General features: G+C 45.5%; 5 protein-coding genes across 13 annotated transcripts; 1 reads left to right on the top strand and 4 right to left on the bottom strand.

The window, feature by feature from the left end:
• Positions 1 to 4,911: 4,911 nt before the first annotated feature.
• On the bottom strand, positions 4,912 to 20,040 carry PARD6A (par-6 family cell polarity regulator alpha). 3 transcript variants are annotated; one of them, XM_048515200.1, is made up of 4 exons: positions 19,887 to 20,040; positions 16,244 to 16,466; positions 9,082 to 9,168; positions 4,912 to 6,206 (listed from the first exon to the last, which is right to left on the bottom strand). In XM_048515200.1, exons 1-4 carry the CDS (start codon positions 19,947 to 19,949, stop codon positions 5,416 to 5,418), a joined length of 1,164 nt encoding a protein of 387 aa, XP_048371157.1. In that variant the 5' UTR covers positions 19,950 to 20,040; the 3' UTR covers positions 4,912 to 5,415. The 3 variants fall into 3 exon arrangements, with proteins under 3 accessions (XP_048371157.1, XP_048371158.1, XP_048371159.1); XM_048515201.1 differs by lacking the exon at positions 9,082 to 9,168 and having other exon boundaries at positions 4,912 to 6,209; XM_048515202.1 differs by lacking the exon at positions 9,082 to 9,168.
• Positions 20,041 to 33,539: 13,499 nt separating this feature from the next.
• ACD (ACD shelterin complex subunit and telomerase recruitment factor) lies at positions 33,540 to 74,840 on the top strand. Of its 5 annotated transcripts, none has more exons than XM_048515300.1 (15): positions 33,540 to 33,783; positions 35,391 to 35,520; positions 38,402 to 38,511; positions 39,727 to 39,817; positions 46,024 to 46,103; positions 47,394 to 47,438; positions 49,037 to 49,071; positions 50,753 to 50,925; positions 51,311 to 51,401; positions 53,113 to 53,184; positions 55,219 to 55,296; positions 57,640 to 58,442; positions 59,876 to 59,955; positions 60,451 to 60,545; positions 70,535 to 74,840. In XM_048515300.1, the coding sequence occupies exons 1-14, from the start codon at positions 33,704 to 33,706 to the stop codon at positions 60,515 to 60,517; spliced, it is 1,935 nt and encodes a 644-aa protein (XP_048371257.1). In that variant the 5' UTR covers positions 33,540 to 33,703; the 3' UTR covers positions 60,518 to 60,545; positions 70,535 to 74,840. The 5 variants fall into 5 exon arrangements, with proteins under 5 accessions (XP_048371257.1, XP_048371256.1, XP_048371258.1 ...); XM_048515299.1 differs by having other exon boundaries at positions 60,451 to 60,551; XM_048515301.1 differs by lacking the exon at positions 70,535 to 74,840 and having other exon boundaries at positions 55,222 to 55,296; positions 60,451 to 60,593.
• CARMIL2 (capping protein regulator and myosin 1 linker 2) lies at positions 61,776 to 134,512 on the bottom strand. Its single transcript, XM_048516081.1, has 39 exons — positions 134,485 to 134,512; positions 133,126 to 133,214; positions 131,224 to 131,274; positions 129,649 to 129,708; positions 126,170 to 126,288; positions 125,011 to 125,108; positions 123,695 to 123,765; positions 122,796 to 122,869; positions 120,181 to 120,256; positions 120,013 to 120,101; positions 118,463 to 118,557; positions 116,868 to 116,954; positions 115,851 to 115,960; positions 114,531 to 114,608; positions 113,205 to 113,281; positions 112,556 to 112,660; positions 111,578 to 111,647; positions 110,112 to 110,193; positions 108,773 to 108,869; positions 108,572 to 108,629; positions 107,691 to 107,866; positions 106,250 to 106,318; positions 105,856 to 105,949; positions 105,035 to 105,130; positions 100,980 to 101,108; positions 98,640 to 98,747; positions 97,559 to 97,704; positions 95,222 to 95,309; positions 93,096 to 93,215; positions 87,563 to 87,934; positions 74,107 to 74,210; positions 72,271 to 72,676; positions 70,512 to 70,631; positions 69,194 to 69,230; positions 66,383 to 66,460; positions 65,092 to 65,442; positions 64,353 to 64,460; positions 63,942 to 64,046; positions 61,776 to 63,648 (listed from the first exon to the last, which is right to left on the bottom strand). Exons 1-39 carry the CDS (start codon positions 134,510 to 134,512, stop codon positions 63,479 to 63,481), a joined length of 4,491 nt encoding a protein of 1,496 aa, XP_048372038.1. The 3' UTR covers positions 61,776 to 63,478.
• Positions 134,513 to 141,531: 7,019 nt separating this feature from the next.
• On the bottom strand, positions 141,532 to 168,585 carry CTCF (CCCTC-binding factor). Of its 2 annotated transcripts, none has more exons than XM_048515908.1 (11): positions 168,414 to 168,585; positions 154,055 to 154,844; positions 153,225 to 153,395; positions 152,029 to 152,162; positions 151,066 to 151,186; positions 149,643 to 149,792; positions 148,711 to 148,871; positions 148,366 to 148,548; positions 146,695 to 146,830; positions 145,089 to 145,253; positions 141,532 to 143,164 (listed from the first exon to the last, which is right to left on the bottom strand). In XM_048515908.1, the coding sequence occupies exons 2-11, from the start codon at positions 154,833 to 154,835 to the stop codon at positions 142,983 to 142,985; spliced, it is 2,184 nt and encodes a 727-aa protein (XP_048371865.1). In that variant the 5' UTR covers positions 154,836 to 154,844; positions 168,414 to 168,585; the 3' UTR covers positions 141,532 to 142,982. The 2 variants fall into 2 exon arrangements, with proteins under 2 accessions (XP_048371865.1, XP_048371864.1); XM_048515907.1 differs by lacking the exon at positions 168,414 to 168,585 and adding an exon at positions 159,978 to 160,112.
• A 6,759-nt stretch (positions 168,586 to 175,344) lies between these two features.
• Positions 175,345 to 222,909, bottom strand: RIPOR1 (RHO family interacting cell polarization regulator 1). Of its 2 annotated transcripts, XM_048515906.1 has the most exons (22): positions 222,815 to 222,909; positions 202,798 to 202,924; positions 201,150 to 201,302; positions 200,045 to 200,123; positions 199,605 to 199,628; positions 197,130 to 197,162; positions 195,785 to 195,964; positions 195,621 to 195,684; positions 195,301 to 195,344; positions 194,508 to 194,633; positions 194,259 to 194,407; positions 192,183 to 192,312; positions 189,482 to 190,195; positions 187,617 to 187,738; positions 185,794 to 185,968; positions 185,037 to 185,172; positions 184,286 to 184,447; positions 183,704 to 183,862; positions 182,956 to 183,152; positions 182,361 to 182,444; positions 181,750 to 181,840; positions 175,345 to 176,369 (listed from the first exon to the last, which is right to left on the bottom strand). In XM_048515906.1, the coding sequence occupies exons 1-22, from the start codon at positions 222,831 to 222,833 to the stop codon at positions 176,272 to 176,274; spliced, it is 3,066 nt and encodes a 1,021-aa protein (XP_048371863.1). In that variant the 5' UTR covers positions 222,834 to 222,909; the 3' UTR covers positions 175,345 to 176,271. The 2 variants fall into 2 exon arrangements, with proteins under 2 accessions (XP_048371863.1, XP_048371862.1); XM_048515905.1 differs by lacking the exons at positions 197,130 to 197,162; positions 199,605 to 199,628; positions 200,045 to 200,123; ... (1 more) ...; positions 202,798 to 202,924; positions 222,815 to 222,909 and adding an exon at positions 181,235 to 181,300 and having other exon boundaries at positions 195,785 to 195,958.
• Positions 222,910 to 249,168: the final 26,259 nt, after the last annotated feature.

The following is a 249,168-nucleotide window of genomic DNA, read 5'->3' as shown; positions in this document are numbered from 1 at the left end:
GACAGGGTCCCTTTTGCTGAAGTGAAAGCTGGTTGGGGTGCTGTCTAAATCTCCCCCCCCCCCCCCCCAATACACACACACATATTACCTTCTGTGCAAGGAAAGTGGAATATAAGACATAATTGTTTGTCTTAGGAAAACAGGTTAGTGGTTTTGCTCCCCCAGCCCTGAGGAATCATTCACTTGGAGGAGGAGGAGGAGGAGGCCTGTCAATAGAAGGAGCTTTTCTTCCCTGGGAGATTTGTCCATTGGGGGAGGGAATCATTGGATCCGAATCATGTCACTCAACTTTCCAGAGCACAGGACCTGTGGCGCTAAAAGATAACCATTAAAATGTACCATGAAAGCTGGGCATTGGGAGAAGTAAAACAGTAAGATGGCTTACAGCCCGTGTACAAAAAAGAATAGAATCCAGCCCCCCACCCCACCCCCCCGAAGCTTATACACTTCTCTTCTTTAGAGAGATAGATAGATAGATAGATAGATAGATAGATAGATAGATAGATAGATAGATAGATAGATAGTAATTAATTAATTAATTAATTAATTATGGCCTTTTGGCCAGCCAACACTTCTCTGCTTTAAGTTTCTTTCCTCCCTCCTTGGACAAAAAGGTAATCTGGATTCTCTTCTCCCCTCACCAGCTTAAACACCTGCCGTAAACTGCTCTTAAGCGGATTCCGCATGGTCCAAAAACAGCAGTGTGAAAACGGTGTGAAATGATTTAAAATGGTACAAAAGGGTTTACACCATTTTCACACTGCTGTCCTTGGCCTATGCGGAATCCGCCTTAGAAGCCGTTCCCTTTCCCCAGCCGCTGTGAAAGTCGTCACGGCAGGAGAGGCGTATGTAGTAGATTTCTCATCATCTTTATTGAGGAAGTCTGCAACTTAACAAGAGGGGTAGTGTGCATTCTCAGTTAAGGCATCTGTATTATGGGCACCAATGACTATGTGCTGTAGGGACACCTGGTTGTTTTGCTCCACTGTTATCTGTTGGCTGCTGTTGGCCGCAGGAGAATGTTAAGAAATTCGTGGCTCCAGTTCTCTTCGGGAGGCCGGACTGTCATTCTTACCTGGAGGGAGGGTCTATCCACACAGATGTAGGAACAAAGAATTGCTTTTGCAAGAACCGTTGTTCCGAAATCCCAGCCTTGGGCTAAGCAGCCGAGATAAGCCTCTAGTGGTTGCAGAGGCATTGTGAGAGAAAGAAGAATCCCGATTTAAATCTGGAATGCTGCAATTCGTTCTACGTCACTGGAAAGATGCCACTGTTCTCTTCCCCTCCCCCCTTTTTTTGCCACCTGAGCATCAGGTTGGAGTAAAGCTATTGTGAAAGGGCTCCACTTTGTCGCCAGGAGAATCTTTTTTAAAAGGCTTGCCTGAGCGCCGACGGTGCAAAATTGCCCGCCGCACAACCGACTTCCCGCTGAAGTAGGTTTGCAGAGAATTAATAAAGCCGGCGAGTTATCAAGGTACGCCCATCTGTGTAATTTGTCAAAAGGAAGGCTAAGTGTTTCCCCTGCATCCCTCCCTCCGCCACTGAGGGCTGCGCAGGAATGCAGCGGAGGGGGTGGAGGAGACAAGACCGGCAGGATTAGAAACCTGCTGCTGCTCTCTCAGCACATCAGTGTTTTTGTCAAGCATTCCCCTTCCTGCCTTCTAGCAACGTCTGATGGGAACTCTGCTTTGCGCAGCCCGGCTGCCTGCGATCATCAGCCAGTTGAGGAGGCAGGCCGACTCCGGAGCCCCTCCTGCCCCAGCCAGTTCTTGGGGGCTGCTGTTGAGAGCCCCACCAACAGACCCGCTATTACTGGGTGATGTTGCTGCCTACAAGTGAAGCTCATGGGGTCTGGCAGGTAGAATTAGAGCAGGGCTGGCCCTCTGATGCAAGGAAGGGCCAGCATAGCTGTCTAGGAGCTGTAAAGGACCAAAGAGTCACCTTGTTGACCTAAATGATGTAGAATAGAGGTGGGCTATTTAGGGTACTGGCCTGACCTGGATGGTCCAGACTAGCCTGATCGCAGAAGCGAAACAAAGTCAGCCCTGCTATGTACTTGGGTGGAAGACTACCTAGGAAATCCAAGGTTGCAGAGACTGGCAATGGCAAACCACCTCTGTTCATCTCTTGCCTTGAAGACTCTAAAAGGTTGCCATCGATCAGTAATGCCACTTTTCACCACTGCCCCTTGAAGGCTGTTTGTGGGTGAATTGCTGCACAGATGCACAGTGGAGCTAAAAAATCACGTGGTTTCTGATGAACAATTAGCTACTGAGGACCTGGATTTCCCAGCCTCGTAGGTTCAGCAGATGTCTTGGACCCGATTCCTCCCTCTGGGTTCCCACTGTGCAGCTTAATACTGCCCTCTGCTGGCAAACCTGGCAATTGCATGAGCATCCTCAACACTTCCAGGGCATAGTTTGGGAGACCTGAGGTAGGTAAGTCTGGCAGGATTTAAGCTTTTGACAGCCAGGAATCCTTGTTCTTCCCCTCCCCCATTGCATGCCATAACGATACACACATATGTGGATACTAAAATCCTTTATCCATACCAGGACCAGAGGAAGACGTTAGTTCAGAGGTGTCCAACTCTGGCACTTCAGATGTTCATGGACTACAATTCCCATCGGCCCCTGCTGCAGGGGCTGATGGGAATTGTAGTCCATGAACATCTGAAGCGCCAGAGTTGGACACCCCTGGGTTAGCTATTTCTTCTGGCTCCCATGTTTCAGATAAAGAGACAGCAGGGATTGTGTGTCTGCATGCAAAAACTTGGCCTCTTTGTCACTTGAAAGCTCCTTTACCCAAAACTTGAATGCTCAAACAGCATCCTGGTAGCGCTGGAAATGGTACCCGTTTCTTTCAAAGATGCTACCAGCTTCTTTCAAACTGAAAAAAGCAAGAATCTACAAGCTATGCAGGAGAAACATCGAGCTGGTTGACTTTCAAAGGGAACAAGATTAGAGGGAAAGACGCCTGTGCTTCTGGGATTTAAAATTCTAAATTAAACCTGTCACCGCAAACCATTTGGGTGCAAATGAGCTTGATATGGAAGAGCTGCTGTAGCAACATGCTGCGATCGTGGCTTACTAGAGATTTTTTTCTCCCTTTTCACAGATGCTTTTTTGCAGGAAAGAACAGATGCTTGTGTTGTTTCTTGAAACTGGCAGGCAGGGGGGGAAACCCCAGTCAAGAACCAACCCAGTAAGGCCAGATCAAACCAGAAAAGCCACAGACACCAGTGTGAAATGCCCCCCCCTTTAACCCATGATGCAATTCTTCCTTCCCTCTTCCTGCCAGCAGGTAGCTAGCATCTTTAAGCTATACACAGACACCTCCTAGGAGAATTTAAAATTAGCATAACATTTGCATCATCCACAGACTTTGCCTCCCAGTGCAGATTTCATTTGTCTTCATTGTCCGTGAAGGTAGAATAAGCTCTTTCCATACACCTTTCCCTTGCTAAAGAATAGGAACTTGGCATACAGTGTGGAGACAATAAGGGATCAAATGGTCAGCTGTAAAGAAGATATCCACCCGCTAGCCCACCACAGGTCAAACCACAGTGACATTCCCCCCTCCCTTGGCCACCAAACCCATGTTCATTTTGGATTTAGAAGAGAAGAAGAGTTTGGATTTATACCCCACCTTTCTCTCCTGTAAGGAGACTCAAGGTGGCTTACAAGCTTTCCCCTCCTCTCCCCACAACAGACACCTTGTGAGGTAGATGGGGCTGAGAGAGTTCCGAAGAACTGTGACTTGCCCAAGGTCACCCAGCAGGAATGGAGGAGTGCGGAAACACATCTAGTTCACCAGATAAGCCTCTGCCAGTCAGGTGGAGGAGTGGGGAATCGAACCCGGTTCTCCAGATTAGAATCCACCTGCGCTTAACCACTACACCATGCTGGCAAGGTATTTTGATACCTTGATGTGCTTTGGGTAATTTTTTCTTAACGTGTGTGTAAGCTTCCAAGTCTTTCATAGATATTTTACCAGACAGGGACCGCAATCCAAGAACAAGGCTTTCAAAATGCACAGTCTAAATCAGTGCAGAGAGCTAGTGTGGCATGGTAGTTTCAGTGTTGGCCTAGGACAGTGGTGGCGAACCTTTGGCACTCCAGATGTTATGGACTACAATTCCCATCAGCCCCTGCCAGCATGGCCAATTGGCAATGCTGGCAAGGGCTGATGGGAATTGTAGTCTATAACATCTGGAGTGCCAAAGGTTCGCCACTACGGGCCTAGGACTATCGGAGACCCAGGTTCAAATTCTCATCCTGCCGTGGAAGCTCTCTGCATGGCCCTGGTTACATCACAGGCTCTCAGCCTAACCTACCTCCTAGGATCTTGTGAGGATAAAATGGAGGAGAAAAGAAGAACTTTGGACTTCCACTTTGGGGAAAAGGGTATAAATGAGGTAAATAAACAGTATGACCCTCTGGTGCTCAGTTGTTGGGAGGAGGGGAAGTAACTTCAATTTGTCTGTTCTCCTCAGGAGCAGCACACTTCTTCCACAAACATTTTATCCAGCTGTTTTTAGCAGTGCACCCTGAGAACTCTTCCTGAGGTGTACATATAGGTGATGAAAAAGATACTCAAACGTAGCAGCTGCTTGATTTCTCTCTTGCTCTCAGAGTAAGGAAAACACCAGGAACTAATTTTCCTAGGCCTGCAGGTCAAATCAGGATATCGTTTGAAAGACAAGACCAACTTGTTTAGGTCATTCAGAGGCAAAGGTAAGCCAGCATGCCTCACTGCATATGTCAATTGACTGGGACGGTCCCATTTTCCCTCTGGGCTGGCCCTACGCCACATCCAGGTCAACAAACTGCCTCGCCAAAGTGATTTTCCCCTGGACATATCCCTCAGCCTGCAACACGTGTGTAAAAACCACTTGAGCGCGCATTTCTTTAAAAAAAAAGTTTAATAGTCCGCTGCAATATATTAATCTGTGATGCATGTCATCATAAAAACAAACAACTAAAAAGAAACACTTCATGGAAGGAGGAGGGGCAGGAATTGTCTGAGTCTGTGAGAGGCAGCCCCGTCTTTCCACCTGGAGCGCAGGCAGGGGCCGAAGGGAGGGAAGAAGGTGATAAAAAAACCCCATAACTTTGGTTCGATGGGGACAAGGAAGCGGATTTGGAGGAAGTGGATTGTTCCCGCCCACCCCTATTGCTCCGATCCCGGCTGCCATCTTTGCAACGGCAGCTGGCGACAGCACCCGTTGTACTCACGAGGCAGTGCGCGTGGAAAGGTCAGAGAGATAAAAGGACTGGGTAGTGACTTGGAATCCGGATGGAGAAGCCCTGCCCGTGCCCCAGACGCCAGTCCTGTTGGCCAGGAATAAGGCGGTCACCAAACTGACCTTGGAAATGCTGCGATACGGGGCACGAAAAGGAGATGTGTCCGTGGCTATAGCGTGATGACTGTACCATCTTCCCGGAGGCTGCCTGCTCGGCTGCCCCGGATCGGGCTGCCGCTGCCGCTGTGACTGTTCAGTGAAGGCAGTGAGCCCTGAGAGCTATACAGAGAGAGACTGTGTTGAAGACTCTCGAGGAGGCCGCCGTTGGGACAACCGGTGGGCAAATCGCTCTCGATCACCAGGTCGCCTTCTTCGTCGCTCTCCCCCTCGGCCGTGCTGCAGTTGCTCAGGTACTGGGAAGCCGGGCTGGGCGTCTGCTGACTGGGGGTGCTGTCCGTGGACACGCCGGAGCTGCCTGAAGCCTTGCTGCTGCGGATCACGTTGTTGCGCTGGTTGGCCGGCTTGACCGTGATGATGAGGTTGTGGCTGTTGGCCACCATCATGTCCGTGACCTGGTCCAGGGACTTGCCTGCCACGTCGATGCCATTAACCTCCAAGATCTCGTCATTCACGGCCAGCAGCCCGGTGCTCTCGGCCAAGCCCCCCTTGACCAGGCGTGAGATGAAGATCCCAGGCACCTTCTCGACCCCGTGGGGGGCCACGCGCACGCTGACCCCGTCCCGGATGTAGAAGCCCAGGGGCTTGTTCGACCCATGCTTGTGGAGCCGCACCCGCCGATGCGTCTCGGGCAGAATGTCCACGTCGATAATGGAGGAGATCTGGCGGAAATCCTGCGGCATCCCGATCAGCAGGTGTTGCTTGGCACGCTGGTGCACGGGCCGCAGGAGTCCCTTTTTCTTCCGCTGCAGCGAGTTGGAGGCAAAGACGCTGGTGTCAGCTTCTGCTGTAAGGAAGTAGGAAAGCATGCATGGGTCAAATGGACAGGTACCGTGCAGCTCAAACTCAACCCTTCCCCCATTACAGTCAATATCCATCAGTCCTGCCTCTTTGATATCAGATTTGCTGGCTTTCCGTATAATCACCGCTTCCTGGCTCTGACCTGGACAGACCAGGCTAGCTCAATCGTATCAGATATTGGCTACTGTGCTGGGTGTGTTTAGTTTGGTGAAGAGAAGGTTAAGAGGGGACATGACAGCCATGTTTAGAGATTTGAAGGGATGTCGTGTCGGTGAGGGAGCAAGCTTGTTTTCTGCGGCTCCAGAGACTAGGACCAGAAGAAGAAGAAGAGTTTGGATTTATATCCCCCCTGTCTCTCCTGCAGGAGACTCAAAGGGGCTGACAATCTCCTTGCCCTTCCCCCCTCACAACAAACACCCTGTGAGGTAGGTGGGGCTGAAAGAGCTCCGAGAAGCTGTGACTAGCCCAAGGTCACCCAGCTGGCATGTGTGGGAGTGCACAGGCTAATCTGAATTCCCCAGATAAGCCTCCACAGCTCAGGCGGCAGAGCTGGGAATCAAACCCGGTTCCTCCAGATTAGATACACGAGCTCTTAACCTCCTATGCCGCTAATGGGTTCAAGGTGAAGGAAAAGAGATTCCACCTAAACATCAGGAAAAACTTCCTGACAGTAAGGGCTGTTCGACAGTGGAAGGCACAGGAGCAGCAGTGACGCAGGTGGTTAAGAGCTCGTGTATCTAATCTGGAGGAACCAGGTTTGATTCCCAGCTCTGCCGCCTGAGCTGTGGAGGCTTATCTGGGGAATTCAGATTAGCCTGTACACTCCCACACACGCCAGCTGGGTGACCTTGGGCTAGTCACAGCTTCTTGGAGCTCTCTCAGCCCCACCTACCTCACAGGGTGTTTGTTGTGAGGGGGGAAGGGCAAGGAGATTGTCAGCCCCTTTGAGTCTCCTGCAGGAGAGAAAGGGGGGATAAAAATCCAAACTCTTCTTCTTCTTCTTCTTCTACCTCGGAGAGTGGTGGAGTCTCCTTCTTTGGAGGCTTTTAAGGAGAGGCTGGATGGCCATCTGACAGGGGTGGTTTGATTATGTGTTCCTGCATTGAAGGGGGTTGGACTTGATGGCCCTTGGGGGTCTCTTCTAACTCTATGATTCTATACTAAGCAGGACTAGCCCTGGATGGAAGTTCGCCAAGGAAGTCCTGCAGACAGCAGGCAGACAGCAGCAAACCATCTCTGTTCATCTCTGGCCTTGAAAATCCTACGGAATCACCTTGACAGCACTTCACACACACACCCCTTCTTGCTATGCAGTTCCTCCAGACACTTAGCCTAAATATACATCCTTAAACTGGCAGAGCTGCAGGGCGGGGGTACCTGTTTTCTCACTGCCAGTTTCTGCGGAAGCAGTTGCCAGGCACAGAATTTGTCTCTTGCCCTGAAGCTTGTCTTTCAGTTCAGTGTTTTGCCAGCCTGTCTGTCTGGTTGTCTTGGGAGCTGCTTTGTTGGCCTTGAAATTTGGAAATGCTGGATGTTTCAGCATTAGGGAAGCGAGAGGATGCAAATGGCAGCACAACTGCTTGAAGCGTACACTATCCGAACATGAAAAATGGCTTGCTGGCGGGGGGTGGGGGGTGGCACATTGTAGCATCTTTAAAATTCCACAGCCAATAACAGCACTGGGCTGGGAGCCATTGGTGCATGTTATGTAAATTGACAGAGCACATTCAGTTTGTCAAGCGGTACATAAATAGTGCCCTTCTTGTGGCTTTTGGAGCAAGTGGTCATGAAGAAAAAAGGAATGGAAAGGGGGAAACGTTTGGTCTTGTTAGGAAACTGCCAGAGGTCCACAAATCTTGGTAGGGCTTGCAGGACTAACCACGCTTTCTAGCACCCATGAAGTCTGGTTTGCTGGTTACTGCTCCACAGAGACTAAATGAATTTACTTCATTAATCCTCTATTTTTCTCCCCTTGGGGACTGAAAGAAACTTCCAGCATTCACCCCTATTCTCTATTTCATCTTCACAACAATCTGGCGGGGTAGGTCAGGCTGAGTGTGTGTGATTGGCCCAAGGCCACCAGGAAGCTTTTGTGGCAGAGTTGGGATTCAAACCTGGCCCTCCCAGATCATAATCTTACATTCTAAGCACTACGCCCCATTAACCCTCAAGTATTTTTTTCCTTCTGTGCCTTGCTGACTGGCAGCAATCCAGATGTTTGTGATCCAACCCGAGAGGAGGCGGGACACTATTTCGCCCCACCCACTGCCCCCAAGCACTATTGTCAGCATAAGAATATAAGAACATAAGAAAGAGCCTGCTGGATCAGACCAGAGTCCATCTAGTCCAGCACTCTGCTACTCGCAGTGGCCCACCCAGGTGCCTTTGGGAGCTCACATGCAGGATGTGAAAGCAATGGCCTTCTGCTGCTGCTGCTGCTCCCGAGCACCTGGTCTGCTAAGGAATTTGCAGTCTCAGATCAAGGAGGATCAAGATTGGTAGCCATAGATAGACTTCTCCTCCATAAATCTGCCCAAGCCCTTTTTAAAGCTATCCAGGTTAGTGGCCATCACCACCTCCTGTGGCAGCATATTCCATCTTTGTAAAAACATGTCACGCTCGTTGTGGAATATCCTGGAACTTGGATTCAATTTCTGGATCCAATTCCTGGCCACCACCAGTCACCTGGCAACTATATTTGTGGGATCCTAAACTCTTGCTGCTTCGCACAAGGCCAAATATGCCTGCGACTATCTGAAGCAACAGACAGCTCCGCACCAGGTCTGCGCACTGCTTTGGGGCAACAAAAGATGCAAATGGTCCCTCTGTCCTTGAGAGGGCCACCTCTGTTTTCTCACCCTTTTCCTGCCACCAGGCTGGGATGTGTGTTGCCTTCCGGCCCCGAGGGACCGAGCCTCCTCTGGGATTGCTCCATGTGTGCCAGGCTGGGATTAGAGAATGAATAATTCAGTTTTAATCGCACATTTGAGCCATACTTTGCATAGTTAACCCTGCAGCTGCCAGCTCAGAACTCAAAGGGCAGGGTCTGGTGTCCGAGCAGCGAAAGCCAGAATCTGTCCGTACGCACCTCTCGGATACAGAGGGGCCGTGCCCAGAGCACATCCTGTCTGCCCCCACAATGTTCCCACACTTTGGATTTCATCAGGCACAAGCAGCTCCGAAGCAAAAATCACCGAGATAGAATCTGCCCCTTGACTCAACCCTCCTGTCTGCCAATTCGTCCAAAAGGGGGAAACAAATAAGGCTTTGTTCTGTTTCTGATTTTACATGTGGCGATTTAATTGGGCGCATGCAGATCCAGAATGGCCTGTTGATTATTCCAGAATAGGCTGAGTGATTAAAATGACTACATACATAAATGAAACAAACAGGCCAAGAAGGAGTTATAAAAATTAGTTGGGCTCATTTAAGATTAATGGTTGGGCACTTATTGGATTTATTTGCATTCCACCTCTCGCCAAGGGGAATTTAACACTGCTTACGTTGTCCTTCTCTCCTCCATTCTGCTTTCACAAGAACCCTGTAAGGTAGATTAGACTGAGAGTGTTTGGCCCGTTGAACACGCAGCAATTTGAACCTCCGTCTCTCAGGTCCTAGTCCAACATTCTAACCTAGGGGTGGCCAACCTATGGTGCTCCAGATGTTCATGGACTACAATTCCCACCAGCCCCTGCCAGCATGGCCAATTGGTCAGGTTGGCAGGGGCTGATGGGAACTGTAGTCCATGTGCATCTGGAGGACCATAGGTTGGCCACCCTTGCTCGAACCATTAAACCAAACTGACTCTAGTGCCCTTGGTAACTATGCAATTAAAGATGAAGGGTAGGCTGGAATTTGAGAGCCAGCATGGTGTAGTGGTTAAGAACAGGTGGATTCTAATCTGGAGAACCAGGTTTCATTCCCCACTCCTCCCCCTGAGTGGCAGAGGCTTATCTGGTGAACCAGATGTGTTTCTGCACTCCTGGGTGACCTTGGACTACTCACAGGGACCTTGTGAGGTAGGTGAGGCTGAAAGAGTTCCGAAGAACTGTGACTAGCCCAAGGTCACCCAGCAGGAATGCAGGAGTGCGGAAACACATCTGGTTCACCAGATAAGCCTCTGCCACTCAGGTGGAGGAGTGGAGAATCAAACCCGGTTCTCCAGATTAGAATCCACTTTCTCTTAACCACTATACCACACTGGCTCTTCTGGACCACCAAGCAGGCTAGAAGTATCTATACCAGGGGCCTTTCATTGCATTTCCAGGACTAATCATTCCTCCAGTCCTCCACAGAGGCCAGAGATGTTCACTGCAGGCAGGTGGACTTAAAGAGGCCAGGCTTGCTGAGTCATAACATTCCGGCCAGCCAGGCTGGAGCTTTTAATAACTGGCCGGGCTGTCATAAATAGCAGGAAGCATCCGAGCGTTCATAAAAAAAGACACAGGAAACTCCAGCAGACAATGATGCCGCCCAGTATGGAACGCACACAAAATGTTCCTGGGGGAGCAGGACCCATTTAGCCCTCTTGCCCCTGCACCCCGGCAAAGAAAAAGTCCACAACAACAATACCAGTACCCTTTTACTGACCCACTGGGTTGTGCGTTTGGACTTGGACTAGGGAAAGATGCAGGCTCAAATGCGCACTTCAACACAAAGGTCATCATCACCATCAGAAGAGTTTAGATTTATAAAAGGTAAAGTTTCCCCTTTAGTCGTGTTCGACCCTGGGGTACCACTGCAAGCAGTGATTTCATAGGCAAGCCTCTTTTGTGGGGTAGTTTGCCATTGCTTTCTTCTCATTCTTTATGCCTCTAGCTATGAGAGCTATTTTAATGACTAATGGAATGGATGGATGGCTGAGTTGGACCATATGAGCCAGCTGCCAGGATATCTGACCCACAGGGGGCTCGAACTCCTGACCGTGTGAGTGGCAGTGCAAGCACTTAACCACTACGCCACCCTCTTTTATCTCCTGTAAGGAGCTTCAAAGTGGCTTACAAACTACACCCTTTCCTCTCCCCACAACAGACACCTTGTGGGGCAGGTGGGGCTGAAAGAGTTCAGAGAGAACTGTGATTAGCCTGTGATTAGCCCACAGGAAAGGCAGATTTAAATGAAACAGGAAACTTCCTGAAACCGGCCAGGTGCGTGATCTGTTTATGAGCATGCCGCACTGATGGACTGACTCCCTGTGTGGAATATATAACTGTGGTATTACCTGCTATTAAGATCTTACCAAAGCAGAAGGGAGAGGCTTTTCCATGTGCCTAAGTACCACACACCTTGTTTTATGGAGCTTGTCAGATGGGGCTTCTGATCTAAAAATATCACACTGTTTATTGGAACACTCCCTATTTTTGGTCCCATGAGACCATCCAGCGCTGTAGAAATCTCCCCACCCTCCCAGTAAATTTCTGTACAGAGGCAACAGTTCTATACTCAGCAATCCCACCACATATCCCATGTAACTAAGGTGGGCCACATCTGGAATCACACACAAGGGAGCAGAGGTAGGCTGCATAGCTATCTTTTGACACTTCAAGTTCGCTCTTAGTAGCTCTCACCAGCTTCTAGCCATAACTAAGGGGTACATCCTAGAAAATATTTCCCCGTTCATTCCCCAAATATTAGTCCCAGCACATTAAGGGCCCTCAGCAGTGGTCTTCAAAGTGTCCAGACCAGGGGTAGGGAACCTGCGGCTCTCCAGATGTTCAGGAACTACAATTCCCATCAGCCCCTACCAGCATGGCCAATTGGCCATGCTGACAGAGGCTGATGGGAATTGTAGTTCCTGAACATCTGGAGAGCCGCAGGTTCTCTACCCCTGGTCCAGACCATGGTGACAGGGGCTGATGGGAATTGTAGTTCCTGAACATCTGGAGAGCCGCAGGTTGCAGACCCCTGGTCCAGACCCACTACCTGCTTTTAACCCCAGGTGACAGTACTGGGCCCAGCAAGCTGCAGGCACATGGGCAGAGGCATAGCAAGGGGGAAAAGTGCCCGGTGCACTGGTGCATCCTCCGCCCCGCCCCAGAACACCCCCCCCCGAACGCCCTTGTCATGCCCCCTGTGTGTCGTACACCTCCTGTCCCCTTGGAGCTACGCCTCTGCACATGGCAGAAAGTCACATGACATCACAGCTCTGTAACAGGAAGAGGAGGAGCCAGAGTATCTAAACCTACTTGTGCTAAAAAGGAACTTTCTCTATGGCCAAGGATTTTTGTCTAGCTGCCCAGCTAGGATTACCAGTGTGCAGGCAGGACCTGGGAGCAGAGGCGTATCTAGGGAAAATGTAGCCTGGTGCAAAATCTGAGTTTTCAAAAAACAAAACAAAACCATGGGTGGCCACCCTTCCCCACCACAATCAAACAATTATTTTTTTGCACCAGGCCATCTCAAAGTCTTGAAGTCAGTGTATGGACCCGGGGGGAAGGAGGAGGGTTGTGGGGACGATTCCTCCCCCCCACGTGACTAAATGGATGCAGCCCAGGGACATTTGACCTCATATGTCCCCCTGGGTGGTACACCCCTGCCTGGAAGTCTCCCAGAATTACAATTGATCTCCAGACCAGTTCTCCTGGAGTAAATGGCTGCTTTGGAAGAAGAAGAAGAGTTTGGATTTATATCCCCCCTTTCTCTCCTGCAGGAGACTCAAAGGGGCTGACAATCTCCTTGCCCTTCCCCCCTCACAACAAACACCCTGTGAGGTAGGTGGGGCTGAGAGAGCTCCAAGAAGCTGTGACTAGCCCAAGGTCACCCAGCTGGCGTGTGTGGGAGTGTACAGGCTAATCTGAATTCCCCAGATAAGCCTCCACAGCTCAGGCGGCAGAGCTGGGAATCAAACCCGGTTCCTCCAGATTAGATACACGAGCTCTTAACCTCCTACGCCACTGTGGACTATATGGGATTATGTCCTGCTGAGATTCCTCCACTTTCCAAATCCTGCCTTCCAAGGCTCCAGCCTCAGATTACCAGGAATTTCCCAACCCAAGATAGTAACTCTATTATCCATCTGTTCATGTGTTTTGCCTACGAGGAAAACTAGGAGGCACAGAACTCTTCCCACATGTGCAGTATGAGTAGATCCAACAAGCAGAGACAAAAGGCAGCTATGTATGAGTCCACGGCCCAATCGGAGGGGGTCCATAGATTCTGGGGGGTGGGGGCGTTCTGGGGTGGGGTGGAGGATGCACCAGTGCACCAGGCACTTTCCCCCCTTGCTATGCCTCTGCCCATGTGCCTGCAGCTTGCTGGGCCCAGTACTGTCACCTGGGGTTAAAAGACAACTGCCCTACAGTGCAGATTTATTTCACCTCAAGCTGTAACATCTGTACTTACTATGAATACCAAACTCCTTACTGCTCTAATAATGCTATTTTCCGCTTCGCCGCTCAAGTCATTTTTCTTAGAATCGCCCCTCCTGGTTTATGAAAGAGCAGGAAAGCTGAAGGCTTCAAAGCGGGCCCTAGATCAGACCTGTCATAAGAAGGGCTTACAAAATATCTCCAGCGGGCAAAACAAGAGAGTCCCTCTGGAGTTCAGTGGCATTTGAAGCGTTGCCCCAGATGCTTTATCCGTCCTTTCTCTGCCACTCCCCCTCTTTCTCTGAAAGAAACACTTCAGGATACAACATCCTAGGATTGAGAGTTGGTTGTATAATATGTTCATGCCACAGATTTAATGTGCAGTTTTATTTGGATGGCATGACTATGATTTTGGCAGAGGGCTTTTTTTGGGAGGGGGGAAAGTGTGACTTTTTTGGCATATGGTTGTTTGTTGTTGTTGTTTTAACTGTACTCTGAGCATGGCAGCACTGTTTCTAGCATTTGAGGCGACAAGATTGCTTATTGGGGAAAATGTCTGTCTTTAGACACTTCCCCCCCCCCCACACCCCCCACACACACATTACCATTACCAGTGGATTCTGGATCCCTCCCCAATCCCCAAACAAACAGGGAGAGAGAATTGTAACTTGGCTAACTCTCATAGGCTATTAAAAGGACTTCTGTTATAATTAGTATTATAGCCTTCTAAAGTCCAGAAATAAACCCGTTCCTACAGGTTGGCAAGCAGAGGCAATTCTCAGGGGAGGAAACATCTCTCTGGTTTAAAAAGAAAAAACTGCTCCAGTTTAAGGGATGCCTCAACACAGAATAGCAGCACTAATTGCAATAGAAAGCAAAACGTGTTCCAGTTGCACATGTCCATGGATTTCAGAGGCACATTACCCCCATAGACAGCTCCAAATACAGAAGGACTCACTTTTGCCCACTACCAATGATTTCCAACACAGAACATCTTCCCAGGGCTGGACAGAGGACTCCGGGATGGCATTCTTGTGAAGACACATTTCCCCTATTTCACAGTCAGCCTACTCACAACGCTTCCAAATGTTTAGGATAGTCCTATAAGAATGTGCTGCACAAACATCGGCCCCTTCCGCACACACAAAATAATGCGTTTTCAAACCACTTTCACAACTGTTTGCAAGTGGATTTTGCTTTTCCGCACAGCTTCAAAGAGCACTGAAAGCAGTTTGAAAGTGCATTATTCTGCATGTGCGGAATGAGCCATCATGAATTAAGGAGACTTTTCGGCCCAGGTTGAGTCAGCATGAAAGCAACCACCAGCGCTTACAGCCTATGAGCATCCCATTCCTTCCACACCTCACAGGTCAATCCGCTGGATCTACTAGCAACCTTTTTCAACTGTGTGGCCTGTTTGCTGCTGGCCACAGCTGGCTGAGTCCAGCTTTCATCTGGAGAGACAGCCTGTTTGTTGAAATAAGTGACTCTGCATGCTTGGACATAGGGAGCTATGTTGCTCTACGTGTGTATAAGTGTCATCTCTTCAATGATAGATGCTTCTCTTTGTCTTAATCTGGGAGCTGCTCTCTGACACCCCCTCTCATCCTGCGCTCTTCATTCTACACCACTCTCCACATGGCTTTTTGTGGAGACACATATTTCTACAGGTCTCTCCTGCAGCAGTGATATTGTCATACTTCCACACAAGGGATGCCAGAGTTAGCTGGCCTCTTGTGACAGGGGGTAGTATTCTTTAGATTAGGATTCTCTCTCTCTCTCTCTCCTTTCGACTGCAACATGGATGTGAATTGAGTGTACTTGGATAAATATAAGTTTTATTTTTGCACGTACAGTGGAACCTCGGTTTTCATTGCCTTCGGTTTTCATTGGTTTTGGTTTTCATCGATTTTTTTCAATGGAAAATTTGTCTCAGTTTTCATCGATTTGCAGTAAGGTGCAGGGGTTTGTGGAGAAAAGTCACCTGGACAAAGCTGTTGCAAGCCATGTCTGCAACTTGTTTAATGACAGTGTCATGCCCCATTTCAGACAAATCTTAAAGAGGCGTCAGAAACAGACCTCTTTGGACAGCTTCCTGGTGCGACATTGGTCCACTGGCTCTGAAGCTGGTCCTAGTGTTATTGTTTGTTACTGTTTTCAGCATTAAACAATATGTTTATTCATTTAAAAATGTGTTTTTGGTATGTTTTTTGGAGTGCCTGGAACGGATTAATTGGATTTACATTGATTCCTATGAAAAAGTTTGCCTCGGTTTTCATCGGTTTCAGTTTTCATTGATTCTTTTTGGATGGATTACCAATGAAAACCGAGATTCCACTGTACTTCTTGCAATATTACTTCACGCAATAGAGTGCTTCTAACACTGGGGCCAACCCTAATCTGGAGGCCCATGCTAGCTTGATCTTGTTGGCACTGGCTAGTATCCAGATGGGAGACCACCAAGGAATATTAGGGTCTCCATGCAATGGAAGACAATGGCAAACCACCTCTGTTAGTCCATTGCCTTGAAAACCCCGCTGCATTGCCATAAGTTGGCTGCGACTTGCTGGCACTTTACCACACACGCAAAACTGGGTAAACTCTGCTATGTCTCTGATACTATCCAGCTTTTGAGGTCTTGGGAAGTCAGTCAGGGAGATCCAGTCAGAGAGCACACAAATCCGCACGTGAGAAAAAGGCAAAACCACCTTACCCCGTTTCTGAATGATGACCCGAAGCAGAGGATTGGCAGACGAGAGTGCCTTGTGGTAATTGTCATCGTTGTTGATGGGCAGCAAATCTCCATGGACATCCGTATACCCAAGGAGAACATCCACAGAAGGGATTTGGTGGACTGTCTGAATCAGCTGGTAGAACTCCTGGAAGCCGCCTATGCTGGAGCGCTTCATGGCAAAACGGCGGAACTCAGCATCAAACTGGAGAAAGAGGGGTCATGAACAAGGAGAAACAGATCATACAGAATGTAGTCCAGCCTGCCACACGAAACAGCCCTTGGAGACATCAGGGGTGTTGCATTCTACTTGGAATTTGAGAAATATTTTCAGATTTGCTTTTAGGGTTTTTTCCGAGCCCGAAGGGAAAATTATTTATTTAATTAATTTGCACCTGACCTTTCCCCCCAGTGAAGATCCAAAGTGGTTTACATCATTCTCTCCTCCATCTCGTCCTCCCAACAGCCCTGAAAGGTAGGTTGGACTGAAAGAGTGTGACTGGCTCAAGCTCATCCAGTGAACTTCCACGGTGCAAGTGAGGATTCGAACCTGGGTCTTCCACATACTAGTAGTCCAAGTGGCAACCATAATTTGTGCATTAAAACCCAACAACTGGGAATTAAATCCATAACCTTATACATATTTATTGACAGTGTTTATACACTGCCCCAAACCCCTCAAAACAGCCAATACCATAAAACTAGACAACAATTGACATACTTTAAATTCTTCCACTCTCCTCTTTCAACAAGATGTTTCTCAAGTCTTATACCTCACAGGGTAGTTGTTATCAGATGACTCTTAGAACCCAGTGGTTTATAGAGAGGATAGTGATGTGTTAAGTCCTCTGCACAGTCCTTATTAGCCTGTGCACTCCCACACACACCAGCTGGGTGACCTTGAGCTAGTCACAGTTCTTCTGAGCTCTCTCAGCCACACCTACCTCACAGGGTGCTTGTTGTGAGGTGTTGCCCTGGGTGCCATTTCCCCCCCCCCCACGCCTCTGCTTATATGTGTTGCAGTTGCCAAGCACCAGACCCAAAGAAATTGAGAAGTAAAACAAAGTACTGAAATAAAGCTTGTACTACTGTCTGTCAATCCTGCTAGGTATTGTACCAACACAGTCAACTCTAAAGCCTTTCTCAACAAGGCCAACTATCTGGAAAGAGTGAAAAACCCTTTGCAGTAACCATCAGCTTGCCCCCATATCCCTCCTGAGTCCAGCAAACTTTCCACTCTTCCCAGTGAAGAATTGAGAGGAGCACACATAGCCGCCAGGATTTGGCTCAAGAGGAGATCGCACCCTTTATTTCACAATCCTTCTGCAGTCAAAGAGTCACCTCAAAAGTAGCTGCCAGGGCCTCTCAAGAAAGAATAAAGGCAGATATCGAGCCTACAATCACGTCTTGTTTACATAATCAAAACACGTGCAGGGTTGTTATAATGATTCAGCAGTTCTCTTCGTAAGTTTGATAAGGTAAGGCTACATCTTGTGTGGTCACAACCCTGGGATCAGCAATGCTGACACGATGGACCTCGACTAAGTAATGTGTGGCCCTTTACCTGCCTACAAAGCATGCAGGATTTGCTCCTGGTCATACTAAGAGAGCAAGTTGCCTCAAGATGGGGCCCATGGTGGTGGGAAAAATGCCTCGGAATACACTGAGCCCCTTTCCTTCCCCGTTTAACTCGCTTCAACCTAGAGCAGGGGTGTCCAACTCTGGTGTCCCAGACGTTCATGGACTATGATTCCCATTAGCCCCTGCCAGCATGGCCAATTGGATCCTCTGAAGATGCCAGCCACAGATGCAGGTGAAACGTCAGAAGAAAATGCTACTGGAACACAGCCATACAACCTGGAAAACCCACAACACTCTAAAACTGCAAAAGCTCGGGGCTCACTTTCACAGGCTTTGTGACCCAATGTTGGGTCGGGGACCACAGGCTGGGAAAGGCTGAGCTAGATTAACTGAATCAGTAGAAGGCACTAAGAGCAGAACAGCATTGTGGTTACACTGTCTGAATGGGTTGTGGGAGATCTGGGTTCCGGTCCCTGGTCTGCCATGGAGGTTTGCTGGGTGGCCCTGGGCCAGTCACACACTCTCTTCCTGGTCTAACTCACAGGGTTGTTGTTGGGGGGGAGAACAACGTGAGCCACTTTGGGTCCTCCCTGGATTGACAGTGGGCTATAAATAAAATAAAGCTGCATCATGTGTGTTCATATGGGAAGCAACTGTATAGAAAAGCCCTGAATGTTTGACTAGCAAAGATGCCAGAATTATTAATTTGGAGGAGCCTGAAATGGCAAAGTCCCATTCAGGAGCAGCAAGAAGTTTACTATGTATACATGCAAACTATAAAGAAATCCATTACTAATAATGTAATTTCCTGTTGCAGGTGGATACATTTTTCCATAAAAGGAAATATTGTGTGTGTGGGGGGGGGGGAGACAAAATGTGCTGGGCTTTACTGTCATCCAGCGGCCAGTGCTTGACCACAAAGGTCCCCAAAATCTCAAGACACTGTCGTTTCTCCAGCCCCACTGACCAGTTCAGCCTAAGGGCTGCTACGGGAGGGCAGATTTCCATTACAAAACCCCTATGCCTGGATTTAGGGCCGGGGATGCTCCAGAATGAAACCCCGTTCTGGTTCCTTACAGACAAGTTGCCTCCCTTTGCAGGGCCCAAGTGAATTCCAACAGGGTCTCTCCTGTGATGGAGGATGTCCTTTCCTTGTTGGGGAGGTGGAAATACGGCATATGTTTTGTTCGCCTTTTAAGCAGTCCCGGGACTTCTGTTTAGGCCAATGCGCCACGCATCCTCCTCATGCACGGGTTTTCCCTCCATCCCGTTATTAGGTTCCCAAAGCCAAGCGGCTCATCGTCATGAATCAAGGCAGCCGCGCGCCTTCCCACCGCTCTGCAACCCGAGGCACCGCCGGATCACTGTCCAGCATCACCGCTGCGCTTGGGGCGGTAGGAGACCTCTCCCCGGTGTCGGAAGGGGGCCACGAATCGTCTCCCCAGGCGCCGCCGCTAAAGTCGCCACCGGCTGCAGGCTGGTGCACCATTGCATAACCTGCGGGAGGGAGCGGCGGGGTGGGGGCGGGAGTCGGTGCCTTCCCGGTTCACCCAGAAAGCACGCACCCAAAGGCAGCGCTCCCTCCGCAAGCCGAGCCATAATCCTATTCTGGCAGGCGAGGGATTGAGCGGGGAGGGGAGGGAGAGGCATAAACAATCGCTTGTCTGCCAGCCGCTAGGCCGGACTGGATGCTGAGCAGGCACCCGGGACATGAGACCGGGAAGGGCGGGGAGGACGGGCTGCATTGCAAGCTGCAAGCCCGCGGAGCCGAGCCCGGCCAGGGAGGGACCACAGCGGCCGATCCTCCGATGCACCTGCTGCAAAGCAGATCGCGGCTGCCCCCAGCAGGGCAAGGAGCCGCCGGCGCGGACCTGGGCCCGAGGTGGCGAAAGGGAGGGAACTGGACCCGGCTGGCACCTGCCGGTCAGGAAACGCTGCTCCAGGTCCGGCTCCCCCCGCCCCACCAGCACGGGAAGGGGCAGCGGCAAAATGCTAGTGCCCCCTCCCCGCCCCCCCTCCCGCCCCCCGGGCCGAGCGCCCTCACCTTGCTCTTGACCTCGATGACGGGCTCCGGGCTGCGTGCCGGAGTGCGGTGGTGCTTAGCCATGCTGCGCAGGGGCTGGGCCGGCGGCCGCTCCTCCCGCCCCGCCGCACTGCCTGCCGCCGCCGCCGCCGCCGCCGCCGCTCCACCAGCGGGCTCAGCCAGCAGCAGCAGCAGCAGCAAGGAGGGAGGGAGAACTCACCGGCCATGACGTCACCCGCAGCAGGTCGGGGGATGCCGCGCCATTGGCGTTGGCCGCCCGAAGGGGGCGGGCTCAGAACGTTCCCCGGCTCTAGGATGGAAGGTTGCTGACAACGTCGCCTAGGTAACCGGGGCCCGGGGCGTTCCAAGGTGTACGGAGCGGCGGGACATCAAAGGCAGGGTCGGCTGGGCGGCCGGAGCTCGCGAGGGGCGAGCCGCGCGGAAGGTTGAGCGGGGCGGACACCGGCCTCCTTCGCCCCGGGGTGGAGAAACGGCGGCCAAATTTGCTTCTCGCTCGCTGGAGTTTTGTGTCAACGAGGAGCCCGCCGTGGTTGACTTTCGGCATCGGTGCTGTCCCGTCCGTCACCCCTGAGGACTGCCAAGTGCAACGCGGTTGGGTGGACGCGCTGAGCTTGGTGATCACCTGCAGAAATAACGGGAGGTGGCCCAGTGGGCCGCAGGGTGGGGGGTGAAAACTTTTTGTCTCCACTGCAATTTCAGCGGGTGGGCTGTTGGAGGCTAGCCTGGTCAGGGCACCTTGCCAGGGGTAAAGCAGTGGGCAAGCGAAGGGCCCATTTGGCACTGCAAGAGCTGGGTGCAGCAGAGAGCGACGGTCAACGCTGGCTGAAAATCTTTAGAGGCCCTAAGCAATGAAAAGATTATGGTACCCTCATTGCCTCATATCCTCTATATGTAATTCAAAATAAAAACAATTATAAACTGTTTATATACATGTGTGTGTGTTGTGGGTATGTATATATTTATATGTATATGTATGTGTGTGAGTATATCTATATATTCTAATGTATCGATATCATTATTTGTATGAAAGAAAACACCTGCTCTTTCATTGCTCTCTTGTCTGGCAGATACGTAGCATTTTAACTGACACGAATCAAAGATGCAAAGCAATGTTTACTGCTGCTTACTTATAACTTTATTCTACAAAAAGTTTTCTCCTGCATTTTTTTAATTGCAAAGTCTTTGCTCATATCCTCAAAATTAATCTAATGTAACAAATCTGCTTCAATACTTCGCAGAGATGAAAGGGGGAAAACTCTATGGGGCCCTCTTTACTTGAAACTGCTTAATGGTTAATCCAGAGCTGGCTGTGGTAGAAAGTGACCTCAAGTCACAACTGACGTATGGTGACCCCATAGGAGTTTGGTTTCAAAGCAAGAGACTCATAATTGCCTGGTGTTGTGTTGACCATTCCCCGCCCAGGTAATATTTCAGCTGGCACGCTGCAGGTCCTAAGCAGGGTTCAGACTGTTTCCATTTTGATCTGGGTTAGCGATTAGAATTTAACCTGGCCTCTTATGGTATCCTTTTGGGTACATCTGGCCCTCCACATTCTTTGCGTGTGTCTAGGGTCGACCTCTATGATGCTGCTGGGATAGTTAATAAACAGAAGTCACACACTGGAGTTACCTTTTTCCTTGGGTCGATGGAATGGCTTTTAAGTATCACTGACCCAAAACATCCCACCCTGCACAGTTTGAACCCACTGTTCAGAACAACTGGACTTTTCTCTAACAAGACCTGTGGAACTCCCTTCTGTGGGATCCGCTGGCAGGTCTGTTTTAAAATGCTAGACAGGTCAATGTATACGTTGTAACATTAGACTTTCCATTGAAAGTCCCTGATTCTGAATAAACCCCAAATGCTTGAGGGAAAATAAATTTTTCACAAAGTACACATAAGTAAACATAAATGAACACAACGTGAATGTCTGTAACCAGTTTTCTGGATAATTTGGGGGTTAATACTTAATAGGGAGGAGGAGTGATTGCTGTGAGTTATGTAAACTAAGAATTTATGGAAGGAAGGAAGGAAACACCCTTGATATGGGGAAGAAACTACTAGATGCTGTGCTAGATTAGGAGCTGTGCTGCATGACGCGCTGTTTTGAACATAAAGGTACTTGATGATGGAGTTTTCCTTGATTCTTTTAAGGATGGAGAGTTATGTGGGCTGAGGTGCATTTGGGGGAATTTATAGAGTCACTGGTTGTTAAAGTACTGAATGAACTGGGCATTGTGTGTGATCTGTTCTTTGGCGTCTACAACTGTTTTCAATGGGCAGTGAAGATTAATACAGTAGCACCAACTCTTTGTGTAGCTGGCTCAAACAGAGTTTTGCTCCAGTAAACCATTTTTGCAGTATTCAGTGCTGGGAGAGCCCGCATGGTGTAATGGGTAGAGTGATGGACTAGCAGCTGGGGATACCCAGGTTCACTGCACGGAAAGTTGCTAGGTGACCTTGGGCCAGTCGCAAACTCTCAGCCTAACCCACCTCACAGGGGTTTTGTGAGGATAAAATGGAGGATGAATGAAGTAAATAAATAGCGACAAATTGAAAATGTGGAATAATAAAGAGGAAAGTGCCTTTAGCCATAGGTAGAAAGCTTAGCCACAAATTACACGTCAAATTGATGACAATTAAATAAGTAATTACTCAGAAGTCAGTTCCATTTTATTCTGATGTATTCATACTCTGTTTCCCTCCTCATCGTTCTCCTCTTCCATGTATCCCTACAACAAGAAACCTGTGAGGTAAATCAGGCTATGGGAGTGACTGGCCCGTACAATGAGCTTCCATAGGATTTGAACCTTGGTCTTCACACTCTGGTATTACACCTCCTATACCACACTGGTTGTCCACTGGGGGGGGGGGGTGTTAAACCCCTTTTTTCAGAATCCATCAGTATATAATAGGATTTCTGTTTTCCTCCATCTGTTCTTTTTGGCAGCCCCTCCCTTCTATGCACCCCCATCTTCAGCGTGGGAGCCAGCGTGGTGTAGGGGTTAGGAGTAGGTGCGCTCTAATCTGGAGAACTGGGTTTCATTCCCTGCTCTGCCACTTGAGCTATGGAGGCTTATCCGGTGAACCAGATTAGCTTGTGTACTCCAACACATGCCAGCTGGGTGACACCACATTTCCCAACAGTTTTCAGTGATACACTCAATGCCAAAGTGATGCACAAGAAGCAGGTGAGTGATGCTCACCTGAGGTAACCATGAGGCCCACTGTGATGGTAGTGGTGAGTATGGACTCAGATTGCCAGACAAATACCCTCCCCCCCATGAAGCCTGCTAGGTAACCTTGGGTCAGTGAGTCTTTCAACATCATCGCCCCCCCCCCCTGTATTTATGCCGCCAGTGGTCCCAGGAAAGAAGCAAAGTTGCCAGCAGCAAGCCCTTGAAACTTTACAGCCCCCCCCCCTCTCCCAGGCCCCACGAGATTGTTTTTGTGTCATGAAATTTTAATTTAAGAAAACAAGTTTCTTGATGTACTTCCTTTATTTATTTTTGGATCAAAACCTTTAGATGTTTTTTTGCTGTCAAATTGACATTTGCCAAGTTTTCCATCCGCCACAGGGGCTGGAAATGTGCTTTTTAAACATGAAAGGGATTCTTCTCACAGTTTTATTGCATGCTTTTTTGTTTGATTTTACGCCTTGAAAGAATCTACAGTCTGGGGAAGCCTGCGATAAAATTGCAAGATTTGGCAACAAGCCTCCTGCAAACAGTTTTCCTTCATTCTGTTATGTATAATTTCGGTTACAGGATTCTGGATGCAAAAATGCCTTAGGCTTTAAATCCTTTTCTTGCAAAAGAGACTGCAGCTTTTTCAGGATCGCTGCATTCCCTCCACCCCCATTTATTTAAAATATTTATCCTCCAACTTTTGGCCTGAGTTCTCATCAGGGCAGCTTACAACATTAAAAAAAGTCATAAAACATAGAAACAATAAAATATACTAATCACAGGAACAGCAGCAGCAAAATATCTAGTTTATCCATCAGCCATCATTGGAAGTGCATTGAAGTTAATGATTTTTGGATACCAGACAGTTTTTAAGTGTATTGTTGAAGGCTTTCGCGGCTGGATTCAACTGGTTGTTGTGGGTTTTCCAGGCTGTTTGGCCGTGGTCTGGTAGATCCTGTTCCTAATGTTTTGCCTGCATCTGTGGCTGGCATCTTCAGAAATGTATTACAGAGAGTTCTCTGTGATACACCTCTGAAGATGCCAGCCACAGATGCAGGCAAAGCGTTAGGAACAAGATCTACCAGACCACAGCCACACAGCCCGGAAAACCCACAGCAACCAGTTTTTAAGTGGATGCCAGGCAGATAGTCAAAGGAAGGAGAAGTCCACAGACAGGGAGCCAATATGTACAGCTGATGGTCACCTATCTAACCTTAGAACTTGAGGGCGCTCAAGGAAAATTGTTAACGACAGGATGTTTTGGAGGGCATTAACTCATTGTGTCATTATAACTCAGAAGCAACTTGACAGCACTTAACACACACAGATTAAAGCCCTGAAAAATATCTTATTGGTTAGACAGGAGCAGATTATCCTTCAGATATGCAGGTTCTGGGCTGTGTAGGTCAAAACCAGCACTTTAAATTGCCCTGGAAATAAACAACTCACTCTTTAAATGCAGGCAAGATATTTACCTAACCCAGTTAGCAGTCTTGTTATTCTACACAAATACAAGTTTCCAAACGCACTTCGTAAGTAGCTGGTGTCCCATACTCTGAAGTCTTTTTCCCCCCCTATGCTGTCAAGGCACACTGATTTATGGTGACCCTGTAGGGTTTTCAAGGCAAGACATATTGGGAGGTGGTTTGTGACTGCTGGCTTGCCAGCGTGGTGTAGTGGTTAAGAGCAGGTGGATTCCAATCTGGAGAACCGGGTTTGATTCCCCACTCCTCCACCTAGAGGCTTATCTGGTAAACCAGATGTGTTTCTGCACTCCTGCATTCCTGCTGGGTGACCTTGGGCTGGTCACAGTTCTCTCTGAACTCTCTCAGCCCCACCTACCTCACAAGGTGCCTGTTGTGGGAAGAGGAAGGGAAAGGAGCTTGAAAGTGACCTTGAGTCTTCCTACAGGAGAGAAAGGTGGGGTATAAATCTAAACAATAACTACTACTCCTCGTTCTTCTTCTTCTTCTGCTTCTTCCCTTTGCTAGAGACACCGGAGAGCAGCTGCCAGTCAGAGTAGACAATACTGACCTTGAGAGACAAGTGGTCTGACACGGCTAAAGGCGGATCTCCATTTATTGAGATACTGGTGGACAAAAGCTGTTTTGCGGCTTCATGTGATTCGCACAGCGAGCTGGTTTTGCTGCCTCTAGATTGGAGTGGGGGGGCGGGGGGAGGAAAAGGCAAGCTGAGATGGAGGCTTGAAGACTCCAGCAGCTCCATCTGTAGCTAACCTGATAAGTGAGAGCCGTGGGGACACAAGCAAGGCCACTCACAGACTGTGCTAAGCCCGGGCTTTGGTGTCTGCTGCACTTCCTTTATGTTTGCATTGCACAGAAAACCTCACTCCATTTCCTGGATGAAAAGGACCCTTGCTCACAGTTGCCCACATCTTCAAAGTCTCACCCCAGCAATGACCCCGGCCTGCCCTCTGCTTGCTCTGGGGTCGGCAGGATCCACTATTACTGGGGAGAATAGTGCCTGATTTAGCAGGAGGCTGATGTTCTTCATGGGCAGCCCAGTCACTTCTCTGGGGGTGATCTTTCAGCATCTCCTTGGGTAGCTGCTCCCCTTTACAGAGGGCCTGGCTCATTCTGTGGGACGTGGGGGAATGTACCGACACCTTGCAGCAGAAATGGGAACGCCTCGGTCCATTTCCCTCATCAGGATTTATTGCAAGCTGCCAGGCTGGCTGATGCAGTGACCGGACAAACGACCTCACTTTTCAGACTTCAAGCACGTTAACTTTGCTTTTAGGTGACCCTGAGAGCTCTTTTTCCTCATCTGTCCCGTTGTGGCCTCTACCACAAAGGGGAAGCAGGCACTGGAGCCAGGCTCAGACATCAGGGCAACCCTGGTACAGGTCTTTCCTGCATTGACTCCTGACCCCATCAACGTTCTTTTCTGTCACTGGGATCCTATGCAGAGTTACACCTGTCCAAGCCCATTGAAATGAATGGATTTAGGCTGGAGGAACACTCTTTAGTATTGCACTGTACGTTTCTTTTGTATCTGGCCAAGGAAACAGAGATACAGAGTATAAATATTTAAATGTTGTGGCTTGAGGTACGAGACAGGTCCCGCCTGGAGGTGAGTAGGGTAGACATTTTAGAGCTAAATCGCAGGGCCCAAATTAATCCCATTATTACAAGGCAGGTTCATACAGTATCAGATGGTAAGGGAAAAGTGCCTCCCGCTGCCTGCTTGGTCTCATCTTCAACTCAAGCCCAATCTCATGAAGGCATAAAAGTGGAGTCTGTAGTCCTCTAGATCCGTCTCCAAATATTTCAGCAGCAATACTTCCCCATGTATTGTCGAAGGCTTTCATGGCCGGAATCACTTGGGTGCTGTGTGGTTTCCGGGCTGTATGGCCGTGTTCTAGCAGCATTCTCTCCTGACGTTTCGCCTGCATCTGTGGCTGGCATCTTCAGAGGATCCTCTGAAGATGCCAGCCACAGTCTGGCATCGAAATATCAAGTGCTACAACCATACAACCGGAAACAACATAATCTCCCCATATTAATTCCGTAAAGATTTGCCCTTCTTTCAAAAATCTGCACCTCTTTACAGCTTAAATAATATTTTCAACAATGTGCTTGTGGCTAGCTTCCTCAGACAGACGAATTGTTTGCGGCTCTGTTGGTCCAAAAGCAACATCCGAAACCACAATCCATGTAATACCTTTTATTGGGGCCAATGACACATAGCAATGTGCAAGCTTCCGGGTTACCCAGAACTCTTCATCAGGCCAGATGTTACAAAGTAAAAAAGAGGAAAAAGCAGATTTTAAGCAGATTTTTTTTTTTTAAGGATGACATCAAAAAGCTCCTCGTGCATAGTGGATATTCTGGCAGGCAACAAAGATTACAGTGTGGAGTGGCTACAAGCCAAGAGCCATAAAAACAAGAGGCGATGGAGCTATTAAACTCCATAGCAACAATTCCCCTCAAAGTTTTCATTCTCCCCCTTATACAGTGAGACACCAATCTCCTTTCGGAAGAGAGCACAGACACAGCATGTCATTTGCACTGGGTGACAGCTGCGGCAAAAACTCCTGTCCGAAGGGTGGTTGGGAATCCTTTTGTTTCCAGATTCGCAGATGGGTGATGCTGATTTCCCAAGAGAGAAGTCTGCACACAGGGGCAAATTGGTAGATAGTTTTACTGTGCATACAATCACAACTAACAGTGGTATCTGACCATGTCATGAATCCATTGCTATATGCCACTGTGCTACAAAATTCTACAGTGCACAGTGAAGATCAGCACATTCACTGTGTACTGTTATTGTTAGAAGCTGCCTTGAGCCCGACTTGTTGGGAATGGGCAGAGTGAATGAATGAATAAAACATATTTAGTACATTTTTACTGCGTGACCTTGAACTAGTCACGGTTTGTTCAGAATTTGTCCTTCCTCTAACGACCTCAGGGTCTCTTCCTTCCTCCATTTTAATCTCACAACAACCCTGCAAAGTAGGTTCAGCCGAGAGATGGTGAATGAGCCCGAAGGTCTCCCTGTGAGTTCCATGGTGATTTGAAACTGGGCCTTCCAAGCCCTAGTCCAGTGGTGGCGAACCTTTGGCACTCCAGATGTTATGGACTACAATTCCCATCAGCCCCTGTCAGCATGGCCAATTGTCCATGCTGGCAGGGGCTGATGGGAATTGTAGTCCATAACATCTGGAGTGCCAAAGGTTCGCCACCACGGCCCTAGTCCACTGTTCCAGCCTTCTTACCACACTGGGCCCAAACTGGGCCCTTCTCCAGTTCCTTGCTCCCTTGCTGTTGCATTTCCGTGCTGCACACGGGGATCCTTTGGATGACCTTGGCTGTCTCTGCAGGAGGCTGCAAATCACCCAGGGCAGAAGGAAGTGCCGCTTGCCCTGGGTTCACCCTAGCCAAGAAGCCTCCCCCCACCCCCAGCCTGGAAGCAAGGCAGTTCTTGCCATCTGACAGCTCAGAAACTGGGTGCAAAAACACTGAGGGCCGTTCCACCTCTTCAGCATCTCGAGGAGGGTCTTATCTTTGCTGGGAACGTGGGACTCAGAAAGCCCTGCTGCTGATATCTCCGTCTCTCAGGCTGTTGCTGAGTTTGTGCCTATCTGCCGCTTGGTCAAAGTGTTCTGCCTGTCCAAAGGCTGCCTGCAGCAGATGTACTGCAGCGACAGAGCTCAAAGGTTCTCTCTGCAGTGTGCTTTTTTGGCATTTACATGGCACAAATGCTCTCAGTCGGGCCAATGGCCACGGGTCTCACAAAGCAGCTGCTCAAGCAGGTTCTGTCTCCATGTGTGCCTGGAACAGGGCACTGAATTTCAGCGACAGAATTTCTTCTGTTTTGGTTCCGTGGGACTTAGCCATGAGCACATCACAGCTCTGGGATCAAGGACCTTTCTCTGCTGGCTGAGCATGAACTGAACACGCACTGCTGTAGGTTTTGTGATGCAATCCAGTTCAGCTATATTTATTATACACTTACCGCATTTATAAACCCCCCCCCCCTTTCTTCCCAACTGGCTTACATAATGATCCTCTCCATTTTATCCTCACAACAACCCTTGGAAGTAGGTCAGATTCGCCCAAGGTCACCCAACAAGTTTCCATGGCAAGGCAAGGATTGCAGCCTGATTCAACCAGATCCTAGCCCAACACTCTAACCCAGTGATGGCGAACCTATGGCACGGGTGCCAGAGGTGGCACTCAGAGCCCTTTCTGTGGGCACGCGTGCACAGAGTTCATCATGGGGGCGGGGCGGAAAATCACCCCCCCACACACACACATCTAGGCTAGCCTGGGCACGATCCTTTACCTGGGAGTAAGCTCGGTTGCTGGCAATGGGCCTTGCTTCTGAGTAAACCCTCCTAGGGTCGTGATTCACCCATTTGAAGTGTTGCAAGCTTACTCCCAAGTAACGTGCGCCTCGGAGCCAACCATTTTTTCTAAACTAAAACCTCAATATTCAGGTTAAATTGCTGGTGTTGGCACTTTGCGATAAATAAGTGGGTTTTGGGTTGCAATTTGGGCACTCGGTCTCAAAAAGGTTCGCCATCACTGCTCTAACCACTACACCATGCTGACTCCTTTGCATGTACATACTGAAAGACTGTAGAGTAATTTCAAACACCTACAGTTGTGTGCTTTTTAAAACAGATTTTCAGATGCTTACTTTCTCTTCTTGCTTTATGTTGTTGAGACACAGTGTTTTACCTACCAAGCTGTGGTTCGACCAAACAAAAACCTACTAAGCAGACAAACAAAACAAGATCTTAAAAGAAGTTTGCTTATGTACATGGCACAATGGTTCTTATGAAACTTTGGAACACCTTATATTTGACTGTAACAAGATGACTGAGGAACGCAAACTCTGGATCGACCCCCTTCTCTTTAAATATCTGTGCAGAGGTAGAAAAACCATTATGTCTATTTTTAAAAATGGATCCGATGAGAGGATAACTCTAAATATGGCCAAGTTTGCATGGGGTATCTGCAAGAGGATCTTAAACTTTTAATTTTTTTAATTGAGTGATTACTTTAATTCAGTATGGATTTCAACTTAATGATGTATTATCTATTGTGTTTTTATTTTTTATATGATGGCTGCTCAATGACTGTAATAAACTTACTTTCTCTTCTTTCTATGAATGCTTCAAAAGTGCTATTGTACGTATGGCATTGCATCGTTGTAAAGTCCTTCCTAAGACTTTCAGAGGTATTGGTGGACATGCAGTATGATCCCAAGCAGAGTAATACCTTTCTAAGTCTATGGAAGTCAGTGAGCTCAGAAGGGTGTAGCTCTGCTTGAGATGGCCCTGACATTTTGCAAGCACAAGTCTTTGCGTATACATTCCCTAAACAAATAAACAAGGAGCTAAGCATTTGCCAGTTCAGGATAAATTCTGCGCGCAGCTTCTTTCAGCTCTCCGCCGTTGTGATGATACAGGTTTAATTCCTAAGAACGGAGGTGCCACAAGTTCAAATCCTTCCAAAGTGATGTGGAAATTCCTCACGAGCGGAGAGAGAAGTCAAGCGCAGCAGCTTGGCCGTGGCTTCAGGCATTTAAATTACAGCTCTGCCATTGACTTAATGGCTATTCCACAGCATGATACTTGTCAAGTGTAAAAAGGAATTCTTGATCCATCACGGGCCCTATGGGAGAGGATGAATGAGCTTTGTGAGCAAAGCTATTTGTTCCCCTCTCTTTGCAAGGCTGAGTCATGCTAGCCTCACGAGAGGGATGTATTCCCCCGTCTTCTTTCCAAGTTGCCAGAGTGCAAATATCACAGCAAAGCCCCAGAGGTTAGAGAGACGGACACAGAGAGCCGTTCAGCCCAGAACAGCTAGCAGCTTTTGAAACTAACATGGGCTTATTTGTAACCCCGCTCTTCTGCTAATATACTTGTGCTTCGCTGTACGCCAGGCACGCTCTATCACACCCAATTACACACACCACTTCACATTACCTCCCCACCGTAGTGTAAATTGCTGATATCATTTTTGGCAGCTAACAAATTTGCATCTCCTCTGCCAGCTCAGCTTCACCACTGCTCTGTTAATGGGACTGATTGGCCAGTGATGGATTACATTTCACTTCCACTTGATCCAAAAGGGCCCCAAATTACACAGGAGCTGAAAAGAAAGGGTAAGACCTTTGAGGAAAACTGCTAGTGCACAGTATTTTAAATAATAATAATAATAATAATAATAATAATAATAATAATAATAATAATAATAATAATAATAATAATAATAATAATAATAAACATCATAGCATTTGGTAAATCTATGTTTTTATCTCGCCTTCTTCCAAGAAGATCACGTTTGCCTTCCGTCCGTTATATTATCACAATGACTACCTGTGAGATAGTTTGGTTTGAGTGTCCAGCCCAAGGTCATAATTCAGTGGAGATTCGACTCTGGACCACTCCGTCCCCCATGCTTAATTATTTATTTGCTTTGTTTATAACTTGCCTTCTTTTTCAATGGAGACCCAAAGCAGCTTACAACCTTCTTCTCTCCTCCATTTTATCTTCACATCAATGCTGTGAGATAAGTTAGGCTGAGTGTGTGTGACTGGCCCAAGGTCACCCAGCAAGTTTCGTGACAGAGGGGGGATTCAAACCTGGGTGTCTACGATCCTAGTCCAACAGTAACCAATATTAGATTGGACCAGGAGTCCCAAAACCTTCTGAATAAATGAACCTCTTTGGAATTCTGACACAGCGGGTTGAGGGTAGCTACAAAACGGCTGCCATAAAATGGCTACTGCAGGAGGTGGAGCTACTATAAAATGGTTGCCACTGCATACTTTCAGTCATAATGAAGATACTTGTGGTGTGGTAGCAGCTGCTGCCAAAGCAAAATTGTAAAAAATCTGCACAGTCAATCAATTCTCTAGTGGTCAGTCATAGAATCATAGAGTTGGAAGGGACCCCAAGGGCCATCAAGTCCAACCCCCTGCAATGTAGGAACACACAGTCAAAGCACTCCTGACAGATGCCCATTGAGCCTCTCTTTAAAAACCTCCGAAGAAGGAGACTCCACCACACAATCAGAAGCCTTGCTTGGCAAAAGCCCCATCTGGCCTTCCCATTTTTAAAAAACATTTGATGGGTGCAGAAAAGGTGTTGGTGGGCACCACATGGGGGTCTCTGGATTAGATAATAGGGTGGAAGGATATGGCAGATGGGCTCTAGGATATATAAACTCATTGACTTGTGAGTCTGGGTTAATCCCTTTCTTTGCCTAGCCTATATCAGAGGGGTTGTTGAGAGGTTAATTGGGGAGGGAGCTATGAACTCCAGAGGGGAATAATTGGAGAGAAAAAGTATTAATATGGAATGTTAAATGTGCCTAAACTTCTGCATAAGAACTTAGTGTTAGGTAGACGTCACAGAGAAGCACCTCCCAGTAGAATGGCCTCCTTAGCAGTGGTTTTTAGCATTCCACTCTTGTGTATCCAAAATTACAACTCCCTCCTTTGAGTTAACAGCTTAGGTGTTCTAAGCAGGTCTACTCAGGTGTCATTCCCATTTTATTCAATAGGGCTTATTCCCAGGAAAGCATTCTTAGGACTGCAGTCCTAGTTCCTAGGTGATGCAATTTCAGATGCATTGTTCTTCCTAGCACATGTGTGGGCCATACCACACTCTTCCCAACATCTCTGGGCTATACCACTTTGCATTCAACGCTTATCCCTAAAATAAATCCCCCTTTCTGTGGAAAACAAGAATGCGAGGAGAGTTCTAATCTAGCCTTTTCCCCCCTGGCATGCTAGTTTTCTTTGCATAGGCATTTCCCTACAATAGGAAGTATTTCATCTGGTGAGACCCCCTTTGCAATTTAAAGTAATACAGTCCAGACATGGACATGGCTTATAGTGAATCAGAACACTGATCCATCAAAGTCAGTATTGGCTATTCTGAGGGGCGGTGGATTTCCAGTGTCTCAGGCTGAGATCTTTCCATAACCTACAATCTGATCCTTAACTGGAGATACCAGGGGTTGGACCAGGGACCAAGTTCTACCACAGAGCCACAACCTCTTACCTCAAGCTTGCCACCTCAGTGAGAACCAGGTCTCTGACAATACCATCCTACACAGTATTATACCCTATAGGTACACTGACTTCAGTGGGCTTAGAAGGGCATAACTTCTGCTTAGGATACTTCTGGGATGCTGGTGAGAGATACTGTGTAGATCTTCTCACCATGTGATAACTGTTTGTAGTAAGGGGCAATCATGGCCAGGCGTTCCCAGTCATGCAGAACCCAGGTACGAGCCCCAGCTCGCCCCACCCTTGCTACATGCCAACATAAGTGACCTGCGTGTACACATTAACATAGAAAACCAAAACTGGGAATAGGAACAAAAGGCTGTAGGCAGACCAGACATTTCTTGAGGTTTGGAGCTTTCTGCCTCTGCTTTCGGTGCTGCCTCATGTAGCCAAGGGCTTTCTCTGTCATTAATTCATTCCTTTTATTATTTACCAAGGTGCAAACTGCACGCTTGTCAGGGATGCGGCTCGAAGATTGTTTTCCGCTCGTTGCAGAAGTGACAGACTTTGCTCCAATACAATAAGCGTCTGTCCAGGGACAGAAAGCCTGGGTCTCAACTGAGGCCTCGAATTTGAAATTGCTCGCACTGGAGCTGCCCTTTTTGAAAGATCCAGAAGCAAAGGTGGCCTTCCAAGGCTTGGTCTTGTGCATACTTGCAAAGGGCGAGAGGCTCATTCCGTACAGTATATTTACAAATCTGTATAAATGAACTCGTTCTCCCTTTTTGGAAATGGAAAAAGAATTTATTTATAACGACTGCAAGTCGCAAATAAGCTGTGCGGAATGAATCTTACGCTGCAGAGACCAGCCAGCCACAAGGGGGCGCCTTGCTCAGTAGTGCGCCTGGAATCACAGGCAGTCTGGGCGGTTTGGTTAGGCATTCGAGCGACTATCGTCACTTCCTGATTGGCAGAGGGTCGCTTGTAGAATCTGGGCTGGGCAAGGCAGGATTGGCACAAAGCCCCCCTCGGGCTGCACCGCCGTCAGTGGAAGGCACAGCGGGGCAGAGACCTGGGAATCAGACCCACGAAAGGGAGCAACACGGCACAGCTCATCGCGGGGCTTCAGACGCCGCTATGAACCCGGGGCAGTCTCGGTATCCGTTGCGGACGCGGAGGGTGCCCAGGCGCTTGTACCTCGATCCGCCGAGCCCGGAGTAAGTTTGCTGGTGCCGGGGGGTGGCTGGCTTGCCAAACACAATGCAAAAAGGGGACGGAGAACGTGTGGACATGATGGGCGTTTGAAAATCCCGCTTCACGAACTGGGAAGGGACAGTGGCACAGCATTAGAGCATCACTCAGCATCCCAGTTTCAATGCCTGGCATCTTCAGCTAAAACAGGGGTGTCCAACTCTGGTGGTTCAGATGGTAACAAGCACATTTCCCCCTCTTTGGCAGTCACATCAAAGAATCCCCGAAGAATCCGCCTTCACATCAAAGAATCCCTCCAGGTTGAAAGTTCTTAAAGTGCGACTTTTTCCTCACCCTTTTGTAGGGAAAGCGAAGATCAACATGTGTTTAAGCTTTCTTGGGTTTTCTCGCTTCTCCCTGCCTTCCCCTGCCAATTCCACAGCAGTTTTTTCCACTCTTCAGGCTCCGCTCCTGAGTGATCAGAGGGTTTTCTTTCCTTTTCCTTTTAATGCTGAAGGTCTATTGATGGATGTTAGTTCCTGTGAAATTGACATGAAATTGTCATGATGTAGTGAAGTAACCCAAGCAAGTAAGAAAGGTGGCAGGCAACCTTCCCAAATGGAGATTGCACAAAATCAATAAGGAAGCGGCGGGTGGACAAAATGGTGGCTCGGCTCCACTTGGGACACTTCACAAGAGGAGGATCCCTGTGTAAGCAAAAAGCCAGGGGAAACCTCCACTGTGAACCAAACAGCCGTGGGGTAAGTAGTGGATGCATAAATGGCCAGGATTTCATTTTGCACAATGGGTGCTCAGCTTGAAATATGTTGTGCTGGTGTATTTATGATTTAGTGGAGCTGTACTTGATATCTTTAAGAAATTTTTATTTTAACTGAAACAATGAATTGGTTAAGAAGACACCAAAACCTGGAGAATGTTTTGCAAGATTACTTGAAAAGTTTTTCTAAGCTCCTTTCTAGAAGCCACCTAGAGCAGTGATGGCGAACCTATGGCACGGGTGCCAGAGGTGGCACTCAGAGCCCTCTCTGTGGGCACGCACAGAGTTCATCATGTGGGGGGAGGGAATTGCCCCCCCCACATCTAGGCTGGCCTGGGCCACTGGGCTCGATTATTAGCATTAAACCTAAGACCTAGTTTTGGGGAAGCAGTATAGGTTAAGCGCTGTTAAACCCCACTGATTTTCATGCAAAGAACCAAGGCACGATCCTTTACCTGGGAGTAAGCTCGGTTGCTGGCTTCAAAGCAAAACCACCGACTACCACCAAGCTTACTCCCGAGTAATGCACGCCTCAGAGCCAACCATTTTTTCTTAACTAAAACTTCAGTATTCAGGTTAAATTGCTGTGTTGGCACTTTGTGATAAATAAGTGGGTTTTGGGTTGCAGTTTGGGCACTCGGTCTCAAAAAGGTTCACCATCACTGACCTAAAGCTTTCTAGAGCCATCTGCAGAACCAGTTAGGATTGCTGTTGAGTGTTGGTTGTGCTTACTTTGGTTGTGTTCTTGCTTTGCAGGATTTGTGGTGGGGTTGCTACTGTTTCAGCCCAGCCTCTTTGCTCTGTCAGCAAGCCTCTAGTGTCCTCTGACTTAATCATTAACCCTTATTCTTTTAGATTTGACCATGAGGATAGCCCACTGGACAAGAACAGGCCCGACTATATGGATCCTTGGATTGTGAATCTTCTGTTGGAGTACAATGAATCAAAAGACAGACTGGAAACACAGTATGGGCAAGTCCTCAGGGTGGGTTAAAAGGACTTTTGGAGCTGTGGTGAACATGGAAGTCTTTATTGAGAGCAGTGGTTAAGAGCAGTGGACTTTAATTTTGAGAACCAGGTTTGATTCTGTGCTCCTCCACATGAAACCTGCCAGGTGACCTTGGGCTAATGACAGTTCTCTCAGAACTCTCTCAGCCCCACCTACCTCACAAGATGCCTTTTATGGGAAGGGGAAAGGAAGATGGCTGCAAGTCACTTTGAGACTCCTTACAGTAAAGAAAAGCAGGGTACAAAAACCAACTCTTCTTTTTTTAAATTGTATAGAATATTTATACATTTGTTACAATCAGTATCTTCATTCCATCTATACATTTTTCCATTTTCTCCCCCCTCCCCCCTCTTTTCTATTGGTTATTTCATGCAAGCAGCAGGAGATTCATTCTTCTTATTCTCTTATTCCATAGTTCTTCGTTAAATCCGGCTTCTTCCATCCATTTTTCATACAATGTCCATAGCTTCATAATATTTTCCATTTTTTCTTTCCATAATTTATTTTTTGTCAGTCTCTCAAAGATCTCTAACTGTATTTGTTCCCATATGTATTCCAACCATTTTGAAACTGTCCATTTTTGTTATCTTTCCAGCCCAACGCCAACACTGCATGTGCTGCTCTAATCATTATTTTATACAATGGTTCCAAACTTCTGTTCACTCCTATATCATCTATTATCCGCACAATTAGTAATTCATTATTTACATCAATTTTTACTTTTACTAACTGTTCTACATATTTCAAAAAAACCCAACTCTTCTTTATCAGAAGGGCTTGTCTCCTTTTCACATCCAGCAAGTGATCCTGTGATACTGGCATAACTGGCTGTTCTAGCTATATGGAAGGAGGAAGAAGAATCAGTCAGCTTCTATGAGTAGAGGAGGCTTTCTACTTTAGCACAAAGTTTGTGATGATTGCATGTGCAACAATAAGTGGTCCTTGCTCTCACCTGTCTTATTTTTGTTTCGCTGTGGCTTAGAATGCATAGAATGCCAAGCGATTTGCCCAGAACCAAACTGTGTGGTTTCTCATTCATACCAAGAAGTTGGTGACACTACAACCTTCCACATATTAATTAACAAAGCACGACTGATGCTTCCCAAGCAAACTGTCTAACAATTTTCTCTTTCACTCTGTCTCAGCCAGTTTCTGCTCTTGGTCTAGTTCAGGGGTAGGGAACCTTTAACACTCAAAGAGCCATTAGGACCCGTTTTCCACGGGAAAAGAAAACACTTGGAGCCGCAAATAATTTTTGACATTTAAAATAAAGATAACACTATATATATAGGGTTTTTTTTACCTTTTACTCTGCTCATTCTGAGAAGCGCATGGATGCGCCCGCCCTGCTGCCTGCAGGGCGGGCAAGGATGAAGCCAACGGCTCGGCCTCACCAGCCGCCGGGAAAGCGCCCGCCCCTCTCCAACGGGGCGGGCGAGAGGGGAAGCCCGCGGTGCGGCCCAGTCGACCGTGGGCAGTTGGTGCGCCCGCCCTGCTGCCTTCAGAGCAGGCAAGGATGGGGCCGGCGGCTCGGCTCGTGGAGCCACAGTGCAAGGGCAGAAGAGCCGCATGCGGCTCTCGAGCTGCAGGTTCCCTACCCCTGGTCTAGTTAATTACTTCTTGTTTACTGGGTACCACAGTTTTTCTCCTTATTGCTGAATTATGAAACAGCTCAGACTTTTCACAATTATGAGGGAGTTTGCAGAAGCATTAATTAACCCCTCCCTCCTGGAAAAGGAATTGCTTAAGCATCCATTTAGAACAGGGGTGTCCAACTCTGGCCCCCCAGATGTTCATGGACTACGATTCCCATCAGCCCCTGCCAGCATGACCAAGTGGCCATGTCAGCTTAACTGAGTGGGAACTAATGAATTAAGCAGAGATAAGAAGCAAGGGCTGTGGAACAAGTAGCTTAATTTAAAGGGGCAGTTGAAGGGAGATGCGGGACCTTTGCTAAACAGGGCTCATGCTTAATAACGGGGTCCTATGTGTTGTTATCTTTTATGGGGAGCATTGAACTATGTTAATTGCTGTGTGGAGCCACCAGTTCTGCTGGCAGCTGATGAGAAAAAGGGATTCATCAGCCACTAGCAGGCTGTAGAATAGAAGCAACTAAATCTTAGTTCTCTGGACCAGATAACAAATACAGGTCTATCTCAAATCTTGGAGGGAATGTCCCCAAACAGGAGTGTTTCTCAGCCTTCCATATCTTACATCCCATCCAGCACTCTGGGTTCCATTTTTATGAGAAAGGACACTTATAGACATTCTGTTGTTGTTACTAGTGTGCCAAATGGTTACAAATGGTTAATTCATGGCATGTAGGGTTGGCAGGAAATAGTGATGTAGTGGTTAAGAGCAGGTGCACTCTTATCTGGAGGAACCGGGTTTGATTTCCCGCTCTGTCGCCTGAGCTGTGGGGGCTTATCTGGGGAATTCAGATTAGCCTGTACACTCCAACACACGCCAGCTGGGTGACCTTGGGCTAGTCGCAGTTCTCAGCCGCACCTACCTCACAGGGTGTTTGGGAAGGGAAAGGAGTTTGTAAACCCCTTTGAGTCTCCTTGCAGGAGAGAAAGCGGGGATATAAATCCAACTTCTTTTTCTTATCACAATTGCAGATGGTCATGGGAATTGAGGTGGAGTGAATTCTTAATAATTGTTAAGAAAACCCTCCATCCCAGTAGTGATACCTGTACCACTACTGCCCTACAATATCTCCAATTTCAGGAGCCTTGTATGTGCCTCTTTGTTGTAAACAAAGAATGGGGTCTCTGAGCAATGAGTACTGTTTCTTGTGATGTGTGTTGGAAATGCTGTACCTTGTCCCTGTCGTTTCCCACAAATTTGCTGCTAGGTTTTGAAGGATGCAGATGGGCAGAACCCCGAAGCTGTTGTAAACATTTCAGATGGACATCACTACATTCAAACTGTGATTCCAGCTAGAGTCATTCAGAAGGCAAAATGGTAAGTGTGCATTTTTTTGGCTTTCTGATTGACATGGGAAACAGTTCTGTTCTCAGCTCTCTTTCTGGGTGGTTATTAGGTTTATTTAACTTCCATAGGGTTTTCAAGGCAAGGGGAAAACAGGTGGTTTGTTATTGCCTGCCTCTGTGCAGCAACCCTGGACTTCCTTGGTGGTCTCCTTTCCTGTTACAAAATATGAAAAGCAATTCAAGGAGGCAGCAAAGCCTTCCAATAAACCAGGGGTAGGGAACCTGCGGCTCTCCAGATGTTCAGGAACTACAATTCCCATCAGCCCCTACCAGCATGGCCAATTGGCCATGCTGGCCAGGCTGATAAGTGCAGTTCCTAATTTATCTGGAAAACACTGGAGGATTCTCTACAATAACGATGCAAAATTTGTAAACTATTTACAAAATTGGAAAAAGCAATGCAAACTATGGCAGCAAAAAAAACTGTTTAAGGCATGACGTACAATGAGGATGAAAGAGGATTATGAGGGTAAAGGACATTGCAATAGAAAAGGAGGTGATATGTATGATTAACATTGCAATAGACTACAGTGCTCATACCCTGTTTCCCCGAATATAAGACATCCCTGGAAAATAAGACATAGTAGAGGTTTTGCTAAAGTGTGAAATATAAGGCATCCCCCAAAAGTAAGACGTAGCAAAGTTTTTGTTTGGAAGCATGTCTGATGAACAGAACACAGAAAAATAAGACATCCCCTGAAAATAAGACATAGCGGATCTTTGGGAGCAAAAATTAATATAAGACACTGTCTTATTTTCGGGGAAACACGGTAGAAGTGACTTCCTATGCTGTTCCATTATTCTACTGTTCTATTCTCTTGGTAAAAATGCCATCCTGAACATGTTTGTTTTGCATATTCTATGAAATGAGAAAAGTGGGAGTTAGGTTGGATGCTTTGGTGTTCGAAACAGCCTATGTTAAGGAAACCAGTAAATCTTGCTGCATATGTCCTCATTTGAGTTTTTGCACATTGCAGTATTTGCTTTGAAAGACAATAAACAACAGCGTAGTGGCAGAGAAAAACATGGGTAATATGTTCATATGGCTAGAGATGTGAGGGAATATACAGTCCCTTTTGACACTTAATTTCAACCCTTCTTCCTATGGCATTTTATAGATGCTCCTTACATGTATTTTTATATAAATCAGCGTAACCATTCCCTTTCCTCTGTGTCTCTTTCTTAGCTTTCCTCCACAGTCTGGGTTTTCCAGCATACTTGGCCAGTTCATTGTCATCAAGAATTTTAGGGTGTGCGTTAAAGAGGCAACCAAAGTGGTAAGGCACACGACACTCTGGATATGTTGTTGTGTATGGATTTTTTGAAAGCAAGTGCTGATTTGTAGATTTTTTAAAATGATTTTTGTTTTAGAAAATTTGGTCCACATTGTGAATTTTGCTACAGAAACCACTGGCAACCACTTATTGTTATAGATAAATTTTATGTTAATGGGACAAACATGAAGCCAGTTCAAAGGTTGGCAACTCAAAAACACTTTCAAAATTGGGTGGGGAAGTAGGCAGGCAGACTTGTAGAAATATTCTATCTTGGAGTCAGCAGTTTGTCCATGAAAGAAGTATTGGATTTTGCTGTTTTCCCATCTCCTTAGCTGTCCCTTTCATCCCTCAGAAATGTGATTCCTGAGATCACAGCCTGCATGGATAAACAGTGGGGATGGGGGGGTGGGGGATCTGTAATGAGGAAGGGGAAGAAATAAAATCTGCTCCCCCCTCTGCAAGAGCAGCTCAGCTGATGGGAGGAGCGATGGTTTTGTCTAGTTACACTTCTCACTGCAGCTCCTGACCTGTGTGGTCGTCTGTCCAAGTGAGTTCTGTGACCTCAGGAATCATCTTTCTGAGGACCAAAAGCGAGTGTGAGAAAAATCTGAATTCATGGGTGCATCTCTCTTGCAAGACTGCCAAATCCAAGTGAGAGGAATTAAAGGGTTGGGTAAGCAATTAGAAATACACTTAGTGGCCTGAATTAGGAAAAGGACATTCAGATTGCCTCAACCAGGGCCAAGGTTTTTTTGGTTCTGGCCCTGACCTGGTGGAACGCTCTGTTGTGTGACACCAGGACCTTGTGAGACTTATTACAGTTCCACAGGGCCTGCAAGATAGAGGTGCTCCACCAGGCATATAGTTAAGTACATCTTACAATCTTTGGACCTTCCCTTTACTTCACCCCATTTTATGTTATTTTATTGATCTATTTATTTTACTTTCACCTTATTATAGGTGAGTTATATTTTGATGGTTGTTGATTTAGAGTCTGATATGGTTTCCACCCAAACCCAATTTGCTGCTATGGGAAGGTATGATTATATCGTTTTTAGGTGAATGTATAAACTATGCCGCCATCTTGTGTTAGGTTTGCAAATTAGTATAAAGGAGAATTGTTTTTAGGTATCGTGTAACTTTTTTTTGTATGGTATCATGCTGTTAACTGCCCTGAACCCAGAAATTTAATAAATGAAATGAAATAAATGAAATGACATGGGTTTTTCTGGACTAGGAAAGGTCAGTCAGCCAGGTGTTTCAGTGTTTTAAAACTCTTTCTTTGTTGTATTGTCGAAGGCTTTCATGGCTGGATTCAACTGGTTCTGGTAGGTTTTCCGGGCTGTATGACCGTGGTCTGGTGGATCTTGTTCCTAACGTTTTGCCTGCATCTGTGGCTGGCATCTTCAGAGGTGTATCACAAAACGTTAGGAACAAGATCCACCAGACCACAGTCATACAGCCCAGAAAACCCACCAGAACCAGTCTTTCTTTGTTGTTAAATGTCCATGATTTGGATATTTCTGAGTATGGGTTGTGTATAACTAGAAAGGTTTCATTAATGTTTGTATTGTGCATGAGATGGGTATTGGTTGCTGTAGAGGAGATGAGTGTAAACTACCAGGTCATATCTGCAAGGGCTGTGCTTTGTTGAAGGAAGATGTATTTTGTTATATACACCATAAATAATATTAAATCTTTTGCTTATAGCAGATGCTCCCCTCCATCTTTCAGCTCTTTTAAAATATTTCTTTTTACCTAGGTTTTTAACTGAAGTTTTCTTTTTTGGGCCTTTCTGGGCTGTCTATGGGTATCAATTTAGACTGATGGATGTTTTACACTGTTTTTATGACTTGCTTTGCATCTTTATGTTGGTGATGTTTTAATATTAATATAGCTTTTATGATCTTATTGTGTTTTTACTATGTGAGTTCCTTCAAGGGGATCTGAAGAGGCAGCTTATACATTTCCTTAATAAACACATATTTAATAAAGCCGGTGTGGTATACCGTTTAGAGTTTCAGACTAGGATTTGGCAGACCAGAGTTTCAAAGAAAGCCAAGATACTAAGGAGCAGAAGAAAAATATGTTACAAACTGCAAATGTCAAATTTTCTAATAATAACATTTGAGGAAAACTGAGAGAATTTTCACCGAAAATTTGTGGCTGTATCCTTGATAATGGGCCACTGTGATTTAGGTTAACTCATTTAAATGGGAGTTTTTAATAAAATTCTCTGTGAGTGGCAACTTAAACCATCCAAGCTAATATATCAAAGACAGCTGGAAATGTGGGGAACTGAGAGACTATTTTTACTGTTGCAGGCAGACTTTTTCAAAAGGAAAAGGTATTGTTCAAGCAATCAGGGAAATATCAATCAGTTCATAACCTTTTAGGATCATAATGATATGAACATATAGTTTGTAATGTTTTAAACCATATATTTAATCATATAAAGTATATTAGAGGTAATTTATAAAAGGTCAGTAAGATGCTGTTAGTTAAACAAAGAACTGTAATTTTATTAGTAGAGAGGCCTTGCTTAGGAGAAGTGGGGGAGATTTCTGCACTTTTCAGTAAAGTCTGGTTAACACAAAGGAAGCGAGAAACGAAACTTAGAGCAGCCTGACACTGGCCTTGAGTTGAAAGAAACAGGGCCCCACCAAGGAGATAAGAATTAGCAGAAGACTTGATTGCTATAGAAACCAGTAGTTGTTATATAAATTTTATACATGAGGTGTTTTTAACTTAAGTTTCACCAAATATGGGATGGAATGGTGTGGTAAAAGGTGGGATAAGATGACCAGGTCTGTACGTTTACTTGACTCAAACCAATGAGCAAGAAGACAAGGAGGGATGTTTGTAAGAGGGTATAAATTATGTTACACAAGCAACAGCCCCTTTCAACCGGCTCCCTGTCTGATTTTACGGAGAGTCTTGGTTCCCTCTTCTGCGCAGAATTGAAACAATAAAACTCTGAACACTGAAGAAGCTTATGGATGGTTATTTGTGAGTAACCGGACAGAGCCTTAGCTCTGAGGACAGGGCTTTGCCCTGTGCCTAACAATAATAGGAAAAAAGGAAGATCTTGAAATGACTGAATTGGTTAGCAGTGGTGTACATCATTTTTATTTTTGACATGATCAATTCAGCTTCATATTAAAAAGTTAGATTCCCATGTCTCATCAAATTCATGTTTTGGCTGTCTGTTGACATAATTTGATAGTTTGGCCATAATAGCATATTCTCTGATTTTATCTTCCCAGAATTCTGTTGTAAGATCTTTAGTCTTCTTTTCTTTTTCTCCCCACCTTCTGCCTGCCTGAGGCAGGAAAGTGTTGATACCATGTTTTCCCAAAAATAAGACAGGGTCTTATATTAATTTTTGCTCCAAAAGATGCATTGGGGCTTATTTTCAGGGGATGTCTTATTTTTTCCCATGATTTTGCGCCCCCCACATGGCCAGATCAGCTGCACTGGGGAATCTGTAACTAGGGCTTATTTTTGGAGTAGGGCTTATGTTTCAAGCATCCTCCAAAAATTCCAAAAAATCATTCTAGGACTTATTTTGGGGGTAGGTCTTATTTTCAGCCTAGAGCCCTAGACTAAGAGCTGAGAAAGAAGTACTGATATGTACACATATATAGTTTATAGTGTTTTAAGCCATATAGCCACATATAGGTAGCCTTAAAAGTTAGCCTGCACAAAGAGTGAAGCACGTTATATATAAAATCATCTTAGCTAACATCCCTGATGAGGCTTGGAATTGAGTTTGCTGAAGATTTGGTAAACACGAAGGAATGCGAAAGGGGTGAATTAAAGGGAAGCGAGAAACGAAACTCAGAGCAGCCTGACACTGGCCTTGAGTTGAAAGACACAGGGCCCCACCAAGGAGATAAGAATTAGCAGAAGACTTGATTGCTATAGAAACTTTATACATGAGGTGTTTTAGACTCAAGTTACATTAGAAATATGGGAAGGAAAGGTGTGGTAAGAGGTGGGATAAGATGACCAGGTCTGTACGTCTACTTGACTCAACTCAATGAGCAAGAAGCGGGGAGGTATGTTTTTGTAACTATAAATTATGTTACACAGGGGGCAGCGCTTCGAATCGGCTCCCTGTCTGATTTTTAAAGGAGAGTCTTGGTTCCCTCTTCTGCGCAGAATTGAAACAATAAAACTCTGAACACTGAAGAAGCTTATGGATGGTTATTTTTGAGTAACCGGACAGAGCCTTAGCTCTGAGTACAGGGCTTCTGCCCTGTGCCTAACAGTACCTACCGGTACATACATGTAAGCTTTATTAGGCATAAAAAATAAGAATAAATATATAATAAATAGCTATTAAAACAAGATCAAGTTCTCTTCTGTTGTTGAGTACGAATAGCAGTCACTTGCAGAAGAAATGTTGCAGTCTTTTCCAATATCTGTTTTTTTTACTGTTTAGAAGTAGGGCAATTCCTGAATTGACTGAGCAAATAAGTGCTTTATTAAATGTAGCTTGTGGTAACAAGTATCTGATGCTCGCATATTTAGGACGGAAGAAGATCATAGGAGTAAGAGTCTCTACTTGATTTAGACAGTATGAGCAGAATCTGAGAAAGAAGTAGCGAGGCAGGGCTGGGACTTCAGCCTACACCTGATTGCCTCAGAAAAATTGGCGGGAAAATCTGTGACTGCTTCAGTCAGGTTCCAAATGGCGGTGCTTGAGTGTGTGTGAATAAGAGACTGCCTGTGTTATTTCACAGACTCCTCAGGGTGTGTGCTAGGATCACAGTCAGTAGTTTGGGGGTTTGGGGTTTCTTGGCTGTTGAGATATAGGGCCTTCTGTAGTGCGAACCTCTGTCTTTCTCCAAACCGTCAGGCCTCTCGAGCGCCTGCCATTTTTGAGGTGTTTAAAGAGTGACTCCTGTTTTCCATATTTATATGGTAAAAATACACTTGTATGGGAAAGTAGTTATATACATCCCAACAAGGGTAGCTTTTGTGGGTGGGGGGTGTATGTATGTATGTGTACAAAACCCAGATTTTAACCCCTGTTTAGCAACCAAGGGCAAGGTGCCAACCTTCAGTGTTCTATTTATTTAGAGATTTCATAGGCTGCCTCTCCAAACCTTCTTGAGGCTGCTCTCAAAGTAAAAAAAAAAAGAAGTAGTCATAATCACTACAAGAATTAGTACAAGCTAGTGACATAAAACTGAATTTAGCAGCTTAAAGTAATGGCCTACTCTATTTCGCAGGGTTATTGGTAATCTTAAACAGCAGCCTGTGCTCACCCGAGAGATGGCAGAATTTAAAAATGCAACAGAATAACTGCATGCTTGTTTTTCTATCTTTTTTGGTTAAAAAACACCTTACTACCTGAGGTCGATTTGAATTGTCATTTTGTCATATGAAGATGAGTGGTATTTTATTTATTTGTTTGTTTCATAGGCCACCCTTCTCCTAATAGTCTCTGGGCAGTTTAGAGTAAGACAATTGCAATAAATAATAAAATCACTCATAAAAGTTCTAGCAGAGAGTTGGGGAACATATATTTTAAATAAAAGTTGCAGTCAGAGGCGTGACTAGGATATAATTTACCATGTGAGCCTAGTGAAGCTTTTTGTTGATATCTTAAGAGTATTGTTTGACTTAAGAGTATTGTTTGACTTAAGTGTTTGTTTGTGATAAATACAACTTGAATCTGCAGTGCCTCATACTGGGAAAAGTTAGTCTTCTTTTTCCTCAAACAGAACATTCCAAAATAGAACATTTATTAATATCTAAGCTAACTAGTATAGAAGGCTGATCTTTAATTCACTATAGCAGAGTTTGATTGAGAAATGGCTGTTATTTCTAATGCACTGGAATTATACATTTCAGGAAGATGTTCAGCCCAATTGTCTTTTTGCTGTTTTGGAATTTTTTTTTCATTATTCTTTTTAGTTCTTGATAAAATTTAGGGAATAAGCCCACCTTTTATACTACAAAATACTAATGCATTGAAGGTTACCTTCTTCCTTTCCCCCATTATTTCTGGCTTATTTCCTTTCCCCCATTATTATTGAAAAAATTCTGAGGGAGAATTCTCCAAGGTTTGATCATTCCTACTTTTGATTAAGGATGCATCCAAGACAGGGAAAATATCTCAGTTTCGTTGTCATATTTAGGGATGAGCCCTCATGTAGGCCCAGCATGCCTAACTGCTTTTCTCTCACTTTCAGGAGGACAGTGGGTTCTACCTCATAGTTGATTGTTTCCATCTTACAGCCATGAAGAGATGGGCAATGAGGCAGCCGGATTGGTATAATAACTTTTCTGTGCTCAATTACATAGTCAGTAAAAGGGAGAGCCTAGAACAAAACCTGACAAAGCTGAATTTGCTGCTGGGTTTAGTTAAACCAGGAAGAGGATATGGGGCCTCCAGGTCTTGGAATTAACCTTACCAGTCTAATTGTATTACCTTTTTGCATAGTACAGCAGCTTTGTTGACCTGCCAGAGAGACAGAATTTAGGAAGAGACTGGGGAAATAAGTGACCAGTACATCTGAAGGCAGACAATGGTTTTTGAAATAGATTTTGCCTCCCATGGTGTATATATTTATTCCAACAGTGTCACAGACCAAACAAACTTTGCTAGTCTTTGTGGCAGTTCTTGTTCTAGTTAAAAGGCGCCATAAGAGTAGGCTGACCAGCCGTCCCGCTTTTGGAGGGGACCGTCACGCCTTTAAACAATTTGTCCCGATTTTTGGGAGGCTGCTGCACTGCCTTCTAGAGCAAAGGCGATGAGGTAGCCTCCACGTGCTTTCAACCGCGGGAAGCGCATGGCCTTCACCAAGGGGCTTGCCGTTTGCCGTGGGACAGAATTGTTTGAGAACGTGACGGTGCGTCCATGAAGCGGGACTGACTAGTCAGCCTACAAAAGAGGGAACTGGTGCAAGATCATAGTGTTGGGGAAGGAGGAGTTAACCCTTCCCTCTGAGCAGCCTCCCCCCTCCCCAGCTGCCTGACAGAGGAAAGCATGCAGGTACCACATAGTCACCGTGCCTATTTCCTACTTGAGAGGCACATTGTTTTCAATAAATAAAATCGTTGTATTAGGATTGCAGTCTTGAAATTTACACTCAATAGTTCCAAAGTCTACAGCCAAAAGTATAAGCAAATTGTGTAACTGGAGGAGAAAATATAACTTGCACAATATTCGTGAAGCTTTATCTTGGGTATTTATAAGGAGGACAGATGGAAATTATACCGAAGGTAAAATCTTTATCACTTGGCACATCTTCAGGTTATCATGGGAAATTAGCTGCATCAATTTGAGGGTCTTTTTTTCCAAGCTACAAGTTAGATGGAGGGAGAAGATAGATTCTTATGATTCAATGCCTGTAAGATCTTAAGCACATCCATAGAGTGAGAACATCCAGCAATTTGTAGAGAGATTACAGTCAAACAGATTTCTGGAGTTTAGTAATTTTCTGTTAGAAAATTGTCACTGGCTGAGTACAGGTTGACCCTGCAGGGCAGCTGTTTTGTTATCTGAAGTTTTTGACTATGGTGAATAACTGGGGATGTTAAAGTATCTTCTTTTCTACAGCAACCAGGAGCCATCGGTGCTGCAAAAGTTAAAGGAACTGTGGCTGTGAGTACATTGCTTTTTTCTCCCTGGCTTGTGAGTTGCCTTCCTGCTGTAGTACTCAATCTTTTCAGTCCAGGGCCTGTCTCTAATAGCAGTTTGTTTTAGGTGGTCAATTCACTGTCCATCTACGGCTGTCGGTTTTGCAGTTTTTCTCTTTAGGGCAGCCTGATGTAAGTGAAAACAGACCTCCTGTACCTTAGCCAGATGTATTTGCCAGGTAGAAGTGAGAGAAGAAATTCTCTCTTTTGGTATAGGGGTTAAGGATACAGGAATTCTATGATCCTTTGCCTCTTGTCACCTTCTTTTAACCTTCTCTTTAAAATAAATTAAAAAACCCTGATAGAAAATGATGGGGGTGTTACTGTAGTGGCTTTAGGTGGAATGTGGCCAACTTGTGTGTCCTCAAATCACTTAAATTCTAATCAGCAGGACCCAATCAAAGAGAATATAGGGCTTATAATTGGCCTGTGGGGCACATCCATTGATGGAGGAAAACCTGTGTGGTGTAAACAGACTGGAACTGGGAAGGCATAAGATGAAATCAAAGCTCCATCATGAAACCCACTGAGTAATTTTGGACCATTTGCTGATTCTCAGCCTAAGCGATCTTGAAGGATTGTTTTGTGGATAAAATGGGGTAATCCTCATTTATAGATCAACCTGAGCTCTTTGGAGGAAGGATAGTGCAACACACAAATGGTAATTACTAGATCATCATGCTTGAGGCTGTTTACGGAAAACCTTTCACGAGGTGCGATATCTCTAATTTTGTGTACCCATTTCTTCTCATTATCTGACACATCAAACTTGTAGGGGAACAGAGTTCCTTGGGATGCTAGTCCAGGAACTTCATAAATAAGAAGCAAAATCTTAAAAGAAAGGTGAAGTATGTTTGGCACTAGCTGTTCCCAGGGTGTTTTGGCAGACATTTTTGAGATGGGCAGTTGTTGCAGAGACATTATAAAAATATCCCTTCTTCATTTATACTGAGGTACAATTTTTTATTTTATGTATTTACATTTATAGGCTCACTGAGACTCAAGGCACATTACACAATTAAAATAATTGCAGTCAATAGGATGACACAGCCGATAAGCAATATCGTAAGATTAGGGTGTGGCAATTAAAACTCAGTAAAACCAAGTAAAATAAAATCTGAGTTCGATCCCAACCGAAGTTGGTTTCAGGTAGCTGGCTCAAGGTTGACTCGGCTTTCTGTCCTTCTGAGGCTGGTAAAATGAGTGCCCCTTTTGCTGTGGGTAAAGTGTAGATGACTGGGGAGGGCAATGGCCACCACTCCATAAACATAGTTTGCTTAGTAGACCTCATGCTGTGATATCATCCCATAGGGCAGTAATGACCCAGTGCCTGCACCTTTACCTTTTTTTTAAAGTGAAACACAGCTGAAACAAAGTGCAAGTATTAACACAATATCTTAGTGCAAAAATTACATAATATAAATCGGGGAAATTGAATAAATAAGATGTTTGTAGGAGTTTCTGCGCTTCAGATGGGAAAGGGAGGAGGGCACATAGTTGTGCAAGCCTGTTGAAGTTTTTTTTTTTTTTAACTCTGGACTCTGTCTTGTTTGAATGTTTCAGGAGAGGCCTTTCCCTGCGCCCTTTGCCCAGCTCAGGTATGGTGAGCATCAGTAGCTTTCCTCTTAGTGACATATTTGTGACAATTTGTAGAAGAGGCTGTTTTGGTACAGAGTGAATTCCTGCTAGTCTTCAGAGGTTCTTGGAGCATACAGCTAATGTCCCCTTTTTTGGCTGCATTCAGTTATCACAATAAACTTGTTTGTCTGCAGCTGGTGCTCAGTTCCCCTCTTGCTTCTCCTTCTCACCAGTCCTCTCCTTGTACGTGAGGTGTAGTTAAAGCTTCCTACCGTGGAAAGCCTTGAACTGAACTCTGTCAGCATTATGTTTCAGTGATGGCATGTGGGCAAATTTGAGTTTGTTCCATATCCATAAACTGGGATTAAACCAAAGTTTAGAATCCTGATTTTTGGTGTTTTTTTAAATGTAACAGTAGGTTGGAAGGGGGAAAGTGGGAAGAACAAGCAGTTGAATTTACAACCATCATTGACAGAGTGTTACGATAAGCACAGAAAACTTGTCATCAGAAAGAATTTCCTCTCTTTTGCTCTCTCTTCTGTAGTCCTGTGTCCTTTTGGCTTTGTCCTTTCTGGTTTAGCCTGTGGATCTCTTATTGCAAAGAGCACTCTTGTGTTCCACTTGTTTATAGCAAAACTGCCTTCTGGGTTATCTGTTTGCTTTCCTTACAATACTTTCACCTTGTTTGTTATTTCTAAAACATGCTTACCTAATGACCTGTGGCACAGTTCTAAAAAGCCTAATGCAAGCAAGTTTCTTTCTTGTTACTTCTTTAATTAATCTACTGATTCCATCTGTTTTGCTTTCATTTAGCTGTAAAATATGTACATTTTACAGGTCTCTTGTTTTTAAGATAAAAGCAAAAGTCAAACAATATCTCTCATTAAGACCATTGAAAATAACACAAAATGGGGTGCAGAATGTTTAGGTTCTCCAGAATTCTTTATCAGGCTGGAGTTTTTTTTAAAGGGGAAAGATGGTAGAGGGGGAAAATATATCAGGCCATGATACTTTTTTATTATTTTACTGGCCTTGAAAGTCAGTTAGATATATTTTCCTGTCTCATTAAAAGATCTTAAGACCTTATCTTTTAACAGCCCAACCCAGTTCCTGAGGTGGCTAGGGACAGTGCCACTTCCACGCTGCCATGCCACCTGCACAGGGCTTCCAGATGGTGTAAGGAGGCAGCTAAAACAACACCACCTGGCCACCCGGTAGCTCTTCAGAGGGTTTCATGGACTTAGGCTACCCTTTTGGGTGCGCAAGTCCTAAGACCTGACCGTGGGATACCCAGCCCTAAAGGCTGGGTGGAATCTGACTAAAGTCGACTCTACCCCTTGGAACACTCCAGCTGGGCCTTCCCCCTGTGCCAGCATCCGATTGGATACCTGCATTGCTGTGTGGCAGCACCTGCTTTCAGGTTTTGCTGCCACAGAGCTGTGGTGTGCCCAGCCACTGAGGCCTTCGCCTGCTCTGCTGCCAGGAGTGCCCCTTATGCCAGCAGAGAGGGCAAATGTGTCGGTGCAGCCCTCTACCTCTTCCTATGCCCCTTGGTCCCCCCATCTGCCAGTATCCTGTGTGAAGTGCTGATTTGAAATGGTGCAGGTGTAATGACGTCTTGCTCCCTTGGCCTTCTGGGAAGAAGCAAAAAAATGGAAGCAACTTTCTTTTTACTTACACGCCTTTTCTTTTCCTATTAAGAGCCATTGTCTGTCTCTGAAGTAGTGTCAGAAATGAAGCAGGACAAGCTCAGCAACTTAAAACAAAAAGTCGCGGATTGCCTCTGTTCATTGGACCCCATCAATCTGATGGATTCTGAGAAGCTGTCTGAATATCCTGACACCAAATGGCAGGCAGAACGCAGGCAAGATAAGGTCTGTCTTAATGCATTTTCTATGTTTTCACTGGAAATCCTGAATGCAATTCTAAGGACTGGAAAGGGTGGCTGTGGGCCTTAGGATTCTAGTTAGTGGGAAGACTTTGTTAGAATAAAAAAAGTAAACACTTTACAAGCTTTGCTTCTGGGTCATCTCTGAAAAAGAGGTGGGTTCTGGATTTATCTGTTTTTCAGAGCAGAGAATCAGGTGGAATTTCTGTACTGTCAATAAGTGGCTCTGATTTGCTTTTCTGTCCCAGTTTTCTGGAAGAGTTGGGTGAAACTGTAATGATTTCTGAACTTACTGGTCCGTTGATTAAGAATGTATGAATCTAATGTGTTGTATGTGGGGAACAAAAACTAGTTAATTGCTTTAATTTCAGTTGCAGTGCCGGGACATCTTTACAGTCCCAGCCAAGTTCCTGATGATTAATGCAGAAGAAGAGGCAGCACAGTCCAGCAGCAACCTGCCAAGTAAGTTCTATTGGGCTCTTCTTTTTGCCAGAGTTTGAAAAAGGTTACTCTAGATCAGGGGTAGGGAACCTGCGGCTCGAGAGCTGCATGCGGCTCTTCTGCCCTTGCACTGCAGCTCCACGAGCCCGAACAGCCCGGACCCCTACATCCCTTGCCAGCCACTGCAGGCAGCAGGGCAAGCGCACCTGCTTCACCCACAGTGGCTGGCAGACTGCGCTTCTGGAGCTTCCCCTCTCACCAGCCCCATTGGAGTTTTCCTGTGACCCCGGCCGAGATCGAGACGCCCGGCTTCATCCTTGCCAGCCCTGCAGGTGGGCAGGGTGCAGGCGCCTGTTGCCAGCGGCCCGGCTGGGGCATGCTGAGAGCCTCCCCTCTCACCAGCCCCATTCCGAGGCAGGGCGAGCGCTTTCCCGGCGGCTGGGCGGGGCCGAGCCGCTGGCCCCATCCTTGCCAGCCCTGCAGGTGTGAGCAGGAGGGGCCCGGGGATCCAAATGCAGCTCTTTTAGAGATGAGCCGGGTAAAGGTAAAAAAAACCCCAATGTATACAGTGTTATCTTTATTTTAAATGTCAAAAATTATTTGCGGCTCCAAGTGTTTTCTTTTCTTGTGGAAAACGGGTCCAAATGGCTCTTTGAGTGTTAAAGGTTCCCTACCCCTGCTCTAGATTGTAGGTGGTGGCTGAGTCATTGTGAAACAGTCCTTGTTGCAGAGTAGTCCAGCTTTATAGAATTACATAACTGAATATCATAGAATTGTATAGCTGAATATCATAGAATTGTATAACTGAATATCACACTTTAATGTGGTTGTCATTAAAATGATCACAGAGCTTGCGTGTTTTCTATTGAGAGTTAGTATTTCTGTTACATTCACATCAAGCGTAAATATTTTTGAAGCGTCAAATTCAAGGCCCTGCAAGATAAATTCTGAAATCAGAACTTGGTAAGCTTAAGCTGTTTTCCATGACATTCTTTAGTTTCAATGATATGTTTGTTATTATCCTTCTTAGTAGGATTTGGAACCTGCTTGTGAGTAGGTGATAGATGAAGCTTGTTTTCATGCATCCTAGTTACATAAAACCTTATGACTGCTGGAGGTGTTGGGAAAGCATAAATATGCTTTCAAAATAACACTAACATCTGATGGAATTGGATAATGAGATTCCAGTCAAAGAGTGTCAAGTATATGGTAATCCATGAGCTAGGAAGGCAACTGAATCCCAAACCCAGGTTCACTGCTTGACTGGCAGGTAACCCTTGAGGGGTTACTACTAGCCTCTCCCTCTTGGTGAGTTAAACTCCTTTAATCCCCACTTTTACAATTAAGAGTCTACTTAGAGAGAAATTTTGAACTGATACTCCCAATTCTGATTGGCGCTGGAAGGGAAAGTCCATAAATACATTGGCCTGGAACACAGTTCTCTGTTGAGGTTGAAACTGACAAGACAGGATCTGACAGTCTGTCATTATTCTCAGTCCTCTGAACCAGTTCCAGAAAGGAGAAATGTACATGGTATAAGTATAGGTTAGCTGGCAAAACACCTTTCCTATTTCTTGGTAGTATTCTACCTTAATTTGGCCTGTTTATACATTGTGTGGGAAGAATGAGTGGCTGGGGGAAGCAGGAAGCAATCAGGTGTGTGACAGGGTGGTTCTTGGGCATATTCCTTTTCTCAGAGTGGTACCAACTTGGAATGTATTTTTTCTTACAGAGCCTTCTCACATTGCCTCTGATGATGAAAGCAGTTTGGATGGTGATCCCAGCACTATGTCATTTGTCAATGGTGAGCATCATCCTTTGCATGCAGGCAGGCAGTGTCACGTTCCAGTTTTTCTCTTAAGACCCCTTTCCCTGGGAGCAGGCTGCATTGGCCAAAAGCATTCTCAACCTAGAATTCTGCTTCCAAGTGAGCTTTAGAGGGAGGTAGAACAAAAATGAAATTACTTCACAGGCACCCTGAATTGTATTTGGTGTCTGAAGCATTACAACTTATCAAGTGCTGAAACTGACCAATTGGCTATTATTATTTATTGCATTACACTTATATCCCACCTTTTTTCTGGAAGACTCAAAGCAGCTAAGGAATAGCCATCCCCAAAAGCCCTGACTTGGATAGCATTGGCAGGAAATGGCTTTACCTGCCTGTGCTTCTTACTGCCCCTCTTAAAGATGAGGTAGTGCTCCAAACTGCAAACTCCAAACTCCAAAATGTAAAGTGATGCACATAGGGGCAAAAAATCCAAACTTCACATACACGCTACAGGGGTCAGTGCTAACAGTCACAGACCAGGAAAGGGATTTGGGCGTCTTAGTTGATAGTTCCATGGGAATGTCAACTCAATGCATGGCAGCTGTGAAAAAGGCAAACTCTATGCTGGGGATCATTAGAAAAGGAATGATAATAAAACTGCAAAGATTGTCATGCCCTTATATAAAGCAGTGGTGCGACCGCACTTGGAGTACTGTGTCCAGTTCTGGTCGCCGCATCTCAAAAAGGATATTGAGGAGATAGAAAAAGTGCAGAGAAGGGCAACGAGGATGATTGAGGGACTGGAGCACCTTCCCTATGAGGAGAGAGCTGCAGCGTTTGGGACTCTTTAGTTTGGAGAGGAGGCTGACTGAGGGGGGATATGAGTTGGAAGTCCTACAAAAAGATTATGCATGGGGTATTTGAAAGGAAAATGTTGTTGACCAGAGGAGAAATTTTTCTCTCTTTTCTCCACAATACTAGAACCAGGGGGCATTCATTTGAAGAATGCTGGGGGGAAGAATTAGGACTAATAAAGGGAAACACTTCTTCCATGGCAGCGATGTGATTGAGGTGTTTGGAATATGCTGCCACAGGAGGGTGTGGTGAATTTGGCCACTAACCTGGATACTTAAGCTTTTAAAAGGGGCTTGGACTGAGATTTATGGGAGGAGAGAGTCGGGTTATGGAAACACCACCAAATCTTGAGTCCTCTTTGAGTCTGAGATTGCCAAATGCTTGTAACTTGAACCGGGTGATCGGGAGCAACAGCTTGGCCTTGAAGGAGCCATTCGCGTTCACATCCCTACATGTAGAGAGAGAGCTCCCAAGGGAGGCACCTGGTGGTACCTCCTTGCAGAGTAAGCAGAAGGAGGCTGAAGACCCTAAGATGGACTCTGGTCTGATCCAGCTGGCTTGTTCTTATGTTCTTATGTTCTTAAACCTGCTAATTTTTGTTCTTCATACACTTACAGTTAAATCCTGGGCTATGCATGCTGTTTGTTCTTAGGGTGAAACCTTGGTGTGAAATGAGGGCACTGCACTCTACCAAGGAGCTGGAGAAGATAAGGGATTTGAGTAAAGGCAATTTTATTGATTCCCATGGAATGAGCTCTCGCTCCCTTCACATGGGGTCAAAGTATCTAGAGAAGAAGACCCTTCCATGTGCCAAGGAGCACCCCAGAGCAACAACACTTGCTTGTGGCTCAAGACAATTTCCTGTTTATCAGAAGTTCTTCTTTATTCCACTCCTTCATAAACTTATCTAGAAACTCTGCACTTTTGCCAGATCAAATTTTCAGTGATCTTACTGACAGTTAATTTTTCAATTCATGATTTGGGAGAGGTGTCCCACTCGGTTGTATCTCATTGGGATTCTGAAAACTTCAGGGGCCATGGCTCTGACTTGCTTTGGGTATAGCAGGGGTCTTTTTGAATGGGGTTTCCCAGAATGTTTGAACATTAGTGTCTGTTGCTGCCTCCAAGGCTTTGTCATGCCCTCAGGGTTTCCTGTACCTTTCTGAGGTTTGGTTGTAGGAAAACTATTTCTTAAACTCTTGATTTTGGCAGCAGAAGCTGAAACTGTTGATGGCTCCTTTGAAAACCCTTGGGACATATTTCCAGGGATGACCATGACCTCCTCTCAGGGTGAGTACTTAAACACCAGTACTCTTACAGTCTGAGGAAGGGACATTTCCCCATTTCTCTGTGTGCTAAGTATTTGCACCCATCAGTCACATTTTTATCCCGTTTTGTCTCCTAGGAGCTCAGGGGGTTGTATGTATGGGTTTCCCTTCCCCCTATTTTATCCTTACAACAGCCCGTGTGGTGGGTCAGCCTTTGGCCTCCCAAAGAGCTTTATGTCCGAATGGAGTCTTGAATCTGGATATTCTGGCACATAAACACATACATCATATTGACTACATCAGTTACTGCTATTGGTTTTGTAAAGAAGGATGGCGCTCCATTAGAGTTGGTTGCAATTCTCAGGGTAAAGAAATGGCAGAGGTTTACTGTATTTTTCAAATATAAATAGTATGAATAAACAATGTGTGCATTTTAATAACCTTTCAGTTTATTAAGGCAAGTATTAGTTTAGTAATTTTCAGGTGTCTGATATTTTTATTGAGTTCAGGCACTTGTAACTGCTAAAACTACACTCTTATTTCTAAAATAAAATCAATATAGCTGAAGAAGTTGTATAAAAAACTTTATGTAAATTAAATAAGGAGGTGGCAATAGTTAAGTATGGCATGGTCTAATTAAAAAAATGCCCTAAAGTCCTAAACATGCTTAACTTTGGCTGATTCATGCCCAGAATTTTTTTTAAAATTGTCTTTTTCAGTTGTTTTGGAAAGAAAAAGGAAGCAAAATGGGCAGAATCTTCCTCAGTAACACAGTAGTTACTGCTTGTGCTAGATCACATGACTGCTGAAATAATCTTGTTTTGTTTCAGCCACGCTTGCAGTCTAAATTATGTGTCGCTCTTTGGGGTTAACTTGTGGGGTTGGATTCATCCAGCTTTTTCACTCAGTTCCTTTTTCGTACTGTAGCTCGCCTCTCACATGGCTTATGCCCATGGAACATGGTTTCCAGAACAGTCTTTTCGGTGTTCAAACAAGATCCCATTCTTGCCTTTTAACCAGTAAAAAGGCTGCTTGTTGTTGGAGGACACTGTATGAATAAACTACAGGAAACTGACTTGCAAAGGGTTCCATTTGATCTTCAGACACTTCCAGTCACAGCCATTCAGGCCCAGGATCTTTGCCTCCCTGTCCCTTCATGCAAATGGCAACTTTTGCAGAGCCATCCCCTTATTATGCACTTCAGCTACTCATTCCCTTTTGTTTCTGACTTTGCTTATATCGGGGCATGACCAGTGGAGCTGCATAATTAAAAAGGGAAAGCTCTCCAAAGCCTTTGCGGTTGTTCATCTTAGGGCAGAGAGGGATGAAAGAATTGCGTTGGCCCTGGCTCCTCTTGCAATAATAGGACGTAGCGTGTAGAGCAGGGTCACCAACCTTCCTGATCCTGCAGGCATCTTTGGGACACTGCTTGGTGGGTTTGGCCACAGATGGCTGCTTCAAGACGTGGAGCCAACCACAAGCAGCTGCTGCAGCTTATTTTTCAATCACACAATTGTGCTGTGGTGGCAGCTGCTGCCAGTATGCACAGCCAATCGGAAGCCTTGCTGGGCAAAAGCCCCACCTGGTCCCACCCTTTCTCAGAACACCTGGTGGACATCAGGAAAGGTGTCTTCTTGAGGATCCCAATGTAGATCTGTTGGTGCTGACCTTTCTATCTTTGGTCATATTGAAATATGGTCCTGTTAGAATTAGTTGCTGACCGTGGTCTAAACTGTTTTGCAGAGGTGAATTTTAAAGTTATAATATACAGCTGTCTTTTGTCAAGTCCTGTTTAGAACCAGCATTAGCAGTGTGCAGGTCAAAAGGCTTCATGGATGAAGTTCCGGGGGTGGAGATGCATTGGCCATTTAACTTGCAGGGAAATTTCCCAGTGGACCTCTGTATACCAGAAGCAAACAGAGCCAAGCCCAAGTCTCAGACACCACTTGGCCCCACCTGTTATCAGCCATGGCAGTTTGTGTCAGCTCACTGTCTCCTCATGCACTGGGTGATGATGCAGTGGGTGAGCTAATGCTCATCGTGGACTCCACTGAACTGGTCCTGCAGCGGTGGCTGGTAACACACCTGTGGCTGCTCCATGTGACTTGCTTCAGAGCCATTTTGATTCCCCAGATGTCTCCCAGATGTGTTTCACCTGCCTAACTCATTCTTGATGGAGAATGGCATATGAATAATGCACCATTTTAGATTGTCTCTGCAAGGACCAGTGTTCTGAATTTGTCGGGTAAAAGTTCATATTGCGCTGCATAACCTGTTGTGCTATCTTGCACATTTGTGTGCTTTAAAATAGCTGATGTGTGTTTTGAATATTTGCCTTTTTGTGTGTGTGGGGGTGCTTTATCAGAAATGTCGGACCCTCAGCCCAGCCTTCCCAATGCACAGCCGATGCTCCTGGCTAGTACTGCTGAGGAAGAGGAGGCTGCAAGCTCCAGTAGCTGCACCCCAGATGGCTTGCAATGTTTTGACCCTGCACCGTACTGTAGTTCTACTCAGATTGAGCCCATGGAGTCGACTTCCCAATCATTGCTTCCTCCTTGCAAAGAAGGTGCCAATCAGGAATCCAGATCCAGAGCATCGGACGCTACATGCAACACCAGCAAGATTTCAGCTACTGGTGGCAGCATTCCTTGTGGCCAGCCATTGAATTACTCAAATTCCCCTGCCGGTGTGTGCGGCCTTTCTCCTGTCTGCCCCACCATTAGGAGGACCCTCACGTCTAAGATTTCATCTGGAGATGCAGAAGAAAGTCACCCGGCCCATTTACAAAGGGAGACGGTGGTAGTGAGAAGAGCTGGAAAGAAATCCCTGGCAACTTGTAGGGAATGCAGGACAGCTAAAAGAAAGCTTGTGTCAAATGAGGAGGGATCTGTTGAAACGTCATCCAGACACAAAGGCCAAGACTTGACTTCTGCTGTGGTTAAACTTAGTCGGTTAAATGGAAAGCAAATGGCTCAGAAGCAGCCTTTGGAATTTGTGAAAGAGAGCACACCCAAGAAAAGCCGGATCGAGGAGATCCGTGTCCAACATATCCAAACATCTTCTCAATCCAGATGTGCTGGGAAGCACTTAGAAAAAACGAAGGGACAAACAGTCACTACTGGAAGACCAACTGATTCCTCTGGAGGCCAGCTTGGAGCAAAAAAGCAGGTAAACCTGGGTGAAGGGCAGTGGTGGTTATTAGTAACATTTCTTCAGCGTGGAGAGCCAGCGTGGTGTAGTGGTTAAGAGCAGGTATACTCTAATCTGGCAAACTGGGTTTGATTCCCCGCTCTGCTGCTTGAGCTGTGGAGGCTTATCTGGGGAATTCAGATTAGCCTGTGCACTCCAACACATGCCAGCTGGGTAACCTTGGACTAGTCACAGTTCTTCAGAGCTCTCTCAGTCCCACCCACCTCACAGGGTGTTTGTTGTGATGGGGGAAGGGAAAGGAGTTCGTAAGCCCCTTTGAGTCTCCTTACAGGAGAGAAAGGGGAGGGGGATATAAATACAACTCTTATTCTTCTCCTCCTCCTTCTCTTCCTCCTTTTTCTCCTTCTCCTCCTCCTCCTCCTTGTAGCTACTGGCTTCTGTCAGGAGTCTCCTCATGAGAGAATGGAATACCTTAAACAGTTGGTGTTGTCTTACAGCAACTGAGGAGACAGCATGTCTTTTCGGCGAGTGAGAGAAGCAGCGGGCAACTCTGCCGTACTGCTTCCCTTCCAGCCCTTTTATTGATAGTTACAGGTGGAAAAACAAACAGGGCTGCAGGTGGGGGGAAGCACAACACAATGGACGGGGCAAAGAGCACGGGTGTTAGAGCAGAGGATTTGGTATTTTGCACGTGCACATTGGAGCCAGGAGGTCTTGCAACCTCAGCAGTTTCTCCAAAACTACACTTTGGAAGGAGAGGTCAGTCGGGGGAATGTGAGAGACCCTTTTCCGGCGGTGTGCCACCGTACTCAAGCGTTTCCCAGGCACTCAGGCCCTCCAACAAGTTGGAAAAGCCCAAACTGCTTCCTAGTTTTGTATATCTATTTTGCTGTGTCTGCTTTTGTATACTCTGACATAGTTGGCATATGGGCAAAAACGTGATGGAAAAACGTAGGGCCCCAAGCCTAGTGGTGGAAAGTGTTGTCAAGCCGACATAATGACCCTGCAGTGTTTTCCAGGCAAGAGACGTTCACAGGTGGTTCACCGTTGCCTGCCTCTGTGTGGTAACCCTGGCATTCCTTGGGGGTCTCCCATCCAAGCACTGACCAGTGTCAACCCCGCTTAGCTTCTGAGATCTTATGAGATGAGTCTAGCCTGCATCACCAAGGCCAGTGTCTTTGATGTAATATGCACAATATAGGCTTCCCTGGTATTCAGCTCAGTACAACATGGACGTATCTTTGCATTTCTAATTGTGATAACTAATTGTTCTTTTATTTATTTTGTTGGATTTATATCCCTCCCTATCCCCGCAGAGCTCTGCAGTTACAGTTGCACCCTTGTAACCCGATTCCCTCAGAATTGTTTGGGGAGGAAGTTGCCTGAAAGCCTGCAAAGTAGAGTTGAAACACATATTTCAGATTCACCCTGCTCCCTTTTCTCCCTTCTAGGAGCATGAGAGAAGAGCTGTTTCTCATCACGTGTATCAGCCTGCATCAGCTGAACTCGGTTCCCAAGTACAGTCTACAAGGTCAGCCTTTTAACTAGCATAACTTAAAATGAAGAGGGGTGAAGGGAACCCTTTAAATGAATGGTCTCCAAAGATGCTGCTCTGGGCCAGCTGCTGCTAAACCAGTACAGCACTAGCCGTGGACAGTAAAAGCTGCCCCCGAATCCCTATTTTCTATTGCACTTCACTATCACTCCTCCTGGCAAGTAGGGCAGTTATTCTTTGGAAAAAGCAATTGGTTCTTCTGTTTTTAAAAAAAGTCCCTCAAAAACTGACCACAATTCCATTGTCTAGGGAAAATCTTGTTCAAAATTGCAAATTGGCTAAAGCCTGCAGTACAGCAGTGTATGTGATTTGGGATGTTATCGGTGCAGAGCTTGATGCCTTTCTTGTACAAGATTGCAAGCGGCTGTTTTGTGACTGATGTATGATCTTGCTCGTGATCAGGGCCAGTCAGGATCGATCTCCCAACACTACGGCCAGACTTTTAACCAGCTCCATGTTTTTAATTGACAGGATCTCAAGAGCACAGCTCGGATGGGCACGCTGGGTTCTCAGGAATGGGCAGAGGCCCCAGTCATGAATGAAGCTTCTTGGGCTGCTAAGGCTGGGTGAATGTTTGTATTCCTTTTCGTATTAAATTAATGTTTGATCTGTTATGATACTTGTTATTGACTGTCATGAACCCCAGAGAGAGAAAACAAATTATTTTTATTGCCTTATTTAAAGGCTCTGTCACAAAGAGAAGGTAGCTTCCATAGGGATTGATTGGCTAGCACTGCTTTCCAGTATACCTCACCTGCACATTTTTAACAAGTACGCACAAAGAAATAGGTAACATGTGCAACCCTAGTCAATTTCTACTTTTTGTATCTGTTAAAGAACAAACATTTGTAAACATGAGCAATGTTTCTTACATCTCATTTCCTGTTCAAATATTTTCCCCCCTAAAACCATGGCTATAACATATACTGCTTAGAAAACCAGCCTTCCTCCATGGGTGAACCTACAGAAATCACCATGTGAGGTTTCAGACAACTTTAAAAATTGTGGCCATGTGGTTTTAGGAATTGCCTCCCGAGGAATATAGAGCTGCAAAATAACAGACATGTCTGGTATTTTAAATGAACTTGAGATATGAGATATTCTTAGTGCCTTGGGTAAGCCTATTAAAATTATTAAATAACTTACCCTCTCTGCTTTTTTACTCTGAACACGGCACCCCAATTCCCTTTTGCCAGCAGTGCAGCCATATTTTGGCCACAGGCTGAACTTGAGCATTCTTTTGGAGAGCAATCCACAATCCACACTCACCTGCAGCTAGTACCATTTATATGATGACAGTTATTCAGTTTCTCTTTCTTTGTAAGCCATTCTGCATCTTAAAAAGTTCTGTACCTATTTAATAATTTTGTTGTGGCCTTCAAGGTTGTGTGAATTGTATCCCAGTAAAGACATTCTGTCAGGGCTGCGCAGCATCACAGAAGCAGCAGTCTGCTTGGTTTCTGTATTGTCAAGAATATTTCCTCATGCTGACACAAGAGAAGACCTTTAATGGTTTTAATCATCTCCTTGTTTCATTTAATTACAAAATATTTCATATAGCTTACATGCTTGATAAAACGTTCTGGAGAGTAAAACAAAATTAGAAAAACAACACAGCTCTCATAGAAAATAGACTTGTGGACCCTCTTTCCAAAGTTGAACATAACTCAAAACAGGGAGGAGACTGAAATTAAAAATAAGGGGGGTGGTGGTGGTGGAATTTTTGTTCCTCTGCCCAACCCCAAATCATGCCCTTAATGTAAAGAAAATCAGCTATTTGTGCTAGAATTGTTTTAAATATACATGCATTAGTCTCCTGGACAATACATAAAAATTTCCTCTGGGTCTAAACGGTTTTGTCTTTAGGAGTTTGGCAGTTGCATTTTTATTAGGCCAGATGGATAACAATCTGTGTGAAGAAACAAGGTTTCCACCTGCCCAGGCTGCTCTTCAGGCTGTAAGAGAGGCCCCGCTTGTACACTATCCAGGATATAAGGTGGGGGGAGGGGGGTTTATGAGCACAGCAGCAGCGATCTAGCCTCCTGCTGTGTTCCTGCTTCCCTATGTGAAAGTGACCGGATGTGGAAAAGTGGTTTCCATATATAGTATGAGTTTCCTGTATCCAAAACCTTTCCGGGAAAGAACCAGGATTCAGAGCACATGTACTTCATCACATATCGTGAGTGTATGCCCTTGAGAGTGCTTGTTCACACACTATACTTGAGGGCATTAACTCTCAATACGGCACAGAAGATTGTCTGTATTTACACCTACTAGTTCTCTGCAGTCCTCCCATGTATTTTTCTTTAATATGTGCAGTAACCCCTTACTGTGGAATTATTTTTTTGAATATGTGCAGTAACCCCTTACTGTGGAATCAAACGCTCAAAGGTTCCTTTAAAGCTGCTTGATTCGGATGAGTTGTTCCTTACTAAGATGGAGCTTGAAAAATCCATCTGAGGGCCGGCGGTGAATCATCTTAGCAGCAGAGCTGAAGAGAAGCACCAGGCGTAGCACAACTTTTCCATGTGCTGAAGTATAATCTCTTCCTCCACCCGCCCTGACTCCTGTAACAGCAAGGCACTGTTGGATCTTGTAGTAGACAGAAGGGAAGCAAACACAACAGCCCTAAAGCCACAATAAATGAGACCAGGACAATTCTGCTGATTTGAATTAACCATCCCCATTTAATTGTGGGAAGGAGGGGGCCCAGGCTCTCTTTTATTTATTTTAAATTGCTGAAAGCTGTCAACACGCACACACATGCGTGTTCTCATGTGTTTCTGCCTTGCCAGACTCCACACTGGGTGTCCACCTAGAAGTTTTCTTCCTAGGCAATACCTAGGCTGTAAAGGGATGTGGCCAGAGGAAGTAGGGTCCTTAATAATAGAATTATTATTATTTTTCATCCTGAAGGAAGGAGTAAGATTGTCAACGACAGAAACACGAGCCAGGCTTTTGAGGCCTAGCGGCATCCCTGCTTCTTCTACAAACCACAAGCTGGCCAAGCCCCACCCTCTTGCCCAAGTACAATGCAAAGTTTAGCATATGTTAAAATACCTCTCCCATCCTTCCTGCTGGTGGTTCATTTTCTGGCACTGTAACATTTTCGCATCTGCACCAGCTCCCAGGTGTACAACTGCTGCTGCTGCTGCTGGAAATTGCCTGACTGGATGACTCGGCTGTTTCCCCCTCTTTTTTTTTGGCTTTTTCCACTTGAGCTGTTAGAACACTGGGCACTCACATAAGAGTATACAAGAGCAAAAGGTGAAAAAAAGGAGACAGCCCAGAAGACGTGCAAGAGTTGGGACGCCACCATCCCTCACTGGAAACACCACCAGCTTTAGCAACCAAGGAGCTGCCGTGGGGCTTGTTTGCCCTCCAGTGCCGAATTGCGCACACCTTCCTGCTGCTGCTGCTGCTGCTGCAAGTCATTAGCCTTCATTCTGTGCTCCTTTTTTGTTTGAGCTGCTGTCATGCAGGAGCAACCAACACCAACTTAGTGCTCCTGTGTCGGTGACTTTGGGGGTGGCACAGCAGTTCTTTGGTCTAGGGCTGTATTCTGCGCATTCTCAAGAGTCTGTTCTAGGACTGGTTGCAGCTCTTCGCCCGTGTCTTCTTTCGGCCTTGACTCTGTGCCTGTCACGGTCCTTTCCTGGGGTGGAGTGCCTGTAAGGCAATTCAGCAACATTCTGTCAACGTACCAAGAGCTTATTCGGCTGCAACAAATCAGAATGTGGCACCTATTGGCTAGCCTCAATAGTACACTAAAAATTTACTGTTGTCAAAAAGCAAGAGAAAAACAAATTGCTAACTCATCTGCCATGAACACAAGACGATCGAAACAGTAATGGTCAACAATAGTAGTGGTTGAAGCTAGCCTCCGGTGTTCTTATTGAACAGTGGTTTGAACCCACATCTAGCGAAAGGAAGTTTTTTACAGCCCCTCCTGCCATCTGTACCTGGGGAGTCGGATGATGCAGGTGTCTCAGATTCCAGCAGGGACTTGGGCTTTATCTTCCATTTCAGGATTGGGGAACGCTGCAGACAAAGAGGGAGTTTTGTATCTGCAGGGAAATCGAACTGGGTTAATGTGTTATCAAATACTAAAGAGAGGCTGATTGTGGTTGGAGCACAAAAAACAAGGTGTCAGAACTCCCCTGCATAGACAATGAAACACTTGAAAAGTTCAAAGATTTTATTGCTGATGACAGGTAGAAAGCAGAAGACTGTTCTGAGCTCATCCCTGTTGGGATATAGAGGGAACTCTTTCTCATTGTGCTGTGGACCACAAGGTTCCTTAGAGACCTGTCTCAATTGCATCCAGGCCACCTCTCCCTTCCCACAATGCTGTTCTCTCAGTCTCTACTTACGGTGCAGCTCTACCGCACTGGATTGGTCCCTGAGCTGTTCTTCATGAACAGACATGGCCCTCCGGTTTGCCACGGGCTTCAGACGAGATTTGGGTTTGAGTTGATTGTCTGAAAGCACAGCAATAGGCAAAGAAGAGCCTGAGTCATTAGCCTCCTCCCTGCTGGCTCTCCTGTAAGGAGACTCAAAGGGGCTTACAATCTCCTTTCCCTTCCCCCCCATAACAAACACCCTGTGAGTTGGGTAGGGCTGAGAAAGTTCCATAGAGCTGTGACTAGCCCAAGGTCACCTAGCTGGCATGTGTCGGAGTGCCCATGCTAATCTAGTTCCCCAGATAAACCTCCACAGCTCAAGTGGCAGCGGGGAATCAAACCCGGTTCTCCAGATTACAGTGCCCCTGCTCTTAACCACTATGCCACTGTTGTGTTTAAATGGGGCTCAAGCCAGATTTCCAAATGGCAGTTATATTCCCAGAAGAAGCCAAGGATTTTGCAGATGCAGGATTTGGATTAAGTAACTGCATTCCTTGCTGCTTTCCTCGAAATTCAAGTTCACAAAGCAGTCAGGGAACCATTTCTCTTTTCTTTGCTTCTGATTAATGCATCCATAGGCCTCTCTAGGCGAAAGGGGAAACTTGCTCTGGGTGCTGTGAACAGGGGCCCTGCTGTGAAACAAGAAACTGGATTGCAGAGACTAGGATTTTGGCACCGGCATCCAGCAAGCATTTTACTCAGTACATACCTGCCGCAATCATGTTTACGTCGGCGTATGAATTCTGCAGTTCGGAGAAGGCCCGTCCTTCTTCGGCATTGCTGGTTCTTCTGAAAGGAGGGGCGCCCCCGGGGCTTCTCCTGATCCTGGGCAAACTGCTGGTCCAGCTCTCCCTGCCCTTCTGCTCTCTGGGGCTGCCTGGCTCTTGAAGGGCAAAAGCTCTTCTTGGGGAAGAGGTGAGTTCAGAACATTTGCCTTTGAGCTCTGCATTCAGTTGCTTCCCAAGAGCTTTCCAGGAGAGCCTCCCTTCACCAGATCCTCCACTCAGCTCTGTACTGGTCCTTCCCGTGCCGTCTGCGGGACCCAACCGCACAGAGGGGTCTACAAAACAATGGGGTAAGAAGAAGAAGAAGAGTTTGGATTTATACCCCCCCCTTTTTCTCCTGTAAGGAGACTCAAAGGGGCTTAAAGTCTCCTTTCCCTTCCTCTCCCCCCCCCCACAACAAACATCCTGTGAGGTAGGTGGGACTGAGAGAGCTCGGAAGAACTATGACTAGCCCAAGCTCACCCAGCTGGCATGTGTTGGGAGTGCACAAGCTCATCTAGTTCCCCAGATAAGCCTCCATAGCTCAAGTGGCAGAGTGGGGAATCAAAACCAGTTCCCCAGGTTAGAGTGCACCTGCTCTTAACTACTACGCCACTGCTGCTCCACTGCTGCAACTATTCATCTCATTCCAAAAGGTGGGCCAGCGTCTCCCAAATACCACCCCCATACATGTTCTAGACTCTGCCTGTACTTCTAAAGAAGTATTCATCCATAATTTTCCTTTCTGTCCAGAAGATAATGAGTCACCCAACTGTACCGCTGTGAATCCACCCAAAGTGCCTTTTTGTCAACATGAAGCTCAGGAAGTGTATGAGTGTGATCACCACTCTCACATGAGCACAGTCTGTAGAAACAGTTTCAACTCATCTCCTTCATAAATCTCTACATTAGTTGAACCTGCCTTGGACAAATGCAGTCCAGATATGGGGCTATCATGAACTGTTTTCCATTCAGACTGCAGGGCATATTCCTGAATGCAAAAACCAGAACGTACACAAAAGCATCCCTGTGCATAGAAAAGTAGCACAGCTGGACTAGATAAAATACTTCTCCCCGTGCGTAGGGCTAGCTAAAAGTGTTGTCTCCTGACCTGTGGGACAATGGTGCAGGAGACAGAACTCAGGATGCAAGCCCAGAGGTGTGAACAATGAAAAAGGCTTCCTGACGAGAGTGAGGTCTGCAGTGCTTTAAGAAACAGGAGTTCCAGAAGCCCACCACACATACCTGTGGACATGGAGTGTGTACGTGATTTCAAGGGGCAAGGAGTCTCTGCTGAGGTGTCCATGATGTCCCCTAGGAAGTAAACAGCCACATTCAGAGAACAGGCCAGGAGCTGGGAGTTCTTCATGATGGGGTCAGACCTAAAGGCAGTGCAAGAGTGCAGCTCCTTCATGGAACAGCTGTATCCCCCCACCCCAAAAAGGCTCTGAAGTTAGCCCTCAGTGAAGTCAACTGCACCCATTCAGACTGCGTTCAGGACACCATGATAGAATACTCCTGCGATAATTATAATCCCTGTACATAGAAGAGTATTCACATCTTGTGGACTCCTCCCTCCATCTGCAACCTCAAATAGTTGACCCCTAGGCTTTAGAAACACATTTAGGCAGATTCTGCATGGGCCAAAAACAACGGTGTGAAAACTGTGTGAAAACAGTGTAAAATGGTTTAAACCGGTGTTTACACTGTTTTCACACCATTTTCACACCGCTGTTTTTGGCCCATGCGGAATCCACCTTAGTCAAAGCTTTAATAACACCTCTGGTAGCAAGGTCCTTTTGTGCTACATGGTGGATCAAGGTGATTGATTCCTTGTCTGCCTCAATAGCTCCATTCCAAAGCCATTTCAGAAATCCCTTCCAAAAAAACACTGTCCTCAAGGACTTCAGATGGTTACTCTAGTTTTGCCCCGGAATAAGTGGCTACGCTGTTGGAAATCATAGAGTTGAAAGAGACCCCAAGGGCCATCAAGTCCAACCCCCTGCAATGCAGGAACACGCAATCAAAGCACTAATCCTGCTGGGATTATCATCTTGCCGGGACTGCAGAAAGATGCCTTGAGCTCATTCATGCAGTAGGTATGAGGGTTTTTAGGAATCAGTCCTTATAAAGCATCAAACATTTAGAACCTAGCAGATGAAATACATGGTTGGCCATTCAGAGTAGTAATTTCTGCTAGCATATTGCAAATCCAACTTGAACAACAGTTTATTGAATCAGTGAAAATGGCACATTTTAATTTTGGCAATAAGAAGCCTTCCTCAGATTTTCTAAAGTCTGCTGTCTTTTTTTCCCATTAAAGAAGTTGCAAATAAATAGACAACAACCAGCAATATTGTTAATTTCTTTTTAACGGAAAACAGCAAATGGTTTTATATATTTGGGTGCTGTGTGGTTTCCGGGCTGTATGGCCGTGTTCTAGCAGCATTCTCTCCTGACATTTCGCCTGCATCTGGGCTGGCATCTTCAGAGGATCATGCCAGCCACAGATGCAGGCGAAACGTCAGGAGAGAATGCTGCTAGAACACGGCCATACAGCCCGGAAACCACACAGCACCCAAGTGATTCCGACCGTGAAAGCCTTCGACAATACATTGGTTTGATATAGTTTGAAGCCAGGGAGCATAAACAGTATCTTGAGACTATATTGTGTGGGATTTTCACATTGTAGCCAGTAGATGTCATTCTTGCTCAACATCTACTTCTAGGCAAGAAAAGGTAATCCTTGCTTTTTGTGACATTTTAACACACTCTATCCAGCTGTACACATTCCCACGGGGCACGGCTGCTGTTACAAAATGCTAAACATTGATTCCGCCGAATTCCAGATGCCCAAAGGGGCTTTACAGTTGTATTTTTGCAATACAAGTGCCACGTAGCAAGACATATACAAAACAAAGTGTTCAAAGTACCCTTTGATTTAGTACTGGAAGGTTGCGCTGCTGTACAAAAGCGATCCAGACATTTGAAATACAGGCAAATATCCCAAAACACTGATTACTGCTCCCCCTTTTCATCACACCCATTCCCCATTTTATCCTCAAAAGAACCCTGTAAGAGAGATTTCATTTCAGTAGCACCTTAGAGGCCAACAAGGGTTTGGGGGCAGGTTCCTAAATACCTACTAGTGGCAGGCAATCTCCTGCAGATTCCTGCTGCTGCCTACCAACACTCAGCTCTTTGGTGGGTGCAAGCAGCCTGGCTGAAAGGTGGGAGACCCTAGGGCAGTGGTGGCGAACCTTTGGCACTCCAGATGTTATGGACTACAATTCCCATCAGCCCCTGCCAGCATGGCCAATTGGCCATGCTAGCAGGGGCTGAAGGGAATTGTAGTCCATAACATCTGGAGTGCCAAAGGTTCGCCACCACTGCCCTAGGGTATCGCATCAGAGAGACCCTCTATCACTTTCCCTAAGACTCTATGATAACCATAGAGTTTTTGGGCAAGTGCTAGAGCAGGGGTAGGGAACCTGCGGCTCTCCAGATGTTCAGGAACTACAATTCCCATCAGCCTCTGTCAGCATGGCCATTCCCTACCCCTGTGCTAGAGCACTCCCTGGTATGATGTCAGTGCTTCCATATTATGCTGGAAGCGATGTCATTATGCACAGCCACCCATTGTCACCCCCTCTACCTGCCTCCCAACATCTCTAGTTGCCAAGAGGGACCTGGCAACCCTAGGGTATTAGCTTTTGAGATTCAAATTCCCTTCATCTGATACAAGAGCGTTGACTCATAAAAAGCTGATCTCCCCAAAATGTTGTTGGTCTAAGGTGCTACTGGACTCAAATCTAGCTCTTCTACTGCAGACCAACATGGCTACCCTCTGAAACTAAGAACTCCGTAAAGTAGGTTGGGCAAAGAGATACTGGGCTATCCTAAAATCATCCAGTCGGCTTCATGGCAGGGTAAGGAAAGGGATTTGAACCCAGCTCTCTAGTCACTATACCACAATGAACTAAGAAAGTGGTCAAGCATCACATTATTCTGAAAGTTGGAAGAAGGCCAATCACTAGTGCTACTCACCATCAGAACCAGCTTTCTTGATTTCCCCATCTTTGTTCTGCAAAAGAATGCAAAGAAATTCTCAGAGATTGAGCCTTTTCAGAAAACACTTGTGTCTGTAAGGTATGCCCTACATAACAAGTGGGGCTCATAAAAAGGTGGTCGGGAAAAGGAAATTTGAGAGAATATCTGTTAGTGCAGTGCCAGGATTTGAATCCGGGAAGGAAAACATTGCAGTGGATGCATGAAGGAGGCCGAGTTTCTTTTTAAAAACCACTGGGAAGTATTTAACTGTGCTTGAAAAAAAATCTGTTCAGAGCCTTGGTCACTGAGTTGTAGTTCGAATTGTGGAATGGATCAAAGTCCGTGCAGCCTGATTTACTGTCACAGGAGAAAAGCATATATACAGTAACCCCACTGCATCACAATCAAATCCCAGCAAACATGACTGCATGAGGTACTCTTCTGTTTGGTTGTTTGCAGCAGGCAAAGTTGTTCAGAAGAGCTTTTCATGGCTGAGAATCTTTGTTCAGGTGATTTTAAGTAGTCTCTGGGGTATCTGTTGTCACTCGTCAAAACTGGAACAAGCAAAATGATTTTGATACAAGAAACTTTGGGTGGGATTTAACTTGTAGGGGTTGTCTCAATGGCAGAATTGATTGATCTTAGGCAGATTCCGCATGGGCCAAAAACAGCAGTGTGAAAATATTGTGAAAACAGTGTAAATCTTTTAAAACCGTTTTCACACCGTTTTCACACTACTGTTTTTGGCCCATGCGGAATCTGCCTTATACTGCCTGCTTTTGAGATGGGAAATTTATATCAGGCTGTGTGAGATGTGGTTTGTGATATGATATTGAGTTTGTACCTTGAAGAAAGATTGTGTTAGATATTTCCAATAAATATTCATGATACATTTGTTTCTAAAATGCAGTTTATAAGGCGCCTTAGGTCCATTATACAGAGGAAGGTGGGATAAATGCTATAAATAAATACCCATAAAAATAAAGCAGGCCTCACAGAATGTGTACTTTCTTTAATAGAGATTCATGTTTGCTCCTGTTGTTAATTCAGATTCCTATTGTGCATCATTTTGTCTTTAAAAGGGACAGGCTGTGCCTTAGAGTAGCACAAATAGTCTGCTTAAAAACTGCATAAATGAAAACAGACAAAAATATGGCCAGTCCAACAACAGCATCCAGTTCTCAAATCTCTCTACACTTTTACCGTCTCCCCTGGAATTCCTGTGGGAGAGCAGGAATGCACAACAGCTCAGCAAACTCTTGCTTGGAACCAGGAGCACAAAAGCTAAGAGCCCACCTTTATCACCATCTCTCACCTGCTTCTTTTTGTTTTCGGAAGGTAACACCTTGGTGACACCGATCCGATGCAGCATGACATGGACCCTCTGCTCAAAGGAACTGGGCAGCTCTCCATCGCTCCTCTCGAACAGCCTCTTCTGCGGAGAAACCGTAGGGCAAATCTAGGCACCCTCACTACATCACCATGGCATCGCTCGGTGTTTCCGCAGCACAGGCCGGAACCTGCCCAGGTGCCAACTTTCAACAATAACTATCTGCTCTCGCTCAGACAGCCCAGCTGAGGAGGTATCAAATCTGTTGCCTCACCTCAGCCCACGAATGGATCTAAGGGTCTCTTGAGCCAGCAGATGCCCCCTTTCCCTGCCCACACCTAAGGCCACAAGGAGTCTCCACTGCCCAGAGGCGTAGCGAGGGAAAATGGCACCCAGGGCAACACCTGCCCCGGGTGCCCCACCATGCCACGACCACCACCATGCCTTCCCCGTGCCCCACTTACCTTAGGTGGCAGCGGTCCCGGGCAGCCTGGCAGGGCTGGGCCTGACGGGGCCAAGGGGCAACCTGTGGCAGCCCAGCCAGGCTGCTCCTTCAGGAAGGAGTAGCCTGGCGGGGTGGGGCCGGGCCAAGGGGGGAAGGAGGAGGGGTGTGGGGACGATTTTCCACCCCCCACGTGACCAAATGGCAGCCTGCCCGGTGTATATATTCCCATGTGTCCCTGTGGAGGCTCTGTCTCTGCCCGCTTGCCTGCACAGGAAGGAATCAGGCAAGGGAGACAGGTGCCCAGACATTATTGTGCCACATCCCTTTCTCCTCAAAGCAGATAACAGCTACAAGATATGTGGGCTTGTTTTACTACCCAATACAGACTGACGTGTCCATCAAAAACACATCCTTTCTGTTCTCTCACCTATATGGGCAGTTTTGGTCCCTGAGCGGAACCAGTGAAAAATGCAGGACCAATTTTTGTGCAGCTGCATTGAAAGAGGAACTATTACGTCTAAACAGACCAGGAAGCCATTTTTGCAGAAACACTTGCCATATTCTGACCTGAGACATAACCCAATGATAAGTTTTCCTCCTTGTGTCTGTGTGATAAAATGTGTATTCTAAATTCTGTGCTGGAAAGTTAATCCAAGGCACATCTGGACCAAATCTGGATCAGGTTCATGGTGATGGGGCTGAAGCCGTCTCTGCCAAATCACTTTCCTTACCTGAAACAGCCCCAGGGGCTGCATCTATTTGCCCAGTTGTGGAAACCTATGTGTACTCCATGAGTGTACACGGACCCCCAATGGGTCCATCCTTCCTAGTGATGTTTCAGATCAGGAAACCAGTCTAGAAGGGAGTCTGAAGCCCCTTCTGTCTGTGCTCTAAAGTCTCAATTGGACTCACATATGGTTGAGATAAGTTTCCAACACAGAACTTCTAATATTTGATTGTGCAGACCTCCTGACTGGGAAATACTTATACCTTTGGAGATAGAGCTCACGGAGGGGTAATCTGGACAGATTTCACATAAAATTTATGATATATCGTAGAGTCTGTCTCTGAAGCTGCCATTCGCTCCAGGGGAACTGATCTCGGTAGTCTGGAGATCAATTGTAATTTCAGGGGATCTCCAAACCCCTCCTGGAGATTGACAATCCTATATGCAGACCAGGGAAGGAAAACTTGGCGTGTATTTAGGTTCTGAGAACCATCACATTCTTGGCCTTTAAGGACCCAGTAGGAACGGTCAGCCATTTCCCTAAGCCAAGTAGGAAAATAAGAGAGACTTACTTTCTCGTGTCTCACCCCGAGTGACTCTTCATCCTCCCCGGACAGGAGTATCAAGGACTGGGATTTTCCCTCCCGGGAGTAATTAGTCCTGGTTCTGCGAGAACTGTCAGGGGTCTGACTTTGTTCCAGGGGGCTTCTGCTGTCCCCAGCCAGCCCTCCTTCTTCAGACTTGCTTAGTCTTTTCGGGGATTCACTGGCTTTGCTGGGAACCCTCAGAATGTCGCTCAGCATCAGCCTTCTGACCCTCGTGGCTGAAGGGCTACCCTCGGGCTCCTTCTCTGGCCTGGTGGCCCGGCCCGACTTGGGCTTCTTGAAGGCAAAGAAGTGTCCTATTTTCTTTTTGAGGGTCCGAGAGCCAGAAGAAGTTGGCGCGGCCAATACCGGAGAGGTTTCTGACAGAACAGGGCTGTAGTCAGGTGGCAGAGAGAAAAACAGGATGATTTGAGGAGCCGCCTCAAAAACATGCAGCTTTAGGTGGGGCGATAATTCAGGGCAGAGGCATAGCAAGGGGGAAAGTGTCCAGTGCACTGGTGCATACTCTGCCCCTGCCACGCCCATGTCTGCTCCGTCCCGCCACACCCCGGAATGCCCTCACCACATCCCCACAGGAGCGCGCGCCCGGTGCGTCGTGCACCCCCTGTCCCCTTGGAGCTACGCCTCTGATTCAGGATCCCCAGTAAATTGGCACGGGTGGGGCCCTATTAGCACAAATATGCTCACTTCACTTTGGAAAGGTATATAGGCAGATTAATCTTTCTTTGTGGCAGAGGCTGATCAGAAATCCCAAGAGCACTGACTTGTCCTCAGCAGAATTTGGCTATTTTAGATCCCTCTTCCTAGAAATGTTCCGGGTCGTTGTTGAATTACATGATGATACTCGCTGGCGCTGCACGATAATGCAGGCAGACGCCAGACTCCAATTAGAAAGTACATTTTCAGCAGAGGATATAGAACATTTGGCTGGCTTAATGTGCAAACAGATACACTCAGGAGAACATGCACACGGAAGCTTCTGCCTCTTACGTGGTTGTGCAGCCCATGCCTATCAAAACCATCGTCATTTGTGGCAGCCTACTACAGGAACAGAGGTTGCAAGCCAGCACGGCACAGCGGTTGGGGTGATTGGACTAGGATTTGGGGGAATCAGGTTCGAATTCCCACTCTGCCATGGAAGCTTGCTGGGTCACTTTGGGTCAACCATACAACCTTAACCTGCTCCACAGGATGGTTGTTGTGAGAATAAAATGAAGGAGGGGCAAACAATGTGGCCATCTGCTTTGCATCCCCATTGGAGAGAAAAGCAGGGGAGAAATAAGTGCATAAATAAAAGAAGGAAAGCTCCATGGGAGAGAGGAAAAATCAGCTCACAGCACTAGATGAAAGTTGGCATGCTTAAAATGGGTCCCCAGAATAGGCAGCATGACATATTCAGAGCACTCAGTGGGCAAACGTTCTTTGTGCAGCTGCAGGAGAAGATAGGTGGTTGGCTGCCAATGCATAGGAACAATGAGAAGACATATTCTTGCAACCAGCCCTGAGGCTTTGCGGGATCCTTGTATGTTAGATCCCAGCATCTGAAGTCCAACCCCGGACTGCACTGTCATAAACATAATCCGAGCTCATAATCCAAGCAGTTGACTATAAAAATGGTTAAGCCAACTCTAACCATACTTCCTCAAGTGCAAGTTTTAAAGTCTTTTTTCCGCTGATATCAGATCCTTGACTGTCACCATGTTCTATAAAAAGCAGCCCCAGCCCCCCAGCCCCAAATTTCCACACTCCCCCCCACTTTTTGTTGGCTTGAAGCTCCCAGATTGAGTCAAAGTCTTCACTTACGGTAACTGTTCATGAATCACCTTCTTTGAGAAGAAGTCATCTAAGCCTTCATCCAGCCTCGAGATGCTTCGGTCTTCATCGTTCTCACGCACTGCTGGCTGCACCTAGGAGCAAGAGCGACAGTCAGAGCAACAAACAGGAGACATGAGAAAATGGTAGGTAGGAACTGGCTTATCTTCTGTATCCTTTCAAAGTTATGCGGCACTTTGACAATTGATATTGAAAAGGTGGTGTATAAATGTAACAGACAAAAAACCCAGCTTCCCTGGGGAGAGATTTCTTTGTTCCTGTGATAAACTCAGAGAGAAGAAATAAACAAACTATCTGGACAGCCACCATATGCTTTGAGATCTATCAAGATTTGGGTCTAGAAAAGTCTGTATTGAAACTTCATGAAATAGCATGCCATGGGAATAATGGCAGGGCAGAGAGTCCAAGAACTGGCACTCACATCTGCAGTATTAAGTAACAGATGTGTATACTGAGTGGAGAAGTGTGGTCCTTCCTAGTGGTCAAAAATTTCCCGAGGATCTTGACTTCTGAATCATCAACAGCATTGTATTGTCGGTATCCGGAATTTTATCTTCTCTACAAAACAAACCAAGCTTTCTATATTTAAACGTCTATTGTCAATATTCAGAATTCTCTTCTCTATAAATCAAACCTCTTGTATGTACACATTTGGATTGTTAGCCTCTGTAACAACTCCATCCTGGTAAAATCCTGCAAATTCATGTCTGAGTTTTTTAATTTTAATTCTTGGTTATGCCACCGCCACCGCACTTTGCTGGATTTCTGTGATTGGGGGTGAATCAAGGCTTAGACTGCCTGGGATGAGTTCAAGATTTGAACTGGACTCTGGAAGTTGACATTTGGGGTGAAACCATGGCTCAGTGGTTGGCATGCTGAAGGTTCCAGATTTGATCCCCAGTATCTCCAGTTAAAAGATTCTGACCAGGTGCACAGTGTGAGGTGAAGGGAGGCAAGTGTTTAAGTCATGAGTGTTCCTGAAACAACCACAGTAGGGTTGCCAAAAATTGGATAGAGAAATTCCTGGAGATTTGGGGGCAAACCCTAAAGAGGGAAGCATTTGGGGAGGGGAAGGACCTCCGCAAAGATGTGATGCCATGTGTCCACCCCCCAGAGCAGCCGTCTTCTCCAGCGGAACTGATCTCTGAAGATCAGTTGTAATTCTGGGAGATCTCCAGGCTCTACCTGCAAAATGGCAACCCAAAGCCAGAGGGAGCCATTTCCCCCCCTATTGGGGAAAATACAGACATGGGTAGTTAGATGTTTGTCCCAGTAGAACAAGTGGCAGCTCCAAGTGGCAATGCCCCCCTTTCCCTGTGCTGCAATCCTAATCAGAATGAGGCCAAGGGTTCCAGGTTAGCACAGTTCCAGGTTAGCAAATACCTGGAGATTTTGGGAGTGGAGCTTGAGGAGGGTGGGTATTAGGGAGGGAGGGGCTTCAATGGGATATAATGCCATACAGTCCACCTTCCAAAGTAGCCATTTTCTCCAAGGGAACTGATCTATGTCATCTGGAGGCCAGTTTTGACAGAAGGAGCTCTTCAGCTACCACCTGGAGGTTGGCAACCCTAATCAAGGTCCTAAAGACCCGATAAATGCATTGATTGAAGAACCTGAGAGCTCCAATCACAGGCTTTACAACATTTTGTTTGCTTTGGACCCCGACACAATCTTCTAAGCGTAGAGACGCTTCCTTGGCCTTGGAACCCGAGCGCCGCCCTAATTGACGGCATCTCTTACAAGTTCTTGAGCAGCGACAGTCTTTGAAATTCACTATTGCTTGACCCACTTTGGATGAACAGGCAAGAAAACGGCTTTACTCTCCAGCTATAGAACCATGTGATCCTTTCAGACAGGAATAAAGATACAGAGGCAAGGGGACTGATCACCAGACGATCTTCTTACACTACCTTGGCATGACAGGTCCTCACTTGCAACTCAACCCCCATTTATCCAGGCATCACTAAGCTGCTGAAAGCGGGTTCTGTAATGGCAGCATAAAATGCAGACTGAATTGCGACAGTCAGGTTCAGCTGCGCAGAGCTTTTCCTTCCATGTTTGCATCTGACCCAGAGGAGGAGGGCAGAAACTTGCAGGTCATTTGCTATCCTTTTTGGGACAAAAGTTGGTCAAAAAGAGGAAAAGTGTCTGTGATAGTCACCCAATGGGACTGGCAGGCGAGAAATGAGCAAAATATGTCTCTCTGTTGGTGGATCCCTAAAGTTGATGAGTAAAGTTGTATTTATTCCAGCCCCAAGCCAATATTATATTAAATAACTCATTAACAGCAGAATCCTAAGCCAAGTTATACCCTTCTAAGTGCACAGAAATCAGTGGGCTTAGAAGGATGTAACCCAATTTAGGATTGCACTTTAAGTCATTACAAAAATTCAATACATTTTGTTAACAACACACCACATAAATCTTTTCCAAAAAGTATAATCAACCCCTGTGGCTAAATATATGATATATAAATAAAAAACAACAGCAACAATACATGATTATCATACCAATACTAAAAAGTAGCCTAAAACAGTCAAAGGCATGGAATTTATTTAGTGGGGCCGAAATCACCACTGTTTTTGAATGATCTTGTCAATGCCATTTGCAAACAGGAAGTCAATTTTCTCTAAGCTTTTACAGGACTTTTGTTTTTCCAGACACTGGGGAATATAAAAAAAAAACTCTTCTCTCTTCCAGAGCTGTTTATACAGCAGTGAAAAAGCAAATACAAGCATCCGCCATCTGACCTAGACCTCAGACACAAAACCACGGGTGACATGATGTGACGCAGAACTGGCTATCTAAACCCACAGATGGTGCTAGCTGAAGACTAACTAGGTTCTGAAAATTAGATCCACCAACCCATGTTGGTACCAGCATCATGTAATAGTTATAGTGCCAGATGAGGATCTGGAAGATGCAAATTGAATCCCTGCTCTGCCATGGAAGCTCTTGGCCCAGTCACTCTCTGAAGAACCTGTGAGCAGTGAAACACCTGCTTCACACCTGCAGGACAGTGGAGGAGGAAAAAGAGACTGCATTGCTGGAAACTGTTGGTGGGAGATTCCAACTCATAGAATCATAGCATTGGAAGAGACCGCAAGGGCCATCAAGTCCAACCCCCTGCCATGCAGGAACACACAATCAATGCACTCCTGACATATGTTCATCCAACCTCTGTTTGAAAACCTCCAAAGAAGGAGTCTCCACCACTCTCCAAGGCAACGAATTCCACTGTCAAACAGTCCTGACAGTCAGAAAGTTCTTTCTAATGTTTAGGTGGAATCTCTTTTCCTGCACCTTGAATCCATACAAATAGAACTCCATATAAACAGAAGACTCCTTTTGTGACCTGTGATGGCCCTTTTTTTGCAGGGAGCTTTTCAACATCAGGAGATGTTTCAAAAGACGATTGTTCACCTGCAATCCAAAATGGTGCAGCCCACTAGTCTTCTTAATTCCCCTGCATTTATGAATTAGACCTTAGCTGAGGCTCTGCATCTGCTGTTGAATGAATGCATCCTTCAGTCTACTTCCAATTTTTGCCTTAGCTGCTTTGCAGCAAGACTGCTCTGTTCAGATATTTGGAAGCCCTGCTTCAGCACATGGCGTATGCTGCAAAAGTCAGAACATCTCCTTCCTCACAACCTGTAGGCGACAGAGAAGAATCTGAGTGGGATATATTCATGTCAGGGAAGAGACAGAAAAGCAACCCTCCATAGACTCACACTCCACGCTGGAAGCTCCAGTCAATGGAATTATCCTTAAGACTGGGCACTGCACTTTAGGAAGGCATCCAGTATGAGACTCCCTTCAATGGCAGTTATGTGCCATCTCTTGCAACACTCTGGGAGTGTTGCAAGAGTCTCAAATGGAATCCCAGGGCTACTCCCCAGACCCCACCACCCAAATCTCCAGGTGCTTCCCAAGCAGGAGTTGGCAACACTAGGTGCAACGGAAGAATGTGTGTGTATGAGAGGCAAGGACACCAACTCAGCCTGAGAAGTCACACACACACACACACACCGCCAAGAAATATCTCCACTGAAACTACAGGAATGCAAGGAGAAATGTTCAAGGATACAGGATACCACCTCTGAGCCTGGAGAACAGGTGAGAAGAGACATGTGGGCACTCCCCCAGCCCCCTGTTACCTGTACCATAATGGAGCTAGGTGACATAATAGAGTGAACCATCCAGCTGCTGCTAAGACCCATTAAGGCCACCATAACTGCTTGAGTTGTACACCCCTGATGTAGACTAACCAGCAAACAAAGGAAACCAGGGAGTGAAGGAAGGAGGGTCACTTCCAGGTTCCTATCACAAACAAGGGAAAGCCATTCAGTGCTTCTATGGGGGAAACGGCTACAAGGCTCATTCCGTCTGCTTGGCATTGATTGCAGTGCTGAGCTGGATTGGCCATTGGGGTAAAGCAAACTTGCTGCTCAAAAGGATGCCTGCTGCAGTAGCTCTTATTTCAGAGTTGCTCAGCCTATTTCAAAGTTGCTCAGAATGTTTGCACTGGGCTTCTTTAAAAGCCTCTGAATCTCAGAGCACAGAAATTATTTTCTCATTATAAGAGGTGGGAATATTGCTGGGCTCACCAGAACTCTGCTAAGCACAGTGAAGAGAATACTGCCTCTATTGCCAAATGTTTCAGAGTAAGGGAAGAGCTGTGCCTTTCTTTTGTTTAAATGCAGGTGTGTGGACTGCCTCTTTCTCAGCCCTGGCAGATGCACTGTGTGGCATGTTGCCCCAATTCCTATGGCACCTCCGTTGAACACTTGACTACCAGCAGCTCCCCGTGGTTTCAAGGCAGAGATCTTGCATATCACCTCCTCCCTGATTCTTTTAGCTGCAGACTGAATCTGGAACTTTCTGCATGCAAATTAGATGCTAAGTCCCCACTGCAACAGATAGCTCTGCAGAAGGATGTTGCGAATCTTGCCAGGGTCCTGACAGTGCATAATCTCAATGTACACCAACAGCTGTAACCACATTTATAAATCTCAAGGGCTCCTTTAAGGCTCCTTAACATTGCAAAGTGTTCCACAGGTTACCTGTGGAAATCAACACAGGGTTGTATCTGAATGGTTCCTTTGCTTCCCAGGCACTTCGTTAACATCAGGTGTAAAGCTAGGCAATTTTTAATTTTGCATACCGTTCAGAGAATCTACAGAGGTAGGTCAACACTGTCAGTGCTAGCAGGGAACATCAAGAGAAGGCTTTGTCCTCTACGCTCCGTTGTTGGCCCTCCAGATGGTTGGCTGCTTTTTGAGACAGGATGTTATACTAGAGAGACTTCTGGTCTGATCCAGCAAGGCCCTGCCTATGTTCTTATTGGCTGAGGCAACATTCTTCAGTGTAAAAGCATTGAGCAACCATAAATGAGGTCAATATCTAGGAAGTGGTCAGCAGCAAAACAGCAGACCGCAAGCTATATGAGTAGCTTTTGGGAACGATTGGGCCGAGGCAGGTCAAAGTTCTTCTGCTATTCAGTGTCCACTCATTCTCTGCCATCTGTTGCACTAGCATAAGGGATTAACTAATTTAATATAAGAGTTAATTGACTTTGTTTCAGGTAAGCACAATTTGCAGCCAGCCAAGCCATAGGCAGACGTTCAGACATGTATGTCAGTCGAGCAGGAGCACAATAGACTTCTTGCAGTTTCCTCAGACTACAAATTGTGTACGTGTTTCCATAACTGCATCAACTGTGTCAGGGTGCTGCCATAGGCAAACACCTTGATTTCAATTAGACTCTACCTTCCTTTTTCTTATTCACTTATTTTGATATTTTATACCCTGCTTTTCACTCCAACGGGATCCAAAATGGCTTAAAACATCATTCTTTCCTCCTGCCAGGGGCATACTTCCATTTGGGGTCAAATGTTCCCAGGCTGCAGCCATTTAGTCATTGTGGGGTGGGGTGGGGGGATTGAATTGTTGTTGTTCTGCTTTTCACATCTATTAGGACTTGGCTTTGCGTCTATTGATTTGTCAGCATGGTATAGTGGTTAAGAGCAGGTGGATTCTAATCTGGAGAACCGGGTTTGATTCCTCACTCCTCCACCTGAGTGGCAGAGGTTTATCTGGTGAACCAGATGTTTTTCTGCACTCCTGCATTCCTGCTGGGTGACCTTGGGCTAGTCACAGTTCTCTCAGGACCCTCTCAGCCCCACCTACCTCACAAGGTGTCTGTTGTGGGGAGAGGAAGGGAAAGGTGATTGTAAGCCACTTTGAGTCTCCTTACAGGAGAGAACGGTGGTGTATAAATCCAAACACTTCTTCTTTGAAAGACCTTGTCCTTCTTTTTGGCTTTGCCCTTCTCTCAAGAGTACCTTGAAGATTTATGCACATGCCTTAAAAATGTGTATGTCACAAATGGGTGTTTGAAAACTCCTGGATGTAGACAGGTACCCTCGCTGGCCAGCGCAGATAAGCTGCAGTTCCGTGGACTGGGTGGCAGGCTGGGAGTTGTCACCGTGTAATGTGTCAAACAGCTCTTGATTGAGCTCAATGGCCAGATGGTCTCAGCAACCATCTATGCAGGCAAAAACCAGGCATGGCTGCAATCAGTCCAGCAAGCTGTTGCCATTCTTGTCATTGAAACATTTCTGTCCCGCCCGCTAACTGTGGAGGTTCTTGAAAGGGGATCAAACATAATTAAAATCAAACTTTTAAAAAACCAAGAGAACTATGTTAGAACATCATGCATTTTGATTCCCTATCACCCCTAAGGTTGACCACCACTCCAATTTGTGGGGGTTCTGTCAGTTTCTACTGGGTTTGTTCATTTATTTACTGCACTTCTACCCAAGGGGGACCCTAATGACTTGTGTTGCTCTCTTCTCCTCCATTTTATCCTTTCAACAACCCTATGAGAGTTTGTTGTGGCTATTACATTTAAGTTATCTGCACAGCCCAGCCAATGAGAGGCTTGCTGCCTCTGAATATAGTGATTCCACAGGCAAGACTTCTTTGGGTAGGAAGAGGAGAAAGTACACTCCTAAGCCAATTTACACGTTTTTCCTGGGATGGCCCAGGCTATTGACCTGGATATCCCACTGAGCTGGATGGCCCCAGGTAGCCCAGTCTCGTCAGATCTCAGAAGCTAAGAAGAGTTGGCCCCGGTTACAACAACCAACTTAATCCCTCCAGGAAGCTCCCAAGATATTTACAGTTGCTTATGCCAAGCTCCTTATAAAGATGCACCCTCCCTCCAATTGCATCCAACAGAGATTTAGGTTGCGAGTTACTTTATGCCATTGTGGTTGTTGGCAGGAATGTCAGGATATAAAAATTTTAATACACAAGCATGCAGAGTGCATCTGGCTGATGAATTTCTTATAATAAAGTGTGCAATAACCCTTTCTTTGGGTCACTCCTGAACCATCTGCCAATCATCTTCCTCAAATCGCCCTGTGCTCCAGCATTCAACTCTGCTTCTAGTAGTGAGAAGAGCGGGGAACAAGAGATGGAAAGAAGACTTTTTTTCAGTGACACACCTTGTCCATTTTCTACCCCTTCGTTGTAGGGCAACGGCAGAACTTGCCCTGAAAAAGTGTATCACTTTGACTAGCAGGAAGTCATAATCTTCAGTGGTTGCACCCCAATACTAAACAATCCACAACCATTGGGCTGTTTTCTGCAGGCACACAGGCACGCACGGGGAGGTGCCAATACACCTTGTCGTTATTTATCTTACATAATCTTCGTGCTTTGCTCTTCTCCCAAATGGGGATCCAAAGGAGCTTACAATATTATTCTCTCTGCCTCCATTTTATCCTTCAACAAGCATCCTGCGAGGTTGGTTGAGCTGAGTGTATGTGTGTGACTGGCCTAAGGTCACCTAGGGAGATTCAGTGACGGAATGGGTATTTCAACCTGGGTCTCTCAGATCCTTGTCTGACACTCTAACCACTACCTCACACTTGCCATGTTTTTCATGCCGATTTTCCACATGTGCATGACAGGGCCTCGAGTATTCAGTCTCCTGGAATTCTGGCCAGGAAGAGGCAACAGCCAGAAGTTGCTCCTGCAGGTTGTTCAAGGGGCTTATTCACAACTGAGATTCAGCAAAGAGCAACAGATATCTGTTCCACTGCTAATTGCTAATTGTTTCCGTTCCCCTGACTTAGAAGGCTTAAAATGCCACTTGCATCAGAGGAAAGAGCCTCCGGTAGCAGAACAGATCTGTGAGATCATCTAACGCAGTTAGTGTCCTACCTGGAGCCTTTGTCTGTGTACGGTTCAGACACAAGGATGAACTAATTGGACATTTGTGCGAGATGCATCACAAGCCAAGAACATTGATTCTGAAGCTGCAAGCTCCATGGAATTTTACCTATTTGTTGCAGTTGGTTGCAGGGAACTTCATTGGCACCTGCGTGCTTATTTCCAACCTTTTGAATTTGTGTCAGTGTTCAAACAAGAGCGAGGCTGATAATGCACAAAGTGTTTGCTGCGGGGTGGAGGTGAATGTCCGCCACAGCAATATTTCTTGTATGGACGTATTTCCTCTAGCCCTGATTTCACTTTCCACTCTCTCTGAGGCAAGCAAATCCACTCATAGAAGGATTTTAATTTTGTTTCACTGCCAGAGTGGGACAGATTTGCCAGTGGGCACAGCTTTGCCCCAGACCTCTCCCTTTGCCCAAAGCCAGCCCACCTAATCTTACCCCCCTACTCCCTCGCATTGCTTTACATGCTTCCCCCTCACCCTCCAACTACTTCTCACTTCCTGTCCTGCCATATAATTTCTACTGCCCATGGCCTCCCCATTCCTGCATATCTCTAGATCTTTGGGTTCAAACAATTAAATAACCATATTGATGTATCGATAAATCAATATTAACACAAAAAAATAGAAATAATAAGATTAGTTGATCAGTTCAAACACCCAATTTGCCCCTGCATTTGATTGACAAACTGCATTTGATTGACAAACATGATAGACAAACATCATAGTTTTACACACAAGGAATCAGTGATTCCAGACCACACCGGGAAAAGCCCATCGGTCTTGACACTTGGGTTTACAGCACATCGGGAGTTGGACAATCGTGCCCGGGACAGAGCCGCCCTGTTGGTTTGCCTGCTAGCCAGCCAAGCAGAACTCGACCTAGTGAGCTTCCACCTGTTGCCCATGGGAAGGAGTGAGAGTCCTTCCCCACCCACCCCATTGGAAACACCTGCAGGGGGTGGGGTCTGGCAGCTACAACAGGAGTTCCATTAGCAGCCCAAGGCCTTGGGCAGTGGCCGAAGGGTAGCAGCACAAGGGTGCTGCCTGTTGTGAGCTCATTCAGGAACTGTTTGGGGAGAGTCATGTTGTAGGTAAAGCAGACTCTAGGTTAGTTCATTGTATTTTGGTCTTGTAGTTGTGTGATGCTATGATTATTTGTGATGCTATGATTATTGATACTTTGCTGTTTATATTGTTGTTGTCCGCCACCCTGAGCCCTATGGGGGAGGGCAGAATATAAATCGAAAAATAAAAAGTACACAACGTGGATAACACATTACAAATAGCATGCTGTTTGTGATGCGTTGTCCACATTGTGTATTTTTTCTTTGTTTTGGTGTTTTGGTGTTTTGATACAGACTTTTTAATTATTTCCACTAAAGGTATAGTTTTCACGCTGTTCTTTGAGCCAGACAGAGGTTTTCTTTTTGCAGTACCTTCTGCCACAGCCCCTCTCCTTCCGTATCTCTCTCCTTCCCCATCACTTTTGGGAAGAAAAGGAGGGCTTTGGAAAAAGCAAACCCATGTACATTTTTTCCTGAGCTCCCCCACCCATCCCTTCTGGTACAGAGGAAGGCTGCTTCTTGCCTCTGCCATCGAAGGAACATGAGTGGGAGGCCTGAGCGCAAGTCCTTGTTCAATTCTAATATTATTATTTAGGTATTTATATCCTGCTTATATCCCTGTTGGGGACCCAAACGCTGTTCTCCTCGCCTCTGTTCTGTACTTACAATGAACCCGTGAAGTGGATGAGGCTGGGAGGGAGTCCACACACTGGGCTGAGAGAGTGACTGGCCGCCCAGCAAGTTTCCATGTCAGAGTGGAGATCTGAACCTGGATCTCCTAGATCAGGGGTAGGGAACCTGTGGCTCTCCAGATGTTCAGGAACTACAATTCCCATCAGCCTCTGTCAGCATGGCCAATTGGCCATGCTGGTAGAGAACTGATAGAGGAGTATAATTCCCTGAACATCTGGAAAGCCGCAGGTTCCCTAATGTCCTAAATCCATGGTGGTGGCGAACCTTTGGCACTCCAGATGTTATGGACTACAATTCCCACCAGCCCCACCTGCCATCATGGCCAGTTGGACATGCTGGCAGGGGCTGATAGGAATTGTGATCCATAACATCTGGAGTGCCAAAGGTCCCTGCTCATGGTCCTAGATCAGGGAGTAGAGAACCTGTGGCTCTCCCAGATGTTCAGGAACTACAATTCCCGTATCAGCCTCTGCCATCATGGCCAAATTGGCCCATGCTGGTAGGAGCTGATGGGAAGTGCTGAACCTGGCCCTCTGGAAAGCCTGGGATTCCCTACCCCAGTCCTAGAGCCTAGTCCAGGGGTAGGGAACCTGCGGCTCTCCAGATGTTCAGGAACTACAATTCCCATCAGCCTCTGTCAGCATGGCCAATTGGCCATGCTGGTAGGGGCTGATGGGAATTGTAGTTCCTGAACATCTGGAGAGCCGCAGGTTCCCTACCCCTGTCCTAGATCCTAGTCCAGGGGTAGGGAACCTGCGGCTCTCCAGATGTTCAGGAACTACAATTCCCATTAGCCTCTGTCAGCATGGCCAATTGGCCATGCTGGTAGGGGCTGATGGGAATTGTAGTTCCTGAACATCTGGAGAGCCGCAGGTTCCCTACCCCTGGCCTAGTCTGACACTCTAACCACTACGTAAAGCTGGCCCTCCAAGGTTTTGCTGAGCTGTTTTTCTCCTTTCACATACACCCCATAGATCCGAGGTGTCCAACTCTGGCACTTCAGATGTTCATGGACTACAATTCCCATCCACCCCTGCTGGCCATGAACATCTGACGCGCCAGAGTTGGACACCCCTGCCATAGATCTTCATAGGTTCACCCCCACCTCATTTGGATGGTTAACACATGGAGAGAAGCTTGTAAGGTTTCTCTGTTGTTGCTGTGGCTGGCAATATAAGCTAGTACAGGGGTAGGGAACCTGCGGCTCTCCAGATGTTCAGGAACTACAATTCCCATCAGCCTCTGGTAGGGGCTGATGGGAATTGTAGTTCCTGAACATCTGGAGAGCCGCAGGTTCCCTACCCCTGAGCTAGTAGAAAGGGGGCTTCCATGTAGTAGATTCCCATGCTGTTTCTTTGCTCCAGTCCCCCAGCAGTTGCCATTCTCTTTCCACCAGCCCAGTAGGCCTTTTTCAGGCTTTTTTTAAAAAATTGGCAATTGAATAATGTTACACCAATGCAGCATTATAACAATATGAGTCCTTGAATTTCCAGATTTCATTTGGAAAACATGAGTCTCTAGCTTCTTACGCTGCAGAGATGATGTGCCTTTCCCCTGAAATCTCTGCAATCGAAGGGACTAGACTCTTTTAAAAAATAATTAAAACTGGGAATGCCGGGAACCTACTGCACATTCCAGCACTACAAAATTAAAATGCTGATTTTTTTTTTAAAAGTCTCCCTACGGCAGGGGGAGGACATGGCCCCCCACAAGGACAGTGTCAGGAAAAATGGCTGCCATGTGGGTAGGAAAATCCCAGCGGTTCAGGCTTCATGGTGATCTTTCCCCAAAAAAGAATGGAGAAACCCCCAAGAGTTGTACCACAATGCTGTGGGGAAGCAAGAACATACCTCCACACACACACAGCGCCCAACACAATGCTGTGGGGAAGCAAGAACATACCTCCACACACACACAGCGCCCAACACAATGCTGTGGGGAAGCAAGAACATACCTCTACACACACACAGCGCCCAACATAATGCTGTGGGGAAGCAAGAACATACCTCCACACACACACACAGCGCCCAACCTGGGGGCAAATAACCTATATGGAGATGGCCTCCGTCAGTATTTTGAACAGGGAGAACAGTAATCAGATCTCAAAGAATTCATGGGATGCCAACAACGAAGTAACTTTGCATTGGCTTCACCCAATGAACTCCTGAGTTGGTCAGTCGTTTGAAAAGCGGTGGTGGTAGAATGTCAAGGTTGCCAATTCCAGCGTGGGAAATTCCTGAAGATTTGGGGGCGGTCCTGGAGAGGATGGGGTCTGGGATGAGCTCGAAGCTACAGAGCTGCCATCTCCTCCAGGAGAACAGATTTCTGTAGGCTGGTGATGATCAGAAATGCCAAGAGAACTCCAGGGCCACCTGAAGGCTGGGCAGTACACTGAGATATGGCCCTCCCGTTTCACTCAATAGACCTTCCAAGGCCACCTTTGCTGCTTAAGCAGAAATACCAAAACAAACAGGTGTGATCACTGCAGAGGTACCAGATTCCACTCCTCACTCGCCAAAGCATCACACCGATGCATGCACAATCTGGGTTTGCCGTTGTTTGTGGCAGGAATGGCTGCCGGGCAAATACCATTTCCAAAAGATAAACATTTTCCTCTAGCTGTCAAATATCTAGCTGGGTTGTTCGGCAAAGTTTCCCCCATCCTTCTTTTAAACTTCTCCTTGCATGCAATCAAGGGGTTAAGCTATTATTCTGTTAATGGACCCACTGACTGGCGAAAGGGTACCTCTTGGAGCTGGCCATACCTCAGTGGAGAAACAGATCAGAATTAGGCCCAGATTGTTCCGAGGCCTTAACGCCAGATTGTGCCACTAGGACGGTCCTTGGAAGAAATAAACAGCGAATAGGTTCCCCCCCCCCCCCCCCCCATAAAGCCTCATCTTTTCTGGAAGAGGCAGTAGATGGCTCATGCAGCAGCGTAAGTTTCACCTCTGCCAAAACCCTTCTGAATAACCATAAACATTTCCACAAGACAGCCAATGCATGGCTGCAGATGGGTTCACACAGGCTCTCCTCCCTCCTCTGACAGACTGCAGTTTTTCTGGATTGGGCACCGCCAGGATTTCCCCCCACCTTTCCCTGCAACACCCAGGAAATAAACAGAAGCAGCAAACCTCTGCTTCCAGCCCCAAAATGCTGCATCTCTCCTCTGATATAAACAACCTTGTCCTCTGCGCAGCAGTGGCCGGGGGCCGGCTGACAAGCGCAGAAGCGAACAGCTGCCCCTCTCTTCGTCTTATCTTCCAGGGTTGCAATCTCAGCCAGGAAGACATTTGTCCATCAGACACACACACACACATGCACACACACACACGACCCCCCTTCAGCCTCCTGCATTGGCAAATATATATATGTATATTAAGAAGCTGCAGTGCATAGGAAAAAGGCAGGGGTGACTTACATTGGGCTTGCTGGGGGGCTGCCTGTTCCTGCGATTGGGCCGGGGCCTGCCTCGGGTGAAATGCTCCAATTTCTCTCCCGCAGTCGGCAGGTCCATAAGGGATCGTGCGGATGCAGGCTCTGCGCGAGGAAGCAGCCCGCTCCCCGCCTCAGCATCCTTTGTGGAGGCAGGGCGTGACTTGGCGGAGGAGGCACGGCTGAGTGACAGCCCAGCCTGGGGAGTCCCGATCTTGTTATCTTCCGCTTCAACCTTCAGACCGAGTTCCCATAGACCTGGCAGGGAGAAGTGGGGAGGGGGAGAGATGTGGGGGAGAGACCCTGGGAGATGCCAGCCAGGCAGCTTTGCAGCAGCAGCGGCGGCGGCGGCGTCTCCCTGTCACAGGCAGATCTGTTCGCCCCGGCGACTCGGGAATGACAGGCAGGCTGGACTCCCACTGCTAATGTGCTCAGGGCTCGGTGCACCAATGAGTAAAGGACGAGGAGGAGCAGCCGCCAAGGAGCGCATCCCCTCTTCGGGACTGCCTGGGCTGATCTCTTCCACGGCGCAGGACTCCGATTCCCCCTCCCCCTAGTCTTCACATACACAGATAGACAGACCCAGCCTTCCTCAGCTGAAAAGCTGCCCAGGTTTCCTCTTCCTCAGGCCCAGATCGTGCCTAGAGGAAGGGCAAGCTGGGAAGCACAGAGCAGAGGTGTCATTTGAAGCCTTTCAGATCAAGCACAGAGAGGTGGGCGGCTCTGCATACGAACCGGCTCCTGTGGATGCCTGCTTGGTTTGTTCTGGTTTTTTTTTTAAAAGCAATGCCAGGATTCCCACAGATCAGAGATCTGCTCTGACTCTCCGCATCCAGCCACCTGCTTGAATCCATGAAGCTGACTCATACGGAGTGACACCATTGCGAAGGGGCATCTGTGTTCATCTGTTACAGCAAAATTAAGCACACTAAAGACCAGCGTTTATTTCAATAGGAGCTTTTTGCAAGTCACAGCTCACACTCTAGACATCAAATTAACAGAAACTCAGATGGAAATTAACGTCTTCAGTCTTTCAGGTGCCCCTGGACTTGTGAACTTTGAACTTTTATTTACGGTCTTAGACCAGAATTTAAAAACCCAACATTACTTCAGTGGTAGTATTTGGTCATTGACAGTAAATAGTCTGCCTGTCTGTCTATCAGTGGTAAAAAGTTATCATTCCTACAGGACCAGTAAAACAGAACAGTTAAAATATTCACCATTAACAGCCAAAGGATTCGGTGGTCTACGCAATAGTGGGAAAAGATTATATCATTTAAATAGACCATTTCTTAGCTACAGTCTCTTCAACCTCTCTTCCTTCAAAGAGTAGCTGAAGGGGAAGGAAATACTATACAGCAGCATCTTCCTTCAGCATAGAGCGGGCTATGAAGGACTTCTGGGCAGTGCTGGTGGATTGTGTCTGATGGATTACCTCCGTCTGGGATCCGCTGCCATAAGCAGAGAGGTGGTGTGGTGTAGTGGATAAAGCAGTGGTCCTCAACACCACTAAGATAACATTTGAGAAAGGTGCCAGCTCAAAATGACTTCCATTGGAGATGGCACTAGTCACAAAATGGATGCCATAGGACCATTACATAATGGTGAGAGATCCCAAGCCAAGCATCTGCTCTTTTGTGTCTGATGGATTAGTGGAGTAGAGAAGAGTGAAGAGTTTTGGATTTATACGCCACCTTTCTCTCCTGTAAGGAGACTCAAGGTGGCTTACAAGCTCCGTTCCCTTCCTCTCCCCACAACAGACACCTTGTGAGGTAGGTGGGGCTGAGAGAGTTCACAGAGAACTGTGACTAGCCCAAGGTCACCCAGCAGGAATGTAGGAATGCAGAAACACATCTGGTAATCACATGGGCTTCAACTGGTCAAATCTGAATACATTTGCTTAGCAATAAAATAGTCCCAAAGGAAAAGAAAGATTTTTTGTGTTGTTTTTAAGATAGCACACAGACACATGCATGACACAGTGGGAATCATCTCCAAAGACACATTCCCTTCTATATGAAAGATTAATAGGTATACTTTTTCTTAGAAGAGGTTTTCTTCTGGCATAACTAAGGAGGAGGAATGCCTCTTCTAAGAGGATGCCAGCCACTCATAAGCCATTTTTCAAAAGCTGAATGATTTTACAAAAAAATCTGCTGCATGATTAACTGGGAAAAGGTGCGCCAGTGAATTGGTGGAAATCCAAGACTGGCTTTTTTCTTTTAAGGAGGAGGTAAGTGGATGTCAGGGAACACACTTACGGGTACCCACAGGTACCTGCTGACCACCAACTGGGTTAGAGTGCTGGACTAGGCCTGGGTAGATGCAGGTTCGGACTTCTGCCTTCCATAAAAGCTAACCAGGTGACCTTCAGCCAGGCAATCTTTCTCTCAGTCTACCCTGCCTCACAGGGTTTCTGTGAAGACGCAACAAAGAATAGGAGATCTACGTACTGAGCTCTTCAGAGGAAGGTTTGATGAAAATATCATTAGTCATAACCAGATTTAGAGATGCTATAACTGGAATATCGAGAGTGAGTGTGTGACAGACAGACTTCCTGGAGGATGTGGCAACTGACCTTCAGAATCATGAACTGAAGCATGTCATGCCATGGGGCCGTTTCACACATTACGTGGCAATGAACCCCGGTTTGCAACCAAGCACAAAACTTGGCAGGGAGCTGGAGTCAATCTTTGCTCTCTGACTAATGTACCTGTAGGATATGCCTATTCTTGAAGAAGGCTGTCACATGCATGCCCATTTTCAGGTTTAGCTTTTAGGTGGCATTCACCTAAAAAGTATAATGTGTGAAGAATGCTTCCCAGAGGGTAGTTGGTGATTATTCACTTAATTCACTAGGGCAGTGATGGCGAACCTTTTTGAGACCGAGTGCCCAAATTGCAACCCAAACCCCACTTATTTATCGCAAAGTGCCACCCCGGCAAATTAACCTGAATGCTGAGGTTTTCGTTTAGAAAAAAACGGTTGGCTCCCTCTTCCTCCACCCCACCCGCTCGAGCAGAGGCCAGCCTGCTGTAGCCTCCAGCAAGTCCCATGCACTCCGCTCTGTGCCTCTCTAGCATCTCTGCCTCCTCTGCACGCCCCCCCTCGGGCAGCAGCCAACTGGAGCACAGGCACCAGGCCTGCCAGCCGAGTCCTCCCTGCTCACTGCGGTGTGCGCACATCATGCTCAGTGGCCCAGGCCAGCCTAGATGTGTGTGTGTGTGTGTGTGTGTAGGGGTGATTTTCCGCCCCCCAAATGACAAACTCTGTGTGCATGTGCCCACAGAGAGGGCTCCGAGTGCCACCTCTGGCACCCGTGCCGTAGGTTCGCCATCACTGCACTAGGGTATCCGTAAGCCTTACTGTTGTGGCTGAATATTGGCAGAGTGCTCGGAGAGCAGTCGTGTTTCCATGTTGTTGTCATTTTGTGCTGCAGAGAAAGGAGAATAACAATTTAGGATTTTCATCCAGGGAAATAACTCTTAGTGGATTAATCACATGGATTTCAATTGGCTAAATCTGAATAAATTTGCTTACGAATAAAATAGTCCCAAAGGAAAAGAAAGCTTTCTTGTGCTGTTTTTTCGATAGGGTGCAGACGCACGCGTGACCCAGCAGGGACCATCTCTGAAGAGGCATTCCCTTCTATGTGAAAGATTAATAGGAACACTTCTTAGAAGAGGTGTTTCTTCCGGTATGAGCAAGGAGAGGAATGCTTCTTCTAAGAGGATGCCAGCCACTTATAAGACTTTTTTAAAAGAAGCTGAACAATTTTACAAAACAATCTGCTGCCTGATTAACTGGGAAAAGGTATCATTCTAACAAATCTAATTATTTTAAAATTGATTAATCAATTAAATATTGCAGCCATGGGAACCTTAAAAATTAGTTGAAAATGGGGGAAGCCCTTGGGAGCAGCCAGGACCTAAGAGGGTAGCATAGCAGCAAAGAAACAGGTTATAGAACTGAAGGGGGAGGGGGGGCTATACAAAGCTTCTGTTTTCCATTAATCTAAAACACGGCAACCATTGTCCACAGGTTCTTGCTTGGTGTGAATACACACTGCTGTACCAGAATTTTCAGTGCATGTCTACATTGCAAACAGGACTCTGGAGAGGCAGCATAAAAATCTCCTAAATAAATATCAGTTTTATACTAGTTTAATTGTCACTGCTGCCGCCCCCGCATCCTTCAAAGGACAGTTTGCAGGCTGACAATTCTCTGTCACCCTCCGCTCCTCAAAGGACAGCAATTCCCTGGGAAGAGGGAATGATTATCAAACCTTTTCCAGTCAGTGGCTCAGATGCATTCTTGATCATTTGTTTTGGCAGTAGTTGACTGCAGCATTATTTGAAGTTGGGCTGTGCAGTAAACCTCTAGAGACAGAAAAGGTAGCAGGGTCTAGTGATGCAATGTGACTGCTGAACCAAGAGAGCACGCAGAGTTCACTGGTGCGTGTCAACACACAGATTTGGAACTCGTTCTAACGTTCCTCTTTCAGAGGAAGATACAAAGATATCAATGTCTCTAGCGCCATAAAGCAGTGTACAACTAAACAAATTAAAAACAAACAAAAACCAGCAGGACCAGAAGTTGGGAGTAGATATTCCATTACCTGAAAAATTATAAAGGTTGACTAACTTACTAAGGTTAAGCAGCCAATTAACTAACTAGAAGTGGATTACACCCTACTGCTGCCATTAAGAAAGAAGAATGAGTAAACTGAGAATGCATTTCTTGACAATGCAAGAAAGTCAAGGCGGAAAGAAGGAATTCCACATATGTGATAAATTCCCAGGATCCTGTCCAGAATATTTAACATGCCCTGAACCATTTCTGGGTTGGAATGAGAGACTCAGCATGCCTGGACATTTTTTTTTTTGGGGGGGGGGGGTTATATCTAAGGCCCCTTCCGCATACGCAAAATAATGCATTTTCAAACCACTTTCACAACTGTTTGCAAGTGGATTTTGCTATTCTGCACAGCTTCAAAGAGCACTGAAAGCAGTTTGAAAGTGCATTATTCTGCATGTGTGGAATGAGCCTAAGTGTGTATAAGCATTATTTCATTGAATAAGATGTCCCTCTCTTTGTCTTAACCTGGGAGCTGTTCTCTGAACCCTCCTCTCTCTGTCTGTCTATTGTTCCTGACACTTTCCACGACTATCTTCATGGAGCCAAACTTATTTACAGTTCCCTCCTGCACATATGATTCCTCATATTTCCACACACATTACACTAGATGAGTTGGCCACTTATGGAATGGAAAAGTGCTCCTTAGGTTAGGTTTCGTCTTCTTCCTTTCGACTGAAACCTAAATGTGAACAGAACCTATTTGAACGAACGTACGTTTTACTTTTTGGAAAATACCTGGCAGATTTACTTACTGCACACAATATCACACTTCTACAACAGGGCAAACCCTGCTATATTAACCAAATATTCGACATCATGCAATAAAGTCATAGCAAGGATATGCAATCATGTCAATTCATTGAGGGATGAAATCTCCATACCACATTGCTTGGGAAGCCATTCTCAGCAGCCGTCTGTAGACTTCCATGCCTTTCCAGGAAAGCAGACCATTCCGTGTTGCCCATCTGCAATTCCTCATCATGTTTCAGGAGATCCTTTGCCTGAGACAGTGAAAGAGGTTAAAAAGCATATCATTGTGAATAAAACACATTGGAGCACTTGCCATGCACCATCAGGGCTCCTACTTAGTGAATCAAGAATGGGTTGCCTCTGGCCCTTTCCTCTGGTGCACCGAGAACTGGCTACAGCTTCATCCTAGCAGTAAAAGGTGGTTTAGGGGCGCTTTAACACAAGTAGATGAGGGATGGTGGCTCCCCTCCACCAAAGCACCAGACTGGAAACGGCACCATGCTATCAGCCCTGAGAACTGTGTAAGAAAGGAGGCACCAACCCTGTGCAGCTTGTAGGAACTTGGGGGGGCTTTAGTGGGTACAATCACAAAATGGTCGCCATGGTAAGAGAGAAGCCAGTCACAAAATGCAAATCACAAAATGCTGGGAGGTTTCAAACCAAGCAACTTCCTATGACGGATGCTACTATTTCCTAATAGATGTTCTCTGAAGACTCAAAGGGGTCTTCTGATCCATGTCCTGCTCCATAGGGTTGCCATCTATCCACTGGCCACCCCAGAAACTTTTCTGTGGGCAGAGTTCAGAGAGGAGGAGAACGCAAACCTTGTGACATCATTGCCCATTGTGCGGCCAGGGGCATTGGCTGTTTCTATCTGAGTACTTCCACTGGGCTCCCAATAAACAAGTTTTATCACATCAGATTGAATTACAAAGCGAAAACTGTATATTCTGAGCAGCAGGGAAATAAATTTGTTCATTGCATTCATGTCTCACATGTCTTCCTTCCCAGTACTCAAGGCAGTGTAAATTTGCTTTCCAGGGGGTCTCTCACAGATGCATCACACTAACATAGACCTGTTCGTGGTCTATGTTACTTTGGAGTGGTTATCCTACTTTGGAGTGGTTCCAGGGCCCAGGGGCAGAGCCTCTGCTTTGCATGCAAAAGGTCTCAAATCTTCTCTGGCTACAAGGATCAGGCACCAGATGATCTGAAAGACCTCTATCAGAAAACCTAGAGAGCTGCTGCCAGTCAGAGTAGGAAATACTGACTTTTACAGAGCAATGTTCTGACTCAGCAGAACATTACCCCATATGTCCCTACTAGACCTCTGCGTTCAGCAGAGGCCAATTTGCTGGTAGTCCCTGAACCCTCAATGATGCGGCTGGCCTCCACGCGGGCCAGGACTTTTACATCCTTGGCCCCTGCCTGGTGGAACACTCTTCCTCCAGCTGTCCGGGCCCTGCGGGATCTTGGTGAGTTCCGCAGGGCCTGCAAGACGGAGTTGTTCCGCCGGGCTTTTGGAGTGCCCAGCCGCTGATATGAGTGCCCCCGCCTCCTCCTACATTTCGGGCCCACTACCATCTATGGGCCCATTCTTTTTCTCCCCTTCTGGGAGAGTCTAATAAGAATTGTTGCGGGCGTTGTTGTTTGTCGTTTATTAATTGCTGCATTTTAACTTAAATTATTTACAGTCCATTATGTAATTGTTATTTTATGTTGTTCACTGCCCAGAGCCCTTCGGGGGTTGGGCGGTCTATAAGACTGATAAATAAATAAATAAATATCATGTTCTACTTGGCAATTTGCAGGTCTGAAGGTCTCACAAGTCACCTCTGCAGGAAGAGCTTTCCCCGTCTCTGGTCCCTGACAATGCATTTATACTGAGCATGTTTTTAGTGCTTCTCAGTAGAGAGAGATTAAGTTGTGACTATGAAGCCTTCCTAAATTGCATATCAAGAAACAGTGATACAGAGGTCAAAGTGTCAGGACAAGATCACAGAGATCCAAGTTCAAGTTCCCACTCTGTCATAGAAGCCTGCTGGTAATCTTGGGCCAGTAACACTTCCTCAGCATAACCTACCTTGCCACATTATTGAAAGGATAAAATAGTAAAAGGGGAATGTTATAATGACAGGGAAATGGATCCCCATGGTGGGGGGAGGGGGAATGGAACATAAATGCAATAAAAGAACGGACACATATCAGACTCCTGCGTCTGCCACTAATTCCCTGTGTCTTGGTGCCTGGAACTCACCAGCTTGTCCTGAATATTTCTCAGCTCCTCCAAAGTCTTTTCAACAATACCTCTGGCCATGGCCTCAGCCACTGACTGCTTGATCCCCCTGTCGAAGGACAGAGAAGGCTATTACCACAGGACAGAGCAAGGTTGCAGCCCTCATGATGGACCGTTGTATTTGAAGGCTTTGTGTTCTGATAAACTGGCTAGGATACGCAAGCTGAAAAAACACACCAGGTGATCACAACTGCTGGGCCCCCTTGCCCATCTGATTCCTCACAGGTGGCAGAAAGTAGCCCTGCAAGAAAGCCAGGAGGATGCAGTTTTGTTCTTTGCTTGGTTCCCTACAGGAGAGGCTGCCTGGTTCCCTGAAGAATTAAAAGTGCCTTGATCTTCTCTTCCAGGTTGCTGTTACTAAACTGCTGAATTAGAGATGTCAACTCTCATTTGGGAAATATCTGGAGATTTTGGGAGTGGAGTCTCAGGGTGGGGGTGGGGCCTCAGTGGGGCAGGATGCCATTGGCCAACTTCCAAAATAGCCATTTTCTCCAGGGAAACTGATTATCATCTGGAGATCAGTTAAAATCCTGGCATATCTCTAGCCTCCACTTGGAGGTTGGCAACTCTATACTTAATTCCAGCACAGAAGGAGGCATAGCTTCTAAGTGCTGGGTTTCAGGGCCAAACTAGATGTTTACTTAAGAGCTGAGTTCAAGTTCCCCAAACCAATTCCCGTTTCCCTGTACCCAGACAGAATTTGTGGGGAACGGCTGTTTAAAAAAATAAGGAGAGGGGGTTATTTTCCCATTTTTATGGCACCATGTGGAGCATTTGTACACACAGAAAAGTGACAGGAATCTTGAGGAAATGGGACGAGCAGGGTATCATCAGTGACAGGGGCCCTTTATGCATGGAACACTTATCTCGGGATTCTTCTCTGTGCAGTGGGCTTGCAGTGGGCTCTCCTTGCGTTTTTCTGTTTACATGCAAGGAGGCACCCTCCTAGGTGCACAGTTTTTATTTATTTATTTATTTATTGTATTTGTATACCGCCCTCCCCGAAGGCTCAGGGCGGTTTCCAACAAAATAAAAAGTTAAAACATCTTATATATAAGTTAATTAAAATACATAAAATATTAGACTAGAGATGGCTTCAGCTATTCTATTCCCCCTTTTATGAACCCACGGGAGGCCAGATGTTTGCTTTTTATTGCAGTTGATATCATCCCGGCTGGCCAAACGCCTGGCGGAACAGGTCCGTTTTACAGGCCCTGCGGAAACTTTGTAAATCCCGCAGGGCCCTGATCTCACCTGGAAGCCTGTTCCACCAGGTAGGGGCCAGAGCTGTAAAAGCCCTGGCCCTTGTAGAGGCCAGCCGGATCGCCTTGGGGCCAGGGATCACCAGTAGGTCCGCCTCCGATGAACGGAGGGGCCTAGAAGGACGATATAGGGAGAATATATTTTGTGCTGAGAACTCTCCCAGCCTGATTATCTTATTTCTGGCCATCAATTTATTCTTAAAGGCACTTATTCCGAAAGGTACAAATCTCATTACACTTGGTAGTCAAGGTTGCTAGCTTATAAACTGTGCTTTTATTGATATTACTATTCCAAAAATAACCACCCCTCCTCCAATGAAAGAGCAAAGCAATTCCCTGGATCTCACACTGCTAAAATAGGGGACCATGGCTTTGAGCCGTTATTCTCTCTCCCCTCCATATTCCCTGCTGTTGCGCCTACCACTGAAGGACAGAGAGGCTTCTTATTTCCAAGCACTCTCTGTTATTATTATGTCAAGATATTGGTATATCAATATGGGCATTTTTATTTGGTGAGGTGCTCAGAATTCATTGTAAGAAATCTCACACAGAACTACATTTCCCAGATTTCCCCGGAGCAGGAGAATGCTTGTTAAACCTGTTTAAATCAATCCCTGGATATGCCCTGGGAGCATTAAGGGCTGCCATAAAGATTTATCCCCAGAGCAGAGTAGGTAAGAGACCTTCACTGCTACAGAGACAGTTTTGCTGGTTCATATACCAAGACAGGAGGGGTATGAAACAAGCAGTTTAAACCCCCGGGGGGCAAATGGTGCTCACATGGAATCAAAAAGGACAGTTCAAGGAAACCCCCCTCTCCCCTACGGGACTCCCTGTTCTTGGCTTCAATGCGCTAATAGCGCAAGGCTGGAAACTCAAGGAGAACACCACGGCCCTGTAGAGGCCCCGAAGAACCCTCTTTCTCCTGTTCCAAAGTCAAACACCAGGGAATGAGCAGGCTGGCTTTGGTGTCTGCTTCCAAACCAAGCAGGTTTTTTTGTTGGGCTGCAAAGGATGAGGTTAACTCGTTGCTTACATTCGTTTGCTGTCCACCTGCATTCGCAGTTGCTCCAGAAGGACTTTCTCAGGCACGCTGCGGATCAGGTGGTCCTGAAAGCTGCTTTTCTGCAGCAGTTTTGGGCACAGACTCTGCACAGTGTCCAGCATGGTCTGCACAAGGGCCTGTCAAGAAGGGCAAAGAGAGGGAGGAGTGGCAGGAGAAGGCATCTGATAACGGCAGCTTGCTTTATTGCTCCTCTTGCTCATAACAGAAACTGTAGCCCAGTGATGTATAGCAGAAAGCATTCGAAGCAAGTGATGGGTCACCTGCTTTTAACAACATATTTTTTTTTAAACCCAAAACATTATTTTGGTAAAAAAATAATTCAGCTTTGGAGAGTCACAAGAAGCATGTGCAGAGAGGACTGAAGCCAACACTTAAATCAGCACAAAATGTGCTGCTTTTACACATGTCTGATAATGCACTGTCAAGGCACCATAGCAGGGGACTCCAACGTGGTGCCCGTTGACACCTTTCCTAGAGCCTGACTAGTATTCTTGGAAGGTATGGGGCCAGATGGGGCTTTTGCCCAGCAAGGCTTTTAATTGGGCATTGGAGATGTGATCGGCTGTGCAGATTTTTTTTTCAATGTTGCGTTGCCAGCAGCTGGCATCACAACATAAGGATCTTCACTGTGTGCCTGAAGATAAGCTGCAACGGTCATTTTGTGGCAGCTGCATTGTGGCTGTGACCATCATGCTATGTCAAAATTCCAAAGGTGCCCACTAGCTCAAAAGTTTGGGGATCCCCTGTGCTATAGCCCTCCTGTTTCATACAGGAAAATCTAGTTGCAAACAATTGCTATAGTGCATTGAGACAGCACGATCCTACTACGTGTTCTCCAATGAGGTGTGAAAACAATGTTTGTTCTCAGATTGATCTTTGTGTCAATAAGGGTCAGAATCATTCTTTTTTAAAAAGATAGCAAATTTCTCACAATGGTGATTTCCACACAAAACACGGTGCTTATGTAGTACAAAACTGCAGACTGTATACACAAAGTATTGTCAAAGGCTTTTGTATACACAAAACCTTCTTGCTAGAGGGTTAGACCTACCTGGATTTTCCTGCTGTTTGATGGAGAAACTTCCTCGATGAAGTTTTCCAGCTGGAGCTTACCATTCTGGTGTGTCATGCTTCCTGCCTCGTATAAAAAGGGTAACACCTGTTGTAGGAAAGACAAAGGTCTAAAGGGTTTTGTTTGTATTTTACATGTGAGGCTGAAACAAGTTTGTGCTTCTAAACTAAAGACAGGATGCCATTGTTTGTGAACAGGGTAACAATTAAAAGACATCCCAGAATTACAACTGGTCTCCAGACAACAGAGATCAGTTTCCCTGAAGAAAATGGCCGCTTTGAAAGTCTGTCTTCTATGGCAGCGGTGGTGAACCTTTGGCACTCCAGATGTTATGGACTACAATTCCCATCAGCCCCAATTGACCATGCTGGCAGGAGTTGATGGGAATTGTAATCCATAACATCTGGAGTGCCAAAGGTTCACCACCACGGCTCTATGGCATTATACCTTGCTGAAGTCTCTCCCCTTCTCCCCCATGCCCCTCCTCCAAATCTCCGGTAATTGTCCATCATAGAATTGGCAACCCTAATTAACAATGACCACATTTATATTTTACTGAGCAACAGACTGAACTTCATGGCCACTTCATATACTACGCAAAGGCCATCCAGAACTGCCATCCAACCCTCATGCGCTTCCTTCTTCCAACTCACCCTGTTTCTCCTTTTTCCTGACCTTGTCATCCACTGGTTGAGAACATGCTAGTACCCTCAAGATTGATCGTGGCACATGTTTTTGTGAACTAGAAAGCCACTTTGTCAGTGATTGGGTTTGACAAACAATGCAGTAATGGCAAAGCTAATAAACTTTGTGAATTAAATGGTTCAATTAAAGAATTCCAAGGAAAATGGAAAGCATATTACTTATATTATTCTTTAAAAATGGGGAGCTGAAAGAAAGTCGATGAAATGATGCATATAAATTATTATAAATACTCATGATATGTCATATTGAAACGGGGTCCAAAACATTCAAACTTATTACAAACAGAGCATAATAATACAATAATATGTGAATTTCTTATTTTTGGGATTTTTTTTAGAAATCTATAATAATAAATATCAGACTTTCTCATCTATTTTATTTTATTATAATCCATCATATAGTACTGTTTAATATTATTTCACGCAGTGGCGTAGGAGGTGTATCTAATCTGGAGGAACCGGGTTTGATTCCCAGCTCTGCCACCTGAGCTGTGGAGGCTTATCTGGGGAATTCAGATTAGCCTGTACACTCCCACACACGCCAGCTGGGTGACCTTGGGCTAGTCACAGCTTCTCGGAGCTCTCTCAGCCCCACCTACCTCACAGGGTGTTTGTTGTGAGGGGGGAAGGGCAAGGAGATTGTAAGCCCCTTTGAGTCTCCTGCAGGAGAGAAAGGGGGGATATAAATCCAAACTCTTCTTCTCTTCTTCTTCTTCTTCTTCTTACATTATTCTTTACAGCTTTTCACAGCTATTTTCATATATTGTTTATTAGATTATGGTTGTTAATATTAAATGTGCATTTTTTCCATAGTTTGCTGATATAATTGTAATTGTTGTCTTGATTTTCCTTCCATTTTTCTGTCTTGTTTGCTAATGAGAGTCACTGGCTCACAAGAAAAACAATAAAACAACAGCAAATACATAAAAAAACAACTCAATAAAACATGTCAATAAAAACAAGGAAATAAAATATTAAAGGTAATAAAAATATACTGAGGCATTAAAGCATCAGGGGAAAAATGGAGCAGTCTATACTGATAATGATAAAAGTGTCTTAAGGCTCAGGCCAGACCATAAGGAAGCAAATAAAGATATATTTTCCTAATCAAAAGAATTAATGAAAAGAATGATAAATGAGGAAAATAAATGTTTTCATCCTACATTTAGGATGAAATGTGGGATGCCTAAAAGACAGTAGGGTGCTGCCACTGAGAAGCCCCCCGAATTTTGACACCTGATGTCTGGAACAGGAGAAGTGCTGAGCAGGTAGACCTGCCAGAGAGCTAGCGTGGTATAGTGGTTAAGAGCAGGTGGATTCTAATCTGGAGACACCCCACCTGAGTGGCAGAGGCTTATCTGGTGAACCAGATGCGTTTCTGCACTCCTACATTTCTGCTGAGTGACCTTGGGCTAGTCACAGTTCTTTGGAACTCTCTCAGCCCCACCTACCTCACAGGGTGTTTGTTGTGAGGGGGGAAGGGAAAGGAGCTTGTAAGCCACCTTGAGTCTCCTTGCAGGAGAGAAAGGTGGGGTATACATCCAAACTACTCTTCCTCCTCCTCTTCCTTCTTCAGAACTTACACATATAGGACAATGAAGGGGGGGAAACTCACGTTGATGGCAAGATGGGCATCCACAATGGCTTCTTTTGCCAGGAGGATGTCAGCTTTCACCTCCACGTCTTGGACAGAGGCGAGCATCTCAATGCTCTGCTGCATGGACTGGCATGCCTGCATCATGACCTAGAACACAGGGCAAGAAGCAGGAGATCACCAGAAGGGGTGGTTTTTCCAGACTCCAGTCCTGGCTCAGTGATACAGTTTATGCAATAAAATAAAACCAGTTTGAAAGATGATAGAATTACCATGATTTTCTTTACATAAATAAAAAAAGAACACCTTTGAGCAGGGCCAAATCAGGACCTCTAGGGGCAGTGGTGGAATCCAAAAACTTTAGTAACAGGTTCCCATGGTGGTGGGATTCAAACTGTGGCATAGCGCCAATGGGGCTGGGCGGGGCATGACGGGGGCGTGGCCGGGCATTCCGGGGGCGGGGCATTGCTGGGCAGGGCTGTGGCAAGGACCCAGCCACTGCGCCAGTCCTTGGGCGGGAAATGAATGCACGCAGGTGCAGGCTGCCACACACACTGGTGCACCTCCTGCTAGACTGCTTCAAGTTCTGCACGCTACTGCTGAGAGGAGGGGCGTAACTAAGGCAAAAATCACATGGCAAAATCACCAATTAGTAACCCCCTCTCGGCACACACAAATAATTAGTAACCTACTCTCGGGAACCTATGAGAACCTGCTGGATCCCACCTCTGTCTAGGGGCCCTGAAAAGATGATGGTACCCCCATATCCTGTATATGTAATTCAAAATAAAAATGATAGTAAACCATATATATAAACCACATCGTATATATAAACCATATATATAAACCACACACTGTGTGACAGCTGTCTAGATAGGAAGGGCTCCTGGAGGTAATTGATGGCATTTGCTCTTCAAACTGAAGTAGGGAATTAAAACATATGTAAAGTGGGGAATTAAACTGAAGTGGGGAACTGAAACATATGTAAAGGAGGTTCTATGGTTCAGTGGCAGAGAACATGGAAGTTGCCAGGTTCAACCCCCAGTTAAAAGAACTCTGGGAAAAGCTACACCTGAGACTGTCAAGTGGACACTGCAGCTGGTTTTTCTAAAAATATTAAGACACCATCTCTCCAGAGACATTTTTGAGGCAGTTCACAAGAAAAAAATCATTTAAAAAATTATAAAATCATTAACATTCACAATCATTCACAACATGAAATCATTAAAATTTACAGTCATTCACAACTCAGCCAATGAAACCCCGGAACACAAAACATTTGGCAACTGAAATGATTCCCATAAAACATCCTCAGGTCAGAAGCTGGTTGTAAACACAGTTTAAAAGGGTCTGGCGGTATGAGGCGGGGAATCTAAGAAAGAAACAAGCCTCCCAAGAGGAAGGGAAATATCATTATGAATGTTTGGTAAAATATATTTTTATAATTGTATTCTCAGTCAAAAATAGCTTATGATAACAGGATTTTTCCCTGGTTAACAAAAGCATAAAAGAATTCCACACACAGGGACTCCTTTTCTTATTTTTCAGATGCCTCAGCAGAAGATTCAAAATTTACCACCATGAAGAACACCATCATGTGAAGATGTAACAGCTAATGGGCTTCTTCAATGGTCCTTTCCACACAGCACAGATAAAATGTCTTGTAGACATTTTTTTGTCTGTACAGTGTTGCCAGGGAAAGTGCCCCCCCCCCCCCCGCACTAGCTTACTGAAGCTTGGCAGTTTCATTTTCTCGTACCCCCACCATTTTGTGATGCAGAGATTCTCTGTCCCTGCTGAAGATTTCCCACAGAGGTTTCCTCTGCTCGCAGTTCATCCATGTGTAATTTCATTGTAAAAATACATGAATTCAGTTTGTTTTCCCTGGCGATCCTGTTTCTGGATTCTTGTGTTGGGGTGATAGTTGTTGGGTTGGGTGCATGTGTCATTTTTCCTTTTTCTTGTTTGTTTTGAGGGGGTGTTTGCAAAGATACGACAACTCAAATACGTGCATGTTGCAGATTCTTGTGTTGTGTTGTCGTAGCTTTGCAGACATCCTCAAGATGTGCGGAAAAGACCAATGTCTTTTTAAAGAAATCTCATATCATCGGAGGTGTTTTGTCCACCACAAGAAAAAACAGTTTCAAGAGTAGGTGCACTATCACCCCAACACAAGAGGGAGATTTTGATTTATAACTTGTCCAACAGGCTTTTAACTGAACATGAAATGAAGAGCTGAAAACAAGGGTTTATCTTCTGTGACAGCTCCACAGTATGGTCCTTTGGGTTCATGGTTTAACATTTTCAAATATATTAGAATCTTGAGTTTAAAGACTTCCTTAGTGATAACAGACAATAGGGCATTCAAAAGTTTACTTCTTTCCATTCTACATCATATTTTATACTCCTGGGTTGTTCTATTCCACTATATGCTGTCCATATTTTTGAAAATCAAATACGTCATGACTTGGAAAGCTTAGAAAACAAGACCAAGCCTAAATAGACCAATTTAAGTAACCCTGAAAAAAATGACTTTAAATTGTTTAGCTCAAGATAATGTCATTATTAAATAAGAAGATAAGACATGGAATAGACAGGATTATTAATCAGAAGTTATGAAACAGCTTAATAATCAGTCACATTATGTTCTTTACACTCATGATCCTGTCAAATACATCCAGAACAAGATTAGTATCTTAATGAAAGAAGACAAAATTTGGGGGCAAAATTATGTCTCTCCATGTGAGAGACAATTTTAAGACAACTCAAATCCCAGAATACCAGCTTTTAAAATGTTACACCAAAAATTAATAATACTTCCCCCTCTTCTGTGAGATTTTCAAAAACAAATCTGGCTATGAATCAGCTCTGAACTCTATTTCCAAATATGTTGGCTTCTTTCACAAGCCATTTGTCCCTAGGATAAAATCTTATATAAAATAAGTTCATCAACAAGCTGGGTGAAATATAATGTATTGATGCAAATACCTTCTTGGTTACATTAGATATTGCATCTCTCTATACCAATATTCCCCCAGATAGGGACATTATCCATCATGGAAAACATTTTAAATAAAAGATGAAATAGATATCCTCCTACATATTTCCTCATGGCATTAGTGGAGATAGCATTGCCTCCTATTTAATGACAAACTTCACTGTCACGTCGAAGGTATTTCCATGGAGTCTATTCTACTAATGTGCATTTTATAATACGTTTCCTCAAAACGGATCTGTGAGGAAATGGACATAGATTTATTTACTATGCGCAGGTTTCTGGCTACTAGAACATTAATGCATCAACTACATGTATTTCTTACTCAGCTACCACTGTCTTTTAAAAACAGTTTTTAAAGACATGTCCTAGATGCTACTTGTGCCCACTATTCTGAAGATTTGTTTATATTTATTAATTTTTACAAATCCCCCTGAGAGGGCTGCCAACCCTACATGGGGGAATTTTGGGAGATTTGGAGAGTGGAGCCTGGAAAAAGCTGAGTTTGGAGACAAGTGGGATTTCAGCTGGGTATAATTCCATAGAGTCCACCCTCCGAAGGAGCCATTTAGTCCAGGAGAATTGAGCTCTGTAGGATGGGGATCAGTAGCAATTCCGAGAGATCTCTAAGCCCTTCCTGGAGGCTGGCAACCCTAACCCCTCGATGAAGCATAAGCAAAGCACTTAGGGATTGTCAAGGTCAATAAATTATTTTCCCCACTGCATTAGTTGTTCTTTTGCTTTTCTCTTGTTATTAGTGCATACCTCTTCCTCGCCCGCTGCCCTACCCCCGCTTCATTTTTAAGCTGTTCTTTGCACCTTCCATTTTCTGGGTCTGAGAAGCAGCTGGGGCCAATGCAAGGACCGTGGTGTAATTTGGTGGCAAAAGTCCTCTTGGAGTGAATAACGTTTGCTTCTATGGAAAGGATGAGGAAATAGCCTGTTGCCAGAGAAGAGATCTTGTTCCTGGATGGGCTATTCATCTGGCCCAGCTCCTGCACCCTTTTAGTCACTGCCTTTTGTCCTCCACAGTAATCTCTCCAATTTGAGAGGCAGACAATAAGGGGCCCAGAGTTCCCACCTGTTCAGAAGAGCTGGCTATGTTGTCTAGCTGCAACTGCAATTTCCCTTTGGGGAAGGCTTCTTGCATTTGATTTCTTGTGAGATATGATTGTATCTGCAGAATACAGAAGAGACATGAGTCATAGAACTGGCACCCCAAAAGAGCCATATTTACTCAGCACTGAGTAATACTGAGCACGCTGGGGTGCATGCTCCATACTTGGAGGCACTTTGCACATATTCAGTTACTTAGTCCTGGGCGTTCAGAATGGGCTCCAAGACTGTGTGATAAGTAACAAAAGAACAAGAAGAAGAGTTTGGATTTATACCCCGCCTTTCTGTCCTATAAGGAGACTCAAGGTGGCTTACAATAACCTTCCCTTCCCCTCTCCACAACAGACACCTTGTGAGGTAGGTGGGGCTGACAGAGCTCCAAGGAACTGTGATTAGCCCAAGGTCATCCAGCAGGAATGTAGGAATCGAGAAACAAATCTGGTTCACCAGATAAGACTCTGCTGCTCATTAAATTAGTGGGGAATCAAACCCAGGTCTCTAGATTAGAGTCCACCTGCTCTTAATCACTACACCATGCTGGCCCTTGAACCACCTGTTTCAGAGGGGATAAAGTTCTGGATATCAGTGTTAGGAGATACCATTAAGAGAAGACCTTGGCCTCCTCTCCTTGTTGTTGGAGCTCTATGGTAACTGGATGGCTTTGGCTACTGTATGAGATAGGATGCTGGACTACATGGACCACTAGTCTGATCCAGCAGGGCTCTTCTTATGTTCTTACACAGCCTGTGTTTAAATTCTTAACTGTCACCTCCTCCCCCCTTTTACCTTGTGTACAACCTCCTCAATTTTCTCTGGATGGCTTCGATAAGCCTGGGCCACATCAGTCACTGGCAAAGGCATGACCATCAGAGTGACATTCCTGGGGAACAGACATAGGCCAATTACACACAAGGTATTTGCCGCATGGTGAGGCAAATGTCCACCACAGTAAGATTTCTTGTATAGACGTATTTTCTCTAGCCCCGCTTTCACTTTCCACTCTCTCCACGGCAAGTGAAACCATTTGTAGCATTAACTTAATTTGCTTTTTGCCAGAGAGCAAATTGTTTGCAGTTTGCCCCTATGGCCCATTTCCTTTTCTTGGATTAAGTTATGAGCAAGCAGTTATGAGCAAACAGCAGTCATGAGCAACCAGCAGTTATGAGCAACCAGTAGTCACCTCTCCAAAGCACGGGCCACATCCAGGAATCCATACACTGTTGTGTTGTTCCTGTCCCAAATTAGAGTCCTGAGAGCAGAAAGGAATGAGAAATGCCTTATCAAATCATGTTGTATATAAAGTTACAATCTTGCTGCGGATTAACCTATCCTGTATAACAAACGATTGTTTTCAAAGGGTAGTTGTGTTGGTCTGCAGCGAAACACAGCCTTCAAACAAATTGGACTCGAATCTAACAAAAGAATGGCAGGGCTTCTCAGTGAGTGTTGATATTCCCTTAATGGGCCTAAGGAGATGGCTCTGGCCACGGTCTCACCAAGGTAGGAAGAGAAGAACTTCCTGTTAACTGAAGGAAGGTGGCTGATGGGTATGGCTTGTGGGACAGAGAGAGAATCAGACAAATTTTGGCTGCGAATGTGCTGAACGAGGAATGCCATCTCTCCCTATTGCTTTCTTTCAGGATCTGATGGGAAGTGGTGGACTTTCTGCCTTGTGCCTCTATGTGCCTCTATGCCTCCACACACCTGCACTCTACCGGTGTAGTTGTAAACAAAGCAAATATTACAAAAACACCATATGTTTCTGCTTCTCTCACTTCCAAAGAGAACCCAGATAGATAAAGCACTACCCTTGGATTCTTTCACTGTTCAGGGAAATGGGCTGCACGTAACAATACTCTATGCTTTCACACAAAAATCAACCCTACCAAAGCAACCAAAGCTTGGATCCATCAGAGTGCTTCTACCCCTAGTGCAACTTTCTCATTTCCCCCCTCCCCAATTGGCTGCTTCCTGATGCTCTGTCATACCTTAGCTGTGTTCAATGTGGCAACCTGCATATTGCACAGACGGGCAGTACCTCTTCCCCAGTTTGGACACACACACACACGGGGAAAGCAATGAAGAAGAAGAAGAAGAAGAAGAAGAGGAGGAGGAGGAGGAGGAGGAGGAGGAGGAGGAGGAGGAGGAGGAGGAGGAGGAGGAGAAGGAGAAGAAGAAGAAGAAGAAGAAGAAGAAGAAGAGGAGGAAGAAGAAGAAGAAGAAGAAGAAGAAGAAGAAGAAGAAGAAGAAGAAGAAGAAGAAGAAGAAGAAGAAGAAGAAGAAGAGGGAGGAGGAGTAGTAGTTTTGGATTTATATCCCCCCCCTTCTCTCCTGCAGGGAGACTCAAAGAGAGGCTTCGACAATCTCCCTTGCCCTTCCCCCTCACAACAAACACCCTGTGAGGTGGGGTGGTGGGCTGAGAGAGCTCCGAGAAGCTGTGACTAGCCCAAGGTCACCCAGCTGGCGTGTGTGGGAGTGTACAGGCTAATCTGAATTCCCCAGATAAGCCTCCACAGCTCAGGCGACAGAGCTGGGAATCAAACCCGGTTCCTCCAGATTAGATACACGAGCTCTTAACCTCCTACGCCACTGCTGCTCCTGCTTACTTGAGGCTGACACACCTGAGCATTGTATTCATAGACAAGGCTTTGGCCAGGATCTTGGCACCAAAGTCTCCCATGGCATTGCCGCTGATGTCCAGCGTCACCAGGTTGCTGCTGCTGCTTCCCAAGCTGTCCAGGAGAATGCTGGTTCCCAGTTTCAGACGGGATTCTGCTACTGACAGGGATTTGACAGACTAGAATAAAGTCAGGGATTGGAAGAACAATTTAAAGTTTACATGTCATGTTAGTTTGAAGGAGAATTACTGTAAGTTATTTTACAGGTGGAATTTATATCCTTCTAAACTAGCGAAAATATATAAAGGTGTCTCAAATACTTGCTGGAAATGTGGGAAAGCAAAAGGTTCTTTTTTCCATTCATGGTGGGGTTGTGAGCTAATGAAATTGTCTGGTGCATTATATACAATTTAATGAAACTGATATTGGGTTATGGGTTTAAATTTTCTCCAGAATTATTCTAACTCAATATATTGGACCCTTCAGTTAAAAGAGAAAACTTTTCATTAATGTAATATAGGATTACTGCAGCTCGACTAGTTGTCACTAAAGTCTGGAGGTCTCCAGCGGTCCCGACACCCAAAGAATGGCTAAGAAAATTAACAGAACTAATGACAATGGACAAATTACCATCTATTATGAGACTTCAAAATTTGGATTATTTTGTGAAAATATGGAACCCTGTAATTATTTAAAAGACAAGAGTGAATATGTGTACTTACTAAGAACTCTTCAATTATAATTAATCATGAGACATGACATTTATTTAAATATAAAAATACTGGACTTCAGAAATGAATAGTTCATAGAAACAGTTCCTAAGTTTGTCTCAGGCTGGTTAAGACATGACCACTGAAGATGAAACACTAGAGCCCCACACTTACACAGTCTTCGTCCTGAGTGAGCTGAACAATGCGGTGTAAAATATCATCTAGGGCTTCCCTGGGGGAGAGAAAAAGCAAAGTTGCTATTCTCATACTCTGGATCTGGATTCTGCTAGCATGAATACACCAAGACTGAATTCATGATTGCTTACTCATGCTTCCATGTTTTTAAAAATGGCAACAAAAGGCTATGGGGCTTACCTGGACCGGATGTTGAAGTTCTTCCCCAGAGCAATGTGTCTGATGGACCTGCTTCGACTGATGGCCAACACCAATGTCACCATGTCAGAATCAAAGCCTGCAGAAAGGGCAGCCACAGTAAGCAAACGCAGCGCATGGTCTTGCTTATGTAACCCCCATGCTCAGAATGGGTTGACCCAGAAAGGGGCGGAGACTCAAAGCAGCAAGAAGGCTGCAGAGCTCTTTGGAGGAGACAAGGCTACCAGACTCGGGCCTTGATTTCTATAAGCCCTTAACACCTTGTTAAGGTAACTGCAATGTTGTTGGGAACTACTGGGAAGGTGGTAGTTTATTTTTGCTATGTTGTAAATGTTGGAGTTTATTGTTTCAGGGTTTTTGTGTTTGTAATGGGTGAAAGTTCTCCTGGAAACCTTCATCATGTTGAATCCTGTTCATCAAGCCCTTGGAGTCTTCAGGAGCCAACCCACTTGCAAAGAAGAATTGGACTTGGCAATATCAGAAGACTGTAACTAGAAGGACTTGAAAATGCAACCTGAACAGGACCTTGAAATGTGATGTTAAATGTTGATGTTATATGTTAAGAAAGTAAATCATTTTGTTTTTAAAATTTGTTGTTGCAAACTCATTCCAAGTGCTGCCCCACAGAACCCACAGATAGAGGTTACAAATACACTGGTGGATGCTCCAATGTTGGTAGAGCAAACTCAGGGAAGGGCCCTTAAGAAAAGAAGCCCCAAGCAAGACGTGGGAAGCAGGGTCCTGTTTGCTAGGGAATGGGAAGGTGGAAGTAAGCAGGCACTGCAGACCCTTGCAGTAAGTGGAACTTAGATTCTAGTAACTTCATTCATTTATTTTATTAAAACATTTATAGGGACCTATACAACTGGCAAAGCTGTTTTCCTCTCCTCCATTTTATCCTCTCAACGACAGCCCCATGAAGTTGGTTAGATGCAGAGACGACTGTCCCAAAGTCACCAAGCAAGCTTTCAGACTAGAGACTCAAACCTGGGTCTCTCAGATCTTAATTTGGCACTCTGGTCACTTCACCAGCATTGGCTGTCAAACCATCAAGGGCCGCTGGCCTGCTTGGCCTGTCCCTTTGGGAAGATGGAGAGGGCAAGTGGGCATCACATCCTTTTTAACACCCCAGAAACTTAGGAGTGTCTGTATATCTAGTCTAAGCACAGGATAAATACTGAACCCAACAGTCCAAGCACAGCTAGGTTGGCTATCTGTGCCCAAGAGAACTGGAACCTCATCGCAAGGAGCTCAGACTCACTTTCAAGCTCATGGACAAAGGCAGTTTGAGCTGTCAAGGCAGAGAAATGGATAGACCTACCGTTGTCAGACAAATTCAGATTCCCAATTGAGCTGGCATCCAACAGCAGGTCCTGGATCACCTGGGCACCAGCGGATCTCAGCTGTTCAATTAGCACAATAGGTAAAGAAAATTCAAACCAACTTGAGCGCCTGTCTTAATCTCCAGCACTTCATAAAGCTGAAAACTCTGTCCCTGTAGTATTCGTATGCAGTCATTCTTTACAATTTAAAAACACACTCAAACACGCAAAGGCGTATTGGGGGGCGGGAATGGTGCCCGGGGACAACACCTTCTCTGGGTGCCCTCACCACCCCAATGCGCCCCCCCCCCCATGCTCAAGGGTAGAGCTCGAGGGAAGGTGAACCTTAAAAAAAAATTCTGACCACTTAGGTCAGCTCTCACACACAACAGTGCCAGGAAAGTCACATCTTTCTGCATGTGCTTAATGAGCCGGGAATTCTGGAAGGGTGGTTTTAAAAATGTTTGGGGTTCCCATGCCTCAGGAAAGCCCTTTGAAGAGGGTGGGGCAGCGCCAAAGCAGCACTGTCCCAGCCCTCTCTGGAAAAGACATTGTGGTGTAGCACCAATGGGGCAGGAGGTAATAATGCCCCGGTTGGTTTCTTGCAGTATTTTGGCCGAAGTTCTTGCTCCAATCTCTTGCTGAAAAAGGGCTGTGGAATTCACGCTCTGCAGAACTGGAAAAGTGCCCCTCATGAATACTGAACCATTTGGGTGAAATTTGCAATCTTTTACGGAAAGGTATTGGACATCCGTCTAGTGTCCGGTTAAGGACTTTGCTAACAGAATGATTTAAAATTTGAGCCAGCTGCATTGGCTCCCAGTGGAGTTCCGGATCATCCACAAGGTATGGGTATTAACCTTTAAGGCTTTGTTGCCTGGGGCCCCTATACCTGACCACCTTACCCCATATGTTCCCTACACGGCCTCTGCATTCAGTAGAGGCTAAATTTACTGGTGGTCCCCAGCCCCTCAATGATATCGTGTTGGCCTCCACTCCGGCTAGGTTGCCTTTACAGCCCTGGCCCCCCGCCTGGTAGAACACTCTTCTTGCTAATTGTCCGGGTGCCTCTGCGGGACTTTGGAGAGTTCCACAGGGCCTGTAAGACTGAGTTGTTTCACCGGGCCTTCGGGGAGGCCAGCCGCTGATGGTGTGCACCCTTCCTGTCCCTCCCTTTAACATTCTGGGAGTTTGTGACATCTATACCGTCCCCTCCGGGAGGGGTTTTTTACTGATAGTTTTAATGCTGGACGCCAAATGATTCATACGGAACGCTGTAATTTTATATATTTTAATGGTGTCAATTATTTTAATGTTATTGTTATATCGTTTTGTAATATTTGTTGTTCACCGCCCAGAGCCCTTAGGGGATGGGGCGGTTTATAAATGCAATAATAAAATAAAATAAAATAAAATAAATCTTCTGTTCTTCAAAACTGCCCCTCCAACACACAGCTTTTCTCACCTCGCAGCCACTCAGGTCCAGGTGCAGGCCGGTTAACTGGGAATTCCGTGCCAAACCCTGCAGCAAGGCTCTGGGACAAATCAGAAGAAAGAGGCATACAATCGCCGAGAGGAATGAGGGGAGCCTGGTCTCAACAAGTAACTGGTTCCCACCCACCGCCATTTTCTTTCCTTCCTGACACTCCAACTCCCTGTGTTCTTACTACATTGTTTCCCTCTATGGTTACTGCTAAGTAAAGAAGGGTGGGGAATTACTGCTTGTGGCTGTCTACAGCAGCTTCCTTGGTTAATACTAGCTACCAATGACCCAGCAGCCCTTTTTTTTGCATATACTACTTTGTAATCAGTGAGATTCCATTCTTCAGCATGGCTTTTAGACAGTGAACATTTACAAACAGGAAAGCAAGGCTGGAAAACAAGGGGTTGGATCCCATCTCAGTTCCATGTATGGAAGTGGAACTTCTCCATCTGTCTCTTCCTGAAACAGGCCCCCAATGGTCCCTGAAAGGCTAGCCCTAGGGGACAGGAAACCTCCAGAGGCAGCATAAAGGAGAAGATGGAAGGTTGCCATACTTATTTAGCCATCAAGTCACAGCTGACTTATGGCGACCCCATGGGATTTTCAAGGCAAGAGAAGTTCAGAGGTGGTTTGCCACTGCCTGTCAACACATCACAACCCTGACATTCCTTGGAGGTCTCCCATTCAAATACTAGCTAGAGTCAGGGCTGAGTGTGTGTGACTGGCACAAAACCACCCAGCAATTTCTATGGCAAAGTGGGGATTCGAACTTGGGTTTCCCAGGTCCTAGTCTGACACCTTAACCACTACACCACATTTGGATCTTTTAGACAGGAGCTAACCTTACAGTAGTCACAAGATCACCCAAGTATGCAACCAAGATGGTTATGGAAACCAGACAGTACTCAATGCCCGCTCTCATCTTTGAGAGTCTGTTCCAGTCACTCATCTCCTTCTTACCTCAAAGCTTCTGGAGGAAGCTTGGTTCCAGCCAACGAAATGTGTTGGAGGACAGAGGCCTTCCTGAAGAACTTGCCAATAGCAGGAGGAGCCTCTCTGTTCTTTCTGTCAAGAAAATGTAGATCGCTCAGACAACAGTTGCCCTCCCCCAGGACATTTCCTTTGAGGCCCTGTCTGACAGAGCCAGCACCAACAGAAACCACTCTTGAGGACAAAACCTTGATTTAGAACAGGGGTAGGGAACCTGCGGCTCTCCAGATGTTCAGGAACTACAATTCCCATCAGCCCCTGTCAGCATGGCCAATTGGCCATGCTGGCAGGGGCTGATGGGAATTGTAGTTCCTGAACATCTGGAGAGCCGCAGGTTCCCTACCCCTGATTTAGAAACACAAGGCTCTGCTGGTAGTCACCAGGATCCAGGTCATGAGGAGGTTCATGAGGACACTGGGTCCCAGAGTCTGGCTGAGAAGAGAAGAGCAGATGACAGAGCAGAAGCAAAGGAAGCCTGAGGTGGCTTTGTTGGTATTTTGCAAGTGTCTGTCACAACTCAGTTATAAAAGGGTTAACTGTTTGCCTATAAACAAGTTGCTGAAGTCACTGTTTAATAGATCAGGTCATAAAAAGCAGCAAAAGCACTTCACAGCCTTACTTGTGGGAGTATATGTTCTTGGAGAGGTTCAGGTGGACAAGGCTCCCGCAGCATCCACCAGCCAGAGCACCGAAGAGCTGGGAAGAGAAAAAGACAGCCTTGAGTAATTTTGAGAATTTTAGCCAACAGGCTAAAGCCCTACTTTGTAACATAAGCAGCAATTTCTTCCAAGACGGGAGGACCTGTTGACCAGCTAACCAAGAACCATTCTCTGGTCAGATGAACATAGAAGCTTATAAGGCCTGTTGCTACTCAGCAGAGATGCAATGTACCATTGACGGTGACACCATTTCCCCTTCTTTCTCTTCTTCCCAGGTGCTTTCTAGAAATCTTGACCTTCTTCTTACCTTTGTATACAAGACACCCAATGTGGATGCTGAGGGGAAGCCAGCTATTGTACTTACTTCTGTTGCTAGGGTTGCCAACTCCACCTGGGGAAGTTCATGGAGATTGAGAGTGGTATTTGGGGAGAGTGTGATTTGAGGAGGGAGCTCAGTGGGAAAGGTACACCACTGTAGGACCTCCATTTCTACCAGGGTGTTTGGTATATCACAGAGTTCATCCACCAAAGTTTCCTCCAGGGGAAGTGATCTCTGGAGATCAGTTGGAATCCAGGTACTTTGATTGTGTGTTCCTGCATTGCAAGGGGTTGGACTTGATGGCTCTTGGGGTCTCCTCCAACTCTATGACTCTATGATTCTGCTATTTTGAGTTTAGTAACCCTGTCTGTTGCTTTTGGAATCCCTGCGATGTTTTGTGATCCTGTTGTATCTCCTGCTAGATAGCAAGTGAGAAGGACCATAATTTAGTAGTACAGCATATGCTTTGCATGCAAAAATCCCAGATTCCAATCTTTAGCGGCTCTAATAAAAAACAACAACTATTCTGGTATTCAGAAATGGACAAGATATGCACCTGTAGGGTTGCCAGCTCTGTGATGGGAACTTCCTGGAGTTTTGGGGTGGGGGTAAGGGGTGGAGCCTGGAGAAGGTGGAGTTTGGGGACAGGAAGGTGCTCAGAGAGTGCATGATGTCATACAGGCTGCTCTCCAAAGCTGCTGTTTCCTCCGGGGGAACTGATCCCAGTTGAAATTCTAGCAAAACCAGATGATAACCCTGTGCCTATGAGACTTGGGGAGAGGTTCCCAGTCCAAATGGCCAGTCCAGGGTTAGATGAAGCAATGCTCTGTTTCATTGTAAGGCTGCATGATGCCACATCGCCCACTGCACTTACAACAGCCACTTCTTCCTGTAATACGAGACCTTCAGCTGTACGGGGAAAGGACAAGATTTCACAGGCTCCATTGCAAATCTGCCAGGTACTCACTAGATCCAAAGCGCAGTCCGTCCCAGATAAGTCAAGGTGAGCCAAGGCATTTGGCTGGCTCAGGAACAAATACAAGCCCTGGAAGAGAAAAAGTGTTACTTTGGCTTGGTAGCTTGTAATTCATCAATTGTTGCAAGACAGTCTCTGAATGTCATTTTAGGTTTGCAGGCTTGGACCGTCTGACGCTCAAAACCAGGCAGAAGAGGGGTCATTTCTGAGCGCCCAAAAGTCCCAAGTTTAGACAACAGCATGCCAGTACCCCTGACTTTGCTGAGCTGAACATCTCCTGTCCCGACCTTGGCTTGTGCTACGGCTTCTGCGCACTCTCTCTCTCAACCTGATCTTGGCTTGTGTGCTTGACAATAAGGCTCATTGTGATAACTTATATATCTGGCTAGACTATTCAAATGGCCTCTGAGACAGCCTACCAGTACTCCTAAGAGTCTGTCTCCAACCAGCCTAGACCCAATTGGCCATGATGGCAAGGGCTGATGGGAATTGTAGTCCATGAACATCTGGAGTGCCATAGGTTCACCACCACTGGCCTAGACCAACCCACTGGGAACCAATAATACCTACAGTGTCTTGGCCCTTTCTAACAAGGCAACTGGGCCAGAAAAAAATGCCACTTCAAACCCAGGTTCAGGCCTTTAAGCTGTCAGATAACTGCACACAATTAGAGGCCTGTTTTAGGGTAGAAGACAGTTACGTTAAATGTTTGTGAGCAGTTTGGGCCAGGCAGCAATAGTAGTAGTAGTAGTAGAAGAAAAAAAGAAATAAGGAGGAGGAGGAGTTGGGATTTTTATCCCCCCCCCCAATTGTCGGCTGTAAGGATACTTAAAGGGGGTTACAATCTCCTTTCCCTCCCCCTCCCACAGCAAACACCCTGTGAGGTGGGTGAGGCTGAGAGAGCTCCGAAGAACTGTCACTAGCCCAATGTCACCCATCTGGCAAGTGCTGGAGTGCACACACTAATCTGGTTCACCAGATAAGCCTCCACAGCTCAAGTGGAAGAGTGGGGAATCATACCTGGTTCTCCAGATTAGAGTGCACTTGCTCTTAACCACTACATCACTCTGGCTTTCTCTCTGGAGAGGGTCAATGCTGGGAAGAGAAGAAGAAAGCTCAGAAAACAGTTTGTGCCCAAGTATGCACCGGATTGCCATAACAGACCCGCCAACCTGCTACAGAAGAGTAGAAGCTAAGGAAGGTGATTTGTCTAATCTTGAAATAAATAATTCCAAGACAGCAGTTCTTGGCCATCCCATCTTCAGCACCTGAACTTTCCTGGACAGCTCCCAGATGTTTGCTCATACTCACACAAGCGTCATCAGTAGCCAAGCTCCCCAGGTTCCCAGAAAGGTCCAGGTGGCGCAGGGAGGTTCTGAACAGCTCATTGGAGAGTAATGACTGGCAAAGGACAGCCATTCCTGGCAGGAGAGGGGAATGGTGGCAGTGAGACAGAAGGAATTGGTCAAATTCCAGGATATTGAAAAGACCATTGAGATATCAAAAGCCTTCCCAACAGCATCTCCTGGCAGGTAGGCCTTGCTTGGCTCTCATGGTGTCTAGGGAGATCCAGTATGTGCTTGAAAACTCAGTCTTAATAACAGCAAGAAAGCAGACAGCCTTCCAACCACCTTTTCTCCTCTTGAATCTATTGCTTAGCACTCAAACAGTTGAACAGGTCGTTGCTGATGCTAGTATTATGCATCATGTTTACACAAGAGGGTGGCTTTTATATATGGTTTCACAAATGTGGGCTTTCTTGTGAGGGTAAGCTGCCTGGAAATATTTATTTATACGAAGAAAGCATGACTCCCTCCCTCATTGCTTAGGGACCATCTCTCCTCTTATGTCCCTACTCGGCCTCTGCGATTTGCAGAGGCAAATTTGCTGGTGGTCCCCAGCCCCTCAATGATGTGGCTAGCCTCTACCTGGGCCAGGGATTTTACTGCCCTGGCCCCTACCTGGTGGAACACTCTCCCTCTGGCCATCAGGGCCCTGCAGGACCTTGGACAGTTCTGCAGGGCCTGTAGAATGGAGTTGTTCCACCAGGCTTGGGGGGGGGGGGTAATCACTGACTGTCTCTCCTGCTTAAACCCCCCCCCCCAATATACCATCATAACTGGTTGCCACTGTTCTCACCCAGTCCCCTTCCAAGAGGATAGGAGGTTTTTCTCCGAGTGTCATCTGATGTTCGGTTTTTCTATTCTGCCTTGATGGTGTATTTAATTATTTTGGTTTTAATTATTCTATTGTATTGTATCTCTTAATGATTTTATTTCTGTACAGAGCCCAGAGCCTGGTGTAAATAAAAATAAATAAACCGTGTACCTTTTGAAGTCAAGGAGGTTCTAGAAAGGCACAGGCTTCGGAGACTCTTCAAGAGTCGCTTAAAGTTCTGGCTCAAAGCAGTGATGCCTGAAGGAAGAACAGAACAAGTGTGGGAAGTCCTAACTAGGTGACCACACACTGCTTTTTCTTGCCATGCAATGCTGTACTTAAGGGCCAGCGTGCCTTGCATACCGCCCTGAGGTGGGGCAGCTGCTGAGCCGAGGATCGCTGGCAAGGCCCATAGACCTCCCTGCTCCCCAACCAACCTTCCTTCGCCCAGGGGTGTACTGCCCAGGGGAACATATGGGATCAAATATTCCTGGGCTTTGGCCATTTAGTCGTGTGGGGGACGGAAAATTGTCTCTCCTCCTTCCCCCGGGTCCATACACTGACATCAAGACCTGGTGCAAAAAAAGTTGTTTGGTCATGGTGGGGGTGGGCAGCATAGGGGGGCACTCATATTTTGCACCAGGCTACATTTTCCCTAGATATGCCTCTGCCCTCGCCTACTTATTTGCAATCACTATGCCAGCCATGCATCCAGCCATTCACACTGCCCATCATTGTTAGGGAGAGGGCATGTGGATGATGTGAGCATCTGTGAGTGCAAGAGGTAAGAGGGCTTGTCAGGGGGTGGGGGGAGGATGCACAGGCAGGTGTGGAAAGAGGCATGAGAAGGGAACCTGGTGGTAGACAGAGGAAGAAGGCTCTGGGACCTCTCTCTTCTGCCGGAGCCTCAAGTGTAATCTAGAACTAGCCATTCTCTGGCTATGCGTGCCCCCTTGTCAATATTCCCAGCCAGTAGGGTTGCCAGACTGCTGGAGATCTGGTATTACAACTGATCTCGAGAGGCAACAGAGATCAGTTCACCAGGAGAAAATGGCCGCTTTGGAAGGTGGAGCCTATGGCATTATACCTCACAGATGTCCCTCCTTTCCCCAAATCCCAGCCTTCTCAGGCTCCCCGCCCCCCAAATCTCCAGGTATTTTCCAAACCACAGTTGGCAACCCAGTGCAGCCCAATAGACGGTGAGCTTAACTTGGATCTTAGTGCTAGCCCTGCCTGATCTCCTGATTCATGATGTGTCCCTTACCAGGGGTCTGCAACCTGCGGCTCTCCAGATGTTCATGGACTACAATTCCAATTGGCCATGCTGGCAAGGGCTGATGGGATTTGTAGTCCATAAACATCTGGTTGCAGATCCCTGCTGGACAAAGCATTCTCTCCCAGCCTCAGTTTCCCACCTAAGAGAATCTGGGGAAAACTGATCATCTGCTCATAAGGATATTGTGTGCGAGGGAGGCAGGGGAAGACAAGACCGAAAGGGAACAACTTTCCAAATGAATATCGTGTAAAACAGTAATTATTGAAGCTCTCAGACTAATCAGAAGATCCAAAGGCCCTTGTCAAAGTCTCCTGTTTTTACCTCCCAAATGCACAAGAAATTAGAGAGACTGATGCACTCTGGTGAATGTCAGCCATAGAATTTAGCCAGGAAACGGAGCAACCCAGAAGCAGCGACAGAACAAACTCCACTACTGACTGAGAAAATATATAAGTTACTGTGCAGAGCTAGTCCAGATGAAGAAAACTACCTCGGTCCTCTAGCAGGTTTCCAGAGAGATTAATCATGTCCAGGGGAGAGTCAGGATGGTTGCCCAGTACCTGGGCCATCCGCTGAGCAAACTCTCTGCAAGGAAAAAGATTGCTTATACAGACAAAAAACCTGAACAAAACAAAAACTACACTTCAACTAAGACAGAATTTTGCTTTTAAAAAAATAAATAGCTTTAGCATCTGAAAAAAAATCAGACAGTGGCCCTTTTCCGCACATAACTTTTAAAATGTTTCCAGGAAGGAAATTAAATGTTTCCTCCCAGGAGTTCTGCAATGCTTTCCCCCCCTCCCATCCCCCCACTTTGGTTTCAGAAATGCTTTATTTCCAGGCTGAAAATGTGTTTTTTTTTCTGAAATCCCTTTTATAACAATTCTTTTGTTTGAAACATTTTCAAGCCATCTTCTCTTGCTGTGTTAGTATTTTTAAGATGTTCTATCTTTCCCACTGCCAATTTCCACACCTGTGTACACCCCCCAGCACCACTTTTTCCCACCCCTGAGCTGATCTTTTGCCATCTTTATTTTCTCTAATTTTTTGGCTGTCCTCTCACTCTTCTCTCGCCCTTGCATTTCCTCTGACAAGTGTCTAAGTTTACTCATGAGTAAACCCATGATTATATGAAGCAACATTCTCTCACGTGTAGGTAAATTAACTCACAAGTAAACCCACAATTACAACAGAGAATCTATGCTAAAGCATCTTTCTTACAAATAAACCCCCCCAAAAGCACAAAAAACCCTCATGGCAACCATGAAATGTTTGGAAGGGGTGAATGTGAACAAACATTGAGGTAAAGGAGGGGACTGAAAAAATTCTGCAAATGTTTTAAGAACATAAGAACATAAGAACAAGCCAGCTGGATCAGACCAGAGTCCATCTAGTCCAGGGGTAGGGAACCTTTAACACTCAAAGAGCCATTTGGACCCGTTTTCCACGGGAAAAGAAAACACTTGGAGCCATAAAATAATTTTTTGACATTTAAAATAAAAGATAACACTATATATATAGGGTTTTTTTACCTTTTACTCTACTCATTCTACAGAGAAGTGGGGATGGATGCGCCCGCCTGCTGCCTGCAGGGCAAGGATAGGAGCTACGGCCCGGCACAAATAGAGTGGAGCCACAGTGCATGAACTGAAAGAGCATCGCGCTGCCTTGAGCCATATGGGTTCCCTACCCCTGATCTAGTCCAGCTCTCTGCTACTCGCAGTGGCCCACCAGGTGCCTTTGGGAGCTCACCTGCAGGATGTGAAAGCAATGGCCTTCTGCAGCCATTTAGATGGCTTGTGCGGAAAGGGCCAGTTTCCCCCTCTTTGAATTGCTAAATGAATGCATCATACTGTTTTTATTTCACCATTGCCTGATTTAGAGATCCAGTTTTATTGCACAGCGTGTTGTATGAATCATACCCATCTTTACTGTGTTGTTTCATAAAACTATCAGCTGACTTGACTCTCCATAAGAAAGATGGACGACAAATCAAATAAACAAAACTAAATAAATGAAACATCAAGACCCTTTGCTTACACCTTCAAGCCACAGTTTTCCAACACCAGCTCTTCCAAAGTCACAGACTTGCTGAGCACATAAAGGATTTGGTCCAGAATATCTAGATTCTAGGGAAGAAGAAGATAAAATGTTTATCAGGCTATTACCAACAGAGCCTTGTAGCCCCATATCCTGTGGTGAACTCACCAGCTTGACATCTTTGCAGTGCAGCCTTGTGAACCACCGATTGAAAGCCAGGGCAGCCACACTGACAGCCACGTCCCTGTTTCAGGACAAAGTGTGAATGTGAGTTAAGGGCCAGTATATTGAGAGCCAGCTACAGCTGGGATAAGATAGAGCAAAGTGAAGGGAAAAATAGCAGATCAACAGTTGATTTAGATTTTTAACCTGCTCTGATTCAGATGGCAATAGTCCTTAACAACAATCTAGGAGACCCCAGTTCAAATCCGTAATCAGTCACCAACGTTTACCATGGACACTTTGGAGGAGCAGCAGTGGCGTAGGAGGTTAAGAGCTCATGTATCTAATCTGGAGGAACTGGGTTTGATTCCCCGCTCTGCTGCCTGAGCTGTGGAGGCTTATCTGGGGAATTCAGATTAGCCTGTACACTCCCACACACGCCAGCTGGGTGACCTTGGGCTAGTCACAGCTTCTCGGAGCTCTCTCAGCCCCACCTACCTCACAGGGTGTTTGTTGTGAGGGGAGAAGGGCAAGGAGATTGTCAGCCCCTTTGAGTCTCCTGCAGGAGAGAAAGGGGGGATATAAATCCAAACTCTTCTTCTTCTTGGGCTAGAGGCTAGACACTCTCTCAGCCTAGCTTACCTTACAGGGTGTTGTGCGAATAAAAAATAAGAGAGGAAGATAATGTTATAAGCTGAGTCCACACTGGGGAGCATTTTTCTTGACCATTGTCACATTGCCATGATAACTTACACATGAGCCCTCAGCCACCTCATGAACACTGTGCCTGGTTGACAAAAGGCTAGGCCCAAGACAAACAACTGACAGGAACTTGGCTCAGAAATCTGTTGAGGTGTCATCAGTTAGAATCCTGAGCCTGGTCTTACTGGCATATTGGGCTTGCCAGGGCCTCAGACATTAAACAGAACCTAATTTTTACCATTTCCTCCCCTCTTCACAATTGCTATAGTGATGACTGGGATCTGGTAGACCTAGGTTCTGAGTCTTCATTGTGTCATGGAAGCTTGCTAGATGACCTCGGGCCGGTCACTTTCTCTTGGCCTAGTTTACCTCACAGGGTTGTTATTGTGAGGATAAAACTGAAGAGGGGAAGAAGAAGAAGAAGAAGAGTTTGGATTTATATCCCCCCTTTCTCTCCTGCAGGAGACTCAAAGGGGCTGACAATCTCCTTGCCCTTCTCCCCTCACTTAACACACGCCTGGTGAGGGTAGGGGGGGGGCTGAGAGAGCTCCGGAAAGCTGTGACTAGCCCAAGGTCACACCCAGCTGGCGTGTGTGGGAGTGTACAGGCTAATCTGAATTCCCCAGATGAGCCTCCACAGCTCAGGCGGCAGAGCTGGGAATCAAACCAGGTTCCTCCAGATTAGATACACGAGCTCTTAACCTCCTACGCCACTGCTGCTCCCGGAGAATAATATTGTAAGCTATTATGAGTCCACATTGGCAAGAAAATAACGTGTGTCATCTAGGGATGCCAACTTGCAGATGAATCAGCAAAGGCGGGCTCCTGATCAACAGATCTAGTCCAGCTTCCAGATCTGTCGGAGGTGCCTCAGGATCACCTCCGCTCCTCAGACTTCACTACAAAATCTCCAGGAATTTCCCAACCTGGAGCAGGCAACCTTAGTGTTATCAGGTTGCGGCTGATTCATGTTAACCCCAGGTCCATGAGGCTTTCAAGAAAAAAAAGATGAGCATGGGTGATTTGCCATTGCCTGCCTCTACATTACAACAAGTCTTCCTGGGTGGTTTCCCATCCAAGCACTAACCATCACCAACCCTGCTTAGCTTCCACACTTTGGCAAGACCAAGGTAGGCAGATCTATTAAGGCTGCTTAGGAAGAAAAGCAACCTATAAATGCCTAAATAAATAAATCGGAGTTGTGCACTTTTTTATTCAAATCCCTTAAACTTGAGGGTTGGAAGACCCAACTGGTTTGGGATCAAAGTCACTTCCACATTACATTACTGCATCTGTGTAGCTGCGCTTTGGTACATTAACATCCCTGTGGTAATGTATTTAGGAATCCCAAAAATTACCTTATTTAATTCCAAGGCAGAATACTTAGAATCAAAGTGAAAGGGAAGTTACCGTACATACTGCTCACTGGTGAGAAGGATAGCTTTAAAAAGGGCTTGGACAGATTTATGGAGGAGAAGTCGATCTATGGCTACCAATCTTGATCCTCCTTGATCTCAGATTGCAAATGCCTTAGCAGACCAGGTGCTCAGGAGCAGCAGCAGCAATGTGAGGAGCCATTAGCTTTCACCTCCTGCGTGGAGCTCCCAAAGGCACCTGGTGGGCCATTGCGAGTAGCAGAATGCTGGACTAGATAGACTCTGGTCTGATCCAGCTGGCGTGTTCTTATGTTCTTATATGGGAGCCCAGGCTGAGGAGTAAAGAGATATACAGAGCTCATACTCTCTTCTCCTAGCCTTGGTAACTCTATAGAGGTTCTTTTTTTCTGAGCTGACAATTTTAAAGTGAGAGCTAAACTGGGCATAGTGTACACAGCGTGTCGCCTCTGCAACCAGAGAGATTTTTGCTTGCCCACTGGCATCCCCCCTCCTCCAACAGGGTCATTTCTTGTGCAGACTCACTGGCTGTCCAGGTATCCAAAATCCAGTAGGTTGAACTCTTTGCATCCTTGCTTGTGATAGATGTTATCCACATCCTGCAAAAGACAGAATTAGGACATTGCCAGGGGGAGGACAGAGGCTTTCCTGGTGTTACTTCCCCAACTAACGGCTGCAAAACCACACGGAAGGGCATCAAAGCACAGGCGGATTGGAGCATTTGCTCCCCCCACCCCATAAAATGCTCCTGCTGCAGGAACGGCACCGGAGGAGAGGTACCTGTGGCTACCCGTCAGCAGCGCATCAGTATGCTGACCCAGATTTTAGTCTACCGCAGCTCGAGAGCTCCCTTCGTGCCATTTTATGGCCCGTTATAAAAAATGTAGCTATGCGTGAGTGAAGGTTGACAGGTCACAACAGAGAAAGAAAATTATCTTTAAATTCCCTGACGCAGCAAGTGAGGAGGCAGCTGCGGCTTTCCAGGTCTTGTCATCTGTGATTCCCACCCACCCCCACCTGCTTTAACAAGCAGGATTCCAGGTGTGCTGCAGAGAAGGGAGAGGGCTGTATGCCTTGCTGCAAGAGGGAGAATGTAAAGGCAGAAGTCTGCTTGGCAGTTTACAACCAGACTACTCTCTTACGTCACCACCTCAAAAAAACCCTGCAGTGAGCTCTTTTCTTTAAGCAATGTTCCTGAATCCTTCCACACTTGTTAAAGTTAAGTTAAAAGCTGTAATCCACAAGCAGATTGTGTGTTTGCAAACTGGTAATGTTAGGAGGCACTGGGGACCATAAACAGCTCTTGTTCAAATGTTCACACCTATCCACAAACCAGCAACCAGGGCTGTTCCATAGAATCCTGGGTTATTTTTAGTCATGTTTCAAGAAGAATGACTAATCTCTGCCTTTGTGTTCTGCCTTACCCACTGGATCTCCTCCCGCAGAGGAAGGCCGCTGTAGTCACACAGCACGGCATACACTTCGGAGAATCCACCTGCAAGTGTGGAAAAAAATGCCGGCAGGTTTTCATCGCAGTAAAAAACAGGGTTAAAAAAATCTGCATTGTCAGATTTACTTGGGAAATGGAGCCACTCAGGCCCACAAAAGAGAGAAATTACAGAAGACTGTTCAGTTATGGCCAGTGGAGTCAATAAAGAGAGCAGGCGTGGTGTAGTGGTTAAAAGCAGGTTAATTCTAATCTGGAGAACCAGGTTCGGTTCCCCACTCCTCCACCTGAGTGGCAGAGGCTTATCTGGTGAACCAGATGTGTTTCTGCACTCCTACATTCCTGCTGGGTGGCCTTGGGCTAGTCACAGGTTTTGGGAACTCTCTCAGCCATACCTACTTCACAAGGTGTCTGTTGTGGGGAGAGGAAGGGAAAGGAGCTTGTAAGCCACCTGAATCTCCTTATAGGAGTGAAAGGTGGGGTATAAATCCAAACTCTTCTTCTAAAGCTGGAAGCTCTGCATTCAGTTCCCACTGTCAGCCCCAAATTCCTGTTTGATTTCCTCAGAGGAATATATATTGTGTGATCAGGGTCAGTTCCAGGTTGTGGGGGGGGAGGTGGTTTACAAGTGGGGGGGGGGGGGTGTGGTCAGGGGCCTCTTATGCCCACTATAGCGCCCCCGCATATTGCCCACCTACCTGTGTGCCTCCACAAGGCTGTGGGTCCTTCTCCCACCCATTCACAAGCTGTCTCATGGCCTGCAGTCACAGCTGCCCGCAGTGACTCTTTCCCTGATGATGCCGGGCAATGCCATTGCCATGACCACCGGGAACAATTTGGCTGTGTGCACCACTCACATGCCCTTCCCTGGCAGAACTAGGCAGCTGGGATTGTGGGTGGCAAAACATTCACAAGCAGGCAGGGGAGGTCCATGAATGTTGGTGTCGAGAGATGCATGGGTGTCAGCATCGGCAGGCCTCAGCAGAAACTCCAGGCACCGGAAGTTGCCCCATCTTACGGTATACTGATGGTGGCTCTGTGCATGATGCCAAACAAGGTAAAGCCACCAAGTCTGAGACGGGATGGCACTGCTGGTGCATTAAAAGTGTCACTGATTTTTTAAAATTAAGGTTACCCAAAATGTACTTTGAACACCTGAGATTTGGGTTTCTGTAGAGCGCAAATGTAGAAGGATGACTCACAGACAAACCTCATTTAATACTGAGGATGGGTGATCAGTCCACCTAAAGTGTAACTGAGGTGCAACCCTCCCCCCGCCCAAACAAAGATTACCACATGGCCCTTGGCTTTCCTGTAGCACTTCTTCCAAGTAATTCGTCATCTTTTGTATGCGGTCCAGCAAGCCGGGGGAAGCATTCTGGAGTAGATTCCTTCAAACAAACATACATGCTGAAAGTCAATTTGCATGCCAGAAACACCCCACAAAGAAAAAAAAAACAAATCCATTTTTTTTAAATTGATAAGAGATTCTGCTTCTAGCACTCTTCTGGGATTGCACTCTGAAACTGACTTGCTGGCTGGAAGAAGGCCCAAGAATTCACTGAGTGTTTGAAGGGTTAGACCAGGGGTAGGGAACCTGCGGCTCTCCAGATGTTCAGGAACTACAATTCCCATCAGCCCCTACCAGCATGGCCAATTGGCCATGCTGACAAACTGACAAACTGATGGAATTGTAGTTCCATTTATCTGGAAAACACAGGTTCCCTAATGAATCCCTGGGTTAGGCTCTCACCAGGTAATTAAGATTTGCAAGAGGAAGTCACAGTGTAATCTCATTGCCTTTATGTGGATGAAGGGTAAAAGCATTTGTGCCAAGATCCGAGGAGAAACTCAGTCTCTTCTCTCTATACATAGTACTCATCCTAATCAATGTGTAATTAGAACTGGTTAATAGCACTTGACGTTGCAGTAGTTTAAAATCCAGTGTTACCTTGGTTCTCATGTCTGGGACTTCACCCCATTGTCTCTGGCCACAGTTTTTGTCCTGGAGGGTATGTGCCTCCCTGGTCAGAACATGTAAAACAGTGGTGGGATTCAAATAATTTAACAACTGGTTCCGGTGGTGGGATTCAAAAAAATTAACTACTGGTTGCATACAAGCACCATTAACTACTGGTTGCATACAAGTCCCAATTGTTGAAAGACTGGGTGAATTCCAGGGTGGAGGGCATTTCTCCACAGCATTCCACAAAGAGCGCTGCCAAAAAGGATGTAAATCCTGTCCCAAAAGATTCTTTCATCTCCCTGACCTCCTTTTTTCACACCCAGACTGATGAAGAGTTCTGGAGAATTCCAATGACTGTACACTTGGTTGTGCATTGTATGGTTTTTGCTTACTATATTGGATTTGTGCAGCTGCCAAAATATCAGCAAATGCCTCAGTACTGAGGCTCAGGTGTGGGGGTGGGTGAAAATTGGAATACTCTCTTACCAAGGAGAAAAATCTGGAAACATTTTCTTCAAGAACTCCACCATATGAATGACCATGTACTCCAAATCGTCCAATGAGAGGAACACAAATTCATAGGTCGTATCTGTTTCTATGACAACCTAGGTAGATAAGGGGGGGGGGGTTATGAGAGAAGATGTTTCTCAAAGCTTCACTTTGCTCCCCTCTGCCCCCACCTCCTCATGCTTTGTTCTTAGACACTAATATAGGACCCAAATATAGCCTCGGGCTTTGCCTGAATTCCTGATCGCTTCCCAGAAAGCAAGGGCCATTACCCAGTGGGTAGCCATAAGCAAGGCTGATCTTTGGTCTCCAGCACTGTCTATAAATGAGGAACACAATACTTATCTAATTTAAAGAGCTGTCATAAAGTTACACAGATGATTTGTGTGGAATTTCTTTAAGGGCTTGGGAAAAAGTCCTCTGTAAATAATGAATTTGTATACAGTATAAGACAATGAAGGATGAAAACTGTGATGCTACTACAGGGCAGATGGGCATGAAGAAGAAGAAGAAGAAGAAGAAGAAGAAGAAGAAGAAGAAGAAGAAGAAGAAGAAGAAGAAGAAGAAGAAGAAGAAGAAGAAGAAGAAGAAGAAGAAGAAGAGTTTGGATTTATATCCCCCCTTTCTCTCCTGCAGGAGACTCAAAGGGGCTTATAATCTCCTTGCCCTTCCCCCCTCACAACAAACACGCTGTGAGGTGGGTGGGGCTGAGAGAGCTCTGAGAAACTGTGACTAGCCCAAGGTCACCCAGCTGGCATGTGTGGGAGTGTACAGGCTAATCTGAATTCCCCAGATAACCCTCCACAGCTCCGGTGGCAGAGCGGGGAATCAAACCTGGTTCCTCCAGATTAGATACACAAGCTCTTAACCTCCTACGCCACTGCTGCTCCTGTCTTCTTGCAACTGTCTTCTTGCAAATCTGTCTTCTTACAAATCTGACTTCTTACAAAACTGTCTTCTTACAAATCTGACATCATTTTGCCAAATGTCCTCTCTCCAATAGATACATTTCCCCAAGAGTTTTCCACAGAGCTGGCGTCTGAATTCAGATCTCACAGCATTTACACTCCAAGAGCCCCAATCTTATGCATCTCTCCCCACCCAAGTTTCCCCAAATAATTTAGTTACTTATAAGCCGCCTCTCCAAAGAACCTGCTTGAGGCGGCTGACGAAGTAAAACATGATGAAAAATTAAAAAGCATAAAAACTAACCAATCATTAAAAATCCAGCCACATAATTAACAGCATTATAAAACATTTCACATCCTAACATTATCCCCATAGAATAGTTGTCAGGCTAGAAGCAAAGGGTAAAAGCAATTTTAAAATACATGGGATCACTGATCCTCAGACTGAGAAAGTTCATATGAAATGATTTACGATCAAATCATAATTTCTCTTCCTACTCTTTAGCATTAACCTAGAAGTTTTACTGGCTCATTGAAATTCACTTGCAAAAATAACATCATTGCAAAACTTCCATGAATCTAGCCCCAAGGTCTTTAAACTTGTTTTCACAACAACAGAAAAGACCACCCCTTCCACCACTAAAGATGAGCAGTAACAGACAGAATGCAAAGACACGAAGAAAACAATTTTTTAAAAAAATATGAAACAGCTCCTTTTTGGTGTCTAAAAATAATCAGGCCAGGAAGAAACGTTGCACAGTGAAAACTGTTATCAAATATATTCCCCCTTTAGATTTGTCTTCACCTACAGGACAGCATGTTCGGAGGAAGAGAGAATTACAAGGGGAATTGTCTGGAATAAATGTGCCTGATGTTATCCTATTGTTGAAGCTAAGCGAGTCAGTGAGGAAACTGATGGGAGACAGCGAGGATCCTACAACCCCGAGCTTTCAAGAAGCAGAACAGCAAGGATGCTGACAAAGACCAAGACTATAATAAGAAAACATCTATTATTTTGCGTCGTGTGAAAAGTCTCACAGCAAGCAAATTAGCAAAATATTGTGTGTGGTCCCTGTAATGATGCCACAAGCAGATCTGCTTTCTTAGGGCTCCATGTTGCGCTGTTCACAAAACCTGAATCTGATTTTATAAGAACTGTTGGATGCAATGAACCTCCACCAATTGCGGTAACAAATCCAGGCTTCTAGCAATCCCCTACAAAATATCTGCCTTCATTCCAAATACCTCCTTTGGATTGAATGTTATTTGGGCACAAAAGGGGAAATCTATTCATTAGGCTTGCAAGCGAACACATGGAAGATATCTTCTCCATAAATGCTCAGGACTCCTGCTAAGTCTGGATTGGGCTGTGTAGTTTGGCCAGAGGTAGCCTATCCCATCCGTTCATTTATCCAGCCCCTTCAGTGCGGAGGCAGGCACCAGTGGAATATAAGAGACCAAGCTGGAATCTGGGCTGGTAAAAATGTCCTTTCCCGAGTGTGTTTATGAAGTCTTCTCTGAGAAATCAGTTTTTTGTTCCAAGAGAGATAGCTGTCTGCTGTTGGGTGTTAATTTTTTAATGGTATCAATTTAATGGGAGGTAGGGTTACCAACCTGTAGGTGCGGCCAGGAGTTCTTACAGCATTATAACTGATCTCCACACTAGAGATGTGTTTCCCTGGAGGAAAACGAATCACTCCTGGAGCTTCAGAGAGTGGACTCACATGATCCCCACTGAACTCCTCCCCCCACCTCAAATTCCATCCTTTGGAGATATTGCCCACAAATCTTCAAGCACTTCCCCAGTGTAGATTTGGCACCTCTGTGGCCCTCAGCTGTTTTACTGGAGCTGTTTTTGTAATGTATTCAGCCTCAATCTGAGACACAGGATTTAAAATGCACATTTGCCTTATCATTTCATGCCCTTTCCAAGGAAAGTTTCCCTTGCTTAACCCCTGCCTGTTGCATGAACACATGAGGCTGCCTTATACGGAATCAAACCATTTCCTCGTCAAGATTTCAGTATTGTCTATTCTGACTGGTAGCAGTTCTCCACTGGTCTTTCACATCACCTATCTTATCCTTTTTAACTGGGGAGGCTGAGAATTGAACCTGGAGCCTTCTGTATGCTGACCAGATGCTCTACCCCTTAGACACGGGCTATGTGGTTGCTGTGTTTTTTTTAAAAACACCATTTAAAAGTATCAGCCCTGAAAGGACAGTCTCAAGATTCTTGAAGACTTCATTACAATTCAACTTGATTTTAAAACATTTCTGCTCCACCTTTTTCTGCCATTTCATCTCTCTCCTCCAAGACAGCAGAAGACAAATGGAAAGCAATCAAATAATAAAAAAGACAAAAGACGCAGCTACAATGACAAACTAGCAGCAAATAGGGATGCGCCAACACAAACATTGCTAGCTGTGTGCCATTATAAGCTACTCAGGTCCCTTCCCTTCCCCAGTCTCCACCCCCCACCCCAAATCTCCAGGAATGTCTTAACCTGGAGACTGCTACCTTTGTCTGCCCCCAGTTCATCTTGCTCTCACCTGGCCAGCTTGTCCCATTTTGATGAGTTGGACTGCTAAGTAGCTGAAGCTGGCTTGCACCTGCAGATTGAGAAAAGTGGGGATGAAGTCCTTTTAAAAAATATAGAACTGGGAAAAGAAAGCCACATCCTCAGATGGGGCATAATTCTGTGCCTCAAATGTTTAGCATTTTGCTACAGGATGTAGAAGAAGAAGAAGAAGAAGAAGAAGAAGAAGAAGAAGAAGAAGAAGAAGAAGAAGAAGAAGGAGGAGGAGGAGGAGGAGGAGGAGGAGGAGTTTGGATTTATATCCCCCCTTTCCTGTAGGAAACTCAAAGGGGCTGACAATCTCCTTGCCCTTCCCCCCTCACAACAAACACCCTGTGAGGTGGGTGGGGCTGAGAGAGCTCCAAAAAGCTGTGACTAGCTCAAGGTCACCCAGCTGGCGTGTATGGGAGTGCACAGGCTAATCTGAATTCCCCAGATAAGCCTCCACAGCTCAAGCGGCAGAGCAGAGAATCAAACCCGGTTCCTCCAGATTAGATTGCCCCTGCTCTTAACCACTACGCCACTGCAAGTTTGGGTTTGCTTCTGCACAGCATGCGAAATGACCACAGAATACTGCTTATTGCTCAGTAATGCCATATATACATGCATGCTAAACATGAAAAGGCCAGTACAGCCCAGATCTCAGCTGCTAAATAGGGTCACCTCTGGTTAGCGCTAGGATGAGAGATCACCAAAGATGACCAGAGTCACTACACAGAAGCAGGCAATGGCAAACCAGGGAGCAGCAGTGGCGTAGTGGTTAAGAGCAGGGGCAATCTAATCTGGAGGAACCGGGTTTGATTCTCCGCTCTGCCGCTTGAGCTGTGGAGGCTTATTTGGGGAATTCAGATTAGCCTGTGCACTCCCACACATGCCAGCTGGGTGACCTTGGGCTAGTCACAGCTTCTTGGAGCTCTCTCAGCCCCACCCACCTCACAGGGTGTTTGTTGTGAGGGGGGAAGGGAAAGGAGATTGTCAGCCCCTTTGAGTCTCCTACAGGAGAGAAAGGGGGGATATAAATCCAAACTCTTCTTCTTCTTCTCTGTCTCTTTCCTTGGAAACCCTACAGAATTGTAATAAATCAGCTGGAACTTGTCAACAACAAAAATAAGAACAAAAATTCAGTATGCACCACACAATGTCAATTGATGGAAGCTTTCTCCCCTTCGCAACCTCCCCCGTCACCTCCAATTCTATCCACAAGTTAAGGGTTAGGGTTGCCAAGCTCCAGGTAAGGCCTGGAGATCTCCCAGAATGACAACTAATCCCCATACGAAGATCAGCACCTGTGGAGAAAATGGCGGCTTTGGGGGGTAGTGGTGGTGGGCTCTATGGCATTATACCCTATTGAGGTGCTTCCCGTTGCCAAACCACACCTTCTGTAGCCCACATCCCCCAAATCTCCTGAATTTCCTAATTTGGAGTTAATAAGCCTATGGGTAGAAATATTAGATGGGTCTTTTGTCAGATGGCTACAATGCATTAAATTGCCTTGGAGCGATGGAGAACTTCTGTGAGGCAGCCATCTGAGGGACAGAATAGGACTTACCTTAATGGGGAACTTTGCTGGCAGCACAAGAGCTCGCCAGGGCAGCAAAACCTGCAATGGAAAGGAAAGCAGGAACATAGGAGACTGGTGGGCTGCAGCCTAGTCGAGGCTGAGACCTAGATACAGTGACTGTGGTAAGAAATGTTGTGTGGAAACACAGGACACAGCTAAGCAAGGTAAGTCTGGCCTGTGCCTGGAGAGGGGGTTTCCTGAGAGTCCTTACATACGCCTTCTTGAATTCCGTAACAGAAGAAAGGTGCAATCTAAACGTAATAAACAAATAAACCTGTTTCTCTTCCACCTTATATCCTGCCCACTGTGCACTGGAATGCTCTAGGACAGTGATGGCAAACCTTTTTGAGACCCAGTGCCCAAACTGCAACCCAAAACCCACTTATTTATTGCAAAGTGCCAACACAGCAACTTAACCTGAATACTGAGGTTTTAGTTTAGAAAAAATGGTTGGCTCTGAGGTGTGCATTACTCGGGAGCAAGCTTGGTGGTAGTTGTTGGCTGTGCTTTGAAGCAACTCTTCGAATGGGTGAATCACAACCCTAGGAGGGTTTACTCAGAAGCAAGCCACATTGCCAGCAACTGAGCTTACTCCCAGGTAAAGGATCGCGCTTTAGTTCTTTGCATGAAAATCAGTGGGGTTTAACAGTGCTTAACAGGGTTACCTACACTGCTTGCCCAAAACTAGGCCTTAGGTTTAATGCTAATAATTGAGCCCAGCAGCCCAGGCCAGCCTAGATGTGTGTGTGTGGGGGGGGATTCCCCCCCCCCCACATGATGAACTCTGTTTGTTCGTGCCCACAGAGAGGGCTCTGAGTGCCACCTCTGGCACCCGTGCCATAGGTTCGCCATCACTGCTCTAGGAGGTAGACCCCACATTGTGGAACGGCCTGCCCGAGAAAGTCCAGAAGATCCCCACACTTGAATCATTCCATGGAATGAATTAACGGAACTGTTCAGAAGGGCTTTTAAATAAATGGCACAGGGTTGTAGTAAACAGGGTGCTCCCACAAAGGGAATAAGGGGTCGTTTATTTCATAGTTATTCTGCAACGCATTGTTTTTCAATATTTGCAATCTATTTGCTGCGTTGTTTACAGCATATTTTGTACTGTTTCAGTATTCTATTGCTTTATTTGTTTATTGAATTTGCCTTTCTCACAAACTCAAGGCACATGGCACAGTATAACTGTAATTAGCTTTGAGTCTCAGTGAGAAAGGTGGTCTATAACTACAGTAAAGAAGGAAAGTTAGCGCCAAGCTCTGACTACTACAATGTAAATTCGGTTTTAGGATACTTTGTTAGCAGGTGCCTGTGCCCTACAGCTGGACACCCAACTTGGACCATGCTAATCTACTACTTAGAATCATAGAGTTGGAAGAAACCCCAAGGGCCATCAAGTCCAACCCCCTGCCATGCAGGAACACACAATCAAAGCACTCCCGACATATGTTCATCCAGCCTCTGTTTAAAAACCTCCAAAGAAGGAGACTCCACCACTCTCTGAGGCAGTGAATCCCACTGTCGAACAGCCCTAATGGTCAGGAAGGCCTTATTTTTGCATGCGCCTCCCCCTGGCCTTACTTATGGCCTCCTCCCTGCCTCGTCTCCCCTCAGCCTCTTCCTCTGGTAGGGATGGGATGAGGGGTGCCTGGCAGGCTTACGGCAGGCTCCAGGCCCAGCCCACAGCTTGCCACAACCCACCAGTCGCTGTCGCACCCTGCCCCCCTGACTCAACATCAGCTTCAGTATGTCAGGGGCGATTTTGTGCCCCCCCAATGTGATCAGATGGGTGGCTCCGGGGGACATGCGACACCCCATGTTCCTCTGGCAGGTACGCCTCTGCGTTATAGCCCAAACCAAGAAGTAAAACAAGCTATTGTTTCATACCAGGACAATATCTTCCACTTTGGACTTGACATGGAATTGAGCAGTCAGTAGGAAAACCTCCTGTGTCCCTAGGAAGCTGGTGATGCTGTCTGGAAAACAACACAACAAGTGGAATGGAATCAGCAGTGGGCTTGCAAACTGGCATCAGTCTCCTTCACAGAACCCCCTTGGGAAAGATCCTTGCTGCTATCTCAGTGCCCCCCCCCCCCGGTGGTCCCTTGGTGGTCTCTATAACATCTGCCGGGCCACCATCCTGGGAGGGTTTTAGTTGTTGGACACCGTATATATTATGTGTCTTGCATATCAGAATGCTGTATGCTGTATGTTTTAGCAGGTTTTAGTTATTAATTTAATAGAGACTATATGTATCTTATTTATCTTTCTATTTTGTTTATGTTGTGCTCTATCTGTTATTTATTGTGTAACAATCTGTTATTGTGCTCTATCTGTTATTTAAAATGTTGTTCAGTGCCCAGAGCCCTCTGGGGAGAGGGTGGTATATAAAACCTATCATCATCATCATCATCATCATCATCATCATCATCATCATCATCATCATCATCATCATCATCATCATCATCATCATTATTATTAATCCAGTGACTGCAGGGTCATTGAAAAAGAACACGAGAAGGTCACTAGATATTGCGATTTGAAAATCAAGCTTCAGTGTCTATGGCACAAACCAGCTGAGGTCGTCCCCGTGGTAATCGGCACGCTGGGCGCCATCCCCAAAACACTAGGGCAGCACTTGAAACATCTTCGAATTGACAAAATTAACATCTGTCAAATTCAGAAGGCAGCCCTGCTGGGATCCACACAAATACTACGCCGATACATTACAACTTCCTAGGCCTCTGGGTGAGGCTCGAATTGTAATGAAGGCCAACAACCAGCTAAAGATCTGGCAGCTGTGAAATCTACAATAATAATATAGCCTGTTTATAAGCATCCAAGTGCTGCCTTTGCTAAAACTAACTCCAGATCAACGGGATGATTGTCAGATAGGAGTCCAGCATTCTGTGCTAAACAATCTCACAAGTTTGTATTGGAACAGATTAGACTAAGTAGGCACATTTGGATAGGTTCAAATGGCAAAGTTTTAGAATCTTAACTGCTAAACTGGGAGTTGGAAAAAACCAAAACCAAAAAGTGTGCATGGAATGGGGAGAATAAAGGAATACAACAGATATGCTGAGGCAGAAGAAATATGGACCATGATAAAGCTTTTCTCTGTGCTGTTTATTCCTTTAGGGTAGCTTGTTGGACTGTATGTAAAAGAGGCTCTTGTGGTGGATGAACCGCTAATCCAGCAGTGCTCTTATGAGACAGGCTGGGAGCTCTTCTGTTGTTGTTTACCGCCCTTTTTACACCCAACAGGGGTCATCTTAGCCAATGGACAAGGGCAGCTGCTCATGACCTCATGCTGAGAAGCTGCCACCACACAGACCCACTCCGTCTGGAGCTTGGGTAACAAGTGTGTATCAGTGGCTGAACTTACCCGCCTTGTCTCAAGCCGGCTTTTGACAGCTCCCAATCAACTTGTGCAGGTGAGGGGTACCTTTTGCTTGGTCTGGGGGGGGGGCGTGATTCTGGGGCCCCATGTCACTAAGATCATCCCTACCTCTCCCATTTAATAATTGTAGTGCCCAGCTGTTTTGAATACCAGTGTCAAAGTTTCCCAGTTTTAAGGAAGAAAATTAATTTTTATTGAGCAGCAGGTTGCGCTCCACAGCTCCAGCACTGCATTCTCTTTTTCTTTGTGATAGGTATACTGTTATTTCAATTTCAGATATGTGCATGTGTTCTAAAATACCAATATGCTCATGAAAAAACACACAGGAGGTATGCTAGAGAATGTTTGTTCATGTTCTGACTATTAAAAAAAATCCTTTGCATATCCAGACTAGTTTCTAAGCTTTGAGTAAATATTTAGGGGGAATGGAACTCAACCAGGACATGTATTATTTACTCCATTTACACTCCCACTTTTATCTCCGATGTGGACTCAAAAGTAGCTTACATCGTTCTTCCAACAACCGTGTGAAGTAGGTTAGGTTGAGAGTCTGTGACTTGCTGGAGATCACCCACGAGTTCCCATGGCAAAGTGGGAATTTGAACCTGGGTCTCTAACTATTACACCACACTATCATTCATAAGTAAAAGGTCTGCAGGCTTTACGGGATCAGGAAGGGTTGTAGCTCAGGGTTAGAACTCAGTTTTGTACGCAGAAGACCTCTGCTTTGGTCTTTGGGATTTCAAGCAGCAGGTAAAGTTGATATCTCAGACGCCAGCCACAGTAGGCATTACTAAGCTATGTGGACAAATGGTCTGACTTGGGCCATTGCAATGCAAAGGTCCCAACCTCTTTTGAGCTTGTGGACACCTCTGAAATTCTGATATTTTATGGTGAGCACAGCCACAAAATAGCTGTTGCAGTGAAGGTGTTTGTGTTGTGGGGGCAGCTGCTGCCAAATTCACCTTTAAAAAAAATCTGCATAGCCAATTGCATTTTCAGTTGCCAGTTAGAGGCCCTGCTGGGCAAAAGCCAGGCCTGGGTTCCCCCATTTTCTAAAAGCATTTGCTGACCCACAGGTACCGTGCTGGAGACCTGTAACGATTCCTTTATTATTGTTATCCCAGTCAATAATGTATATTCATAATAATATATTTTCCTTTTACTGCATCGTTATCAGAACAGTGCAAGAGATGTAATCACGGTAGTTGGTTGCAGTCAAAATACAAAAACTGGATTCTTAAGGGCACGTTAAAGACTAGCTGTTATTCTAGCGACAGCTTTTGAGAACTACAATGCACTTAACCAGATGCGTGTGGCGGGGCAGGTTTGTTCAGAAATCGTGAAGGAAAAAAGTTGTACACAGCAAGGTTCAAACGACCCTGAAATGCAGGAAGTGCAGGCTGAGCTGTAAATTATGTAGAATTCAAATGCAACAAAGCACAGAGATTTCAAAGCTATAGCAATTGTCACCTATTCCAGGTGCTATGAAATCCTAAATCTACGGTTGAAACTTTGGGAGATGAGCCTCATCACCTAAACAACCTATACCTTTACTTTTGTATGCTGATGACGCTATATTACTCTCCCGTACAAAAGCTGGCTTGAAATGCTTACTGGCACGCTGTGTTGAATATTGTAGTCATAATAACCTGACGCTTAATTTTGCAAAGTCAAAAATAATGGTTTTTGCTTGTTCTTGGAGACCATTTAGTTGGCCAATAAATAATGAACAGCTTGAACAGGTCAAACATTTTAAATACCTGGGTCTCCACTTTAATTATAACTCCTCTTGGGTTACCCAAAGGAAATTGGCCATTGAATCAAGCAAACTTAGTGGCAAGGCTATTAGCCGCTATTTTCGCACCAACGGTCATGAATTTGTACCTGCAGCCATTAAGGCATTTAATGCTAAAATCACCATGCAATTACTATACGGAATCCCACTGTGGATACAAGCATGGAGCTGCGATATGGAAAGAGTTCAGTCATGCTTTCTCTATAGTATACTCGGCTTACCTCACTCAGTCCCATATGCTGCGGTCTGTTTGGAGGTGGGCCAACATCTACTCCATACAAGAGCATGGTGCATGACCTTCCAATTCTGGATACGATTGTGCTTTAACAACTGTCACAAAAGCTTTACCTACCAGGCTCTTTCTTTCATAGCCAAAACTGAGTGGTGGTCCTTTGTTGAGGTGAAAATCCATGAAATGGGTCTATCCTTGGATGCATTGGTTTTAATGAATGCCAATGAGCTAAAGCTGACTATCAAAAAGAGATTGTATGATCTCGAGTATAGTCACCTGATGCAGCAGGCTAATAAACGCTGCTCTCCCTTGCACTTGGGTATACCATTAAAACCCTATACCATGGCCAAGTATTTCCATTTGGTCTTAGAACCCAAATTGCGACGAGCCCTGACCCTTGCCAGGTGCAATATTCTCCCTTCAGCTACCACTCAGGGCAGAATACAGAAAGTGCCTTTTAATGAAAGATTTTGTCCCTGCAGTTCAGCTTACGAAGAATCAATCCAACACGTGATATTACACTGCCCGTTACACAGTTTAGCCAGGAATAAATATCTAAACCCGTGGTTAAAACCCCCCATTGATAATATTAATCTATCAATTGTGGTAACGATGTTGGATTGTGGTTCTGCAAGTGTATTGGAAGCGCTGGCTAACTTTTTGTGCTCTGTCATCAGCAAACGGTTATAACTGTACTGGAGATTGTATCATTACACTGAGGTCGCCATTTTTCTGGTATATTGCTGCTGTTTTAATTATGCCATTAAAGGTTTATATATATATACCTAAACAACCTCACAGGGTAGAAGGAGAGGGGACAACATAAGTCCCTTTCAGTATCCATTGGGGGAGAAAGGCAGGGTACAAATAAATGTGTTACGTTTTTGAAGCGCCACATAACTCCTCTTTATTTCCATGACCAGTAGTTTCCAAAGCTTCTGAAACTACGGTGTGGTTTAATCTGCAGAATGATACTGGGTACTGTTGGCTTAGTTTTAAAAAGACCGTACCAACCAGCACCAGTCGGAGAAAATTGGTGTGCTAGGCTGTTATTTTTCATTGAACACCCACACCTTTTCAGGTTTATTAGCAGCACAAGGTTTCCTGTGCAACTCAGACTGCAGGGTTTCAAAGCCACCCCTCGGGTTCTTGGAGGCTTTCTGGTCTCTGCTTCTGCAGATTGAAGCTTGTGAGAAGAAAACCAGAAGAAAGGACAACATGCAGATACAATGGAATACATTCCCCATCTCTTTTTAAAGGTGGGCTCTCTAGTCCTCATGTTCATAGAGAAAAAACTGCTTGCCACCCACATCTGAAGCCACTCAATATTTCTGACAATAAAGATTCCTCGGCTGGCACTCGCGTGTCACCTCATCGTCAAGGACTTGAAAGACATGGAGCCTGATGAAAACTGTTAGAGTTTAAGCAGCTAAGGGTCAGGAATAAAAGTAATCCTATGAGCTGTTTCCTGAGCTTTTTTGCTTGTTATGCAAGGAGTCATAAAGAGGCCTTGGCTTACCACGCAACTCTGGAGAAATCTCTTTGGGGGTGGCAGGCATCTTCTGGATCCCACCGGAGAGATCATCCAAGTCCCCTGGGCTTCAAAACCTCCAGTCAGAATGAAGGCTTCCGTTTCTGCCTTGCTTAAGCGGGTTACTGATCCAGCAGCCTCTGCTGGGTTTCCTATTTCCTCTTCACTTTAAAGGTGCCTCTTCCTGTCACTCTTTGTCACTCATCTCAAGAAACACTGAACAAGAGCATAAGTCAGCCAGCTAGCTCACATAGGAGAATATCAGCCCCGTAGGTGGCTGGTACTCTCATAGGTACTGTCATCTGACAGTACATCCAAGGAGGACATGAGAAGGATGCAGAACTGGCGCAGCTGAAGATACAGACATTTGAGCAATGTAAATGGGGTCTGCCAGTTCTTTTCACGTTGATCTGAAGTGTGGTATAGTGGTTAAGAGGGGGTGGATTCTAATCTGGAGAATTGGGTTTGAATCTCCACTCCTCCACCTGAGTGGCTGAGGCTTATCTGGAGAACCAAATGTGTTTCCACACTCCGACATTCCTGCTTGGGTGACCTTGGGCTAGTGAGTTCTTCGGAGCTCTCTCAACCCCACCTACCTCACAAGGTGTCTGTGTGGGGAGAGGAAAGGAGCTTGTAGGACCCCTTGAGTCCTCTTACAGGAGAAAAAGGTAGGGTATAAATCCAAAATCTTCAAATTCAGGTCTGCACAATGTGACCCAATCAGCCAAGCATAGCAGGCACTGTATATATTGGCCACAAGATGGTGACCCTACAAGGTGTTCAGTGCACTCCTTCTGCAGTCCAAAACAGGAAGCAAATGCAAGCTTCTTGCGCTGATGCTGGATGGCCATACGTGAGCAGAGACTGGAACTCAGCTTGGGAAGTCACAATTCATGCAGCTGGGCTTGATGCTAGAGGCAGAATCACACTTGTGTTCCATCCCTCTGGGTCTGCAAAAGCTGTTGTGGTTTGCCTGGGACGAATCACCACAGATCTTTCACACTGCCTGAAACAGAAGTACTTTGCATCGCACGTTACAGAATTTGTGGGGAACACTGGTTGTATAAGAGGAACATTATTTTGGTTCATTGACAATTTATTACTGATTTTAACAGGCAAGTAACCAAGAAAACTAGTTTCAAATAACTTTTTCATCCCTCATTTAAGCACCCAGCCTCCCCTTTCAAAGTGTTCGGAAAAGTTCTCCCCAGTAAGTTTTCTCCCAAACCGTTCAACATGCAATCATCAGACTTACCATCAAATTAAGTGAAAAACCCTAACAATCCAGAACCACCCCCCCCCCCCAAAAGGGTGAGGTGGCAGAACATGATCCAAAAGGGAAAAGCAGGTGGGGTTCTGATGAAAACTTTTTATTGTGTGTGTGTGTGTACACCCAGTACTAGACAGCCAACGTGGTGTAATGATTAGCATGGGTGTCCAACTCTGGCGCTTCAGATGTTCATGGACTACAATTCCCATCAGCCCCTGCCGGCATGGCCAATTGGACACCTCTGGATTAAGGTGTTATGCTAGCACCTGGGAAACCCAGGTTAAAATTCCCACTTGCAGGGTGACCTTGGCCCAGTCACAGACTTTCAACCCTGACCCTGATGGAAGACCTCCAAGGAACGTCAGGGTTGTGATGCAGAGGCAAACAATGGTAAATTATCTCTGAAATCCCTACAGGGTCACCAAAAGTCAGCTGTGCCTTAATGGCAAAAAAGGGCAAATCTCAACCAGAATCCCCTTCAGAACATGGCCCCTTCTAGTACATTATTATCACGGGAGAAAGGTTCTCAGAACCTTGCTTCTTGACATTTTGTACACAGAGATTTTTTTTCTTGTGTTAGGATAAGGAAGCACTGAAAAAATGCATCTTCCCCCCGCAGTTTTGACTGTTCCAGGCCAGAAACATTTCCTGATGCTTACACTGCCCTGTGTTGACACACTGTCTTAAGGTGTTAGCAGAACATAAACATTCCCGCAATTACATGAAAGGCAGAATGGCAGCAAAACTAGTCGCTTCCCTTAAAACTGCCATTTCCTTAAGACTTCACCCATTCATGCCAGTGCTAGGAGTTCTTTGAAGAGATGGAGGTACTCTTCTTCACACAGGCTGTGTAGTACCTGGGAATCGTTTGTTGTTAATTCTGGGAAAAAAATGTCAAGCATAAAACATGACGAGGCAAGAGGGACAGAAATATGTTGTCTGGAGACAATACAGAAGGCCTGAACGATACTGGGAAAAGAAAATAGAATGTCTCATGTGTCCCTCCAAAGACAAGGAGAAAGAAAAGGAATTTGAGCTGCAGGAAGAGGCAAGCACCACCATCAGGTTGATTTATCCCAGGGGTGTCCCACTCTGGTGCTTCAGAAGTTCATGGACTATAATTCCTGAGTGGGACACCCCTGATTTATACAAATGTCTGCTGCCACTGTGACCACAGTAGGCTTCAGAGATGACTGGGTAACATCCAAAATCTCCAGTGTTTTACAGTTTGGTACCTAAAAGTTAACTTGATGGCATAAAAACGATAATGTAGCCCTGACTTGAATAACTCCACGTGAGCCTGATCTGTCAGATCTCAGAAGCTAACCAGGGTTGGCCCTGGCTAGTATTTGGATGGAAGACCTCCAAGGAATACCAGGGTCACCGTGAAGGAGAAGGCAATAGAAACTATTTAGTTACTTGCCTTGAAAACCCTACAGGGTCCCCACGTCAGCTGTCACTTGAAGGCAAAAAGAGAGGCTCCTTCATTATTACAACCTGAGGGGGAAAAACAGCACCCATCCACTTGTATTTCTGACTTTGGCACGTATAGTGTTTGATAAAGGGAACATCTCCAACATGGCCTCCAGCGGCAAGGGAACCCAATGCGTATTTCTTGGGAGAGAGGCATACACAATAATCTGTGAAAAGTCACCCTAGGTCAGGGGTAGGGAACCTGCGGCTCTCCAGATGTTCAGGAACTACAATTCCCATCAGCCCCTACCAGCATGGCCAATTGGCCATGCTGACAGAGGCTGATGGAAATTGTAGTTCCTGAACATCTGGAGAGCCGCAGGTTCCCTACCCCTGCCCTAGGTGAAATTAACTACAGGGACTGTCCAAACAGACTGTCAACAGATTATCACACAAGTAATACAAAGCTGTGGTATATTGTCAAGCAATTCGTTCTTAACAAGAACATCCCCCCAGCACAACCAAGGCAGCCAATCATATAGTTTTCACCCTGGACACTGCCAATTGTGAAGAGGCAGTGATTTCTCACCTTTCCATTCACACAACCTGCTCAAGGTTCCAAGGCTCAAGAAAGCAGGCCCACGGGTTAATTCATCATTATTTATTAGCTGTACAGCAGTATATTCTCCTTCCCAGAGTCCAAACCCCATTATGCATTTTTATAACAGTTTTTATCTCATGTCGGTTTCCTAAAATAATGAAAAATATCACACAGTACAGCTAGGTACAAAAATGCATCAACCTAGAGTCGGATAGCTAACCTGATAGCTCTTTTAAAAGCGATACATAGAAGAAAATTCTTTTTCTGAAATCAGCAAGACTGAGAGGCTCTATAAAAAGCTTACATACTTTTAACATGTGACGGTTCATATACAGGCATCATTTGTATTTCACATTATTCTCTCTCTCTCTCTTATAATTAAAGACCCCCTCCCCCCCATCTTATAATTACTGACCTAGTAAAAATTTCTGGCCTAGGTTTCAGGGGCTGGGAGGCCCTGTTACAAATCAACCACCTCAGCTTTCAACACAGAATTTATAAACACAAAACGGAGCAAAGAAAAGGGGATCTGTGAAAATTTGAAACTCAAAAAGGTAGCAAGTTTCACTTCTAAGTCCATGTGCTCAGAAACTAAGCCGGGGTCTGGATTTCCACCACTGCACAAGCTAAACTCCGGTTGTGGCCTTCCGTTAAACTTGATAGGTTCCGCTATTCCATCTGCTACGGATCCCTTCCTGCATAATTTCATTCACAATTGTTTAAAACGACAGGGCTCGCTGGTTGGTTTGAACTGCATTTCCCCCTCCCTCCCCCCCCAAACCTCTTAATTAAATGGGAAAAAAAGATTAAAATGTAAAAAAGTTATTTACAGGCTTAATCGTTAACAGCGATGCCCTACGGAAAGCAAAGCATCCGAGAGGAGAGACGAGAGTTGGAGCATGCCGAACCTCTGGGGCGGAGGCACAACCACTCAGTGGAGGGGCAGGAGGAGTGGTTGGAGAAGCAAAACCAAAATGCGATAAAAAGTTTCACAACCCTCCTGAGTGTGCATTTACAGTTAAAAACCTCTTGAGCGAAAAAAAAAAACGAGGCCTGAGGGTTTTGAGGGATGCACGTGCGAATCCAGGGCTGTTTGCATGGGTTCGAGGAGTCGACGTTTCCATCTTCCCAAGTTTGGGCACGACGGCCATCCGTGGCCCCTCAGTACAACGCAGTTCGGATTTAACCGATTGAGCACAGGAGACCCACAGGGACTTAAAAAAAACCCCACCCCGTGTTCCATGATCTTGTTATGCTAACATTAAACAGAGTTCTAGGCAAAAAAAATAAAAATAAATCACTTTTTCTAACATCATTTGAAGTTTTGTGTCCCGGGTAGTTTGGTAAAATGGTCTAAAAACGATGCATTTCCCAAAGCCAGAAAAAAAAAACCCAAGGTGAAAAGAAACAAAAAAAAACTAAACAAAAAAAAAAAAGGATGGAGCCGCTTCAAAAAGAGCCCAGGCCAGTCCAGTCCAAGCATGACCCTTCCTCCATCACCGGTCCATCATGCTGAGAATCATCTCTGGGGTGAGGTCTCCGTTGGGCGCTTCCACCACAGCCGGCTGAGCTCCTGCCGCAGCTGCTACAGTCTCTGCTTCGGGCTCCTTTTTGACTTCCACTATAATATTTTCAATTGCACCAGTGTTCTGGTCTTCCACCTGAATGATTGCTGTTGCTGGTGAAAGGGAATAGAAATAAGTTAGTGTCCCTCTCCGGGGGGAGCGTCTGAGTCTGTGTCAATGCTTGTTTCCTTCAAGCCACAGCCAGGACGGTATATACATCTGGCAACTGCATAAGGGTACTCGTCAGGGAGACTGAGCTCAAATCGGCAGCTCAAATCTGGCCTCTTGTCATGAAGTCATTGGGCAGCAGCCGTTAGTGAGAAATACCTTCGGCCTTCCCCCCCTCCCTGCCCCCAATACGGAGGTATGAATACTGATCTAGCGAACAAGTATTTTGGAATGACCACCCACAGTATGCCTATAAACTGGTCTGGATACTTGAGAGTGCTATGCAAATGCCAAGGGTTTTTATGAACAGCAGTAACGCAGTATCAGGTACAGTTTCTTGAGAATCTAAAGGAGTTGGCAACAGGCACGAGGACAGGATCCAGCTATTATGATGTGTGCAGCTAGTTCCTAGTGAAGCCTGAGAAGCCAGAGGAGGAAGCAAAATGAGACTTCCAGTGGGTTCAATTCCACTGCGCTGTGTTGGCTCCACACCACTCCCTCCCAATGAATGCAAAGCCAGAATAAAGCATGCCGAATTCAAAACTGCAGAATAATGCAAAAACAGGGGACAGAAGAGCCATTTTTTCATTGGCACCACTGGAAGAAGCCTGCCGGATGAGAGTAGGCCTGTGACAGACACCCTGCCTAATCTACTTCATAAAGTTGTTGTTAAGGATAAACTAGGAGAGAAGAGAATGATGTGAGGTGTGTTGGGTCCCCAATTGGGGAGAAAGGCGGGGTATTAATTAACTAAATGAATAAATATGATATGGGCTTTCAGGCACAGTTTCACTCACTTTGTATAGAATTTTAATTTTTAAAAAGCAGAATTTAACCCCACAAGCCTTGACAGTGACTGAATGCCGAGGTTACTGCTTCCAGCTTTAGGCAACAGGAGCAAAGCCCGCAGCAGTGACAACAGTTTCATTCATCTAAATGAAGCTTGTGGTCTAAGGTGCTGCGGAAGAGAGCTGAATTGACCAATGCTGGTGCACCAACACCTGGCGGAGGCCTCCCTCCGCCCAACTAGCCCCAGGAGTGCACAGCTGGTGGAGCTAACTTCTGGCCATGGTAGGGACTGTATGCATGAGACTGATCTTCTATACAGGTGAGCTTTGTCCCTGAAATGCTGCCAGAGGAAATGTCCCTGACGTGAATTAATCACACCTGTCTAACAGCATTTGAGAGATGGAAGGATCTGCGGGCTGGTGGCATTAAGGTGAATCCACACAAGCAACGTTCATCTACTGATGGAAAAGGCTCTCTGTCAAAGCATGGCTAAAAGCTACTGCATCCTGGTCTTCAGATATTGGTTTCAGGACCCAGGCAGGTTCAATTAACAGTGCCTGTCCAGTCTTCCAGCTATTTACCACAGTGCCCATTTTGGATTCTTTTGGACATTTTGTTTGTACGTTTTGCATCACACAGAGAGCTACCACAAAAACTTCCCTTCAGGAGAACACAAACACACAGAGTTCTAACACTTCTGGTGATGTGCCCAGGAACTCTACTGGACGGATTGAATGCTTTCAATTGGACTTTTTCTCATTATGCTTTTGTAGTGTTGTTATATAGTTATGTTTGATCAGTATTCATTATTGATTGTTCTTTCATTTCGCACTTACAGATTAAACTGCACTTTCTATGCTTTAGTGCTTCATTTCTAGCAGCCAGGAGTACAGTGATCTCCTTTTTCTTCTTCACCTTGCCTCGGAGACCTACACTTCTGCCATTATTATGATCCTGATAGTCTCCACCCATCTTCCCAGCCTCCGTTTATCTATCTACTTCCCTCTTGTTCTCACCAGGTGTGCCAAAGAATGTAACTTTTGGCTGCCTTTTCCCTCCTTCTCCCGACCCAGAACTTACGCTGTGGCTGTTTTGGTTGGTTGGCTTTGCCGGGCGGCCTTCCTCTTCGCTTCTTTACTGGCGGTGGTTCTGGAGCCACGGGTTCTACTTCTGGCTCAGCCTCTATTTCAACTGCCGTCTCTTCCCCCTCTTCGTTATCGTCCAACTCTGGCTCTGCATTTTCCTCTTCAAGAGTAAAAAGTGACGAAGGAAAAAAGTTATCAAGACAGTGTAGGTGAAAGAGCCAGCGTGGTGTGGTGTTTAAGAGTGGAGAATTAGATCTGATTGCCTTGAAAGCCCTATGGGCCGCCATAAACTAGCTGTGACTCGGTGGCACTTTCCACCCACCAGTGTTGTAATAAATAACAGCGTGAATGTTGCCATGGAGCAGGATCAACATTGTGGGTTTAATCAGAAATGAATAGGAACTAGTTAAGAACCCCACCATAACTAAGCTTTCTTCCATGTCTTCGTCACATCATCCAAGGGAAGGGGGGATGAAGCAAGAAGACAATCGGCAGAAATGTTTTGGTGAATACTGGACTTTGTCAGGAAGTGGCCAAAGGACTTTCCTAGTCATGCTGTAGCTAGTGGGATACTGAGCTGCATGAACTCATATTCATGGCTTCCCCGCGAACTTCACTGTTTCAGGCATGTGGTTCACATCATCTTCTGGATGTGCAAAACCAGCCCTAACTTTATCAAATTCCCGGCGCATTTTGTATCTGGTCCTCGCCACTCCCATCCACCAGCCAGAGCCCAGCCCCCAAAATGGTCACCCCAAAATGACCAAGAGTGCAGATGTGCCCAAGCATACATCTTTGGTAGTACACTTAAGTTAAACTTTCCACCTCCTTGTAGATTACCCCCGTCATCCGTAGTTCACATAAAACCTCACCTGCCACTCCCATGCAACAGTGGGTCAGCGGTTCTCAGTTTTTAGCACCTCACTGACTTTCACACTGATTGAAAAAAAATGTAATCCCACCAAATGCCATAGAGCCCTTTCAGAGTATGCAGTAAGGCTGACCAATACCCCATGGAGGCTTACATTCTCAGAACAGTGTACCAGAACTCATATCAGCTACACTTGAAAAGCAAGCTTAAGTAACAAGCAGGCCAGGTACGACAAGGTCACACTACAAGGAAGGTCTGGATTCAGAGAGTATCCAACTCTCAAATGGTACTGCTCAGAAGGCCTTGACTGAAAGCTCCTGACACCATTCCTAGAAAACTGAGAAGGCTCCATTATCAGACAGCCTTGAGAGGGGCTCGCCAAGCTTGAACCACACTGCAGTGGGTCAGACAGTGCTCAAAGGAGGAAACCAACCCACCGCTGTCCTGACCCTTGACTTCCTTTTTAAAACAGTCCCTTCTGGAGCTAGAATTCATTTTACTATCCACTGAACCACCCCTAACATTCTGGTGTATCCAATGGCAGGTCCAATTTGCAGCCAAGATCCTTAGAAGATGGAGGGAGAGCACAGCTGCTAGCACAAAGCTGGCCACTGGTCAACTGGAAGATCTGATCTAAATGCAAGGCCGGAGAGTGTGCACAAGACCACGGATGTGTGAAGAGTAATATGGGCTGTAAGGCTGGCTCTTCTGGCAACAGGTGAGTCCTTACCACTGTCAGAGGAGTCCTCTTTCTTGGAGCGCATCTTTCTCTTTCGCCCACGCTTCCCCTTCTTGGGCTCACTTCCATTCTCTCCATCCACCCCATCAGGGCCTGTGCAGTTATCTGCATGCCGGGCCATGGTGTTCTACCCAAACAAAGCAAGACAAGTATTAGAAGTTGCCAGAGCCCACCCTTTGAACTAACATGGATTTTATCCCTCAAAAAGGAGCCATGGCATTATCTGCCAAAACAGAGGTGAAAACTCAGTAAAGGGGCTGGCTGTAATACTGAGCAAAGATCCCTTGCCCCGCTCTTTCTTTAAGGAGTCCTGCCTTCAGGTGCAGAGAAAGCAGGCTCTTTATCACTGGCAAAGCCTGAATACAATGCTGCAATTTGTCAATAATTTTATTTACTCACAAGTCACATTGAAGGAAATTAAACAAGCTCCCATTCTTGTTTTTAAAGTTCAATCGTTTCCCCAAAAAAACTTCTCTAGCTGAAATGCACAGACAAACCTAGGAATATGTCTCCAGCATGTGCGGGTTTACCGTTTCGTCGCTAACGGTTATACTGTGGCCTCTTCTTTCAATGCAAAGCTGAGAAGTTCTAATGCCGAACACAATACATAATGTAACTATATAAGAAGAGTCTTCTTGGATTATACCAGTGGTCCATCTAACTCAGCATCTTATATCACAAAATGGCCAAACTGCTGCATTAGAGGGAGGGTCAACCGACAGGGCATAGTGGCTGGAGACTGCTCCGACTGTTGCTTCCAAGCACTGGTGTTCAAACCTGATCACGGAAGTGCCCTTTAGTAACCACGCCTGGTAGCCACTAATGGACCTATCCTCCTTGACCTTATCTAACTTCCTTTAAAGCCAGCTACATTTATGGCTAGAACTAAACCCTCTGGCAGCGATTCCACATTTTTAATCACTTATTGAACAAAGTAGTACTCTGCTTTGTCTGTCCTACATCTACTGTCCCTCAACTTCACTGGGAGCCCTCAAATATTCTGGGAGAGGGAGAAAAGTTTGCTCTGTCCACCCTCTCTACTAACAGCAACTTTATCTGGTTCAGAGGAAAGATGTATGAACAGGCTTCTAGAAGATGACAATCCTAACATCACAAGAGCAGTGGTGAAGCTCAGCACCTGTATTGTTAAAAGATGTAGATACAGAGTAATTTAAACACAAATTAGTGGTAGGCTACTTGGATAATCAATTTTATATCTCAGTTTTATATATCACTTGTCCTATTAGTTTTGAGATCTGATTTTATCTGATGGTTTTAATGTTCTGCATTTGTAAAATTGTTGTAGTTTGAATGATGTTTCCAAATTTGGAATTTGGAAATTGTATATTGTGGTTTCATACTAAGTATTTAACAATTTCGGGTCTTTGACTGCAATAAAGCTGCTACATACACATACAAACCTCTTTTCTGCTCTCTTCAACTCCTCAAAATGTTTGCAGGGGAACAGAGTGAGTCCTGGGAAGAGCAGATACCTAACTATTCTGAAAAGGATAACCAATCTAGCAAAATGACTTTGGGGGCTGGCTTTTCCCAGAGCAACATCTCTTCAAGCCAAAACAAACATCTGTGTGGGATGATCTCTTGCAGCTGCCGCTCGCTTACAGTTTCACACAACCACCCTGCCTCCCTCAAATTACTTACACGGCGTGTGAATGTTTTGCCACACTTGGAGCAGACAAAGGCAGCTGGGACAAAGCTTGGATCGTGGTAGCGCTTGAAGTGCATGTCAAGCAGCTGCTTCTGACGGAAAGTTTTATCACAATGGCTACAGGCGTAAGGCTTTTCTCCAGTGTGGGTTCGCTTGTGCATAATCATGTGCCGTTCCTGGAAGGAACCAAGAAATGCATCAGTGGTTAACACTGGCTTCCATCATTAGTCCAGGGCACACATCCCTATTCAATGCTTTTAAGCAAGCCAGTGTAATTACTAGCATACCACACCTGGCCAGATCAAGGATCACGCTCCAAAATGTTCACAAAGCCTCACCTGTCGACATGCATAATCACACTGGTCACACTTGAAACGCTTCTCGTTCTTGTGAGATTTCTGGTGCTGGATGAGTGCGTATCGCTCGTGGAACACAGCATCGCAATAACGACATTTCTTGCCCTGCTCAATATAGGAATGCTGCTTCCGCAAATGGACACCTTGTGAGAGAGAATATAACAATCGGCTATTTCGGCTGTGGAATATGCAAATTGCTCACACACCCTTCAGAGACTATATAAAAGTTCAGCTGAGCCAGCAAATACTGCTTGGGTTAAGCTAAAATAAACATTTTAGTCCATAGCATTTTAGATTTCAAATATTCTGCATGTGTCCTTTCCTCAACATTTTATTAGCCTATAGCCGTGGTGGCGAACCTTTGGCGCTCCAGATGTTATGGACTACAATTCCCATCAGCCCCTGTCAGCATGGCCAATTGGCCATGCTGGCAGGGGCTGATGGGAATTGTAGTCCATAACATCTGGAGTGCCAAAGGTTCGCCACCACTGGCCTATAGGAAGGGATGGGATTTTAAATCTAAATAATTACTGAGCGAACAAACCCGTACAATCTGATAACTAGTGCAGTATTTGAAATGCTTCTTGTATTTTGGGGTCCTGTTTCTAAAAGTGGGCTTCTTGCCCTTGTGATTAACTGGGGTGGGGGAGGTCCGACCAAACCAGGAAATACAGGATTGACAAGGATGACACTCAACACCCTGCTCACCCGCCGAAGAACTCAAATGGTTCCTGGAGATTTTCCATGCAGGAATCTTAAAAGGCTAGACCTTTGGGTGCAAGTCTCTGCTAGGTGTCTTCAGATCACCTCCTGGGCCAGCACCCCAGCCCCGTTCGTCTCAAGGACGTTTCTCATAGGCAGAGGCCTTAAATTAATTGCCACATCTCTTCCACCTCAGGTCAGGAAGCACTTACCCAGGTCACTCTTCCGTGCAATGACCGTGTCACAGTGAGGGCAGTGAAACTTGGCCACGTTCTCTGTGTGCTTCTGCAGGATGTGCATCTTCATCGTGCCGCTCTGGGTGAAGCGAGCGTGGCAAATGTAACACTCGTAGGGCTTCTCACCTGTCGGGGGAGAGCGAGTAAATTTAAATATATACATGGTCCTTCTGTAACTATAGGACATTCCTTCAGCTAAGTTAACTCACTTAAACGTCATCGGATACTGACAGAAGCTAGCAAAATTACTGCTGGCTATATGTGGTCATAATACATAGACATTGGTTGGTATTCATCTAGACTTACGTCTATTATTGTTAGCAGAAATTTTGCTACATTCTCACACACTGTGGGATCCATGTTGTTCAAAAGCATAGGTATCTTAAGAGCATCAGTTAGATTGTTATACAGAAATGGGATAAGTGCAGATTGTGACATTCTGATTTTTGCAAACCTTACACAATGAAAGAGGGTATGATCGAAAAGTCTCCACCTGACCCATATTGCATGGACATAGCCTCCTCTGTTTATCAATTTGTTGATATCTGCCATAGAGCAGCATAGAAGGCATTAGATTGAATCTGGCCAGTGTTAAAGCTCTTCTTAATTTAGGGTTGGTGATCCACTGTAAATAATTGGCCATGTGTCCTTGTTCAATTGGAATAAGCAGGGTCAGGGGGGAACACGTTTTCCTCGCAGCTGTTATCATATCCCGATACTCTTGTTCTAATAGCTTAGTTTTCAAGCAGCTATATGCTGCTTGATAGGGAAAGAGGGACTAACGACTCTAATGAAAAGCCAAGAGTGTTGATTTTTCCCTCAACTAGTTTCAGCCACCTAGAATTTGCATAGTCGGAAAGCATGAGGTGTAACAAACTGGAGTGATCCTGCAGATAGTGGATACGTAGCGGGAGAGCGAGTAGATCAAGATGTTTGCAGAAAACGAATCAAATGATCAGGTGGGGCAGTGCTTAGGGAGCCCCCTCATCCCCCTACAAATCAAAGTCAACTGATTTGGATTAACAGAATTAGGAGAGTACAACTCGCCAAGTTCTGCATGTTAGATGCAACAATGGTCAGGGTCTGCTCTGTTATGTATAAAAATCTCCGAGCCCATGACCAACACCCCATCATAAAAGACCTGTTGGATTTTGTTGTCAGGGAGATCCCACTTCTGGTGCGGCACTAAAAGTTGTGCTGCACTTCATAACAGCGTGCGAAGACAGGGCCAAGTGTGGTAGTAAAGAGTTCGCAAGATTTCTGTCAGCGATCCCACTTGGCTTGCCCTGATTTTTTTTAAAGCAGACAGGGCATGGGCTTTCTCATCGAAGGACCAAAGCATGCTGAAGGGCACGGCACGGGGGCTTCTGTGTTGACTTCACCCAAGCACAGTCCATACCAGAATGAGTTCTCATGTGCCTCTTCAGTTTGTAAGTGTCCCTGCTGGCATAGCTGCACAAGCTGCACTGGAATGGACGCTCTCCGGTGTGAGAGCGAATGTGACGTTTCAACTTGCTGACCTGAAACCCAAAAAGGCAAATGGAGTTAGTGACACAAGAATCGAGACAGCTCTGCAGAGGGAATTTCCAGTAATTACATTTCCATAAAGGAGTGAAATCCAGCCCCGGCCCCCCACCCCTAATCAGATCTCTTATCTGATGTCAGAAGCTAAGCAGGGTCAGAATTTAAATGGGTGACCTCCAAGGAATACCAGGGTTGTGATGCAAAAGCAGACATTGGCAAACCTCCTTCAAATTTCTCTTCAAAATCCTACAAGGTTACCATAAGTCAGCTATGACTTGAAGGAACATACGCACAAACAGAAAAGTCAGATGCTACAACAAAACAGTCATTTTGGACTCCACCTCCCCACAGCCAACACACTCTATGTTCCCCCACAAGCAATTTACTTGCAACATATTCTAACTTTTAAAATGCTCACCACCTATTCCTGCAAGATGAATAAAGAATAAACGGCAGCTTACTGTTGCTCAGAAAAGCAAATGGGAAGATGGACAGCTAGAGAAGTTGGGGGAGGGGGATGCTATGCTAAAATGACCCCTCCTTCCCAAAAGCAGGTAGGCCTTTAGAGAAGTACGGTACAGCAGATGGCTTGCACCCAATGGCACCTCCATAGAAGAACAGCAATCACAGGGAGCAATGAATGAAATTTCGTGGTGTAACTGACATGTTTCTGAGATCTCAGCCCACAATAGATTTTATTAAGACTCAGAAACGAATAATAATAAATAATAAGAAACACAGTTAATTATGCGAAAAGTTGTTTTTTAAAGCATCTAATAGAAGATACCACCGAAAAAGACACAAGCTGGTACTGGGAGAAAAAGAGATCCAGACGCACCTCCACACTGGCATAGTCACACATGGAACACTTGAATGGCTTCTCGTGGGTGTGTTTGTAGCGACGGTGCCGAACCAACTCTCCGCTTGTCACAAAGGCCATGTCGCAGTCAGGGCACTTGTGAGGACGAGTACCTGAGAGGGCCCAGAAAGCAGAATTAAAAACTGCCTGGACAGGCAGGCCTCCTTTGGAGGGGATTCCCCCCTGTATTTTTCTCTCCCATTTGAACTTGGCACACTACCTGCATTGCTTAATAAACCCTGTTCAAAGGAGAGCCATAATGCTCGCCAGGTTTAATGTTATGCCTTCTGCCTTGTTACATGGCAGATTTAATAAGCAAGAAAAGGCTAAAAGATTGTGCCCATGTAACGATGACTCAGTTGAATCTCTGGCCCACCAATTACTTCACTGTCTCAGATTCAAGGAAATCAGATCCAAGTATGTGAATCTCACTCCTTTACATTTACCCGATCTCCCCGATTTATTTAGATTACACTACTTGTTGGACAACCCTGATCCTTCTCTCTGTATGATAGTGGCAGACTTTCTCCTGGAAATTACTAAATGCCAGTAGATTTCCTTCGTCCTAACATGTATATCCTGTATTGTATATGCTTTTTAATCTGTTTTTATTATAGTTGTACTGCTGTCTATGCCAATAAAGGCCTGCTTCTCTCTTTGGAGGGGACAGGCATTGCCCCACCTGAACTTGAAAAAGCAAAAACAACCAGGTTTAAAAAACACAATCCCCTTATAAAAGCAAAGTAAAAGGTAGCATGCCCAAGGTCCCAGAACGCAGTTAAGAAAAACTGTTTTCAACAGCTCACACACACATTTGTTACCCTCAGAGTGACTTTTTGCTTTCATCATTGCTCCTATATCCTATGTCATCAGATATTATATGCTCGTTATCACAGACTGTTAAAAACTATAAAGAATCCAGATAATTTTCAGTGTCTGAGGACTAAGAAATACTATTTTATGGCAACAAGGATTGGCTAGAGGATCTACTGGATCAGAGAAAGACTGTGAAGAAATTTTTAAAAATCCAGATTCTCCCCTTAGCCTCAATTATTCCTCCTTTCCCAACTCCAATTTTTCTTGTCCATTTCCAATCCTATTATCTGGTTTAAAAGCTTCAAACCCAGACCCCCTGGAAAGGCAGTAAGGAGTTACCAGTGTTATCTGAACAGTACCTGTGTGAGTGTTGAGATGGTTTCTCAGCAGCGTGACCGTCCGGAAGGCTCTACCACAGAGGTGGCACTTGTGCGGCCTCTCATCAGTGTGGCTTTTCATGTGGCGATCCAGATTAGAACGGCGGGGACAAGTATAACTGCACAGTTCACACTGGAATGTCTTCTTCACTCCTGTACAGAAAGTCAGTCTGTTCAGCAGTCTTGCAAAGCAGCCCATCCATATCAACTGGTGCATATAGTCAGGAACAACACTGGTGCCATCTATTCTACACACCCACCACCATCCTCACCACTCCTCCCACCTGATCTTGAAAACGTTGAAGCAAAAAGAGCAAGGGGTACCATATAAAACTAAGCCCAGTGCATCTTTCATAGAACTAATCCAACTGGACCAAGTGGTGAAGTATGTCACACTTCCTGAAGACAGCTCCCCAATCCAGGAGAGTCAGCCAGAATGGCCTGGAGGAAAATTCCTTCCACCTTTCAGGGCTGGCATGCCAACTTAAAGAAAACTCACCAGTCACCCCTTTATCCTATTCTTCATATATGGCAGCATCTAATCCTTGAGTGGAGGGAGAAGAATTTGTCCTCTAACCCCCTATAGCACAGGTGTCAAACTCGCGGCCCTCCAGATGTTATGGACTAGTTCCCATCATCTCCTGCCAGCATCGTGCTGGCAGGGGATGATGGGAACTGTAGTCCATAACATCTGGAGGGCCGCGAGTTTGATAGACTCCAACTGTGGCACCAAAAAGCATCAGAACAGCCATATTTAGACTACTGAGGCTCTTTCTTTTGGATCCAACCCCAACTGTTCATGAGCCGCTTACCTTTCTTTTTAATTTTTGTTGGCTTGGGCGGCTTCATGTTGCCCACTACTTTTTCTGCATTGACCTCTGACAGCAAACCCTCTTGCTGCTCCTCTTCAAAATCGTACACAGACACGTCCACGTCCTTCCCCTCCTCAGTGTAACGGAGTTTGCTCTTTTTGGTTTTCTTTGTCTTTTTGGCTGGGGGCTGATAGTCCGGGTCCTTTTGCCAGTTAGGATCTTCCTGCGGCTGAAGTTCCGCTTGTTCCAGTGTCTCTACCTCACCATTTGCACCAACCTTTACCACTTGGAAGCCTTCCGGCAACGGGAGGGTGTGGCAGATCATGGGCTCCCCCTCCTGCAGGCCTCCCTTGGAGACCTCGTTTTCGTAGGCCCCCTGAAGTTCTTCCACAGAAGTGGTAGCAACAGGGACAGACACTGGGACAGGCACCTGGACAAGCTGTAACTCTCCAAGGTTTATAGGTTGCTCTTCCATGTTGACAACCTGAAGAGTGATTATCTGGGTGTCATCCACAGTAGCCTCGGCATCCTGTTGCACGGTGCCCTCCATGACTTCAGTTTTCATTTGAAGCAGTGTCGGATCTATCTGTTCCATCATGACCATCTGGACGCCACCAGTGACCTCCTGCACCACTTCAGTCCCGTCCGCCTGGTTGGGCGGCATTGGGCAAGCATCCTCTTCCTGCCCACCTTCCCGGCGCCTTTGATAGGTCTTCCTTTCTTTGCTTTTAATGAATGTCTCGGACTCCTCGCCAATAGCTTCGACCACTTCTCCTTCCATGTCACCTTCCTGGTGGACGACAAAAGAGCGACAAAGAAAGCTCGGCTTAGACAGCTGTCTTGACAACATACAAGAACTGACGGGACAGATTCTCGCACCTTAGGCAATTTGTTCAGACAAAATATGACATGCTGCACTTGCTGAAAGACAGCCCTGAACTTTACAGCAAAGCCACAGCTTTAGTTACTGACACACTGTTGATGCGGGTTCATAATGTGAAAGAGAATGAACTGCAGTTCACATTGAGACAAGACTCAGGGTACAAAAAGAGGCTTGCAGGGAAGTCTCAAGGGACAGGCCTGCAGGATGATTATTTCCAATACTGGTTGTGTGTTCTACTGGTCTCCTCAAATTACACGCATCAGTCACCCCAAGCAGCTTCTGCAAGGACTTTGGTTTGGACACTAGTTCAGTGTTTTTCAAACTGTCTGCCTTCAGGGAACATTTTGGGCATCTGCTAGTCCAAAAAAGGATTCTTGTATGCCAATGAATTTGTGTGTGGAGAATGTTCCAAGGCTTACACTCAATTCTTGTACAACTCGGCTAGGCTTATTAGATTCAAAACTGCTCTACATTAACTGCATGCATCTTAACATGCACCCATTCACTACAGAGGAATACTGGTAGTAACGGGCAGGCTATTTTAGAAACTCTTATTCTTTTCCATGACTAGGCAAACCTTCAGCTGTTGGACTGTGACCCATGGCAGCAGCAACATCTTCTTTGATTTGAGAGAAGGGGGAAATCAGGAGGAGGAGAAAAAACTACTGGGGCGGTGGCAGTGAGAAGGAAAAACATGAAGAGGAATAAAGACATACAACAGAGCATTTAAAAATGGGTCCCACAGTACACACTGAAGTCAAAGGCTGTTTCTGAGCCTGGAAAAGGTGAGGAATGTGAAGATTTTATAAACCAAGTCCAAACTTTGCTGTTTGAAATGCAGGGTATTTTCTTGTGATCACTCAAGGAAGCCACCAGGGGGCACTAGTGTGACACAGTATTACTTCAGAGCAGCGCCTCCCTGCAGGAAGCCAAAGAGCTTCCCCTCTCATTTGCCTTCGGTCAACCCCAATTTTTTTTTTAAAAGAAATCAGCACAGGAGCCACCCCACAGCAGAGGTGAAAAGAACTGCCTTAGCACAAAACAACCGTGAGGAAATAGGGCAATATCTTCCACTATTTCCGATGTTTCCAAAAACAAAACAACAACAACGATGAAGGCCACAAGCCCAGGGCACGTGTCCATGTCAGAACTGGCCAACAGAACTTTCACAAGAATCAGAAGGTGAAAAGACAGAAAATGAGGACTGAAATGAAAAACAGCACACATAAGTGACATTTCAGTTTTGACAGAAATGGGCAAAACACATCAAAATGTCCAAGATTAGTAATTTTTTAAAAAAGTGAACGTACAGCTCAGCCTGTCCTCCAAAGGCTCAAAGGGCAAATCAGAACCTATCTGCAGGCGGGAATGGTATTTTCATATTCTATGGCAGATCAGCAAACAAATCCACAAAAGTTACTACCTGTATCAGTCATCTGTGGTACACAGGCAGAATAAAAAGAGAATGATTCTTGGCTCTGCGTTCCTAGCTACTTGGGACATTTATTTTACTCAACGCAGGTGGTCAAGAAATATGTCTTTTGCAAGTCTGCTCTAAGGCACCACCATGCCACATACACCCAAATGTTAGAAGAGAAGCCACGGCTACTGATTCTTTTGCATGCCAGTGTGTGTCTCAAGTCCAGCTATGAGCATTTCCAACTCAATGATGTGGAACAGTAGATTCTGGGAAGGGCCTTTCTTTACTCCAGAGGTCCCCAATGTGATGCCCATAGGCACTATGGTACCTGTCAAGGGTTTTAAGGAAGTGGGGGTCAGGTGGGACTTTTGCCCAGCAAGGCATTTGATTGGCTGTTCAGATTTTTTTTAAGTTGCTTTGACAACAGCTGCCATCGCAGCACAAGGATCTGTGCTACTACTGAACTTAAGACGTGACTGGTTCCACCTTCTATGGCAGCCATTTTGTTGTTGCACCCACCCAGAAGTGCCCAACGGCTTGAAAAGGTTGGGGACTCCTGCTCAGCTCTTAGAATTGTAGACAGCAGTGAATGAGAGAGACCAACAGTCTGACCCTGTATAAGGCCATTTCATGTATATTCGATTTGAAGCTCACACACAAAAAATGATTTTAAAAACCCAATATGCTATGAGAAAGTACCCCTACTTTTTACTATCAAACACTAGGTACTCTGCAACAACTGAACTCACTGTAAGATGTTTGGAGACTTGAAAAAACATTTTAATTTTAGACCAGGTTCAGATGGCTGGTGCTAATTGGGGTTTATTTTCCTATGAATAACTTTGGTGTTGCTTTGGGCATGTCAACTCACCCCAAGACTTCAAGACACAAGGGAACAAGTAAACTACACAAGCGATGCGGCTGCTTCACAGGCAATGATTAGGACCAGAGATCCTGTTCTCTTTCAAAATAATAGCACAGGGAGTGTGGCATTTGTGCAGATACAGAAAGCAAAGTGTAAGGAATGTTTCATTTGATTTTTCTCCGTGAACCTCATCCTTAACTGCCCTTGAAAAAGTAATCTGGTTGCGTGCAAAACAGACAAAGCCTGAGATGGCTGCCGGATTCCAACACTGTGCATGCTTTCAGAATCCGACTCAGAATTATTTATAGGGTTGCCACACTAGTTAATATGCTGGTAAAATGTTGTCAACTGGCTGGCCACATGTTGTTAAACCCTCAGTGACACTAGATCCAGGAGCTCTATTGTTTAGGGTGGCAGTTTATCTTATTTATTAAGAAAATCATTATGGTGTAATTTGCAAGCAAAGACAGAAAAAAAGTAGCGGACTCTACTCTGGAGAATCAGATACGATTCCCCTTTCTTCCACATGAAGCCAGCTGGGTGACCCTGGGCCAGTCACTGTTCTCTCAGAATTCTCTCAGCCCACCCACTTCACAAGGTGTCTGTTGTGAGGGAGGAAGGGAAGGTGATTGTAAGCTGCTCTGAAACTCCATATAGTGGACAAAAGTGGGGTATACAAACAAACTGTTCTTGTGAATGCGACTGGAAATCAGGGACTGCAGCAGTCAGGGGCAAGTTTAGCAACACACATAAATGCTTCTCTTACAGCCCACATGCTAACTGCAGGCAAAAACAGACAAGAAAGGGAATATAAGCAATCACTGGTGGCAAGGCAAATGCCTAGGATAATTCATGTTGACGAGTTAATAATCAATATTATAACAATTAATTACAATTTCTTTACAAAGAAATGTTGTATGGTGCCCTGAGCCCACTTGGGGAACAATCTTTAAAAATTCCATAAATAATAAGACAATTTTCAGTTTCACAACAGTGCACAGATTAGTTTCTGTAATCAGCATAAATCTCAGACCAGTAGCCATTTGACAAAGGAAGATTTATTGTTCTACTAAAGCTAATGGGTTAGAAATACCTGGTTATTATTGGCCAAGTATTTGGCGAATCAGTTAAGCAAACCATTTTTTTTACTGACCATAATACCAAACCCTAATTTAACAGTGCAGTATGCCATTACACAATGTTTTGCGCCAAACTCTAAAAATTACTGCTTTTCCACTCAAGACAACATATCTAGCATTTTCATGAAGTCTTGCATCTAGTCACCGGCCAGTGGCAGCTCTCTTTTAACTCCAGCAAGGTTCCTGAAACAATGTATTGTTGAAGGCTTTCACGGTCAGAATTACTAGTGTGTTGTGGGTTTTCCGGGCTGTATGGCCATGTTCCAGTAGCATTTTCTCCTGACATTTCGCCAGCATCTGTGGCTGGCATCTTCAGAGGATTTGATGATAGTAAAACAATTGGAGTATATATACCTGTGGAATGTCCAGGGTGGGAGAAAGAACCATTTGCATTGGCTGGAGAAACACTTTTAACCAATGCAAATGGTTCTTTCTCCTACCCTTGACATTCCACTAGGGTATATATACACCACTTGCTTTACTACCGTCAGATTCTCTGCAGATGCCAGCTACAGATGCAGGGGAAACATCAGGAGAAAATGCAAATGGAACATGGTCATACAACCCTAGTTCCTGAAACAGTTGGACAGAACTGGCTACCAGTTTATTCTTACCAGCCATGTGGTTTTTACACGACTCCTGGAAATTCTCAGGCTTGTTCCAGAAAGGGACCAGCAGAACCGATCTCTACAACTGTAGGACTGATAGTAAGAGGTATTCATATCTTCATTTGGTGTCTGACTGATCAAACTCAGGAAGCTCTTACCCTTTTAACACTGACATGCACTGTACCCTATAGGAAAAGTCTGCAAGATACAGATAGGTAACAAGCACTACTTGGAGCCAGAGCAGAAAAGCTTTAAGGCTTTAGGTGAAACACCACAGGCAGCAGACCAAAGTTCATTTTCCATTTGAAAACTTCCTGTTTAATCCAGCCTTACTAGTAGCTGAAGTCCTACCCAAGCAAGAGAACATGTTGAGATTTAGAGGGTAAAAATATAAACTGGCAGAATGAATTGGAGCATGCCAGACTACAGGCAGAGGAGCACACAGTGGAATATCACTCATGCTTAAAGAACTCCCTGTAAATCGAAAGACAGGCAAGAAAGGAAATGGATATCTCCCTTCTGTGTTGGTTTTCCACTTGCATGGAGTTTTCTGGTCTGGTTTCTGACATGAAGGAGCATTCAGTCCTGCAGTCCCTCTACTACTTCATTCTCCTGTCTGTGCAAAACCAGATGCCACACAGAATCACCTTCCTATGTTAACAAAGATCAAATGCGATTAAATGTGTGCACTTAACACGATGTTTTCGTGAGATAAGGATCACACAAGCAGCAATCTGGGCGGCTGGTTTTTGATTGTCAGCACAAAGAGTGATATATCTTCTAATATGAATCAGAAATTCCACCTCTTGCATGAACTTTCCTTCATAAGACATCATTTCCTATCTGGTTGGGTCAGCTGCTGCATCTGCACATGTGGGAAGAGGTTTTTATACACTGATTGATCCCTAATATGGCTGGTGCAGGACGAGAGGAAACAAGGCCCAGAAACCCCAAGGTGGAAAGATATGTGGCTAGCCAAGTGCTCTTTCAAGACACCCAATGACCTACCCAGTGACCGATCAGATGCATCACATCCACAGACTGAACTGCACTGATACCGGAAAGGGTACAATACATCGCTCATCAGCAAGCACCATAGAATCTCAAGACATTTCCAGTGGATCATTTCTATGATCTGGGATTCTGAGACAAGATGAGGGAAGTTGGCATTTATACATGCACAACTTGGGACCAAAGGCAAAAGTACATTTTTATTTGAAAACATAAAAAGACATTTATATTTTAAAAATGCACCAAAGTAACATTTACTTGCTTTCCCCCCTATCCATGGTGGGAATATCTCAATTATAATTCATGATGCAAATTCTTGATTCCCTACAGCCTTTGTGTTGCTTTTTTTAGATTGCAAGCAGGGGCTTGTTTGGACAATTTCAATTTTTGCTTAACACGTGATTTGGATTGCGGGGGAGAGCAGGTCAAAGTTCCTAGACGTACACATCTGGGATTTTCTAACCTTGCGACTGTCATTGTCACTAATTATGATCTGTTACATGTAGTCATCTAATATTTACAACTCGATAGCATTTACAACACTATATTTGCCATCCCACCCAGAACCAACTTAAAACAAGAGACTGCAAGGTTTAGTTGATCAAAGCCAGTCAGATTTTGACCAAACATTCTCACTACCAAAAAAACCCAAAATGACCACAATAATTAGGAAGCAATTTTAAGGCATCCTCTCTTCCTCATCCCTGATGGTTTAAATCAGTGGTGGGATTCAGCAGGCTCGTACCACTTCAGCAGAACCGGTTGTTAAAATGGTGCTTGTAAACAACCAGTTGCTAAATTATTTGAATTCCACCACTGGTTTAAATGCTTTCACTAACTTCCTTTTAGTTTTACATTTGTTAGTAACACTTTGTTAAAACTTGTTCTGTGTGATTGTACTGGCTCCCATCACAGTTTGTAGTTCCAAAGTCATTATTTCGTACTGTGACATTTAAGGGTTAATGGCATTTGTCCCTAATATCTCATCAGATCTGACCGGAAGAATAACTTACAGGCTCTTCCACTGAACTTAACTATTCAGGCAGAACTGACTTGGCTGCCAGTGCTGGCATACCTGTCTTCTCCTGCCAGATGCAGGCTTGATCAAACTTGGGTGCCAGTTGCCTTGCAGCCAACATCCTGGTCTGAGATGAATTATTTTTAGTTGCTGTGACAATGTACGTCAAACTGTGGCACTTTGCACTTGCTGTATAAGCTTTTGTGTAGGGGTTAGGTGTCCAAGAAGCTTCCTCCTCACCCTCTTAATAACACATGGATCCAGAGCCCTGTTTCAACTGTCTCCTTAAGGAACAAAGCCAGTCATTGCTTTTTAATAGGCCTGCCACTTGACTCAATTAAAGAATCATGATTAATTTTTCATATGGGCACAAGCAACCATTCTGGAGGACACTGGTTATGCACATGGAATGAGCATCCGCTTAGAACAGACATTTTCTGAACTTTCCCCAGAAGAACTACAAGAACGAATGATCTGGCAAGGTAACGTTTAAGGCTGTCAGAGCAAATCCCTTTCTGCACAACAATCTACCAACAACTGAGGTATTAACTGGTCATGCAGCTAAAAGTGTTCATGTTCAGAGGAAGGAAGTCTCTGCATATGGGGACAATAAGGGGAGGGGGAGAAGAACTGGTGCTGGTCATTGCTGGCAACATAAATCTGGAACACAAAAGAATCTTGACTTGGTCTTACAGGGGACTTCAGAGGTATATTTACCTGTGGCTACTTTGGATTTTTTTTTAGCAACATTCATTTCAAGAGTTGTGTTTCAAGACCTTCCCCAAGCCACTTCAGAATGGTTCCAAGAAAATCATTTTGCTTGCAAAAGAATTTGGAAACAAGTTCCTTCTTCCTCCAAGTCCAACAACTGAACCGAACCAGTCAGAGCTTGGCTTTTGAAAGAGACACATCTGTCTTTTAATGAATGGCAACTGTAGGGCAGCAGTCTCCAAATAAGCAAGAAAAAACCCTGCTAACTGGTTATATTGATTCTTTCCAAGGTGCTCTGCTGACATTTTCCTCTTTTGTTACTTAGTAACTTGCTAACAAACATATGCCTGGTTTCTGACAGTTTTTGTCCAATTCATACGTGTCCATATGCCACTTGTAACTGAACAAACTGAACTGTCTTCCATGGAAAGTGGAGTCTTTTAAGTAGTTCTACTAAGTGGGAGGAAAAATAGGTCATGTGGCTTAACCGGGAGCAGAGAGAGCAGAAACTTTCCAGCCAGAAAAGTTTAATGAAGGGTGTGTGAGAGTGTGTGCGTGCGTGCACGCTTGTGTGCTGACCGTGTTCGAGGCTACTGAATGCTGGGGCCCTCACTGTTGCCATGTCTATCAGATGATGTCATGATCCATTAAAAAAAAGTAGGTTGCTACTTACTCAAGGGTGTTCCCATCTTAATAGAATATTCTAACAATAGAAACAAGTAATTGACCAGAATCCCCAGCTTACATGAAACACTCATGTCCATATGCCAAAGCCATGTCTCACTGCATCCAGTCAATTTAACCCCAGCCAATGAAATGTGCCTATTGCTTGTATGTATTTTAGATTACATGTTCTTTTAAATGGCCTGGTGCCACAATAAAACACTTTCTTCTTTTTCTTGCTTGCCTGAACTTGCATGCATACCTTGTCCCCAGTGAGCAAAAAAAAAAAAGGAATGGGAGTCTATGACTGACTCTGATTCTCAAAGCAAGCCTGGTTTATTCCACCTTTTTATTTAATGTTGGTTTAGCTAGACACACTGAACCCACCATTGATGCAGCAGCCAAAGAGTGAGGGTGTATGGGTTAACAGCCCCATAGTTATTTTAAAACCAGGTGGAAAAAAGGTCTTGGGTTTTGAATATTTGCAGTATCTTTGAAGCCCTGGTTTAGGATCACCACTAGGTTGCTGTTCATACTTGAGATAAAGCAAACTTGCCCCAAGAGTTGCAACTCGGAGTAATCTGAGATTTTCAAGAACAGTGGTGGTGGAAAATGCCATAAGTCACAGCTGACTTATGGCAACCCCGAAGGGTTGAGGCAAGAGATGCTCAGAGTGGTCTGCCACTGTTTTCCTCCGTGTGCGCTAAGAGAGTTCTGATAGCACTGTGTCTGGCCCAAGGTCACCCAGAAGGCCTCATGTGGAAGAAAAGAAGAAGAGTTTTGGATCTATACCTTACATTTCTCTCCTGTAAGGAGACTCAAGGCGACCTACAACCTCCTTTCCCTTCCTCTCCCCACAACAGACACCTTGTGAGGTAGGTGGGGCTGAGACTAGACCAAGGTCACCCAGCAGGAATGTAGGAGTGTGGAAACACATCTGGTTCACCAGATAAGCCTCTGCCACTCAGGTGGAGGAGTGGGGAATCAAACCCAATTCTTCCAATAGGAGTCTGCAGCTCAAAATCACTAAACCACGCTGGCTCTGTCCAAGAGTACCTCTCTCCTAAATACATATCAAAAGCTTTCAACAGCGTGGCTGTTTGCTTCTGACAAAGCAGAGCCCATGAGAGTCCTTACAAGCAGCAGCTCTAGCCAGATGTGCCTTCTCTAGTCCCAGATCTCCTCCCCAGAGCTACTCTCAGAACTTCCACACACACAGATCTCGAATTAGCAGAGTCAATGATGGTTAAAGGCAAGCTGGTGTTTGTCTCTTGTTCCCTAACTGCCAGAAGCTGCATGAGGCATCAGGTGCCATGACTGAGCAGCCCTTTGATGCTAATAGTTCCTGCAGGGCTGAATAAACAAGCATCAAGGTGACCGACTTCACTGGGGCTCAGAGGCAAATGGCACCCTTCCCTCCCAACAAAATCACATCTGAAACATTATGGATTCAAGTTCTGGGTTAAAAGGAGCGGTGTTGGGGGGGGGGGAGATTCAGTACTTTAAACTTCACCTCTCAGATACAGCTCTTCTGGCTCAGAGATCCTTTTTTCAGTGACTGCAAGAATTACAGAAACATATTTATTGCAAGAATCTTTCGAGGCTTGGCCTGGGATATCCTTTATTTGCAAGAAAGAAACTCAAAGAAATCTAGAAACTAAGAACAAGCTTTTCAGTTCTGGAGAGCTCAAAGGTGGCTGGGAAATGCCAAGGCTCAGTGGCCAGGTATATTTGTGCTTAAGGCCTTGGGAAACAGCTGACAGAAGAGAGTACAGGATTGGAAGGTCCTAAGGAATGATTTCACCTTCACCTGCATGTGTCATGTATGCCACCAACTCAACAAGATGGGGCTGGGTGGGATTGGAAGGAGGAAAAATAGTCCTCAGCTCTAAGTTCACCTTATCCCAGAATAGCTTTCCAATTTAGTGAATTCACAACCACATCCAGTTTTCCTTCAGCAGCAGTCTTTGGAGAATGGAAAGGAACTACACATGAGATGCTGGTATTTTCCAACTAGCCCTATAATGCTGCAATTTGGAAATGAGAAAGACAAAAGTATGGGCAGTTAGCCTACACTCTATGGTCAAATTCTCCTTTACCACATAAACCCGAGATATTCCAGTGTTGAAGGCCAAGCCATGTTCCCATAAAACTACTACCAATGTTACACCAACAATTACTTACAGAAAATGAGTTTTTCTTTGCATCAACTTGGATGCTTTATTCTGAAGGCTTTTTGGCAGTTGTGGAACAAATGCAATAAGCAACAATATAGTAACTGGAAGATTTGTACAAGGAGGAAATTTGTTACATTTGTATTGCTCCTTACTTATTTTACAAGGAACTGCCAAAGGTCACCCCAGCAAACTTTAAGGCTGAGAAAGAACTTTCATATCCAGCACTGCACCAGCTACACCAGAGGTGTCCAACTCTGGCGCTTCAAATGTTGACGGACTACAATTCCCATCAGCCCCTGCTGGCATGGCCAATTGGCCATGCTACACCTGATTCCACACAATACATCTTCTGCAATTATTGCTATGCCAGGAAGAATAGGATTTTCTTATAAGATTCATCTAAATGCAACCACATTGAATCCACTATTGCAACATGAAAACTACGAGGACATGAAACAGTTCATTAGGGAAGATGCCCCTCCTCACCCCCAAGACAAAATAAATTTCCTCGGATTCAATATGTTAACAAGTCGTACTCTCTCTTTTTAAATGGTACTACATTAAATGGGACAAAACTTTGATCTTAAAGCTAGCTTCCATATTTATGAAAGATTCTCAAATTATTACTTTTGGCTGAGCCACTGAGAGTTATTTAATAAAATACCCAAAGTTCTGTTAAAAGCAGCAAAGGTACAGTCAGTCCTTAGCAGCGCTGTTAGCAAATAATCCAGTACAATTATGGCAAGAGTACAAATTTATAAACAGATACATTCTGATATTTGGAGATGAAGGCAAATGGATCGGTATCTGATCTAAAGCTAAGGTGAATGTGCCAAAATTGATAATCTAAGCAGAAGAATGCAGGAAGCTTTGAGTTTACATATGCCAAATATGGGTGGAGTTAAAGACAAGTAGAGGCAGGACAATGGCACTGTTCAGATACAAGTACAGCACAAACATGGGCAAGTCTGAACTAGGCCCAGTATTCTCTGAGGTGCAATGCAATGAACACTTAACAGGAATGGAACTTATAACCAAATGTGCATGAAATTGAAAGTAACTGGGAAACAAGCTAGTCTCACCTAAGAGCCACTGAAAAGAAATCAATGGAATGATAGCTCACAATAATACATTTAAGTCCCACCAGTTTATATGGGTGTAACTTCTACTGGTTTGAGTCCATTGTCTATAACAGTAATAAAATCATCAGTCTTTCTACATTTATTTTCTCTACTGCACCACACTGTACAATTCACGGTTAAGCCCATACATCGCAGACACAAGACTTACAAAGCACGTGCTGCTCACTTGCTTCAACAGCAGGAAGAGAGTTTTTAAGTATCAAAACTCGACTGAAAAAAAACCCTTCTGGGTTATGAAGTAATTGTCCATTTACTGATTAGTCATATGTGGAATGTCACAAAGTAAACAGACTAACCACATATGTTTAAAAGTTTAAGGTTAATATAAGCAGTTAAGAGAAGTCCATTGGACCGTGAACTTAGCCATCAAGGACTACCCAGAAGATTACAACTTTAAAAGCACAGAGAAATTAATAAACAGAATCCCAGTGGCTTTTACCCAGTGTGGAGTAGTATCTAAGGGCTGGACTAGAATTTGACAGGGCCAGGTTTGAATCAACATTCGGTCATGGAAGCTCGCTGGGTGGCCTGGAGTCAGTCTTGCTCTCTCAGCCTAACCTACTTCACAGGGTTCTGGTGAGGATAAAATGGAAGACAGAAGAACAAGGTCAGCCGCCTTGGGTCCCCACTGGCGGGGGTCAGGAAAGGTGGGGTATAAACAATTTAAATACATGGATATTTTGGGCACTATGGCAAAACAGCAATGGCAAACTGTAGAAGTATGTCAAGCTGCCACACCTAATGGACTATTGCAATAGGAATTTGCCTAATAGGAAGCACTGGCAGCACTCTGTTGCCTCAGACAGGTCATTTCCATCACCTGACACCAGCAATCCTTTAACGAGAGATGCTAAGGAGCTGAACTGAAGCCTTCTGCCTGCAAAGCATATCCTTTGCCACTAAATCACTGTCCCTCCCCTTTAATAGTCAAGGCTACTTGGTCCCATAATTTCATTTACAATCCCCTGTGTATTATTTCATTATGTCACACTGTAGAACTCACAAAAGCAAAGACTTGGGATCTCAGCAGCTGTGAACCTCGGAGGAGGGGAGGGGGAGTGACAGACACAGGAACCTTTGGAATCAAGTGTCACGGTTTAAACCAGAAAGAGACACAGAGGAACGGGCAGGGAGCTTTCCTGAACTTCTTTCATTCCAAGACAATTCACTGATGTGATGCTGTCTATTGACGAAATGGGTTAACTATTGACTGACCAGCCTAGGCAGCCTTAGGCAACTCACCCTCTCACAGCCTAGCCTCCCTAAAAGGAATGCCTACAAGTCAGCCAGTTTCACTCCAGCAGCTGCAAGGGTGGTTGAAACGCAAGAGGCCTTCTAAACTGCTCAGATTCAAACTGTCAAATAAGCAGAATCAAAAAGAGGCAATGCATCTCCAAAACAAAACATGCAAGCAAAACCAAAAAGAAGCCTCCCAACAAATGTGTGAATGTCCAAAACTGTTCTGGCAGCAACCTAATCACACCGGATAAAGCAATAATAATAATAAAATGGAAAAGATCAAGGAATCTTTCTGTGTACCCCTCTCACTGGCCTGTTATGACATGGGGGCAATTAAATGAAAGACAATTAAATCCTGACTCACACAAGCTTATACCCGGGGTAAGCCTCTGAAGGCACTTCTTCACCCCTGTGCGATTTCCAGGCTTCCAAAAAGGCATCCTTGGAAATGGCAGAGAAGAGCTTGAGCCCTATTAAGGGCAATGGTGGGTGCCCAAAGGAGAGCTGTATGAGTGGGACGAGGCTCCAGTCAGGGCCACGTGTGCCATTGTGGCCCCCCTAATCGTCTCGGTGGCGGAGGGGGGTTACCCCAAGGAAGGCACGAGGGGAAAGGGGGGATCCCCCCGACCTCGACCTCCTCTCCCGCAATCCATCCAGCCGGCTGCAGAGGCAGGCAGCAGGCAGGCGAGCTCGGGCGTCCCCGCCTGGCGCCCTCCCGCGCTGCATGGCGCTGCAGCTCAGCCTGCCTTGCAAGAGGGAGCTCGAGTCCCCCGATCGGGCGCCGCTCGCCGCGCCTCTCACTCCGCAGCGCGCACAGCCAGGCGGCGGCCGGCAGAAGGGAGCGGCGACGGACGGGAAGCGGCCGAGCAGCCCGCCGAGGGGAAGCGAGCAGCGAAACAAGGCGCGGCCCTCGAGGGAGGCCGGGGACGGTGAGGGCGCCAGGCGGGGAGCCAACGCGAGCGGGAAGCGGCGGAGGCGGGAGGCGCTGCGGGCCGGGCCTGCGGAGGAGGAGGGGGGCGAGGCGTGTATGTGTGTGCATTGGGGGGGGGGGGGGGGGGCTGGGCGAAGGCGCGGGGTCGGTTTTTTTTTTTTCGGTTTGAAACGGGGGTGGTTTGGGCGTCGAAGGCTGCCCGTAATGGCGGCGGAGGCGAAATTAGGGTTGTTTTTTTTAAAGAAAAAGACCGAGCCGCCTCGGGTGACTCTGACAGGCCCAGCGAGGGCGGGCGGGCGGACGGGCGGGCGCGGGGCCAGGCCTCGGCTCAGCCACTACCGCGGCGGAGGTATTTGTGGCGGGCAGGCCCGGCCCGGTCAGCGTCGCTGCGCGGCGAGGCCGATGGGCGGCAGTACCAGGCCGGCATGAGGGCGATGGGGACGGTAGAGGGAGACAAAGCCCCGCTCCCCATCGGCGGCGGGTCCCAGCCCGAGCCCCATCGTGACACCTAGAGGCCGGAGAACGCGACTGCAAACCCCCCGCGCCGCTTACCTGCCCCGGAGGCGCCTCCGGGCCGCCCCTGCTGCCCCGCGCCCCGCCCCGGCCGGGCCCCGCGGAGCTCCTGCTGCCGCTGCCCCCGCCGCTAGCGGCCGCCGCCAGCGCCCCGCACCAGCTAGCGGTTTAATCGCTCCCACAGTCGCCTCGGACACAAAATGGCGGACGGCGGAGACAGTGCGCCTGCGCGGGCCCGGCAGCCGCGGACCGCCGAAGCCGAAGCGGAGGGAGGAGGGAGAGGGGAAGGTGGCCGCGCGGGGCATCATGGGAGGAGGCGCTGGGCGCCAACTTCAAATGGAGGAAACGAAATGGGCGCGCTCGTTGCGTCACAGCCCTCACCTGACAGCGGGCCCTGCGGATCCGATGTGGGCGTGGCCTGCCAGCTGCGCTGTGTGGCGCCCCCTTCAGGTGGCTGCTCCCGTCACCGGAAGTAAACGTCCCTTTAAGCTAATGGTCTGTGTGTAAACAGCCCCATGGACTTTAATGCAAAGGTGCCCATCCTTAAAGTGGACTGGATAGGCGCGTGGATGCCTCTCCCAGATGCTTGCTGTAGTTTCCTCTTGTAAAGAACTGCTGTCCGTTCTAGTTGGGTTCGTACCCCTTAACAGGCAGAGCCTCTCCCCATCTCTATACACAGGAGCTGGAAAATTCTGCTGTGCCTGTTGAACTTATCCCACAAGCTTTGCTAAGGAGGGGCCCCTTGCTTGCTCACATATATTTGGGTGCCATGTACAGGCTTTAAAAATCAATGGGCAGTTTGCCCTTCCCTCCAAGAGGATGTAGCTACTGTTTTTCAAATGGCACAGATATATTTATTCAACTGGAAGAAACAGTGAAAAGGGTAGGTAGATTGCGATTGCCGTTGCTCACAACCAAGTAGCTTGAGATCCATTCTGTATGCAGTGGTGGGATCCAAAAATTTTAGTAACAGGTTCCCATGGTGGTGGGATTCAAACAGTGGCATAGCACCAATGGGGCGGGGCGGGGCACGACGGGGGCGTGGCTGGGCATTCCGGGGGCGGGGCATTAATAATTTCTCTGTTACTGTAAAAAACTCTTACTGTAAAAAAAAGTTCCTAATTTCCAGCTTGTATCTTTCTGTCCATAATTTAAACGCATTATAGCAAGTCCTATCGTCTACTGCCAACAGAAACAACGACTTCTCCTCTAATTGACTGCCTGTCAAATACTTCATACTTTCAAATACTTAATTTTGTTTCTAGAAATCAAAAGAAGGATACTTTCCTTAAACAAGGAACTTTACCATATTGCTAAAACATGTTTTTACAACAGCCCAACAGGGAGAATGATCCCGCTGGCTACCCTCGCTAACCAGCCACATAAGAAACAACAGGACTGTAAGGATTTTTGGACCTAATGGAATTTCTAACGGAAAAGCAGACCCAATTAGTAACCCCCTCTCGGCACACACAATAATGGGGCCAATACTAGGTAACTCTCCTCGAACTGGTGAGAACCTGCTGGATCCCATCTCTGTCTGTATGTATTCACTGCTGTTAATCTCCCATCCCAAAAATTCCGGGACAGGAGACCTTGGGTCTCAGTGAGAAAGGTAGGCTATAAATGGAGCAAGTAAATAATTTTCCTATGTTATTTTACAGAAGGGTTTGGGATGGAGAGCTGCTACAGAGAATTCATATCTCTACGTTTTCAACTGGATGCCTGCCTCTTCCTGTGACCAAGAACTAGTTGCTACCCAGTTGCTGCATTTATAATGGGGTTGTACAAACTAGTAGGGCTGGATTGTACGTTGGATAATAATTTTTTAGAAAACGTATGCTCCACCTCCTCACCAACCTGCTCTAGAATGCTCACAAAGCTAAAACCATACAATAAATGCAACACAGCAGAAACTCATCAGTATCAAGCCATAAATATAAAAAAAAATCATTTCACTTGAATCTGTATAGTACTTTCTTTGCAATATATTATATGTGTATTAGTAATTAGGAAGTTTTTATGCCACTTCTCCAGGAAACTACTTGAGGTAGCTTACAAGATAAAAATAAGAACAATTGAAATATATTAGAAAAAAGCCCAACATAGAAAAGAACTGACCACAAAAAGAGTCCACAGATAGCTTGAGTAAGTTTACAGACTAAAATAGTTTTTAAAAAATCAATCCCTTAATTAGAAGTAGATGAACACAAACGTTTTGACCTGGTGCCCAAAAGAAAGCAATGTAGATGCCAGTGGAAGGGCATTCCACAAGCGAGGGGCCACAACTGAAAAAGCTCTGCCTCTCGTTGCTACCCACTTTACTTCTGAAGACGGCCACAGAAAGCAGGGCTTGTGAGTCCGATCTTAACTGGTGGGCTGGACAGTAGGACAATATGCCAATACATTATTTCAGTCGTTCAGTTCAGGAAGCACTGTTGGATAGGACGTGGTGAATAATGAAGGAAGGAACATTATCTGCTCCATCTCTTGGGTGAATGTGTGGAAGTGGCTAAAGCCAAACGCTATCCAAATCTGCCACCTGAGACACCTAAGATTAGCAGCTCATCTTGGGGTCACCTTAGAGAAGGCAGTTTGGGGAGGGAGTTCAACAGGAGTGTGATGCCATAGTGTTTGCCTCCTGAAGGTGCCATTTCCTCTGGGGTGGGGACTGATCTCCGTAGACTGGAGATAAGTTGTAATTCTGGGAGATCCCCAGACCCCACCTGGAAGTTGGCAACCCTACAACCACCCCCACACTTGATTGTAGAGCTAGTCTTGATCTCACAATGAGCATCCATCATCCTTAACTAGGCAGGCACATTCCATGAGGGAGATCACGCCAGACATAGTTTTTAAGGTGGCTTTTCAAAGAAGATTTAAATTGGCAGCACAGCTTGAAATATTTGCCAAGTGAGGGGAGGAGAACGCTTGTGTGTAGATGCAGCACGTAATTGCCTTTAAATGCTGCTTGAATTCATTTAAGCATTCTCACCCATTTTCTGTGCTCTCTCCCTGCCCCCATATACAAAATTGGCTTCAGATGTTTCATTCAAAGATCCCCCGCTTTGGGTTGATGTTGGGGAGAAAGGTGGGATATAAATGAAATAAAATAAATAGGGCCCTGGTTAGTACTTGGTTGGGAGACTGTCGAGGAAGGTCAAGGTTGTTATGCAAAAGCAGGCAATGGTAAACTACATTTGAACATTTCTAGCCTTGAAGACCCTGTGTGGTCACTGTAAGTTGGTTGCAACTTGACAGCACTTTCCACCAAATAAAATAAGTTAAACATCCCTCTCCCACTCTCTTCTTTTCTTGATTTCTCTTGAGATGGTTAGGTGGATATGCATGTTTTATGGCTGCGCTCCCCTTTCTCAGGGCAAAAATGATAAACCTCCCTTTATTCTTTGAATCGCACAAGATTGCATTACTGCTGGTTTCCCCGGAGGAAGCATCAACCTGACTATTGATTGTATGCCCTTGTTTTGGATAAAAACAACTAAGAAGAGCTGAGTACTGAGCCCAAGCACTGAACCTCAATTTTCTTGCTAGCCAAAAGAATCCCCATGAATGGTCAGGGACAACCATGAGCCATTCTTTCTGTTGGAATGCCAAGCTGAGATCTGTGGTTGTGTTTTGATTCAATGTTCTTTAACTTATTCTGTTTTACCTCTTATTTATTTTATTTTATTTATTTCTTAAATTTATATACCGCCCGATCCCCGAAGGGCCATTATAAGCGAATATCTCCTCACAAGGGGAAGTTGGCGGCGAAGTAAAAGCAAGTCTCATCTGTGGGAGCTGTATTCTTCTTATCTTACTGCTGTAACTCACTTTTCGACCGAAAGCCAACTATAATTCTTAATAAAGGCAGCAATTATGCTTCTACTTTAGTCTTCTGTTTTAGTCTTCTGCCAGTGCAGGCTTTGGCAGCCAACAGTGAGCAATTATTGTCTCTTACTGAAGCCGAGGCTCACCCTCCCAATTTTTCCTCTGCTAGATATCCTAATCTGCCTTATGCCTAACCCAAGGGTGTCCAACTTTGACACCCAGATGTTCATGGACTACAATTCCCATCAGCCCCTGCCAGCATGGCTAGTTGGACTCTAACCTCTTATAAGCCTGCCAGTAGCCCCTGGTCTAACCTCTCATAAGCCTGCCAGTGGCCATTGAGCATACCACAGTTCTCACTGACCCATGTGGCATGTGAGAACCTACATGATAAAAAAAACCCACTTCTTCGACATAGCTGTCACATTTTTATGCTGCCCTTTCTCTGAACAATGTAATAGGGTGTACATGGTTTTCCCGGCATTTTTATCTTCACAACAATCTTGTGAGGTAGGTTAGACTGAATTTGACTCAACAAAAGTCACTTGTTGAGCATTTATGGGTATGTCCTGTTTCACTAACCTTTTAGAGTTCTTTGAAAGTGTCAGTAAACATGTGGACAAGAATGAGCCAAATAGACATTGTTTATTTGGATTTCCAGAAGGCTTTTTGGCAAAGTCCCTTCCCAAAGATTCTTGAGCAAACTTTAGAGTCCTGGGATAAGGGGACAAGCCCTGTTATGGACTGGAAATTGGGTAAAAAATAGGAAGCAGAGAGGAGGAATAAATTGTCAGATCTTGCAATGGAGGGGAGTGAGCAGTGGGGTCCCTCAGGTATCTATACGGACCCCAGTGCTTTTCAACTTCTTTATAAATGGCCTGGAGTTATGGGTGGGTAGTGAGGTGAGCAAATTTGCAGATGACACCAAAGTATTTAGGGTGATTAAGACAAAAACGGATTGCAAAGAACTCCAAAAGGATCTCTTCAAACTGGGGCAACGGGCTTTAAAATGGTGAATGAGATTCATTGTGAGTTAGTGTAAAATGATGCATACTGGGGCAAATAATACCAATTTCATATATACACTGATGGTATCAGAGCTGTCAACAGCAGACCAAGAAACAGACCTTGGGTGTTAGTGAATAGCTTGATGAAAATGTCAACCCAGCGTGCGGCTGCTGTACACAAGGCAAATTCCATGCTAGCCATAATTAGAACAAGAATAGAGAATAAAACAGCTTCTATCATACTACCCTCATATAAATCTATGGGATTTATATGAATATTGTATATAGCTTACAATGCTATGCTAAATCAATTGAAACACTTGAGTCAACTTTTTTAAAAAATGACTTTTTATCTGTGCAACTTGATGGCGCTTGTGTCCTTATTTGGAAGAGCCAGCAATTAGAGCAAGCTGCTATTATAACTACTCTGAACTGAAGTTAAAAAGATAAGCTGCCTCCTACATAGCTGTACCCTTGGCTTCACAGGACATTAATTGGCATACCAAGAGAAATTGGAGCATAACTTTAGACCCAACACACTTGACTTTCTACATGCAGGAAATATTTTGTTGATGGAAGCTTTCAGTCGTGTGATAGCTTACCTGGATTCCAGAGTGGCATAACCTTGTGGTGAGAACTAGATCTAATTCAAATCTAATTATCAGAGGTGGGCTAAGAGCTTTCTGAATATTTTAGCAGATCGGTCACTGAAATTACATGGAAGAATGTGTGCACAAGGAATTCTGCCAGATTAACACAGGGAAAACTGCTGGATTCTTCTCAAAAGCAATGGTGAACTAATATTTAACGTGGTACTTCCAAGCCAGATGCACTGTGATAGGGCAGCCCACTTAAGAAATCTATTGTGCTTGTTTTCTGTGTAACACTTCTGGCTTTTGCCTTCTCTTGCATTGTATCATTGCTGTTTTTCTCCATCATGCCATAAAATCACTGTTGAAGCCAGCCAGGTCTCTGTATCAGTTCATATTTAAGATCATTTCTGAAAGCAACCATGTTGGTCTGCAGTAAAAGAGCTAGATCCAAGTCCAGAAGCATCTTAGAGATCAGTAAAATTTTCAGGCTCTAAAGGAAGATTTGACCCTTGAAAGCTTATACCCTGAAAATCTTGTAGATCTCGAAGGTGCTACTGGATTCTAATCTAGCTTTAGTATCTTCAGATCGTATATATCTTTAAGAATTTGTTTCAGGGGACCAAGAAGTCTAGAGCACATCATGCACCAGATCTGGGGGAGCAAAGACAGGGATAGCAAACCCGAATTCTGCTTGCACTGCTTGATCCAAGTACAAGCAAGGCATCTTGCTGGCCCTGCTGGGTTTAAGACAAAGTGGAGGCCCACCTCGAACCCAAGTGATAATGGCACAGGTATGCACAGAAAGTACACACACCTGCTGTCATGCCGCCCCGACAGGTCCAATGCAAACTCCTGAGGCTGCATCTCTGCAGCTGGCATGGATCCAGACAACAATAGTGTGGATTTGAGAAGCAATGACATGAACAAACCATGCCCATTGCCTCTACCTGAACTGCTGCTCTCTGCAGCTTTTGTGCTCCAAGTGGCTGCTTGGACAGCAAACCAGAGCTGGTAATCAGGAAACACATGCCAGTTTCAAAAAGGAGGGAGGCCACAGATGGCGCAGACCTGGACATAGGAGCACCTAGGTTTTACAGGAATGTTTTGGTCCTCAATCTACGCCTGTTCAAAATGATATTCCTTCTTCGTGGCTCATATACAAGCTCTCTGTTTATGGCATCCAGGTACTGGCTCTGCAGTGCTACAGCCAAACATACTTCCAGACCATTCTGTGAATGTTAACCCTTTGCATTATCTTCAGCTCCCTGGTGATGTACTGAGTTAATGGTTTTGCGAGACACCCACAGAATATTGTAGGAAAGATTGGGTGACATTGCATCCATAGCTGTGGGAGCTCCCTTTTGCTTCTGACAAGGTTGCTCTCTTCCTGTTTTACAGGTGTGAAAACAAAACATCTTTAACACTGCCCATTCTGCTGACCTGAGCAGTCCCTAAGGCGGTTTTGATCACTGCACCACACCTAACTTTCCAGTTATTAGGCCCCCAGAGAAGCATTCAGAAAACGACCCAACTCACCCACTTTTTCAAACTTCTTTTTATTTCAGGCTTAAAATCAAAAAAATTAGCCAAGAACTCTCAGTAATTACATTACATACATACATACATATATAATATATTTATATATCTGTGTAGATATATAGATTAATTTATAGAGGGGTTTTTTTAATAGAAAAGGGACTTTTTGTGTTCATTTGTTTGCACACACACCCAAAGTGTAAATAAAAATAATAAAATAGCCAAAAAGGAGGCAGACTCAACCCATCCACGTTGTCTGGTTTTCCATGGCACCATTAATTAAAAACAACCTTTCCCTTCCCTCTCCTCTCAGGGATGCAGAGAGCCCCTCCTATAATCTTATGCTCTCCCCGCCCTCTTCAGAGCAGAGGAACTTGTATTCAGGGAGGTAAGCCATCAATAGCAGAATATGCCCCCCCCCCCCCCCCACAAATTCCAGGACAATCACTGTCTAAAGGGGAGCACAATATCTTCAAGAGGAGACAACAGAGGTAACGTACAAACAACAGCTTTTTATAGGCTTCTCTCAAGCTGGATCCCGGCGGCATTTGTGACCAAGGACATTCTGACACATCTGTCAAGGCCCAGTTTCAGAAAAGTGGCATTGGACCACCGATTAACAACAGAGCGCCCACATTCTTGGTCCTCCCAACCAAGTCACAGGGGAGTGTTTCAGCCACCCTGTTCTCGAGTCAATTCTGTGAGTGCAGCGGCTAGTGGAGGGGGGTTACCTGAAAGGCATCCTCCACAGAAGGCAGTGTGCAGGGCAGTGCTAATACTGCTTTGTAGGCATGCTGGATGGGCAAGGAACTACCCAGCTGGTGGCATGCCGACTTGGCTCTGACTGAACCTAAGTGACATGATTGATGTTATGGCATGCAAGGTTCTGGGTCCCAAGCATATCTGCAGGTAGTCGAGCACAGCATCCTTTCAGAATGCGGTGCTGGCCATGCTGCCTGGGGCGAAGATCCGTGGCAAACTATCGAAGGACTCCTCTAGCCGTCGGTGTGCTGATTTTCCATCTTCCCCTGTGAATACACACATACCAATCAGCAGACAATTAGAATACTGTTATGACAAGCAAGATCCACAGAGGTTAATGAGAGACAGACCACAAAGCGGTTTTATGAGCCTAGCTGCCGAAACACAGGAGCCCTAAAAAAGAGAGGGAACTGCGCCCCACGTTTCTATAAAGCCACTGCTGCCCGGAACCAATTCTCGTGGTCCACAGTGAGTGGCTACAATGAGACCCAGTTTAGAACCCTATTCCAAACCGAGTTCAAGCCAGTGGTGGGCCCACTAAGATTTCCTTGAATTTGGACCCAAACCCTCTCCTTAAGAAACAGTGAGGACTGTCCAAATGACAGGCAGAATTCTTTCTGGAAATGGTCCACAGCCTTCTTTTGTAGTTTTGGGACAGGCTGGATGAGCTGTTGATTTCTCCTGTCCTCAGCTACAGTTTTTCATGAAATCCTTTCTGGGATATATCTGCATCAGACAGCTGAAGTGTATTTTAATTTCTCCCTTATTAGTGCCCATTCTGATCTTTGCAATACAGATGTGTAAAGAAAGGAAGGGACAAGGGCTCTGGTTCACGCTGGGGATCTCAAGGCGATCTAATGTTCCCCAGCAAGGGGTGCAGGTTTTCAGCTATGGGGCAAGTACCACTTCTTCCTGCCCTTGTTCCTCAATTGATATATGTACATGTCTCCAACTCTTGTGTGAATTTTCAGGTTTATACCCCACCTGGCATGTTTTTTTTCCTGTGAAAACATTTATTTGATGCTTTTTAAAAAGTCTTTTTAAAAACTTGAAACATTTTTTTCAGTATAAGGGAGAGACTGCCTCACTGGCCAGCCAATTTGCTCAACAGCCAGGTAGGAAGGAAGGAGGGAAATGGCTGAGTGACTGTCAAAACAGCCAGCCAATCAGCACTCTGTACGGTTGGCTTCTCTTGAAAACAGGAAGTAGTGGTTAACCCAGCCTAGTTCAGTTGATATTGTCTATTCAGAAGGGGTGATTGTGGATTGTTGTGGGCTCACCCTTCATGTATACCTGTCCCCATCCTAATTTGTAATTAAGTGTCTTTATGAACAGGCAGTCTTGTCAGGCTACTTTAAGCAGATAATATGAAGGAAAAACAAACCTCTATAAACAACTATGCAGACACTGGGTTGGATCCAGACTACATTTCCCATCAGTAGCATGGACCTTTCCTGCTTTACACCCTCTCACTTTCCTCTGTAGCCCACTGATCTCCACAAAATGCTACTGCTGAGGGTTGGGGATCTTGAGAAATGGCATGAAGGCCATCTTCAACAAGGAAGGACAATCTGTGGAAATTGCCAATTTAGTCTGGATTGCATGATATAGAAGATGGATTGTAAAGAGGAAGAAGTAGAGAGGAAGCATATGAAAGGAACACTGCCTAGCATAAAACACTGATCGAGCTCTGCTCTGGAACCTACAGTGAAAAAAAGAACACCGTGTAGAATATATCCCCAGCAGCTCACTGTCTTCTGACTTTTCTAACTAGGTAGCAGATCCACATTCCAGGTTCAGCTCGAATGTGAATGTTTGCACTTCATAAATAAATGTATCCTGCGCAGTCAATCAATGTCATCTTTATTTCTTAAACCATCTGTCAGACGTTTGGGTGCCTCTGTTTACCTGATGATCTCCATTACCAGAAATGTCCTGCTAGAAAAGCCTGTTTTGGCTTCCTTCTACGCAGCTTTCAGTTCTCTTAAGGCTACATCCAACCTCACAACCTGCTTATTGTGCAGTTTAGAATGAGCCAGAAGGCAGAGGTCCAACGCCCCCAAACTTATCCATCTAGCAGCAGCTGAAGCAGCCCTAGAGGACAGAGGTGTGTGAACTGCTGCCGATTCCAAAGATACTAATTTGTTTCAGGCAAGAAGTTACCGGCAAGTGTGTGTTGGTAAGCAGCTGACCATAGAAGAGGCAAGTCATGAACTACTAGGATGGGGAAGGGGGAAAGCTGCTTACAGGGCAACCCTGTTGGGGCTGCCAGCCCTTTGGAAGCATTGGGAGGGGGGGGGGGTGTCAGAGAATCTGCAGACTGGCACAACTAGGAATGTGGTGACATCACTTTTGGATGCATACCTGGGAGTGATGTCATAGCACTGCATGATGCCAGTTTCCCCTGATTTTTGCTCCCACCACCCCAGTTGAGCAGCAGCGTAGGGTGGCATCTCTAAATCCTATGCATGTTCATTCAGAAATGACTCCACCTGAATTCTATGGGGCTGGCTCTCTAGTAAAGTGTAAAACTAGGATTGGAGTCACAGTAAGGGGGCATGCCCAGTGCTGTGATACTACAGTGGTTTAGTGTGGGCATCAAGTGGGTCAAAGGTCAAACTGTATGGTCAAATATTGATCAGTGATAACAACAGAAGTAATGAAAGCACTAACTGAGAACTCCAACAGAGTTATGCCTCATGACAAAAAAAATTAATAAGCTTTTACGAAAATTGGTTCCACCCAGGGCCACCCACCTCCTTTAATGCCCGGACACCAGCGTGGGATCCACTGAGGTGCAAGCATATTTCCATAAGTCATGTGACAGGAAGGGGAGGAACAACAGTTGTGACTTCATCAGCGGGCTTCATGTTGCAAGCATTCATTGAACATTAGAGGGCTAGCAAGGGTGGGGCAGGCAAAAAGAAAGGCAGAGCTTTTGTGTGTGGGGTGTGTGTCTCTCAACCTGGCTATGCTTAGAAGAATCCTTTTCACAGCAGACTGGCCTTGATTTGCTGTCCTGCTGGGCCTCTTCATTTGCACTTGGGAGGAGATGCAGGAGCAACAGTGCCCTTGCTCTCTACCTGCACTAGCTGAAGACCTTCTCAAAAGGCAACAACAGGGGTGAAGGCAGCTCTGTAGGAGCTCACAAGCCAGCAGGAGAGCTGACCTCCTGAGGTACCCCACCGTACATGGCTGGAAGCCCTAAAAGGCTACAGATGCCAGTCCCTCCCTGAAGCTTTGTACACTATCATGGTCACATCACATGGTGGACTCTCCCATCTCACAGCAAACACAACTAAGTCTGTGGCAGTCCCAATGCTTTGATGCTTGCAAGCCTGCTTTGTGCTTCCTTCCTCTTGCACTGGGGGCTTTTCATTTCCTGTACAGAGATTCCCACAGCTGCAGCGGAAGGCCAGTAGAAAAAGTTATGTCATGTGGCTGGGAGGGAAGGGTGCACAGGCTCCAGGGAGGATTGTCTACAGGTGTGTGATTGCGACCCCTGCAGGGTAGGGATACAAGGGACACTCAGATTTGCCAATAATATGATACATCATTCTCTTATCTTCCCTTTTATCCTCACAACAACCCTGTGGGGTGGGTAAGGCTCAGAGTACATGACTGGCTTGAGGTCACTCAGTAAGCTTCCAGGGTAGAGAGACAGGATTTGAACCTGGGTTTCCCAAATCCAGTGCCCTATGTATTATGCTAGTCCAGCGATCTATGCACTATACTAGTTCTCTTCCCATCATGCAATGCAGAAAGGCAATCTGCCACTTAACATGAAGATGTTAATCACAATACTTGATGGCAGTCAATTAACAGGTGACTTGGCCAGCAACCTAGCAGTAGAATTTGGGGAATTTATTTTTGCGCTCAAAAGTTAGTTGCTCGTGGCTGTATGACTGCTTTCAAACTGCCGGTGGTGAAAAGAGCCATCAAGATGCAGCCAGCTAGATTTTCAAGACAAGAACAAAGGTGATTTTGCCTTTGCCTCTTTACAGCATCCCCGGATTTCCATGATGGTCTCCCATCCAAATATTAACCACAGCTGACCATGCTGACCTTCTAAGATTTGATGAGATCAGGCTAGCATGGGCCATCCGGGTCAGGGTTGGAAAATGTCTTCTACAGTTTCAATTGCTCCCTTTCTCCCAGCAACTCCCTTTCTTATTTTTTAATCTTCCGAACCAGTGGAGATTAGACACAGAACTAGACCACCCAGCAAGGTTAGTGCCTGAATGGGGAGTTGAACCCAGGGATCCCTAACTGTTGCTTACCCGCTATGTCACATAGCTACCAAACGCTTCAAAGTTCCTGCAAATATGATGGGATCTTTCAACTAAGCAGGACAGATGGCAATTCAGACCACAGCTCAACTAAGTCCATGTAGCGATCAAGATGTGGAAAGCACAGGAATGGATCAGTGTGAATCCTAGTGCTGAAAGGACCATCTGTCCTCCTTGTGTCATATATGGTGTTTATTTGGTCACCCTCTGAGGGCACTTCTGTATGTTCAGAATGATGCACTTTCAATCCACTTTCAGTGCACTTTGCAGCTGGATTTTACTGGGCGGAATAGCAAAATCCACTTGCAAACAATTGTGAAAGTGGACTGAAAGTACATTATTCTGCATGTGCGAAAGTGCCTGGCGAGTTCCCACCTGACATCAAGAAAGGAACGTGCTTTCTCTGTGGTTGCTTCTGCTTTATGGAGTGAGCTCTCCAAAAGGGCGAGGGGAGTGTCCAAGTCTTTGGAAGCAAAATAAATAAATTAAAATTGTAAAGCTGCCTTGCTCTGTGAGGAAAAATAGGGCCAATTATTAAAGAATAAATAAAAGGCCCGGCTGAATAGAGTGCCCCAAACCCTGACATCATATCACAGATCTTCAACAGGAACGCTGTTCCTTCTGTTGCAGTGATAAGAGACAGACACACACACATGCAGACCCAGAACACGAATGCTGTAAGGAATGCCTACAAACTTGGGGGTGGATAGGTGGGAAGGAAGCGAGCCACAGTGAAGACAAAAGACCCAAACGAGATAAGGCTGCTGGTGGTGGGGAGGTCCAGGGCACAACAGACAGGTGGGGTGAGGAGCGGGGAACAGACTGGCCAACGGCATCCCAACCTGTGCAGCTGGCTCGTCATGACCTGGAAGTCTACTTAGCCAATCAGATGGTTCTCTCAGTGCCATCTAACAAAGGATAAATAACAATGGCTTAGCGTTCTCCACCTGGAGGTCTCCGTGTCCTCTCTTGCCAAGTGAACAGCAACACAGTGCAAAGGGAACAGGGAATTCTATCCTCAGCCATGAAATCCAGCAGAGGACATGGGGGAAGGGGGTTCCCTCTGGCTCTGTTGTACAGCTTCTGCTTGGCATGCAGAAGGTCCCAAGTTCAATCCCCCACAGCTCCAGCTAAAACTATCAGCTAGTAAATGATGTATAAGACCTAACACTTTTCATACCCTCCTCTTGAAGGCTAGCAAAGGCTCTAGCTGGCTTCCCAGTACAGAGTGGCATGGCATACTGTTGCGTGGAACGACACCCACCCTCCACCCCACCTCCCAGGGCTGCAAAGGAAGCCACCTGCCGATCTACTGTGGGGAGGGGAAAGACTCTTGAATGAGCAGCAGGTTACTCACCACACAGCATCAGGCTCTGTTTGGCTGCCTCCCGTACGGCCTCCTTATCAGTTTGGCACACGTACACCAGCTGCTCAATACTCTCCTTGGCCTATTGAAGGGGAGGAGGGGAAAAAATAGAAAATGATGCCATCAGGTTTTAACCTTTCCTTTTCCATGAGCAGAACCCACAACATGCTGGTGGAAAGTGCCATCATGCTGCAATCGATTTATGGCAATCCCATAAAGCCCCTGCACTAAGCTCTGGAAGTTCAAGGGTGGGGTGCAGCTGGGTGGGGGTGCTGATCCCTGGGTACCATTTTACAAAGCTATGCCCCCTAGCCCTAAGGTATAAGCTGAATGGACTGTTGTCCTTCCACTTTTAGCTTATAGTGGGAAGGAAGATCTGCCACCAGACAGAGAGAGGAAGTCCTGCTTTGATTATGAAGCCTTCCTCTCTCTTGTTTGTTGGGTGTGTGTGCGTGTTTGTGTGTGTGTGTGTGTGTGTGTGTGTGCGCGTGTGTGTCTTGCTCAGTCACAGAGGACAAAATGGTTGCAGACAACTCCTGAACTCCAAGTTGACAAAGGTGGGAAAAGCTGCCTTTTGAGCCCAGTCGAAAGCCAAGTCTTACCTTAAGGCAACCCAAAGCCGCACAAGCAGCAATTCGCGTTTGCACTTCCTCATCCTCCAACTGTTCAAGGTAACTCACCAGGGCCTAAGGAAGAACAGCCTGTCAGTCTGTCTTTTCCAATGTAAGGCTACCCCTACCCAGTAAAGGCATGTGCACTATATTTATTGACAACGGATTTAAACCTGATTCAATAACCCCTTGGAATCTGTAGTTCTAGCATATATCTAGACATGCCCTACTAAACAGACTACCAATTTGCTTCATTTATAGTTCTTTTTCACTGGGAATCAAGCTGAATCACGCAATTCCTGATGGTAGAAAGTGCCAACTTATGGCGATCTCATAGGGTTTTCAAAGCAAGGAAAAAACGTGCTGAGCACCTTGGATAGTAAAACGGGCTGTTGCCCATTAATACAAACAAGATATTTGTATATAAGTACAACAACAGTAAGTACAAAAGATCCAACAAAGCCCGACTGCAAAACTACAGAACAATGCAATACAGTTTGCAGTGTGACTGTGACCCTTGAAAAAGCAGGCTCATGCTTCTCTCAATTCACAAACTGCCTCTTGGCATTGTTCCCCAGATACTTGCCCTCTCTCGGAAGCCAGGGTTCTCCGACAGTGTGCGTAGCTGTGCTGACACTGCCCCCACAACTTTGCTGTTTCCTTCCACGAGGAGGAGGCTCAATGCCTTCAGACCGTCCTTACGGAGCCGGCTCTCGGGCATGCGCTTTAGAGCCTTCAGGACAATGTCTTGGTCATCGGAGTTCAGGTTCTGAGCCAGCAGCACTATGAAGGCACAAGACAGGCAAAGAACTACAATAAGCATTATAGGGACCAGCTACGGGAATCCAAAACCAGAGCCTCTGCTTTGGAAAGGGGCCCGAGCTCAGAGGTATCTGCTTGGCATGCAGATTCAAAGGGAAGGTTCCAACCAAGCCAGGATGGTAGAGGGGGAATTCCCAGGCCTCCACACAACCACAGACAGGTCCCAGCATGGCCCAGAAGGGAAGGTGGAGGGAATGCACACATCAAAAGAGGTCTGATGTATAGAAAAGTTTTAGACCCTTAACCCTAGAAAGATAGCATGATAGAACTGCTTACAAATGTGTGACTTCCCCTTATCTCTTTGGGTTTATCTCTTATTATATTTCAAAGTAGATATATTTCAGTTTACCTTACCAATCTGTTGTTCTATTCTACTCTTGTAAAAAAAATTACATAACTCAACATGAGGGGATGAGAACAGTCATCGCTTGAGATAGGGGTCAGCAAGTGAGAAGTGAAAAGGATGCCCCCCCCCCCCCCCAGCCCAGATCCACACTCTTCACATAACATACCTTCCTCTGCCAACTCCAAGACATAGGAGTCCAGTGTTGATGGAGGCAGAGCCTCAAAATGGATCCAGTACTGGAAGATAGTCACCTGCTCTGCTTGGCAGCCCCCCTGGCGCCTGGGCAGCCTGCGTTGCAGAAGCTCCTCCACCAACTTCACACACACTGGAGCAGAAACAAACACAAAGCAACTCATGTATACTCACAGCACAAACACTGGCATGACACTGAGACACTTTGAGAATCTCCCATTTTAGATGGGGCCGAGAAGGGGTGGTGGTAGGGACTGACAAAAACGTGGGAATGGCCTGGGAATAAGAACCAGCGTAGGATTGAATTTTAGAGGGGAGGCGGTCCAATACCTGAAACTATAAATGAAAACACAGCACAGATCAGTTGTAGCAACAGACCAAAGAGAACTGAGAATGGCTTTCAAGCAGCCAGGGGAATTAGTTACGGGCATTATTTTTCTGGTCATATGGCAATGAAACTAAGATGCACAATTTATTCAGGTTACAAATCTATATACATTTTGGTACAAAATCTAGACCGGGGGGAGGGGGGAGGATGCGCTGAATATACACTCACCTGAATCTGCCAGGCCTTGCTGCCGTTCATTGATTCGCCCTGCATACTGGGAACTCAGTGTCTTTAGGAATCTCTCTACTGAGCAGGTGAATACATTAGGGATGACCACGCAGCTGTCCCAGAAGGGCAAAATGCCCTCCTTCTGTGTGGAGAACTGAACCACTGAGAACAGAGAGAGATACCACAAAATCAGTTTGGAACTAGAGCGGCCATGACAGATCTAGCAGATGTTCCCTTTAAACCACTAAGGAGTCTGGATCCTGCAGATACATCCTGCTGATAAGAGGTGCTTTCTCCAGAAGCGCTCTCTCTCTCTCTCTCTCTCTCCGCTTGAAGCATTCAAGAATTAAGGCGACGCATTTATTTGTCGTCATCACTTTGTACATGCAATGCAGTGAGCTCTGATTTACGGAAACTTAAGATGGAAATTGCGTTAATATTTTCAGGTGCTGCTAGACTCCTGTTTCAATTGGCTGCTACAGAGTACAGTACTAATTCCACTTTCTCATCAAAAGATGTTAGTAAGCATGTCCGTTGTTTAGAAAGGAAAGATGCGTGAAAGCAAGCTTGCCCAGCTTAAATAATATGGTGGCTGCTGTTTTGATGTGTGTTTAAATAACAGTGGGCGGTACCCTGGGTATAATTTCTGCCTCCCACAAAGATTCAAAGACAGACGCACCTTTTCAGATTTACAGCCCCACCCCCAGCAGTGAGTGGCCATGAAATTCTCTCTCTCAGCACACTTCCTCACCTTCTGTGGCAGAACCGGCTGTCCCTGACTGTTCCTCTGCCAGGCGGCATACCGTCTCCAGGACTTGAGCTTCCCTAGCTAGCCTGTCGAGCGCGTACATTTCCTGGCAGCGCAGTGGTCCAAAATTGCCGAGTTTCTACAAATCAGATAAAAACACCACAAGATACCCTTAAGGGGAGTGCCCAGTTCCAATTCACATTCTACGAACAGCCATTTTTTAGCTGGTTGCATGTTTTATGTGCAGGACAACTCAAAAAGGACAGCTCAGCTGTCCAACTCAGAGATGGCAACTAATATCCACCACAAAATCAAGCCAGTGAGGATTAAATCACAATAGCAATCCAGGCCATTTTCAGGAATCCCACAAAATGAATGGGATTGAAGGATGTACCATTGACAAACTTTTCCTGAGAATGTAAGAAGTGCTTCATCAGTTCAAACCAAGAAACTATCTAGGTTAGCACTATTTCTCCACCTGTGACTATCCAAATGCCACTGGAAGCCCACAAATGGTATATGTAAGTCATTCTTTTAGTTCCCTTTTAGACAGCATGGCTATTGGCACTTGAAGGTCAACCCTAGAGTTGGGCAGTTCAAACTTTTCATTTGAAATTGCCTATGCTAGTGGCCATCATTCACACTGGCTGTTAGGAAAGTGGGAACTTTGAAGTCAGATGTGTGGGGCACCAAAAAACAAAACACACACAGCTGGAAGATGGGGTTTGCAGATAGAAAGGACCCTTCATTTTGCCCTCACCAGCAGCAAGCCGTTGCAGTAATTCAAATGCAGAACCAGCGCCCTGTCAAGGAATTCACTGCCGGTGCTCATGGGTTCTGAACTGCCCTCTGAGGGAAAGCACCCTGCTGTTTCTTCACCGACGGCTTCGCCAGACCCTGGTACCCTGCTCAGAGGCTGCACGCTGCTGGGTCTCCTGTGAACAGAAGCAGATGAAAGAAGCATGTCCTGAGAGTCCAGTCTTCAGTGAGCCTGACTTTTCTGCCCTGCTTCAAGCTAGCTTCAATAGTCAGGGTGTACAGCAGGAGTGAAGTGGCTGGATGAGGGGAGAGACCATAGGTGAGTGGCAGAGTATCTTTGGCATGCAGAAGGTCCCTGGTTCAATCCCTAGCATATCCAGTTAAAAGGCTCAGGTAGAGGATGATAGGAAAGACCCTGAGACCCTGGAGAGCTGCTGTCGGTCAGGGTAAACCACAATGACATACATAGAGTCAATATAAGGCAGGTTTATGGGTCATGTGACCAAGCATATCAGTAACTCAAGAAGGCCCTGAACACATCTAGCTTTTTAGCAATGCAAGCAAGACTCCAGGGTCTCCAGGGCTTCCACCCTCAGCAATTTTTAAACTGCCATCAAGTTGTTTCCAATTTATGATGTTGCATTGGGTTTTCAAAGCAAGAGATGTTCTGCGGTGGCTTGCCATTGCCTGTCTCTGCATGCTAACCCTAGATGTCCTTGGTGGTCTTCTTTCCAAGTATTAACCAGGGCTAACCTGGCTTAGCTTTCTGAGATTAGGTTAGCCTGGGCTACTCAAGTCAGGGCCACAGTGAATGGTATCTAGATGTTGCTTGCAGGAAACAATATCAAGCATTGGGCACAAGGTGGCGGTGTTGAAGCACATCTTGCAGGAGTTCACCTGTCAGGCGAGGCCAACTCCTTTCTCGTTTCAGGTGGGACGGAACAAAATGAAGTCAAATCATGATGACAGGTTCTGTTTTAACTGCAGCTGTGTGTATAGGCAATTAATTGGTTCCAGGTGGCTTCTTGGACTTCATTCTGCCCCCTTCCCCACTGCTTTTAACTTTAAAAATATCACAGGAGATCATACCAGGTCTCTCTCTCAGTGTCATCTAGGCTGGTCAAGTGTAAAAGTTGTGCTGTGTGCCAAGCAGAGATGGCGGCCCACACTAAGACACCCTGGGAAACCAAGCCCACCCTATACAAGGCGCACGCGCACACGCGCACCCCCCACCCACCCCGGCCAGAACTTAATGAACATACTTTACAATAAAGACGCCCCTTCCTATTAAGATGGTGCTGGATTTATGTCCATGAGTTGGGATGTGTCATTATCCAGGCAGTCAAGTAGCCCCCAGAAATTGCCCACCCTCCAAGGGAAGCTAGAGTACAATATTTACCTGTTGAACAAAAGCCACTGTTCACAGAGCAACTCCCCAGGCTAGCAAAAAAGCCTTTCCACGGACATTCCTTGTTCCTGTGAATATCTCCAGCCAAGAGCCCAAGACTGTCAGTCTTGAACCATGGCTGTGGGTACAAGCTCCAGGGTGGGCAAGCACCCAGCACCAAACTAAGTATAACATGATCCCTCATTTAAACACCAGCACCCTTGAGACAAGGAATTTTCTGGTTGTTACCATAGTCCGATACCTCTCCGATGCCCACCTTAGTGTAACCTCAGCCCTGCTTCCTATTGTGGGTGAGGATTTTCCACTACCAAATTAGGGAATGATTTCTCAGGCCCAGCACTTCACCAGTCTAATGTCCAGTGGCTGATGCTCGGTATCCTAGTAACACCACCACAGCCTGGTCCATCCCAACTCACCCTTCTTCATCTCCCTCCGAATCATCCGTCTCAGCAGCATTGAGGAAGTTGAAGCTTTCCAGTGCGTGCTCCACTGTCAGGCTGGTGCTGGAAGACCGACTCAGGCATACCCCTTGCTTTTGCTGTGAGATGGAAAGGGTGAGGGGCAGGAGAGAGAGCACACAGCACACCTTTGTAAATCTGTTTGGGCTTTCCTGTGCTTCAGCTCCAAGCCCACCTCCACCCTTGCCTAGGGCTGGGAGGTTCCCCCTGGCCACTGGCAGAGAATGTGAGGGTAACATTGCCAGATCCAGTTTGGGAAACTCACGGAGATCTGGGGGAAGAACCTGGGGTGGGCAGGGACCTCAGAGAGGCACAATGCCACAGAGTCCAATCTACAAAGCATCCCTTTTCTCCAGGGGATCCGAGCTCTGTAATCTGGGGACTAACTGGGACTCGAGGGGATCTCCAGGCCTGGCATTGCTACCCCTGCTGTGACTTCCTGCCTCTGACTGTAGTGACTGGAGCTTGCGAGTGGAAAAGAGAGAAGAGGAAAGACAAAGAGAAGAGTGAAAACAAGAGAGAAGAAAAGAAGGGATCCACTTCTAAAAGCTAGAGGAGATGCAGCGGCCTACCAGACCTTTTGCATATCTCTATTTATTTACACTGTTGATGTTATCAAAATATGTACATCCTGCCTTCCTGTAGATCCAGGAGGCTTACAGAGCCAAATCTGGAACACACAGAATAAACACACCCGCCCACCCACCCACCCACCCACCCACCCCACCCCCCATATTGGCAGCCTACATGCCACGAAAAGCTCCAAATATAGTAGACTTGATGCTGTACAACTATATTCTCTTTGACAGATATTTTTGTTATCATGATTAAATGATGTCTTTCCCTCTTTCGTGGCATCAACGATGACATTTACTAGCACTTAATAAAAATGCAGTGGAGGGTTGAAAAAGCCATTAAACACCCTCTGATCTGTCTTTTAACTCCAAATGTTTGGATTCCAGTTGTCAAAGTCTCAATCTTCATTCCGGTAAGCCAACCAAAACACCCATCCGAAAGCAAACCCTCTGAGTTGCTTCCGTCCTGGGAACACATGTACAAAAATATTGTGGGCAGGTTATATACAAAATATGAGCACAATACTTTCCTGTTCTCTATAGTTCTGCCTCACATTGAAACACAGGACTTGTGCATCATTCTCTGTGTGTCCTGGCCACACCCCCTCAGCGCTTCTGACGCAGGGAAGGATGCATTTGCCTTTATTTACTTGTATCCTGTTTTTCCCCCACAGCCGGGACTCAAAGCAGCTTAGAGCATTGTTCTCTTTGCTCCATTTTCTCACAACAACCACCAGACTGGGAGTTTCTGACAGGCCAGCTTTCATGGCACAAGTAGGGATTTGAACCAGGGTCCTAGTCTGGCACTCTGGGTACATCTAACTATGCCATTTGAACTTCTTGCAAAGTCCAAAGCTCTCCTCAAAAACCACCTAGAAGAGAACTGTGGAAAGCAGGCTGAAAGAACTGACCGCAGCTAGAAAGTGGGACTTGTCCTGGCCAGCTATTCATTACCCCTTTCTGGAAGGCAGCCGTGGAATAAATTAGGCACACTGAGGAAATAATCTGCCCGATGTTTAAAAGTTCCAGAATGTAGCTTACATTGGCAGAACTCTAGAACAAGTAACAGAATTTGCATTACCCTGGTGAAAAGCCTGGATTGAGCCACTGGGGAAAGCTCCCCTGATAGCCAGCCCCTGATCTGCATGGCACCAATAGGGCGGCTGCACGGCTTACAGGGAGCGTTGGCCTGGAGTGTTATTTTGTTTTTTATATGCCAAGTACATGCAAAGTATTCCCCACTCTTACCAAGAGAATCTCTTCCAGATGTTTGAGCTCTTGCTCAAGGGATTGTAGCTCCGGGAACTGCCCCCGGTAGTCATCCAGAGCAGAGGCCAGACAACTGATAGCCTCCTCGAGTCCACAGTCTACAGGTTTGGATCTCGGCACCTCCAAGACCGCCGCTGGATGCAGATCCACGGAATCAGGCTTGGGCTCAGGCAGTGAGGCTTTAGGCTCTGGGGCCTCCTGGCTCTGGCCAACAGCATCCTCACTTTTCTCCGTTACCACGATGGTGGCCCCAGCAAGCTCGGCCTCCTCCTCTTCACACTCATTGATCCGGGTGTCCAGCATGGAGACTGCACCTTGGGCCAAAGAGTTCATTTCCAGGGTAGGCAAGTCCCCGGGACTTCTCTCTTGATGGACAGCACATTCTCTGTCCTGTGAAACTGGCAGGTCCACACTGGCCTCGCTGATCTGGCTAAGAGTCCGGGCATAGGGGACGTGGCCATTGGCTACCATCGCCACCTCCTCCTGCACAGCAGGCGGGTCTTTGTCCTCAGGCTGTGTAAAGGCAATTTCTATGGCTGGTGCAGCAACCTGCACAGCAGGTTGAACGACAGGTCGGGGAGGAATGTGGCGGACGCTTCCAGACAGTTGCGGGCTGGAAGAATCATCGGACGACTCTGAAGATATGGACCAGGCCGCCCCATTCTCCAGCTCCTCCTGTTGCCGCAACATATTCTGTGGGAAACACAGCGTCAAGGCATTAGTGGACAGGGTTGCAAGAAACAGTGTTATGCGTGCGAGAGCAGTACACAGCCCTTCCTTGGCCCTGGCTCCAACAAGGTGCCAACAAACTACCATTTTATACAAGACTATAGCTGAGTTGCTCCTTCTCTCATTGAAAAGCCGTTCATTTTGCATGGGGGTGGGGAGATTTATACATACATAGAATTGCTATACTCCCAAAATTCCCAATAGGGACTAGAGTTCCAAACTAAAAAAATGTGTGGTTGCTATGGTAAGCCTTTGTAGTTCCGAAAAAGAGGAGAAAACAGAAAACAGCTCACTGCAGGTTACAATGTCCAGATAGAAGAAGAAGTCCCTGCAAAGTATAGAACCTCTTTTCTCAGAAAAGCTGTTTTCCTCAGCTGTTCCTGCAAGGAAATGTCCCAAATTGGGTATTGTGATCTGCCCTAGTAACAGCACAACATTTCACAGATCAGCTCAAGGGGCCTGGAAGAAGGGGACACATCTCTCTAAAGCTGCAATTTCCAAAACCAAACTCAAGAAAACCAAGAACAACCACGTGAGCACAGGCTTGGTAGGTACAACTGGTTCTCTTCTATACCAGCAAAGCAAGGAAGGAATCTACTACTACAAAACGCAGGAAAAAATGCCCACACTGCATCCATCCTGCCAGCAGGGAATAAGCACATGACAACCAGGGCAGGCAGGTCGAACCACATGCTCACTACTGCCTGGTGACACAGGAAAGCACAGACCCCCCTGGAATAAATAAGCAGCACTCTTTTTGTCCTACTAAAGCAGGCAAAAGGGGAGTCTCAGGCTAACACACAGGAGGTGTGCACCTCTAAGGCAGGAAGCTATGCTAAGACGGGGCCACCACTTACAGAGTCCTGCAGTGCCCTTGTGCCGAGCTGCACAGAGGAGACGTCGCTGCATGAGCAGCTCCGGGGGAGCCTCTCCAGGAGGGTCTCCCGGAAAATATCCAGCAAAGCCCACCTTGGCTTAGGTGACATCAGCCGGGGAAAGCTCTTGGGCAGAGAAAGAGGCAAACGTCAGCACCAAGGGCTAAGTACTACCAATGTCTTCAGGGGTTGGTGCCGAAACCTCCCTAATTGTCGATGGGAATTAAGTTACTCTCGCCCACCACCCTGTCCAATCCCTCTCCATGTCTAGCAATCAGGCCTGCTGTTGGTCTCCAGAAACTCCGGCGGCTCTAATTCCAGCTATCCTTCTAGGGAGAAAATCCACTGTTCCTTCAGCCCAGGAACATAAAACTTTTCCCATCCTTAAATGCTAAGACAGCACTAGGCTCAAAGCCTCTGATCAGAACTCTGCAAGAGAAGGAAGTTCATTCATTGTGTTTAAAAAGAACAGACACTCATTTGCTGAAGACGTGGGCTAGATCAAAAGATCTGCCAGCAAAAAATATGTCCAGCACAAATAGCACAGGAGTTACAAGGATGATTTGTATCCCCGATGGTGGCTGGCAAATCTCATTTGGGCCAGAAGCTCAATAGGTAGCTTGAAGCAAACCATACATTCTTGATCCAAGCTCCACAGCAGTAATTTGTGGCCTGTGCTGTCCTACCTTACAGGATCATTGTAAAGATTGTCAAGGTAAATTTATTTAAAATGCTCCAAGCACTCTAAAAACTTTACAAGTATTCTGTGTATTTTTATTATGCTTGGACAGCCAAAGGACTGTGCTGTCCCAGCTTTCAAAAGGATGTAAAAGTAGACAAATGAACAAGAACATCTGCACAGAAACCAAGACTGGATAGTTGTACACCACATGAGTTTTGAAGACTGCTTCAGAGTCATAATGTAAAGTGAACATAGAAGAAAAATGTCACTGCACAGTGCGCTCACTGGGTTGTATACATTCTATGCCCTTAAGAGGTAAGAAGAGACAGAGAACCCCCATGTGCCTCCCCCACCCCATAACCCTGAACATCTCTTTTCCAAAGAGAGCACTCACATAAAAGGCCTGTTCACGCATTGAGGGTGTGTCTGGCGGGCTCTGGTTGTACATGGAGAATCTCTTGTTGACCGAGGATGTCTTATTCACAGTGTTTGCGGACGATGGTTGGTCTTCCTTGTCGAAGGGACTGAATAAAGGAATGCAGAGTGAGAAAGGCTGGCCTCTTCTGTCTTGCAGTACAAAGGAAATATATGGAAAGGAAATCTAACATATTCCTTAGCCCCCTCTTAGGCTCATTCCGCACATGCAGAATAATGTACTTTCAAACTGCTTTCAGTGCTCTTTGAAGCTGTGCGGAATAGCAAAATCCACTTGCAAACAGTTGTGAAAGTGGTTTGAAAATGAATTATTTTGCGTGTGCGGAAGGGGCCTTAGGTTCCACTGATATATCATGCAAGTTGCATTCAGCTCCATTGTTGCCGGTCATGGTTAGAAGCTTCCTGGCAAGCTATACTGTGCCTCAAATAAAGATGTTAGCACGGTTGGTTGAGGTGCAGTGGTTAAGAAAACTGTATGCTTCCGCATAAAAATGTAGTTCCTACGGAATATGAGAATTATCATTCATTCCTATGTACTGCCTTTGTCAAAACTATTATCTTGTGCATTATTGAACATGGTACTTTGATACAAGAGCATTTATAGTCAACTGAAAGGACATCATCAAACTTTCTAACAGATGAGGGAAGTAGGGCTGGGTATGCACCAGGACCCACACAGAGCATTCTACAACAAAGGTCTGGCATATTGAGTTCTGTGGCAGAGGAATATACAATCTACTAACTTTTTGGGGGGATGAGACCGGGTATCGAATAAAAAAAAACCTGGTCATGGGCTAACTTGTTTGGCATCATGCCAAAACTGAAAAAACCTCCAGCATAAATGGCCACCACCCTGCTTCCAGGAGATGCTATACCATGAAGGCAGGAGAGAGACCAAACACGCTAGAATTTTAGGACAAAGCAATATATCACATGACTCTGTAGTCACTCCATGGGCTGCCCATCAGTTGTCAAGTCCAGTTCAAAGTATTGGCTGTCACGTACAAAGCCCTCCAAGGCCTGGAACCCTCATGCCTGCAAGACCACCTCTGTGCCGCCCACCACGACAACCTTGCTCATCTGAACAGGGTCTTCTGAAGGTGCCACACTGCAGATGAGCAAGACTTCCTGTTCATGCTCCTTTTCTGTACTGGCCCCCACCTGATGGAACAGCCCACCAAAAGAGGGTACAAAGCCTCTCTATGCTCCTGGTAATTCACCAACGATGTGAAAGAGAATTGTTCAGGAGGATATTTTTATAAAGGAAATAGGACTACATCATAACAGTATGGCCCAGGAAAATAGACTATATTTCTACTGATGTGGTTAAACAAGGCAGAAAAGACATTATATCATGTTTAATACCTATGCTTTGTTCAGATGACACTTCTGTTACAGACTTCTACAAATTCCTGGTCTTATTACATTGATTATTAGATGCATCATCCTATTAACTGCACTGATTGAAAACATGTGTTGGTTAAAGTTCCAGCCCAGCCCAAAGGGCCAAGCTTTCTATTTCCAAGGAAGAGTTTGGGAGGGATGGGGATTAACACAAGAGAACATTTGAAAACGTGACTTTGTATTGTCAAGCGGTACAGTTTGCATCACTGCAAAACTCTACCACCTCATGTTGCTGGGTGTGCAGACCAGACCCAAGCTAGTGATTAGTGGTGGGAAGTATGAAGGGAAGGTCGGAGTGGGGCAAGCTCAGTTACCTCACTTAGCCAGCTTCCTTTAGAAAAGCAGAGTGGAGCTGGAAGGAAGGGACAAGAGCTACGATATTACATAATACCACCGTGGCCTGCAACATTTCAGGCATCTCCACAGTTACCCAACAGCATTTCTTCATGGCTTATCAATGGAGAAACAGAGTAGGCCAAATGCTTTTTATATGCTTCTGGGGTTTTTACTGGCTGGTTTTAACGGTTAATGTTGACGATTTCACCTTTTACGTTGTGAGATGCCATAAGCATGTATCTGAACTGAGAGCATACATTAAAAAGTAAAGAAATAGGTGCCTCTGAACACTCACTTCCAGTTCACCTCCAGGCTCAGCTTGATGGTGCCCAGGTCGTTGATGTCCACAGCCACCACCTGCGGTAGAGCCGCAAACAGATCCTTGGTTTCGCAAGAGACGTTCCCCACCACGACGTGACTGGCCAGGCTCTTGAGCTCCGTCACCTGGGAGGAGAAAGGAAAGGGTGGAGCCCATGAATATGGAAGGGCCCAGCCAGCCTCCCTGGTGAAAAGGGGCGGCCTAGGCCAGGACGGTGCTAGTTACCTTGATGGACAAGAATTCAGTGATGAGGGGGAGGAAGATCATCTCCTCGCTGTCCCACACTTGCTTGTTGTTTGCTTCGATGCGACCCCGCAGCTTCCATCGTTGGCGCCCGTACTTCATGAAGATCTGCCACAAAGAGGGGTGGGACACTAGAGTCAAACTGGGCAAACTAAATAACAAGCAGCTCTCTCACGTGCATTCATTCGTTTTGGAAAGTTTATAATGCTGCCTTCTCCAGAGAACGTGATCAAGGCCGTTTTATAAAATAAAAAAAATGACAAAATCATAAAAACAGCACAAAAACCATTATCTTTGTTAAGAAAAACAGCATTAAACACACACTGAGAGCTTAACAGCAACATACAACATCTGTAGTTAAAATTAACACTTGGCTGAAAGCTCCTTTGGATACATTTGAGTGGGATTCCGAGTAGACCTGCTTAGATTTATCCCCTGGTCACCTAAATTGAGTCTCATAAGAAAGTTCCCAGAATAGAAACAGACAGTAACAACCATTTAAATGATCAATCCTGTCCCAAAGAAATACTTTGGTGTGATTCAGCCTGCCAGAATGTCCCCGGAGCTAGGTGTGAGGATAATATGAAAAAGGGTCCAATTCACCCTGGCTGTTACCAAGCAATACTTCAAGCAGAGAGAGAGAGTCCTCCCTACCATCTCAAACCACCTCAAACAAACTTGTTCAAGCACCAGCCAAGAACTGTTGGATCTCTACCCCATCACCTAAGCCCTTTCCCCAGCAACATGAACCGAACCCTAACCGTTCTTCACAAACCTCATATTGGTCCCCAGCACAGAGTCTAGCGAAGCCGGCCAGCCCTGCAAGAGAAACAGAGAAAAAGTAACGGCAGGCAACCCAGCCTCCTCAAAGCTTTTATGAACCAGAGTCAGTGGAGCAGAAAAGCAGCTGGCGAAGAAGGTGTTAAGTGTTAAAGAGCTCTCCTTTCTTTCTCCTTCCCAACATTCAAAATTACACCCAAGCTGTGTTTTTTATTACAAAATGCCTGCCAGCGCATTCTATAACAGAAGGGCTGTCAAAATGTCCACAGGTTTGTGCGTGACATCCAGTACGCCCACCAATCAGGGACTCAGTACCTTTCATCTTGATGTGGAACTCTCCCAGATGACCCTCCAGCTCACTTTCCAACAGGCACATGTTCTGTCAAATAAAGACATCAAACAGCAGCCTGTTAAATGCCACCAGCTGAGAAATCCTAGCTTGTGGTGCCTTCCCTCCTCCTTTTCCCATCTTGGCTTACCTCTGTGTACTCTTTGTAACCTTTGCTGGCTTCGGCCAAACTCTCACGGGCTTCCTTGCTGCCGGGCGAGGCAGCAGTGTAGGCCTTGACCATATTATGGGCCCCGTCCCGGAGCCGCCGTTGGATGCAATAGGCCTCATAGAGCTCATCTATCTTTTTTCCAAAACAAAACAAAGAATCCTCTGCAGTCAAAAGGAGAAGCCACAGGGCTGACTAAGCAGAATGTGAGGCTATGTCAAGGTCAGTAGAACCAGAATGATGCAGTGGTTAGTGTGTAAGACCCAGGTTCAATTCCCCACTCTGCCATGGAAGCTTGCTAGCTGACTGCCGATCTGTCCCACGCTTTCAGCCTAACCTACCTCACAGGGTTGTTGGGAAGAGAAAACAGAGGAAAGGAGAACGATATCGTAAGCTGTTTTGAATCCCCATCATGGAGAAAAGTAGGGGCACAAATGAATAAATGCTTAAAACATATCAGATGGCAACTGAGCCATAATTTTTGCAAATGTTCGTCATATGGCTGCGATTGCGCAGCACTGCCAGACACACAGCCACGATGAGAGGTTGACTTATGAGATGGACTCAGTCCTTAGAACTAAAATAGAAGCTGGCGGATGATCTTGTAATTCCGATAGACATCTTTAAAAAAAAACTTTCTCAGAGGAACTAGAGTGCAATCTGACACCATAGGCACCACCTATCTACCCGCTGCACAGAGCACTGAAAATGCTCTGATGAGAACATCATGCTTGAAAACATCTCCCCATTCACCACCACTGTATTTTATAACATCCAGAGGGGTGGATTGGGAATTGGAACCCAGGTCTCCCTAGTTGTAGTCTCTAACCACTGCATCATGCTGGCCTTCTCCCCCATTAGTGCAGAGGGCATAATATTAGACCTGAGGGTCTAATATAATCCAGCAATGAAACAGCAATAATCCAGCAATAATAATCCAGCAATGAAACAGGGATCCTTGAGCAAAGCTCAAGTAGGCATGGTAAAATCATGGCTCTGTGTATTCACCAAGGGAAGAAATCACATCATGACATTCAAATCTCTTTTCCAAGCAAATATTCAGTCCTTATTGCATGACATGCTCATCTACACGCTGCAATATGTCCCCACTCCACCCCGCACCCTGTGCTGCCTCTTAAGGAGCAGAGCTAAGTGTTTCAAAACATACATGCAAATCTGCTCGGATTGCATAATTTACAGAAGGTCACAAATATAGAGCTTCTTGTTTCTTGGTGCAGAATTTTCTTTCATGTTACCCAACTCAGCCAGAAAATGCTAGAAAAGGTTACACCTTGCATAATGGAATCAGAGTCCTAGTCGGTAGCGCCAGGAACCCGTTCATATTATTTGCCTTGACTTGCTGTGGAATTAAAACACACACACACACACACACACACTCATCAGTCTGAGAGCAGAAATGACCGGCAAAGAATGCAGGGCCCTTGGAAATCCTTCATGTTCCCAGCCTGCCTCTCATAGGGCTCTGGTTGCATTCATAAGAAACAGCAGCAGTTTAATGGTTTGCTGATTGTGGAGGGACAAATTCATGAGGTTGCTCATGTCCCCAGGAAAGGAAATGCAGTATTTAAATCAAGATTAGATTAGGATAGGCTCAGGTCTTCGTTGAGCAGGGGGTCCCCAACCTTTTTGAACCCGTGGGCACCTTTGGAATTCCAACACAGTGTGGTGGGTGCTGCCATAAAATGGTTGCTGTAGAAAGTGCAGCCAACCACAAAATGGCTGCAGCAGGTTACCTTTGGTCACATCATGAAAATCCTTGTGCTGTGATGGCAGCTGCCAAAGCAACATTTTTGAAAATCCATACCACCCATCAGATCTCCAGTGGCCAATCAGAAGGGCCCTTCTGGCCCCAACTCCACTTGATGAGCACCAGGAAAGAGGTCAGCAGGCACCCTGGCGCCCTCAGGCAATACACTGCGGATCCCTGTCACAGAGCATCTCTGGGGTAAGGGGACAAGTGGAGCCGCAGTTATATCCAGAAAAGGTTCCGATATCACCTACACTGATTGGCAGAGTCTCTTTACAAATCTCCTAGTTATGGTACCCCAGATCCTTTTGGCTGGGGCAGCTGGGGCTTGAAGCTGAGTCAAAGCACACTACCATTGAGTCATGGCCCCGCCTCAAAGTAGGTGGAGCTCTTCCGCTGTCAAATAGTCTTGCAAAGTTGAAAGGAAAAGGAGGAAATGGGCCAGACGGGGAGGAAAATATGAATGAAATCCTCTATTAAGAACTGTGCTGCATGCTTTTTTGTTTACTTAGAACAACATCAGCCATTTGCCTGCAGGAGTGGGTGAGGAGGGAGAGAGAGAAAACACAACTGTACAGCATCTCCTTGGCAAAGTCCCAGGTTCGGTCAATGGGCAGCCCCACCTTTGTTTATTTGGCGACCCTTTCTTGCATCTCTCTGGCAAAGGAAGAACCTATACACTCTTCTGCTCGCCAGAAAGTCTTCAGGGAGTGACTTCCACTTAGTCACAGCTGAGCCAAAACTGTAAGACCGTAAAAGGAAAACAGTGCAAGGTGTTGACAGAAATGGTTTTCCTCTTGATTAACTGCATTTGCTTGTCCCATCTCAAACTAAGACAGATTTCAGATTGGAGACAAAAGTGTTTTGAGAATTGTGACTGGTTGGGGGTGGGGGGGGGGGGAGAAGACGCTTCACTCTCCGTGTTCATGTACTTTTGGTCTACTTTCATCTCTTGTAAAGAGTTTGTGTTTTGAAAAACTTGTGAAACCTGTTTACCAGAAACAGAAGGTAGGCTATATGTACGTTAAACCATCTTCAGCTCTCTGTAAAACTATCATCTATTTCCGCTCCTACAGCTATATTAAGCGAGCCATGAAATGCCATATTACTTCCCGCCACTTACATGTAAAAATAAAAAAAGATGTTGCCAGTCGGAGCACAGCTGCTTCACCTTTCCCCCTCTATAGTAATTTTGCAGATCACGATCCTGCTTTTTCCTTGCAGTAGGAAGAAACGGAGTGAGACCCCATATCTTTCCTCCCTTAATCTATGAAAGCAATTCTGAGCTAGAAGATGATGAAGGGGAAAAAGAGTAAACAGCCCGCTGCTCTTCCAGTCTTGACTGCATTTTTCAGTTTGTCTTTTTAAGAACCCACTATTAAGGAAAGACATATCTCATCTAAGTTGGCATTTAGCTGTTGTCGAGAAGGGGGGGTGGGGCGCAGTGGATGAAGAGAGTCTGGAAACAACTGCAGAGGAAGAAGCTGACTGACTAGTGGCCATTGCTGAAGCCAACCAACCTCAGCATCTTAGCCAGAGAAGGGAGGGATATGAAGCAACAGTCCAGGGCTCCAGAAGCTGTGATGTTTTGCATTTGTGGGATAGAACAGAGGTCTCCAACATGGTGCCTGTGGCACCCACTGACACCTTTTCTGGGGCCAGCTGAATATTTTTAGGAAATGGGTGGGGCCAGGTAGGACTTTTGCCCAGCAAGGCTTCAGACGGGCGATGCAGATTTTTAAAAATGTTGCTTTGACAGCAGGTGCCACCACAACACAGCAGAATCTACACTGCATTAGTGACGTTAAGCTGCAGCAATTGTTTTGCGACTGGCTCTGCCTCCCGTGGCAGCCATTTTGTGACCGCAGTTTTGTTGCTGTACCCATCATACCATGTCAGAATTTTAAGTGTGCCCACAGGCTCAAAAAGGTTGGGGACCCCTGGAACAGAGAATACAATAGGCTGCCAGGGCCTAGCACACCCACCCACGAAGGCCCAGGTGAGCAATGCTCCCTTACCAGATCAAGGTCTTACCTTATCAAGGTCGTAGAGAAAGCCCTAGAGGAGAAAGGAGGGGAAAGTTCAGAGCAGAGCTCAGGAACAAGAAGTAACCACTAAGCATACAACACTGTGAATGACGACATTGACCCCTGCTGCTGTGTACGAAGGACAAGCCGACTGCTGCCCATAGCAGCGAAGGGTACCTCGGTTCTGGGGAAGGGGGTGAGGAATCAGAAAAGGCACTCTGCATATGGAGCGTTGATAGAGTCCCAAGCAAGCTCCCACTGGGTCTGAGCTGCTGCAAAAATAAGGGTCAGAGCAGGGGGTATGGCTAAGACGCGTGGTGCAAGCATGAGCCAGGTGTTAAATCAGAAGGCTCCAAAATTGCTTCTCCACTGTCACCAGTTTGGAACTGTGGAGCGTGCCCAGTGTGGGTTGGGAACGTTTTCTACTGGCAGCAAGCCTTCACTCACCAGGCGAGAATTCCTCTTGGACTCACGGATTTGGATGTTCAGTTTTTCCAGCTCAAGCTGATACACGTCCACATAAGCACTGCAAGGGAGAACTTAGATCAGCAAAAGGAACAAAGGCTTCACTGCAGACTTCAGGAATTTGGACAACCAGCGTCCTGGCCACCTATTCAGACACCTTGGATCTTTGCAGGAAATTATCGTTGGCAGAAAAGCCTGGGAAAGAAAGACTCCTCCTCCTCGCCTTGGCTTCCATATAGGCTATGCTGGTACAGCAATTGATAGCAAACAGAGCTTCTGGTTATGAGCTTTTCTGAGAGAACCACCCAATCAGCTGTCTCCAATCCTTGCAAGGAATTATCCTTGGCAGCAAAGCCTAGAAAGAACTCTCAACAGGCTATGATAATTGCAGCCATCTATGCCCATCTAGCTCTTCTGGGTCGCTGGCTTCTCTGAAGAAGCCAGCTGTTCAGCTGCATCTAATCTTTGCAAGAAATTATCCTTAGAAATGAAGTCCCGGAAAAGTCCTCCTTGTCTTGGCTTCCCAATAGGCCAGGGGTCTCCAACATGGCGCCCAGGACCACCAACACTTTTCCTGGAGTCCACCAAGGACTAGCAAGGCTTTTCATTGGCTGCGCAGATTTTTTTTTAATGTTGCTTTGGCAGCAGATGCCACCACAGCACTGAAGTTAAACTGTAGCAATCATTCTGTGGTTGACTCCACATCCTGCAGCAGCCATTCTGTGGGAGCCACTATGTTGCTGTGCCCACTGGGCTGTGTCAGAATTAAAAAAGGCTGGGGATCCCTGCAATTGGCTATGCTAGCACAGCTATCTGTATCAACTAGTCCTTTGGGCTTTTCTTAGTAAGATGTCAGTACAGATTGGGTTTCAGGAAAAATGTATTATCGTAGTTGCCCACATGCTCCCCTCCCAAGGGGGGCGGTGTAGATGTAATACTGCAACCTAAGGCAAGATATAATGATCTGTGCATAAGATAAATTGAATCACAGTTAAACAACATTTGTCATTCCGCCGCTACCTTCAGTGTAAAAATGGGCCCGGGGGGAATGGGGCAGGGGTTGGCCACAGGGTGCTGCAAGACTTACGTTATTCCTTTCTTAAGTGCTTCATACACTTCGTCGAGTCTCTCCGGCTGGGGCACCTTGGGCGGAGGAGATTTGTGAGACATTGAAAACATTCTACTGACTCTGGAGCTTGACTTCCTGGAGACTGTTGGAGTGCTGAATGCAGGGCAGTTCCTGCAAGATGAAAGAAGAGCCCCCATTGGATTGGGATCTTAAGAACTAGAAACTTGCTTTGATTTAAAAACAGAGGTGTGGTTTCAGAAGAATTGACTGTATTGTATGCTAGAGACTGTATCCAACCCTTTCAGTTGTCACCAGCTTTTAGAATTCTGATGACAATGTGGAAGCTTCAGACAAAGCAAGCGACACAAGTCAGATCTCAAACATTCATGGGTCCAATGGTATCAAGCCAAAGGGTGCCGCTCCCTCCGAGGTCTTCCAAGATGGAACAAAGAAGCCTGATACAATATTTTGAACCATTCTGACATTTTAAAACCATGTGACAAATCAAAATAGCAATTTGCCGAACAGTGTGAATAAACTTGAGGCACAATTCCGTTTAAAGGTTTTTGCCCATAACCCCACCCCCCTTCTACCCCGGTTCTAATCCTGATGACTGCAGGTGATTGAGATAGCATGTAATCAGCACCTTGGGACATCTCAGAGTCATGAAAGAAGATTAGCAGAGCTTACTCTTGCCAGATAGAGGTCATTTGCCAAGATTCCAGTTTTTCCACCGTGATGAGCAAATGCATGGAAGACAGAGGCTCATTCCGCACAGGCAGAATAATGCACTTTCAAACTGCTTTCGGTGCTCTTTGAAGCTGTGTGGAATGGCAAAATCCACTTGCAAACAGTTGTGAAAGTGGTTTGAAAACGCATTATTTTGCGTGTGCGGAAGGGGCCATAGATTTCAATCAGTTTTCAGCTCCAGAAGTTTTAAAAGGAAAAATGGAAGACTGCCTTTGATGGAATGGCTGGCAGTTAAATAGTCAGAAAGGCCCTGCTCCGTGAAAGTTGGTAGAAACAAAAGGAGACCCATGAAGTTCCTTCAGGTGCCTTCAGTATTCTACCTTTCCCCAATGTTGACTTCAGGAATGAATACAGAAAATACCCCTCACACAAAAGAACTAAACCCAAATACAGCTAATCAGTCAGCAGCAGCAAGAGAACTGTCAATCCACCCATTAAAACCTCTTTTATTTTGCAACAGTTTTAACTTGCCACTGAGGTAAATGTGAGTGGGTGCTTGGAAAATGCCTCTAGAGAAGGGTGCTACCACAGAGAAGCTCTTGTCTTGTGGCCTGGCCTCTGAAGTCTGAGGCATGCAGAACAGAGCCTCAAGTAATTTACCTCAAGTAAAAAAGTGAGATCGTGCTGAGAATCCCTTTCAGCTATTCGAACCCTACACCCCTCTTTGGATGTGTAGGTCAACAAGAGCTCAATGAGACACATCAAGGAAGAAAAAAAAAAGGAGATGCTAACAAAAAAATGTTAAGCAAACTAATTAGGGCTATACACATTTGTTTACCACTGTCAATCACTGGAGGAGAATGGGAAAGGAGAGAATTGTCACAGCTGAACTAGTCACTGAGCACCACACAACTCCAGGCCTCATTCTAAGTGTGCCTTGATCCTATCCAACCCAAGAAGTTTTCCCTGAGCCCACCTGAAGCCTTTGTCCTGGGTAGAATTGACGCCTGCAAATGATTGACTCCTATTGATCCTGACAGCCAGGTTGCGTCGCTGGGGCCGTGCCGAGAGCGACATTGTCGAGGTCCACCGGGAGGGTCTCCCTGCAAAGAGGAAAGCGGAACCAGGTTAGGTGGTGGAACACACAGTAAACACAAGGGGGGGGGGGGTAGACAACAGAACAGTCAAGGGGTCAGAGAAAAAGTGAACAGGGAAATCAATGCCCAACAGCTGAAAATAGTTTTGGAACAGGAATCAATCCTCCTTAACATGCCTTAACACCACCATCACTGAGTCATAAGCGTGGGACACAGAAAACATAACAGTAAGGTATCACCACATACTGAAGCTACAATATCTTTGCAAATGAACACAAGGGGAAAAATGAAGAGAGGAACATTTTTCAATGACACTATATGGGACTTCTAGTAAACAGGCATCTCCCACTCCTGTTTGGAATGAGCAACCTCTATCCTGACAGGATCATAGGAGAGGGTCTTGCATTCTGGGTAGGTGGATATCCTGTTTTCATGAACAGCAACATCCTCTGCTCAGTTCCTTCAATCCATGCCTCTCCCTCAAAATGACAAAGTGAAGGCAAGAAGAGATGGGGATACTGACTGTCCAGCGGTGGGTATGTATGGAACATCCCATGGACAAGCAATTTGGAAGCAACTCCCTCTTCCTTGCTCGCTCGCTCGGAATTTACAGAGCAAGAGGCTTAACCTAGCCTTCCAGGGACTGAACAAACCAAACAACCTTGGTGGTCTGTCTTAAGACACTATTGCCTACCTAGCAACTCTCCAAAGACTTGGCTAGAGAAGGGCTTTTCCCAGCAGCTGTCATCCGAGATCCTTTAACCAAAGGGGCAATGGTTTTTTATTTATTTATTTATTTATTTATTTGTTTGTTTGTTTGTTTGTTTGTTTGTTTGTTATTTATATACCGCCCTCCCCAAAGGCTCAGGGCGGTGTTACTATCCTGTGTGCAAAAAGGCTCAGGGCGGTGTTTACTATCCTGTGTGCAAAACATCTGCATAGCACTGAATCCCAGGTCCCAAAGGCACAACCGCCCTCTCCCCTCTCTGCCACAGAGGTTACAGCAATATTCAAAACAGCATCCTCAACCTCAGAGGGCAAGAAGGAACTTCAAGGACCTTTGTGTCTACTGGACGCAGAAAAAAAGACATACTGAGAACATCTTAAGGCAAAACCTCCATCTCTCTTGACTGCAGATCTTAGGTAATCCTTTCCAAAACCCACAAGGAGTTACTAGGCTGTTTACCTACAGGCACTCTGATTCCAATCTGTTCTCTTCCTAATTTACAATTTTTGAAAAATTCCCCCCTAATTTCTTAAATTTCACTATCTGATCATGTTTGCCTGGGATAACAGGGTGGTCAGAATTGGGAAGCCAATCTCATCTATCAGGTTTCTTTTCTATCTCGTCCTCTTTTCCCTCATATCTTTTTGGCAACTATTGGCTCCTATTCCCCAGGAAAGGTCTTTCCCCAGGAAAGTTGGCTAGTTCTTGGTCTTCACTGACCAAGCACTCCTAGAATTTTGCCTCCCTCCCGAAGAATGCCTCCAATTCTGGAACAACGAATCCAGTATTTACGAATGGCACACTCATGAATGGCAACCAGTCAAGATTAATGCCCAAAGCAATGTATCACCCAAGATCCAACAGTGATTACAGAGGCTAAATGCCGCAATGCCAAGAGCTTGGCTGAGAGGCAGAGGGAGTGGCTCCCAACTCTCTTAAAAATCTACTGCAGATGTCTGAATGGAAACTTCATGTATTTAAGACGACCGATTCGGCTGTTTTAAGAAAGAACCAGTCGTGGGAAGGGATCTGCAGACTGAATTCTGAGCTTGGATAAATTTGGATCCCATCTCAGGCATGGTTCACTCGTAAAAAAGAGGAACGAGGTGGCAAAGTCCCAAGGTGGTGGAATGTACTGAAATTGTGAAGGATCCGGGAGAACCAAACTCGAATACCCACTCTACCATGGAAGCTCACTGGGTGACATTGGGCTACTCACTCTCTTTCAGCCCAACGTAACTGTGAGGAGGGACTCTGGTTCAGTAGAAGAGCTTCTGCCTTGCATGCGGAAGGTCCTAGGTTCAAGCCATGCCACCTCCAGTTAAAAGGGGAAATGATGTGAAAGACCTCAGCCTAAAACTCTGGAGAGCTACTGCCAGTCTGAGGTAGACAACAATGACCTTGATAGACCAATGGTCTGATTCAGTGTAAAGCAGTTTGCCATGCATGTGCCTCATGGGGTTGTTGATGTGAGATAAAATGAGCAGAGGAGAACAATAATTGCATTACCTGTCTCATGCCTCTGCGAGAAATGAAATAAATGAAGGAACTAAACATACTGCCAACTGATTCGGGGTCTCCCATGGGGAGAAAAGCAGGGTATTAAATAGATAAGATAAACAAACAAGCTTTGGAATGCTCCTTCTAGTTAAATCTCCTCGCAAATAGACTACCAGCACTGTCAACAAAGAAAGAGGACAGAACTTTTCTCCCTGCGGCACTAGCCTTCCAACTGCATGGAGTCTTGCAAACAAAGAAACATTCGGCCTAAACCATGTCTGAACCAGACCAGACATCAACACAACCAGGCATCCCGGGAATAAGACACTCCCAGTCCTGACATTTCTGCAATGGGCATAGTATAATGAACTGCTTCAGCAGCTTCATCAAAGGAGTTCATTTTAACAAGCTAGAACGGGAGATAAGCCTTGAAGACTAGGCAGTTAAGCAGACAGAAATGTGTTGGTGCATGTGGAAATCAGGCACGCCAAGCTGGTTTTGCGGGAAGCATATATGGGAGCCATGTAACAGCTATGCCTAAGGCCTTCTGCTGGGAAGAGTCCTGCTCGTAGCTCTCTTAACAAAGTGGGGGACGAGGGTGCTGAACTGTCATGGATCCATGACAACCCTTTCCAGGTCACTCCTAGCTAAGAGTCACCCCTCGTCTTCTGGAGTTACAACCCGGGCCAATCTTTCCTGCCATGATATCAAGGTGCCCATTTTATTGGCAGACTTTCGCTTGAATACCTCTGCAATGGAATCACTGCCCTAAGTTACCACTGGTAAAGGCGGTTTAGGCGCAGAGCAAGCGGGCACACACCAAAAGCTCTTCAGGAGATCCTAACTGACTTATTCCGATTGCCACTTCTGATGGAATGTTGAAAGCTGTATGAGGTGATTTTACTTTCCCCTCCTGACTGCTCTTATGAGGCTGGATTGGGCACTCTCAAAAGATTCCTTGAGGCTCATTAACAAGCAAATAAAGATGGAACGTTTATTTACAGAATTACAAGAATGTAAGTTACAGAGATAGTTACGCTGTTCTTTTTCTTTGGCAGGAATACTTTGATAAATCTTTTAGTTGCTACAGATAGTTCTTTGACTCAGTTTTGATATAATTTCTATAAAACTACTTTCTTCAGGGAAAATCTTTCTTTCACAGATCTAGACAAATAACTCCTTTCACTAAAGAATAGGCACACTGGACTTTACAGAGCACGCTCTGAGGTATCTCACCTGAAACCCACTCCTGGGTCTGTTAATTAATTAGCACACACCCTCAGAGACTTCACTGTCCCATATCTAGGTTTTTCTCTGCAGGGACCTATAAGCAAGCCCTCCATGTGTTATAAGCACTGCCTCTGTGATGATGTTTCCCTTTGGACTGAGGGTCAGGTATCACACACAGCCTGACCGTTCCCAGTCCTTCACTAAAACTGTCTACACAGCCCCCTGAGCAGCAAAGCTATCTTCCTATGAACATCCACCCTCTGGCGTTTTATAGACAGCTGAAGTCCCAGCCAGCCAATCAGGTGGAGCTCTGGTTTAACTCCTTAAATTCTCTTTCTGTGCCAGAACTGCGCTTTAAAATTAACCCCTAATTCAGCAGTCCATCACAACCTCCTATTTATCCTTCAAATCTTCTTCCTGCTGCTGGCAGTCCCTGTCCTAGGCAAAGGCCAGTTCTAATTCCCAGGAAGCACACCTGGCTATCTCAGTTCAGCGGAAAGGAAGAGAAATAGCCTCTCAAGTCAGTACTTCGGCAAATACTAATTTCCTGTCCAAGCATCTGCTGACATTCACAAACAGACTTAAGATGCCTTGAAGTTCAACAACACCCCAAAAGAGACGGCTCAACCACTGAATCCCAGAATCAACACAAGATATGATCAGTGGATTCTGCCCCCAAAACCGTCCAAGTTTGTGCTCAACAATTTGAGTTGCAGGTGCTGCAGCCCCAACCTTCAAAGGAACAGCTCAGAACCAGCCTCCTACAGAACACATGGAATGGATGTCAATTTCTGAGAAATGTATGGAATAGGATTGGTATCCTACCCTTCCCCTCAGATTGAGCTGCCTAGAAACGGGTTTCCCTGTTTCACCCTCACAATAACCTGGTGAGGAAATCAGATTAGGAGGGAGGGGGGTTCTTTGTTTACAATATTTATAGAACACAGAAAGTTATATATAGGCCATTTACAAGAACTTAAACTGCAAATGAAAAGAGAAACAACACAGCTAAATAAAGCAAAAAAACTTTCCTCAATATAAAAGCACTTTTATGATGGTGATCTTTCCGGTAAAGTATTATTCAAGAGGCAACTGCTCATTTTCCTCTCTAGTATTAATTTTTATCATCTCTTATCTTGCAGAGTAAACACTTTATCTTTTATTTTGTCCTACTGTTTTAAAACTACAACAAAGTATGATAAGACACAAACAAGAAAGCTAAGAGCACATGAAGAATGGAAACTCTCCATTAAATCCCAAACATTTTACTACAGATGGAGGAGAGGGAAGAACATAAATGGACATTCCAGGGGGAGAATGCTGAACAAATTGAGATTTGGTCCCAAATCCAGCCACAGCTACTGTCATGGGCGATAAATTCAAGTCCACCTGGTCTATTACGTCACAATATATTGGAAACAGTTGTACTGTGAGCCGCCTCGAGCCCTTTGGGGGTGAGGCGGCCTATAAATCCAATAAATAAATAAATAAATATTTTATCTATTTATTATTTACTTCATTTATACTCCATTTCTCCCTCCCCAAAGCAGCTTACAACATCCTCCCCTCCTTCGCTTCATTCTCACAGCCACCGAGTAAGGTAGATTAGACTGAGACAGTATGACTTGCCTAAGGTCACTCAGCAAACTTCTCTGGCAGAGTGGGGAATCGAACCTGGGTCTCCCAGATCCTAGGCCAACCCTAAACACAACACCACTAAACCTCAGTCCACATCTTTAACAGGCCGGCTCATTGCTCAAAGTAGTATACTTTCGTTCGGGTACCCTCCACACACGAACACACTGGCCAGAGTTTTCGTAACAGCTCACACTCACCTCGGAGGAGCCTTTCCAACAAGACCATGAACCTCGAAACCCCATGCCTATCTAAGGGCTGGAGATCTACCAAAGAAGGTCCGGAGGCAGGAGGGTGCTGAGCTCCCTTGGAACACTGACAAGCAGTCGGTGTGTCGTGCCCTGGTGGGATAAGCTCGTCCTCTGCCAGTCCTTGAGACATCTCTTTGACTTCTCACAGCGTGGAACTGGTAACCAAACTATGGGTGAGCCAGAAGCTGCTAAAAGTCACTTACCCTCTTTCTCGTGACTGCCCCCAAGTATGTTGCCTCAAGCCCCAGCTCTTCCAGCCTGCACCTAGATTTCCTGCTGAGCTGGACAAATGCTTGCTGGAGAAGAGCAGCAGCTGGCACTAAGGTGGAAACCACAGGCAATGTTTGACGGGTGGAGCAAGCAGGAGTCTCCATAATTAATTTATTTGGTACATGGCACTTTCAGCACGGCCTTGTTCCCCAGGTTTGGCACTCCACGCTGGAGCTTTGTTCCCCTTAACTCTGCACCACAGCAAGTGAAATTCTGTAACTTGTAAAATTTACACAGTGTCGCTGAATGATTCCGTCTGTGGCTCTAGTGGTCGGAGAGAAAGCTTTAAGCAAGGTACTGAAGCCCTAACCACTGGCAATTCTACTCAGCCTCAGAAGTTTTCAGCAGTTGTGTTTCACATACACTTTCACCTTCTTTGGAACCATAAAGAACAAGAAATGTTGGAGTTTTTGTTTTTCAGGGCTGAGATTTGTAAATAGTTAAGTTGTGCACCGTTCTGACCTGGATGGCCTAGGCTAGCCCAGTCTTGTCAGATCTCAGAAGCTAGGTAGAGTCATCTGTGGTTGGAACTGGGATAGGAGACCATCAAGGAAGTCCAGGATTGCTACACAGAGACAGGCAACGGCAAACCACCTCTGTTCACCTCTTCTCTTGAAAACCCTACAAGGATGCCACCAGTCAGCTGTGACTTGGTGCCATTTGCCACCACCAAGTTCTGTGCCTAATAAATGTTCTGGCTTTTTATGTGTTCCAAATAATTACAGCATGCCACGCACAATACATCGAGGCACAAAACCTGTCCACAAGCCCTATTTATTTATTTTGCTGATTTATAGTCTGCCTTTCTTACAGACAACTCAAGGCACATTACAAAGAATGAGAGACAAAAATGAAATCATACGACATAAGAAATAATAATTATATTAAATAAATTATGAGAATTTGCCATTATGATTGATGTTTATATTTTCTATATATTCTGAGGAAAACTCTGGAAATGTATAATAGCAAACAACTATTCATCAATGCTGTATATTAATTTATTTAGCACTGTTCTAATTGATATCAAAAATAGCCAAAATGGATAACTGTTTTAAGATTGTCACATAATATAATATGTACAATTTTGTTTCCTCTCTGCCTTTAGAATTATAATGATGATAAGATTCCGTTTTCTTTTTCTGTTATATTAATTTTCTGTTACATTAATTCTGTTACACTAATTTTTATTAATGAAAGAACAGAACATCCAATGAATAATGCAATAGGATAACGAATACAAAATTAAAAGACCACATGAGCAACAATAAAAGCAGCAAACCGACTCAGGTAGAGGTTTCATGTGATCAATACAGAATGGGGAAATATAAGGTATAAAGACAATAGCAATAAAAAGCAGCCGATACGTACAATAACAGATAACACCACCAATCACTGCAGTGGACTATAGATCTATTCCCATATGAAAGATATAGCTCTGATTCAATCATAAGAATGTCCTCCTGAATATTTTGCTGAATGATATAACTTCTCAGGCAGGATGTCCCACAAGATGGGAACCACCTCAGAGAACGTGTGCGAACACCAGTTGCTGATCGTGCCCATCTGCAAAGGAGAACCAACGAAACATGCCTATACAAAAGGCCAAGCGAAAGATTACAGAAAAGCAAAATGAGAGAAAGCTCACTATATTACATAATTCATTCCAAGGTTATTTTCCCAGACATACAGAGAAAAAAAAGGTGGGGGATTATCTTATATTCACAGACAAGTTACAGTGATATCCACTACAAAACTTTTGTGAGCGTATAATTTTTTAAAGAGAGGCATCTTCTTCCTGTCAAGTAAACACAGTGACTCGTGATGGCTGATCAGAGGAAAGGGAAGGATGGAGGCCAAGGAAAAAAATTTGTTCATACATTGGCAAGATTTGGCACCGTTTGATGGAACTACAGCAGACATGGAACAGAATTCCCTGCATGGGGCTCAAAGAATTAGTCTCTAATCTAGGGTTAGAGCAAGGCAGTACACAGGAGACAAAGTCTTGATACACAGTAAACGCTCACACTAAAACACACAGCTATTTAGGGAACTGCTACTTTGAATCTAGCAAAATCTGCAACAGAACATCATTGAGGACACCCCTTTATCCTTGCAGAAGAGGAGCTCTAGGGAACTCCAAAGTTTGCAATCTTGCTTACATAACAGATCCAGCTAAAAGGTATGGTTCAGAATGTTTTGTCCCTATCTCTGCATGGCTTTTCTGTACCTGTGGGAGGGAAGGAGGCAAAAGGACTCCACAGCACAAATGGCAAACGTTCACCAAGACTGATATACTCATAGCCAATAGTACAGTCCGCCAGTTCACAGCTTATAGCCCAGTGGAGGAAAACAAGAGTGGAGCCTGAGCTCTCCTTAAGAGTGCTCAAAACCCCACAGACATGAACAGTGGCCAACCTAAGCTAGACAACATCAGCACCAGCCAATAGGAACAGCAGCATTATTCAGCAGAGGATCTTGGCAAGTTGAACACCACCACAATGGCTCTTAGGCCGCAAGCACTTCAGAATAGCATCATGGAAGCTAGGACTGAGGTTTCTTCACAGTCAAAAATGCCACACAGTTCAGAACATAAGAACATAAGAACATAAGAAACTAGCCTGCTGGATCAGACCAGAGTCCATCTAGTCCAGCATTCTGCTACTCGCAGTGGCCCACCAGGTGCCTTTGGGAGCTCATATGCAGGATGTGAAAGCAATGGCCTTCTGCTGCTGCTGCTGCTTCTGAGCACCTGGTCTGCTAAGGTATTTGCAATCTGAGATCAAGGAGGATCAAGATTGGTAGCCATAGATTGACTTCTCCTCCATAAATCTGTCCAAGCCCTTTTTAAAGCTATCCAGGTGAGTGGCCATCACCACCTCCTGTGGCAGCATATTCCAAACACCAATCACACGTTGCGTGAAGAAGTGTTTCCTTTTATTAGTCCTAATTCTTCCCCCCAGCATTTTCAGTGCTTGGGTGTCCCCGTGAAGCCAGCCTTGTGATAAGATCCCAACTTCAAGACGGACTCCATCAGTCAATTTTTGTACAAGGTAAATACAGTAAACGATAAAACATATTACAGAGTCAAACATAGTAAAACTGTAGAAATGTATCTAAAAGGAATAAAAGCAAAACCTACAGGTAAAAAGGAAGCTAGGGGCACAAAAGGTATTGGGGGAGGGAATAAAAGAAACAGAATAAAAGCATAAATACTAACGAAGAATAAAAACTTTAAAACTATAAAAGGGGGAGAGACATAATAAACAATAAAACGGGTCAGTCTCAGTCGGAGTCTAGGGAAACTGGGCACAATTGAAATTATGAAGAGCCATAATCCCAGCAGGGTCCTCGCAGATGGCCCTCTGTTGCCACTCTTTAATCAGACTGCAGAGAGGTGTCCTGCCACACCTACCCACTGACTCTCAGCAGGTATTTACAGATGGCAGGTGAGGGTGCCAGGGCCAAGCCAGCACAATTCAGTTGGTTGGTCCTATCAGGAAGAGCAGTGCCACAGTCACCCGGCCAGTGCCAAGATGCCATTGCCAAGGGAAAAGCAGTAAGGAGACCAGTTATCAATGATCTCATTCACAGCCTTTTCAGACAAACACAAGATTCTTTACAGGATGTCGGCCAATCCCAGTCCAGAAAATGCAAAGCAAAATTCTTGGGACTGCAGAACACAGAAGCTTAACGTGGATGAGATGAGAAACACTCACCAAGGGGATGCGCTCAGAGGGTACGTCAAATCCACCCAGGTCTTTGGAGCGTAGAAACTGTACAGAATTCTGAAGGGATACTCTGTATCGCAAGTATTTCCCTTTCCCTGAGGGGCAGGGCTCCACTCTCACATTCCTAGCATTTCAAAGATAATCAGCAACTGGTACTGCTAACAGCAGAGGCGGGGAGTCCAGGAAGTACTGCCAGCACACTATGACAGGTGAGCCAGCTCCCTGCTCACAGGGAAAGGCCATTAGGCAGGAACAGAGTTGATACTATAGGCCATTTCATAACATTTCCCTGTTTGTGTTTAATGACATGTGCAAGGAAGTGGACAGGGGACAGATAAAAAGGAATCTTTGGGAGTTTTCTTTCCAGACTTTAGAGGTGGGCACATTTAGCCACCCTATGACACACCGAAATCAACTCAAGAATTGTTAAATATAAAACCAGCAGTGGTATCAGGTTCCCCCATCACAGGATGAAAACAGGAGAATTCCAGTGAATTTCAAGTCAAATATTGCTCAACCGTGGTCAATTGTTATTTAGCTTTGGTTAAATATTGGTGACTATTCCATGAAGCCAAGAATTGCATTGTGAAAAGGCTTTCCCCTTTTTATGACATTTAATTTGGATGCCATTTGTTAGAAAGGTCAGGATAGAGGGCTGCTTGTTCCCTGCTCCCGGCAGCTGTGGGCCTAGGGTTGTATCTGACCGACCAAGGTTCCAATGCCTGCTGTTTGTTTTTAAATTTTTTATTGTATCATTTGAATTTTACATTTTATACAAGTATCCTTCATCATACATTTTCACACAATACATTTTCCCCCTTTTTTCCCTTCCCCCGTTACATCTTCTTCATAATTTTATCACACAAACAGCAGTAAGTTCATTCTCTTCTCCCATATTTCTTCATGTAGCCTCTTCTCTCATATTTCTTCATTGACTCGAGCTTCTTTCATCCAGTCCACATATGTTGTCCATATCTTCAAAATTTCATTCTGTTTACCTTGCCACAATTTATTTTTGTTGTTATTATATCGAAAATATCTAGTGTCACTTGTTCCCAGATATATTCCAACCATTTCTGAATTGTCCATTTTTTCTTTTCTTTCCAGCCCAAAACTATTGTTGCATGGGCTGCTTTAATAATTATTTTATACATATAACTATATTTTTTATCCACCCTTCTATCCTCCATTTCACCCATGAACATTAAATGTTCTGCACTGATATCTCCCCTCTCAGGGTGCTCCTAACGCCATCCTGGTTTTCCCATCTGTTTGAGAATTGGAATTTGCACCAGCTGGACTCTGATTCTCCCAATCCCTTTCCCATCATTCAATTCTTCTTGCCATCAGTTCTCACAGCATTTTAATTAAGTCAGCGCTAACCTAAAGACTACTCAATTAAAGCACAACACAAAACCATCCCTTGGAGGTGCAAACAAAACCGGGAAGGTGGAATAAACAGGCATCGCTCATCACAAATGCAGACAAACCAGCAAAGTATGTTTATTCGCGGATACTTGGCTTGCCTGGAAAAACTCTTTGGCAAGGCAGAGAAAGGGCAACCCTATGGAATGGGGACACACAGGCAGAGACAAGAAGACGCTGTACCCCCGCTCCCCCGGCAATTGCTTTTTGTCTGAAGAACAGGGGCAGTTCTGGAATATGGAGTCATCAACACCAAGGAGTCTGAGACGTCTACCCATGCAAAAGAACTGGAGTAGCAAGGCTGTCTTAGAGCCTTCTCTTTATTTGTTTGCATTATTTATAGACTTGCCTTTGTCACTGAGACTCAAAACAAATTACACAGTGTAAAGCAATCAGTCAGTTGAGACATCTAGTAAGTAATGCAATAGAAATAGGATTACAGAAATCTTCAACAATGCGGAAAATATTACATAAGTAGAAAACAATGCAATGACAGCAAAATAATAAACAAAGCAAACAGATACGATATTCTGTACACAATAGTATCAGCTGTTTGCCAAGTCAATCCTTCAAAGTAAAAGAAAAAAAACTAGCAAATCAGAGAGAAAGGTTAGAGCTCTGTCATGATGAGTAGGCAACAATTATGGCCCTCCCAACGATCTGAAATAGTATAATCCATTCTGCAAAACATTCATTAATGTTGTGTGGCTGTGACAGTCCAGCCATTTAGAGCAAGGGCATGCTGGATCAGAAGAAGAGGAGTAGTAGTTTGGATTTATATCCCACCTTTCTCTCCTGTATTGGAGACTCAAGGTGGCTTACAAGCTCCTTTCCCTTCCTCTCCCCACAACAGACACCTTGTGAGGTAGGTGAGGCTGAGAGAGTTGTGAGAGAACTGTGACTAGCCCAAGGTGACCCAGCAGGAACGTAGGAGTGCGGAAATACATCTGGTTTACCAGATAAGCCTCTGCCACTCAGGTGGAGGAGTGGGGAATCAAACCCCGGGTTCTCCAGATTAGGATCCACCTGCTCTTAACCACTACATTTTGGAGTCCATAGTACTGAGGAAGAGGAGGCGAACTCTCCTTCTGACGAAGGAAGCTTTGAGTCTTGAAAGTTTATACTCTGGAAATGTTACCAGTCTTAAAGTGGTAATAAACTCAAATCTTGTTCTTCCACTACAGACCAACACAGCTACCCACTTGAAACTATCTCCTTCCTCATGCTTCCCAGATAAAAAATGGTCCACCTAAAGTGGGAGGGGGGAGTGATGAAACAGGTATTGTATGGTTATTTCCCCCCCTCCCCCAAACAAATAAACAAACAAACAAACAATAGTTCAGGCCATCTTGGATAACCAGTTGTTTTAATCGAGATTATGTAGAAGCAGTGTAAAAAACCCTTTACTGTAGAATCAGGGTTTTAATCTTTATGTATCCTTCATGGCAGCTTTTTAGGGCCCAAATGATCCTTCATGCGTTTCAAGGATAAAATATGGCATGTCGTTTGGTCCCTAGAAATGGCTCAGATTTGAATTTTGGAAAGTCTGGCTACCTCACAGCTAGCCAAAAGCCACAACTTGAGTCTGCTGTCATGGCAACGAGCCGCAAGACGATGCCCCTCTAGGAACACGCAAGGCTCAGTAACCACTAATCCTCAGAGATGCCGCAGCAACAAATAAAAGCAACGGGAGGTTGTTACCACCAAGATTCTCTGTTCCCCTCATTAACTCCCGTTTGTATCGGGTTTTCCCTGCCTGCCCACAAGCTCAAATTATACGAAGAGGCTGACAGGATTCACCCTGCAGCATCTCAAATTTCACTGGTGAGCAACACTACCAGAGATTTTTCCAAGACTTGCCATGACACGATAGGAAAGCAAAGCAGAACGGCATGCAATTTCTGGAGAAGGGTAGTTGAGTGAGACATACACTTCATTAGCATAGTTTATCCCCGTTAACAAAAGCTAAGCTTCTTTGAAACAGCATCACCCTGGACTTGAATTGAAGGCATCGCTGGTCTTTTCCCAAAAGCCAAAGAAATAAACTGAGAGGGATGGCAAATCTTCATTTAGTAAGAGGAAGTGGAATTAAAACAACAACAACAGAAAGGCTCTGTTTTGAAGAAATCCTTGGCAAGAGCTTTACAGGCCAAACAGGCACACAACGAAAGGGGCAACCCAGAAAGGAAAAGCGGCAACAATCGGAGGAAGTGATTGCTGTATGCTTCCAGTACCTCCAAGGAGGGTGTGAGCTGAAGGGGTCTGGGAAGGGCTCTTCCTGCCATGCTAAACAAGAATTGTACCGCCTTTTTCTGGCTACTTTGTTATCTGAAGCCCATTGCAATAGAGTCCCACTCCCAAAGCACGGGAGAGTTCCAATCTCTAATGCTAAATCGTGGCCCAGAGTGTTCAGTTGTTCAGAAGAGGATGATCCAAACCACCAGTTCCGGTGACATCCCCCTATCAGCAAATCACCCTGTCTTTGTTTCTGTTCCCATCTGTAAAATGGGAAGAGGACCAACAACCTCTGAAGGTGGAAGCGTGACACAGAACACCGTACCATACTTGGTGTAGTCAGTGTAGACAAAAAGTGTAGCCAACTCACCCAGTTTTCCCCAATGAAAAATGCTGCCTTTTGTTCAGAAACATCTGCAGAATTGGGGGGAGGGGTGTATTCCATTATGCGACACACTAGAATCTGCAGGCCTGGATGCAAATCCCCGCTTTGCCATTAATGTTCTCTGGGTGACCTTGGGCAAGTCTCTCTCTCTTTCATCCTAAACTACCTTACAAGGCTGTTGAGAGGATAAAAGGCAGAAGGAACAAATTATATACTGTACCCTCAGAAATGTAGAGGAGAAGCAAGATGAAGAGGAATTAATGCAACCCCTCTTGCTTACATTTTTCTAACACTTTAGAATGTCCAGAGGATTCCAAGAATGTGGTTGGAGGACACAGGATACTACTTTGCAAAAGCTAAGCATCTGGTCAGAATCTAAAGAGTACCTAAGCACATCTCCTGGGAATCTACTGAAAAGGTGAGATTTACAGCGGGGGACTTTCTGGCCCATCACTCACACCCATAGCCATTACACCATGGCCAGCTTCCTATCACTGACTGTGTCATATCCAAAAATTCACATAAGATATTTCTGGGTCCACAGACAGACTAATAGAATGAGGAATGACTTCAACCAACTTTAATATTGATGGCAACAAAAATGTCTTGTACAGCACTCTCTAAGCGCTGCTAGAATAAACTAAAGTCATGCAGTTTCAGAGTAATGTTCCCAAACTACCAGTTCCTTTAAAACAGAAGGAAATGCCTCTAAATTTCAAATCCTATTTCTCCTGTTTATATTTTGCAAGTTTCTTCTCTAGCCATCCTACACAGTTGTCATTTCCGCCCACCGCCCAGGTGTCTGAAATTCACACACACTGCCCACACTAGTATCAGTTCTATAACATAAGGACTGGAAGAAATATCAGTTCTATAACTTCAAAGTATCAGTTCTACAACCATAAGGACTGGAAGCAACTTTTATAATGTTAAGGGCTTAGACGCTGAATGCTGCACTTGAGTCATATGCATGCAAGACTACAAGTTACACAGAGCCAGGGCTACCCTCTACATCACTACTCTATCCCACTGTTAGTATCTTGCATGAAAAGTTCTTTTCAATGTTGCTTGCACATTTTGCATACCAGGGCACCAAAGAAGTGTTAACAGTGACATACCTCTCCGAACTACCTGATAGATAAAAACAATATCCTTTTTTAAAATTTCAGTTGCTGCCCTAACAAGAATACCTGCTCCCAAAATGACAATGAGATATTCAGCCACAGGATGTCTGCAGGAAGCAGAAGGCTATCCAAAATGTGACAATGCAAAAAGTTTCTGTCTAATGAGCAGCAATGCAAAAGAAGCTGCCCTGAGAATAAAATCTGGGTTCTAACAGCGAATTAAGGGCTCCACTTTTTGTTCATGGGGCAAACCGCCCCAAAGCCCGCCCCCTTTAAGTTGCCACACGGCAGAGTAAATACTGGGACAAACTTTTAGTGATAACTATGCAAACACAGACCCCATTCCACAAACTGTTGAATAACCTGCTACCATTGCACTGTGTCGTTAGCAATTGGATTATCCTGTGTGGACAAGCTGATCTAGCTTTAAACCATTACTTATGGCATTACGTAGAGCAATACTTAATGATATGTAAACGCAGTCACAGTTGAAAGATCACACGTGGACTGAAGCTTGGCAAGGTACCATTTGGAGAATTATTAAAGCTTGGGCTTTCTGGATAAGAATCATCTTTGGCTGCCCTAGCTCCACATGCCCTGACCTGGATAGCCCTGGATGGCCTGACCTTGTTGGATCTCAGAAGCTAAGCAGGGTTGTCCCTGGTTAGTCATTGGATGGGATAGCGCTGTCTCTTGCTCTGAAAAACACATAGGGCCTCTGAAACGCAAGTTTCTAGAACAACAACAAGAAGAAGAGGAGGGAGAAGAGGAGAAGGAGGAGGAGTTTGGATTTCTACCCCACCTTTCTCTCCTGTAAGGAGACTCAAGGTGGCTTACAAGCGCCTTTCCCTTCCTCTCCCCACAATAGACACCTTGTGAGGTAGGTGGGGCTGAGAGAGTTCCCTAGAACGGTGACTAGCCCAAGGTCACCCAGCAGGAATGTAGGAGTGTGGAAACACATCTGGTTCACTAGATAAGCCTCTGCCACTCAGGTGGAGGAGTGGGGAATCAAACCTGGTTCTCCAGATTAGAATCCACCTGTTCTTAACCACACAATGGCTCAAGCCACCCTAGATGGTCACGCTTTAACTCTGCTCGACTGTCGTGTGGAATGGCTTTCCCTTATCCGCATAAGACAAAAAGCTCTGGGAGAGCCTTGTTATCTCCCCTTTTGTGAAGAATTTCACACATGTGGTAATCAGCAAGGGACAAATGACAATTCTGCAGCAGAGAAGCTAGCTGGGCTTTCTTTCAAGCAGAGCTGGAAGGTGGCTCGAGCCCTCCTTGCAAGAAAGCCAGCCGGCCTTTGTGTGAGTCCCTGCCAAGACCTGGTCAGCTGCACTAGCATTTGTCCGTGTTTATTTCTGGGTTCTCATTATCAGTAAGTAGCAATTTAAAATGGAAAAACCGTGGGAGGAAACTTTAAAGCGATCAGCTCCAAAACCAACCGGGAAGAGAACAGTTGCAAAGAGAGAGGCGCGGGAGGAGGGGCAGAGTGCTACAGAGCAAGGAGGACTTTCCCACCTGCCTCGTTTTTGAAGGCCTCCTGTTGACCCCGCTGGAGCCCTGCTCACCTCCAAAAACAGGCAGCAAAACAAACCAAGAAAGGTAAATAGACCGCTGGAGGTAGATGAACAAGAAAGGTCAGTCAAACATCTGGCAGGAGCAAGAGAGATGTGCTATTTAAGGCAGCAGGTGAAATGTTTGCCATCCAAAAGCAAACTATAAAAAGCGAGGAGGAGGAGGAGGAGGAGGAGTTTGGGTTTATAAACCCTACCTTTTTCTCCAGCAAGGAGTCTCAAAGTGACTTACAAACCCTTTCCCTTCTTCCCCACACTGCAGCCACTTTGTGAAGTAGGTTGGCCTGAGAGAACTGAGACTAGCCCATGATCACCTAGCAGGCTACATGTGTAGGAGCAGGGAAACAAATCCAGTTCACCAAATAAGAGTCCGGTGCTCATGTGGAGGAGCGGGGAATCAAACCCAGTTCTCCAGATCAGAGACCACCACTCTTAACCATGATGCCACAACTTTGCACAAAGACAAACTGAACTCCATGATTTCTAGAATCAAGGGATTGTAAGCAGGATGTCGTCCAGTTCAGTAAAACCTTTCTCAATCAGATTTATGTAAAGAGTTTTGAAACAAACAAAACAAAACTCTGCCGGTAGATGAGGCATGCATGGATTGTGGCAGGCATTTTCTTGGAAGATGCCTTCCCCTCCTTGGTGATGCAGTGTTTTAGAAAACAGATAAATACTGTTGGTAGCTATGCTGGTCCATGGAAAAAGCCTGAATGCACTATAGCATAATACCTTTTTGTTAGAGCTAGTCAAAAGGTGACAAAATTATGAACACGCTGTTCCTCAGAACTCTTCATTAGATTGCATTTTCAGTATTTTAAAAGTGTGGATGGAAAAGAGGGAGAGAGAAAAAGATGCAGACAGGAGAGGAGGGGTGTAAATTTCTTTTAAAACATCTGCTGAAATTGTCAAAAGTATTATTGTTTAGATATTAACAAGCTCAAACTCTATGTAGCCCACATATGTATTCTTACCTACTATCTCTTCTGACGCTGATTTGTTTTTAAAAAATTAACATGTTAACATGCTCAACTGCACTCTTCTCTTCAGCACTTTAATAAATAGCACTTTGCACCTTAAGTTTAAGAATTTGTGTCATTTGGGTATAGCAATTCTTCTTGGTAAGGTCAAGAGCTGTAGACCTACATGCAAGTCTGTAAAATTACAAAGCTGATCACATGGCACCAACTACTAGTCAATGCTACCCAACTGGGCTTCTGTTGATGGGCCTCATCTAAAAAAATTTCCAGCTTCACAATCTGTTTTGCAGTGATCAGCAGAGCCAAGGATACAGGCACCCCACCCCTTTCCCTGCCGTATGAAACCCAGGAATTATTGCTCAAAATTCTAAGGACTAGAACAGCGGTTCTCAACCTGTGGGTCACGACCCCTTTGGGGGTCGAACGACCCTTTCACAGGGGTTGCCTAAGACCATCGGAAAACACATATTTCCGATGGTCTTAGGAACCAAGACACAAATAATTTTATGGTTGGGGGTCACCACAACATGGGGAACTGTATTAAAGGGTCGCGGTATTAGGAAGGTTGAGAACCACTGGACTAGAAGCTTGATCCCCACCCCAATCCAGTGAATAGCAGAAATGATAAGAGGTGAAATTTGCAGTTGAATTCTCTACTTAATACCACAGTCTATGGCTGATTCCGCATGGGCCAAAACGAAGCGGTGTGAAAACAGTGTGAAAACAGTATAAACCCTTTTACACCATTTTAAACCCTTTTACACCATTTTCACACTGTTTTCACATTGCTGTTTTTGGCCCATGCGGAATCAGCTTATGTTTGCATTGACCACGTGTAATAAGTTCACTGCCCTAAGCCACCTCTCGGCCTAGGCGCAGAGCAAGCGGGCACATACCTAAAGCTCTTCAGGAGATCCTAACCGACTTATTCCAACTGCCACTTTCACTGGAATGTTGATAGCTCTGTGAGGTGATTTTACTTTCCTCTCTCATAAACTGATTGCTCTTATCAGGCTGGAATCTCAAATGATTCCTTGAAGCTTATTGACAAGCAAATAAAGATGGAATGTTTATTTACAGATTTCCAAGAATGTCAGTTACAGAGATAGTTCAGCTTTTCTTTTTCTTTGATAAACCTTGTAGTTGTTTCAGCATCTACCAAGCCACAAACATTTGACTTCTCTTAAGATGTGTGTTGAGCATGCACAGTTGAGCACACAATATAAACCCCGTGTTTCTCTACATACTGGTCCTCAGTTTCATTTGTAAAGCAAATGCGCATTGGTTCTCTCATACAAACAGATACACATAACGCACATTCAGGATGCACATAAATTCACTGCAACATGTGAACAGGGCTCCAGGCGACAAGCTCAGCCTCGCTGGCATCCTGTTCAACTCTACTGCCTTATCTCCATGATCATGCGGCTGCCACCATGACAGCCCAGCGGTAATCAACACAGTTCCATCCTATTTGCACAGAACTGCTGACTCCCATTTAGCCCACTGTCATTGTACTCCTCTGCATCCTCCTAAGTAAGCATCTCTGGGCAGTCACACCCCCTTCTTACCACATGCCAATGACTGCCCGTTCGCAATGACCTGCTTTGTGGCTATGTCAATCATCCCGCCCGGCACTTGGTAACCGGCAGGAATGAGTGCCCAACCAGTCTCCACCAGCATGCGAGACTTTAAGGAAGCAGAACAACAAGACGCTACATAAAGTCTTTAGCCAGAGTATGGCAGGTAGGAGGAAGGTAACCTGACACAGGGTGGAAGCTCCAGAAGCTATCCAGTGCACAGAGAGTGCTTGCAGCTCTGGATTTACTCTGCACCACAGTTGCGGCAGCACGAGTCCTCTTGTTTGGTTATTTTTAAAATCTCACAAAAAAGCATACAAAAATAAAGGCGGGAAATGGCAAGAGACAACCAGGGCATTATTGTACATAACCATATAAAATAACAGGAGGAGAAGGTCGAAGCAAATTATTACACCATAGCCACAATCTATTATGCTGAGGAACTGAGCACTTTAGGGTAGAAGCTGAACAGTTTGCAAGAGGGCACAACTTTTAAGGGCAATTAAAAGCTTTGCACCATGCTTCAAAATGGACAGAAACAAGGAATGAACAAGGACTGCTTAGCACTTCTTTAAGAGCATCACTCGCCCCTCTATTATTTCTCTTCAAAACCTCCTTGCCACTGTGATATAAGCAGCTTAGAATACACATGAGAGCCCCTCCACCACCTAAGTTCCCCCCACCTGTGACGAACATCATGGAAAGCTGGGCTGCCTCCCAAATTACAATTCACAGCATTGTAAGAGTACTTCAGAATGCTTGAAATGTGTACAAGATTTTAACAATTCTTACAATAATCTTGCACTGTAGGACAGTATTCCCCCTCCCCCACAGTTTAAAAAATAATAATTTATTTTCCACCAAGGGAATCCATTTTTCACTGTTTTCCTCTTCTCCACTTCATCCTAGCTGGGAGTATGTGACTGGTCCAAGGCCACCCAGCAAACTTTTCTGGCAGAGTGAGGATTTGATTTTGAACCTGGGTCTCTCATACCCTAGTTTAGTACAACCGCCACCTGACACTGGTTCTTGTGATGGAGGACAGAGGCAGCAGAAAGAGAGATCTGTGTGCTCCTGGTCACTCCCCTGATTTCAGAACAGGGGTGAGACCAAGATTACCTGGCTTTAAAAGTCAAAACCTTTGTCCACTATATTCTTTTCCCCCCAAATAATCCTGCCTTAGAAACCCTGTTCACGCTGGCCTGGAAGTCAGGCAGAGAGAAAGCCACAGGAACTTTACCTCTGCGTTTTCTTCTCATCCTGAAGCTGAACTCAGGGCATCCCCTGTCCTGAAGAGTGAATCCTGGAGCACCAGTTGGCTGCTGAACCTCTAAGCCCAATACAGGGAGAGTTTCTAGTCAGCCAGCTGAGCATCATCCCTCCTCCCACATTTCCCTGCCTGAAGCTTGACATCACCGCAAAGTTCCTGCTGCTCCCAGAGTGAGTCAAAGCCGTACAGGCACAGAGGGGAAGAGGAAGAAGCCCAGCCTTGGGAGGAAACGGGGACGTTACACACTGCCCAAGGGCTTGCAAGAACCTCTATTTCTGTCGAGCTGCTTTCCTTTCTCAAGATCTGCAGATGCAGCGCCAGTGCCCCAGAATTCTGAGAATTAGCTTCTGAGCACTGAATTGTTTTACTGCACTGGTCAGCCTTGCCACTCCACAACGTCTTCTTAGAACAGGAATAATTTTTTAAAAGTCTTTTTCAGCCTTAACCTCCCTCAGAGGCTCATTGTTGAAAGGATAAAATGGATGAGGGTAGGACAGTGTTGAACACCACTCAGGGTTCCCCATCAGGCAGGAAAGCAGTGAATGAATACCCAAGTAAATTAGGTGGTTTTCCTCTATGCAGTCACAGATGTGCTAAGATGTTTTCTTGATTGATTTTAAAGATGGAGGCTGCCATTGCCCCACCAGAGATGCATTACTTTAGGTGTGAAGGAAAGGGCAGTGGCTGCTTTCTAAAAATTACTTTTTCCTTGGGAGATTGCAATGCTAAAAAGCTGAATGCTCCCACACATGCAGAAGATGACCCAGAAATGTAGAGTATCCACCAAATCCATTCATCAGAAGCTTCTATTTCCTGCAAAAGGAAAAGTTCCCTTCACAGCCAATTCCATTATTCCCCTAGCATGGAAGCCTACTTAAGCCACTGCCTTCTGTTATTGGGGCTCCTATTTGTAAAGTGTACATGGCAAAGGCTCCTTCGGGAGACCGTGCCACACAGTTCCTCAAAGTCTCCTTTGCCAGTATGGAAAGCTTGTTGGAAATACACAACAGCTTCCAAAGTGACAGCCAAGAACATAACAGAGAACCATGTTCAGAACTGCCATCTACAAAACAAGATTCGAGACTTGAATCTTGCAGTGAGTGAACAAATACGCTGCTGGTGAAGTCTGGCTAAGCTCCAAAACTTCCCACAGTAATAATTCCAGAGGGGCAGCTGTTTCTTAGCAGCCTGAATAGCCCAGCATGTTGATGTGTGGCAAGCTGCTTATGGTGATCCTAAGAATTAATCACCTCTAAAATGCTCTATCATTAAACAGCCTTGCTCCAGCCTTGCAAACTGTGGCCTGTGGCTTTCTTGATTGAGTTAATCCATCTCATGTTGAGTCTTCCTCTTTTCCTTTCAACTTTTCCTAGCATTGCTGTCCTTTCCAATGACTTTTGTCTTCTCATAATGTGACCAAAGGATGATAGCCTCAGCTTAATTATTTTAGCTTCTAGTGAGAGTTCAGGCTTGATTTGATCTAGAACCTGACCTGCCTTTTTGGCAGTTCATGGTATTTGTAACTCAGCGTGGTGTAGTGGTTAAGAGCAGGTGCACTCTAACCTGGAGAACCGGGATTGATTCCCCACTCTGCCACTTGAGCTGTGGAGGCTTATCTGGTGAACCAGATTAGCTTGTGCACTCCAACACATGCCAGTGGGGGAACTTGGGCTAGTCACAGTTCTTCTGAGCTCTCTCAGCCCCACCCACCTCACAGGGTGTTTGTTGTGGGGGGGAAGGGAAAAGAGTTTGTAAGCCCCTTTGAGACTCCTTACAGGAGAGAAAGGGGAGATATACATCCAACTCTTCTTCTTCTCTCTCCTAACACCACATTTTAAAAGCATCAACTTTCTTTCTGTTAGCTTTCTTCACTGCCCAACTTTCATACCCATACATAGTATTGGGGAACACTATAGTTTGAATTATCTTGATCTTCATTGCCAGCGACACATCCTTCTAGTTAAGAATCTTCTCTAGCGCCTTCATGGCTGCCCTTCCCAGCTTCAATCTCCCTTTGGTTTCTTGGTTGCAGTCTCCCTTTGGGTTGATGATTGAGACAAGGAACAGAAAATCTTTAACAATTTCCGTTTCTTCATTATCAACCTTAAAGTTGTGCAGTTTCTCAGTAATTATTTTTGTCTTCTTGATGCTCAGCTGTAATCCAGCTTGGGCACCTTCTGTTTTAACCATCATCAGTAGTCATTTCACAAAAAAGCACATTTAAAAATAACATAATAGTGCACAAGCTTATCACAGGTTGGAAGGTAAACAGGGTCATCTATGGTTAGATGGAAGACCACCAAAGAAGACTGAAGTTGCTATGGGGAAAGCAATGACAAACTACTTCTGCTCATCTCTTGCCTTGAAAACCAGCCACCAGTTAGTTGCTATCCAAAGACAATTAATTACTGTGGCAGCAAAAACAAACAGGAGTCTTGTGGCATCTAAAAGACAAACAAAATCATATTGCTAGCTCTAGTACACCACAGTTTACACTGGGATAAAACTCTGTAAGGTTTTAAAGTATCACAAGACTACTGTATAATTTTGCTGCAAAACTGTGCATCTTCATGAACAACCCCAAATTACTTTTCGGAAACACTGGAATTAAATTTGAACAAATGAAAACAGATCTGTAAGAAAATTTTTTGGCGAAGAAGGCAGGCAGAACACTGCTTCTTTCAGGCGTGACGCCAACAGTGGGGACTAGGTGGCATAACAAGCACAGCTCAAGGCCTCTGTAGAAGAAGGTGCTTTTCCAAACCAAACCAGGCCTCTTTTAGAGCTTCCGTGGCAAAGAAAGCAACAGAGGAGGAACGTCAGAAAAACATCGAGAAGGAAATCAGGAGTTTCCCGCTACCAACCAGACCTCTGGAAAGCACAGCCTGGGCCTTGCCGGCTAAAGGCATCCGGGGCGAGGAAGCCTCCATTTATCAGATTTGAACGAAAAGGAAAGGCGTTCCTCCTGAATTTGGTCCCAGCAACAGCAGAATATTTTCCTGTGACTTCACAAGGCCTTTTCCATTGCCTTATATGTAGTCCCTTCCCCTTTGATCCAACACAGAACTAAAACTAAAAGGGAAACATCACAAAAAGGCAGCCAGGAATCATTTCCAGGGGGTGACCGTGGACAAACTGGGGGGGAGGGGGGAATTTAAAACGTTTTACAAACGTTTTAGGAGATTTGTGCAGAAAGAGCCTCTGTCTGAAGACTGACTGGCCAGTTACAGATGACATTACTGAACTGGATCATTAAATGTCTCACCTCAGTTTGCATATCAGCTCAGCATCATGCCCGGATCACGAGACGGCATCATGCTCTGAGCATCCTAACATCTGCTAGAGTCTGAGGCTGCAGGCTAGACAATGACACACACCTGCCTGACAAGTATTACTGGCACACGAGACTTCTCTGCATGGGGTCAGGTGCCAACACCTTGATTTCCTGTTCTCCAGCTATGCAGGAAGGATGCTAAACTTAGCCTAGTTCAGGACATAAATTCCTGGGCGATTAATGCACGGCTAAACCTGTCTTTTCGCAGGATGCAAGAGAAAACACCAAACCCAGATAACTTCCAGATTGGACAAGAATGTGGCAGGAAGAGGTCCGGCTGTCTGCTAATGGCCTCCACTAATGAGAGTGGAATGGGAAGTCAGATGCTGGTTTCACCCTTCAAGGCCCTATGCTTATCCACTGCCCTTCCTGGAGAGAGCTCAGGGAGCCATATGTGGTTTTTCCCTCATCTCTATCTTCATATGAGAACTAGACTAGGCTGACTGAGAGACAGTGACTGGACGACAATCATTTAATGAAAGCCTAACCACACAACACGCCCTGACCTGGCTAAATCTCAGAAGCTAAGCTAAGGCTCGCAGTGGCAAACCACCTCTGAATGTATCTTGTCTTGGAAACCCAATAGGCAGCTGTGACCTGACAGCAAAAACAAAACAAAATCACATGACACCTTTTTCCCAGGAACTTCCCTGGGAATGGTTGACAGGTGTGTTTTGGAAGTCCCTGCTTTCCAGGTATGCCCAATTTAGATGTTAACCATGGGATGCGGACAGAGAGAGGACTTAAGCCTTCCCCAGTGCTGTTTACCTGAGCTGAAATGACCCCAGGGCATTATTTGACCTCTAAGGGCTTTACGTGTTCTGATGGGGACACACAGGTTTCTGCTATGGGGCAAGTATACACCCTCTCAGAGTTTAAGTCTCCTTTCCCCTTACATCCTTGTGAGGCAAGGACTCCAAGAACTTCTGCCAACCTGAACCAGAGGCACACCTGAGGAAGATGTATTGGGAAGCTAGGCCCTGGTTGAGGATTTGAGCCAGGGTTGATTCAGTTCAAGTCTTAACACTCTAAACTTGGGGCCATCAACATTTTTTGAAAGTGTGGGCACATTTAGAATTCAGACACAGGATAGTGGGGACAACCACAATATGGCTGCTCCAGGGGATGGAGTCAACCACAAAATGTCAGGGAGTAAGGTGATACATCACTTTCATAGTAACGCTTCAACCTAAGGCAGAAGCTCTGTTTATAAGGTACCTTTAAATCTGCACAGCCAGTCGGAAGCACTGCTGGGCACAAGCTGCACCTGGCCCTGCTCACTTTCTATAAAAGTACTTAGCAGACACCAGGAAACGTAATGGCAGGCCCCATGGTACCCAAAGGCACCACCACGTTGGGGACCCTTGTCCAGGCCTCATCTGAATGGTAAACTGGAACACTGATGAGCGGGGTCTTAGCAGTGACTTCCTCGTCCCAAATCTGAAGCTATCTGACCTTTCCCAGCTTCCAGCCTCTGAGAGGTTTCGAAACAAGCCTTTTCGTTTTGCCAAGAATTTGGCAACTGTCGCCAAGATGTCTTTGTTTTCAAACAAATAGTTTAAACAAAACTCTTACTGCCTGTTTTGATTTCTATGTAGCTATTATTCGCCCTGAATCTATGCGGGAAAAATACCAAAAAATCTAGAAAAAAATATTTTAGGGCAGAGGGGAGACAAGAATGTTGCATCTTCCCCATTTGAATTCTCTGGGTCCACGCTTCCGAAAAGGAGCTGAATTCAAATGTGGCAGTAGAGGGCAGTGTGGAGTAAGCAAAACCGGTCAGTCGTGCAAGCACCAAGATGGTGGTACCTCGTTCTCCCAGAATTCCTAGAAGTTCCCACACGTCATTTTTGCTGAAAACCCCCAAATGTTTTAAAAGGTCCTCTAGACGGGCAAATATTAGGTAAAAATAAATCATAACAGGCAAATAGTACCTCATGCCACAGAATGCGTTAGATTTTTTTTTCTTAGCAAAAATATTTCTAGGCCCACATATTTAAACACACGCACAAGTTTTTAAAACTCTTGCCCTGATATACAAGGAGGAAAAAACACCGAAGCATCTCCATAGGCCCATCCAAGCTACAGTACAGTGCTCTAGTACAGACAGGGCTCACAAAAAGAGCGAGCTAAGTGTAGTGATTAAAGAATAGGATCCAGGAGACCCTGATTCAAACCCCCTCTCAGCCATTAAGCTCATTGAGCCAGTCACTCGCTGTCAGCCTAACCTACTTTACAGGATTGTTATGAGGATAAAACAGAGAAGGAGAGTACTTTATCCTGATCTTTCAGAAGGCAAGGAGGGATAAGGATGTGCGAGATAAATAAAAGCAGATGTAAGGAAAGTTTAGGGCAGACAAAATAAAGACAGCCAGATTACAGATGCCTCCTCCCGCCCAGGATATATTTCTAACGTAGCCCACTGTGCAAAACCAAGTACCACCCCTGGTTAATCCACAGCAAAACATTATTTTGAGAAACTGTCTGAAGCTAGGTTTCCTAACTCCAATTCTAGGAGATTTGGGGTCAGAGCTAGGGAGATCCCAGTCTGGGAAGGACAAAGAGCTCCACAGGAACACGATGCCAGAGCAAACCCTATAAATCTGTCAGTTTCCATAGAAGAATTGATCTCTCTAGCCTGGAGATCAGCTGTAATTACAGAATTTCACCCCCTCCCACACCGGGAGACTGAAAACCCAATCTGAAGCACACATACCTGTAGTTACCCCCAGCCTGCCCAAACGCACAGGCCATTCCCCCTCGAGCAGCAAGTACGGGAAGGTGTTCGCCATGAAACAGGTTCTCAACCCTATCTGAGATCTGGACTGAGAGGTATGTGGTTATTAATATCAGAATTGCCTCGCAGGCTCAGACAAAGATCTGCACAGACCCGGCATTTTGTTCCCGGGCGGCCAAATGCCTCTGAGGAACAAAGGACAGAGACCCATAGCCCATTTTGTGTACAACATCAGATACCCAGAGGTTTGCTGTCTTGCAACATGGCAACTCTGACGGACTGACTCATCTGTATCTAATACTTTTCTGAAAGACTGTCTAAAGCACAGCATCTTGCGGAAGCAAATTCAGTTAATTAGGCGGTGCTTTCTTTCTGCCTCCCCTGAACCTAGTGAAAATGAGCTCTGCTGGGGTGACATTTGTCATCCACAAAGAGTCACACACTCACACGTCTCAGTGCGCAGCACCACTCCCATCCAGCCTTCAGAGGTCAAGTTCAAAAGCCAACCAGTGACAAAGAAATCCAGAGGGCGGTGGGGGAGGCGGAGGAGGAGAAACAAGAGTTGTATTGCTTTTAATTAAAGCCTGTCTACCCAGCAAGCAGCTTGGCTTTGTTAGGTAAACAACAGATTCGCAGCGCAACTTTCCCCCTCTTCTCTGAAAAACTGATGCCTGCAAAATCGTTGTGTACAGGAAGAGCTCATTCTTGCATCTGAAAGACGGCAGGTTTTTTGCTCCGGCTTTGCGTTTCTTCTTCTGCAGGGCTAATGTAGGTGTTAAGAGTCTAATCCTAAGAATATCCATTCAGACGTTAAATCCTAATGAGTGTTATGAGAATTGCTCACAACTTTGTTCTCTCCTCCTTTTAAGCCTTACAACTCCCAGCTGGTACAGCTGCGAACAGGTCTGGGGGGGAAATGCCCTGCTCCTTTAATGAAGAGCCAAAATGGTCCACCAAAGCTTTTTCATAACATGGACATATTATTATTATTATTATTATTATTATTATTATTATTATTATTATTATTATTATTATTATTATTATTATTATTATACACATAACAAAACAGCACAAGTGTCTGGAATTCATCTGAATATCGAGTCCTTCCCAAGGACCTAGGATATTAGAGGTATTTGCGTAGAATATGTGCAGTTCCTAGAAGTGCTGCTTTTTGCAGCATGTGGACTGATGTTCTGTCCAAGTTTAGGCTTTCCAGATGTTTTTCAAGATTTCTTGGGATTCCTCCTAGAGCACCGACTACTAGTGGTAATAATAATAATAATAATAATAATAATAATAATAATAATAATAATCCGTTATGCCTCTATTAAATGACCTGGACATTTTCCTCCAGGCATGTTCTCAACCCTACCGCTAGACTTACCAGCATCTATTCCCAGCAACAGCTCAGCTGGGCAGTGGGGGAAAATATCTGGGCACAATGGGGGGCACAACTGGTCTCCCTCGTGGGATGTAGCTTTTGGTAAGTCCCAGAAGTGATGTAATCGTATCAGGTGACACTCTAATATTTGATTAAAGCTCTATGGTTAAACCACAGAGTTTGGGGTGACCCCACCCCTGCTGCAATGATGTAGCTCCCAGTTCACACCAGAAGTGTGATCTGCCAATCTCCCTCCAGAAGTCTCCACCTCCCTCATCTGCTGCTGGCTGCATTCCCACCAGCCACTCTGTGAGGCTGTCGAGCGGAGGGAGAGGCTCTGACCCTAGTGAACTTTCATGGCAGACCGTGAATCGGAAGGTTTCCCGGATCCTCATTCAACACTTTAGCCAGGAGCCCATGCTGCTTCCTGAAGTGATATGAGATAACTGAACTGTATTAGCTGAGCATCAGCACAGACCAAAGCTTGGGCTGACTCACCTGTGCTCATCTTTGGTTTCTTTAAAGATAAAGAACCAATAAAAAGAGGCCGACGGAAGTTCCTCTCCTTTTTAAACTGTCTTTTTCTGGCTAGGACAAAATCCCGGAGGAAGCCGAACAAAGTACAAACTACTGCAGTCGGAACTAATGATGCAAATGTATTTTTGCATTTGAATAATTCATCCCACGAGCAGAATCTGGGCCGAGGCGCTTCTGTGGTTGACTAGTGGCTAATTAACCATTTATCCACGCTATGCTTTAGGTGGCGCTTTGCTGCTCTGCAGGATCCATTTATTCGGCATTCCTGCCCATATTCTCCCTATGCAGAAGGATGAGGCCGGCAGCGCTACTCTCTCAGGAGAACACGGGGACAGACGTGCGGCGATTGCGGGCACTGAGGTGTCACTAAGTTTAATGGGCTCGTTCTGCTCCCTCCTTTCCCCGAAAACTGGAGAAGCAACGCTACAGAGAGTGGCTTTGCATCATTCTCCTGTTGCCCCGCCCAATCCTTCAAGGTTTCTCCCTGAAGTATTCTCTGAAGCTAAAAGCTTTCATTTTGTTACTATGCTAGAGCACAAGAAAATGTATTGCAGGGGGAGTGAGAGAACCTTGCCCGATAAGAGCAGGTGGATTCTAATCTGGAGAACCGGGTTTGATTCCCCGCTCCTCTACCTGAGTGGCGGAGGCTTATCTGGTGAACCAGATGTGTTTCCACACTCCTGCACTCCTGCTGTCACAGAACTAGTCACAGTTCTTCGGAACTCTCTCAGCCCCACCTACCTCACAAGGTGTCTGTTGTGGGGAGAGGAAGGGAAAGGAGCTTCCAAGCCACCTTGAGTCTCCTTACATGAGAGAAAGGTGGGGTATAAATCCAAAACTCTTCTTCTCTCTTCTATCACTATCATCCCACCTTACCTACTTTGCAGCCTTTTCAAAGCATCTTTTTGTGAAGATGGATGGTGAATTGTGCATTTAAGGTGCTACGAAAGTTTGCTTTATCTTTGTTTGAAAGATAAAGCAACAGCTGAAGGAAAGGGAGAAAAAAACCTACGAAAAGATCTGGAGATAAGGTAAACAAATGTGAGGAAGAATGAACAACAGGGTTTCTGACCCTCATGTTTTCCTGGCATGGAAAAATACAGGATTGTTGTTAACAGCCAGTGTGGTATAGCATTTAACAGTGGCAGACTCTAATCTGGACAACCAGGTTTGATTGACCACTCTTCCACATGAAGCCTGCTGAGACCTTGAGCCAGTCACAGTCTTCTCAGCCTATAGGGTCACCATAAATCAGCAACAATCTGACTTGATGTCATTTTCCACCATAGAGACTTGCCCGAGACAAAGGGGTTGTTTGACTTCAAAGCCCTGCTTTACTATTCCCTGCAAATACCCTACCAGAGGTTTTCAGTGTTTTTATCCCTAGGTTCTGACACTGGAAGCCAGCCCAGCAGAGGGAAACTTTACTTTATGGGGGATTATTTGTAAGGGACATCTGGCCAACCACTGGTTTTTGTATTTGAGTAGGAAGCTTCTTTTTCTCTCCTTCCCAGTATGCCAGAGGTGTGATCTGTTACCAGCCAGCTTCACCTTGGGTCCATTGCAGTCAGCTAAATATCCTACTGACATCCAATAGGACATATAGGACCCAAGGGTTGGAAGGTGCATTTTTTCCCTTCCCCTGCACATACTTGTTTTTAACATCCAGACTGATGAAGGCCCCTTTCACACATGCAAAATAATACACTTTCAATCGTTTGCAAGTGGATTTTGCTATTTCACACAGCTGCAAAGTGCACTGAAAGTGAATTGAAAGTGCATTATTCTGCATGTGCGGAAAGGACCGAAGAGTTCTGGAGAACTCCAAAGTTTGCTCACAGGGATGTGTCATATCTCTTGCCTTAAAACCCCCTTGAGGTGGAACTTAATGGGGTTACTATGACTTAGTTACAACCTGACAGCAACACATATAGACAGACACACTATGTGGATTTTGTGTGCTGCATTTGTTGGGGGAACCTGACGGGCACAGAAGGGCTAAAAGAACCTCCATCTGCTACTGATTCTTCCCTGCAAGGGAATATATATGTACGGGGAGTCTCTCTGAAGGTCAGTTCACAAAATTCTCATGGTTGCCCTGACAGCTTTCAATAAAGCTTATTCTGGGAGTCACACACCTCCCAGACACATGTGGGTTTGCTGGGATATTTTGCATCAGAAATGACCATTTGCCCCATTGTCATTCCCACAAGTACTGATGGTGACAAGTAAATAACCTCAGGAAAGCAAGCAGTGGGTCCCTGGGGGCCATTCAGATCAGGAGAACAACTTGTGGGATGAGGGGCTGAAGCCCACTCTGCACATGCTAAAGTCCCATTCCAAATCTGGTCCATACATACATCGAAAATACAAAATTCCCAGAACACACCCAATTGAAATCTTGCTAGTCTCTCCCTAAACACATCAGATTTCTTCTTTTTGAAGGATGATCTTCAAATGTACAGCGAACTGCATGGGGTGCACAATTACGACAAACTTATGCACTTTTGTTGTATGTGCACACAGGTTTTGCATATTATAGTCACATTCCAGGACTTTTCAAAGCCTGCAACAGATCGGGAAGAAAATCCTCAAGGCTGTAAACTGACAAGACCGATGCAGAATAGTGTTATATTCGAGAAACAAGCAAACTCAGTGAGGTTCTAGAAGAGCCAGACTCTTCACTTAACTTTTTAAGAATTACCAGCCTTTACAGCAGCTAATATAATAGTTCTATACATCAGCTAAAGTAATATCACTTGAACTTTCAAACTGCACAAACAATTCCTTGGAACCGCATATTCGTGTCCGGTTGCACAATTTTAAAAGCCCCGCAGCACATAGCTGCAGGAGAGCGCTGGGTACATCCCAGAACACATTTGTGCTCAATTCATTTTAGAACAGTTGCAAAACACACCTGGCCATCTTAAAACAAACTGAAGGGGCACCCCTAGACCATGTTCCAGAATCCTCTGCAATGCACAGGGTGCTCCCTGACAGATACAATTTGAAAAGGCTTCCTGTTCCCCTTTTGCTTATCAGTAATCAATTTCTCTCAGAAAGGGCATTGCCGTATTCTTTGCAAATTCTGCACAGCACTCAGTTTCATAACACTTTAACAATGATTCTTGGGCATGTAGAAGCTCTATAATCACCACTGGCCTAAAATAAACCCCTAGTACCAAAGCTGGCATGGCAACAATTCACCCCCAGTTAAAAAAGATAATCCTTCCAAAGTGACAGAAGAATATATCATTTACAGTCCCCCCCCTCCCAAAAATCCTCCCCAGGAACAAGTGTATAAACAAGGAAAAAGGGGGGACCATAACATTTGACTTGAGTGGCAATCTAAATATGAAAGGATTAGTAAAAAGTAATTAAGTCCATCTAAAAGGACTTGCTCTGAAAGGAGAGATTCTATTCAAACCAGAGAGCTAAGAAAAGAGCTACGAAAATATAAGACTAGACAGTCACAAAACCTTTACTTCCCCTTCCTGTTTGAAAGTAGCTATTAGCATCCGTACCTCTTGATGCAGATAGAGGATCAGTGCCTATTGCTCCACCTCCGTGGCACAAGATCCCTTTACCAAAACACTGAGCACCACCCAAATAGCCATGTTCAGCTGGATGCAGGAAGTGTTTAACAGAATTGGAAATTGGGGACCATTGATATGATATAGCCTACAGCCACGCCACAGTCTGTCACTGCAGACAGGGGAAGAACTCAGATGTTTCCTAGCTTGGCTTTATGATCATCATTTTGATACATTTTCTCTAAAGATCTCAGTATTTTAAAACCCAAGTGCTGCCAAAGTACCATGAAATCTCTTTGCTTATGTAACAGGAGTCTTTTCAGTTAAGATTTACTGGGGGAAAAAAACCCCAGAATCCTTCTTTGCTTCTCTAGAAGCTATCCACTGAATTTAAAACATACAGTGGGTTCTATAACTTGCCAGGCCTGCATTCTTTCCTTCTGATCTTTCTGGCTCCAGTCCAATCAGAAGATGAGGGTATGTCCATCTTCCCAGGTATAACAAACCACAGACTTCCCAGGTATAACAAACCACAAACCACTGTTTATAAATCCAGGTCAGGGATTCCCAACGTGGTGCTAGTGGGTGCCATGTTGGCCACTGGTACCATTTTTGGCACCTGACAAGTGTTTTTAGAAAGTGTGCAGGGCTAGGTGGGACTTTTGCCCAAAAGAGCTGCTGATTGGCCATGGAGATTTTTAAAAGGTTGCTCCAGCACCAGCTGCCACCATGATATGAGCATATTCACTGTGCCACTGAAGATATCCATATGCATGCAAGGCAGTATTTTTAAACAATGTTAATACTTTGCAAGGCCTCCTGTTAATTGACCACTGGTACTTACCTGTGAAGGGTCCTTCTTCTCTGAATAGGACATGAAGAAGAAGAAAGAAAAATAATTTCCTGCCTCCCTGATTGGATGGTGGGAAACACCCACAAGATGACCTCCAGCTCAGGGGAGAACAGAGCTTCTTCCCAAAATGTTGAAGAATTACTATTAGTGTTACATGAGACCTCACTTTCTGACATTTTGTGGTTGGCTCCGCCTCCTGTAGCAGCCATTTTTGGTTGACTCCGCCTCTTGTGGCAGCCACTTTGTAATTGCCCCTACCACACTGTGGCAGAATTCCAATGGTTCCCACAAAAGGTGGGGTGCAGCTGTTCTAGGGGGTTAAATCAGAAGAAGGAACGTATATATTTAGATCAAAATATTTTGAGGCCACTTTTCAGCTACCACAGCCTTTGAAACAGCTGACAATGAAACATTCATTTATACAACAAAATAGAGACTACATAAACACTGGTAGCAGTTCATCTCTTATTAAAATGGAAATGACCTTAGTCCTCAAATGTAAACACACATTTAGGTCTCAATTAGGTCAAGAGGAGAGAGGCCAGCTCCACAAACTTTCCTGCTGTGCATACGAGGTGACGTTCCGATTTGTTCACTTGGCAACAAGCTCATTTGTTCTCATTAAGTTTTAATGCGAGCAGTTCGCTGGAGGCAGGGAGAATCAGCAGAGGAAGGGGAGAGAGAGAATTCCTGCCACACGTTGCCACCTGAAGCTGATCCACCGTTTCTCTGCGTGCCCGCAAAGTTCCGGGAATTCTCGAGTCTGAAGGTCCCATCCTTGGTGAGAAATGTGAGCACTTGATGATGCCATACTGAGGCATTCAACTAAGATTAGTATTAAATTAAAACCATTGTGACCACCGTACCATTTTCCTACTACCTTCTGCAAATACTTCAGTTTCTTCAGCCCAAGAGATGCCCATGCCGCCATCCCAAAAATGTCACGATGGGTCGTTTTCAAGACAGACATTTCAGCAGCATACTGTCTCTAAACATTGAGGTTCTGTTTAGCAATCGGGGTTAACAGCTGTCAATATAATTTTTTTTTTAATTATTTGATTTGCTACCCGCTCTCTCCCGCTGAAACAGGCTCAGATTGGCTCACGACGTAGGATATACAATTATGTAAAATGTCATAAAAACAGTCATGTAAAATACATTATCTAATAAACAATATCCAGATGGCACCACAAACTTAATCAACAGTAGGGCAACTTACCACCCTGCCTCCATCGCCCAATATGATAAAAAGGAGGAAGAAAAAGGGGCAACTAGAAACACACAAAGCCCCCTATGCTGTGTATTTCATACACTTCAGTTGACAATATCTGTAATATTGCAAAACTCCAGAAGGATCCAGCTCATGACCTATCTCCACCCCCTATTCCTTCCCCCAGCAATTCAAGCCCCGTTTTGCAAGCCTTGAACCGTGGCTTGACTTTCATGCCACATCATTGTGAGCAGACAGGCAGCATAACATGGGAGTTCACTGGCCTTTGCACACTGCCAAGCATCAACACTGGCATTGCCAAAGAGACACCTGGCAAAGGAACTGGGGACAACAGAGCTGGACAACCCAAATTACCACCATTATGCAGGAAGGAGCATGAAAAATAATCCATCACCGCACACGGCCCAGAGAGGCTTCTTGTGCGATCGTCAAAAAAAGCGGGGATCAAACTTGGTGCAAGGAAAGAGTCCTTTTTCTGCTTGATATGCGAACACTCATGAAGCAAATAAAAACATCTCAGCTTGTACTGGTGGTAAGAGAATAGCAAATCTAAAAAGGTCATTTGATTGTCCAGTAATGGGGTAAAGGTGTTTTGCCTCCAGAAGAAACACACATACAGTAATCAAGGTGCACAAATCACAATCCAACTGGCCCCAGTTCTGGAGCTGATTGTTAAAGAGGTCTTGAGAAGAAGGCAGGTGTTTTTTTTTAAGGGCAGGTGATCTGTTCACGGTTTTTAATTGTGGAGATGGGCCAGGACAACTGACTGGGAAACAGCTGAAAGCCTTGTGTCAGACAATACCTAGTTGAAGTCTCAATTCATCCGGCCAGCCCTACAGCAAGCCCCATTTCCTTATCAGGCTCCCCTCCATCTCAGTCTGCAAAATGGGTATTCATGACCAGCCAGTCTCGCAGGGCTGTTGTGCTGGAGAACGTAGTGTTGGTCAAGGAGCCCTGAGTTCCAATTCATGCTCGGTATGTTCATTGAGTAAACCACTACATTTTAATCTGATTTATCTTGCAGAGTACCAAATGGGGTTGGGTGCGGACCATGACAATAATTGCTAAAGACTTGTCTACTTCACTTGAATGCAGGTGTTCATTTCCTTATCAACAAAGGTAGCCTCAGAGCATTACAAATGAGGTCTGGGGAGGTTCCTATATATCCCCCACCACATCCACCCGTTAGGATGTGAGATTCCATTCACCTTGCCCTCTCTCTTGGCGTGAAGTATAAACATCTGGGTGAAGACAGACCTGTGATGCTGCCCACCCCATCTCTGCTTCAAGCTTTGCAGAAGCACGCACAAAAACCTTCCCAAATTATCCCAAGTGCACATTTATAGATTGGTGATGGCGTGAACTCAGAGGTCAAAAGCCGTTGGGGAGCTATTTCTGTCCCACCCTGGATTTCATCCATCAAACATTGCTGTGCGAAACACCTTTTTTTTTTGACTGGCACTTAAAGCTGGAAGTACTGGCGGCTGCCAGACTGACCCCCATCAGCAGCCAAAGCGACAGATCCCAACACGACTACCACAAGCAGCCAATCCATCATACGTGAATGTGGTCTCTACAGGCACCATCTATTCCATCCCCTATTAAAAAGGATCAGACAGCAGGTGCTGTGAAAGGCCTCTGCCTGAGACCTTGGAGAACCACTGCCAGTCTGATGTAGACCTCGATGGACCAGTGAGCCGCTTTAGCAGAAGGCAGCTTCACGTGTGTCTTGCTTCACTATGCCCAACTGGGCCGAATTTCACTCAACACCTCCTCAAAACAATAGCAGCAAAATCATTTAACCTGCAGGTGAGAGAGGCAAGGAGCACAAACAATTTAATCACACATGGTGCCAAACCCACAGCAAAAATAAAAATAAGGAACTGCTTAGATCTGTGGAGCTCTGGAGTGTGTGAGGAGGAGGAGAAGAATTTTCAAACACCCATTTGCGACGTACACATTTTCAGGACATGTGTATAAATCTTCAAGGTACTCTTGGAAGAGAAAGCCAAAGCCAAAAAGAAGGACAAAGTCTTTAAAAGAAGAAGAAGAAGAGTTTGGGAGAGAGTTCAGAGAGAACTGTCACTAGCCCAAGGTCACCCAGCAGGGATGTAGGAGTGTGGAAACACATCTGGTTTACCAGATAAGCCACTGCCACTCAGGTGGAGGAGTGGGGAATCAAACCTGGTTCTCCAGATTAGAATCCACCTGCTCCTGACCACTACACCACACTGGTAGTGATGTAGTTTGCCATCTCATGCTTCTGCGTAGTGACTCTGGACTTCGTTGGTTGTCTCCCATCCAAGTTCTAAGCAAGGCCAACCCTGCTTAGCTTTTAGCCTAGGCTATTCAGGTCAAGTCTGGTGATAAATATCCTCCTCCAATTTCAGTCCAAACCACCAGCCTGTCATCTAATAAGCTGACATTTGGCAGATTTCACATGGCTTTTCAGAATAATCAACCAACATGGGCATTGTTTGTGTCAAGGGCTCAGAAACTGACTGTAATCTAATTATAGCACAGAACTTCAATTAAAGAGAAGGAAAAACCCTCTGAGAATCTTGAAACCAAGGCTTCAGAAACTAAAACACTTCCTCATGAACTCTATATATAATATCCAGGGACTGAGGATTTAGTTCTCAACAGTCTGTTTGGAGGCTTTTGTTTCAATTTTTTTTGGCTAATTTTCCAAGCCACACTTTTCTGCACCCCTGGGGACTCCCGTAAGCACACATCTTCGTCTACAGATGATCTTGTTTCTCTCCTTTTCAGTGTCTCCCTGATCATTGCATGAACCAAATATGTTCTTTGCAACAATTGCTCCTCGCAGTTCTTCCATGCATGGCACATTCAGTGTCTGTTCATTTCCGGGCTTCAATCGCTTTCCCTATATTGTGGAACTACTGGAGGCGGCCGAGAAAGTCCCAACACTGATGGCCTTTCATAAAGCATAAAAGCCCGTCCTTTTCAGTAGGCCTTCGCTTGACTGTATATACTTTTACAGTAAATTAAGAATGTTTAGCCGGAAATCAATTTGATCTTTGTTGCTGTTTTTTATACTATGCACTGTATTTCTGTAAGTAGCTTTAAATCATGTTACTCGGCCAGTAATCACGTTTGTAAGCAGTCTTAAGTTCAATATGAAAGATGGGATAGAAATGTCTTAGATTCAATCATGAACGAACTAGATCAGCACAAGATAAAGCCCGCTTATTGTTAGATGCAGTACCTTTTCTCACATAGATGGTAAAGACAGTTGATGGTCAGAGGTATACTGCCCTGAACCTGGAGGCTCTGTTTAGCTGACATGGCTAATAGTGCACCTCTCCATGATGGTGCAACTCCCTTTTAAAATAATCTGTGTTATTCATAATCGGTGTGTTTTCTGCTGGTGAATTTCTTTATTATGTGCTATATAAAGAAGTCATTACCGAAACTATTTTGACTGATGGTGAGTCAGTCTATTATTATGGACCACAGACTATTCATAAAGGTAATAAAACAGGGTAGTATTGCAATGGAAATGCAAAGTTAAAATACCAAATAATCATAAATAGTCCACTGCAGAGTATAGCCACATGTGGTGAAACATTAACTAATGCTCAATTAGACCTAACAGTAATGTTGACAGGCTAATTTAAACTTAATAGGCTGTGTTACCTTCATTGTAAGGCTCAAATATGTTTTTCAACTTCAGACAGGTTTTTTCTTGGGGAGGGGGCCAAAATGACTCTTTTAATAGTAAAGGTTGCCAATGCCTGACCTAATCTGACAGCGTGACCACTAAATCACATTGGCACTATTATTCTGTTAGCCACTTTTCCATCCAAAGGTGTTGCACAGAAACACTAAAAAATAGAAAAAATGCTCAGGAGAAAGGCAGGTACATAAACATCCCAAAATAAATATTTTTGATAATAGTTTGACAGAGTGTTTTCCATTGCTGATTTTGCAGATTCATTAACAAATATCATTTTTTAAAAAATACTGTACTTAAGTGTTATTTACACAATGCACCAATTTATACCTATAAATTACCTGTGGTGTGCAATGCTGGTTTACTCACACACAAAACTGAAAAATGTTTAAATTTTCCCATAAAGGCAAGAACGTCATGAAAATTTTGCTATGCACAAGGGAGAAGCAAAATCAAAATGAGGACTTGCAGGCCCAAACGAATGAGAAATTCAAAACCATCCCTACAAAAGCACCTCTTTTCTGTCTAACAGCTGTTACTGGAGAAGTTTTTCCTTTTCCAAAAACATTCAGGTACGGAATTCTTCTCTGCTGTTGGAGTTTTCCATCAGGGCCTCCTTCCAGAGGCAAGATGAGACAGATCCCCCCCCCCCCCCCGCCACGCACCCTCATGACTCAGGATTGAACTGGTTAATTATAAGCTGGAAATAGACATTTGTTCAGGCAAACCAGCCCTCCAGTTCTCCCCACAGCTGTCTTCTTGGCAGGCAGAGGGAAAAAGAAGAATCCAGTCAAGCAACAAAGCAGGGCCTATACTTTTTAACTCCTTTCGCAGAATCTAAAACAGCCAAGAAGAAAACCGAAGCGGAAAGCTGCACTCTCACTTGGACTTTTAATTGGAACCAGTATTTTAAAACAATGATCAGCTTAGCTATAGGCTTTTACATTTATTTATTTATTTATTTATTTATTAATCTTATATACCGCCCAACCCCCGAAGGGCTCTGGGCGGTGAACAACAAAAATTATAATTACATATAGGTTTTAAAAGAAGTAAGTTAAAAAGCAACATTTGGTTGATTAACCGATTAAAGTATTCAAAACAAACACAACCAACAACTGAGGGGAAAATAAACTTCAGTAGACCAGTAGACCTCTGAAGAAATCACCATGTGCATTAGCGCATGATCTGTGTTGGGCAAAATGCTGTTTGAAAGCAAAGGTCCGTGTGGCGTGGTGACTCGAGCTGGTCTTGGACTGGGGAGACTGGGATCCAAATTCCCACTCAGGCCCTAAAGGAAAGTGGGTAGCCTTGGATCACTCAGCCTAGCTTACCTTACAGGGTTGTTGTGAGAGAAAAAGAAGGAAAACATAATCTATGAACAGCAGCTCAAACTCTAAGGAGAAAAGACGGGATAAGAGCAATGAACCAGCATTTATTTTTCAGCATAACTCAGTAGTGAGAGAAAAAACATCTTCCCTCACTATGGAAAACGACCCTGTTATCAGCTTCTTCAGGGAAGAGAAAGAAACCTGGGAAAGCTGCTGGGAACTTAATCTGTTTTGCCATCTGCGGCTGGTCATAGTCATCAAGGTGGGCTCTGAGATGCCTGTAGTCAGAGACTGAGTACAGAATAGCCAGGGCCTTCCATAACCTTCAGGCCTGGAACAAAGGAAGGGGCAGAGGAAAACTCGAAGGGTTAACCAACATATCACGAGTCATTTGGACAGGGTTTTTTCCCCTCTAATATCCCCAGAGAAAATCTCCCTCTCAAAGACAAGCTTCTATCCCTTTCCAGACAGATTTTTGGCAGAAAAAGAAGACTTCGCCTCTCAGAAACTAAGACCATGTGGTAGGGATAGAAGTCCAGCTATTGGCAGACTGACAGCCGTCGGACAGCTGATGAGATGGTTATTTTGGCATATAACTCTAATGGCATGGGAAACGTTCCAGTCAGATGCCGGGTTCTTGTCTACTGCCCTAAAGCTTGTCAGTACATGCTTTTTTATTTTTATATTTAGTTATGTAAAACATTCGTGTCCCACCTTTTTGCCTAGTCAGGGCCCTCAAGGCACTGAACAGTTAAAAGACATTAAAATTAACTTCTAAAAAATTACTCTTGTGCATGTGTAAGTGCAAAATAGCAAACTGGAAGGACAGTCAATAAGGGAATTCTAAACAAAATTAAAATGTCTTCATTCACTGGTAGAAGACAACGATAGAGAGGGATGGATGAATCTCCCTGTGGAAGAAATTCCACAATTTGGTGCCATGACTGAGAAGACCCTTTCTTGGGCTGCCATCTATCTAGTTCGTTTCTTCAGAGGTTATGACCTATCCACAGCCTTCCATTTTAAAGTATTTTGTCACTTGAAAAGTAACACAGTAAGGAACACATAAGACCGCAATATTACAGCATGTTCGTGTGTACGTTTATCAGAATATACCATCCCTTCAATATATTGCATTAAAGTTGCTTTTTGCAGTTGTGGGGCACCTCTTCTGTTTCTGAAATAATTAAATCAGAAGCCATTCTGTAAAATAAGGATCAAGCTGCGACCCGATTGCGTTGTCTTCCCTGTACTCTCTGTCCCCATTGGTATAGTGACATATATAAGTTCACAACCCCCAACTCCAGATTAATTAATCCACAGTACAGGTCATGCCATGATCACACAGTCATATACAGCTGATGTAGCACAGCGGAGAAAGTAAAAGGTATGATTTGAGGTAACCCACAAACACAAAAGATGAAGGTGGCTGAGAGAAGAGAGACGCTCCACTCTCAGGCAAATCTCCTTCCTGTAGACTCCTGTCAGGGTAAAATGAGATAACCCCATGTTCTGGGTCCTGAGTTCCCGGAACCAAAGGTGGGATTGCATGTGTGTCACAAACAATAAAATGTATTCAACAAAGCAGAGGGTTTTCAAGAGATATACTATGCATTTACATGTACTTCAGCTAGGAAGAACTACCCTGACCTAATGAAAACAGTTACATAGAGCGGAATCAACCCTGACTGGAACTTAACTGGTTCATGCTGAAATTATGAAGGTATAGGATGTCCTCAGACAACCCCTTCCCCCTTGACTCTGGGATCTTGGGATGCTAGAAACACTTAAACATGGTCAGGATGTCATCAAAGGCAAGAAAGCACTATTCAGAGTTTGGCTACATCACAGCTAGAAGCAGATTTAGAGAGGATCAAGTATTTCCTGCTCCATCCTCTGTTTCCTCCAATCCCATAATTCTGCTACCCTCTTCTGTTTCTCTGTCCACTGTCCCATTGCAAGTGAAGGATTGTAATCTGGTTGGTCAGCACTCAAGAATAATTAAAGGAAGTGCAGAGAGCAGCATGTAATTCATTGAAGCTCCAGAGCCATCATGAAAAAAGGGTGCTCTTGAGAGAATTTGGGATCCGGAGGTTTCGCCACAGTCACAGATCAGACATCTCATCATTCAGTAATTTGCCAGAACTGGGCTGCTCATTTTTCAAGAATTAATTCCCCCAGGGCACTTAGGGCCAGACAGGTCAAAAGCAGCACTTTCAAATGAACCGAGAGACCATCAGAGATCAGCTGCCGCCTTCTCATAGATGGGCAGCAAACCAGAGACTCCTCCACTGGGGCATTTTAATTATGAAATGTCCTCAGATGCATTTTGTCTGGCACTAACTCAGCAATCCTTTAGCAGGAAAGCTGTCCTATTTCCCCACCAACACCCAGCTTTGGGTGGGATAAAATTATGCAACTGTTTCTGGGTTTGTTTCCTTTCCTCAAAGCCCACATGGTTTATACATAGTTTTAGTTCGTTCTGCTTTGTATTTTATTCTCCTGTTTTGTTTTATTTTGCAAGTAAGCTAGCTTAGAGACGGCTGCTAGATCTTTTACATAAATAAAACAGTTAATGTGTCATATTTTGCGATAGCACTTAAAAACAGGGCACTTGCAACCAACCTGATTGTTGTTTTTTTAAGTAAGAAAAAGCTTTTGAAGCAACAGAAACGATACCATCAAAACAGTTGGAAGCTGGGTGCTGCTGCGATTTGATTATTTATTTTTATTTATTTATTTATTTTTTTCGATTTATTATACCGCCCCATCTCCCAATGGGCATGAACAGTGACTTTAAGCAATGGCCAATATTTTTTTTTCCTCACAGACACCCCTAAACCTACACTTTTGCCTGCACCCAACACACCGTTAAGGAAAGAAAACATATTCTTATTGAAGAGGGAAAAGGTTGTCAACTACTGCCAGGAACCACAGCTCTGAAGGATAACAAAGGTTCTTGTCCAGCACCAGCTGTGAGACTCACAACGCCAATCCACTCACTATCTCCCAAAAGATAACCACTCCTGACAGCTACCCACCTGAAGACCATTCTTTATGCCCACTATTATTAACAGGAAGAACACAGAATGAGAGATTTCTCCTCCATTCAGTTGTTTGGAAAATAAATCTATGCCAGCCGCTCAATAAGAGGAAGGGGGGTCCCCGCTAGCCCACCACTACCCACCTCTGCCCAACTTTCACGGGTCTAATGCACATAATGCCACAGGGACTTACATGTCTAGATTCCCAGGCAGTGCAAGCAAGGGAGAGAAAATGTGTCCAGCTTGTCGCGTTTCCTTTGTTCCACTCGCACAGACAGAGAAAACACTGAAGACTTAAAGGCACTCGGCTCCAAAGCACCCACCCCCTTCGCGCTTTTGCCATGGAAACCAACCGAAGCCCATGTGATTGAGACAGGAAACTGGAGGGGAAGCATCTCCTTCCTGCACCCCTCCCCACCCACATGGGAAGGAGACAGGAGACTGTTGCCACACTGGGAATTATAGAGACGAAAGACACGTTAAAGCAGGTCTCCCGGTTTTAGAATACACGCATGGGGTAGGCTTCCAAACAGACACTGCCAAACCTGGGGCGATCCGTTACAGGAAAAATCATCAGAGTTGGTCTCTGGCAACTCTGTGTTCCTTGTCCTGAGATCAAATCCCTTCACATTGGCCAGCACCACAGAGACGATTTGACATATTGCGGCACAAAAAAAGTACACTTGGTGCCAGCATAGCCAAGTTTCCTCTTGGAAGACTCTGCAGATGAGCCGAGGACCTGCTCTGATTGATGGTTGCACTTGTGACGAGGGAAGAATTCTTCCTCCTTTGCCAGCCTAATGAATCCTGCATTGAGGTTCATTTGATTCCTCTTTTTTTTCTTAAGACTCCTGCTGCAGCATGTGGTTGGCCTCCTTTCCTTAAAGCAGTCCAGATGTGCTTGCTTCATGGGCATCTTCCCACAGTGCACCTGTCCTCGTTGGAGTCTGGATCGCAGAAGTTGAAAGACGAAGGAGCAGAGAGGGCTTTAAACTTTGCGCAAAGGACTGAACAGCGTGGAAGACAGGATCCAACTCAGATGTCCCGATTCTATTCCCAAACTGCTCACAGAAAGGCAAAGAGAGGGCAGTCATGTAGATGCGAACAGCAGACATGATCAGACAGAAGAGTTTGGACCTCAGCAGGGCTAAAAGCGCAAAGCCGCTCTTTGCTGGCCAGCATAGTATTGCAGTTTGAGTGCCAGCAAAGGATCTCAGAGACACAGATTTGTCACGGAAGCTTGCTGAGTGACCTTGGGCTTATTTGCGTTCTTTCCCCCTAGCGCACCAGGGTAAAATGAAGGAAGGAGGGTAAAACGAAGGAAGGGGGAATGTTGTAAGCCACTACAGGTCATCCCCAGAGAAAAAAGCAGGGAGTAAAAATCTAAATACATAAAAAGCAGAGAAAGAAATCAAAATTCAAGCCTGCTTAAAAGGCAACCCAGAATAGCTCGCTTGGCTTAGAAACAAAGGAAGTTTATTACCAAACTGGACTTAAGTTTCTGCCTGCTGAGTCTGGATTTGCAACAAAGAATGTGTCACATTCCGACATAAGCCCAGCATTTCTTTGACTGAGCCTGGTCATTCTCACCCACTGGAAACTCCTGAACTGCAGGCCCTAGCTAGCAAATGCTCTATCCCAGCAGCTGAGGTGGGGAAGCAGAAAGCAGTTAGACCATCACTTGCGTCCCTGCCCCCTGTCTGAGTAATCCCTTGGATTGTCACATCAATACTTGAATAGCTGACTTGAGACCAGGGAGGCAGGAAGGCCGAGAAGCATTCCCAGCTTTACCATGAGTCACTGTGACCTGGCAATTCCTGCAAAAGCCATCATCTGTGCAACAGAGGGAACATGATTTCTCCTTGTGCCTTTGTGACAGTTGACAGTCAAAGCAGGAATCCACTAGATACATTAAGAACTTCAGTTGGCTTGGGTCACTTTACCACAGTGGGATATGCAAAACTGAAACAGACTCTCACCACAGACTCCAAAACTGGAAAACTGAAAAGACGGCACCAAAGATGGAAAAGACCAAGAGAAGGCAATCCAAGCTTGGCTTCTTTGGATCATACAGGGGGATGCAATCACAAGTTTAAAGACCCAGAAATAAGTGGGAGTATGATCCAATAAGATTAACATTGACCAAAAGGAGAGCACAGGACAGACTCCTAGCTCCACAAATATGTGCAGGATCTACCAACACTTTACCAGATCCCCATGCCTCTGAAGTTGTCAACCATAGATGCAGGTGAAACATCAGATGGAAAAACTACCAGGCTACGGCCACACAGCCTGGAAAACCCACAACACACAGTTGATTCCAGGTGTGAAAGCCTTCGACAGCACACTGGCTTCTTTACTAGTATGCACAAGGGAGAAGGAGGAGAAAACTGTTGAATTTCTCTTCAAATTGCGTCTCCTCTTCCCTTCTGCACATGCACAATTTCGAACCATGGGCAAAAGGACTGGCAAAGAAAGCGTAAACAGCAAGGGGCATTTTCAATAACAATATTTTTTTAATGGAGCAAAGGAGAGCATGACCAATCTATTACAACACACACCCACACCCATCTAAGGAGGATTAATCAAACTCACCTGCTCTCTTAGAAACAGGAGCAAAGTTTGCCAAAGAACTTGAATGGCCTTGGAATTATTTGGATGCAAGTGCTGAACAGATTGCTGGAGGAGGTGGCAGCATGTCCACGGTTCCTGAATTATATACGTGGCAGCTGGTGCCCGTGGGCACTGCCAAACCTGCAGCTCTTCCATGCAATTAGCAGCTCCCTTCAAGTCCTGGGAGATCAATATGGGATTCAGGAACGGAGATACTCAATGCAATCCTAGATGGAGTTATACCTTTCTATGCTCATCGGCTTCAATAGTCTTTAAAGTGTGTGATTGTGTTCAGAACTGCACCAACTGCAATTCGTCTCCCTCCTTGGCCAACAGGAAGCCACTAACTTTGTTGAAAGGGGAAGCAGAATAAAGCAAGTAACACTTCCTGCCCTCATTTATCTCTAACTTTATGCAAAGGGCCACTCTAAACTTTCTTTCCAATCTCACATGGGCAGTGAGAAAAAGAGAAAAAGAGGACGCATGCAAGCCGCCGGAAGCTGCCAACTCAGCTTGTGCAAAAATCCCGCTGTTGACAAGGTGACAGTTTATTTAGCCTTAAATAGCCTAGCCACCTAGGAGGAAAAGCCACATCAGGCAAATTAAAGGACTATGCTAAGCAAATGTGTGCATCCCCTAATTGTAGACCTGTGCAGCTGGCAGCAGCAACAACATCTGTAAATCGTACTTATCTAAGCGCTGAACCAAAACGCCCCATTTGGATAAAGTTATAACAGAAGGTTTTATACAGCATTTTACAAGATCCACAATATGCATTTTAAGACATCCCAAGCACCGGAGCAGGAAAAAAATTACATGCTGAATTCTAAAACAGGCAAATTCTGTTTTTATTTTAGCAAAGCAATGCAATATACACAGTTCATATAAATGTTCTGTTTACACATTTTCTTCTACATCCTGCCACCTGAGGGGTTTTTCAAACGGTGGCTTTCTGACTAAATGTGTTTTTGTTTTGTTTTGCTTTAAATCAAAAGGTATACCTTAGCCATGGAACAATGAAAGTTAATTGCCCCTCCCATCAATAATTTCTCAGGAAGAAGAGAGATCTAGGTTGTTATGTGACGGGCAACAGTTATAAAAGAGTAACTGGAGACCATACAGGACTCAAATGCTATTTATTGAATACTAAACCCTTTCATAAACATTGCGGGAATGCTCTCATAACAATGAGGGCTAGAATCTTCTGTCCCACAGGCAAAGTTACACTTCCGGAGATTCCACACCAGGCCACAGAGCCTGCACAACAGGGCACAGACTGATGCAAGAGATGAGTGCAGAAAGACTTTCTTTCTCTGTCTCATCTTTTCAAGTTGCAACACAACAATTAACTTTAACTTTTTTTAAAAAAAGACATGCAATAGCCCCTCTAGAAACACGGAAGTAATTGTAATTGACAAACTCTGACAAATTGTAATTGACAAATTTGTAATTGACAAACAGAATCGGTAGAAAAATAAAGGTAAAGGAATAGAACAGCCAGTGTGGTGTAGTGGTCAACAGTAGGCAGATTCTAATCTGGAGAACCCGGGTTTGATTCCTCACTCCTCCACATGAGTGGCAGAGGCTTATCTGGTGAACCAGATGCATTTGTGCACTCCTACATTCCTGCTGGGTGACCTCGAGCTAGTCACAGTTCTCTCTGAACTCTCTCAGCCTCACCTACCTCACACGGTGTCTGTTGTGGGGAGAAAAAGGGAAAGTAGCTTGTAAGCCATCTTGAGTCAAAGTCATCCAGCAAACTTCTATGGTGATGTGGGGATTTGCACCTGGGTCTCCCAGATCCTAGTCTGACATTCTAATAATTACATCATGCTGGCTCCCAGAAACTGTTGGGTTCCAACAGACCCGTTTCTTGCAGAAATATCTTTCTGATTGAAGGCCAGTATCTCAACTGCAGAGGCAACCTCACTAGCCACCATAGCAGCATCTGTGCCCCCTGTGGATATGGAGAGCTAGTGTGGTGTAGTGGTTAAGAGCAGGTGCCCTCTAATCTGGAGAACTGGGTTTGATTC

Source organism: Sphaerodactylus townsendi, linkage group LG14, assembly GCF_021028975.2.
Source record: "Sphaerodactylus townsendi isolate TG3544 linkage group LG14, MPM_Stown_v2.3, whole genome shotgun sequence".
In the NCBI taxonomy this organism is placed as follows: domain Eukaryota; kingdom Metazoa; phylum Chordata; class Lepidosauria; order Squamata; family Sphaerodactylidae; genus Sphaerodactylus; species Sphaerodactylus townsendi.
Note: the sequence above shows the minus strand (reverse complement) of the source record. Positions and strands in the feature narration are given on the sequence as shown.

What these genes read in the sequence shown, in the direction of transcription:
- PARD6A (XM_048515200.1), bottom strand. Translation starts at nt 19,949, where the DNA reads ATGGCTAAGCACCACCGCACTCCGGCACGCAGCCCGGAGCCCGTCATC. An exon ending in TCATCGAGGTCAAGAGCAAG is followed by an intron (nt 16,467 to 19,886) that starts GTGAGGGCGCTC and finishes CTCTTTCTCCAG; the next exon opens with TTTGATGCTGAGTTCCGCCG. An exon ending in AGCCTGGTGGCAGGAAAAGG is followed by an intron (nt 6,207 to 9,081) that starts GTGAGAAAACAG and finishes TCCTTACAGCAG; the next exon opens with AAGCTGACACCAGCGTCTTT.
- ACD (XM_048515300.1), top strand. Translation starts at nt 33,704, where the DNA reads ATGAACCCGGGGCAGTCTCGGTATCCGTTGCGGACGCGGAGGGTGCCC. An exon ending in GCAATGAGGCAGCCGGATTG is followed by an intron (nt 46,104 to 47,393) that starts GTATAATAACTT and finishes TCTTTTCTACAG; the next exon opens with CAACCAGGAGCCATCGGTGC. An exon ending in GCGCCCTTTGCCCAGCTCAG is followed by an intron (nt 49,072 to 50,752) that starts GTATGGTGAGCA and finishes TTTCCTATTAAG; the next exon opens with AGCCATTGTCTGTCTCTGAA.
- CARMIL2 (XM_048516081.1), bottom strand. Translation starts at nt 134,512, where the DNA reads ATGACCCCTGTTGGGTGTAAAAAGGGCG. An exon ending in TAGCCAGCTCTTCTGAACAG is followed by an intron (nt 101,109 to 105,034) that starts GTGGGAACTCTG and finishes CCTGTGTTCTAG; the next exon opens with GTCATGATGCAGGCATGCCA. An exon ending in GAAATATTCAGGACAAGCTG is followed by an intron (nt 93,216 to 95,221) that starts GTGAGTTCCAGG and finishes TCACTGTCTCAG; the next exon opens with GCAAAGGATCTCCTGAAACA.
- CTCF (XM_048515907.1), bottom strand. Translation starts at nt 160,046, where the DNA reads ATGTATTGTACCCTTTCCGGTATCAGTGCAGTTCAGTCTGTGGATGTG. An exon ending in CCATCTCAACACTCACACAG is followed by an intron (nt 152,163 to 153,224) that starts GTACTGTTCAGA and finishes GGGCCCTCTCAG; the next exon opens with GTACTCGTCCTCACAAGTGC. An exon ending in CCAACCAAAACAGCCACAGC is followed by an intron (nt 143,165 to 145,088) that starts GTAAGTTCTGGG and finishes CCCTTTCACCAG; the next exon opens with CAACAGCAATCATTCAGGTG.
- RIPOR1 (XM_048515906.1), bottom strand. An exon ending in ACCCTGGCTTCCGAGAGAGG is followed by an intron (nt 182,445 to 182,955) that starts GCAAGTATCTGG and finishes GTTCTTCCTTAG; the next exon opens with GCCCTGGTGAGTTACCTTGA. An exon ending in ACAGAGCCTGATGCTGTGTG is followed by an intron (nt 176,370 to 181,749) that starts GTGAGTAACCTG and finishes GTGTATTCACAG; the next exon opens with GGGAAGATGGAAAATCAGCA.